Genomic DNA, 287,017 nt, shown 5'->3' with positions numbered 1-287,017 from the left:
ATCACGGTATTGTCCCTGCCAAGCGTCATGATAGTCGATACTATTATCTTACGGCAAAGACGACGTGAAGTCTCATTCAAAGACCTCAGCTCGCCAGTTTCTTCCGCTTCAAAGTAGAAATATTGGTGACAAGCTGGCGTTTTTCTCAGTAACTGAGTCGTCGTGTCTGTTAAAGTGCTGTGTGCATGCAGCTGCATCAGGCCAGTTCACCTGTAGTGACCTCCGTCAGCCCGTCTTATTCTAAAACTCCCGTCCAACATCTCATCGTCCTGGTTTGTGAACTGTGGCACAGACGAGCCACCTCGAGCCACACGGTGTGCATGGACGGCCTGCATACATGACAAACCACGGGAAGAGATGTTTCTGCTGTGTGAGCGATGTGAGCTGAAGTGTAATGAGGAAACATACTCAGAGTACTGCTGCAGTCAAACTACTGACTGAACCTTCATCTCCCTGAATATTACAGAGGGAGAGAGCAGAAGCATTTTCTTTATACAAGTTCCAGGTGGTTTGAATCCACTGAACTCTGTTTAATTGGAAACATTTCTCGTCTCCTACAAAGGCGACACGTGACAGGACTGAAACAAACACGGTGTCGTGATCAGGGCCAACGTCCTGTTACGCTACGTGTCCTGTTTTAACTGGTCTAACGTGTATTTACATGGAGCTGTTGACATATGTTAAGAACTGTAATGTTTTTCAGGAGACAGAGTTTCAGTCAACAGGCCGACTGCTGGAAGCTGTTTGAACATTTCACATGTCATCATATTTGTTCAGTAGGTGCCGAGGGCTGATGTCGGGCCTCAGGTTAACTTGTCTTCTTGTATTTCTTAATGTCAGTGAATGTCTCACTGTCTCCACGATGTTGGACTGTATCAAGAGCTGCAGCTGTTTCACAAACTACATCTGACAAGAACAACAACAGAAATATTGAAATAGATATTAGCTGCAGCGCCTTCAGCAGCTTCCAGGTCATGTGACCCCTTGAATCAAACTCAGTCCTGGTTGGATGAGACACGTCTCTTTTTATTGGATTCTGGTTCCTCCCGATCACAGACGCTACATTTGTAGACTGACAGCTCAGTCGCCGGGGCTCATCCCGGCTCAGCTCACATTATACAAATAAACGTGTTACTGATAAAAACATGAGGAGCTATAATCAATAAAAAGAGGTGTGTCTCAGTCAACAAGAAGACTTTTGTGGCATTTTGACTGATCTGGAAGCTTCTGAAAGAAAAATGCTGACTTGATAACAAATATTCATATAAAATATGGTGAGCACTAAAATCCATAACAAAGACGTGTGTCCTGAGCTTCCACTGCTTCAGGCCCCTGAAACACTGATTATAGATCATCAATCATTAAAATTCATTGTTTTGCTTTTTGTATATATATATGTATTTGTGTGTATGTGTAAATGTGTATGCAGGTGTAATTATTTGTGTGTTGTACATGCGTTGTTAGTATTATTTTTATCAGTTATGTGATGTTTGATTAATGAGTATTGGACAGTATCTGTGTATTTGTGTCTTAATCTTTCCGTGTGCATCATTTCCCTCTGAATGTTACTGTGGGTGGAGGATGTTCAGACACGTTCATGCAACCATTTGTTAACTGTTGTAATCAGATATAGAATACAGAATAAAGGTGTAGTGGTGGTTAGCTGCGTCCTGTCCTGCTGTGTGTCATGTGACACCTGGAGGCTGTTTAATGTCACCTGGAGCTGTTGACATACGTTAAGAATTTGAATGTTGCATGTGTTACAGGCCTCAAGACGAGTCACCTGTTTGCAGAAGATATTTACCCTGTTTTCACAGGAAAGGAAGAGACAGGAGTCATCAGTCGCTGTTCCTCATAGCGGGCTGTTAGCTGTCTTTATTAAGCAGAATTTAGTATTCGTTTTCATGTGCTCAGTTTCTCTGTTCATTAGATAGTTCACTCAACATGCACTGATAACTGCACATATCATCTTTCAAACACATGATGAAATTAGAAAACATGTTTGTGTCCTTAGAGTCACATTTACACTGTTTTAACCGTTGAAATAATGTTTTACTCGTGCTTTTAGCATATTTAACTTCTATTGTGCAGTTTTCACGATACCGTTCATCAGAAAGTCTGAATATCAGCCCCGATAATCGGCCTGCCTCAAGCGGGCGATGTCCACATTTCATATCACGGTATTGTCCCTGCCAAGCGTCATGATAGTCGATACTATTATCTTACGGCAAAGACGACGTGAAGTCTCATTCAAAGACCTCAGCTCGCCAGTTTCTTCCGCTTCAAAGTAGAAATATTGGTGACAAGCTGGGAATGACACTTCTTATAAATAAGTTCAAATAGTTTTTCTTTCAAATCATTTTACTTTCCTGTTTAACTTCCCCTAAATCCTTCTCACTGGAACTTTAATGTAAAGAGGGACAACATCATCAGCGCTCCTCTCTCAGAGGAAGTTTAATGAAGGAAAAAAAAAGCAGCTCATTGATTCAGAGAGACGGATCAGGACAACAAGAGTCCATCACTGAAGCTTCTTCGTGCTTCTGAGCTTTCAGTGTTTGACTTGACTTATTCAAACCCAAACACACGAGTGAGCACGCTCACAGTCCACTGCACCGAGTCCTGAGTCCTGTCGCTGTTACATTATTTGATGTCATAACACGGCGCTGGGTTTGTTCGCCAGCAGTCAAACACACAGAGACCGGAGGGCTGATGGGAGGAGGAGGAGGAGGAGGAGGAGGAGGAGGAGGAGGAGGAGGAGGACAGCGGGTGGTGCAGGGATGAAATACAACTCCTCAAGGAGTTTTGGAAAGAGACTCATTCATCTGTTACCTCCCTCTCCACTGTTACTCCAGCACTGTCAGTGAGTGAGCAGCTCATCTGCCAGCGACCCCCAAACCAACATTATATGAAATGAAATAATAAATAAAATCAACTGAAGACTGAAGCTGCACAGGGACAAATAAGAGTCAACACAAAATAAATGCTGTCAGAGAAAAACTTGGATTTTATTCACTTCAAATCCTTCAGTTTGAACATGTTTGAATCATTTCAATACACGACTTCAGACAGAGGACGAGGATCTCCAGTTTCAGCTCCGATCTGACCTCTGATCAGTCTGACGAGTCTTCAAAGCGTTCTGTCCACAGCCGTGAACAGCAGAGTTTGAAAGGCCTCAGCTGATTGGTCCTCAGCTGCAGAGAAACAGGAGCAGCGATGAGAAACAGCAGAAGAAACAAACACAACATGAACACAAACACATTAGTGATTTGTGCCGTCACATTAACAACAATTATTCAAGCAGCCAAAGTTTCAAAATGACTTGAAGCTTTTAGAATCTTTGAAAGTTGTTACTGATCGACCCTCAAAGATAAAGTTCACTCACTTTGTACAGAAGCTTTTTCTTTGTGTGCATGTTAACCAGCTGCTGAGGATTATTATCAGCTGTGTTCAACAACCACCAGGCTCGTTTGTTATGTGAAGTTATGTGCTAGATTAAAGTTTCAGTCTGTAGATTAAAGGTTCAGTCTGTAGTTTAAAGCTTCGGTCTTTAACAAACAAAATAATCAAACTCTCTTTGTTTTCATGATGAACAAACTGCATAAACAGACTGACCTTAAAGGGCACAACAATTTAACACTGTTTGACTTTGTTTGTATGTGGCGGACCCTGCCACCTGTATAGCTTGAGATAGTGTTCTGGGACCTTATTGTCCTCTGAGAACAGCTTGTTTATTCATTTATGGAACAACGTTTGTATAATTACTCATGAATGTTTGTTAATATTAACATTCTCGGTTTGGATTTCTTCTCCAGAGCCAAACCAAACACTGCTCCTTTAAATTAACAATAATAACAAACATTTGATACTTTAATTCAAAACATACATATAAAAGTACATAAGTATAAAAGTACAAATGTGTGTGTGTGTGTGTGTGTGTGTGTGTGTGTGTGTGTGTGTGTGTGTGTGTGTGTGTATACATACAGTCAGGTCTATTAGACACAGGTGTACCTGATGCGCACGGTCCAGTTCGTCCCTTTTTTCAGGGCCGCAAGGCCGTGCACCCTTGAACATCTCCTCATCGACAGCGAATACACAATATATACATAAATGATAACATATACGTACATATTTAACCATGATGATGATGATGATGACGGGGAGATGGTGAGTTTGATGGCGAAGATGATGATGATGATGATAGTGATGGTGATGATTCTGATGATGATGATGATGGTGATGATTCTGATGATGATGATGGTGATGATGTGGCTTTGTATTCACAGAGGAAAAGAAAATCGTAGGATTTCAGTCACTCGACTTAAACTGTGACTTGTAGAAATTATACAAATAGCAGTAATAACGATAATAATCAATTTCAAGATAACTTAAGGTGTAGTGCTTTTCAGCAGCCTGCCAATAGCGTGTGACCTATTGATTTTATTAGCCAAAACACATTTTTACAAACATCTGGCGAGTGGCGGGAGCCAGTTTTAAACCCTGAGAACATCTATGTTAACAACCATAAACTGATCATTCAATAAAAAGCTGCAAAAGCACCGGAACACTAAATAATTATGATGATCGAGCAGATGAAAAACTCACCAGCAGCTTCAGTGAAACACCAAGCTGCAGCCAGCACTGTAACACAACACAGTAACACAATAGAGCACTGTAACACAACACTGTAACACAACATCAGTGGTCTTTAATTGTAACTCAAAGCTGTTGTGAAGGTGTGAAGTACATTTCCTCAGTCAGTCAGTGAGCACTGGACTGTATGAATGTGCTCCACTACATCTGAGAGGATACTCACGGCCGAGGACGATGAGGCTCAGTCGGACCATGTTTGCTTCTCTCAGCTTCTCTTCTGTCTTCACCTGAAGACCGTCTGATGCTGAGAGCGTCTCTACGACAGGTATTTATGCTTCTCTCCTCGCAGCACACCTGTTGACACCTGTCCGCCGCCGGCGAAGGCAAACAGGACCTGGTTACTGACCAACATGTAAATCCCCTTTAGAGCTGCAGGGCAGAAGCTGTTATCCAAGGGAGGAACCGGGTCACAACATGTGCTGGGCCTGAAGGTTTTCTCATTTCAACACAACTGGTCATATACAAGGTCTCAGAGGAGAGGTGAATCTTTGTGACAGGTTAAAAACAGACCAGTGATCTTTGGATCTGTCTTTCATTTAGACCAGGTGAGTCATTCAGAACAAGTCCTGAAGTTAAAGAGCAGCAGTACCAGGTGTGGGCCACAGGGGCCGACCCGTGTGGCTTCTTCTGGGCCCCATAACCCATTTTTAGAAACCGAGCAGGCTGAAAACTGATATTTGGGACCGATAATCATTCGCAGTAAAGACGAAACTCGTTGTGTCAAAATATCCAACAACCAGCGACGAAATGAGCCAAATTACAATTCATTGTTCTGTTCTGTTCTGAAGTCCAACTGGGGGAACTTTACTTGAGTACTTTATATTTCCACTGCACTACATTCATCTAAAACATTTAGTTACTAGTTACTCTGCAGATTGAGATTATTCTGTGTTTAGAGGGTATTAACTGTGACGTGTGACCAATCAGACGGCGTTGTGGGCGGGACATTGTGTGAGAGGATGTTGCATCACACCCAAAGTAGCAAGTAGTAGAAGTAGTAGATACCGTTCACGATACCGTTCATCAGAAAGTCTGAATATCAGCCCCGATAATCGGCCTGCCTCAAGCGGGCGATGTCCACATTTCATATCACGGTATTGTCCCTGCCAAGCGTCATGATAGTCGATACTATTATCTTACGGCAAAGACGACGTGAAGTCTCATTCAAAGACCTCAGCTCGCCAGTTTCTTCCGCTTCAAAGTAGAAATATTGGTGACAAGCTGGCGTTTTTCTCAGTAACTGAGTCGTCGTGTCTGTTAAAGTGCTGTGTGCATGCAGCTGCATCAGGCCAGTTCACCTGTAGTGACCTCCGTCAGCCCGTCTTATTCTAAAACTCCCGTCCAACATCTCATCGTCCTGGTTTGTGAACTGTGGCACAGACGAGCCACCTCGAGCCACACGGTGTGCATGGACGGCCTGCATACATGACAAACCACGGGAAGAGATGTTTCTGCTGTGTGAGCGATGTGAGCTGAAGTGTAATGAGGAAACATACTCAGAGTACTGCTGCAGTCAAACTACTGACTGAACCTTCATCTCCCTGAATATTACAGAGGGAGAGAGCAGAAGCATTTTCTTTATACAAGTTCCAGGTGGTTTGAATCCACTGAACTCTGTTTAATTGGAAACATTTCTCGTCTCCTACAAAGGCGACACGTGACAGGACTGAAACAAACACGGTGTCGTGATCAGGGCCAACGTCCTGTTACGCTACGTGTCCTGTTTTAACTGGTCTAACGTGTATTTACATGGAGCTGTTGACATATGTTAAGAACTGTAATGTTTTTCAGGAGACAGAGTTTCAGTCAACAGGCCGACTGCTGGAAGCTGTTTGAACATTTCACATGTCATCATATTTGTTCAGTAGGTGCCGAGGGCTGATGTCGGGCCTCAGGTTAACTTGTCTTCTTGTATTTCTTAATGTCAGTGAATGTCTCACTGTCTCCACGATGTTGGACTGTATCAAGAGCTGCAGCTGTTTCACAAACTACATCTGACAAGAACAACAACAGAAATATTGAAATAGATATTAGCTGCAGCGCCTTCAGCAGCTTCCAGGTCATGTGACCCCTTGAATCAAACTCAGTCCTGGTTGGATGAGACACGTCTCTTTTTATTGGATTCTGGTTCCTCCCGATCACAGACGCTACATTTGTAGACTGACAGCTCAGTCGCCGGGGCTCATCCCGGCTCAGCTCACATTATACAAATAAACGTGTTACTGATAAAAACATGAGGAGCTATAATCAATAAAAAGAGGTGTGTCTCAGTCAACAAGAAGACTTTTGTGGCATTTTGACTGATCTGGAAGCTTCTGAAAGAAAAATGCTGACTTGATAACAAATATTCATATAAAATATGGTGAGCACTAAAATCCATAACAAAGACGTGTGTCCTGAGCTTCCACTGCTTCAGGCCCCTGAAACACTGATTATAGATCATCAATCATTAAAATTCATTGTTTTGCTTTTTGTATATATATATGTATTTGTGTGTATGTGTAAATGTGTATGCAGGTGTAATTATTTGTGTGTTGTACATGCGTTGTTAGTATTATTTTTATCAGTTATGTGATGTTTGATTAATGAGTATTGGACAGTATCTGTGTATTTGTGTCTTAATCTTTCCGTGTGCATCATTTCCCTCTGAATGTTACTGTGGGTGGAGGATGTTCAGACACGTTCATGCAACCATTTGTTAACTGTTGTAATCAGATATAGAATACAGAATAAAGGTGTAGTGGTGGTTAGCTGCGTCCTGTCCTGCTGTGTGTCATGTGACACCTGGAGGCTGTTTAATGTCACCTGGAGCTGTTGACATACGTTAAGAATTTGAATGTTGCATGTGTTACAGGCCTCAAGACGAGTCACCTGTTTGCAGAAGATATTTACCCTGTTTTCACAGGAAAGGAAGAGACAGGAGTCATCAGTCGCTGTTCCTCATAGCGGGCTGTTAGCTGTCTTTATTAAGCAGAATTTAGTATTCGTTTTCATGTGCTCAGTTTCTCTGTTCATTAGATAGTTCACTCAACATGCACTGATAACTGCACATATCATCTTTCAAACACATGATGAAATTAGAAAACATGTTTGTGTCCTTAGAGTCACATTTACACTGTTTTAACCGTTGAAATAATGTTTTACTCGTGCTTTTAGCATATTTAACTTCTATTGTGCAGTTTTCACGATACCGTTCATCAGAAAGTCTGAATATCAGCCCCGATAATCGGCCTGCCTCAAGCGGGCGATGTCCACATTTCATATCACGGTATTGTCCCTGCCAAGCGTCATGATAGTCGATACTATTATCTTACGGCAAAGTGAGTGAGCAGCTCATCTGCCAGCGACCCCCAAACCAACATTATATGAAATGAAATAATAAATAAAATCAACTGAAGACTGAAGCTGCACAGGGACAAATAAGAGTCAACACAAAATAAATGCTGTCAGAGAAAAACTTGGATTTTATTCACTTCAAATCCTTCAGTTTGAACATGTTTGAATCATTTCAATACACGACTTCAGACAGAGGACGAGGATCTCCAGTTTCAGCTCCGATCTGACCTCTGATCAGTCTGACGAGTCTTCAAAGCGTTCTGTCCACAGCCGTGAACAGCAGAGTTTGAAAGGCCTCAGCTGATTGGTCCTCAGCTGCAGAGAAACAGGAGCAGCGATGAGAAACAGCAGAAGAAACAAACACAACATGAACACAAACACATTAGTGATTTGTGCCGTCACATTAACAACAATTATTCAAGCAGCCAAAGTTTCAAAATGACTTGAAGCTTTTAGAATCTTTGAAAGTTGTTACTGATCGACCCTCAAAGATAAAGTTCACTCACTTTGTACAGAAGCTTTTTCTTTGTGTGCATGTTAACCAGCTGCTGAGGATTATTATCAGCTGTGTTCAACAACCACCAGGCTCGTTTGTTATGTGAAGTTATGTGCTAGATTAAAGTTTCAGTCTGTAGATTAAAGGTTCAGTCTGTAGTTTAAAGCTTCGGTCTTTAACAAACAAAATAATCAAACTCTCTTTGTTTTCATGATGAACAAACTGCATAAACAGACTGACCTTAAAGGGCACAACAATTTAACACTGTTTGACTTTGTTTGTATGTGGCGGACCCTGCCACCTGTATAGCTTGAGATAGTGTTCTGGGACCTTATTGTCCTCTGAGAACAGCTTGTTTATTCATTTATGGAACAACGTTTGTATAATTACTCATGAATGTTTGTTAATATTAACATTCTCGGTTTGGATTTCTTCTCCAGAGCCAAACCAAACACTGCTCCTTTAAATTAACAATAATAACAAACATTTGATACTTTAATTCAAAACATACATATAAAAGTACATAAGTATAAAAGTACAAATGTGTGTGTGTGTGTGTGTGTGTGTGTGTGTGTGTGTGTGTGTGTGTGTGTATACATACAGTCAGGTCTATTAGACACAGGTGTACCTGATGCGCACGGTCCAGTTCGTCCCTTTTTTCAGGGCCGCAAGGCCGTGCACCCTTGAACATCTCCTCATCGACAGCGAATACACAATATATACATAAATGATAACATATACGTACATATTTAACCATGATGATGATGATGATGACGGGGAGATGGTGAGTTTGATGGCGAAGATGATGATGATGATGATAGTGATGGTGATGATTCTGATGATGATGATGATGGTGATGATTCTGATGATGATGATGGTGATGATGTGGCTTTGTATTCACAGAGGAAAAGAAAATCGTAGGATTTCAGTCACTCGACTTAAACTGTGACTTGTAGAAATTATACAAATAGCAGTAATAACGATAATAATCAATTTCAAGATAACTTAAGGTGTAGTGCTTTTCAGCAGCCTGCCAATAGCGTGTGACCTATTGATTTTATTAGCCAAAACACATTTTTACAAACATCTGGCGAGTGGCGGGAGCCAGTTTTAAACCCTGAGAACATCTATGTTAACAACCATAAACTGATCATTCAATAAAAAGCTGCAAAAGCACCGGAACACTAAATAATTATGATGATCGAGCAGATGAAAAACTCACCAGCAGCTTCAGTGAAACACCAAGCTGCAGCCAGCACTGTAACACAACACAGTAACACAATAGAGCACTGTAACACAACACTGTAACACAACATCAGTGGTCTTTAATTGTAACTCAAAGCTGTTGTGAAGGTGTGAAGTACATTTCCTCAGTCAGTCAGTGAGCACTGGACTGTATGAATGTGCTCCACTACATCTGAGAGGATACTCACGGCCGAGGACGATGAGGCTCAGTCGGACCATGTTTGCTTCTCTCAGCTTCTCTTCTGTCTTCACCTGAAGACCGTCTGATGCTGAGAGCGTCTCTACGACAGGTATTTATGCTTCTCTCCTCGCAGCACACCTGTTGACACCTGTCCGCCGCCGGCGAAGGCAAACAGGACCTGGTTACTGACCAACATGTAAATCCCCTTTAGAGCTGCAGGGCAGAAGCTGTTATCCAAGGGAGGAACCGGGTCACAACATGTGCTGGGCCTGAAGGTTTTCTCATTTCAACACAACTGGTCATATACAAGGTCTCAGAGGAGAGGTGAATCTTTGTGACAGGTTAAAAACAGACCAGTGATCTTTGGATCTGTCTTTCATTTAGACCAGGTGAGTCATTCAGAACAAGTCCTGAAGTTAAAGAGCAGCAGTACCAGGTGTGGGCCACAGGGGCCGACCCGTGTGGCTTCTTCTGGGCCCCATAACCCATTTTTAGAAACCGAGCAGGCTGAAAACTGATATTTGGGACCGATAATCATTCGCAGTAAAGACGAAACTCGTTGTGTCAAAATATCCAACAACCAGCGACGAAATGAGCCAAATTACAATTCATTGTTCTGTTCTGTTCTGAAGTCCAACTGGGGGAACTTTACTTGAGTACTTTATATTTCCACTGCACTACATTCATCTAAAACATTTAGTTACTAGTTACTCTGCAGATTGAGATTATTCTGTGTTTAGAGGGTATTAACTGTGACGTGTGACCAATCAGACGGCGTTGTGGGCGGGACATTGTGTGAGAGGATGTTGCATCACACCCAAAGTAGCAAGTAGTAGAAGTAGTAGATACCGTTCACGATACCGTTCATCAGAAAGTCTGAATATCAGCCCCGATAATCGGCCTGCCTCAAGCGGGCGATGTCCACATTTCATATCACGGTATTGTCCCTGCCAAGCGTCATGATAGTCGATACTATTATCTTACGGCAAAGACGACGTGAAGTCTCATTCAAAGACCTCAGCTCGCCAGTTTCTTCCGCTTCAAAGTAGAAATATTGGTGACAAGCTGGCGTTTTTCTCAGTAACTGAGTCGTCGTGTCTGTTAAAGTGCTGTGTGCATGCAGCTGCATCAGGCCAGTTCACCTGTAGTGACCTCCGTCAGCCCGTCTTATTCTAAAACTCCCGTCCAACATCTCATCGTCCTGGTTTGTGAACTGTGGCACAGACGAGCCACCTCGAGCCACACGGTGTGCATGGACGGCCTGCATACATGACAAACCACGGGAAGAGATGTTTCTGCTGTGTGAGCGATGTGAGCTGAAGTGTAATGAGGAAACATACTCAGAGTACTGCTGCAGTCAAACTACTGACTGAACCTTCATCTCCCTGAATATTACAGAGGGAGAGAGCAGAAGCATTTTCTTTATACAAGTTCCAGGTGGTTTGAATCCACTGAACTCTGTTTAATTGGAAACATTTCTCGTCTCCTACAAAGGCGACACGTGACAGGACTGAAACAAACACGGTGTCGTGATCAGGGCCAACGTCCTGTTACGCTACGTGTCCTGTTTTAACTGGTCTAACGTGTATTTACATGGAGCTGTTGACATATGTTAAGAACTGTAATGTTTTTCAGGAGACAGAGTTTCAGTCAACAGGCCGACTGCTGGAAGCTGTTTGAACATTTCACATGTCATCATATTTGTTCAGTAGGTGCCGAGGGCTGATGTCGGGCCTCAGGTTAACTTGTCTTCTTGTATTTCTTAATGTCAGTGAATGTCTCACTGTCTCCACGATGTTGGACTGTATCAAGAGCTGCAGCTGTTTCACAAACTACATCTGACAAGAACAACAACAGAAATATTGAAATAGATATTAGCTGCAGCGCCTTCAGCAGCTTCCAGGTCATGTGACCCCTTGAATCAAACTCAGTCCTGGTTGGATGAGACACGTCTCTTTTTATTGGATTCTGGTTCCTCCCGATCACAGACGCTACATTTGTAGACTGACAGCTCAGTCGCCGGGGCTCATCCCGGCTCAGCTCACATTATACAAATAAACGTGTTACTGATAAAAACATGAGGAGCTATAATCAATAAAAAGAGGTGTGTCTCAGTCAACAAGAAGACTTTTGTGGCATTTTGACTGATCTGGAAGCTTCTGAAAGAAAAATGCTGACTTGATAACAAATATTCATATAAAATATGGTGAGCACTAAAATCCATAACAAAGACGTGTGTCCTGAGCTTCCACTGCTTCAGGCCCCTGAAACACTGATTATAGATCATCAATCATTAAAATTCATTGTTTTGCTTTTTGTATATATATATGTATTTGTGTGTATGTGTAAATGTGTATGCAGGTGTAATTATTTGTGTGTTGTACATGCGTTGTTAGTATTATTTTTATCAGTTATGTGATGTTTGATTAATGAGTATTGGACAGTATCTGTGTATTTGTGTCTTAATCTTTCCGTGTGCATCATTTCCCTCTGAATGTTACTGTGGGTGGAGGATGTTCAGACACGTTCATGCAACCATTTGTTAACTGTTGTAATCAGATATAGAATACAGAATAAAGGTGTAGTGGTGGTTAGCTGCGTCCTGTCCTGCTGTGTGTCATGTGACACCTGGAGGCTGTTTAATGTCACCTGGAGCTGTTGACATACGTTAAGAATTTGAATGTTGCATGTGTTACAGGCCTCAAGACGAGTCACCTGTTTGCAGAAGATATTTACCCTGTTTTCACAGGAAAGGAAGAGACAGGAGTCATCAGTCGCTGTTCCTCATAGCGGGCTGTTAGCTGTCTTTATTAAGCAGAATTTAGTATTCGTTTTCATGTGCTCAGTTTCTCTGTTCATTAGATAGTTCACTCAACATGCACTGATAACTGCACATATCATCTTTCAAACACATGATGAAATTAGAAAACATGTTTGTGTCCTTAGAGTCACATTTACACTGTTTTAACCGTTGAAATAATGTTTTACTCGTGCTTTTAGCATATTTAACTTCTATTGTGCAGTTTTAGCTACACTACTGCCCCTTTCAACACATCTTTCATATGTAAACAATACTGCAAGCCATGTATCGACATACTTCTTTAACCTGAATGTGTAACTAGCATGAACATTCACATAACACACCTTAATTCTTAATTTGGTACCTGTTGCACTTTACATACAGTCACCCACATAAAATGAAATGAAAATAAATGCCCAGGAGCCACAGAAAACTGAGTGGAAACATCGACAGGCCGCCATTTTCTGTTGTTATTTTCTACGGGAGAAGGTGAAACTAATTCCACTCCGTCTCTTACGGTTTACAACATAGTTTCTCTAGCTCACGCTTCATTCATACATCCCTAATCCCTAAGGAAAAACACTAAACAGATGTGCAAATGTTACTTGGTAAATGTCACACATTTATTATTATTATTATTATTCCGGAGTGTGCAGCACTTTTCTGTAGCATGCTAAGTTAAGCTAAAGTAGCATCACGGCAGTTTCTCATACAGGTTGATGTGATCTCTGGTTTTTAAAGGTGTGCTTAAGGAAAGAAGCAAGAGAAGTTCCTGTACTCATTTTTGATGTGTTTTACACAGGTATGTGGGCTCCCATCATGTTATCTTTATTAATGCTAATTTATTTAATGAAATGATACTTAAAAATTGCTGGTGATGGGATGGAGAATATTTGAAAGCGGTGTATTTTGTTCTCTTGTACAGTTTTATTGACTTTATTGTATAATTTAGTTTATAGAAAGCAGTGGCTGTAAATCTAGTCACTCGCTCGGTTTCCGGACCTCATGAGGAGAGGTGTGCTTAAGGGAAAACTGTAAGAGAAGTTCCTGTAGTCATTTTGACGTTTTTTACACAGAATAAATCCCCCCGGTCAGCAAGGCAGAAATTGTCCTCGTCTCATTCTCCATCATCCACAAACACAATGCAGAGCCTGTAACAAACGGATGTGTCAGGCCAGACCGACTACAGTGGTGCCGTGAAGTCTCAGCCTGACCTTCTCAAGTGTCCCTGTGATGCTACGGCTGTTAAGGCTCTGTTGGATGCTCATGATCAGTGGGAGGCTACTACTGAGACCAGGGCTGTGGAGTCGATCCAGTCTGTCCTCAATTTCTCGCCACCAGGTCAAGATCCACTCCCTGTAATTACACTACAGGATCTCCAGTGTGGCCAGGAACTTGACCCCCCCATTTCCATAATCATTCCATTCGCAAAACTTGCTACCTAGCTAGCTTGCAAAACTACATGCAGTTCAGCCTGGCAGTAGTTTGAATAAATTACATTTCTACCCCTGGAGAAATATAGTTTGTAAAACTACTGCTAAAAAAAAGCAGCTTTAGCAACTACTTATAATTATTATACTCATTTAACTCAGTGTTGAATAAATCAACATATGGTGTATGTGAAACAAAATATAATAGCCTGCAAAACATTCCCATGCCAGAAGAAATATGCCTCTCAACTCTAGATTAGACTATTTGTGGCCTCCCCCAAACAGGGTCATCCCTATGTTCCCCGGGTCCTATGTTCCCCGGGTCTATGTTCCCCAGGTCTATGTTCCCCGGGTCTATGTTCCCCAGGTCCTATGTTCCCCAGGTCTATGTTCCCCAGGTCCTATGTTCCCCAGGTCTATGTTCCCCGGGTCCTATGTTGCGCCCTATGTTGCGAACATGGGACCCTTTTTTTAAAAAAGGGTCCCATGTTCACCCAAAGGGTCCTATATTCTCCGCTTTGTATGTGACCAGGAAATATAGGACCAGTTTTTAGAAAAAGGGTCCTATGTTCCCCACTGTTGCCAGTCGATGAACAAACCGGAGAATGGGTTAGGGGGGTTAGGGTTCGGGGACCATAGGACCCGGGGAACATAGGACCCGGGGAACATAGACCCGGGGAACATAGGACCTGGGGAACATAGACCCGGGGAACATAGGACCTGGGGAACATAGACCTGGGGAACAAAGACCTGGGGAACATAGGACCCGGGGAACATAGACCCGGGGAACATAGGACCTGGGGAACATAGACCCGGGGAACATAGGACCTGGGGAACATAGACCTGGGGAACATAGACCTGGGGAACATAGGACCCGGGGAACATAGACCTGGGGAACATAGGACCCGGGGAACATAGGACCTGGGGAACATAGACCTGGGGAACATAGACCTGGGGAACATAGGACCCGGGGAACATAGACCTGGGGAACATAGGACCTGGGGAACATAGGACCTGGGGAACATAGACCTGGGGAACATATGTACACTTCCCCCACGAACTATTATTCCTTCGCCATGTGTTTTTTGTTGGGTCGGCACCACGACTTGTCTCCATGCCACCGATATACAGACAACGTGTTACTGGGTCATTCACTGCTGCCAGCATAATTAACTTTCACTTTTGTTTTTGATGCAGGTCACATATTGACATTTTACCGGCTGTAGGAGCAAGTTCACTGCTAAAAGAAAAGTGGACAGTGAAAATCGGCAATTTGAGGAAGAATGCACTGAAACATTAGTAATCATTCTCCCTCCAACCAGCACAAGACCCATGTGCTTAATACGCCAGGAGAATATGGCTGTGATATAGATTTCCAATTTGAGACGAAGCACAGAGTTTTGAGGAGACATTTCCTCAAAATTCAGAGGTAAGAACAACAAAAATAAATGCACTAAAAATCATATCAAGCTGCAAGCAGAATTTTTGTCACACCTATGACACAACAACAAAAAGCAACAGAGTGCTCACTGAGAAACTTTGTTTTATTCAACTATATTAATTTGTCAAAATGGAAATGAAATTGTATTTTATTTTCATATTTTTGATATATTATTTCATATTCATATCATATTATTTCATATTTTTGATATTTTTTCATATATATATATATGAGTGTGCCGGTGAGTGTGCTGTCCGAATAAAGCAGCACAGTATAAAGCATCGAGTCCTTCCAGAGTTGTAAACCTGACAAAGCGAGCTAACCCTGCATGTAATTCCCTCTTTTTCACCTCCTGGTTCCTTCAATCGACCTCTGACCTCCTCGCTCACTGTGCATATTAATACATCCAGCTGAGAACTCTCGGGTGCGGACAGGGAGGAAGGATACGCTCCCCGCCAGGACCTGACTGCAACGTGACTCCAGTCGGCCCACTTTGAGGTTCCACCGTGGAGAGAAGAGGCTCTCTGCAGGGAGAGAGAGGCTAATTGACTGGAGAGGAGCTGAAGGAGCAAAACTGAATGAACTCTAATTAGGACGTGATTAAGGCCAACTCTCACAGCTGTAAAAATCCATTAACCTTTAATCGTACAGTTCATCACACTCTTGAGGTTAGAGTGTGTGTGTGTGTGTGTGCGTGTGTGTGTATGTGTGTGTGTCAGCTGGATCTATAATGTGTTGTGATGATCTTAACAAAAATCAGGTTTTGTACTTTATATAATGTGTCATACTTTGATTAAATTAAATATATTCCTTGTACTTGAAGTCGACCTCAGACGGACACACAGTGACAGGGGAACAGTAACAGGGGAAGAGTTGTGTATTAATGCTCAGGGCGATAAACATTATTAATAACAACAATATTTACTCGGCTCAGAATAGAAAACATTGTCTCGGCAGTAAACATGTAAACACATCAGGACTGAATGAGTCATCCAGCCTACAGGACGATCACTAACAACGTCATCCATCAGACTTCGAGCAGTGACGGCCTTTTCAGACTTAAATATATTGACTTTTTGTTATATCATCAGTGACGCGTTGAAAATAAAAACAGACTTGACCCCCTGCAACCATGTTTGAGCCGCAGAGTTTGACTTGAGGATGTTATTGATTGCATGTTGTGTTGTGATGTTGATCAGATGCTAACAGGATGACGGGCGGTCGCAGCCTCGATACTCAATTGAAGTTAAGGTGTTATAGGATACAGCCGGTCAACAATCAGCTTATTGCAATCCATATTCATGTTTCTGACAAATGCGCGACCTCTAGTGGCCACAATAATTATCATGACAGCAAAGGAGGAAGTCATGTGAAGAACTATAAAGAGCGACAAAGTCCACATGGGGAGGAGGTCCGAGTGGAATTAAGGTTGTGTGAAACCAAAAGTAAATGGGGAGTTATTGTACCTTAATAACTTAAATATGTAAATATGTGACGTGCTTATATTTTTTACCCAAACCATAATATGCTCCTAAACATGGTTCATACAACAAAAGGGGGGCTTTTATTGTGAAACGTCTGAGCAGGAAGTTATGGATTTTATTCATTATAAGAGAGAGCTGGACTCTTTGATTACGTCACTGATGCTTGTTCCTCAGACAGACGAACTTCTGATGTGATGAGTCGATATTATCATCACCACATTCAAACATTTCGAGACATTTTCAAGATGCGTGGCACCCTGGGCATTTTATTAGTTCAGATTATGCCCAGAAGTAGTATTTTATTAGTTCTTGTAAGTAACTTGGTCCCCACACCATTATTTTTCTTATAAATTAAATTTAAAACACCTTGTGTCACTACATAATCACAGGAGAAACTCACCTGCTTCACTTTATGTACCTGTTGGACAAAATCCACCCTCGCCAACAGGTGTCAGTGCAGACTCTGAGAGGTGAGTGACTGGCGCTGCAATCCTTGTAAGCAAAGAAGTAAGCTCAGTGGCAAAGCATAGGACAGTCAGGATAGCAGCATGGAGAACCTGTACTCATACAAGACTGCCTTTTTGCTGTATTTGCAGTATTTTTCTTTGCAACAAAGATGCTGGCACCTGGACAGACACTGTCATCACTGTGCAACTGAGTAACAGACACGTGCTTATGTATAGAAATAACTGTATATATGTTTACGTACCATGAAGGTGTTTAAGAACTTTAATTCTGTTGTGTAGCGAACAATAAATTGACCGAACTCTTTTTCTCATGACGAAGTGTTGAGGGAGATACAGCGAGGACCAACAGGAGCGTACCTGACATCAGCAGTGGTACAGAACCAGGTGATCTGAGGCTAAAAGAAATGACACGATGATGAGGCCATGCACTTTATGATATGTTCTGTCCTGTCCTGCTATCCAACCTAATCCAGCCCCTCACATAAAACTGGTCATAAATTTTAAATGTGCCGCACTTATGAGCTGTCAGGCAGAACGGTGCTGACAGAGCTGCCGTGCAGGACCCGGGTCTGCTTGTTGGCAGCAGTTCTGGTCACTGGGACGTGAAGAAGTCCAGCTGGGATCCTAAACTCACCTAACGTTGTGAGTACATGCGAGTAAAACTAAAAGCCGGAGACCACTGTGGCTGAAAAGTGTTCAGTGTGATTCTGGTGGACCGACCCTTTAATGTCTAAAAGACTCTGTCAGCACAAAAAGTTCCCCGAAGTTTCACCATCAGTTTTATTCTCTGCCATTTTTAGATGAAGTGGTGCCGAGGAGGAGGAGGAGGAGGAGGAGGAGGAGGAGGAGGTGTCTGACACCTTCACTTCCATAATTTCAGCAGTGTGACTCGTCTTCCTCTCTCACTCCTCCAGCTCAAGTTCAGCTGCAGTTTCTGCTTGCAGTGCACATTTTAGTGAAAGTATGGGCAGATTGTTACTGATTATATCCTCTACAGCAGCGCCGGAGCTGTGACGACAGCACCGGTGTGCTGTGTGGTCTGAGCCACCGAAGCTAAACGACAAACAGATGCCAGATAATGAGCTGAGGGTGACGGAGCTGCAGCGTCTGACACCGCAGACACACAGACAGACAGACAGATGACAGACAGCTCTGTGCTGTGGTTAATCTCTCAGTACATCAACAAACTGTATGATAGATTATAGTCAAGGTCCAAAGTCATAGTGAAGTACATGTGTAAATGTAGTGGTTGTCATGCAAACATGCTCACGATATGGTCAGCGGAGCCGATCGTGGCCGTTCTGGACAACGCATGTGTTTCCACTGACTGTGCTGCGACACGTTTCAGCAGCGTCCAAGCAGCAGCTCTCTGCTGGAGTATTCACGCCGAGTCTATTTCTGATGGAAGTGGACTGCAGCAGCGCCAAGCTGCACAGAGCAGAATGAACCAGACAAGAAGTCAGGCAGCAGAGCAGCACAGTGCAAAATAAAACTCTGTGCAGATGACAGATTTGTTTACATGTCTACAGATAACTACAGAGCCTTCAGCCACAACAGAAGCACACAGATCAAAATCAAGAAGAAATAAACAGAATCTGAGCAGGTCAGCAACATCCATCAGACGTGATGCCTCCCGCTTCTGTCTCAGCTGACTGCTCAGCTAACATTACATCCCTCCATGTGATTCCCACATTTCAGTGCTTTCCAGTGCTGCATCCCCTCACTGATGGCACCCAGAACTAAAGCCTCGTCTACTCGGGCAAAAACGATCTTTTTTTTTCTCCGTCTTCCTCGTCATTGTTTTAATATTTGTGTCCACACGGATCCACTGAAAACGACCGAAAACGCCTGTAGTTCGTATTCCAGGCCTGTAAGTGGCGCTTGGCATTCACCAAAAACAGAGAAGAAGACACGGAGCATGCGCATTAAGCTTGGCCACTGTAAACAAACAGACAGTAGATGGAGAAACCGAACACAACAAGAAGAGGATGAAAATGCCGAGTGCAAGGAAACCAGAATCTTTTGTGTGGACTGGTAATGAGGTCGAACTGCTGCTGCGACTCACACTCGACTACAAGGCCAGTAAGTTGCAAGAAAGTCTCAATATATTTTGCGGCACAAACACAAACATGAAGTCCGCTATTGTTGTTGTTGTTGTTATGAGACGTCGTGGGGTTCAGAGGTCAGAGGCAAGAGGTTGAGGTCAAGGTCATCTTTTTGGAAAGTATGCAGATTTGCTGTCCACATGAGAACGGTACGGCTGCGTTTTCGGATTTCTCCACCCTGAGACCTGTTTTCAAAAAAGTGCATTTTCAGGATCCGCGTGGACGGTCGGCCAAAATGATGCAAAAGATGTGCGCCACTAAAAGTGTGGAAGCGAGTGACAGAGAGACCACAGGATGGGTCCCAATGAGGTAATATATTTATATATGATTTCTGATACATGATCGAACCCGAGCAGAAGCGTTAATAGTAACTATATAACAAACAGCAGTCTGTTCTCTGATGGTCTTGTTTGCTGCTCATGATTTTCCGTCTCTGTCAGAGAAGTGCAGTGTGATAATAGCAGCTGAGGATGGCACACTGACATGTGAGGGGTTAGAATAGTTGACCTGTGACTTCAACCACAGGTCAGGGTAAAGAGAGGAAATCTGATCGAGCCTAAAGATGTATATTTGAAAGCTATGAGCAGGGTTCGCTCACACTGGAGGTAGCTGTTATTCATTTGTTTCTGGCCACGCTTGCATCAACATCAACGTCAGTCTCGGTCTCTGTCAGCCCGCTGGATGACCTTCAAACGATCAAAGCCTCCAGAGGATTTAAAGAGAAGCGTCTGATGTTTCATTTTGAGTTCATTGTCAGAATCACCACAATTATTCAAGAAGCTTATTTTCTAGCACTTTTCTTAGCAGATGAAATTACAGTCACCGCCGAGCAGCTGGAAAAAAAAACAAACCTTGAACTCAGAATTGTATTTTGGTGCAACGGATCACCTCAAACTCTCCCTCACAGCCTCCTCCAGCGCTGCTCTGCACTCTCCCTCCAAACACCAGGAGGCCCAGACCGAAGCCGTCCTGACCCTTTAATAACAGGCTTCACCTCCTAAAGCTCTTCATTACAGACGGATGAGACGCTGGCAGCCACACTCTGAATTCCAGCCTTCATCCCTCCGATATGACGAGCTGGAAACACAAACAGGGAAAGACACACCAGCAGTGTGTGTGTGTGTGTGTGTGTGTGTGTGTGTGTGTGGGAGAGAGAATGAGTTTAGCGTCTGTGAAGGAGAATAAACACCACCTGTTGGACAGACCGAGGCGCTGCAGTGACTGGAGGTGGAGTAGAAGTTAAATAGCTCCCTGATGAAGAGGAGAAGGAGGAAGAGAGGATGAATATATATTCACTGGTGTTTTATGGAAACTCTGTGTGATTTCAGGCTCCCACAGACAAAAATCAGAGAGAGAAATGTGGTTAAATCTTTGGTTGTCAATCACACCAGACTGACTTCACTGACTGGGGTGTAGGGTGTTGCCTGCTAGCTTACAGCTAATGTACAGTAAGTTACTCCGGCTGTTTGGGGCTGCTGATGAAAATCTGTCCGCTGTGTCTCAGGCACAAATGTTCACAGACGAGGTGCTTTAAAGTTTTCCTCAGGTTATGTTTCGTCTCACTCTCTGACTCTCTCCTGGAAGATGTAACAACAGGTGAAGAAATGAAAAACACTGTTACCTTGATTAAACTTGTTGATTTCTCTGGTTTGAACGTTCTTGGACACATGTGAGATGATGTCAGTACACAACTCCAGAAATATCTCACAAAAGTGAAGTTATTTTTAGACATTTCAGTGCAGAAATCTAACAAATGATATCTTGAATCCTGAAATGTTTCATTTTAAAGTCTTATTAATGTTTGTTAATGTTGGACAACCCTGTAGCACCCCTGGATTTGTTACCAAGATTTATAAAGATGCTCTCACTGCTTTCTGCAATATGTGAGGTTATTCCATCTGAGGGAGGCAGACAAAGCACACATCTCAAACTCACTCATGTAAACAAGACTTCTACAACAGAGATTCAGACAGCAGTGATACGACGAAGAGTAAACTCCTCTAAACACAACGACTCAGGAGCGACAGTCTGATCCAACAGGAGGAAGTTAGCTTGTCACCTCAAATCTAATTTTATCAGATAAATGTATGAATAAGCCTTATGTGAATATAAATAGGTCATTGAACCCATCATTAGTTTGGATGCACCCATGAGTATCAGCTGTGATGCTGTTACCATGGTTACCTCTAGTCTGATAAACTTTAGATCTGTTGAACGTGTTTGAGGTGTCCCAGAAAACTCTACGTGTGCTGTAAACAGTCAATATGTCTCTCTATCAAATCTGCTGGGGATTAAATAATGGCTGCCAGACAAGAACAGGTGACAACACACACACACACACACACACACACACACACACACAGCAGTGGCGAAGGATGAAGCAGCAGCCCTGTGAAACTGATGCATCGCTTGTTGCAGCTGTCGTATTTGGCAAAAGACAAACCAAACACACACGTTCACACACACACACACGTTCACACACACACACACGCACATGCACACACACACACACACACACAGAAGGCCTATGTCAGAGCCAAGGGCTGTTATTTAATGACGGTGTCATCGGGGTCAGCAGGCAGATCACCTGAAGGCTTTGACGGAGGATTCCAGCTGACTGTCTGCCCTTTACACTCACCCCAGGACACACACACACACACACACACACACACACACACACACACACACACACACACACACACACACACAAAACGCATGCTGAGTCTGGGTTTCACACCATCGTTGCTAACATGGATATGTGTAATTAGTATTTTGACAAGTGTTGACTTAGATTTGACTTGATGACACTGAGCCACAAACACGACAGAGACAACTGTAGGAAATGTTGGCAAAGTAACATCAGTGACAGTTAAAGGAACATACACTCACTGAGCTGAGAAAAGTGTGTGTGTGTGTGTGTGTGTGTGTGTGTGTGTGTGTGTGTGTGTGTGTGTGTGTGTGACATCAGCAGCTGCTGTAAACAACATAACTATATAAAGAGCTTTAACGAGCGGAGGGAACTTAATCTTCCCTGAGTGTCGATCAGATGGATCCATCAGGTGGATCAGAACCCGTCCTGCCGGCTGCAGCTGATCATACAATCTATGCAGAGGAAGGTCAGAAATTAATGAGGGTTGAGAGGAAAAAATGGGCCCAGATGTTGTTGTTGTGTGTCGCAGCTGTGGATGTAGTGCTGGTTTTGTTGCCTTCCGCAAAAATAATATCTTGCAGCCTGCTTTGTGTGTTGAAGAACGTTCTCTGGCACTGTGCAGGTTAGATGTTAGCATATGGAACAAAAATGTGCCTAAAATCTTAAAATAAGCACATGATGAAAACTTAATTCAATATATAATGATATTCAGTATTGTAACAATATACCTCCCTTCCCTTGATGTCAGCCCTCCTACTCACTCCTCTCCTTTTGCTTCAAACACGTTAAATAAAGTTTAATTTCAACTAAATCAGAGTTGGCAGCTGTTGGAAAGAGTGAAGATGGATGAAGATGGTGTTGGTGGGTTTTATTTTGTTTCCATCCAGTATGAACAGAATGAAGTTTGTTATATGGTGATAAATCATTTGTTTTGCCTGTGGAGTCTGGTGGCTTTGGCGAGAACAATTTAAGGCCTTTTTCTGGTTAAACCTGAAGGATTTTAGCTTTAAAATTGAAGATGTATCTCTATACGGATTTTTTTAATGACATTCTCAGACTTTAAGAATATCAATCGGAGCCCGCCGGTGTCAAAAACCACAACATTTTTAAGTGGATGGTCCACAAAAGATTACATAGCAGCGTGTTTCGTGACCGCTGGCTGCAGCACTCTCACTGAAAGACATCAAACATGATAAAATAGGGTCCAGATTGAAAACAGTTAACAACAGTGATTACAGAAGTCAGTTCCCCACTAACACTGAAAATGAGCATCTCGTGTTTCTGACCTTTCACATTAAAAGTCTTTTCAATGAGGAGCAGCCACAGGGACATTTACTATATTTTTTGTTTAACACCAATTGCTATCAAAAGAGAAAAAACATCCATTGCTACACAGTGAGTTCATCACAGTCAGAGACTGGTGAGCAACCAAAACGCTGCACGATACGTAAAGTGCAAACAGAGAGATGGTGCTGAGGGGAAAAGACTTAATCTACGGTGGCCTCCTTAAGGATTTTGGCCGTCTTTCACCTCTGTAATGTTGTGTTTGTGACAGCTGTCTCTGTTGGATAATAACAACGGGTAAATGACTTGTGACAGAGCTGTCTATCACACACAGCCCTAAATATTTCAGTCTCTTAGTGTGACTCAGAAATGTTACTAAAGTATTAACCACCTTGGGATTTCATCAAGTTTTTTCACAACAACAATAAACTTTCCCTGATCATAAAAGGTCTTTACAATAATAATTTCTTCCTCGCACACCAACACTGAGGTTTTTCCATCAGTACTTTTGGCCGTGCAGAGCCAAATCGAGCTGCAGTTTTACAGGGGATGGACCTGCTCTGGACTGGGGTCAAAGTTCACCCGTGGTGGCGCCTTTGTGATCGCACCCAGTCATGTCTATCTGCTGGTGAACACCCAACCTGGCTGGCTGATGGAATGGAAAAACACCACTGCAGTGCTCGCTCAGATCAGGCCTAGACCAAGAGTGCTGGAAGGACTAACGCCGTCATCCAGTCGAGTGACGTAAACAAATGTTGTGCTCCATTTGTGTAACTGGATTCTTAACAGTTTATTACATCACAACAATGTGCTGAGAGAAAGATATCAGTGGGCAGAAAAGTGAGTTTCTTTCTCCTCCGCTCCGCTGCCACAAACTTCATCCAAACACGAGAAGAGACGAGGTTGTGATGCGGTTATGGTTTCATGTGAATTGAAATGTATCACCTCATCCTGTTTTATTATGGTTAAATATAGATGCGACGGGCCGCAGGTTGTGTTTGTATTTGTGTGTGTGTGGTCTTCCAGGTTTCCCCTGCATCCATCACTGTGGCAGCGCCGGACAAACCAATCTCCTCCCTGTCTCTTCTCATTCCATCACACTCCTCCAACCAGCAGCTCCATCAGCCGGCCGGCGCTCATGAAGACACACGGAGGACGGATCATCTCGCACCGCGATGGACTCGCTCAGCCTCGCTCAGCCTCGCTCTGGTCCCACAAGGCCTCGGGATGCTATATACTGGGTGTGTGTGTGTGTGTGTGTGTGTGTGGGGGGGGGGGGGGGGGGGGGGTGTGTTTCATTTCAGGTCACATGATCATCATCAATCAGGAGATCAGCTGTTATCTGCTCGTGCACAGCTGAGATTCTGCTGCGATAAACTGATGAAGTGAATCTGTTGATGAAATCGCTGAACAAGAGTCGTTGAACAGACTTTACTGACGGCCGTGTGAATGTCGGGACACTCGCTGGATGATGGACTTAAAGACACTCTAATGAAAGTTTGATCACCAGCAGCGCTGTGGAGAAATTCTATATTTTATTACTTTAAGGTTGTTTTTTGTCTCACATGAGGACGGACACAGATGATGCAGGACTTGTGAGTAGTCTGGTCCAAACTTCTGTGATTTTCCAGTCATTGCCTCAGTGGCCATCGTTCACCAGAGACAACTGGCTGAGACGCAGAGAGAGGAAGTAACCTTGAAGAAAACTGCTCATATGTGACTGTTTATATTGTATGGGTTTTGTATCTGAAGGTACTTCTCTGTACCGAAAATGATGTTTTCTCCAAAAAAAAAAACCTGAGTGAAAATTAAAGGATTACATATTTAAATTCAAGTCACACAAGTCTGAAGACATGATGTGTTTTTATTCCTCCACGTACACCAGCCCGCCTTGAAAACATACTTAAGTATTCCAGTGATTGTAACTGCTGTCACATATTGATTTAGTGATTCAGAAGCAGCTTTCAGACACAGAAGAGCTCGAGGAAGAATCTGCTGCATTATCCATGCAGCTGACTGATACAAGCACACATCAGTCAGGGCCGGTTCTGTTCGCCAAGGACACACGTGGCGCTGCTGCAGCTAAATGTCATTCTTTGAAGTTCACAGTGATTTTATCTGGTATTCAGCGCACGGCGACCTCTCAGCCGTGTGATTTAGAGCCCGGGAATCAGCGTGCTGCTGTGGCACACTTCATAATAAAGCCGCTCTTCTCATGGACGATCCCCAACATCCCCAGCTCTCCACGACATCCTGCAATTATGTGGCTTTAATAAAATGTCCCTGTTGAGGGTTCAAAAGGGTGAACTCGAAATCTGCTGCTTTATTTCCTGTCTCTGAACACTGACAGTGAAGTGTGAACCTGTAGTTGGTGTCAGTGGACATCAGGTTTGTTTTAACACCAGTAATAGAAAATCATCTGTTCGCTTGTCTGTTCATGCAGAATCTGTTAGAGGGCTGAAAGAGGAGAAGAAACTAAAAGTTACTGTAGACGAACGCACTGATGATGTGGAACTGTCCAAGCTGTCACACCGTCAGGTCGCAGAGCAGACGGCTTGTTTCAGCTTCACTCCACAGATTGTTGTTTTCTCTGTTATCAGAATCAGAATCAGCTTCATTGGCCAAGTACGTGTCCACAAGCAAGGAATCTGACTGTTCAGGGAACATTTTAATAAACATTAGATATAAAAGAAAACAGATGATTGATCAAGCCGACCACACTGCCTGCTTGTGTACAGCGTGGCGCCGTGTTGTGAATTTGAGTTTGTTATTCACATAACTTCACCAAAATGTACCGTGATGTTTCAGTGGAATTATTGATAATTGACACAAAGTTCTCAGTTTCAGCTTCTCAGTTCTGAGAGGAAACACACACAATGAACTGAAGCTCCTCCTCCTCTGTGAAGTAACACACATATGATGGACGCTGATATTGATCCAATCAGCCCTCTGCTCTGATTGGACGTTGATGTTATTCCCCTTCATGTCTCTGCTGCTCCTGTTCAGATATTCGCCTGCACTGAGCGTGTGCAGCGTGATGACACACACTTCATCACTTTCTATATCTCATCATGCAGCACACACACACACACACACACACACACACGCACACACACACACACACACACACAGTCACCCACCTCATAAACGGTGAATGGATGCAAAGTGTAAGAAAAGCTCGGAGCACATTAACCAGCAGCTGCAGCCGGCAGCATATATCTACATACAGAGCGGTGCGAGCGCAGGTAGAAAAAAAAAATGAGTCTATTTCCGGGAGCTAATGGGAGGCTGAGCCAGCCGCCCACCAGATATGAGCTGAGAGCAACTTCCACTGAGATTACTATGCTAATGATGAGGTTACAAACCGCAGCAGGGTCGTGTTGTTTGCATGAATGAACCGGTGTAATACACTGCTCTATTAGGTAAACACACAGAGCTGAGGAGGGATCCAGCACCAGTCAACACACCTGATACACTCTCAGTGTTTACAGACACAGCACACAGATTCATATCTTCAGATGGAGTCTGAATGCTTGAATAGAGCAGTCACAGAGAGAAGAGCAAATAATAATCATGTGTGTTTGCACTTTCAGACAACTGAAATCAGGAGGAAATCAACTTTATAAAGCATGTGGCGTCTCAGGAGGCGCGGACCTGCAAACATGTCCAAACTGTAAGTATACAGAGCAACACATCCTCATACTTAACAACTGAAAAGGTCGATGGTGTCATGACTCTGGATTCATGCTCATTGTGTTGTGTTCTTGTGTCTGGTTTTGTCTTATGGTTTCTTGTTTTTGATTTTCATTTCTTTGTGTTGTGTCTTGTTGTGTCTTGTGTTTTGATTTTTCATGCCCCACTGTGTCCTTTGAGTTTCTCCCCTGTGATCCTCCCTCTGTCGTCTCCCTTTCCTCCTTGCATGTTTGTCTCCCCCTGTCTGTCGTATTGTTCCCCTCGTTATCTCACCTGTTCCTGTCTTGTAATTAGTGTTGGTGTATTTAGTCTGTGTCCTCCCTGCACTCCCTGTCTGTTCATTCCTTCTGGTTTTGTCTCTGTCTGCTCATGTCCCAGCCTGATGTTCTCCCTGTGCCTCATCTCCTGTTTGGTATGTTTTGGATTTTAGCATTTTGATTTGAAATTTGCCTTTTTGTTGAATTTTGTTTTAGCCTTAGCTGCTACCTTGTTTTTGCCCATGTCAACTTTTGTTTTTCTCGTTCATCTGGGTTTTTGTATTTTTCAGCTTTGTGAATAAAGCTGGCTTTTTGTTTCCCCATATCCTTCAACTGGACTCGCCATGCTGAAACACACCTGGCAGTGATCAGGACACTTCATCAGCAGGAGAAACTCTCCTCACTCTCGTCTTGTTTTCAGAATCAGATGGAGGAGCCACAAAATCATCTTCGCTGCCCAATGAACCTATTCTGTCTCGTATCGTGAATTATTACAACAAGTAGAATTATTCACCGACTCGGTGTGCAGGGTTTGTGTGTATGGACTATTAACAGATTTAAAACTAAAGAAAGGCAGATGTGTTTTTTCATTTGGGATCTTATAATCATAATCAGATAATCCGGCTAATAAACAATAAAAATCACTTTTGAGGTCAGCTGTTGAGTTCAAACATGTCTGAAACACTGTCGCTAACTATCTGTCCCCTCAGCTGCATGAAACTCACACCATCACACAGATTTATTACTTACAGATTATTATTTCTGCCTCACAGCTCACAAATGATCTTTTGGTGTTTACATGTCACTGAACGAACATATAATCGGTCAGGCACGTCTCTTTCAACCTTTTCTCTCACTCGCTCTCTAAATATGCAACAACTTATGTTATATAAGCTGTAAAACATCCATCCATCAGTGTCATGTCGTGTATTGATGCCAGCACGTTGTATGGATTGTGTTCCCACTAATAGACGACCTTCAGCGGTGCTCAGGCAGATCTGATCACGTGTCCAGACATCACATCTGAATAGCAGCTGTAACTGGGTTCTCTGCAGGCAGTATCATTAGTTTAAGTTGTGAGAAATAAGGAAAATAATACGAAGCCACGATCAGGTGGAGGAAGACAACAACATGTCGGCTCTGACACATGAGGTTATTTACTGGCTGTTTGGTTTATTAAAGGCGTCGACATGATGGTGCGTCTGCCCTCAGGTCAGGATGAACTTCCACAGCAGGTATTTACAGGCAGCTCCTGTTTTTATGCAGCACATCTCTGTTCTCTTCATTTATTATCAGCCTGCACTGCAGAGAGTTCACATGTAGGCATGCTTTATTAACCCTGTTACACCCAGCATGCATTTCATTGGGTCTGAGGCCATGCAGGCGAGTGTCATCCCTGCGAGGACATGTGTGACTCTGGTGCCAAAGTACATTGCCAGGCCCAGATGGCTCATTAGTCCGGAGCAGTGAGCCGCTGGCAACTCTGTTAGAAAGAAAAAAAGAAAAGTCCCTCACCTGAAATACAGCTCGGCAGTTCAGAGATGACAAACCTGACAAGAGAGCAGCATGATGACAGAGTGTCAGGATAAATCAGACATCTCACCTCCTCACCTCCACAGAAAGACTCACTGCTCGTCTCTCTGTCCTGAAGGAGCAGCGAGGAGACAAAATGTTTAAGAGGAGGATCTCACCCCTCGCTTCCTTCACCCGAGCCGCCCTCAGCAGCGCGATCCTCCAACAAACTGCCAATATTCTTACTGCAGGAGTCAGGAAGAGATGTCGTACCAGGTCCTGACGCTGTCGCTGGAAGAGGCTGAGAGTGCAACTTTTTAAAAAAACATTGAGATAATTAACCGGTGGCCCGAACGAGAGACGCGGCTCACCTCGTTTCACCTCGTTTCACCTCCTCACGTCTGCTGGAAGCTGCCTGGATGTCAGGAGGAGTCGCAGAGCACCAGGGAGGGAAACCACACAGACTGAGGGGGCTTCTCTTCTGCTTTAAAGGCTAATTCTGGTTAATTAGCTGTTTGTTAAGTCCATGTGTTGCTAATGATATGCCCTCCAAGGTCTCCACTCTTATTCTTGTTGAATTTTTTTTTTATTCTGATTTCAGTGAGATGAAGACGAGTCGGCCCTGTTACCAGGATCAAATGTTGGCATTTCAGGAGGAGCTCAGGTTTCACCATGGCTCGATTCTATCAAGTGACACAGTCAAACATGTCAGTGAGGGAGCCTGCACGAAACCAGAGTCCTGGAACCAGCTCACCTGAATGGAATGCGGCCATCATTAGTGTTAGAAATTCCACCTGTGCTTTTCCTGCTTTGACGAGTCAAAGCGACTGCCGTGAAAATGTTTTATTTGCAACCAAAAAAAAAAATGTTGGAAAGATTTCCAGCCGTGAGAGACTCAAATATTTTAAACACAATGTTTTCTTAAACCTAACCAGAACATAAGCACAACGTCGTCTCAACATTAAACTGAAAATAGAACATGAAGAAACATGAAGTTTCAAGGGTAGCTGTGGTTTAGGAGGTAGAGTGGGTCGTACAGTGATTTAAAGGTCCCAGGCTCCCCCGCTGCAAGTCGAAGTATCTTTGAGTAAGATACTTGTTAGCTTTAGCATTATGAGTTGGATACAGGACGTGTAAGATGACTGACTAAGATGACAGCTTAAAGTTCATACTGGAATGGAGCTGCTAACATTAGCATGAGCTTGAGCAGCGGGGAAGCAAGGCTCGGTTATTAGTGAGCTTTTAGCCTGACATGCTAACGATTGCAGCTAATGTTGGAGCAGATAAACGCGTTTAATCTTCACACTACACTGTCATCTTTTACGTCAGGATGTTGTTATGATGAATAGAGAAATGACTGACAAAACTACATGAAAAGGACAATCAAACATTGAAGCCCCCCTCACGTCCTTAAACATGCTTCACAGCGCTCAGCTTGTGACTGATGACTCCCTTCAGAGGGTCCTTACAGCGTCTCACAGCCTTTGCCATTTCATCGATTAATGGATTGAATCCCCGGGGATCAGAGTAAATCACCCGATTACATCCAGGCTCCTCAGGGAGCTCTCTCCGCTTCTCCCTCCTCTGGAGCAGCAAAGAAATGAAATCCAAGCTCCACGCTGTTGATGCGCTACAGCGGCAGGGTTAAACGTTAAGCAATTATATTAACATTCATGCTTTTTGATTTTCACAAGAGGACGTTTTGCAGCTCCCCTGGGTTCTCAGCGCTGCAGTGGGAGCTGTGTGAAGAGACCTGCAGCCTGGAGACGTCCTGTCTTTAACATGGGCATCAAACACAGAGAACAGTGTCGACCAGCTCAGTCTGAGGAGGAACGCTTTGAGCACTACGTGTTAGAAATCGAGGTTTATGGTGAAATTCAAAGTTTCTTCGCAATCTTTAAAGCTGTATGAATAATTGTTCTGGGCTCTAGGGAGGCAGACGGACTCTAAAACAATCCGACAGACACGCAAACCTTCAATACATGAAGCAGAAATGTTATTTGTAGTAAATAATTGCCCGCAAGTAAAATATTCAAATTAGAAACCATATAAGCTGTTTGCAAAGCTATAAAAATGTAATTATGTCAATAAAAACAATGATTACACACATTTTAACAAAAGTAATAAACTGATATATTTCGTCTTTATGCTTCGGGCCAGTGATAATTAAAAAACTCACATTAGGAACATTTAAATGATAACATTTTATTCAGAGACATGTGGCGATGTGCGCAGTGAGATAATGGTGAGATATCCTTTTAGAATAATAGATGGAGGAGCAGAAATTTTAATCTAAAAGTGCTGCAGTCCTTTTCCATTTCTTGGCTGCTCTGTGGAGGCTTCATAATGAAGCAGCCCTGTGATCTCTCAACATAATTACTGAATTAGAGAGCAAGCAGAGATCAGCGAGAGCTGCGCCTAAAGTACCCTCAGAAAGCTTTCCCCGCGCCGGAGGACAGACGTGCGGCTCTCAGAGGCGACTACCCAGCGTTAATTTGATTATTTGGTTTGTTAGGAAAACACTTTTATTCAATTAGAGACAAAGAACATTTGAATCTCTCAAAAACACTTTGAGAGGCGCTCGTCTCGACTTTGTCTTTGTTACTGAGGACTGTGATGTTCTCAGACTTCATGATTCCCCTGCCGCGCTGCAACACCAGGTCCAGTTCACAGTGAAGAGTCTGCAGCCATGCTGGAGGCTCCAGTGGTGCTCCGAGCTCAACGCTAACATTAGCATGCTAACATTCAGCTTCAGGTGCCCTCATCTGTGTGTGTGTCGCTTCTTCTGACATCCATTTTAACACAAGCTTCACATCAACACAACTAATACTAGACAGGATGATAAAAGTGCTCATGACTCCACAAAGCCACCACAACACTTAAAGATAATAAAGAAATAATTTACTTTCCTTCTATAGAATCTGTCCAAACACCTCAAACACAGCAGCTTCAGAAGTGAGCAAATATATTAAGTGTGCATTATATTTTATAATAACTTAGACTAACTAGCATCAGACTTTGAGATGTGAGGCCACTGACCAGGCTGCCACGATTTATTCACGTCAGTGAGAGCTGGTGGATTGAGGCTATTTTTACTGCTGCTTGAATATTCAGCAGATAGAATGTTCACCATGTTCACCATCTTGGCTCTGCTTATTAGCACACTAACATTCGCTAATTAGCAAGAAACACGACGTGCAGCTGCGAGGCGGATGGATATGTCATTAGCTCTGCAGATATGTGGTCATAAAACAAAGCAGTAGTGATGCGATGATGGAGCAGATGAAATGTTAGAGTTCATCCTGAGGAGGAGGTGAAGGTCCAGAAGTTATCAAGAGATTGAGCCTCACTGCCAGCGGAACCAAACAAAAGGCAACATACACGGAACGAAAAATAACCAAAACAGTTGTAGTTTTCACTCTGATCGTTCACACGTCGAAGTGAAACATTTAAGGCTGTTTTCATGCACACAAAATTAAAATTTCTCTCACATTTTGAGCAGAAATTGATTAGTGAACACTTTGTCAAGATGATCCGTCCACCTGACAGGTGTGGTGTAACCCGATGCTGGTGGAGCAGCATGATTGGTGAGCAGGTGCGACCTGGACGGTGCCTACAGGTGTGCAGTCAGTGTGCTGACTGTAGAAACGTCCATCAGAGCTGCTGCTGTGAATTAAATGTCCATTTCACTGTAATATCACACTGTTGGATCAGCATGTTGATGTCACACCTGTCAGGTGGATGGATGGACCCATGACACATATTCAGATTTGAGACAAAGTCTGCAAATTTTGCTTTCATAATTTTGCTGATTTGCTAATTTCATTGTTTATTTAATTTGTTTTTAGCTGCCAGACTCCATTTCCCAGAAGCCCTAGAGCTTCATATGTAGGCTGTGTGAGGCAGCACATACACAGTTTTCCCCACATGTTCACAGTCGTGTCAGAAAAGACGTCCTCACATCAGTTTCCTGTGTTGGTGGAGAGAAATTGCGCCGTCAGCTGAAATTCAAAAAACAGCCCGTGTCAGGAGGTCGAATGTGTGAAATAGCTTGTTTGTGATTTATCGGCCCATTATTCCACCGACTACCGCCATGTGGGAGACATAATTATTCAAAACCCCGTCAAACACATTCAGGATGGAAAGCATAACCTTTACAGCTGCTGTTGATTAAAATCTGCTCTGGAGAACGAGACCTGGAGGAGCCGTCGACGGCCTTCATCCTTCACCTGTCAGTTTACAGGAGCTCCCCGCCCAGCGAGCGCCGCAGAGGGTACTGCAGATTCATGTTAAAGATGCTTTGGGGTCGGGTTTGATAGAAAGTTCTGGAAGAGGAGAGAGGACCCGACAGTCTGTTCTGGTTTTACTGACATCAGCAGCTCAGAGAGTCTCAGGTGATCACACTTCAACACCACCTGCTGCAGCAACATGAAGCCTAAAGATATCAAATATAAGATGTCTTCATTTAAGTGACGACTACACTGTTCATATGTAGCTGGTTGTGTTCTTACATCTTCACAAATGTTTCCGACAAAGTTCAAACTACAGAAATCTATAAGTTCAAGTCGTCTGTTGCTTTAACTTCCAGCAGAGAGTCAGAGAGATGAAGTCGGAGAATGAGACAAAACATAGCGAGAAGAAAACTTTAAAACTTCACATCAGTAATGTCAGTGGTTTAATGACGTCACCAGCTGATCACCATCACCATCACTGCTCCCGTCGGATCAGAACAGAACCTGATGAGACTCCAGGTGTTTATTCCTCCAGAAGGTCTGGATCTGCACCGGCTCTCTCCTTCACAGCTCGTTGAACACATTGTTGTTTAGTTTTAAAATAATATAACCAAAGATAAGGACATGAGATTAGTACAGAGTGACTGTTTTATAAATTACAGAAGTTTACAGTCAAGAGAAAATCAGAACTTTACAAAGAACAAGTGAACATCAGGAGGTGAAAATGTGTTCTTGCATATTTTAGTCGCTGCAGTAATGAAACAACGCTCGTCCAGACTGGAGCACCTCAAATGAAACTCCTGTTACTCTGTAATCTGATGTGTGGTACTGATGCCTAATTTAATGCTGAGGAAAAAAAGGGGAAAAATGATGAAAGATGAAAATTCATGTTTGCAGTTTATCTGCATAATTCTCATTATAATTTCCAGCTTTAAATCTGCAGAAAGGCAGAGCGAGGCAGCAGAGGGCTTCTCGTCCCTCAGGTTATTGAATGACATTATGATTTCCCCTTTTCATCTCCATCAACACGACACTAAGTGTTCCAGGTTCTGCCGGACTCGAGTCGTTTGGCTCCAGCCGCGTCTTTCTTCTTCTCTGCGCTGCAGGTTCTGCTCTAATGGGACGTCTGTGTGAATACCACAAAGGTCTCAGGCTCCGTCTGCAGCATACTAATGTTTCACTTTGACTTCTGGAGGCACAGCGAGTTATTTTTGTAAGAATCACCCTCCCACAAGGAGTAAGAAATGTTCCCCTTTCTGCATTTGCAGGAGAAAATGTAAATGGGTTAACATTATTCTTCCCAAATATCAATGCTCCTCATGCAACAGGACTCATTACGGATGCAAAACACGACGGCAGACTTATCTTTGTTTTTTTCCTTTCTTCCATCAGCTAACAGGTTCTGCGGAGCTCCTGGCTTCTCTACAAGTTTTTATTAAGATGAAACACGAGTCGGACCACCTGACACAACGTGGCTGTAATGAATGTGAAGGAGGAGCAGAAAGAAAAAAACAACGAGCAGTGAGGAAAATATAATTACAAACTCTGACAACACAAACCGAAACCACGTCCTCCAGAGCCCACCGAGTCTGCGGCGCACGAGGCAGAGCTACAGTGGCCTATACACACACACACACACACACACACACACACACACACACACACACACACACACACACACATACATACACACACATAGAGCTTGTTTGAATGCGGCTGTCACATGCACTCAGTGTAGTTGTCGCTGTGGCGTCTATTTCTGTCCTGTACCAGGTGTGTGAGAGCTGAGAACAATCTCCTCACTTTCATTACCCTTGAAATGGTTTACAAACACACACACACACACACACACACACACACACACACACACACACACGTGCACACACACACACACTTGTGCATCCATGCATATGACCGCTCACCATCACCCAGGGACACGTAACCTCATGTGTGTTTAGATTCTGTGTTCGTGGGATCTTTGTTAGACAACAACAGTGAGTTTGATGAATTGATTCATTCCATTCTTGTGTCACGCAGCAGATAATGAGCCCAGCCTGAACGGGCCGACAAGACGAGACAAAACCGTCATCAGAGGAAAGACCCAACAGACCAGAACCAGAGCCGCAACACGCAGACGACAAACAGCTCTGAACAAATCAAACAACCCCAAGTTTGTTCCAGCGTTAGAAACAAAAGTAGACGACTCGTAAGTATCAGATTTAAACAACCATACAATTAATATTTAATTCCTGCTGTCTAATTATTTTGTTTATATGTTCCTTCTGTATATTTCTTTATTTTTATAGGTTTTTGTCTATTGATTAATTTGTATGTTTGTTGTGTGGTAATCACTTTTTATCTGTTTGTTTTTTGATCAGAAGGACTTTGAGTCTGGAATAAATCACTCCAGAAAAAATCAATCAAAAAAACACAACAGATGTCGTCACAGCGACTTTTATTACCTCTGGTATATTTTGGGGTCTTTTGGTTTGATTTTTGGCAGCTTCACCTGATGAAGCAGCCTTAAAGTGAGTTTGATTTTGTCAGGCAGAGAAGGGGAGATGGGTGAGGACTCTGCCAAGATAAAGACAGGAGAGAGTTTTCCAGCAGGGATTTCTGGAGCGGAGACGAGTGTGAACCTGACAGCCTGAGCCGAGCTCAGACAGCAGCAGCCCCCCGCTGGAACACCGACGACAACCTTTGATTTCTGTTCCTGCTCCGGTTTGTTTCCTGGTCATGTACTGTTCAAAAATAGACTTGCGTGGCATGTTCTCGGCCTCTTAATATTTAATCACTCCACTTAGTGAGACGAGCATCTATTATTCACAAAGAGGTGGTCGCAATTAAAATCCCTGCCAATCAGCGGAGCCCCAAGGGACGCCGGCGTCACCAGGAATCGGCCGGCAGCCTGCAGAGGAGAGGGGGAGAGGATCCGCGAGGACCGCAGACATTCACGCATCTGGTGGCTGAGGAGAGAGATTTGTTCAGAGATATGATGCCTGTGTGTGAGAAGCATATGGAAGCAGAATGAAACAGCAGCAGGAAGATTGTCCCACAGGATCACGGTTTAAACGAACCGCTGAAACGTCCTTCAGCAGGACGCTGAGTCCAGCACAGATCTGTTCCAGGAACAGTCATTTATCACCTTCTTTATTATTATTACTTGTTCCTCGGGGCGTAGAGCTCCACTGTTGGAGTTAGGAACTGTTCTTTAATATGGATCATTTCTAAAGTGGCTGGAAACTGGATTTAACAGTCCAAACAATCCAAACAACACAACGCTCTGTGGGACAACACAGTGTATAGTGAAACGGGTCGTACGACTGCTTGCAGAGACGCCGGGTGTTTGTCTGATAAAAGTCCTCGAGTGATGTCACTTGAGTCATCGTCCAGATGTCTGTAGCTGCCCCTCATTTCTGCTGTGGGACACGTTAACATCACGCAAATCCTTGATTCAGCTGTCCGCAATCCTGTTGCACTGTGGGTAATGTAAGCATGCGGTTTTGACAAGAAGGAATACGTTTTTTTTATAGATTATTTGTTTTTTAAACTGTCCATCACGACTCAGATAATCAGGAATGAGATGCTAAATCAGATCTTCCCCCTGCTGGTTACAGGCCGCTGCTCTCCACCTGCAGTAATCTCATCATGACATCGATGTACAACGCTGGAAAATAGGCGGATAGTTTCCTTTAACATCTGTCCCGCACATCAAAATCCTTTTTCCGCATTTCAGATTTAGTCTGCTTCATTCTCCTCCTGCCTCTCTGCCTCCTCCAGAGGGAGGAGAAAGATGGAGATGAGAAAATCTGCCCACTCAACCCCTCTGGGAGAGCAGAGCACTGCGCAGAGCCAGATGAAGTGATAGAAGAGCAAATGGAAAAAAAAGAGAGGAGACAGCAGAACAGAAATTGGAAGGGACAGAAGACGAGAGGAAAGTGCAGCGTCCTGCTGTTTGTCCACGACGACTTTTATCAGCTGACTGCAGGACATTCAGACGGTGACGTCATCACAACCTGCAGCCGTGAACTCAGACGGCAGGTCAGATCCTGACGACAGCGACACACACCGATCTTTACGACATCGCTCAAAGTGTTTCATGGAGCTGAAATACTCGAGTCATCGACGAGCTGGCTGCTGTGAAAAATGCTAAAAATAATTCAGTTTCAACTCCAAATTCTGCTTCACAACAACATCTGGAGCCGGCTGCACCAGATGTTCTTAAGGCCGGCGTCTTCATCACGTCATTAAAGCTCAGATTTGTGAGGTTGTTCATTTGTGCATCTCACTCTGCTGACCCGACCTACAATCCTGACAAATGAGTACTTGAAAATTCAATTTATTCAAAAGTTGGAGCTTTAAATTAAAATTAGTAGAAGATTACATGTCAAAAAAAAAATAGGGAGATTTTTCGATGTATTGATTCTGAATCTGAAAGAGAAGCTAACACTAATGTGGATTTTGTTGCGAAAAGTGTATAAAATACAAATATACCAGATCATTAAACTTCAGAACCGAGTTGTTAATAAATAAAGTTTGTTAGTGTGAATCATTTCAATCGCAGAGAATTATCTGTTATTTTTTCATAGGCACCTTTAAATTTCTAGATATTGTTACTGAGTTATGAACTAAAGACTTCCTTCGTTAAGAGGATTGTTTGTCTTTGAAACCTGCAAAGTGAGAACTAATGAAGGATTACAGTTTAAAGTAACACACATCTGTTTGATAGATGTGTAGGATCGGCACAATTTTGTCTTTTTCAGTTGTTGGCTATGAGAAATTTGTGAGGAATTAAAAGTTTCTTGATGTTTGTAAGTGAAATGAAATGATTTATTCATGCAAATGATTCATTAAGAAGCTTTTTGTTTGCACAGATTATGTCTTACTGCAGCTGGATGCGAGTTAAAACAGAAATGTATTGAGTTCTCCTTCATCACATCATCATTACTTGTCATATAATGATAGTAAAGCTTCAAACATTCTCACAATCACTTTAAGAATTTACAGAGAATAAATGTAAATTCATCTTTTTCGTGTCACAAACATTAGCTGGAGTGATAAAAGTCTCTTTGTGCAGCTCAGACTCTCATCCTGTCTGTTTGTGTGCTGCTGTGTGACGTTACATCACATGACTTATTCAAACAGCTGGTTCAAAACCATTTTTCCATCTAATGGTGCTGTAAAACAGCTCATGTACTAAATGAGATGTACTAAATAGAGTCTGGGCGCTGATCCACACAACAATGGAGCAGAGCAGCATCGTGGCAGCAGGGAGCCGAGCAGGCGTCACATTCACAGCCAAAACAATCAGATCAACATCCAGACCGCTGAGAGGAACCTGAACGCACCGCGACCCACTGAGCTTCTATCAGAACGGTACGGATCTGTTTCTCCAAACCAAGATGACATTTCACTCTGTTAGAGACTCACATCAGTCAGGAAGTCAGAGCTGAAGGAAACAGTCCTGATCCCAGAGTGAGTCAGTCTGTGGAACAGTCTCAGAACAGAAGTTAGAACAGTGTGGAACTAAAGTGGCCTGTAAAGACGGACTAGTGAGCAGATGAGTCTCCGTGTTTAATGTCCTCTGTAGTCTCATTCACTTGTTACACACTTGTTAGCAACCGCTAACTGTTGTTAACACATGAAGAGCTTCACAGTTAAATTGTGGGACATTTAATGATGAATTTATGTTGGAGAACAAAACATTTAAAAAGCTTCAGCCTGTGGAACCACAAACCGTATTTCAAAACACACTCACAGACTTTGAAACAAGGGAACCAGATGTGCTAACATGCTAACTGATCTGGGTTTTAGGAGGGCAGACTGCACCTCTCTATAAGGTCTGTGGTTAATGCAAGATACATAAAATTCATCAGCAAACACTCCATGTTTGAATTAAAAGGTGGCAGCTAACATGAAGCTGGTAGGACACTAACCGTGGCGGTGACACCGAGGTCACATGATGACGATGTGGCTGGTTTACAGCCTCAGCGTTTGACTTCTGGTGTTTGGGCTTCAAAAGTCATAAAAGCGGTGTTCAACTGTGACGATTATCTCACCGAACATAACGCGTCATAAACTCATCCGCCACAGTTTTATTTTGTGCAATAATCCAAAATCCAACTGAAAAAAATCCCCCAAGCGTTTTTGTCGATGGAGCCAGAGCGATGCTAATTTCTGGGTAAGCCCTCAAAAACACATCATCCCTACACTCTGTTGTTCTAACCTGCTGTAACCTGCTCATGTAGAGATTACAGCTCCACACTGACCCCACAGAGCTGCTGCTGCCATCTGCTGGTCAACACCGACACAGGTGAGAGTCAGTGAGGCTGCAAGAACCAGACCGATCGATGCATCGCTGAAAACAGAAATGATCTTTGACACTTCTGTGAGAGTGCAAAATAACTGAAGCATCATTATGAATCAGTCCTAACGCTGCAGCATTGTGTCTTCAGTCTGTCTGCAGGAACCAGATGACACACAGACGGGTCGATCACCTCTAAATCCCTCTGTAGTTTAATCTGCGGCAGAAGATTTAGAAAGATTAAGGGTGAAATTGTTTCCTATAAACAGTTTCTCTCGACAGTAACGTGAGGATTACAGTCGTCCCGTCTCCACATTAAATCCTCTTATGACACCCGCCTGCAAGACAAACACTCTCTCCTATTGGACGACCTGCAGTCCTGACAACCAGCTTTACTCTCAGGTGGCGTCCTGCACACACCAAACTGCACGGCACCATCACCTCCGCCTGTCTCCACCCGGGGATTTGAAGGTAAAAACACTCACAGTGTGTTTTTGTCCTTCCACCCCAGAGACACACATGAGACAGTTCGTCTCTCCTCGTCTCTGCTGGACTGTGTGGACGGACACAAACATCACGTCTCCCGTCGGTGTTCCTCGTGCTGCATCGCTCTCCACTTCTTCTTCTGTAATTGACCAAATGTGCCAGCCGCTGTCCGCTGCTGCAGGGAGATAGGCCTTTATTGTTTTCTTCTGAGGGATAAATCTGTCTCCTGCTCCTCGCTTAAACCACTTTAGAAGCTCTGATGTCTTCTTTATCTTCCGTAATAAAGTCAGAGAGGCCTGAGTGAGGGAGTCCACACACAGAGAGGCTGAGGAGGCACATTCTCTGGAAAAATGTACAGTTACTGCTTTGTGTTGGTGTAAATGATCGCCTCAATAATGCAGCTGTTATACATGTCACCGCTGTAGTGCAACCAGCCTGTCCTCATCACATTAATGAGAATACAGATCAGCTGTGAAAGCAGCTCGTTACAGCCCAGATTTCTTGTTATGTGGCGACCTCTAGTGGTCGTAGTTATTATCATGGCAGCAAAGGAGGAAGCGGGTCAGGTGGTAGAAGTAGTGAAAAAGGGGGGTCGGGGATGGATCTCCATCCAGGAGACAATGTCCAGGTTCAGAGTGAAGCTGCAAGTCAGCAGCCAATCAGAATACCGTTTTATCAACATAATGAGAAAAGAGTTGTATTTAAAGTAACTGCTAATGATCTGTATCTATTTCAGCGATGCAGGATACTGTTGTTTTTGCAGTAACTTGCCCTGTACCATGTCTGGTCAGTGATGTATCAGGATAGCTACATATTGATCTTCAGTTTCACATGCACTCACGTGGTCATGATATGATGATTGACTACTTGTTAGATACAAAAAAACCACCTTGGTGCGTTACATAAGTCAGTATCAGAGCCGTGCAGTGTGAGAGCCTCTTTATGTTTCGTGTTTTGCTCACTGTTGTTAATTTGTGTTTGACCTTTGATGCAATAACTTGAAAAATGATCCACGCAGGGAGACAACGTGAAGGGCGTCACATTCTGGATGTTCATGAAAAGATGAATATAACATTATGTGTGTGAAGCAACGAAACCATTTCAAATATTCAGGATATATTTGACGCACTGTTCTGCTGGACAGAGTGGGTGTTTAATTTCTCGTCCTCAGTGGAAACTTGAAGTAGAAGGATCAGAAGTCACATAACGGGAGAAAAACACAAACGAACTCTGAAGGTCTAAAAAGTTGCGAATGTGTGTTTCAACAAAGAGTCTTTAACGTGTGCTGATGTCGCCGTCGTCCTGCTGACTCGCTGTTCTGACGCTGCTTCACTGAGTCTGACTTCTGGGTGACAGCAGCACTGCTGTGCACCCTCGGGCCAACAACACACTTTGTAGTTTTGTGTCTTTTAGCGATCAGCTGGCTGCAGAAAACAGAGCAGCAGCTGTGACACACACAGACACACACTGAGCCCCCCCGCAGAGGCACACTCTCTGTTAGCATCTAGATGTCGACCATAAAGATAAAAGAGTTTTTATGATCCTGCAGCACGCCGACTGTAATATTTCTCTGAGGCAGCGGCTGCATCGCGTCGATGACCTTGCTGGTTGCTGATTTCTGGCGCTCTGAACTCACTTTCTGTCCTGGACTTTGTTTTGGAACAAACCCTCGGTGCCCTGTGGTGTTCGAATGCTAAACAGAGCCTCCAGCAAACACGTTTCTGCTCCAAATGATAAAAAAGCATCATTTTTCAGCCCGCAGAGCAAATGCCAACGTGTCCCCAGTGTTTAGCCCGGCGACAGGTTTGTTTTAGGCCGATGTGAACGAAACCAGCTGGGAGCAGCAACAAAGAGGAGGGACGACATTATTTAATGTTATTTATATAAAGTGTCCATCAAAGTGCAGCCAGCGCTCAGTCTGTGGCAGGATAATCGCTTTAATCATCATACACTCTGTGGGGATTACAATCCTTTTATTACTTCTGAGCATGAGGTTTAAAAAGACAAAATGCCACCAAAGAAAATGTCAGTATAACCCAGAGAAGAGGTGTTCAGACACTTCACTGTTTTTAATATCGTCAAGATCTCAGGGGATGAAACGAACATCAGAGATCTTCAGCCAAGAGTCCTGACACTTTATGATAATCATCATCAATAAACGGTAAAGTTATAGTTAATCAGACGTTCTCAGATACTTTGATATCAGGCTGAACACCGACCCAAAGCATCTGTATTTTATGACCTGGGACTGAGACTCACCAATCAGCTCTCTTTCTGCAGAATCACCTTTAACCCAGTGAGTGATAGAACAAGTTGTTCAGTCCGACCAACAGTCCAAACTCCAGAACCATCAAATCATTCAAAGGAAAAGAAGAAAATCTGAGAAGCTGCGACTTCGACTCTATAAATCAACTAATCCAACACTTTATCTGAACTTGTTGAAAGTGTTGAGCAGCTGAATTCATTAAAAAAAACATCATCACATATTTATGAGCTCCTCATATTGTTTGTGTGCCAAAATCTTAATTTGTAATGAAACTAGTAACTCAAGCTGAAGGACAAAACACAGTATTTACAACTTAATCACAAACAAGTTCAACCTGAAAGTTTCTGCATGTTGAAACTTTACGTCTGTTTATTTCTCTCTTGTCACGACGCTGTGCTGATGCTCTGCTTCAGTTCAGGCAAAGAAACACTTGTTAGAGTTAGAAAACATCATGGTTTGGATTGAAATACCAGTCTTGGTCGTCACGATCACAGATGAAGATTATCCGATTTCTCCAGGTGTCCTTAAAAATATCCAGTGGTGTGACTCAAACTGCAGCAGTCCCTCGTTCTGCAGCCTTGTTGTCTGCAGTACTTGATTTCTACTAAAAAATGTCCCTTCCACTGTTTTCCTGTTAGCAATATATCACCTTGGATGTTGTGAATACATTCAGTTCTGACAAACTCAAATCTTTCCTACTTTATAGACGCAGTTTATGAATTATAATAGCACAAAAATGACAAAATCTAGATGATGAATTGACTAATTATCAGGCAGAATCGTGCAGGTCACAGTTTCACGGCAGTTTAGATCTGAATTGAATGAATGCATGTCGGGTTTGCAGCGGGGGAAAATAATTCATTGAGTGAAAGGTTGATACTTGTACTTTCTCTTTGCTTGTTGTTTTTCCATCTTCTTCTCATTTATACGTTACTCAATATAAGTTAATGATGTTGGGATGTGGGTGCATGTGTGCAGAGACAAGCAATAAAAGTCAAAAGAAATATGTCTCATTATTTTTGAGGACCGGAAATATTCACACAACACAAAATAAAAATTCAGATTTGTCAGCAACTAGTCACATTTTAGATTCAGGAAACTCAAAATATATTCAGTAAATAACTGATGGCGTTAAAGAGACGATGTGTAAGAATCTGATTGGACTGCAGGTGTTTATTCCTCCAGAGCTGTCCGGCTCCAAGCAGCTGAGGAGAAAATGACTGTCGTCAAACTCTGCAAACATCTTTTGTTTGACAGAGGGACCCCTCGAGACAGGAGGGACATATTGTGCATTCAAGATACAAAATGTGAGGATCACAACAGATACCTGCAGAGTACAGAGTCATTAAAATGAGCTTCACCACTCACAGCTGCAACATCAACACCAACCAGCCCGACCTCCACCCGTCTTCACCTCTCAGACGTGCTGCTGACACGTCCGATGTGAAGAGAGATATTTCCTGGTGTTGCAGCAGAAGTCTGCAGTCCAGCACTCGGATCTGTCCATTGTTTCTCAAGACAAACTCTGAATAATTGAGAATGACTGTGCAAATATTTCCATTTTTAAACAACAGTGGCAGATCACAGAGCTCGGATCCTGTTACTGTCACTTATTAACAAGCCGTCTTCGTCTTTGTTGTCCTCCCAGCCGGCACAGAGTCCCGTCGCAGATCCATTTGAAGCTGCCGTTAAGAGAGTTTTGGTCCTTAAAAATCAACTTAATGAATCTGAAATCTCGGCGGTATTTTAGCTTTCAGCCTCACAACAGAGCGGAGGACTAAAAATAGAGAGACTTTGTTGTCGGCGTGTCGACGTGTCTCGCTTTGTTTGTTGAATTTGAGAGTGATTGCAGTGGTTTGCATCAGACGTTTGCAAGTTCTGTTTCTGAAAAGTTCCTTTTTAAAATCTTTTTTTTAGGGCTCATCTCTGGTGTCACACACAAACTGATGTGTCGCCTCTGCATCCCCCAGATCCACCTGTCAATCAAAGAACATGGGAGTGTTTTTGCTGTTGTATCTGCGATCTTGAGTCTTCCAGTTTCTCTTTTCAAATGATGAACGCTGACAGACTGTCGCCACCTGCTGGTACGGAGAGTTCAGAGGGTTCGAGCTGAAGTGTTTGTGGTGTGTTCGAGTGGCTGAGAAGCAGGCGACATGATCTACGAAATAGTTTTGTTAACTCCACTTTTATTTTGTAGATTATAAACGTATGCTTCTTCTTTTGACTGTTCCCCGGTCCTGCATTAGTTACATTACATGTCCCATCTGTGTTCCTGCTCGTTATCGCTGTGACTCTCTAGTTTGTCCTCAGTTTTTGTATTTTCCTTTAGTCTTCTTGATCTGTAGAGTCACAGAGCGCCAGCAGAAATACAATCTCAGATCTGGCTACAGCCACGAAGAGAGATGAAGCAAATGTTGCTCATCAGGCAGCTTCATTTACTGTAAAACAACGAGTCTCATGTCATATGATTATTTCAGGTTTTAACTACATCTGTACATTCATCTACAGATGATGCTGTGTAAATGTTGTGGAGTCAAACAAAAAGTAAATCTCTGGAATAAATGTTCATGAAACTGTTGTGATGTTGAATCAGATCAACACGATCAGCTGCAGCGTCCAATCACACGCAGATCTCTGATGGACAGGCGTGCTGGTCAGACCCCTTAATAAGGAGACCGGAGCGTCATCATGATGGCGGGTCAGGTCCGGGCCAAGCGAGGAAAGATTGAATAAGGGAAAAGGAATGTAAACATGACAGAAAACTTCCCTCCAGGTCTCCTTCAGTCTGCAGAACACCACGCCATCCTCCACTGCAGGAAAAGAGACATTTACCTGATTACAGTTTAACTTCGGTTCAGTTATATTTGGTTTCGATGAATTCTGCTCCCAGTTTCTCCTCGAATTACTTTCACAGCGTGAAGGAAAATATTTGGAAAAGAAACAAGCTTGTGATGTTTTTTTAGATGACTCCATAAATTTAGACTGAAAAACCAAAACGAGTCTGACTGCGCCGCATTTATGTGGAGGCAACCTGCAATCATCCACACACACACACACACACACACACACACACACACACACATCTGCCTCTCATAAGTCACAGTGTAATTCTGGCCTCCTGGCTGGCTGCTGTAGATGAATGTTTCTACCCGGAGAGTAAACAAGATTGTGAATCTGTGTTAATATTATCCAGCTGGGTGAAACTGAAACCAATCATCCCTTTGTTTCTTTTCTCTTCCACACCAATCCCGTCTCATCACACTGTGGAGGGAAGTGGTGCTGCTGCTAAATGGATGTTTTAAGAGGAATGGAGGACATTTTAAAAACACGACTGCGTGATCGTGTAGTCACGACAGCAGCTCTGTGAGGCTCCTCGCTACCAGGCCAAAAACGAATGAGGACGTGTCACACTGAGGCTGGATTTATTCTTTTATTGTTCATATTTTTCAAACAATATGTTTCCCTTGACAACTTGTACCACACACCACCAGCTGCTGCACTTTATTCCACCAACTTTATTCTCATCACACAGCTTGAAATAAATGTTAAACAATAAGATGGAAAAAAAACTGAACCATCAACAAAGTCTGTCCCTCTTTGTGAAAGGGGAATTAAAGCTGTGGACATTTCCCCAATGCTAACATGCTAGCTTGACAGCAGTGAGTTCTATTAAAATGGTTGTTTATGTTCATTATAATAATGTCTGATGTTTCCTGACATGCGAGGGAGACATGAGGTATCCTGGCTGGATATGGTCAGGGATGCTAATTGCTGCTAACTCAGTAGCACAAAGCACACAACCCCTGAGCTGAAGAACAGAGCCATGGTAGCAACAGCGGCTAATGTAAGCAAAAAGCACACAGTCACCCACAGCTGTAAAGAGACTCTCGTGTCTGGGACTCTTTTTGGAATCAGGTGATTGGCTTATATTTTTGGGGTCCAGGCATCATGTACTTACCTGCATGGGTTGCTATGGTAACAATGTAGATGTCGGTAACTACGTTCACTGATGACACGGCTTTCCAGCAAGGAAGAAAGATTTCACTCTACAACACAATCGCTCATCAAGTCGTGGAGAAGTTTATTTCAGTGTGACTCCAGAACTGTTTTCTTCTAAACTGGTCCAGTCGTGGCTTTAATGTACTTCTGTCTCTCTGGATCGGACTTTGTGCGACACTAAGGTCGATTTAAAATCCAGCCAAAGTGTTCAAACACGTGTGTAGAAATCACCTCAAAATGTAGTTTGCATTCAGTTAACAAAATTGGATTTCTTGTGTTTATTTTGTCTGTCCAGACTACATCAGATCAATCTGAACACAGTCTGTGTGTTACGGATTTGGTCCGACAGTCTGGACACAGCTTTGGACATCAGGAGTGTAATTGGTTCAGATGAGAATGGCAGGGTAAGCCAATCAAAAGCAGAGTTTGGCAGGTGATGCCAAGAGAAGCAGGGGGAACCATAACAACACCTGATTACCACTTTATTACTTTCCCTGACACAACAGTACCCGACTTCAGAATAATTCCCTTTGTGATTAAAATATTTACAGACATCGCTGCTTCTGTTCTCACTCGATGCAGGTTGAAGAGGAAAATGGCTGACGGGGCTAAAACTGAGCCCCGCAGGACTCTCAGTCAATCGTTCTGATCAAACAATTAGTGAAAACATTTAACTGTGAGCAGCGGGCCGTCCTCCACATCGACCTGCATTGACTTTAACTAATGTGGTTTCTGTAAGGCCGGCGGTGACAGAGCCACTTCCAAGGTCTCAGAGCTCATTATGGATGCTTTCATTGATTGTGGTAAACAACAGACTCAAGGCAGATAATTGAGCAATGAGCCAGGTGAGGCTTCGCTGCTCCATCGTTAAATGAGACGTGAAAACACCTCAAGCTGTTAGAAAACAGACGGAGCAGAGTTTGTGTTGTCGCTGTGATGATAGTTCATATAGTTTCAACTGAAGATATTATTAATCAGCCGATCAGTGAGTTGATTTATTAAAAAAAACAATCTGTCAAATTAGAAGTTGGTGTTCTTCCGTGTGTTACAACAAATTTACATTTACAAACCAAACCAGCGACGACATCAGAGCCAATATATCTTCTTCCTGATCACATCGAGACTGAACATATGCGTCTTAAGTGACCGCTTGTGATCTCACTTCCCCAATTTATATGAAAATATACAGGTCACTGGGACAAACAGACTCTGTGTTTCTACACTAAGACAGAAAGAAGTTCATGTAGAACATTTGGTGAATTAACAAGAAGAAACAAACAACGAGGAACTGGTCAGAGACAGAGTTTCACAGAGTTTATAAAGTGTCTCCAACTCAACAACTCACTAAAATGACACATTTGTTAAGGGAGTCTGGGGACTTTCTCCACGGGGACAAAGAAGTCGCCTATATTGTTCCTGTTTAGTGTCTTTGTAACATGTGACATGTTTAGATCAATAACATGTTTCTTCTTTCATAAATGGAGTGTAAATGGTGAAATCAGTGTAAACAGTGTGTTCAAACAGCTGATCAATGTTGGCAGGTAAGACTTTAGCACTTTAGACACAGAAGCAGACAGGCTGGTACAGACATGCTGCCACAAACTGACACTTTTTACAAGGAGACAAACAACTTCAGCTGAAACATTTAATGCTGAATTTACAACAAAGACACAATGATGCAGAATCTGTTGTAGATAATGTTTCACAATGTGTAGAAAGTTTCTCTAAACTCAACAACTTTCAGAACTCTGCAATTTGTAAAGGGACTCTGGTGACGTTGTGGTTACGAGCCTGATTGATCTTGATCTGGTTGATCATTTACTATTAATGCATGAGTCACAATCATCTAACAAGTTCAGATAAAACATCTGAACGGTTTCAGAGGACATTTTACTGCACTGTGTACTTTTACTCTGAGTACTTTAAGTACATTTTCCTGATAATAATTACATAATTTTACTAAAGTAACATTTTCAAGGCAGTTTTGTGCTTTAACTGAAGTGACTGGTCTGAGTTCTTCCTCCACCACTGACAGATTAGTGTACTGTCCCTTTAACTGTCACGGATCAGATTGAGGACATGCGCACTGCGCTCCGCCCAAACTGCAAACTAAATGCGTCAACTTTAGTTTTGGGCACTTTGTTCTTCAATGTGTTGTGTTTACAGGACATGGTGAGTATCTGACTGTGTGTGTGTGTGTGTGTGTGTGTGTGTGTGTGTGTGTGTGTGTGTGTGTGTGTGTTCTGCAGCAGGCTGAAGTGTTTCTGCCCGTCGAGCTGGACGAAGGTTTGTTTTTTAAAGAAAACTGCAGGAGAAGTTTTTGTTTGAGGCTGAAAACATGAAAGGTGCTCGACGCCCGTTAAAGCAATATAAATGAGTGTTTTATGAACGGAGTCTGGCGTGTTTAAATTGTCAGGACAGTTTGCAGTTAGTGACGCTGACGGCGGTGTGGCTGTCAACAGACTGATGTTATCTTCTAGAACACGAAGCCTAATATATATGATAATAACAACATGTTGTGTGCAAAGAAGAAACGTGTGTTATTATATTAATATTCACTTTTCCTGCAGTCTGACTCTCCTCTCGTCGTTTCCTCTGATTGTTCCTCACAGATTTTGCTGCTTCCTTTTTTTGGGGGGGGAAACGTGCATGTGCGCGCGCGTCCTGGCCCAGAATTACACAACACAACTGTGTGAACACAACACAACTGTGTGAACACAACAGTGTCCAGTGGGGGAGGAAGTACTCACATCCTTAACTTGTGTGTGAGCTGCAGCACAGTGAGTCTGGACTGAAGTAGTGAAAGTAAACACGTGTTTTCGTTTGAGTTTTTATCTTGTTTTGTTGTTTTGCCCATTGTACTGCTAACTGACAGTTAATGATATACACGTATTTTACATAATATACATCTAATTGTATGTGTTACTTTTACTTGGATATTACGATATTGTTATGATTGTTATGATTTGACAGTGTTTTCCATCATGATACACAATATTTAACAGAACATTTGAATTCTCTCCTGAAGCCCCTCAGGAGTGAGAGGACTGGATAGTAAAATCAATTATTGCAGTATTCTGCAGTTGTGACAGTGTTGTAGGGATGACTCTCATGTGTCTGTGTTTAGAATAAGTCAGATCAGTTGTTGAACTTGAGTTTTCTGTTCCTGTGTGTCAGAGTGAAAATGAATGAGGATGCGTTCGAGGTCCCGGAGAGGACGGAGTACCGCTACCTGGTGCAGGAGGAGGACGAGGAGGAGGTGCAGTACGTCCGTCACAGACACTACATCAACCCCCTCCTGGTGCTCTCCAGACGCTGCATCTTCCTCATCTGCGTCGGCGTGCTCGCTCTGCTCTCTCTCGCCACCTACCTGGGCTACGTGGCCCAGACGCTGCCGCCGGGCGTCGCCCAGGTGACGACTCACTGCGGAGAGTTCAGAGGAAGACACGTGAGTTCAGACTGTTAACGTGACTCCAGGTTTCTTTCATGTGCTGCCCGTCACTTTATCTTTCCCTGCAGTGAGCTGATGGAGCTTTAACGTCACTGTTGAATCCTTCTCTTACAGAAGAATGGCGCCTACACCTTTAAAGGCATGCCCTACGCCGCTCCGCCCGTTGGTACCCTGCGTTGGGCCCCTCCGGCCGAGCCGGTGTGCAGGAGCGGGGTGATGGACGCGGGCCGCTTCCGCAGCATGTGCCCTCAGGTGCATCCGCTGTTGCGCACGGGGAGGGTGATGGGCCAGGAGGACTGCCTCTTCATCAACGTGTGGACGCCCACGCTGCAGCCCGATGCCAAACTGCCCGTCATGGTCTGGATCCACGGAGGAGGGCTGCACGCGCTCAGTGGAGGCGAGCCGGCCTACTCGCCCACAGAGCAGCTCGCGGCCGACACAGGAGTGGTTTACGTCAGCTTCAACTACAGACTCAACGCCTTCGGCTTCCTTGCGCTGGAGCTGCTGAGGGAAGGTTCTCCGAAAAACACCTCAGGTCAGTCAGAGAGGAGCTCTGCTGGGGTTGATCTCAGGTCAGTTTTACTGGAGACGGATGATGTAAACACTGCTGTGGGGGGAAGGTGAAGTGAGGTGAGCTAACATCACAAACTCATGCCTGAGACACAAATACACTCCTGAAGAAACAACATGATGAGGCCTGCTTTTAAACCCTTAACAGTCAAATTACGTTTGTCTTCATCTACCAAAGAGCTGCAACAAGGTTCCTGCACCTGTTAAGTGAAGAAAGATTCCACTCCTGCCCTCCTACACAAACAGACCAACTTCAGATCTTATCAATCTAAAGTAGCTAGCAGCTATTTCATGCTGCAGTTTACTCCCAGGAGCTTTTTCCATCTCCACGTCTGTTTACCATTAATTCTAAGTGCTGTATCGCAGGCAACTGGACGTGTTTCAGTTTCTTGAAGATGTTTCTCAAGTGGCCCTGATGACTCTGAAACTCAGAGCTCATACAGACGTACATCTGTGAACTCAGGTTTTTGAAAATAGATCACATGCTTTCATCCATCATACAGATTAACTAAGAACTCGCAGGGATGTAAGAACGGTGGGGGAAGAGTTATTTTTGGTGTATTTATTGTCAAATGTATTTATTTAGTGAAGAGTTTCTTTCATTTCGTGTTGGTTTTGTTTGGTTTCAGTTCCTTTTTTACTTTGGTGTTGAAGGCAGTCCAGTTCTTCACATGCTCTACAAATTAGTGTTAAGACGTTTAGGAAGTCGTTCTAATTGTTGTTGAGCTCCAGAAAACTTTTAAGAGCTTATATGTGACTGTTTCAGTTCATTGTGTTGTGGTTAAGAAGTCGTGTGAGTGAAGAGGCCGTTACTTACACAGGCTGTTGAAATATTGATGGTGTTTAAATCAGGCTTCCAGTCCGACTGAATGTCTGTACGAGTCCACACGTTTCCATGAAGATGTGAATACTTGATGAATGTTAATGTGAATCAGATAAACGTGTCCGTTTCTTAAAGTTTGTTGTTTCCTTCACTGTGAGACTCCAAATGTGAGTCAAGCTGCGTCATTTCTGTTACATAATCCAGATCTGCGGCTGTGACCTTGATGTGAAGCGACCTGTTAAATGAGCGAGCCTCCCGCGACACGATGGCGATTCTCATCTCCCGGGCGCAGCTCGGCCCGCTCTCACATTTCTAATTTTGAATCCTCCCGATCTCGTGGCCCAGTTACTCGCTCCCTCGGCTTGAAAACAGTTAAATTTAGTTCCAGCTACATCGAGCCGGTTCTGTTTCCGACAGAGAAAATGGGACGGCAGAAACAAGGCCACATCAAAAGCAGGTTTCTAATCGATCCACATCTTCACAGGGAACTACGGCTTCCTGGACCAGATCGCCGCTCTGAAGTGGGTCCAGAAGAACATCCACCTGTTCGGAGGAGATCCTGACAAAGTGACCATATTTGGACAGAGCTCAGGTACAAAACAGTCAAAAATAAAAAGTACATGATGTTTCGTTTCTGTCAGACCTGGAGTTTCACATTTCATCTCCAGCTCCTGGAGTGACTAAATCTGTGCTGGAGATCAAGTCTGCCTCCAGTCTGGTTATCAATCAGTCAGTCGATCGATTGATCAAGCTGCTACCTTAAGAATTTAAAAGACTTTTTTAATGAGTTTTTAAAAGGATTCATGTTGGACAACATATACACAGATACTGATATATCTGTGAAAGGACGTTATATTTGGCCCATTAATACATCGACCAAGCTTTATACGAAGCATAAACTAACTTTTATTATTTATTAACTTGATGAATTACAAAGAAACGAAACTTCCCAACTGTATTTGGAAATTGGGCTTAAACAAGTTGTCAGTTGGTAAATAAATAAAATGATGAATGAACAAAAGTTATGGTTACATGCAGCTTTAAATACATCTTTAAAAATAAGCTCGTCCTCATTCGACCACAAGAGAAACATTTTTTATTTTGGACAGAATGAGAAAATATATAGATGATAAACACTGAAAGTGATCAGTGATGATATTTGATGAGAGTTAAGAGGTCCAGATTATCTGAAACAGTTACAGAAACTCTTTCTAAATACTTGTTATCATGATTTAAATATTTCCTACACTTACTTCTGTAGTCGGATTGGATCCTCGTATTCTTTTATATCCTGTCTTGATTACTGAAGATTAGATTCAGGAGAATTATACAGAGGAGAGAAATAAACCAACAAAAAAAGCAAAGCAAGTGAGTTGAAGCTAAACAAGGACTCTGTCTCAGGTGGGACATCAGTGTGGACCCTGATGATGTCACCGCTGGCGAAGGGTCTCTTCCACGCGGCGGTGGACATGAGCGGCTCGTCTGTCTACAACGCCTCGCTGGAGGACGCCGAGTCCGACAACCTGGTGTTCCTGAAGAAGACGGGCTGCAGAGACCTGAGCTGCCTCAGAAGTCTGTCCATCAGACAGGTCCTGCAGGTACGACGCCTCCATTTCCCCCACCTCCTCCACCTCCTCTGCACCTCCTCTGCACCTCCTCCACCTCCTCCATCTCCTCCACCTCCTCCACCTCCTCCACCTCCTCCACCTCCTCTGCACCTCCTCCACCTCCTCCATCTCCTCCACCTCCTCTGCACCTCCTCTGCACCTCCTCCACCTCCTCCATCTCCTCCACCTCCTCCACCTCCTCCACCTCCTCTGCACCTCCTCCACCTCCTCCACCTCCTCTGCACCTCCTCCACCTCCTCCACCTCCTCCATCTCCTCCACCTCCTCCACCTCCTCCATCTCCTCCACCTCCTCCACCTCCTCTGCACCTCCTCCACCTCCTCCATCTCCTCCACCTCCTCCACCTCCTCTGCACCTCCTCTGCACCTCCTCCACCTCCTCCATCTCCTCCATCTCCTCCACCTCCTCCACCTCCTCTGCACCTCCTCTGCACCTCCTCCACCTCCTCTACACCTCCTCTGCACCTCCTCCACCTCCTCCATCTCCTCCACCTCCTCTGCACCTCCTCTGCACCTCCTCCACCTCCTCTGCACCTCCTCTGCACCTCCTCCATCTCCTCCACCTCCTCCATCTCCTCCACCTCCTCTGCACCTCCTCCACCTCCTCTGCACCTCCTCCACCTCCTCCACCTCCTCCATCTCCTCCACCTCCTCTGCACCTCCTCCATCTCCTCCACCTCCTCTGCACCTCCTCCATCTCCTCCACCTCCTCCATCTCCTCCACCTCCTCCACCTCCTCTGCACCTCCTCCATCTCCTCTGCACCTCCTCCATCTCCTCCATCTCCTCCACCTCCTCTGCACCTCCTCCATCTCCTCCACCTCCTCCACCTCCTCTGCACCTCCTCCACCTCCTCCACCTCCTCCATCTCCTCCACCTCCTCCACCTCCTCTGCACCTCCTCCACCTCCTCCACCTCCTCCATCTCCTCTGCACCTCCTCCACCTCCTCCACCTCCTCTGCACCTCCTCCACCTCCTCCACCTCCTCTGCACCTCCTCCACCTCCTCCATCTCCTCCACCTCCTCTGCACCTCCTCTGCACCTCCTCCACCTCCTCCATCTCCTCCACCTCCTCCACCTCCTCCACCTCCTCTGCACCTCCTCCACCTCCTCCACCTCCTCCACCTCCTCTGCACCTCCTCCACCTCCTCCACCTCCTCCATCTCCTCCACCTCCTCCATCTCCTCCACCTCCTCCACCTCCTCTGCACCTCCTCCACCTCCTCCATCTCCTCCACCTCCTCCACCTCCTCCACCTCCTCTGCACCTCCTCTGCACCTCCTCTGCACCTCCTCCACCTCCTCCATCTCCTCCATCTCCTCCACCTCCTCCACCTCCTCTGCACCTCCTCAGCCCCGCCTCCACCTCCTCTACACCTCCTCTGCACCTCCTCCACCTCCTCCAACTCCTCCACCTCCTCTGCACCTCCTCTGCACCTCCTCCACCTCCTCTGCACCTCCTCTGCACCTCCTCCATCTCCTCCACCTCCTCTGCACCTCCTCCATCTCCTCCACCTCCTCCATCTCCTCCACCTCCTCTGCACCTCCTCCACCTCCTCCACCGCCTCTGCACCTCCTCCACCTCCTCCACCTCCTCCATCTCCTCCACCTCCTCTGCACCTCCTCCATCTCCTCCACCTCCTCCATCTCCTCCACCTCCTCCATCTCCTCCACCTCCTCCACCTCCTCTGCACCTCCTCCACCTCCTCCACCTCCTCCATCTCCTCCACCTCCTCTGCACCTCCTCCATCTCCTCCACCTCCTCCATCTCCTCCACCTCCTCCACCTCCTCTGCACCTCCTCCATCTCCTCCACCTCCTCCATCTCCTCCACCTCCTCTGCACCTCCTCCACCTCCTCCACCGCCTCTGCACCTCCTCCACCTCCTCCATCTCCTCCATCTCCTCCACCTCCTCTGCACCTCCTCCACCTCCTCCATCTCCTCCACCTCCTCTGCACCTCCTCCACCTCCTCCACCTCCTCTGCACCTCCTCCACCTCCTCCATCTCCTCCACATCCTCCATCTCCTCCACCTCCTCTGCACCTCCTCCACCTCCTCCACCTCCTCCATCTCCTCCACCTCCTCTGCACCTCCTCTCCACCTCCTCTGCACCTCCTCCATCTCCTCTGCACCTCCTCCACCTCCTCCACCTCCTCTGCACCTCCTCCACCTCCTCCATCTCCTCCACCTCCTGCACCTCCTCTGCACCTCCTCCATCTCCTCCACCTCCCCTCCACTCAGCTGGAGTCGTCCTGTAAAGTGTATGAAAGCAGACGGGCGGTCGGGCCTTCTGGAAAAATCTAATAACACAAAAATACAGCGCGGTAGTTACTCTCTTTAATATTCTCTTCAATACGTGAGGCTCCAGTAAAATATGTGATTCACAGCTCGTCTTTATGACATAATGAGACGGCGTGATAAATGTTTGAAATTGCTCAGATGGATCATTTTGTCACCTCCAGATATTGGAGCACCTGAATGTTTCTAATTTTCCTGCAATTGTTAATGAAGAAAGCCGGACACTAAACTTAATGAAAGAATTTGAAATGTTTGAACTTTTTGTTTCTCCAGAGGCTGAGCTCTTCACAGAGGTGTTCCTCACCTTCACTCAGATTTATTCAATAAAAGATATTGAACAGAGAAGAAAAGTCATTTTAAAAAGAGCTTCGCTCAACATAAACGTCAGGACGACTTCTGAATAATGTATTTTATGACTCGGTGCAGAACAGAACTTTAATAATTACAGAACTCATCAGACTCCACGTTACTGCTCTTATACATCAAGAGAGTTTAATTTGCTTTTATTCAAATGTTTTTATTTGATTTATTGGTTTCAGAAAATAAACCAGGAGAGAAATTTCTGTAAGAATTTTGTGTTTAATTTGTTAATTTAAAGAAGAATAAGATTTTCCTCCACCTCTTTATTTTCCAATGAAAAGATAAAAAACCAATACCTGTTTTTCTCAGGTATTGATTATAGATCAATACGGAGATCTATAACTGATATTTGGAACCGGGCAGTAATCACTGATATTCAAACATGTAACAGTTCTCTCTCTTCCACTGTGTGTAACCAGTCAGACTGTGTTAACAGAGTTGTGCATATTTGAATTAATTTATTTATTTAAGTCCGTCACAAAATATCGATAATCAGAAATGCTGAACATCGGCACAAATGATCCATAAAACAACAGTTTAAATGCTTCTTGTCAACTTATTGGTGGTTTAAGGAAGCTTTTTGTCATACTCTTGGTTGAATTATTTAACTATCGTTATTATTTATTAATATGACCTTTCAGTGGCCCCGGGCTGCATAAAAATAAAATTAAAATCACAAAACATGTTCCAGACAGGAGGAGACACAACACAAAGAGAAGCTTTTAGAGTGAGACAGAGACGATTATATATTTATAACAGTTCAGGCGCTGATATGAAATGTGTGTGTTGTTGTGTGTGTGTGTGTGTTGTTGTGTCTCTTCAGTGAAATGTTCTTCTGATCTGAAGAAATACACAAACAAAGAACGTTGTTTAAATCCTGTTTCTGATTCTCTTCCACGCTCACATCATCAACAACGTCTGGGGAAAAAATGCATAAACATCAAATTATTAGAGCTGAACACGAGCTCCATCTTCTCCTCTGTTTGTCGTCAGGCCGTCCCGTGGCAGGAGTACCCGTCCTGGGCAGCAGACGACCTGGTCGACCTCCCCGTCAAAGGGCGCTTTGTTGGCCCGGTGGTGGTGGTGGACGGCTACGTCCTCGAAGCTCCACCTTTTGAGGTTTGGGAGCAGAAAGGAGACTACAGCGACGTTCCGTTTGTCATCGGGTCGACGGAGCAGGAGGAAGACTTCAGGTGAGAGCTCGTCTGGTTCAGCTTCATCACTGTCAGTCGTTACTGTGATCAGTCTGACTCCGTGTTTCCTTCTGCAGCCCCGCGGCTCAGAACATCTCCACGTGGACCTGGGAGGACTACAGCTGGTTTGTGACAGGTAACAGCACACTGATGATGTGACACTGATGAAGGATTTACAGATGTGGATGATGGTGGTTGACAGCAAACTCCAGACTCACACAGACCCCTCTGTACACTTTGTTTAAAGTGTCTCATATGTGGCCAGATATTGAATCATGTAAGTTGGTGTTGACCCGGTTCTGGTCCAGAGGGCAGTGGTTCTGCAGCTGAAGCTGAAGAAGATAAACAGCAACAGTTTAATTAGCTAGCAGATGATGCAAAGTGCAAAATATGGTCACACTTAAAGACACCGTACCTGTGACCTCCTGTTGATGGGTCAGTTATCTTCTAAAGCTCGAGTCAGTAAAAAAAAAATCACATTTGAAATTCACCCAGCACAGAAAATCCCAGCTTCTGTTTCCAGGCGTTCGTCCAGAGCCACTCATGAACACATGAACATGAAGAGTTTTCATCAAGGTGCATCATTCCCTGAGAATTAAGGGAAAACTTCAACAAAAAGTCACAGTGTTAAAGAAAGCAAGAATAAAATCCTGGATCTTTCTGTCTATCTGGATCAGCAGCAGAGCTGATGAGGTCTGTTCTGGGCTGGGACCCATCCAAGTTTCTTCCTCGGCTGAGGTAGCGACTGTGAAAGGTCATGACCATATGCTAACGTGCTAACGTTACTGTGTTAGCTGCTGGACGTCACTGCAGCTGCTCGTTTTTTAGGCTCAGCAGCTGTGAACTCAGACACAGGACTCTTGTTCTTTTATCAGTCACAACATTAGACTTACTGTTGATATAAATGTTCTTTAGTAAAATAAATAATGTTTTCATAATAACTGACCAATCCCGAGCTTTAAAGTTCAAAAAAATACATGTCAGAGAATATTTTTCATATCAGAATCCTCCTGTTCGACATATTCATGTTTCTGATGACTCATCTTGAACTCAGGGACATGAATAATAAATTACCCAATAAAATGTAAGTAGGCCAACAAGATAACCCATCTGTCATATAAAATGGTGCTTCACCTGCTGAGTGATATCACTGATCCCAGATCTGCACCCATCAACAATCAGGACATTCAGTTCAGTCCTTCAAACAAACATCGGTCAGAGAGTCTTTATTTCCACCATGAGGCAAAAATGAAATGTTGGGATAAAAATAAAGACAAAAAACCATTTAACCCAGTGGGTTTAAGATGTGATGCTGGATGACATGTTACACAGCAGAGTTACATATTACTGCACTGTTCTCAGACTCTCTGCAGCACTTAGAGCAGCACGGGGTCGACTTGGTTCAGTGCCGGTCCGAGCATTCATGTTAGCATGTCATGCTAGCTGATGTGCACAGAAAGCAGCTGAATATTTAATGAACATGTGCTGCGGCCGAGTCTGAGAAAATGCCTTCAGCCGGAGAAGCAGTGTTTCCTTTTAGAAGAAACCAAAAATGTCTTCAGAGTCATTAAATTTAAATCCAGGCTTGACAAGAACTGAGTGAGGTCATTGAAGTGAAGAGTAACAATCCATCCTGGTTCAAACATGGAGGCCGTTGTGAACGTGGACGTCACTTTACTCAAATTAAAATGCTCTGGGTTCATATTCAGGATGTTGTTCTGTCTTCTCTCCTCCACACAGAGAAACTTCAGTCCTTCAACGAGAGTCTCCCCACCGCCGCTCTGAAGCTGTACCCGCCCTCCGCCCCCTGCCCCACCACGGACCGCTGCCCAGAGAGGGCCTACACCACCATGGTGTCCGACATCAGGGTCACCTGTCCCAACAACGACGTGGCCCAGAGGGCTGCAGGTAAACTCCAGCCCCGCTCGCTCTGTAGTGGCGATATTCTGCCTCGCCGTCTGTGTGAACGTTACTCATCCACCAGCAGAGATAGTGACACAGCTGCAACCGAGGCGACTGTGTGTGACGGCGTGATGGCGTTCAGTCTGACAACCAAACAGATCTGAGTCTCCTTCCTGAATACAGGCTCTCTCTGTTTACTGATGGTGATGGAGTAATTATTATTATTATTATTATTATTATTATTATTATTAGAGCAGAAAACTTCTGTCACCTCCAGGATGTTTGATGAGTCAGGAGCTCCGTGACAGTTAGATGTTTGTTTTAAAAACACACAGACCTCAGCGTCATGATGTGAACCATCACGTCTGATCTGGTTCTGTAACAGCGGCAGGCTCTGGAGCTGCTCGGCTCAGGGTGAACAAACAAAGACGGGCTTCGTTTCAGTTCTGGAGTCTGTATGAAAACAGTGCTCACGCCCGAGGTCAGATGATCGGCCTCCAGGCAGGTCAGATGTTTGTGAGAGTAACAGTAAAGGATGCAGTTTGTTTTATTCTGAGTAACGAACAACATCCTGCTGTTTGCTGCGGCTGCTCGGTGAGTCTCGGTGCAGCAGGATTGAGCTTCGTGGAGGTTTTGGTGCCTGTGGGGCTCGTTAGGCTCCGTCAGCGCTGAAGCTCTGAGTAAACTGACATTTAACTGTTGTGAGAGGCAACTGCAGGGCATCCTGGGTGATTCTGCCGCACGCTTCACTGGGTTTTGTACGTCGTACAGCCTCGTTTTTTTCTTTTCTTTAGAATAACAGCTGATCTGGTCTGACGATGAATAAGACTCAGAACAGAACAACCTAAATATTCTGTTTCCTGAAGCTTCCAGAGCTGAATGACATCAACAAAAGCAACATAAAGGACGATTCTGTGTTTTCTTTAATATCTCATGAAATGAATCAAAGCCACAGTGAATGTGTCTGCTGAGACGTGTTGTGTGTCACCATGAACACACTGTCATCAGCACGGTGGGAGGAGATGAAGACTGGATTCACAGTTTTCAGGTGAACTGTTCCTTTAAGCTAACCATGTTGACCCTCTCTCTGCCTGCAGCGGCCCTGAAGAGTCCCGTGTATCGGTACCTGGTGACCCACACACCGTCAGGCCCGGTGAACGTCTCCAGCAACCTGCTGTCGTTCCCCAGCCGCTTCTCCTTCCACTGTCTGGACATCATTTCGTTCTTCGGAGGGCTGGAGTTCATCCTGGGCAAACCGCTCTCTGCTGAAGACAAGAACTTCCAGAGTCTCATCACACGCCACCTCGTCCACTTCGCCAAGACAGGTCCGGACACTTCCTGCCTCTCAAACGGGTCGACCTCAGCGCTGACTAATGAGGATGAAGGTAAAGCTTTAACTGATGATTGTTGATGCTCCCCTTTTCTCTTTCTTACAGGTAAGATGGAGGCTGAATGGCCTGAATACCCATCATCCACTGCTCTCCTGTCTGACCGCCTGACGGCGGTCCAGGACTACTCAGCCGATCGGTGTCGGCTGTGGAAGGAGAACGGCCTGTACGCCTACGCCTGGGTGAACTGAGCGCGGACTGTCGGCAGCGTTCAGTTCCTCTAATCACTGAGCTTAATTAAAGCCACAGCCTCGTTACACTGACGTGATGTCACACAGCAGCTATCTGATTGGCTGTGAGTTTAAAAACACACCGTGAGTGAAACATTTTGTTGGTTTCAAGTTGCTTTTAAGTTCTCTGCTTGATTTTAATTATCATGAAGTATTAACAGTCATATCTGTGTTTGGATAGCTTTTATTTTAAAGGGCCAGTTCACCAAAGTACATAAACACGTCTTCTGTGTGGTGATTCTGGTGTTATATGTCCAGGTTCTCCAACGTTTCCTCACCTCAGTACTATGAATTTATTTAGAAATGATCCAGATAATCCACAAACCTTCATTTGGACTATTTTCTAATCAAAAATGATAAAAACTAAACTCAGCTGAAGCTACATGCCACTAGAGGGAGATGATACAGGTCTTGGTTTCTTGGTTTGTTATTTGGGTGAACTGAGCCTTTAACAAGAAGGAGGTCTGACTACATGACGCTGAAGTGACTGAAGGAGCACAAAGACCAAAGAGACAGAATCTTATTTTTTTATGTCAGGTTAGTTTGAAGTGTCTGAGTTAGAAAAGTATTACAGGAAGATTTACGTCCTGAATCTTTAAAGGAATATTTCAGTAAGTTTTCTTTGATTTGATCGTCAGCAGAAACTCAGTCGAAGTCACCGGACACGATGAGTCGGCTCCATCTGAACCGTCCGCTGCGCCCAACCAGAGTCCACACAGTCTGTCTAAAGTTAAAGGTAGAATCAGTAGGATTTGTCCCAGCTGTTCCTGAACGCACCACAGAGACAGTTGATTGTTGAGTCTCATTCCCAGGACGTCAAATAGACACATGTTGGGTTGGTAAAGCGTCCCGAGCAGCAACAAAGAGAGAAAATCAGAAACTCTCTGCAGATACGAGACACTAACACGCCTTTTCTCCACATTCCAGCCTCCCTCTCTGTCTGTTTACGGCTTCTTACGGCTTTTACGTCTTTGTCTCGTCTCGCTGCGTCTGATTGGTCCACATCAGTCTGATGATGCTGGGAAATAACAAGAATCCAGAATTCACCTCAGATGCATCAAACTGAAGTAACAAGGCTGTTCTGAAGCCATGAGGAGGAGAAAGTTCAGGTGTAGAGAGGAGAAGCCACACAGAGACTCAGAGGACACAGACATGAAACATGAACTGGAGGAGAGTAACTGAGTATTTATACTCTGTTACCTCAAACCTCCGACTAAACCATCGACATGAAGTCCATGAGACGAAACACAGAACAGACTTCATGTGCTTCATTCTGTATCTGAGGAGTTTCTATCAGCAGCAGAAGTGAATAAAATGAACATTTGCTTCATCAGAGTAAATATTAGATTAGTAAGACATAAAATGCGTCATTAAATATTCATTTTTTAAACCACTTGTTGATAAATATTTGCACGACTCCAGCAGCTGAAGCTGCAGCTCAGATGTGACGCGGCTGCTTCCTGTGGACATCAGAGAGGAACTGGACTCAGGTGTCGGTGATTTCACGACGACTGAGAATCTAAATTCAGGGAAAAGTTTGAAGTGAGACGAGAAAGTGAGACGATTTGTTGAATCTGTGAATTGAGACGTGTGTTTTTGTGAAGCTGCTGTTTGCACTGATCATTCATCACCGTGACGCTCGGCCACGCAGGCTTTTGCACTTTTCCTGTGTTGTGTTGCGTTTTGTATTTCGCAGCAGTCACGTTTGTTTGTTCCTGAAGCTTTTTTCAGCGTTTCAGTGTTTTTTGTTTTTTTTATCACTCTTAGTTTATTCATGTTTACTGTTTTAAGGTTTACCAGCAGTCAGTATGTTCGACTCTGTTCTGTCGTGTGCTGAAATATGATCACTTTATACGCTTAATAAACATCACATGAATGATCCTTCATGTCATTCTTATTTTGATGCCAATGATTTTTATACTTTTACAGAACTTTTCCTTGTAACAGAATATTCCTGCACAGTCAGATTACTTCTGTCAGTGGATACAGAACATGAATCTTCCCTCTCAGGTCGTCTGAACAACATAAAGACGCCTGAAGTTGTTAAACTGTTCAATAGTTCAGAAGGAAAAATAAAAAGTTGAGAGAAATTTAAAGTTTAACATGATTTCAGTTTTGTTTAGAGTATCCTAAAGTCGTACTCGTGTAACAGTAAAGATATCAAGTTAAAATATCATTTTGGCAAAGTTCAAGTAAAAGTAAATCTGTTTCCACGTGAGTATATAAATATATATATTTATATATCTGGTACACTGGGGGTTGACTCATCGACGTGGCGGATTTTAGATCCAGTATTCAGCGTTTTTCTGTTAATATTTTTTTTTTAATTTGAATAAAATACTTTGAAGATGTTCTACTTTGCCTCTGATGCAGCATGTAATCTGTAAAGTAACTAGTAACTAAAGTTATCAACTAAATGTAGCTCAGTTAAAGGTTTTGCCTCCAAAAAATGTGCTGGAGTGGAAATATGAACGACAGAATATGTAATAAAGTATTTGTACTTCAGTGCAGCGCTGAGTAAATGTTACATTCTCCTTCTGCCTGATCTGTGTTTTCTTCCAAAGCTGATCAACAGAACGATGAGTAAATAAATATCTAAATAAAATGAAATAATGTCGCTGTTTTAATAGTCAGTGTTACTTCTTCGGTGCGACACTGAAAAATGTAAATTTCGTTTTATTATTATTTTTTTATTATTATAATTTTTGTGTTTTTCAGTCACAATCTTGTAGCTTCTTGTTATTTATTTTATTAGTGACTTAATTTATATTTTTGTCCATTTTGGCGTTATTGTGTATTTATATGTTTTATTATATCTCAGAATTATGTTTATTATAATCTGTTGTTTTGCGCCTCGTCTGTGAAAACGTAGCATAATAAAAATGACTGTGATTCTTCTTCATCCTGCATCAGAGCCAGAAAACCTGTTTTTAATTTAGTGTATCTGATAAAATACATTTTACTGCTCAGCTCTGTCCCGCGTCTGTCCAGCAGATGGAGGCAGAAGAGAGAGAGAGAGAGAGAGTGTGTGTGTGTGTGTGTGTGTGTGTGTGTGTGTGTGTGTGTGTGTGTGTGTGTGTGTCCGTCCTGTCTCTTTAAGGCCGGGTCTCTCCGCTCCCTCCCGGCTGACTGCTGCCACGCTGCGGCGCCTGCTCAGTGCGCCTCCGCCGCCGCTGCTCGGATCCCGGACCAGGAGCTGCTCCGTCCCCCCGTCTGCTGCATCCTGTGTGCGTGTGTGTGCGTGTGTGTATGTGTGTGCGCGCGCTGTCTGATGGTTAACCTATGGATTGACGGAGGGAGGCTTTTGTTGTCAGCCCGGTGGTTTGTTCTGCTGGAGCGGCACTTTCACCGGAGCATGCCCAGAGGAGCCGGAGCCGCGCTCCTGCACGGATAGCGCAGAGGTCCAGCCGACAGACACGGTAACGACCCGGATTCTTCTCTTTATCTCGTCCTGGTTCCGTCTTTTGTTTGTTATTCTCATTAGGATAAAAAGCTCTCGCGTGACGCTGCGGCACCGTCTCGCGTCCCGGCGTCACGGCTCATCCTGCGGGAGGCTGCGGGTTCGTTTACCGGCAGAATAAAGGACGGTGTGAGCGTCAGAGAGGTCCAGAGCTGGGTCAGATGGGTCTGTACGGTCAGCGCACCGGGACCAGCATCCTCCAGCCATCACCTCCAGGCTCTACGGGTCCCCTCAGGAGCGGAGCGTGAAGGCAGCAGCGGCGTTCAGGCCTGCTGGGAGCTCACAGCTCCAGAAAACACACTCGAGTTCCTTTATTTAACATCTGAAACTGCATGTATAAGAGCTGCTGCTGATGAAGATGAAGGTGATGATGAGGATGAAGGTGATGATGACGAGCTCAGTGTAAATAAAAGCACAACGTGGCTGTTAAAGATGCTCTGGAGTTAACAAAATAAAAGCATCAGCCAACCATTTCTAGACAAAAACAAAAGCATTTTTTTTTAATCACCAGAATAAATCATCATGTAACTGAACTGATCAATCCCTCACTGATCAATAATGATAACATTAGAATCGCAATCATTACAGTGTAACTAAGTACATTTACTCAAGTTTTTTTTCTGTATCTTGCATCTTGGAACTTTAGTTACTTTGCAGATGACACGCTGCATCAGAGGAAACCTTCACCTGTCTGTCAGTAAACAAGAAAACACTGATTCCAATAATTAGCAAAATGTTAAAAATGATAAATTCTGAAGTTGAGTGTCACAAAAACACTCAGTCAGGGTGAGAAAACATCGAGGTTTGATTTCCACGTCCACAGATGGAGATGTCCAACTCTCCCTCATCAGATATCCGGTTCTGTCGGGTCAACAAAGGATGAAAAAATTCGCAGGTTCATCCGTCTGGCAGCCATGTTGGCTCTGATCATGCAACACGTCAGCCTCGGTCATATCCACGGTTTGAAGAAATGTTAGCTGCTGACATGACATCCTGCTGACGGGGCAGATTCTACCTGTATCTTTACTAACAACATGAAAATAGAATTAAATATCTTGGATAAACAGATGTACGTTATGATAACCGTCATTTTCTTACCACAGGAAATTTTCAAACATGATAAAACCCTTTCCGACCACATGGAGATGATATCTAGAGTCTGTGCATCAAGTTTAAAACTCATTTGCAGCATTTCAGCAAAAAGTAAACTAGAGGAGGGTTCACAGCTTCATCAGTGGGCGTCTCATCTTCTACAGACTGGAAAGAGACGTTGGAGACGACATCTACGTCTTCTGATCGTCAACATTTGGTCCACTCTTGTTTTTCAGATTAAAACTTGAATCTGTACTAACAGAACAAAAGCCTGCAGCTGATGGATGTGAGCCGCCGGCATGCAGCAACCTTTAACATCCATCAGCCTGTGTCGACGATGCATCCTGGATTACAGTCTGGTTCTTTAGCTAGCACCATGGTTCTGATACTGAACAGAACCAGTTCTAGAACCATAACACATTTGGTAACGAAGGAGTAACAGAGCTGGTTCTTTATTCTCTGATCTACTTTTCTTCCCTTCCCTCTCTGACCGTCTCTCCTCCGACTGGACTCCACCACGTCAGACTTCTGTCTCCTCTTCGGGTTTAGAGACTTTTAGTTTCTGTGTGTTCAGGACAGTCAGGTGGAGTTCAGAGCTGCCGTCCAGTCTCTCTGCTCTCCCCCCAGTTTGGGCCTCCACCCTTCTTACTGGGAGTCCAGCCAGCGCTCGTCTGTGATTTAGTGCGCTGACCACATGCAGCCGCTGCCATATGCTTCAGACGACAGCTCATATTTAAAGCTTCTGTAAGCTTTAACCTTTTTACACGAACCTCTGCAGCGCCGCAGCTGATCGGAAACTCTGAGGCAGAACTGAAATCCAGCGAGTGTCTCAAGTCTCAAGATCCAAATGTCTGAGGGGTTACAGTGACCCGAAGGGGTTCTGACCCTGATGTTTACAGAGAGAGTGAAGAGAACAGGAGCTTCTTTAGACCATGACGGGACAAAACCAGTAAAAAAACCTTCAGGGTTTGTTGCTCCAAGAGGGAGACGACTGAAAAACAAAGAAATATGGCAGAAAAAACATCTGATATGTGGAGATTCTGCCCAGCAGAGGTCCAGTTATCTACTGATCACTTCACTTTCACAGTCCAGCTGTTGTTGTTGTTGTTGTTGTTGTTGTTGTTGTTGTGCATGTTGAAAGATGATTGGTTGCTGTCTCCAGATGAACTCGAGATGAACTCATGTTCGGGTCGGTCACAGTCAAAGGATGTTGAAGAACTGGAGATCTGTTGTTGTTCGCTGACTTTGAACCCGAGCAGATTCTCTACGACAGAAGTGTCGGCAGTGAAAAGTTCAATGTGACTTCAACTTTTTAATGTGGTCTGGATGAAAATATGCACTTTAAATCCAAACCAGAGCTGCTAAAGAGTTTGACTTTGTCTACAGATCAGGACTCTGACAGTTCAAAGATTTAAAGTTGTTTCACCAGCAACATCATTCTGTTTCCAGAGATTGTATTTGTTGGTTTCAACTGTTGGCCGGACAAAACAAGACACCCGAAGACTTTAATCAATAATGAAAATAATCATGTAACAGATAATAATCAGGCTCCCAGCAGCAGACTGAAGCTTCTACACTGTATCTGTGTCACTGACCATCGACCATCCTCCACCTGACTGAATTATTCAGCCAGGTTAACCCACATTCAGACGCACAAACTGGGACAAAACACGATGAACTGGCCCCCGTTTAACACGAGCTGAGAGTCAGGACAGAAGTGTTTCCTCCTGGATCTCACCGTGACGGACGTCCACTGACTGCTGACTGAAGGCTTCAGCAGCTGAACATACGTCACGTTTGCAGGACAGGCTGGAGAGCTCGCTCACTGCTGCTGCTAAACCAAACCTCTGACTCACTTTGCAAATGTGGCCTTGTATGTCTCGTTCTCTCTGGAGCTGCACGATTCGACAAAGTATCATCGAAATGTAAAATATGTTGAAAATGATGTCGTCATGGCACTGCGCCGTCTGTCAAACCTCACAGCTGATATGGTTCAGTGGGACAGAGATCAGGACTCAGATCAGCTGTGGTTTGATGATGGGTTTGTTTTGAATCTCAGCCACAGATCCAGAGTGAAGCCGTCGCTCGTCTTCAGTCCTCAGAGCTCTTTGTTCCTCTTTGTTCCTGCTTTGGGAATATCAGGCTTTCACTGCATAATCCCGCTTTGCAGATATTCCTAATCCAGATGGTTTGCGTGTCCTGCGTGTCTGGATTATCACCCTGGGTCCCGTCGTAGACGAGGGATTTAAACCCTCTTTGCTTTGTTTGGGGATGATTTAGCAGCACCCCTCCGGCTCCCGCTGGGGTTTGTGCATCTTTGTAAAAGAGACAAAAGTATCCTCGATCCTTGTTTTGACATCATGAACCATGATACGAACTGTACCGGATGATATTGAATGTCTCAGTGAATTGTGGGATTAGTTTTGTAATAGTTAACCAGAAGAGTGACTCACACCAGGAGGATCTGTTGGTGTTCCAGGTATCGTGCAGCAGGCTGGGTGGAGGTGGAGGCTTCAGGAACACCGACGCTGTCAGGTTGATCGTTCCCATGAGGTTTATATTACTGCAGCCTGCAGCAGACTCAGTCCAGCTCTCTCATGTTGCCCATCTCTGGCTGTCAAACCTGCAGGACTCTGCTCACTCATGACCCGGTTCTGGAGATCCGGCTCGATGACCACGTCTCAAATCGTTCGACCTCGTGGAGATCAAACTCATCACTCAGCGCTTCTGTTGACAGAATTAATGTTTTGGTTTCATCCTTTTCATTTTTTGAAAAGTGTTGGAACAGTTCAGAGGATAAATCTGGTCTTTATCTCCTCAGTTTCTGAGTTCACAGAACATTTCTGGATCTTGATGCATCCAGAGACTGATCGCAGCAGACGAGCTGTACGGAGCCGTCTCAGGTTTCTCTGGTTGTTTTTTCCATTTTAAAACAAATCTCCACTCCTCAGTGTCAAACTAATCCAGTGATGTCCGTCTGTACATACACGAGCACACTGCCAACAGGAAGTGCTCACAGCTACAGTTGACTTCGTCGACGTGTTTCGTTGTGATGCTCCAGAAATGTTTTGTGGACTCTGAAACTTCACCTGTTCCTTAAAATCATGTTTCTCTTCTGCATTTTCGGTAAATGTTAAACACACATCATGTAACCAACAGCTGAGCGCTTCGTTTCTTCTGAGTGATGAAGTCATTACACACAGAGATGTGCTTCGGATTCACGGCTCATCCTGTTGGTTCAGGTGCCAACTGCGCCCACATCGATCAGCTGTGCTCGTTTTTCTTCTGACTCATCTCGAGCTGCTGTTGTTGTTGTTGTTCTCCGGCTCACAGTTCTTTATTTTACTCTTTCTACAGATATTGACATGAAGAAAGACATTGAGACTATAATAGCAGAGGAACGTGCTGATATCATCTTGAAATATGCTACGGTGAGTTTGTTGTTTTCTGATTCATTCTGTTAAAACACTGATCCAGAATCGAGGTGTAGCAAAGTCTTATCCTCCTCCCTGCTCTAGTTATCCTTTGTTATCAGCATTTTGTAAAGTGAAAACATTCATCATCGTCATCGTCATCGTCAGTACCACAGGATGATTTTTGTGTAGTCACATCCTCTCCCGTGTTGTGTGATTTTCTGTAGGATGGAGAGTTCACACGTGGTTGATTTTGTGGTAAAAGAAACCAACAGACACACTGAGGAGGACGAGAGTGTGAACGCAAATGTGTGTTGTGTGTTTTGTGTGTGGTGCATCTCTGCGTGTGTGTGGGTGGATGTGAGTGTGCTGCCACAGAGCATTAATAACACGTTGTGTAATAACACGTTTGAGCGAGTGGTTTCGTGTGATTGGAGAATGATGACCAGATTTATGAAATCCGACTGAAACTGAAACTAACATTTAAAACCCGACATGAGAATATTTAAACTGACAGAACTGAAAACAATGAGGAAATCTGCCTCTGTTTCCAGTTTTAGTCTCGAGCTAGTGACGATCAGTAAGTGATGATAACTCGTGCGGTGCCTGTGAAAACATGCTGCTTGGCTCAGATGATCTGGTGATGTAAGAGGGTTACAGATCCAGTCTGAAGCCTCCTGAGCAGCTCACAGACTCACCGGGCCGACCCGATAATATCAGACATGTTTGATATTTGAAATCTGGATGATTACGTCGGTACTGTCCGAGCCGGCCCACAACAACTTAATGAGAGAGGCCTCCAGGAGCAGCTGACGGTGCTGCCATGCAACGCTAAACCTTCCAGCGCTCGAGGCTAACGTTAGCTAACATGCTACTGTCAACAATAACTTCAAATCTCACCGCTGCTTCTTGCTCAAGAACATGAAACCAGTGTTGACGGCGTCCTCGCTCTCATCCAGACTCGTTAAACCTTCTGCTTTTGCTTTTACTTTCTAAAGCACGTTGTTGCACCACGCTATTCTCAGTTCTGTTTATGTCTGCTTCCCCATGAGATCATGTGGTCATCAGTGATTTCATATCAACACCTAGTGTGTCCAAATTATACTAAATTCAACTGTGTGCTTCCTCAGGAACAAACCTGCCAAGTGTGAAGTAGATTTCCCTGCTGGTACCAGAGGACAGCAGCGGCTGATTTATTTTTTCAGAGATCCTTCATTGATTTGCTTGTGAGGAGGCTTCACTCTGTGTCTGCTGACACCTGTCATGCTGAGAGATCATCAGACCAGCTGTGTGTTGAGATTATTCCCAGATGTTTCGTCTAAATCTGCTGAGCAGCATCAGATTATAAAGACAATGACAAAGACAGATGTTGTCACGATTCAGGACAAAAGCCGTGACGAGTGTGAAAGCCCCTCGAAGCCGCCTGACGCTTTGCATCCTCACTCGGAGCAACAAGCCACTTCACCGGATGCTCGTGTGGTGAAAGTGCTGATGCAGAGTCGAATGGGGGGAGATGAGGTTAAATTTAGCTCGGCAGCTCGGAGCAGAGGGGTGGGGGCGATGGTGGTGGTGGAGGGTTTGCTCCGTCTAGCCATAGCAACAGCTGTGACACACTGTGCAGCAATTGACTTGACACCGACCTCCGGGCGCTGGCTGGAGTCCCGGTCGTTATGATTTCTGTGTGGGGATGCTGGTTTACAGCAGAGTGCAGCGAGCAGGAGCAGAGCTGGAGAACCATCAGCTGTTTGTTCCACAGACACATGAAGCTTCACGTCTCTCACGCTGGTTTCAGAGGCAGCGCTAACCTTCAGACAACCAGGCCTGCAGATACAGTGTTGACACTGGAAATCATCTCACGTTGAACAGATGAATTAAAGGAACACTGTGTTCGATTCATTTTAATGACAGAGTGTCGTGGCTTTAAACCAAAAGCAGTGAACGATGACCTCCGTGTTGATGTTGGCTGTGTGTCCGATCTTTTGCTCTTGTCTTCAGTTTTTCTTGGATTCATCGCCGACTGTCCTCTGAACTCAGAATGCTTTATTTGACTCAGAGCCTGACCTATATATACAACATCGCCCTAACAGACCTTATATCAGGCATTTAGGCCCAGCTACGACAGAACCAGACAGAACCAGACTGATCTGAAACACAGCTGAAAGTTTAATTCAGTATCAGTGATGTTCTTTGTTCCCCTTCTTTTGTCTCACTGGTCATTCTGTGAATCAAATCATGTGAGTCGGATCTTTGAATTCAGTAGTTCTACATCAGCATGAGAAATTATGTGTGTGTCTCTGATCCGGTTCTGTAACACCGTGTGTGTCTCTGATCCGGTTCTGTAACACCGTGTGTGTCTCTGATCTGGTTCTGTAACACCGTGTGTGTCTCTGATCCGGTTCTGTAACACCGTGTGTGTCTCTGATCTGGTTCTGTAACACCATGTGTGTCTCTGATCCGGTTCTGTAACACCGTGTGTGTCTCTGATCCGGTTCTGTAACACCGTGTGTGTCTCTGATCTGGTTCTGTAACACTGTGTGTGTCTCTGACACCCTCACTGAGGAAGTATTTTTAGTCCTCTCACTTTCATGGCGCTGACATCACTCTGGAGCTCGGAGAGCCGACCCGACAGCGAAGAAGCCGAACGGTTTCCGTGTGCAGAATCTGACCCTCGCTGAGAGCAGGAGGCCGACTGGCTGCTTTCCAGACGTGCAGCCAACCACACAGCGGTGTTGTTATTCAGAGCCAGGGAGAAGCCTCTCCGGTAGGCTGTCGGAGGATTAGTTCCCTCTCTGTTATGTCAACACTGGGACCAGATTGTAGCTGAAATGGATTTTCCATGATACAAACATCGCTCCTGAACTTTGTGCTGCTTCATGCAGATTCTGAACACATGTTGGACAGTTTGACTGTCAGTGTTACCTGCTGCTACAGTTTGACTTATTGAAGCTGTTAGTGCTGAAACCTGTTTCTGCCATACGTGTGTGTGTGTGCGTGTGTGCATGTATGCAGCAGTGTGTACATGCAGCATGTGTCGTGTGTTCAGTGTGCAGAAGGGGCCCAGATGTTTTGACAACTACTGCATGATTTGCAATAAAAAAGAGATTCATGCTATCAAAGAATAAATCCCAACATGCCTTTTTATGGATCAAACTGATGTTCTTCCTGAGACCCGCCCATCTGGGCCTCTGATTGGTTCCCTTCATTGTATGAGAGGATGTTGTTCACTGAGCAGTTTGACTTAAAACTAAATGGTATTTGACGATCTTAACGAGAAAGTGTGACATCAAGACTGTATTTGTCTCCCGTCATGGCCTCGTGTACTGAGCATGAAGAGCATTTACCTTTTGAACGATGTTGTTTTCTGGTGAGCTGTAGATTTGAAGTCTTGTAGTCATTAACCCTGCTGAGGTGCCCTTGAACAAGGCTTCAAACCTCCAGCTGCATGTTCTCCGGTAATCTAATAACTAGTTAGATAGTTTGAATCTGTATCAATAAGTGTGTGTGTGTGTGTGTACGTGTGTGTGTGTGTGTGTGTGCGTGTGTGTGTGTGTGTCTCCAGGGCAGGCAGGGCGGGGTGGAGATCGATCCCTGGGAAGATGCCGACTACAGTATCTACAAAGTCATCGACCGCTTCGGCTTCATGCAGTACGTCTTTTCTTATTTCCCGTCTCTTCTTTGCGTCCTTCCTGTCGGTGAACTCGTGTGTCAGTCTCAGTTTCTGAGCCTGATGGTTCTGTTTTTTCATTCATTCATGTTCTCCAGCGAGGATGAGCTGCCGGCCCCGACTGCACACGAGGAAAAGGTAAAGATGGAAATGATGAGAAAGCTGCACACAGGCTGCAGAACGTTCCTGCAGCCTGTTGCCAGCCGTGTGTGTGTTCACCAGCTTCTGTCTGGTTCACAGAGGAAGCAGCTGGAGATCGAGCGAGCAGAGAAGTGGCTGAAGATGGTGAAGAAGTGGGATAAATACAAGAACAGCGACAGAGTGAGTAGCAGCCCACACACCAGATCTGCTTATTATTACTATTATTATTACTATTACTGCTGTCTGTTTGAGCGCTGACACTTGTATCTGTGAGGACACGCAGAATGAATCAGGGTCGAGTTCCTGCAGCGACACACTGAATTCCTGCACGACTGGCTCACTCTTTCTGAATAACTCAGATCAGAACTTTACGTAATCCCTAAAATATGAGTCAACTAGAAGATAATTGGAGGGGAAAACCACCACCCACACCGAGCAGTCCTCCGACCTGCACTCCCAAACACTCAGAGCTCTGCTCGTGTTTCTCATGTGAACTCTTTATTATCGCGCCTGTAGCAACAACTCTGCAGAGATGTTCTTCGTCTGTTTCAGCTCAGAGGTTTGGGTTTGAGTCCGGTGTCAGAACCTCGTCTCCTGCCACAGAAACAGCTGACGATGATCTGAAATATGAGGAGCCTCAAAGTGATTAATATCATAGATAGATAAATGATCAGGAAAGAAATGATCACATGAGTACTTTGTGGAAAATACATGAATGAATTTGTAAAATGATTTAAGAAATTCAACCAGTCACTCAAATAAAACATCTTGAGATCGGACAGATTTTCCATCAGATTGTTCTCGCTCACAGCGACCAGCCTGGTTTCTGTCATCATGTTCATGACGGTGAGAAATAAAACTCCCGGACCCGTCTTTTATCTGAGCCGCACCAGAAGTTAATGAAGTGTTCTGGGCTGAGACTCGTCCTCCGTCTGAGATGGTTGGAAATCTGTTGAGTAGTTTTTGTGTCATCCTGCTGACAGACAGACAGACGCAGGTGAAAACAACCTGTTGATGGAGGTGTTTAGCCGCTTTACTTTTTATCTTACAGTTTCTTTGGTCCGACACACGTTCGGTACCTGCTGCACTCTGTTCACTGAATATGTTTCACATGTGAGAAACGTTTGCTTTGTTCCTGTGAACGCTGTCGTAGGCGAACCGTAGGCGGTTCAACTTTTCCGGTGACTCACACTCCACAGCGTCAGCTCTCTAAACCTTCTGGCTCTTTGTTCACCCACTGTTTATCTCTGCCGCTGTCTAGATGGTGAAACGGGTCTACAAGGGCATTCCCCTGCAGCTGAAAGGCCGCGCCTGGGCCCTGATGCTGGACGTGGAGAAGTCCAAGAAGGAGAACGAGGGAAAATATGAGGTGAAAACAGAGACGATGTTCTTCAAGCATCAAGACGTGAGAGAGAAGCAGGAAGAGATTAGATGTAGGAGACGTGATGTAAACACAGCGTGGAGGAGGATTTCTTATAAGTCTGAATGAAATCAGGTGGTAATCTCTCTACTCCTCCTTTGTGGTCAGAAAATGAAGGAGCAGGCCCGGCGGTACTCGTCTGAGATCAAACAGATCGACCTGGACATCAACAGAACCTTCAGGAACCACATCATGTTCATGGATCGCTTCGGAGTCAAGTAAGTTTCTCAGTGTTCAAACAAACACGTCAGGCAAATTCTCCATCTGTCATTAATTTACGTCAGAGCCAAATGTTCGGACTCGCATTCTTTTCCTGGAGGTTCAGAAACCCGACCCGGTCTCAGGTGTCCGCGGGTTCTGGTTGTTATTCACTTCAGAATCAGAAGGTTTTCATGTGCCGGTTAGAAACACAAACTGTGGTGGAGGCTGTGATGTTGAGACCTCGGTGTGAACTTGTGCCGAGTGTGAGAGAGGTATTCAGGCCGTGTTCTGGACGGAACCTGATCCGGTCACAGAGTGATGTCACTGACAGTTTAATAGACCGCAGGCCCGTTCAGGAGAGCCACAGTGGAAAGTCTGCGGCAGCAGAACGTTTCAATATTTAATAAGAGCTCAGCGGCCCTGCAGAAAGGAACCTTTCTGTAGTGACGGAGGCGTGACGGGGTTCTACAGCCATGTTCTCTGTTCTCTGTTTATGGGTTTATTTAAAAGCCCGGTCCAGTTTATACAGTGAGACCTCCTGTAGAAAGCAGCACCATCTGAACTGAAGTCGCTTTCTGACATCGTTCACTTATTCTCTGTTTTTCTCGATGTTTTCAGAATGCACCCAAAAAATAAATACGTTTTTGTCGTAGTTTTTTAAAAGAATGTATCCTCAGCACACAGCACACCTCCAGAACCTCCAGAACCTCCAGAACCTCCAGCACATCGTCTCCATGAGTAGAACTGTGTTGGCATGATGCAGAAATGGCTGCAGTCAGACTTGATTAATAGTTGCAAACTGAACTCTCTACAGAGAGAAATATCAGCCGGTCGTCAGGTATTGATAATTAATCAGTGTGTGATCTCGTGAAGGTCATTATTAAAGATCATTTTTCTCCTGCAGTTTGTTGTAAAGCTGTTGAAATATAAAACTGTGAAGACACTCGGACAGTTAAAAGTTTTGAAGATGCTCCTGTGAACCAACGAGCTCACAAACATTTCTCACTTCTCTCTCTGTGATGGGGCGGCGGCCATGTTGGCATCTGTGACGTGTGTTGAGCGAGAAGACGACATTTCACTTCATCTTTACAACACTTGTGACTTTAATGACTTCCTGCATCATGTTTTAAACTCACAGACATGGTGTGTGTGATCGAGCAGGATCTAGAGTTTATTTATCGTCTCTCCTTTGACTAAAATAAGTTCCCATGTCTGTAATAATTCACTGCACACATAGTGAACCGTGTCATTGATAACTGTGTCTATAAGTGGTGTAACTCCTCTTCATCTCCTCATGTTCCTCCTCTCCTCTCTGCAGGCAGCAGTCTCTGTTCCACGTCCTCTCTGCATATTCAGTCTACAACACAGTAAGTGGCTGCTTCTCCTTCATCACATGAAACCCTCAAATACCAGTTTAACTCAATTTGACTGATAAACATCTCGATGGCAGTTTTCTCTTCCTGAGCAGAGCCGAGGCTTCGGTTCATTCTGTGCTGTCACAGTTCGCTGTGCTTTTTATCTGATCCCTGGTCAGCTCTCTGAAGCTGCAGGCAGGACTTTACTGTCACAGGAAAGTTTCAGATCCACAGCTGCTGGAAAGAAACCAGAAATCATTTTAGATGTGACTGAGAACCAAGAAATGAAACCCTCAGTTAATGTCAGTTGTCCTGGTTCAAACTGTGGTTCAAGTCCGCCTGTTTTAAAGAAAAAAGGTTAGGTTGTGTAGAAAAACACAACTTGAAATGCTGCTGCAGAATACGATGACACATCTTATCCTCCACCATCGTCAGCGCAGTTCGTTAACGACAGTCTGAACAACAACTGCTTAGAAATATAACGTAATGTTGTTTGAAATAATGCGTCTGCTGGTTTCTGTGAACGTTTATGTTTAATCTCTGTTTTCATTCTGCTCTACTTTCAAAACACAACAACTGGTTAAAGGTGCAATATGTAAGAATGTGTCATCTATCAATTCAAAACAAATGGAGGGCAGCAAAACACAAGAACAACAGCTAACTGCTGCTAACGGTGGCTGTTGTTAGCTTGTTAGCTCAGCAAGCCGAGCGGCTGGTGGGTAGGGTACCGACCGGATCAGGTTTAGTTGTTGCTGTTGTTCTCACCAGTTCAGGATGATGAACATGAAAATCTGAACCACATTTCATATCGATTCATCCAGTTGTTGTTTAGATGTTACAGCAAAAAAACAAAACTGTCTTTTGTCTGTACAAATGATTGAATCTATACTTCTGAACTGAACTGAGACAAACTTTCTTTCAAAAATGTTGCTAACATTAGCATCACTGTGCTACGTGCTGCTGCAGGGACACAACACATCACAGAGGTTTCCATGGTTACTACAGTGCCTCTTTTGTTGCCGACCAGCAGTGATGTTCACTCGTGCACATTTTATTTCTCTGAGATAGCTGACGGTCACTCGTCCTGAGCTGGATCACAGCCGGGCCTGTCAGCAGCGTGTTGAAGCACAGCTGCGTTGAACCCGTCATGTGACTGTCCTTCATTTTGTCCCGTCGCCTGCAGGAGGTGAGCTACTGCCAGGGGATGAGTCAGATCGCCGCCCTGCTGCTGATGTACATGAACGAGGAAGACGCCTTCTGGGCGCTGTCACAGCTGCTGACCAATCAGAAACACAGCATGCACGGTGAGACGGAGCGCTGCTCAGAAAACACGACACATGTTGAAGTCAGTTTCCTCTCAGGGCGAGGGAGCTGCTGACAGGCTGCTTGTCCAGAGAGATTTGGATTTGTATTAAAAGGGATTAAAAAGTGCCTCCCTCTCTTCTTCTTCTTCTTCTTCTTTAAGGATTTTTTGTTCCCGGGTTCCCCAAACTTCAGCGATTCCAGGCACATCATGATCAGATTATCTCCAAACTCATCCCCAAACTGAAGAAACATCTGGTGAGGTCACTGTTACACAACAGTGTCAGAACAGAGACTGAGGGCAAAGTCACGGCGCTGCTGCAAGAATTCAGATTTGTGACATTTAATGTGATTGGCTGGCAGTTTGTTATTTGCTGATTGTCTCTCTGTGTCTCTCTGCAGGACAGAGAGCAGATGTCTGCAGGGATCTACAGCACCAAGTGGTTCCTCCAGTGTTTCATTGACAGGGTGAGAAACCTGCTGATCCTCCGTCTGTGTCTCACCTCCAGGTTATAACCTGAATCCATCACATTTAAAGCAGAAGCAGCTCATCAGGCCTTATCTGCAGGGAACAATAATGAAATTACAGCTCGATTAAAATGAAATCTGATCACTTCATCAGCTCTGGTCTCAGCGCCTGCTGTGTTAAGATAAGAAAAGGTGAAGCTGTCCTTGAACACCTCACTCCTGATGAGTTCTCCTTGAAGAGCGAGAGACTTTAAATCTTCAGTAACCAGAGAGGAAGGAATAACTAGCTTTACATCACTGACTTAGAAAATGAGCTGACACCTGATGAGTTTGTGGTCTCAGTTGTTCGTTTCAAGTCTTCATTTAGTAAATTCTGGTCCTGTTGACAGTAAAACAGACCCTGAAGCAGAGGATGCTTTCAGGCGCAGCCACCAGCTCGTGTCCTCGGCTCAGGATATCCTCCTCAGCTCCACCCTCTTGTCTAAATATGGTCACTACCGGCTCTGGAAGGACTTCAGGTGCCAAAGTGATTTGAAAGGAGTTTTTTACACCCTCGATGTGAAGACGAGCTCGTGCAGCCACTTCAGATGGGGTGCATGCCAACACTTTCAGCTCAGCAGCTGCAGTGAGTTCAGCTTTAAACAGGGTGTAAATAACACATTTCAACACTGTTTTACTGTGAAGCTCCAGAAATGTTTTGTGGACTCAAACCATGAACATTATCAGTCCAGAACAGAACAGATCTCAGTCTACAGAACTTTTTATCAACAGGACTCCTTACTGGCCCGAGTGACACATGACTTCTGGGAAGTACAACCTAAAAAAAACACAACAGAAAGTTATTTCCAAGAATTACCAGGGAATGTGTCAGATTTCCTTTTTACAGTTGATTTTAGATGATTTCAGCATTAAAGCATGCTGCTGATATTCGAGCTCGGGGACATTGCATTAGAAGAGAGCATTAAGAGCTGTTAAGCTAAACTGCTATTAGTCTCCTCCATGCATGCCCACAATCCTGTGGTGGTGGTCTGGCAGGATTCAGCCGCTGTCAGCACTTCTCCGTCCTGCTGAGTCGCTCGGCTCGGAGGGGCCCGTGGGCCTCTGAGGTCTGGGAAAGAACCAAACAAACCTCCTGACTCCGGCCAGGGGGAGAGCTGCAGATATGTCAAACCGCCAGCATAAACAAACCCGACTGCCTGGCAGCGATATGGTGACCTGATGTGTTCGTGTTCCTGCAGACGCCGTTCACGCTGACCCTTCGCCTGTGGGACATTTTCATCCTGGAGGGAGACCGGCTCCTCACCGCCATGTCGTACACCATCCTGAAGATACACAAGAGTGAGGAGACCAACAGACACCACACGAACACAAACACATTGTTTAGTCAGGTTCCATCATCGGCTTCACCCTGATGTTCTGAAATCAAGTGTATCGGATGATTTTCAGCTGTTGTTATTTCTGAAAGTTGTCCAGAGTGTAAAGGTCGAAGAGCAGCCGAACATTATTCACAGTCGAAGCCTTTTTTATGACGGCTTAAAGGATCATTCAACAAATTAAAGTTATTGTTCTGTTTGAAAGTCAAATCAGAAGATCTGTTCAACTCTGGTGTTTGTACTGTGAATATAAAACTAAAGCCAGGTTAGCTTAGAGCCCTTATGAAACAGCTGCCAGAGTAACATGATGAAGTGTGTGTGTGTGTGTGTGTGTGTGTGTGTGTGTGTGTGTGTGTGTGTGTGTGTGTGTGTGTGTGTGTGCGCAGAGCGTCTGTTGAAGATGTCTCTGGAGGAGCTCAGAGAGTTCCTGCAGGAGCGGATCTCGCAGACGTTCTTCTACAGCGACGACGTGATCATCGAGCAGCTTCAGGCCTCCATGACGGAGCTGAGGAAGATGAAGCTGGACCTTCCTCCTCCAGGTACGCAGCTGCATGCACACAGCTCTGAGAGGCCTCGGGTCTGACTCAGCTGAGTTTTGTCCCGTTGGGGTCGGTGCTTTGTCTTCTCAACATCCTCTGTGCACCTGCTCTGTTCTCAGGGAAGCCTGAGGAGTTGCCTCGGAAGCCTCTGGGTCAGGAGCTGCCGTTGAGTCCCAGCAGAGGGAAGCCGTCCTCGGCCAGCGGGTTCCCCAGAGCAGGCCTGAGCCTCCACATCATCTCCCACCAGCCTGACTCCATATCCCCGGACCAGAGCCCCTCTAAGGACCCCCGGGATCTGGACACTGTGGATGATGAAGAGGCCCCGCTGCCTTCCCCAGACCCCATCATCATCCACAGCCAGGCGCCGCTCACACCTGACGGCTCCCCGCTGATGGGGCCTCCACCTTACCAGCCCCCAGCAGGGGAGGCAGCAGATCGCTCCTCACCACCAGATGACGGGACAGAGATGGAGGACGCGGATCTGGTCTCCACAGACGACTCCTTCGTGACCACTCGCTCAGCTGTCATCACCGACCAGTCCCCCTGTAAGGTCCCGCGGACTGTCTCGGCACCCGTAGCCCAGGCGACCTCACCGGTCTCGGGCCTTGCTCAGTCTGAGAGTCTGTCTGCGGCTGAGAGGGCAGAGGACCGGTACCTGGTCCAGCTGCTGGAGCAGGCCTCAGCTCTGACCACCAGCAGGAACCAGAACCAGGACTTGAGTGAAGCCTCAGAGGAAACACAGGCTACAGACACTTCATGAAATGATTCTGTGGCCTCTTCATCTGTGACCGGATGACGTGACAGTATAATTTATCAGTCAGATTATCAGTGTGAAGCAATAATTGCTTTAAACGTTTCAGGACGCAGTGTTCATTTTGTTAACTTAAAAAGTTTAGTTAAAGTTCCTCCTTTAGATTTTTAAACACGTTTTCATGTGAGGCAGATGGTCCTGAACAACCTGAACAGCAGCTTCTGGATCTAATGACCCAAACCGCAGACTTACATTTGGCTGTTTTTGTTTTTAACCCACTTCTCACGAATCCCCCAAATGTATAGAAGTGAAATGCAAAATAATAAATGTGGGTTTAATTTGCAGAGAATTTACAAATGTGGATGAAAGCAGGATGAGAGCAGAGGAAGGCTTCCCCGACACCACCACGTCTGCCGCTCAGTCACTCTCTGCCCTCACAGCTCGTGCACGAGGCATGTTGTTTGCATTTTGATAAATTGTGCTTGTTTCCCATATTTTGAGGGAACCTGCGTGAGACACGGCGTGCAGGGCTCGACATCACAGCCACACTGTGTCCTGTTTGGCCTAAACAGTCTGAGATACCTGAGAAATCGATTTAATGGACATCCGAGGCATCACCCTTTACAATAAAATCAACCTTGTTTTGTAGTTTTGTAACGTTTCGTCGAACAGAGAACGACATGTTGCTCCGTCAGCCTTTGTAAAATGTTTGCTAGCAGAGTTACAGTTTTATTTTTTGTACCAATGTCTCGATGCCTTATTTGGATCAGCTCCAGTTCTTCTGTGGACGTAACCCTAACACAGGAAGTGAGGTCGTTTGACAACATCTGGACAAAAAGACAGAACCTGCAGGTGTTGGACTGAACTCCAAACCTCTGACGTGGTGAGCTGGCTCACTGGTATGATTGTACACATTGAAACCTATTGAGCTCATTTTACTTATGTGGTTTTTCTAGCTCAGTAATTTATTGTTTTATCGTCTTTGAGAGCATCCGGGTCACCTAACAGCCGCTCTGTGCTCGTTTCTCCTCAACAACTGGAATATTTGCTGCGTTTCCGTCGAGCTCCTCGAGCGGTTTTGTTTTGCAGTCTTGCAGACGACGATCTGGATTTAGAAGTGTCAGATTTTGTTAACGTCGTGTGTAGAAATGTACAGTACTGTAGAGCCTGTAGGTAGGAAGAGTTAGAACATTTCTTCAGCCCTGTGCTTAGAAATAGTGAAAGGCTGACATCTTGTGGTCGCTTTAGGAGCCGGAACATGACAGAAACATCAGGTGGGTCTTGTTCTCTGATGCCATCCATCTGAAAGGTGTGAATATGTTCCGGCTTTTACAACTCTGGCGGATCTGAACATGTTTTGATTTGTGTGTAGCCGTAGTCCAATCAACTTGCAGGTAGTTTCCTCCAGAAGCTTTAATGAGACGAAGCAGTCGTAGTGTGATGATGTTCAGCTCTTCAGGTCTGGAGCGTGTTGCATTCTCGGCTACAGATTCGTTGTATATTGAAATAAAGCACTTTTTTGTTTGGAGTTTGCAGAAAGTGACGAAACCCTGAAGCTGAAACAATACAACTTTAATCTTCTTTGGTTTCCTGTGTTTTTATTTGTGTCTTACAGAAAGTTGATTTTTGATGTCTGAGTTCACAGAAATACAAGTGTGAAACGTCACAACCGGTCCTGGTCCTGCAGGCTTCCGGACCTGCAGGTTTCAGGTGCGTCCCTGCTCCCACACACCGGATTTAAAGGATCTGCTCGTCATCAGGCTCTGCTGAAGTCTGACATCTGATTCAGAGACCTCGTCAACACGGACGAAAACGATCTTTTTTTCTCCATCTTCCTCGTCATCGTTTCAAGAATATTTGCGTCCACACGGATCCACTGAAAACGACCGAAAACGCTGTAGTTCATCCTCCAGCCTCTAGGTGGCGCTTGATTCACCAAGAACGGAGAAGAAGACACGGAGCATGCGCATTAAGCTTGCGCGCTATTTACAAACAGACAGTAGAAGAAGAAACCGAACACAATAATAATAAGAAGAAAATGGCGAGTAAAAGGAAACCAGAACCGTTTGTGTGGACCAGTAATGAGGCCGAACTGCTGCTGCGACTCACAGTCGGCTACAAGGCGAGTGAGTTACAAGAAACACGAACACAAACAGTAGTCCGCCATTGTTGTTGTTGTTGTTATGAGACGTCGCGGGTTCAGAGGTCGAGGGGTGGAGCGATGGCGTCATCGGTGGTCCACATGAAAACTGGACGGCTGCGTTTTCTGATTTCTCCACCCTGACTGCGTTTTCAGGATCCGTGTGGTCGGTCGGACAAAACGATGCTCTACATGTGCGTTTTCGTGCGGACGGCCTCAAAGCACCAGCTGGTCTTTCCCTCATGTGCGAGTGAATAAAACATTAAAAGACGCTCAGCAGCGAGCCAACACAGATCCTCCACCGCCCGGATCACATGACCAGCGTGCAGTAGCGGCTCCGCTGGCTTCATCTCCAGCTGCAGCTTCTCTGTGTAAACTGATGAAATAATAACAATAATATGGGCTGTGGCGATCATTTAGAAACATGATACCTCACAGCAACATTTGTAGATAAAACAAGAACTGTGAACTATGTTCAAAATGAACTAGTTCATTTTAACATTTGTGAACTGAACTTTAGTAGTTAAAGTAGAAAGTGAACTTTCCCAACACTGGACGTCTGGAGGTGCTCGGCCCCTCAAATATATCCACGGCTGGAGTTCTCCTTAAAAATAACCAGTGGTGTCGTGTTCATAAAGGTTGAATCGTAATAAACACGTACTATGAACATGATATGTTACGTGGAAAGGTAAATACAATATAGCCTGTGAAATATGCAGAACATTAAAAAAAAACAACGTTCGATTGGTCTGAAAACGTGTCTGACATTTTTATTCTGTCATTTCTTTCATTAGTTTCCTCTGATCCACTGACTCAATTTTCTTTCTATTCTGGTTAAATGAGACCAATTCATTTCTTTATCAATATTTTTGATTAAAAATCAGACACTGGGTAAAACCAGGTGACGCTGACGTCACTGGGTTCAGGTCGAATCTCTTGTCAAACATCAGAGCTCTCTCTGAAATCCAAAGTCATTAGTTAGTTTTTCCGTTAAAATAAAATAAAATGCTCAAATAAAATCAACTTTTATTGTCACAACATCAGACACGGTACTGTATATACATATATAATATATATGTCTGGTGGTGTGTGTGTGTGTGTGTGTGTGTGTGTGTGTGTGTGTAGTAAATCAAACACAATGAAATATATAAACACGCTTCAAGTGTTTTGTTCTGAAAATCAGAACCAGAAGTCTCACTAGAGAGTGAATAATGAGAATAAACGCACCTCTGCCGTTTGTCAGCAGTTGTTTCATGTTAATGTGATTCGTCTTGTGGCCACAGGGCGGCGCTGCGGGCCGGTGAGAACTCCACCTGAGTTTAGACCGGACTCTGGATCTGATTGGTCCGCGTGCGTAAAGCGCGTCTCATCCTGCTTTTATTTTGGTGACTGGTGTCTCGGCAGGTCAGTCTCGTGCAGCGTTCTGACAGGAAGTTACAGTCTGAGTTTTATCTTCCAACTGAGACTGAAAGTTTCACTTAATGGGAAACTTTCCATCTGTCCTTCACTGCGCGTAAAGAGACCAGAGCGGAGAAACCTCCTCATCATGTCCGCCAGTGTTCTGGTGAAAACCCTGGAGGACCTCAGCCTGGACTCGGGCTATGTGGCCGGGGACCCCTGCCCGTCCCTCAGCCTGTCCTCCTCCGGCAGGTCGAGGCAGTCTGTGCCGCACACCAGCACTCCTCACCGGGGCAGCTGGTGGCAGCAGGCCGGCTCTCTGTACAGCAGGAACGGCAGCTGGGACACGGTGAGCACGCTGCCGGAGGACGCGGCGGAGACCCTGTCCAGGTGCCCCTGCCTGCCCGAGCTGGAGGAGTACCCCTGGAGCGAGCAGGAGCTGCGGGAAGTCGTGCGTCGTGTGGCCGGCTCGGACGCGTCGTTCACCGCGGAGGCTGTCCGCCGGCTGTCCGCTCTGCTCCGGAGGGCGCTGGTGCGGATCTCCCGGGAGGCGCAGCGGCTGAGCGAGCTCCACAGGCGGTGCACGCGCCTGGAGGTGCAGAGCGCGGCGAGGCTCGTGCTGAGCTGGGGTCTGGCCGACAGGTGCGTCTCCTCCGCGGTGAGGGCCGTGTCCCTGCACTGCATGAGCTCCGGGGACACCGCGCGCCAGCGGAGCAAGTCCGCGCGCTGCGGGCTGACTCTGTGCGTGGGCCGCTTCTTCAGGTGGATGGTGGACACGCGCGTGTCGGTGCGCGTCCACGAGTACGCCGCCGTCTGCCTGGCAGCCTGCGTGGAGAGTTTGATGGAGGAGGTGACCGGACGGGCGCTGCAGGCGGCGCGGCTGGCCGGGACGGAGGAGCAGGAGCGGGGCGGCGCGCTCACCTGCTGCCCGGTGACCGCGGAGCTGCTGGACGGAGCCGTCAACAGCGACGCGGAGCTGTGGGGACTGATGCAGGTGTACGAGCACCTGATGAGTGGCAGGAACGCGAATGGTGAGTTCAGGGACTCCTGACAGGATCTCTTAATACTCTATATAATCAAATACACTGAGAAGAAGGAGAAACATGCGCTGTTGTCAAACACATAGAATGATGATCGATCATGAAGTCAGTCATGAAACTCGCTTCAGTGTTTCCAGCTTTAATCTGAACATCATTTTGTTTTGAAATGTTTCTCAGACTTTATCTTCAGGTTCTGGGAAACTGCAGGTTTGATTATTTTAATTTTGTGATATTCTGTTAAATTCTCCAACATGTAAGAAGAAACAGACGGTTAAACAACTTTAACTGAAATGTCTCCTAACAAAATGCAGATAAGCTGATTTTAAAGTTGGATTTCAGATTCATCTTCACAGAGGAGGTGTGTGTGTGTGTGTGTGTGTGTGTGTGTGTGTGAGACATGTCAAATGTTCACCAGTGAAAACAATCACGGTCCATCACCCAAAACAACACGTGTGTGTTTTCACATGTGAGCTGATCTCTGTCAGGAGATTCTTGTTCCTGCTCGCTGCTACTTGATGTGCAGCAGAACAACTTTACACACTCACACAGAAACAATATTAAAACAGCTCGGAGATCCCAAACCAGCTCCTGCAGCCACATCATGTTTTTATCCCATCTTAACAGAGGAGTAAATCTGATCTCAGATCAGTTAGTGATGTGTTCTCTGCTGCAGACTATGATCACAGCAGACGAAATGTTTAGAGACAACTGATGTTTTAAATCAAGTCTCCAGAAATGTTCTGTGGACTACAACACTTCACCTGACTTTATATCATCAGGAGCAGGACTGAGGTTATATTTTTGGGTGAACTGTTCCTTTAAAGCTGAGTGTTGTCACAGAGCAGTTAAATTGCTCAGAGGGTCATCGAGATGATGATGATGATAAAGATAATTAGCAGCAGGCGAAGAAGTTTACCAGCAGTGTGACGGGAAAACCCCCTCAGACAGGAAGCAGGCAGTTTGGGTAAAAACGGATCCGGAAGCAGAAAATCATCTCTGATAATCTGCGGTCAGATGCTGCGATGGGTGTGTGTGTGTGTGTGTGTGTGTGTGTGTGTGTGTGTGTGTGTGTGTGTGTGTGTGTGTGTGTGTGTGTGAGGAGGCACAAAATGGAGGCATGAGAAGAGCTCAGTGTCGTGTCCAGTACAGAGGAGTTTACTTCATCTTCCGGGCCGAGTCGTCAGTCAGTGAGCAGAAGTGTTGTGTTGTCGTTGGTGCTCAGTTCAGTTTGTCATTTGTTAAGAGACACTTCTGTGTGTGTGTGTGTTTTAAAACCCAGAATACATATAAGTGTCAAAAAGGACATAATTAAAAGCTTAGTACAACCCCTCCTTTCCCCTGAAAGGCACCGTGTTTCTCTGCCTCCTGCCCCACTGCATGCTGGGATATGAGCTCCTAACGCGTCTCCCATGAGAGCGAACAGGAAGAAGCGGGTAAAGTAAGTGAGTGAGTGTTGTTAGCCTCTGACCCACAGCGACGACACAAAGGAGCTCTGATTCCCACTCAGGCTGCGAGCTGCGAGGTCCACTGTGGTCTGCTCGGCTACACAAACAGCTGCTGGAGAGGCAGAACACACAACACAACACAACACAACACAACACACAGGCGCAGAGACACAACGCGACACCAAACTGTTGAGATGATAAAAGTAAATCCCAGCAGTGAAATGTGAGAGAGATCCTGCTGAGAGGATCCAGCAGCACAGCTTGTAACATCATCATCGTCCAGAGATCGTTACAGTGAGCAGATTTACATCATCGTCCCTGCGTCTGATCAGGTGTCTGAAAGAAAAGAAACACTTAATGACTTTAACATGTCAAACATCTGAACAGTGAACTCATTGTTACGTCTTTAAGTTGTTTGTTTCGTCCGACGAACAGTTCATAACCTCCAGATATGAAAGTTACAGTGACGCAAAAATGAGAAAATGAAACGTCTAAAAATCAGAGTTACTCAGATCCCAGACTGACGTCTTCTGGTTGAGTCTTTTGTCCAGCCGCGAGTCTAAAACATTAACAACCTGCATTTCATGTCAAAGCAGCAAATCCTGTAAAAAGGCTGCAACAGCAACTGTCCCAGAATAAACGCTGACTGCGTTGATTTCTGCAGACCGTCGATTTGTTCCAACGTTAAGTTTCTTTCTTGTCTGCAGTGGCAGTGTTGTGTTCACGGTCGGTGAGGAAAAGATCGTGTTTTGCCTCTAAAAACTTGTTGTTGTTGCTAAAAACTGAGCAGGAAATTGTTCCGAGGTTCCCATAAAAACATCCATCAGTGTCACAATTACAAATGTCGTGATCTCACCTGTAACTCCACCACTATCTCCTTGACCTCCGGACACGAGAGTCGGGCCATCAGCGTGATACGATACGTTTTTAAAGGATGTTCGTGTCGTCTCTGACGTGTTTAAACTCAGATGTCTCAGCAGTTCACAGGAAATGTTAACTCGGTCATCAGGATGCATGTAGGCTACATTTCTGCTGATCGAGTGATTGATCGGACCAGTTTGGGAGCGTTTGAGGAGTCAACATGTGATTATTTATTCTTTTTTGATGGTGCTTGTGTTTTTGTTGCTAATTCAGGAGTTACATCAGTTCTAACAGTCCGTCCTGATCCTCAGCTCACAGCTTCCTCTGGTGGTATCAGTACAAACATGGATGTCCATGGAGATGTACTGTATGTTTGCTTATCCACGGTGGTGAATTCTTTCATGGCATTAAAAATATAGATTTCTCTCTTGAATGTCAGGAATTGTTCTGAGATGGTTATTACCGTGAAAACCTGTTGCTGCAAATCTAGTAACTTGTTTATTGGAGGTTCTGGAACATTTTGGAGAAAAAAAATAAGGAATACTGAGTTTGTGAGGTTTGAAACAGGTCGACGCTGTTGACTGTAGATCAGCGCTCACGTCTACAGAGTCGTTAGTTCGTCTGGTTGAAGAGGAAGTGAAGAGAAGCAGCTGGACAAAGTGTCTGATACCGAGTCTGATTACAGAGTCGGAGCAGAGAGAAATCCAAACCTCACGTAATGTCGTCTCCATGTGGTCTGTGTGTTAAACTATAAAACACATCAGGAGGTTTCAGGCCCGGCTGCAGTGTTTCCTCCGGCTGATCCACCCAGAGATAGAAGGACAGAACCGACCGGCGCGTTGATGATGAAGCGGCTCTCACTGAATGATTAGTTAGAGGTTGATGACTTTACACGCCTCTCTAATTAAACACCAGACGCGGTGGTGTGTCTCTCAGGAGGCCTGTGGATGTTTTAATGAGACGTGATCGACTCTGCTCTTCTGGTCGCGGCCCCTCGTCTCCGCTGACCTCTGGCTCCGTGTTCACATCTGTAAAGCCTTGTGTCCACGCCGGCTCCAGACGCAGCGCCCGCAGGTTTTAACCAGATTACGCTACTAAAACAAAGTCTTCCCGCCAATTCTGCCTGCGTGTCTGACATGACTGAGAGCTGGATGAAGAGTTGGTTCACGTCAGCACGACTGGAAGCGCAGAAAAGAAATGTTGAGGTTCAAATCCCACCGTTGTCTTTTTAATTTTTGAGCTTTTTTAATCCTGCGTGAGTGTTTTTCTTGTCGTGTTCATAGATGGCCTGATCAAACTGAATGGCTTCTTCATTTCCCGTCAGTCGGCCTGAAAACACGTCTGCTGGAGGAGGATTTAGCTGTTTGTTCTGACCCGTCAGTGTTCTGATAAATCCGTCCTGTCTGCATGATTTTCTGTCAACGCAGCAGCTGTGAGGAGCAAATAACGTCAAGTTTTTACCTCTGAAATACTTTTCCACTGGTTAAAAGTCCCATTAAACCCGCTGAGATCAGCTTTTATGTGCAGGTGGAGTTTTTAAACTCTGCATTTACACCCGGGTCAGTTGATTCTGCAGGTGAGACGAGCTTTTATCACCTCGACTTTCATCTAAATGTAAGACCCGGACGCAACGTCGTCATCCAGTGGTGGCGCGTTAATACAGGAAGGATGCAGTCTGTTGTTCTCTCTTCTGTTACAGATGTTTACGCTGCATTCGTGACGTGAAACACAACGTAACGCTCCAGATAAAACTCACAGACGGGCTGCAGGAAGTGTTGGGTCGATGCTTGATTAGACGGATCAACATGCTGATTTTGGTGGAAAAGTGGCAGAAGTTGACTGAACGCTCGGCTCCCTGATTTTGTGATCGTTTACTGGTTTACATGGATGAAGCTGGTTTGCTTCCTGTCCGTCATACTTAGCTGTGATTGGCTGATCTGTTCTGGACAGTCAGAGGTTCTGACATGAAGCTGTGGGTTTGTTGACACCAGTCTAATTAAGCCGGTCTGGTGCTCAGATTTTAAGACGGACTTAATTTGAGGTAGTAAAGTCGGTCACCTCTTCCTCTGGATGAGCCTGAGGTGAGAGCTGAAGGAAACAATCCAACAGAACATGGGTTCTGTTCACTGGAGAAGATCTCACACTGGAAACTGGACACAGCCACTGAAGGTTTTCACTCCGAGACAAGACGAGAAACAGAGCTGAGCTCTGCTGCCGTCCAACTCTGCGTTTACGAACAAGATGTTGGTTTAGATCTCGATCAGGACTCTGTTTGCTCTCCTGTACTCAGCTTAGACACACGCACACACACACACACACACGCACGCACGCACACACACACACACACACACACACACACACACACACACACACACACACACACACACACACACACACCTTTGCTCTCTGTGGTTCTGTTGTCCGAACCGAACACTTGCAGCTTTATACCACGCAGCAGAAAAGAGCTGTTGTTTTCAGGCCCGGTGACTGAGCCTCTGTTTTCATTTGGGACACACACACACACACACACACACACACACACACACACACAGTCACACACACACTGAGGATGAGGTTGCAGACTCGGGGGTTGTTCTGTTTTTATTCAGCCACACGTACACACGAGGAGAGAGTCGAAGGAAATGACTTAATCACTCTGATTCTAGATGTGAACAGGGCAGTGTTAACTGAGGTGTGTGTGTGTGTGTGTGTGTGTGTGTTGGGGGCTCAGGACTACACAGGTAAGGATTAGAGGGCTGATTTGTGTTGTGGGCTGCAGACTGGTCTCCTGTTGTGTTTCATGAATAGATGCTTGTTCGCTCTGTCTGTAAACACAGCGGCTCAATCTGCACCAATTATCTGCCACACTCGCCTCTTTCTTCCACACAAAACGCCACTTTCAGAGAGCTGAGGTGTGTTTTCCAGGTCAGAGTGATGAATCTGTTCAATCAGCAGTCGGTCCTGTGTTAAGCACCAGGAGTGATGTGGAGGCCGGTCCAGGTCCTCCTCTGTAAACTGGAGCCGGTTTGTGTACGAGGAAGAAGACTGTTACTGTGAAGCTTTTTGTTAAAGTTGTATTTGTTCTTCTGTCCACTGATGAAGACAGAAATCAGCTCCGGTTGGTTCAGTTCAGTCATCATATATTTATCTTTAAGTGCTCAGTGCGTCTTTGTATCATTTCAGAGAACAAAAATGCTTTTTAATTTGGCGATTAAGAAAAATATCCAAGAAAAGTTTTATCAACAAAGAAAAGAGACGTCAGAGTTACAAAGCTGCGCTGGTGGTTCTCCACTGAGGCTCAGATGATGTTGGTGATGATGATGTTGGTGATGATGATGATGGTGATGATGGTGATGATGATGATGGTGGTGATGGTGTTTCTTCCCACATGATCACAGTGACTGGTTGAGCTGGATGTGTTGCTGCTGCAGGAGGCTTCAGTTTCTTTTGTCCTCACTGAAGCCGCTTCATTGTGAAGAAGATCAGAGTCAGCAAAACCCTTCAAAACACAAAGGAGCTCATCTGTGTGTGTGTGTGTGCGTGTGTGTGTGCGTGTGTGTGTGCGTGTGTGTGTGTGTGTGTAGGTGAGCTGTCGCTGCCGGCCCATGTCAGCCCGTACACGAAGGTTCCCGAGGACTCTGTGGAGAGCAGGGAGGATGCCTACATCCAGCTGGAGCTGCGGACACTGGAGCAGGCTCTGCTGGCTACCTGTGTGGGCAGCATCGCCGAGCTCAGTAAGTGTGTGTGTGTGTGTGTGTGTGTGTGTGTGTGTCACAGTCAGCTCCTGTGTTTTGTGTGTGTGTGTGTGTTTAAACTGTGACCGGCATCGGGCTCCTGGGACGGGTCGTTAGACGCTGTCAGCTCCCCCTCGTTACGTAACAACCTGAGGCTTGTATCCAGGAAACAAAGGGCACCTTCACACCTCACAGGCCACCGTAGCTCATTATGGAGAGAATAAAAGAGGTCTGTAGCGTCGCTGTTCAGGCCGGTTTATAGACGTCTGCTGACAAATTCATGTGACCCCGAAGCACTTAAACACACCGCGGTCGAGACATGCTCGAGTCATTGTTTGTACTTTTCTCCCTCACAGTTACATTTAGATTATTGCTGTTTAATTCAAAGAGATTTTTGGTTCGTGTCTTCACATCTCGGGACATCTGGGAGCTGGCAGTGACTGAATGTATAGAATATATGGAACTTGCTGCCCTCTGTGTTTTTAGATCTATCTCTGAACTCTTGTCATATTTTATGAATTACACCTTTAATGACACCAGTATGATTCAGTCCAAGAGGACACTGAACCTTTGTGTGCACATCCAGGTGATGCTGATGCTTCTCGTCTCCCTGCAGGTGATCTGGTGTCTCGAGCGATGCACCACATGCAGCGTCTGCGCAGCTCCAGCCCCTCCATCAGCCCCGCCCGCTCAGCCAATCAGACGGCAGTATCCTGGGCCCCGGACGCCCTCAGAACGCTCTACTACTTCCTGTCCAGCCCACAGATGGAGTCCATGGAAAATCCAAACCTGGAGCCTCCGACCATGGCGCTCAACAGAGAGAGGTGTGTGTGTGTGTGTGTGTGTGTGTGTGTGTGTGTGTGTGTGTGTCGTAAGACTATTTTATCCAACTGTGAGCATATTTTGGATAAAAGACACAAAACAAACAAACTGTGAGCTGCTTCAAGATCGAGTCAAATAACAAAATGTAATTTCCTCCTGCAGGCCGTTCCTGCTCCTCCCTCCTCTCATGGAGTGGATCCGAGTCGCCGTGGTGCACGCTGAACATCGCCACAGCCTATTGGTGGACAGTGATGATGTCAGACAGACGGCCAGGCAGCTCCTCCCAGGATTGGACTGTGAGCCCCGACAGCTAAAGTAAGAGCCAGTCAGCACACACGTACGTGACGTGGTTTCAGTTGAACCAGTCTGCAGGCTGTGGACGTCCTGAAGGGGAAAGTTTTTTTCTGGGGAACATTTTCTATGTTTCCGTTCATGTGTGGGGAAAAAATTGTAATTTTGTGGAACTGAGTGAAAAGTTGTTTCATTCATAGAAAAAAGTCTTTTTATGTGTGTTTTCATTCGGCACCATAGATGAGAAAAACAATTCTCTTGATCTTTCTGTCATGAAAAACATTTTGTAAATGGAAAAATTCATTTTCAATTTTACCATGTGTGGAACTGATCCAAAAACATACGGATTTCTCCACAGAAAAGTAATATATTTTTTAATACTTATTTTCACTCAGTTCCACATATGACAAAAAATCATGAAAATTCATGTTGTAGCTCGGTTCCACAGGGAAAAAAAACTGATTCTAATGAAATTTTTCTTTATTTTTTTTACTTACATTTTTTTTTTTTTTTAACTTAGTTCCACAAAAAAACTTTTTCTTGATAAATTTTTCTTTCCACACACAGAATTGTTTTTCTTTCATTTTTGATTTATTTATTTGAAAACACACACACAAAAAAACATGAACTTATTATTTTTTTCTGTGGAGAAAAATGTATTTTTACACAGGAAAAAAGAACATTCTCGGGGGGGTGGAAAAGGGAAAAAAAGATTTTACTTGGTTCCAATTTTTTTTTCTTTTTTTTTTCTTTTTTTTATTTAATGTAGAGAAACTTTTTCCCCACTTGGTTCCAAACATGGACAAAAACTATTGTCCGTCTGTTGTTGTTATTTCTCTGCCAGGAACTGGCATAGTGAGTAAGTAAGTGAGTAAGTAAGTAAGTAAGTAAATAAACAAAGATAAGAATTTCTTCAGAAATATTTTTTTCTCCTGTGTTCAACTGAATGAAACCCTTTTTTCTGTTTATGGAAGAAAAAAAAAGAAGAAAAAAAAAGAGCATTTTATTTTGTGGAACAAAGTCAAAACTTTTTCTAACATTGTTTTGGGATGAAAAACTTTTCACTCTGTTCCACAAAAAAAAATAAATAAAAATAATTTACAAGACTTTTGTGAAACTGTTGATGAACAAAAAACACAATTTTTCACGTGAGAGAGAGAAAAAAATTCTGTCGTGAACAAATTTGATTATTTTTTTCTGTGTGAGGAAAGTGCACTGGATCACATGTGCATATGTAGAACTTAGAAAACGGAGGACTGTACAGTCACTGCTGATCAGCTGATGATGCAGAACCAGAGTTATGTGTCCGCCTGCGTCCTGCAGGTCTGAGTGCTGCTTCCAGTCCTTTAAGTGTTTGGACTCTGAAGCGGCTTCGGCCAAGTTCCAGCTGGATCTGGGCTTCAGGATGCTCTCGTGTGGCCGAGCCGACCTGGTCCAACAGGCCACACGGCTCCTGGGAGCTGAGGGGGTGAACACCATGGACGACCAGGTGAGAGCGCGGGTAACAACAAGCATGATTAATAAAGGTAAAGACGAGCTTACCTGAATTCTTCTGGGTTTTATTCTGCTTCTGTGTCACCAATCAAAGGCTGTGATTGGTCAGAGGGAAAGTGTCATCAACAGAAACACTTTTACAGTTTGCTCTGGATGTGTTTGTTCCTGCAGGGAATGACTCCTCTGATGTACGCCTCTGCAGCGGGAGATGAAGCTCTGGTTCAGATGCTCATCGAGGCCGGAGCTCACCTGGACCTGCAGGTAAACTCACCTGACGTCCTCCTTCATGTCCAGGTGCTTCGCTGTGATGTAAATGACATGTTGGGTCTCTGTTAACCTCCCAGTGTCAGCAGCAGATGTAGTGATTTTAAAAGTTGTTTCATGAGGAGAAACTTTTAACGAATCCTGTGAAACAAATTCTGAATCACTGGATCCTTCTTGTAAATTCAGCATTAAATCAAAACATGCGGTTGTTTGTTTGTGTCTGCTGGTGAGAACTTTACCAGTTAATAAGTCACTGTACGTGGTGTGTTCAGGTCCCCGGCTGCTCCGTCAGACACCCGTCGGTTCACCCCGGCAGTCGGCGCTGGGCTGCTGTGACGTTCGCTGTGCTGCACAGTCACCTGTCTGTGGCTCAGGTGAGAACACGGAACAGTTCATAGAGATCAGAACATCTGCTGGTTTACTGAAGTGAGACCTGGTGTCAGTCAACATGGATACATTCACTTTGATTTATGTCGATTTTTAAGGCAAAATATAGTTTTTCTAACTTTTGTATTTAATATTTTTCAAACAAGCGTGTTTCTGTTAAGAGTGAATCCACCTGTGATGTAGAAGTGTCCTGAAGTGTTGAACATTTAAGCAGCTCAGTGATGAACGTGTCTCTAACGACGTCGTCTCGTCGTCCTGACAGCTGCTGCTGGAGGCCGGAGCAGATGTGGAGGGTGGAGCCCTGCTGGACGGTCAGGAGAGCTCCGCTGAGACGCCACTACAGCTCGCTGCTGCTGCAGGTATCCTGTCAGCGAAGGCAGCAGCTTCATCACGTATAAAGTCGGATGATGATGATAGAGGAGCTAATGTTGCTCTCGTGACTTTAGCAGACTGTTGAGTGTGACGTCCTGTTTGTCGGCTGATCTGTCTTTTCTACAAAGCTCTAAATATTTCCACACAGCTGATTTAATCCTGAGAGAACAGTAAATCTCCTCTTCATCGCTGTCTGAACAAAACAACAAAACTCTGGAAACGATCACGACTCTTCAGTTAAACGCAGGACAACATTCAAGACTGATTTGCACGAACAGACGAACAGGTGGGTTCAGAACATGTTCAGGTACAGATGACGTCTCTCTCTCTGTTAGGTGACTATGAGATGGTGAGCTTGCTGCTCACATACGGCGCTGACCCTCTGCTCAGAGTGCATCATGGGAACTCACTGGCGTCTCCACTGTACGAGGACATGAACTGCTTCAGCTACGCGGCTGCACACGGACACAGGTGAGCTCCTCAGACACCAGAGTTACAGTGGAAACAGTCAGTGAAACACATTTTGCAGAGGATTCGCAAAAATGATCAGGATCTGACTTTCCGTCTTGTGTGAGACTCGATAATACGAGAGGAGCAACCGTCAGATCATCAGCCTTCCTCTGTTGTTCTGCAGGAACGTCCTGAGGAGGCTGCTGCTGCAGCACCAGCACAGGAAGGAGGACATCCTGTCTCTGGAGGAGATCCTGGCTGAAGGAGTGGAGGAGGAGCAGGAGGAGGATGAAGACGATCATTCCTCCAGCTCCGTCCCCAGACTGTGTAAGGCCCGGATGAAAGCCCTGCAGCAGGCGGCGTACTACAGCGCCGAGCACGGATACCTGGACGTCACCATGGAGCTCAGAGAGATGGGTGAGTCGTGACGTCATCAGGTGTATTAATCTAAATAAATGACTTGCAGTCGTATGGAAACGATGTGCAGTGACTGTTCAGGTACCAGAACGTGTCCAGTCAGAGCTGCTGAGTCGGTGATGAGGAGAGCAGCAGAACTTTCTGGTTCTGGTCGGTCTGATAAGTGTGTTCCCCGTCCTGCTGTGTCCAGGTGTTCCCTGGAGGCTGCACATCTGGCTGCAGAGTCTCCACAGAGCCCAGCAGCTGTGCAGGGACAAAGTCGTGGTCTCGCTGCTCTCGGAGTTCGGCTCCATCAGGACGGAGGACTACAGCCCCGAGCTGCTCTCCACAGGAGTACCGCTCATGTTCAGCATGCTGGAGACGAGTAAGGTACAGCTGAATCACCAGAACCTGTGCTGAAGTTCTAACCACGACGTTCCTGCAGTCTGAACCTCCTGCTGCTTCTCCTCTGCAGGACTACGTGATAACGAAGCGGCTGGCGTCTGTGTTCGCTCAGTGTTACGGCTGCTCTCCGGTTCCTCCCGTCCCGCCCGCGGACGTCACTCTGTCCACACAGCTAGGTACCTGATCACACCTGTCCTGTACCGACCCGTCCACCGGGCGAACACCTGAAGGTTACATGTTCCTCTCTGTCCTCAGATGTTCACTTCCTGAACAACCAGGAGATGTCAGACGTGACGTTCATGGTGGAGGGCCGGCCGTTCTTCGCTCACCGGGTGCTGCTGATGTCGGCGTCTGAACGGTCTGATCACTTTTCTGACTTGATAAACATAAATCACGACTGTTGTTCACGGGGACATTTCTGAGTCATTTTCACTTTGAAGTCGATCTCAGAAACATTAAACTAAAACTTCTGCCTTTTTTTAAAATACTCAAACTTTATTTGTAAAGATTTTTTCTTACACATCAGCTAAAGGTGACATAAAAGTAAAAATAAATTAAATTAAAAATAAATTAAATTAGTTATTAGTAATTACATGAACTATTAATCAGTTTGAGTCAAGATGATTTTTCTGGTTTCTGTTCCATGTGACAGTAAACTGAACATTTGGGTCAAAGACATCATCACTAATCAGTCAATCCTGAAAATAATCAACAATGAAAAAGTGTTGACCAGATTTCATTTTTTGTAAATGTAAAAAAAAATCTGTATTTTAACAGGACAGATTAGTAAAATGTCTCCATCATTCTAATTTTCAAAATAAAACTCTGCTCTGATGCGTCAGGTTTCGATGGATGCTCTGCGACTCTCCTGATGACATCATCCACATCAGTCACATGACCTACAGCACCTTCCAGGTAGGCTTCACTTACCTTCCTGTCCTGTGACTGTTTGGTTCATCAGCTGGCTGACCTGAGGTCTGTGTGTCCACAGATCATGATGAAGTCTCTGTACTGTGGAGGAACTGAAGGACTGACGCTGTCACACTCTGAAGCCGTGAAGGTAAAACTACTCACCTGTTCACCTGCTGAGTGTTTCGATCAGAGGCACACAGGTGTTAATCAAACACTCCTGGTTCTGCTAGAATAAAGTAAACTGCCCATACAAAAACACAGAGGATTCTAATGTTTCTCAAAGTATTTTTTTTTTTATCCCCAAGAATTTTTAAGAGGATTTTTTTGAAGGCGAAAAAAATACAAAAAAAACCCAGCGAAATGAAAAAACAGCATGTATTTTTGTCCATGTGTGGAACTGAGTTGAAAGTATTATTTTTTCATTTTTAATAAGAAAAATTAACTAGATTTTTTTTTTTTAAGGATTTTTTTTTCTCAGTCACAGAAAGAAAACTGTGAAGACTGACACATTTGTTTTCATTGTTTCACACAGAAAAAAAACACTGCTTGTTTTTCCACGTGTGTAACCAAGTGAAGAAATGTCTTTGTCACCACAGGAAGAAGAAAAAATAATTCTTCATAAGAAAAAAAAAACTTGTGCTTTGTGTTTTCTCGCTCTTTTCACATGGAAACATCTTCACTTCAACTGAAGTCAGTTGTTTTTGTTTTTTTTTGATCACAAGAAAACAATTCTCACATTCTCACCTTCCCCTCACAGCTTCCGTAGGGTTCAGACAGTGAATCGGACAGTAAAATTGAAACCTGAAGTCACTGTTATGCTGTGATGATTTAAGGACAAATGAATATAAAGAGTCTGAGTATCACTGATCAGCGAAGGATCTGACATCGGGCCACACAGTCACTGCTGACAGTCGTGTTCTCGTCATCTTAATATTTAAACTGATTTCTTCAGACTTTGTTTTAACCGTCGTGTGTTTGTGCAGCTGCTGCCGGTGGCGTCTTTCTTCCAGCTCAGAGGTCTGCAGAGGAGCTGTGAGATGAAACTGTCTCAGAGCGTGACTCTGGACAACGCTGTCGACGTCTACCGGACTGCAAAGGTACAACGACAGAACACGTGATGACGAGACTCTACCTACTCTACTCACTCTAACTGTTCATACAGCTTTCTTCTCTTCAGACTCGTAAAGATAAATGGCGCCTGTTTTTTTATCTGCAGCGTCACGGAGGATCTGAGCTCCGCAGGTTCTGTGAAGGATTCTTCCTGCAGAACATGGATCTGCTGCTGGACCGGGAGGACTTCCACCGCCTGCTGCTGGGAGCTGTCTGCCTGGAGCTGGAAGCCCAGGACCAGGATGCACCGGTTCTCCTGAGGGTCCTGGAGGACGCGCTGATCCAGAGACTCTACAGCCTCCACTCGGCATGTCGAGAGTAGAAATACTCCTGCGGCCTCAGCAGCACGTTTGTGAAAAGCAGCCGTGTTTACTCTTAAAGTGTGTCTTCTTTGGGAGAACATTAGAGAAGAAGATAAAACAAATGTTGAAGTTATTCATCGTATTTATTAATCTGACACACGCGAACGTTTCTGATCCGAGTCATCGTCACTTTGATTTACAGCGACAGGAAACGAGAACATTCCCAGATGGTTTCTGTTTCTTTGACTGTTGGTTGAACAAACTAAGCAACTTATTTCTTTATTTGTTGTGTTACTCATAGAAGTGATGGATATTCAATGTTTTTGTGTCAGAATGTTCCTCATATTTCAAAACTCGATTACCTCAGGATACTTGTTCTAAAACTGTTAATAGAAGCCAAACTGAAGCTCTGACTGAAATGTGTTTGTTGTATCGTCGTGTTTAACCTGTTAGGATTCAACCTCAAAGTTTGACGTACTGATGATGATGTTTGTCATTTCATGTCGACTGGATGTAGTTTGTTAAATGAAGGTTGTGTGGACAGGATTTTTTAAAAGCACAGACGAAACGCTACGTAAAGAAAAGATCTGTAACTGAATATATTTTTGTGAATAAACATCTCAGTAAGAAAATGTGCACACAGCTCCAAAGTCAACAGATTTATTTCCTTTAGCACTGAAGTTGTTCACAGTAACATCACAAGGGAATACATTGCCAGTGGTTATCCTGCTCAGTAGTAGCGCTCCGTGCTCCGAGTCCATTCTGTGTGCTCTGGATTCCCCCAGTAGAAAAAGAGGAAAGCGAACAATGAAAGGTATTGCTTTAATTTTTCTCTCTGATAACCCAACGCCCACCGAGCTGGTGAGCGACCCGATCGCCAGAGAGGTCCCTCTTTGAGAGAATGAGTAAGGAGGATGCATTGCACGGTTACTGTGTGGACACAGTAATCAAAAAGAGGGGCGAGGGAAAGAGGACGGCGAAAGAAAAATAAAAAGCTTACAAAAGAAATCAGAAGGCAAATCAAAAAGAAAAGCACGTAAAGAACATAAATACATAAATAAGTGTGGAGAGAAAAAGGGAGCGGGAGAACAATTCCAACGACGACATGCAAAGAAAAGACGAATGCTGAACATGCAAACAACCGTACGAGGTCAAAGCTAAGAGTAGGAATCCCCTTGGTTTTTTTAAATAAGCTTGTCAGTAAACTTGGCTTATTTACAGAATGAGTGTTTTGGTGAGATCTGAGTCTTCATACAGACGGAGGGGAAGAGGGAGCCGACAATTATCAACAAAGGGTTTGTTCCTCTCAAAGAGGCTACGTCTACATTCTTAAATTACGGTAAATCATTTTCCAAACGTATATTACAAGTTTCTCTCGTCAAAAAAGCCGGGAAAAAGGAACAAAACGCTCACAAACGTCTTCGAGTTTTCTCGGTGATCAAATAACTTAAACATGACAAAAATATCCTTAAATAATTTGACGTTAAGAAACATTCTCTACATCTTTCATATAAATAACGGAGAATAAATTAATAACCAAAAAAAAAAGAAAGAAAAATGACAAAATACAATAAAGTACAAAAATATACACAGCAGTTCAATATTGTAAAAAATTATAATGCAAAATTAAAAATGCGCTGACGTGATATAACTGAATCCAAAGAGTCACTTCTCAAAAGTGCAAAAAGAAAAAGATGTTTCATTGATCGGCCTGGTCACAGCAGACGGGCGGATGATTCATCAATAGTGTTGTTGTACAAACTTTACTGAGTGAGTCGCTGGTGAGGTCAGAGAACATGCTAACATTATTATACAGTATTCAGTTAGTTCAGAGCTTATTCAAAAGATGCATTCGTTCACTCGACTCTCGTTACCATCCGCGAACCAGTTTAAACTCCAGCAGAGGTTAAAAGGAGTCATTTGTAAGAAATGGCCAGAATCAGAAGGTCCAAAACTACAGGAGGCAGCAGAACCGCTAACCACTGCTCACTATACTTAGCTATAGCGACTAGCTTCCATTAGCAAGGAGCTCAGTTAGCTGAGGAGCTAAGTGGACATATTAGCCGACACTCCAGTCCAGGTTCTGATGTAACATCCTTGGACCGGGCTCTCGGGCCTCCGAGGTATCACCAGGCGGGACAAGCTGGAGCTAGTTTGGCTAGCATGCTAACTTCAGTAGCCATCTTACATCAGTCACAGCTGCTTCGCCACAATATTAGTTCATTTTCTGAAACTGAAATTCAGGCCGTTTCTTACAAGATGGCGACACACAGCTAATAGACTACGATGGCGCCCTCCATTTTGGGTTCTCCCGCTCTACGTTCCCTCAGAGTTCAGCACTTTACAGATTTATTTCAGCCTTGTGAGTGAATCGACTCCTTGCGGCGATTCCATTGGAATGAATTCATTTCTCCAGGAAAGTGTGTTTTTAGCTGCTGGTGTGACCAGGCCTGCACGGGAATACAAAACAAAATATGGCAACACAACTCTAAAATGTCACGACTACACTTTTTGTACATACGGAACATTATTTAATCTGTACAACAGAATAGATCATTCATTTATGTAATATCACCTCCCCCCATCATACTTTTATGGGCAGCCTTCGAACTGCCTGAACCGTTTTACAGAAACGTCCCACAGCGAGCTCGAAAAATCCTGCCGTTCACAAAGAAAGACGACAATAAAAAGAATTACAATCCAGCCAGCGTTCGTCCGTCTGCCCTTCCTCCACCGCTCGTGCTTCCTGTTTGTCAGCGTGTGCAAGTCATTACATCCCGCAAAGAAGTCATGTTTGTGTAGAGGACTACATACAGTATGTGTGTTTATGTACATGTGGGAGGAATAGAAGAGAGAAAAGAGTCGAGGGGAAGTGTGTGTAGATTGACAAACATCACTGTCTTAAGGCTTTTTTTTCTTTTTACAACTCTTCTGAGATGCGTCTGTTTGGTCTGGTGGGGAGAGGTGGACTCTACTGATGCGGCTGGAGAAAGGACTGGAGGGGTCGGGGAGGGGGGTGAGGTGAGGCGGGGGAGGGACAGGGACGGGTCCTCTGTCTTTTCTTCAGTTTCGGACTCTCTTGGTGGTGGCGGGCCGCGAGCGGGCCCGGCTGTCTCGCAGAGCCGCCGAGGTTAATAGTTATTATGGATGATCCCTGGTGGCAGAGACAAGTCAAGCCATCATCACACATGTGAGGAGGACACACACCCACTGAAAGACCCCCGAGGACACAGAGGGACACAAGGTAGGGACAACAAAGCTACATTTGCTACTTATTGTAAAATACTGATCAACTTTTAAACTGAAATAGCCATTCCCAGTATACAGTACAAAAGTTATAGGCAAAAAGTAGATTTCTTTTTTTGTTCTCACTCCTAACTAAAGGGTAAAGTTAGCAGCTCTCCTCTGTCGTTCTCCTGTTTAATGACCTGATAACTGCTTTTTGTCTAGTCATGCACAGCTACCGCTCCTTAAGGTTGTTCCTGTGTCCTGTTGCTGGCGGCCATCTTTGTTTTGTCTTTGCCGGGGGGGCATTTAGAGTCATTGGGCGGGGGCTGGTTGGGCTTGCTGCTGGGGGCATGCTTGGCGGGGGAGCTAGGCGTGGCGGGGGCGCCAGGGGAGTGGGACGCTTGGATGTTCTTCTCGTCTGAAAAAAGCTGTTTAATTACGTCAAAGAAGTTACTCAACGGGCTGCCTACACAGATGGGAAGAAAAGAAAAAACAAAGAGAGAGAGAGAACAAACAACAGATGAGCAATGAGGTTAACGTGAGGAGAAGAAGAGGAGGAGGAGGAGGAGGTGGTGGTGATGGAGGGATGAGAGGAGGAGTGGAGGCGGAGGAAAGGAGACTCGTCAGCCGGGGGGAAGGGGAAATGGTTTCAGGGTTGTTGAGGCCGGAGGAAGAATTGGCACCAAGAGGAGCCAACAAAGTGAAGTAACGTCTCATCTCCAACAGAGAGATTAGTATTTCTGTCGTCTCAGTGAGGTCAGTGTCGGCCTCAGAGTCTCACTTTCCTCTGCTGGGTGGAGAGCTAACGGCAGCGCAGGAAGACGGGACGGACTGCTACGTGTCTAACAAGCTTTTCACTGAGAATTACTTTTAATTAAATTGACTTTTTTATCATCACGAGTACAGAAATAAGCACATTTTACCACAGATGACTCGTATAAAGTACGAGAACTAAAGCGGCTGTTTGTAATGAAAACTACAACCTGTGGTGATAGTTTGGGTCTTTTGCTGTGAGGCTGTATGAGTTATTCATCTCTAGGTCAGTGTGACACCTGCAGCAGACGACGCCAGCTCTGCACTGCTGAACAGAACCAGCAGCATCACGTACTTTAGCCACCAAATATACATTTATCTGTTGAAGGTACAACAGCCTTTTCCACATTTTCTACACAGATGTTTTCTCTGTATGAACGTCTTCCACGGCGCCCGTTAACTCTCCATCATATCAACATCCATCACAACAACATCCAACATCCACCCGTTAGACAGGTTAAGTGTTTAAAACAGTCGTGAGTGGATTAAAACGTGCGACAGTACAGCACAGTGCACACATTAATACACAATCATTGCCAAGGTTAGTCTTCCAACAGTGTGTCCCTCAGTGATTACACATCCTGTTTGTTTGGTGGCTGATGAATATTCGCTCGTTGCTGTGATAACTTACCATCTGACCTCCTTAACAGTGACTTGATGTGCGTTTGTGGTGTCTGATTCTTTGTTCCAGTGATTTCAAATATGGAAAGTTGATGAGGAGGACGGGGGACGACCCACTGTCAAGCTTCACCATGCAAAGGGTTACTCAGGTTTAGAGCTTCACACACACACACACACACACACACACAGAAATATATCCATCTTATTGAGTCATTTCTGTCAATCTGCCTTCTGTGAAAACACAACAGGACAACTAACAACTACATCAATCTTTTTAATATTGTATATTTATTTGTATTCATTTATTTATGTATTGATTACTGTCCTGCTGTGTAAGAGTTCAATCAATTATTTAAATGAGCTCTTGACGATCAATTTATTATCTTAGTTTCATAAAAAAGTCCTTTTTTAAACAAGAACGTAAAACTATTCCAGATTCTTGATCTCCAGTGTGAAAACATGTTGTATTTCTTTGTCCTGTGAAATAATTTTGGTATTTTGTTTTTTAGGAAAGTGGCGAGGAAATTATTCACCACGTTCATAAATTCTGCAGAACAAATCAGTCGATTAATAAATGGTGCCCCGACTGATCAGCCACTGATTGTTATTGGCTGATATTGATTCTAAATTCTGCAGGGTCATTCTGTACCAAGTCTCACTTTTTATTGTGCCACAGAGAACTATGACATTAAAGTCAAGAAGTGTCCTTTTGATCGGTGATCAGTATCGGCTGATCTCAGAGCAGCATTAAGATCAATCGATGTTGAACATGCACGACAGCCGCAGCGATCACCTCTATGAATCAGTCTTCTCAGCACACGGTGGATTCACAGGCTTTTTCTGCTGCTTTGATTAAATAAACACATTAAAGCCAGAGGATCCTGATCTTGACACAAGAGCTTTTCTCAAGTGCTACTTTAATGTGCGTGTTGATCTTTTTGTCCTACACCTTGTTGCTGTAATAACCACTGCAGCCTCGAGCGCGTTCAGGCTGCAGTTTTGCAGAGTTAGGTCTTTTTTAAATAAAACAGTAGAACTACATGTTTGTCACATTTAAATGACTTGTTAAGTTGAACATATGTTTTGCAGCTCACACTCTCTCTCTCACACGTGTTAGTGCACACAGGGTGTGTTGGTGACAGGCCTCCACAACGTTGCCAGCGTGAGTTAAAAGCCAGAGTTAAGGTGTTTTTGCCGGGAGCTCCCGGTCGCTCTGGGTCTTACCACGCTTTGAGGATTTACTGGGCAAAGAGGCTGAGCGCTGAGAGCCATCTGAGAGCAGAGGACAGTGTCAGAAACACCAACCGTCTCACTGAGGCCCAGTGCTTCATCATCATCAGCTGCACACTGGCTAAAACACTTCACTTCTCCTCGGTGCCAGTTTAAAGGATAAATAACTGCAGACACGGTGAATGTTCAGCTTATTTCTGTCTCGCTTCAAAATTAAATTCTGTTTTCTTTGGTGGTTAATTGCAGCTGGAGGTGTTAATCTTATGTCTGCTGTAATGAAATAGTTTTATAACTTGTGGGATATAAAAGGTGATTTCTCTTCACTCCTGTCGATCAGCCTGAGTGCAGCAGTGATCCGGAGGTGATCTCCACTGTTGGGGAAATGGACTTCACTTCATGAATGTAACGTTACGTTAGGAGATGGCAGGAATTAAATAATTTACATTTAAACTGTCCAAACTGATCGTCAGTACTGGAGTATTAAACTGTTTCTTCACTGTCACTCACAACATTATAATGTTTGGGTTGTGTCTCCTGAAAGCAACATTTGGATCAGCTTTGGTCCAGAATCAGTTAATGTTCTGATCACTTTAATCACAGAAATCTGGCCTGTGACCAGGAGACGAGTGCTGGACAAAGATGCAGAAACTTTTTGCTACTTGGCAGCTTTTTTTGTGTTAATAGCACAAAAGATTCCACAGATATTCAGGCAGGAGACTTTGGTAAGCTGAACATTCACTGCACAGACATCACCCTGAAAATCCATCTGCTGCTGCATCCACACAAGTATGAGCTGACACTCACACATACACAGACCATCAGGTTCACATGTCTGTGGAGCTGCTCAGTGTTTAGTGAAGTTCATCAAACACATGCAGATTATCTGCTTCTGAGGCGAAGAGATCAGCAAACACAACCACAAACTCTGTGCTTGTTTGCTCGCTCACTGCGACATACAGTAATATACAGGAAAATACAGCATGCTTCATTTTAGTGTTTCAGTGGCAAACACACAAGTGTGTGTGTGAATGGCAGCTCAGCCAGAACCATCGGCACACAAAGAGCTCGTGTCCAGCTGGGTCGGTACCGAGCCCAGAGGCCAGTCAGCCCGGCAGTGTGTGCATGGTTCTGGGTTGGCATTTCATTCAGCATGCGAGTCATTCAGTCCATCCAAGTGGCGTCAGAGTAAAGCTGTGGATGACAGAAGCAGGTGGCATGGAGAGGCAGGCCAGATAGATAGATAGATGAGAGATAGATAGATCGATAGACTGATTGATTGATTGATAGATAGATGTGGGTTATTGGCACATCTACACGGTGGAGGGTGACTCATTGTGCACACAGCGCCTGATAACAGTTCCCATCTGTGGCAGTGACTGGGCAGACTGGTCCTACTGGTTCATTGTGCTGAAGTGATAGTTTGGAGCTTCGTGTGACTCGATCCAGAAAACACAGCGGCTCACAAGACAGAAGTAACAGCAACCGAGAGGTGAGAGGGCGGATGTTGGTTAAAGTATCACACAGATTACTGTTGGAGTCGGGCTAAGGGTTCATAAAATGACTGAAACATGACTGTTTGGAATATTATTGCTTACAAATATACTAAATATGTACATTTAATCTGAAATCACAATGTCATCTTAAATAATAGTTACATCACAAAGTTTTTGTAATTGAGATGATTCTAATTTTCTCTCAGTCTCTTTTTTCTATATCAAACAATAATTGAAACCCTCCATTAAGTTCTATATTTTTAACCTTTACTTTAGAAATAACTCATTGTTAGACTGAGACACTGACATTTTGTTTTTCTTAACAATACCTGACAGTTATCCAGCAGTATCCGCAAAGATGTTTTATAACTCCGATACCTTCCCCTTTACATAATACTTTAATATAAAATCTAACCTTACGACTGTTTTATGAACAGTCATTTATGTCACTAGTCATTTTGGACAAGCACATGTGATGTAACTTCTTTCATTAATGGGTTTAATTAGATTATTTAAAACCGTCTCTGGCTTCTGTTACCACCTGCTGTCTGACAGAGAAACAATAAATCAAGCTTTTACTATTTATCATCATTTATTTATTCTATTGTATTTCTTTTTTTCTGCTCTAATAAAACTTTGTATAGTTTGTCTTATTTTTGCTTGTTTTATCATTTATTGTTGATCACTGTCTTTTTTTAAATTTCCTACATTGTGTCAATCACTTGTGAGCACTCTGAATTGCATTTGATTTGTTTGACAGGTGCTTGTAAATAAAGTTTGATTGAATTAGGGAAATTTCTGACATTGTGGAAAATGTGTTGTTTAAATTCTGTGTTTGTCACAGAATCAAAGATGGTGTTGAACTGGATTCCGTTACATTAAGAGATGTGTTTTGTCCTCGTGAGGGGCTCAGAATATTAGAAACACCTCTGAATTTAATGCAGTCCAGTAAAATACCATCACAACTACTGTGTGACCTCAGTGAAGGATGTCACTGAATTTATACCTCTGGGACAGCATCAGACTTTGGGGCAACACAAGTGGATCTACTGTCAAGTAAGTTAGAATAACCTCACTTTACTTCATTAAAGCGAATAAGACTTCGGGACTAGGGACAGAAAAAGACAGGAATGATTGGGCGGTTATGGGTTTTACAGAACATTTGCTGTTTTACTTTTGTTTTGGAGCCAGTGTCTGTCTGGAGATCAGAGGTCACTGCTAACTTATGTAAAACAATCCAAACTACCTGGATCTGTGAGGATGGGTTGTAGTTACTCTACTTCACCACCAGAGGGGACCATTATCAAGTAAATAACCACAGACACACCGACAGGAGAACTACAGCGTCACACTAACAAACAGAACTAAGGAGGACGACTGGAGAACACACACTCTTTCTTTTCTTCCATATTTTTATAATCCGTCCATCTATCTATAGGCAGCCCAAAACATCCAATCACATCCAAGAGGACCTCAAAGATTTGTGTGTTTATGTTTCACTTTTCACTTCAAGTATGAATATGTTCTGAAATCTTGTCACTTCTCTGCCTTTTCCAGATACCAACAGCTGAATGCACAAATCGAACAGCTAATCACACGTGTTCAGTTGTAAACATCCATTTTCCTGATTGATCCGACTGTTGGCCTGTGTGTGTGTCAGACGTCGGGTGAGAGCCGAGCGGCTGTCTGCGGAGGATAAATTACAGTTTGATGCACAGCTCTTGAGCAATCAGTCCTGTAAATCTGTAAATGCACATCTAAAGCTCATTTAATAATTTTACCATGTACTGTGTGTGCGTGGGTGTGTGTGTGTGTGTGCACGCCATGGTATGTGGCAGGGGCATGCACGTGGAGATGCCGTGTGCTAAAAGCAGTTTGCCGAGCTGAGCTGAGCCGAGCGGGTCCGAGCCAAGGTGGGCCGCAAGTGTGGCTGTGCTGTGAGGATGCCGGGAGGGAAGGAGGGAGGCTGTGAGGACGTGGAGGAGGAGGAGGAGGGCTGGAGGGTGTAGGCGTGGTCAGGGACGGGTGGCGAGGGACTTCACTTACCAGATATCTGTGGCTGGATGCCGGGCTGGTCGTTAGAGCTGAGCAGCTGGGCCTGGATGGTCTCAACCACACGCTTGAAACGTCGGCTGGGACCTGATGAGGAACAAACGGAGCCTCGTTAGGTTTATTCCAGGTGACCGAAAGCTGTTTACAGGTAAAGGTTATGCAACACGGCTATTTTCAGGTCTTAACTAATGATCATGATGAGCTTGCAGGACACTCGCCACAATAAATCTCTCTCTGCAACAATTTCATCAATAATTGTAGACTTTTATAACATCAATCCAAGCAGAACATTATGAGACTCAGTCAGTCGAGACTCAGACGTTTTCTGCTGGATGTTGAACTTCAACAAAATTGACAACAGGGACTGAGTGCGTGCTTGTCTCATTTATTTTTGAGGTTAATAAAAATCTCATGTCATTTAACTTTGTGTTTACATTGATGCGATTCAGACTCGTGTTGGAAGTGTTACACTGACTGACTCCTGCCTTCCCGTCTCTGATCGGAGGTGGATTCGGCCCATTTTCTGCTGCTTGAGAAGATGAAACATTCATGATGTGGCCGTGTTCAGGGAGGATTCAGGAACCTCGACATTTCTGTGCTTCATCTCACTCGTGATCTACACTGAATACTGTTCATTTATTCATGTTTTTTTACAGACTCCCAACTCTTCACGCCGCATTGCTAAAAAGAGGTGGACACCCAAACAATATGGCCATATGTGATAACACGACACGGAACATGGGATTGTGACACCCTGGCTGTAAATCTGCTGCTCCAACAGCCTCCACCCGTCTGTGCTCAGTCCGTCTTCCAGAAACTCAACTTGCTGCAGGGATTTTCTTCCATCCAGACACTGTAGTGACACTTTACCTGCATTACTGTCCACCTGAATCCTGCAGTCTTCCACTGAGCACTGTTAAAAAACTGGGCTAAATTTGAGGTGTGTTTCAGACATCACTCTTTCACTTCACCATGTTACTTAATACCATGTAGAAAACAAACCTATGATTACATATTTTAGAGTGTAAATGACTGATAAGTGCAAACATTTTTGGGATCAGTCCAGCAGATCAGCTCAGCCAGCATGTGCTGTGATGGCTGAAACATAATCCTTGAGGGCAACGTTTACCGTCACGAAAACTGGTTGTTTTTGCAGCTTACAGGCTGAAGTTGTTATTCTAAGTGTCTAACAACATTTCCCAAAGGAGCGCTACAGAAATCTGCCATTTTGTTAAAGAGTAAATTCCTTTCTCCTTAACTAGAAACAGCTGCTGTGTCGCCATTGCACATAAACCAGACTCCATTTACAGAAACGGTAACTTTATTACCATCAAACACACTTAACTCAAACACGGAGGGAAGAAAATAAATCTGAACAAAGTCTTCTACTGTTCCAACAGTCACTAACTCTAGAACCCTAAACCTTCAACTCACCGCAGCAGATGTGACAATATTCTGTTGCTACACACCGTTTCCATGCTGAATCTCTGGTGTCGGACATTTTCACATCTAACATGGTGTATTGATGCTTTATTTTTTAAAAAACAGACACAAAGTCATAAAAATAGGAAATGTTAATTTCATTTCTATCAACTAGCTGACTGGATGGAACCGAAACATCTTAAACCTTTTCACCAAACTTCACCAGACTTTTTCTTTTTGAGCTGCAGATCAACAGATCAATACTCACTGGTCTGTGAACAAACGTGTTGGACTGTATGGACTTGTGTGCCGTTTACCTGAGAGCAGGGTGAAGGTGACCGAGTAGATGCCGTTATCCTTGGTGGCGCTGGTGCTCTCGGTGTAGGTGATGTCCACCTGGAATTTCACCGGTTTCTGGAAAACCGTCGGACCGGCTGTGGACTTGTACTCCGCCCTGAAGCTGGTCTGAGAGATGACGCTGTGGCTCAGGCTGGGGATCTGAGAGGAAGCAGACTCTGAGTCAGCAGAAACACAGACAACTTCTGCACCACTAAAGATGGCTGCATGGATGTGAGAGGAAGAGACAGGAGCAGACGGAGACGGTGTGTTGGATGTTTTACATCTGAACACATCACAGTGTTGTGCAGCGTCAGCGTCAGGTTTAATGCTGACGACGAGACATGAACGGACAGCAGCCTGCTGCACTTGATGCTGCGGTCCACATGAAACACACAAACTGACTGAACACACACCTAAACACTGAGAATACAGAACATATTCGCTTATAATTTAAAGAAATAGTTCTAGATACTTTTCTATTGTACTGCAGTGGGTTAGCATCACTGGAGTTACATAAATAATGCACTTCTTTTTACCAAAACCAGAGTTTTCCTGAGCTCATGCCTTAATCTAAACAAACTACCAGTGTTGGTCTGGTTTGCCTGTCATGTAGTTTTGGGAACGGTGAAATCATGTCGATTCTTCAGGAAATAGAGAACAAACAACAGATGGATGTTGGAAGCAAAGATGAAACTTACGGAGAGGAAGGCGTGGACGATGTCTGCCTTTATAGAGCTGAGAGGTTTGTCTCTGATCACAATGAAGATCTGCTCCTCCTTCTCCAGGTTGATGAAGTTACCAAACCACGACTTCTTAGCCAGCCTGAAGGGACGAAGACAGAACGAGATCACGACTGGTTTCAAAACATTAGCTTGATTTGTTCACGCCAGTTGTTTTATTTGGACAAAAACTTGCAAAAGAGGGACAGAAGTTAGAGACATTACTTTCTTTTTTGTTTCTGGATGACGAGGACAATCACAATCAGAAATATTTCATTGACCTGAGGGAGAAACTGGACAGTAACGAAAAAGTATGACATTCCTGCAGCCTGAGTCTGCTGAGGTGTGTGGCATTACTCACTCTGGAGAAGAGTCCGGAGTTAGACTGGACATGTCCTCCTGGGTGGGAACTGTGGATGTTAAAGTTTGCAGAGTTACATCAGTGAGATTTGACTTCTTAGATATTTCTTACATAAACCTCTGATCAACACTGACTTCCTGCTGTCTTTACGTACTAATAAAGATGCCCCTGTTTGACTTGTTTTTCCACTGAGCCTTATTTCAGATTATAAATATATAACCCGTCTGTTAAAAGAGATAATCTGGTCTCATCGTGGCTCTGTTCAGTTTGTCTGGAGGGACTCTGTGGCTCTATCACAGCAACTACTAAACCATATAAAATGGTGAATTTTCCGCTTCCTGTAATGAGATAGTTATCTTGTGTGTGACATGGCTGGAGGCGGCTGTTTGTCATGATGAGGCTGCAGCAGGTGAACCGTTAAATACTTCCATTAGGAACACAGAGACGATTTGTTCCCCTGAGCTACAGGACTGCTGCATAAACACTCTCTGCTGAATCAATAAGAGTGAGATAATATCCTAAAGATCTGATCTAAATAAATCATAAACTCCCGCCCACCCTTCCCGTCTCCCGCTCCTCCTGCTCCCCACCTTGCATTTTCCTGCGGTGGAAGCGTGGCGAGCCCAGGAAGCTGTTCTTGATGGAGTTGAGGCGTGTCCTCCAGGGCATGCCTCCAATGGAGGGGCTGGGCGGCGGCGTCGGGCTGGGCGTACCGGTCGGGCTGTCCTTGGGCGTGTGCACCGGGGTGCCTTTAGGGGTGGGGAGAGGGCTCCCTCTGGGGGAGGGGTGGGGGGTAACCTGCGTGATGGGGACAGATTTGCCGTTGTGGTCAGGGTGGAGGTGGTGGTGGCGACGGCGGGGCGACATAGGAGGCACAGGGGAAAGGGGGATGGAGAGCTTCGGGGGGACGGTGAGGGGTGGATGGCGTCTCACCCGCGGGCTGTTGGGGATGCAGGGAGCCAGAGACTGGCAGGGTGTAGAGGGCTCAGATTTGGGGGTGGTGGGGGTCTGGGCTGTGTTGGGAAGAGGGTTGGACCTGGTGGTCTGAAGGGGCTTCTCTGACACTTTGGGCTTGGCGGGGAGGGTCTGCGTGCGGGGGTGCATGAGGGGGGACCCCATCTTTGGATGGTAGGAGTTGGGCGTGCGTGGCCCCACCCCGTTAAGGCGGACCTCAGGGGAGTGGGTGGGACTGCAGTTCGGGGACTGACACAGGTCTGGGGACTGGGGCGGGATGAAAAACCGCCGGTGTGGCTGCGATTTGTCATGCATCGTTATACATGACAGCAGAGGCAGCCAATGAGAGAGCGAGGCCAGAGGAGCACCACGGCCCAATAAAGGTTCATTCCCATTTAAGAAGAAAAAAAAAAAGCACACCAGGAAATAAAAAGGAGCGTGGCAGATGGGTTGAGAGGTGGAGCAGGCAGCAAGTGGTGAGAGTGCAAGAAAGAAAGAAAAAAGAACATGCGATTAGCACAGTGATTAGCCAATCAGGAGGCAGCAGTGGAGCATTCATGGCGCATTAACAGCAGGGATGCACCGAGATCAAAACCGCTCGACCAAAGACTTCAGATTAGTTCTGCTCCAACGAGCTTCACACTCCTGTGTGAAACGTTTCATTTTTAAATCACAGCTTTTATTATATTTTTCATGAACAACAAGACTATTATAAAAAACAAAATGGTGCGTGCACAGTATTTTGTGTCACTGTGAGTATTTGAATGACTCATTCATGCAAATTATAGATGTCAAATCTATTTTCTATAAATATTTTCAGACAAATGTGATTATTCTGGTTTCGATCAGACTAATTCTGTGTACAGCAGCAAAACCCTTCAGTGCTGAATTCACCAACAGATTTTATTTCATGATTTTAACTTTTCAGAATGACAGAATAATCAGCTACACATTGTCCACATTCTCTTTTAAATTCACATTTTCATTGATGATTATCGTCCGATACCTCGGTGCATCCCTCATTACCAGCAAGTGACCCAGCTTGAAAGCTAACAGGTTTAGCTTCACCCTCCACCTGGGAAAGCAGCCAGAGGTCATGCACAGTGCTGATGCACAATGCTGTGGGATGGATGAGCAGATCACTGATCAGACAGTGTGAAGACTCAGCAGAGCAGACCTGAGGTCAGCTGTCAGTCTCTTCTCATAACAGCATCAGAAAAGCATGTGTGAACAGTTCATGAGGTGAAACTCACTCTTGTTTCAATTCAGGGGAAAGGTGTGTGACAATGTGACGCACATTCTTATTTCTTTAACATAATGGACCTCATGCAAGAACAACTCATACAGTTTTCCTTACGGCGCCTACAACCCATCTATATTTCATTCCATTTGGTACAAACTATATTGACAAGTGGTCATGGTACAGTCAGCATTCGTCTACAAGAAGATACAAGGTGATAACATCACTGCTTTTTTAGTTTAAAGGGACAATATGTAAAAAATGTAGTTGAAAACATCAAAAACTAACCAACAGAATGTGAAATAGCACTTAGACATTATGATGTTTGTGTATTCTGCTGGAGAGATACCTACTGATGTTAGCATGCCCACCAGCTAACTCTGGCCCATCCCGGCCCAAAGCTAATGTGCTAGCCGTGTATGCACCAGCACCGCCCTGATCACCCAGCTCCTGGTCCAAACCGCTGGCTGAATGCCTGACTGAGCTAACTAGCTAAAGGCAGCTAGTGAGCAGCAGTTAGTGGCTATTCCAGTTATATGCTGCTCTCTCCTTTGTTTAGTAGGTATCTGACAGATGGCCAGTTACATGTTTACAAGGTGCCAACAACTTCCCCACTAGAACAAAATGGCTGCCCTCCAATAGAATATGGACATGTTTGCAAAGTAAACTAAAATAGGAATACATAAGATAAATAAATGTTAATATCGCAGCTTTTCTTTGGTTTTGCTATGTGCAAAGCACTTTGGACCAACTGTCTTGTGGTAAATATAAAGTTAAGTTAATCTTTTACTGTGACATGCATCATCATGGTTTGTCATTTCACTGAGAGGGTTGACAACATATTGTTTTCTTTTATTATTAAGTATTCAGTCGTTGCTACTCCGGGTCTTTATGTAGGTCAATATCCAGGTGAACATCCTCTGTTGAACAGTACGTAACAATCTGTTTTCTGACATCTAACGTCACGTTTCATAATTTCTCCTTGCCCTGCTCTGTTATAGCACTGTGATGACTCAACATTGGCAGCTGTAGTGATATGTTTCTTAATTTTCGGATTCTTTAACTACTGACTCTGCTTTCATCTGCCGATTTTTGTAAATAAAAACTGCCCATAAATTGAAACAGAACCATGTGAGTGCATTACAATGAAAAGAAGTCCAATGCACTCTCTCTTTAATCCCTTTAAAAACAAACTTTGATGCATTTCAGCACCAGGCTCGGGCTTTGTGACTTCCTGAAAAACGCTTGATGCCAAAACACTTTGAAGTTTGTTTTGAAGGTCCAACATGATCGTGCTGTTACAAAAAAGGCATTTTAACAGAGAAAAACTTGGAATTTTCTTGTGATTTTTTCGTCAAAATGTATGTCTGTCCAAAGAGCACCTCTAACAAACTCAATATGAGTCTTAAAAGCGGTCCATCATGAACATGCCACATTAGGCAAGTTAAAAAGAGTGAGTTTGTGCAAGTTTGATGAATATGACTTGTAACAGTTGTCAAGCAAACCTTTAGAAAGATTAGAAAATGTTCTTGCATGAGACCTGATGACTTTTATTCATTACTCTTGAAACACTTCATAACTCAACAAATGAGCAGATAAGGAGAATGTGCCTTGAGGAATAAAGCAATGACATTCATTATAAAGCAAAAATGTCTGCATGGCTTTGCAAGAGAGTGAATGTTTGATGATACGCAGTCTGTGTCCCGGCTGAGGGTTAGCTTAAAAATACCTGGCTTCACTAAAACACAGAGGCTGCAGGCTGATTTGCACCGTTAACCTTTCTGCTTTGTCACTGCAGCAGCACTTTTTGTCATGATGGATTTAGTTCAACTAATCTGCAGCTGCATGAGAACCCGTTCCAGATGATCATTAAATCACCAGATCTCATGTGGAGTTTGGTGTTTGGTCTCTGATGGATCCAGTTCACTTCATCTAAAGCTCTGTGACTTACAGTCCAACCTGACGCTCACCTCGAGGTCATCGACGACCTTAATGAGACAGTGAGCAGCGGCCTCCGATTCTCATTTATATTTTAATATAGAGTTGGTGTAGAATGAGTCTGATATAACAAGTCATGGTAATGAAGCCTCTCACTGTGGAGATCTCTTATGTCATCACACAGAAATCAGAAAGACATTTCACCCTTTGATATGTTTTTCATAATGATATATTAGGCTGTGGCTGGCGTCAGAAGTTACAGGAGCTGTGTGAGTTTCCACACGTCGCTGCTGTCATGTCAGTTTTCTCTGGACAGCCCAGAACATTCAGCCTGTCCCACACACGACGTGATTAATAACACAGTAAAAACAAAAGTGAGAGGGTCTTAACCTGCATTTAACTCCCTCTCTCTACAGTATTTGACCTGTCTTTATTATATATTAAATTTAAAAGCTATAATAATACAGTCAGTTACCTGTTTAATCGGTCTGCTCTCACTGATGTAAGAGTGGTGGACAAAGAATAATTAACACCTCTCACTGCCTGTCTCATTTTGAGTGTGAAACACAAAAAAAATCCAATCTTTCTATTTCAGAAGATATTTCTAAACTTGTGGTTGTGTCCTGTCCAATCTCAGACTGTGTCTCTTGTCTTAAGAAATCCAAACTAGGACTGTCAACTTCATTCTTCAATCTGCTCTCATCCTGTTCCGTTAACTGCCTACTTACTTGACGACTGCCTCACTTCACCGTCACAGATTCAATTTTACCTCCAATGAGGACAAAGTTTAGGATTTGAGATGTGGGAAACAGAACGGCCCCAGGACCTCCAATACAATCGACTAAAATATAGATTAATTCACATCATGATATTAATCTGTGCTCATCAAATTGATTCCATGACTTGTTACTCAGTTTTGGTTCTATGATCTCATTCGGGCTGAGCTGTAAATCACAGGCCTACAATGGAGTCCAATGGAGTGTGTATGAGCTGCTGATGAGAGGCTGAGGTGATGGTGTGGATATCAGTGTGTGAGCGTCACAGCGTATCAGCAGCGGCCAGCCACTGAGGTGCATTGTGGGGAAACCAATGAGTTCATGGGAAGGACAGATACTTACCCTGGGACTGCTGAGAGGACTGGTGGACAGACCGGAGGACGCTCCACTGATCGACCGCGATCTACACAAAAAAAACACAGTCAGATCAAAACAGACCCAGACACACACACGCACAAAAAACTGCATAATACACTGGGTCAAGAACACCACACAACAACACACACATAACAGGAACACACAAAATCCCCAAACATCTTTGTGTAGTTGATTTAGAAACCCAGCAGGACTGAACTTTGAGCAGATTAAAGGTTATTTGATCTCAGAGAGAGAAGAAAGTCTCAAACGAGGACAAAGAAAACGTATTTTTCTCTGCTGCCTGCAGTTCTCACTCTTATCTCTTTGTCCTTCAGCAGAACATCCCTCTCTGTTCCTCTTAGTCCTGAATACACTCACTGAAACACTGACTGACTGTATAGCACACAAAGTTCTATAGATTAATTAAGTGAAACCGTCCTGTTGTGTGTTAGTCCAGTGTGAATAGAAATTAGCAGATGGTTGTATAGTTTGTCTATAGTTTGACAAAGTACAGTAACCGAGGAGACTGGACTTCGAGTCCTATATGTAACCAGACGTCAAAAGTGACTTGTTCTTCACTTGTAATGCACATAATATACGTAACTGAACTCATACTCGTCTTAGCCCAGGCCATCTTTTTTGCATTTATTCATTAATAAGCCCACATCATTTTTTTTTTTTTGCCTCATGGTTACATACATCGCTAACTACTTTAATATTTTGAATCTATTTTTGATCTGCAGTGGGTTGTTGTCTTCCTCAGCCACCATAGAGATCCTGTACAGGTGGGCATGTTTCTGATGGGACGTGGTTTGTAAAAGCTGCGGTCTGTAGAGTCTGCAGCTGGACCCTTTAAGCTGTTATTGACGAGTCTGCAGTGAGAAACATAGTTTATTTCCCTTTTTTGGTTAATGGTTAAAGCACCTACTATTGATATTCTTTATTTTAACAATTCATGAAATGACAATGTGTTGTGCCCTTCTGGCGGTAATAATTAATCACAGGGAATCATCAGTTTTATCTGTGGCTCCTGCTCGTTTTTTAAAAGTGAGTCTCAGCTCCAAATGTTGGACCAGCAGACTGACGCTGACCACAGAAGGTCTGAAGTGTGAACAGAGCTGGTGTTTTTTAGCTCGCAGCTCAGAGACGACATTCACTTGAGTGTGTTCAAGAGTCAGAGCTTATTAGGAGAATCTGCCAGACAACAAGGAGAGACTTGAGAGACTGTTAACATTCACCAACACTCACACATGAGCAACAGCCTGGGTTAGAGTCACAATCTATAAATAGTTCAGAAATGTCAGCATTATGCCACACACGCAAACACACACACACTGCAAAATTCATTAGCATCAATTCTCTTTTCTTCTCTTCATGAGCTTTTCCATTTTTCATTTACGAATCATTAACTTTTCATATCTCCCTCCTTCTCTTCCTCTCTTTTGCTCAAATGGCATCGCTCCCTTCTTGATCTCACACACACACACACACACACGTCTGACGATGTCTTTGAAGACTTGGGGATTTAATTGCCCGTAGAACAATTTGGCTTTGTTGGAAGTGAAAAATGAAAACAGTAAATCATAATTAAATATGCTTGAAGACACACTCAAACACACACACACACACACACACTGGAGGGATGACATCACTTGCACTAAATTCTCTTTCACAGTTGTGTCATCATCGCATGGGACAACTAAACAAACCAATTGAAATGTTCCGTGCTAATGGTGGCAATTTTGTTCCATCTAGTTTCATTTTCATTTTTTATATCATTGCCTCTTTTCTTCGTCTCTCGTTCGTCACAATAACCCATCATGTTGCAAATGTGTAATTTGTGTTTCTTTGCCTGCTTTTGTCTGAACATCATCTTCTTTGACTTGCTGACATTAAGCAGCAGATTTAAGAGACTAAACCTGTAAAATATCAGCAGGCAACATGCTAAACATTAAAAAAAAAAAATCATCTTTCAAGCTGATCGCTGCCTGCTGATATTTTTCCTCTTTAAATGATGATCTGTTGTGTTGGTGCTGATCATGCTCATACAAAGCGCATCTCCTCTGTTAACTAATATTGGGGACACGGTGAAGGCTGCCAGCGCACGACGCTGCTCCATTAATGACGCTGAGGAGACTCTCCACACTGTCAGACACTTCACACAGGAGCTTCTGTTAACATGCAACTCATTAACTGTGACACCCATACAGTCCACAATCAGGAAGCTGGTGCCGGCTAGTCTTTGAAATCTGGAAATTAATTCATGGTTCATCGCTGCTGCTGCTGCGTGCTAGAGAGGAGAACGTTTTATGGATCTCCCCAATTAGATGATGAGCGAGATAAAGGACTATTCAGTGGGAGTGAGAGCCTTATTTCCATCTCCTCCGTTTGTGCTCCATCTGCATTCCTGGCAATTAATTTATGCTAATCTCCATCAGGACTGCGAACACATCAACAAACTGCGTTTCCCTGGTGCAAGGTCAACCACACAGGGAGGCTGGAGACGGCACGCATGATGGAAATGACCCGTCCCCACGCTTCACTGGAATAACAGACTGGAACAAATATAAACACACACACACACACATAAACACAGACAGACAGTGAGGAGTGGAGATGGGTGGAAAGAGAGAGGGGGAGCGAGCAAAGAAAACAGAAAAGTTGACCTAAAAATTCTCTTCACCCCCGAGGGCTGAGGAGGAACGTCAAAGAGGAGACTGTGCTACTTTTCCGATTTCACAGAGAGGAAAATATTCTTCTGCTTCTCTCACAGCCTGGATACAGTCACAGTTTAGTACCAGTGTTTCTGTTTCACTGGGTTTAATCTGTCTTGATTATGTATGTTAATAGTAATACTGCTTGGATTTGACCTAATGCTGATACTCAAAGCATTGTTGGGCAACAAGGACGTGTTTTCTTTATCTGGTAGAAGTGAACTGCAGAGTGTCACACTCTCAACTCCCCGTTTCCTGCCTCCTTCTTCACTGTCACCATTCAATAAAGGCAGGAAATACCCACCACAAATCCACACAAGTAGTAACCAAACTCAGAACAGATCATGTACATGTTGCTATCAGATGAACTGGTTGAATACACACAGGTTCAGACATCTTATTGCAGCCACAAATGTGCCTGACAGGAGTTTGATTTCTGACACCTCATCTGTGCAGATCTCACTTTTTTTTTTCTTTACAGGTCCAGTATAAAGGTTTTAGTGACGTCTAGCGGTAAGAGGTGCAGACTGCAACCAACTAATCGTACACCTCACCATGACGAACTCTAGAGCCAGAGTCTGCGTCAAATACAGCGGCCTGGTCAGTGGCCCTACGTTTCAAAGATTAACACTGCAGTTACACCGGAGCGAGAAAAGTCTGAGTTGGGAGGCGCTTGGGTTGGTTGGATGGGTCGTGCTTTCAAACTTTCCCGGAGGTTTGTGTCCTGTGTGTGACAAGTGTAAAAACATATCTGTTTTTATGTTTTGTTTCCAAAGATATTCTGCGACTGAATGAGGTTATTTCAACCCAAAGAATGAGCTTTTCCTAAACCTAACCAAGTAGCTTTGTTGTCTAAACCTGAAAACTGTTTTATTTATGTGCCTAAACCTGACCAAACCTCAACTACTGACAATGTTATTAACAGTCCAAATGTCAAATGTGAACAGCTGAGCACCTCATTTGTAAAATTTGTGAGTAGCACAGCATAGTTTGAAGCTTAAGGCCACTGACCAAGCTGCTGTGTCTGTAGAAATAGGACCTGCTCACTCTGTAGATTTAAAAGGCAGTGATTCTTAGTTTGAGGTTTCAGTTTCATTATAAATTAATAAAAACATAAAAATCAGTATTATGTGTTTTCTTAGAGAAAGTACTAAACACCAAGTTAGAGTCAAGAGAAAAATCTTTTTAGCTGCAAATTGTTCCACTTTTGTCCCCAGCTGGTCTTTACTGGTGTCTGAGCAGGAGACATTTTACATCCTTTGTTGGTATAAAAACACTGACAAGAGGAGTTGGTGGTCATTTTTATCCTCTTCTCTTCCTCTCTGGCGTCTCCAAACCAAAAACATCACAACTATGACTACACGACCACACAGGTGATTTACAGAGTTTTCATATTTTCGGGGTCATTGTGGGACAAACAGCGACCTGCAACTGAGCAGTAATGAGGTAACACCGTTGTAGAAAGGCGCAAATTAAGTGTTGGCTGAACTGGCAGCATTTCAGCCACTTCAGTCAGTCAAGTATCAGCACTGGACGATCAAAATGAAACATGAATGTGCTCTATAAGCTGATTATTTTTCTGTGAACAATATTCTCAGAACAAATGAAAAAATCAGCAACACAATTTCAACCTGTAATATAAATCTAAAATAAATCAAACTGTTTCAGGAAACATTTCACAGCGTACTTATTCAGGGATTTTATTTCCGTTTGTTTGTTGTTTTTTGCATCAAAACAAGTTAAATTAACTGACAGCAGCCAGATGTTCTGTGTTTCTCTGGATTCCTAGCGGTGCACTGACTGAATGCATTGTTTCTTTTTTTGAAAACGGAATCTAATTTTACTTCTCTTTTGTGCCGTTTTGTTTTGTGTTAGAAAGTTGACATGTAAGATACATTTTTACAACAGGTTACTAACATTTAAACAACGTGCTACATTTAAAAGTGAAGGACACTACAAGACATTTAAAGAGCTTCAGCATGCACTGAACATCAATAAAAAGAAAACTGGACAGATGGATGGTCAAAAACAAAGGAATACAATGGAAGTGACACCACAGACAAACTGAGGAAACATGACGGACGGAGCCGGCCAATACCTTTCTTCCTTGCTGCAGTTAGCGTTTGTGATATCCAAACTTTTACTGAAAACAGATTTGCTAAAAAGGGGGCAGACAGAAATAAAGAGACAGACAGAAAGGCAGTCACATACGGGGAATCCTAACAAACAGCATGCAGTACTCAAATAAACAAACAAATAAAACTTGTGACAAATTCAGCACTGTAAAATAAAATGAAATCATATCACCATGAAACACAGAGCAACACAAAAACTCATGCACAGACTGATAAATCAGAAACAAAAACCCAGGAGGAGAAACATTCATGGTTCATGCTCCAGTCAGCAGGACATTCAACACACTCCCTCACTGCAGAGAAGCGATTTCTGTTTCCAATCTCCTGGAACTTGTTTACACGGTGTAATGTTCAAATCTATTATCTCTGAATCATCCATCAGCCAGGAGAGACCTTCACAAATGTAATAACAGACGAGCAGCTGAGCGGCTGCTGTGACAACCAGGAATCAGGTGAGTCGTGCTTAACGAATCTACAAACACTCTGTCAGAGCTGAGAAATAAAACCTAATGCTTCAGTCGTGTTTGTGAGAAGATCTGATGAAGTCTTCACGGCGGTCGACCGATGTGTTTTTTCCAAGACCGATACCGATAATAATTATTATTAGTAGATCAGGAGACTGATAACTGATTACTGGAACCAATATGCATCGTCTCAAAGTCAATAATCACCAGTGATGGATTGTTACCAACTATGATTTACACAAATACTTTACTCAAGCACATTTTTCTCTTTCACTCCACATAATTTATCAAATACATTTAAATAACTGCAAATTCAGATTATTCAGTGCTGATCAGCTGTTACTCGTGACAGAAAAAGAAATTAATCTGTAAATAAATCACTTTGTTAGCAGTCTGCATCGATCTTCAACCTGAGCAGAAGACAAATTAACCAGAACAAATAAAATCAGGTTGTCTCCTTCATCACACCTGAAACCTGCCAACACCTTGACATTATGTGCATTGAGTTAAAACACATCACTTCCAACAGCGACACAGCCGAACACTGAAGATTTAAAGTTTCCATCTTATTAACATTGATGTCTCTGTAAGTCGAACACATGGAGCTGAACCGTCAGTCTCTCCCTGTGTTGATCATTTGCTCTCTCACTGAAAAGGGAGGAAATCTACGAACCAACAAGCTGTTGGTGCCGTCTGAGCCTCCGGTCCACATTAAAGTCTGACTGTCATGTGGATTTGAGCTCCACTCGCTCCGCTTGTAAGCCTTCAATTAAATTGATGTGAAATGGCTCCCTCTCACTTTGAAAGCTGCAAATGATGAAGATTATGAAGGATGTCAGGGCAGATTTATTGCTCTGCTCCTGGACTGTTGACCTTCACATGACAGCTAAGTGAATTTATTCATTTATAAGTTGTTATATTAAGCCCAATTAGGCAAGGTCTTGTGGGTCAATTAGGTTAAATTTTAGGATAAATGTGAACATTTAATTAAAACTAAACACTCTCTCCTGAATCAGCTCCCTTTCATGAGGAACTTCTAGACATCGACTTCAAACGGTCATCATTTTGCTGAATGTGAGATCAAAGCAGCTCCTGGAGGAGGTGGAAGTAAATATATATGTGTTCTGGACAGATTTCTGTCCTCTTGCTCGTCTTTCGGCTGCTCCCTGTTGGGGATCGCCACAGCGGATCATCTGCTCGCTACGCTACACATAAACTTGTTTTTTTTATAAATATTGAACTCTCTGGCTTCTGTCCTCAAAGGTGTTAATGACGACCACATGAACGCAGATTCAAAACAAAGATGTTAAAACCTTTCTCGACTTGCTTCTATCTAAAGTGACGTCATCCTTTTGCATTTCCGTGTTTTAATATTTAATCTTGATCTTTTATTTAGTGTTTACTGCATTGCCTTACATCATTACTTTATGATCGGTCTCTTATTTCACATTGTTTGCTGCCGTACTTTCATCCTCTTGTTTTCACTGTCTGTCAAAGTACTTTGAAAAACTTCTTCTGAAAAACATCACAAATCTCCCGCTGTTATAAAAATAAAAACGCTCAATGAAAAAAGAGCTGTGTAATACTGCAGACAGAAAACTAAAGTCTGTTTGTTTCAGATATTTACACATAATGGAAATGTTTTTATTTTGCCCACATACTAATATTTATAGACCCAGACACACCTCAAACACTGAAAGCCTCAAAGCCTTACACAGGAGCCCCTCTTGTTTACGTTACATCACGGCTCACGGTTTTAAAAAACAGAAAGCAGATTTTTGTCTGTTTTTACTTGTGTGTATATTTATGTGGCGGCCTTTCTGTTCGAGACAAATTTCCCTCAGGACAAAAAAGAAGTCTTTAACTTTTCATCAAGATACAAACAGAATGAATCTCTACACGTCGATCCTCGGACGTCCAAACCTTTCAAAGTACTCCTGTATGTTTGTGTTGTCCCAACGAACGGCCTCTTCTGGTCGAGTAAACAAAGACTTAATGCGATGGAGTTCTGCTAAATGTGTCCATGTTTGATGGATTCATGTACTTTGACACTGATGATGGCCATTAAAGTCCCATCTTGAACAAACAGTAGACAATGGTTCTCACAGGTTACATGACCATCATAAGGAAGATGCTCAGATGGCCACAACAAACTTCACCCTAACCAGAGCAGTGACAGATGACAAAACACTGGTATTAAAAAAATGGTGTCTTGCTCAACAAAGGACACTCCAATGGCTCATCTAGGTGATCCATGAATAACAGACCATTTAATATTTAGGATGACAGCGTTGATGGGAGATAAACTGGCACAAACAGCTGACTGGACAATGAAAAGGACACATAAGCTGTAAATTAGTTTGAGTAACCTGACTACAGCATTAATTTTAAAAAGGGCAGTTTACCCAAAACTAATTCATAATCGGCTGCCCCAGGCTGATGGAAAGTTGTTGATTGTGAAAGATGTTGATTAAACCCCCTTTTTATGATGAAATCTTCACTGCAGCTGCAAAATTAAAAGTGTGTGACCAGACTGAAGTAGATACACAAACCGAACTGTGCATGGAAGGTGTAAATAATATCTTTTTTTAATCAGTTTGGGATCTCAGGGATTCCAGGGACTTGGATTAGGTCAGACTTGCTGTATGCGGTTAGTTTTCCATCCCCAGTTACTTCGGTTGTTCAGGAGAATCCTGCAACACTGGAATCCACACATGTTTTTTTTTGGAAACTTCTGCCCAACTTTCCATCAGCATGGAGGGAGGAGGCCTCACTCTCCACTGTGTTTCTTTTGTTTTGTACCACAACTTGATTTACATAAATAACAACTTAAATCGTGCAACATCCGTCATGCGAGATGTGCAAAAATTACGTTTGTTGTGCTTTTACAGATGCAGAGTAATATTTGTTTCGCCAAGGCTCAGCTCTCAGGTTCATGTCATACCCGGGATAAAAATGATGTTCTTTCATGGAACTGAGCCTGGATGTTGAGACACATTTTCAAACATTTAGACACTTTAAATACGTTGACTGATATTCTGTCGGTTCATCCCAACAACACAAACATCAATATCACTTTATGCACCAACTTGCCAAATACATGTCAGGTTCACAGCCTCTTGTCCTCTTAGACTGCATGCTCCATGCACACTCAACACGCACGACGCACAAACCTCAGAGTCCTGCTCATGCATTTGAACAGTTTTCAGTCAGAACTAAGAGCACGCTTGTCGCTCTCTGGCAGAATTTACGTCAGGCTTTGGTTGATATGTACCGAACATGTTGAACTGACAGAAAGAGAACGATGCATCATGTATTTAACCTCAGTTCAGTGAATGTGTGGACAAACCTCACATTGATGAGAACAACTGAACTAAAGTTACTGAGGACAAACAGACGGCGCGTGTGTGACATAAATTAGAAAAAGGACCAGTCAGATTTACGATGATGCTCCCTCTTTTCTTTATGTCACTGAACTGAGTTTAAACACAATATTTAAACTAAAACACACTCTGAACAACAGCAGCTCCTCTTCACTGACCGGTGTGTGTCTGACATGTCTGTCCATGCTCATGAACACACATGCAGGTCTCCGTCTCTTACCTCTGACCGTGGGTCGCCATGTCGATGGCTCGTCGCACGGGGACGGGAGATCCTCCCTCCGTGACGCTCAGCACCTCCATAGACTTCCTCTCCGGTCTGCGCTTACCGTGACGGCTCAGCATGGGTGAATCCACACGCTTCCTGGGAGGGTCTGCTGAGCGAGGCCAGGAGTCAAACGTCAATGCAGGGAGAACACAAGGACAGAAAGTAGTCAGGAAACCAGATTGATGAAAGTCAACAAAATCAGCACTTCCTATCGTGTGCAATGTTATATCTAATAGTACAGTACTACTGTCTACACACTACACTTTGCTGGTAGTCAAGTAGTAAACTAGTTGTGCAATGCATATGTTTAATTGTCTCTATCTGTACTTATTCTGTCCTTGGGCTCCTCAAACATCCAAAGTTCACCTCTGAGGATCAATAAAGGATTATCTGATCTTATCTTGTCTTTACTAAAGAAAAGCTACCTTGTTTTTCTACCCTGACATCCGTCCAACACATTTTTTCCTATCTGAACAGTTTGGAGTTGAAAACATGTTCCCCAAAACGGTGATGTAATGTTTGAATTTGAAGGTGCAAATACATTGGTGTAAAGCCAAGCCAACCTCTGTTAGCTCAGAGGCTTGAGGCAGTGTTGACTTGTGTACTTGCTGGAAATGATCCACAGTCCCAGGCTCCCTAAACAAGTCATCTCCTCTCTTTGTTTCTCTAAAACTTCTCTGGTGCAGCATTTGAAAGATGGGGGGCAGACAATAGAAGTCAATACCAACATGGCGCTGGTACTCTATTGGCTGAAGAGGTAAGCCATCTGTGATCCGCAGTCTGTCTGCTGTCAGGATCTGCACTTAAAATAAGAACTTCAACGACTGACATATTAATATGCTGATGTTTATAGTCAACAAGGGTCACCTTCTCAGTCGGATGCCACGTTTCCTCATAGCTCTGTTTGCATATGTCAACTCGAAATCTAATTGAATTCCAATGGGAACTTTTGTGATCTGTTTGCAAAACTCCTTCTGTCTTTTTTTCCCAGTCTTGAATAAACTGAACCTCGGGATGATGAAAAAAATGTATTGGATGGCAGATTTTGGACAGACGGGATGCAGTCTGTGCCGCAGGAACCTAGCATAAACAACTTAGCTAACCAATCAACGTTTAGTGATGCTGGTGTGATGATGGCTGTCAGCTGATCACCAAATCTCACACAATCATGACCTATCAATTAAAAAGAACTCCCTCTGTTCAGCTGGACGGGCCTACCGATCTCATTGCGCGGCGGCAAGTTCTGGTCCTCGTGGCTCGGATACCTCTCCTTACGGTCCAGCAGCAGGAAGTAGATCATCTTCTCCTGGTTCTCCCTGGAGAGAGGAGAGAGCGAGACAGTAAGACACTCCATCATCACAGACATATTAAATAGAAAAATTCATCAAACTGACAATTTCTCAGCCATCTCATCTATTTCTCTGGCCATCTCCTTCCTCCCCCACTGCCCTCTTTATCTTCTCTTTGCTCCCTCCACCCTTCCTCCCCCTGCTCCTCCTCCTCACTCACTCCTCAGACAGCAGGTCTTTGGTCAGTTTTTCCTTGTCCCTGAAGCAGCCCAGAGAGTGCATGCTCTCCAGGACGTCAGGGTCGATCTCCTCGGCTGTAGCCAGCGTCCTGATGGCCACCTTCCTGGGGACGGGCTGCTCGGGCTCCGGCTCGTTCTTTCCAGCTCTGCAACATGACACATGCAAATATCAAAAGAGCTTAGTGTTTAAGACATGCAAGTGTTTATTAAGGGACAGAAAAATACATTTAGACTTAACTCGCCAATAGCTTGTGGCTTTTGCCTTTGTTGACCTTTTTTAAAACAAATGTTCCCTACGAAATTTTATTCATGTTCAGTTGTAAAAAGCCCCTAATTGAGCACACTGGGTAGCTCAAACCTGAGGGGAGCCGTGCTCTGCTGCACAAAACTTTCTGATATGCAAACAAACAAGTATAATCACTGTAAAGGGAAACGGGAGAACTGAAGTGTGACGGATGTGTGGCACAAACTTTGTTTTGTAAGATGATGATTTGGGAACAAAGTAGCTTCCTCATTAGCTTAGAAGGCAAATGTGTTAGCATCTCACGAGTTGCCTCCAGGTAGACAGGATATATCCCAACAATATGGAATAAACTCGTAGGTGTTAATTAAAATACAGATGGTCACATGTCTTTGTTCGTGATCTCTCACTCTGAAGACTGATGGAGCTGCTGCTTCTTCTGAAAACTAGCTTTGATGGATTATTATTATTCTGCATCATCTGCTTTAATGAGGGTTTGCATACAGACATTAAACAGGGAAGAAATAAGTGACAGAATTTGTACTTACATGTACCACGTGTGCTTCTGGATCTGCTCTAACTGTAACAGAAATAAAAAGAGGAAACAAACATTAATGTCTCTTTAATTAGTAACTGAAACAAACGTGATAGTTATGTTCAAAGGCGTCATGATGCTGGACGCTGGAGCACGATGTGATCTTTGTTACAGCTACATTTTAATAAATAAGTAATAATATTTTTCATCTTTTGAATAAGAAAGTTCTTCAGAAACCTGATGACTTTTGGAAAACCAAATTACAACCAAACAATTCAGATCCAATAGAAAGAATACTTTAACTTCTAAAAATGAGCCTGAGTATAGATGCACAATATCGATCTTTTTAGTTAATACAATCTTTCATGGCCTACACTGTTGAGATAACCAGTAATGTCACATATTTGCCCTAAATCTGTAGTTTATTCACACCTGGGGGTGAGACAGGCTCAGATGTGGTGAGCACAGATGGATGATTTAATATTACGCAGCTCTAATGAGATTTGTTGTGTCACACCTTGTAGACTTCCTCCCTCCTCGATGATCCCTGGCGGAACACATATTTGCGAGCACTTTAACTGTTCAGCGCCATTTTGATTCTACTAAACCTTTGATTTGTTTTCTGGGAAGCTGAGAAAAGCAGGGTTCACCAATTCTTTATATACATTAATTATTCGAACTGTGTGACCTTGACTTGTCTGGTGTTAGGTTAATGAAAAGAGGTCACAATGTGCTCATAATTAATGATATGTGAAAATGTGGGGTCACTGATCATGGCTTCAGGCTGTTTCATGTCACTGAACTCACCCTCTGGACAAGCTGCCATGATTGAACTATAACATCAGTCTTTATGTATGACTTTACTGATTTAGTTTAACTGCAGACTAATCATGAGTGAAAGCATATTATCTAAAAACATCCTTTGTTATTGCAGTTTCTATTCTAAGCCAAAGAAAAACCTTGGCCCGAGATGAAAAGATTGTATGCAGAGCAGAGTAGCTGCAGGGCCAGTCCTGGTGCAGTTCTGCTAAATTTAGCCTGAGCTGTCCCGAAGGCAACAGCCCAGACTGAAAAACTGCGAACTGAGCACGAGTCCACTGATGGAAGATTACAGCCCTCTACGTCCTCTGCAGCCGGGCTGGCCAGTAAGGCGGTTTGAGGTGAAGTGCGACGCTTACCGTGAGCCTCTTGGTGGCGTCCACTTCAATCATACCGCGCAGCAGATTCTGACAGTCTGGAGGGATGAAGTGAGGCATGTGGAATACTCCCAGCTTCACCTTCTCCAAAAGGTTCCTCAGGTTGTCATCGTCAAAAGGCAGAGCGCCCTGGAGGAAGAGGAGAGGAGGAAACATGTCGGTCGCTGTTTTTTGACACTTTGATAAGTGTAGCGTGTCACCAAAACATTTACATTTCTGTATCTGGCTATTTAATGTACATACATCACTCAGTTTGTGGAGATGCAATAAAGAGGCAATAACATGTATTAAAAATGAGAAACTGCTCACAAGACTCCTCTTCAGTCTGTTTATTCCCCCTCAGAGTGCAGTGAACATCTGCTACACACCCAACACAATCACATACCAAGATCATCCAAGTCAAATTTTTTTATCCATTATTTTCAAATCTGTGAACATCTACTTCTTAGACATTCCGGGTCAGAGTGGCCTATAGCACCTGCAGGCCTGAGCACCTGGAGGAGGCATCACCTGCCCTGTCAGACCAAACAACACACTAACATCCTCCTGTCACCATGTGAGCAGCCCGTCAGGTGTTCACGTCTGGAGGCAGTTTGAAATCAGTCATCAGAGTCGGTGATGATGAAGCCGTTTGTACCGCAGCCAGCCAGCCGGCTCAGCCTTTACTCTCCAGCTGGGGAGCGCGCTCAGTGACGTGGTGACTGATACCAGCTCCTCCTCATTGAAAAGGAGGCAGGACGCAGCCAGATGGCCGCCGACACCGTGTGTAATCAAAACAACACGAGTGGAGAGATTTATCTTCACATGATGACTGCGTTCTGAGCTCCATCTTAATCAGGAGAGGAACGTGCACAGAGTCCTCCAACAAACAGTCATTTAGTCAATACTCACTCGTCACTGTCGCATTATGTTGCTGCTGGAGCGAAAAGCCGTTGTTATTTATGTGATGTGCATTTTTTATGTCAGTGTGTGCTTCACAGCAACACAACATACAACTGAGTCACTGAAATATTTAAGGAGAATGTCTTATTTTAAAAAGGGCCCAAATCTTAATGTGTGAGCACTCATTTATCGGAAGATATGATGATCTTTATCACTGTTCTTTGATCCAAAATCCTCACTGACAGAAAAACACAAACACAATAGTGACTGTTCATCACAGTCAGGTTGCAAATAACGTCACACTACACTTGAGAGCAGTTGCCACTTAACTTACTTCTATCAAAGTACAGGAAAAAAGAAGCGAAAAGCTAAAATGGCGTCAGACAATAGCTACAGCCGACCTCTTCAGCTCACCACAGGGACTGTTTACCTGCATGTCAACTTCTTAAAGATTCAGCAATCACACACACCTATCAATAATTACAGATACCGCATAAGTGCCACATTTGTCAGATTTTCATAGACAGATGAAAACATCGTGACAAGTTAGATGAACAACTGATGTTAGTTGTGGCAGGGTTTCATTTCTGAGCTTATTTAATACATAATGTGGCTTAAATTTTTAGTGTACACAAAATGTTTTCAGTGTTTTATCTTTAATGTAATCCAGGCTGGCGTAAACACACAGACTGGCTGTATGAGAACAGACACAATGGTCTATACAGTACGTCATCCACGCTTTATTCACACACCAGTGAAGTTTGAAAAAGCAGATCTAACGATGTTATATAACAGAGTGACCTTCAGTATTTATAATAACGTTCCTGTCACAAAGTGTATTCCGATGTTAACCTTTAATTTCCAGGTCGAGTGACGCTGTCAGGTAGTTTATTTTGTGCTGAAACACTTCAGTGACCTTCCTCTCCACCTTGGGTATTCTGCTGGGAACAACTGCTTCACACATAAAGAGTTCATTCAGCATAAATATTTGCCTCAGGAGACAAACTAGCAAATCACTTTTTCCTTCTCTTTCCTCCGCAACACTGCATCAAACCAGGAGAGTGAGCAAGTTTATCTGTGGCTGCAGATTTTGAATTACAATCCACCTGCAGGGAGGAAATACATAAATGGATATATATATATATATATATATATATATATATATATATATATATATATATATGAATCCAGGATAAACACTGTAGGCTCACCTTTGGTGTCGCAACTAAGCCGAAGAATGAGTTAACAGTGACCCTCTAACTGTCCCACCTGGAGCACCTGCCACAGTTTACACACCATACTGAGTTATTTTCATAACTCTTAAAATCATGATTCACTTCCATCCATCATGACACAACTGCAACCTGGTCAAGCAGAGCAGTGAGGTGAATCCATTCAAGCCCGAACATGAAGGTGACTATTCACTGTTAGAATCACTTTACCTAATACTTCTAATTTACATACACAGGTCAGCTTTGTCAAAGTAATAGAGGCAAAACAGAGCTGCTGTTTCTATAACTTGAGCTAAACCGTACTGAGCGGCAATTTTAAGCACTTAACTACTTTTCAGCAAAACTTAAGTGATATAACAGAACATAATATAATACAATACAATATAATACAATAGAATATAATGCCAAATCAAGCATCAACCGGCGTCTTTTCAGTCCGTAAGTTATTGTTGGCGCCAAAGAGGCTCCAACCGTTCATTTAGCATTAAGCTAACTAGCTAGCGTTGTCGTCGTCGTTTCCTACATTCCTGTCGATTCTACCTGGTCTTACCTTCTATTCATCAACGATGGTCTCATAAGGAGCTTGTAACAGAGGGGCTGCTGAAGCCGAGTGTGCCGGTTAACAAGCAGTCAAACGGCGGTTGAACACCTGAGCAGCCCCGGTCGTCTGTGGAGCCTCCGCTGTAAGCTAGCAGGTGAGTCCGCAGATTCGTCACTGTGTCATCTAGTTCCGGTTTTGAACCCAAAACACCTCCACAAACTGCTTCTCAGGTGTTTGAGTGTCCTGACTGTCCGCTCAGGGCGGCTCTGAACGCTGCTCGCCTCCATTTTTACGTAGCAAAACAGCTCAACATGAACGTTAGCTTATTTACTGGAGAGGTCACTGGGGTCAAAGGTCAAGCTGCTGGTGACGTGTGAGAGCGCCCTCTGCTGGACGACAGGAGGAACTACAACCACCAGCCTGATGCATTCAGAGAGTCGAGTTCATCACAAGTACTCACATGTCTCCCTGCTGTACTCACTTTATAAACACATCCTATCGATTATCATCACTGCAACATTCAAATTAAAGTATAATTCTCTCAGTTTTTATCATATTTTACTCAGATGCCTGCCTGAATTACAGTGGTGAGGAAGTGCAACTGCAAACCCACAAACATTAAGAGATTTGGAGGGTTTTGCAGTGTTTAAAACCAGGCACAAGTGTGTCATCAGCAGTGGTTTAAACTGACTCCATTTTTATACTGATGGATTTATATTACAGCATATAAGCTTCTGACCCCACGTTCAGCCCTGATGGATAACACCACTCATGTTGACCCCACACTCACGTCCGTCAGCTCATCGGCTGCTGTCACTCACCACTAAAAGTGCAAACAGGATGACTCCACAGCTCCACGCATCTGCTTTCCTCCCGTCATACTTCTCCCCCTGGTAAAGACAGACAGACAGACAGACATCATCAACTCTGATAGAAGTGTGTCTGTGCGACATTTATTCTGAGCCGTTGCACCAAACTTAATGTAAAAATTCACCCGTTTATGGAAATTCCTTAAATGTAGGAGCAGCAATTTGTGATGCTGGCAGCACTGCAGGAGTAACTTTCAGGATGAAGTGTCTGAATTTTCCTCTTTTCTGGTATGTTAGGTACATTAGTTCATCATTTGCAGCACTGCTGAGATCTGAGTGTGGACGTGGGGGAACTACTCATCCACAACATTTACATTTTAAATATCAATTTACTGTCAGATTTACAGAAAAGTGTATTAACCGGTGCGTGAAAGTCATACTTGAGTAGAAGTAAAGTTATTGTGCTAAAATGAATCAAATATAAAGAAGTTGTATTATTATTATTATAAATAAATGTAGCTTGTAAAAAGTACATTTGCCTCCAGATGCAGTCGAGTGGAGGAATAAATCTGCAGAAAGCACCTTAAAATTGTACTTAACTATAGTTCTTGAGGAAATGTATTTTGGTGACATTAATATCAGTGTCATACCAAATAAATAGTAAAATATTCGTCTAAAATGTGTTTAAAACATTCGACCCTATATAGATTGGATGAACATGCAGAGTCAGGATGTTTATGTGTGAGTGAATATTTAAAAATACACAACTGTGCATGTTTGTCTGACTACTAAATATCTCTGTTGAATTAAAAACTAAATCTACACTAAACAAATAAACAAAACAAATTAAAAAATAAATAAATGAGGAAGTCTTCAACTGTGCTGTTTCCACTTGAAAACGAGGAAACACGGAAACAAAATGGACAGAAACTGACGGACTGCATGAGGAGCAGATGATCTTTTAAGTGTGTTTAAAGTGTGTGTGAGCCCGGTGGAGATGGAGGAGGTGGAGGAGGTGGAGGAGGTCCGGACCACAGAGGCGAGTGCAGAGTGGAGAGAGGACGGAGCTGTGATGTAAGAGTCATTGTGCAGAGAGCCGGGCGGTCGCAGCTGCTTTTACTGTATGAAAGAGAGCGAGAGCACTTACCCTGATAACCTCTGGGCAGGCGTAGTGAGGAGATCTGTGAGAGAGGCGAAGAGGCAACATTACACAACATCACACAACATTACACAACATCACACACTCACACAGCCAGCAGACACAAGCGATCCTCTGAAGATGAGAAGCAGGTGAACTTCTCATCCGACGCTCTCTGAGGAGACACGAACCAACTTTTATTTCCTGATGTGGCTCATTTCGTTTTGTGGGCTAAGTGACTTTTACATAACATGAAATGGCCTCGATCCAAATCCGAGTGACGGCAGCTCATCCTGTTGGATAACATATGACGGCATCACACAGTTTCCACCACGTGACACAACTTAAAGGCAAAAACCAAAAGTGGGACAACTTTCAGATCATTGACTTAAAGGGCCGGAACTAATCCTGGCTCCAGAAACCACTTTTACTTCACAGTTTCCGCTCATTTTTCCTTCTGGTAGCCAATTATTTCCTTTTTTATCCATAAAGTATTAAAATGACAGTAATGGATGATACTGTGACTAGAATCCTGCAATGTAAGCTTCTTTTTGCATCTACGATTGTAGATTTAATGAGTGAACTTCCAAACAGAATGAGAGAAGTTAGAGTAGTAAAAGCAGCTGTAACATCTAAAAGTTGTGTCATGTACGTCATGTAGGATATTTTTGATCATTTAAACACATTTTGTGAATAATATTTACTGAAGCAACGTGTCAAACAGGACTTTTATTGCTAATGAGTGTTTCTTTGCTGCAGGACTGTTTGTTCCACTCAGTCGACTTTCAGACATCTCCTGATATGTTGTGTTACAGCACAGAAATGAATTAAAGAAAACAAATTGCTGAAATTATAGAGAAAATCTATTAAGATTAGTAAAACAGCATCGATTGTTGTGTTGTCATTTTTACTTAATTAGTCTAAGAGCGAGCAAATCTTATCTCGAACAAGGAGACGAAGCGCACAAACCACAGAGCAGAAAGTCACAAGGTTTAAGAGGCGAATGTGCAGCGAGCAGTTTTATGTCAAGAAAACTTGAAGTGACTGATGAAGCCAGTGGAGAGAAGTTAAAGGGGCTCTATGTAACTATTATTTAGTATTTTACTTGTATGAATCACTTTTATACTGTCCATCTCTCTGGCTTGTCTACAGGATGATCTGTGGAAGCGTTCTAACGCTGCTGGATTGTGGGTTTGTCTCTTTGTGAGGGACTCAGAGTTCCCGCGACAGTCCAAAGAATGTGACTTTACGCTCCTCTAACCACTTTCCGCTAACAGAGAGCAAAAATAGCTAACGTTAATTTAAAAATGGAGTCTGTTAACATAACAGAAATCCCACACAGTCCCTTTACAGCTGGAGTAATGTTTGATCTGTGAACTTAAACAACTAGTTTGGTCCTTTAAGTCAAACAGAGGCAACACCTCAGATGATCACTTCAGTTTGTTGGACAGAAGTCTGCCGTCTGACTTCACAGAGGTAATGAAGGAGGAAAATGAGGACTGTGGTCGAAGAGAATCCCGACTGGAGCTTCGGTCGTGCAGTTAAAACTTGCAGCTGATTCTTCTGCTCACACTGAGCCGACTCACAGATCTGTGCTCAACGACCACGGAGTGAAAACGCTTGTCTGCTCGCCCTCTGCGTGGATTCATCACAACAAATGAAGCAGAGAGCACGACACTTGTAACGGCGCTTCCTCCAAACACACAGAGCAAACACACTCCATCCTCTGCAGCGTCACACCTCATTATCTTAATGTATGTAAAGCCAGTCGATGTGAACTATTCAAACACGCTGCTGACAGAAGATCAGAATATACTAACTGAGCTCATTACAGCAGAGCTCCAGGCGACGTGTCTGAAAGTGACATTTAATAAATTCCATTAACGTCACATGAAGAGTCATCTGACTGGTTACTCACGCCAGATATTTACAGAATCCATCAGAGGCTCTTCATAAACACTGTGTGCATCAGAGCCATGTGTCAGATGGGCTGATGGATGGATGGATGATCTGATGTACTGTGAAGCTCTCAGGATGTCTCTGCACGTGAGCATGCTGCTGGTTTTCAGGTCTGAAGACGTCTTGCATTTAGCTAAAACTGGACCTAATATGATCCGGAGGGCAGGATGAGCCCAGGATCAGTGCACACAGGTCCAACAGACAGATAACTGAACACGGGCAGCAGCGTCTGTGTCGTGTGAATCATAATAAAGACGGATGAGTAACTGTAAGCAGAACATTTGGCTCAGTAACTCCATCTTCTTCTTCTCTCTTCCTGTGTGCAGCTCTGAGGAGCTGGAGGACTCGTCTTTAGCTCTTCCACATGACCGACTCCATACAACACTTGCTGGCCCGCGGTTAGCTGTGGTGAGCGGAACACACCGGCCCGGCACGAATCCTGCAGAGCTTTGTAAAGACTGAAGAAACAACCAGGAGCTTCCCAGTGAAAAGATTTCTTTCAGAGCGACGGCGTCTTTACACAGCAGCTCACTACAGGTCCGGACTTCTACAGCTCCACTGATGAACCGTTTCATTAACAACAGATTAAATGTTTAAGGTGACAGAGGTTGTTTTTACTGGGAAATCCACAGTGAAAAGTCACCTGAGCTTTTTAGCATCTCTTAACTTTTAATTTTAGCACATCTGGACCGACTGTACACACAGGAAGTCAGCACGAACAAATATAAGTTTAAAGGTGAAAAGTTCTACAGTTATATTTTGCTAACATTGGTAGCCTGTTAGCTGTGTGACTGATAGAGCTCAGCATGAGGTTAATGTCAGGCAGACTGTATGACACAGTTTGATAAAAAAAAAGATTATTATTTTGCTCATTAATTTGGTTTGTGATATATTTTAACTAACATATTCACATTTTAGTAATCGTGCGTAGACCTTTAGTCATGAATATAGCAATTATTGTTTATGTTAGAAAAATGTAAATGTCAAATGGCAGTTGATGTTCTTTTCTTCTTTGTCTGCCCCTGAGCCTCAATCTGCCCACTTAATGTTTAATACATCTTTAACAAAGTATTTAACAACACTGGCTTCACACATGAAATGAGCTTCTCTCTCACATTAGTGGTGTTTCTATTCATCCAAATACAAATGCATTCCCTTGCGTAGAACACGAGATGTACGTCTGTACTTATGGACATGAAACTGTGTGGAAATGTGGTGGACACCAACACGAATTTTAAGGGATAATAATGTTGTTTTTTACTTTATTCCCTTAAGATTCCTTCTGCACAGCACACAGAATCTGTTGGTCTCGTAATGATCCAACTCAATGAACATCGTTCTCTGTAGCAATGAGAGGATCCTGCTCAGGATGCCAAACGCTGCTGAGGATTTACCCAACAAGACATGATTTATCCAGAGTGACACAGGAAGTGATGCTTCATCTGAATAACACGAAGCAGAGAGAAAGACTTTGTGTCATCACTTCTCTTCAGGACTTTAATATCCAGACATGAACTGTCCGAGCGGCTTCTCAGCTGCAGTGTTAAGTGTGAAGACGGGTTGTCAACACAAAGACACGATGAATACAGGATAAAAAAGAAAATGAAACCAGGTTGAAAGAGGACACGGGTCACTCACCCACAGCTGGTCTCCAGCAGACTGTCCCCGACCTGCAGAGACGCCATGCCGAAGTCTGCTATCCTGATGTTGTTCTTCTCGTCTAACAACAAGTTCTCCGGCTTCAAATCTCTGTGGCTGCAGGACGACAGGACAGGAAACAGAAGAGAGAGACCGACATGATGATCTGAGGTTAGAACTGAAGAAACAACGACTTCTTAACACCCCGAGTCTTACACTCGAGCTTCTCAAACGACATATTACTTCACACTTCTAGATAACGAGCCTCACTTGTGTCCCATCCACTGTCATCGAGACGATCTGTTCCTGTACTTTAGTTTCTGTCTGTGAACCTTGGGACCGTTTCACTTTAGCTTTGAGTTCCATAAAACATAATAAGTAAATCCAGCAGCTTCTGACATCTGTGGGCACTTTGCTTTTATGCCTCGACCTCTGGAAGGAGTGTGGGCGAAACAATTAGTCTTGAAAGAGTTCAAACATCAAGTATTTTCTCTGTGGTTAAGGCTTCCTTATTGCAATTCAACCATCAAGAATGGAAGTCCGAGTCAGAATCAGAATTACCCTTTTACTCATAATGACTGAGGGAAATGAAACCAGTTGATAAGAGCTCGACTTTAGTCGCGTGTCTCTTTGGTTGATCCGAGAAGCTCGGTGCAGAATAAATCTGTTTTCAAAGCTAAACACTTGACGTCTAATGCCGAGAGTCAGGCGGAGCGTCTTTGATGTGCGGCTGCTCTTAGATACACAGTGCTGAAGCCGTGTGGAGGAACTAAAGGTGCTCCCGGAGATGAAAAGAGATGAAGAGGAGCTGGGCGATCTGAAGTCGCCCCCGGCAACAGCTGATGAGGAGAGGCTGAAGAGGAGGATCAGGATCTGTTGTTCAGTCATCTAAACTCCTCGCTGCCTTGAAGTCAGGAATATTTTGATCATTTTCTCTTTATACTGAATTAGTTTAAACAAATATAAATTGTTGGAAACACAGCGTCTGGCTTTATTCTCTCCCTTTGTGTCTGATTAAACAGTGCTGCAGATTTTAATACCTGCTCTCCCACAAATTAGATTTCAGGAGCAGTTTCCTGTGTTGCAGCCGTCGTCGTTCAGCAGCGATAAATCACGAGCTGCAGCTATTTGTGTAAATTTGCATCCTCACGCCCATAATTCAGACTACAGGGAATACACTGAAATACATATTTTATGAGCCTGCACATTTTCAGTTGTGACACCTTCTTTCCTTTTTACCTGCACAAAAAAAAAAAAAGACAGTTAAATGTCCAAAGAACCGACAGAACCTCCCAAACCTCAAAAAGATCCAAACTGCTCTGCTCTCATTTTTCCTAGTGTAAAGGTAACACACCATATAGAGTGGCTGTGGCAGAAGTCCAGGGCTGAGATGATCTGTCTGAAGAACTTTCTGGCCTCTTTAGGTGTTAACCGGCCTTTCTTCACCAGGTAGTCGAACAGCTCTCCTCCAGACACGTGTTCTAACACCAGATACCTGCACAGGAAGACAGAGAGGACGGGTCAGAAATCAACCAGTATGAGCAGCAACACGTACTAAAGCTCTGTACAAAGTGTCCTGAAACACTAAATATTCCAGTAAAGTAACAGACTTCAGGTACTGTCCCACCTTTGAGTCCACACAGACAGTAAACATCCTCAAAGCCTCGGTTTAATTTTTCCTCAAACTGAAAGAGGCATTAATGAAATAATTGAGTCGTTGACTGCAGAGTATTTGCCTCTGACGTGTTGAAGTCACCACAGTACATCGATGCAGAATGTAAATCCTTGAGAAAATCCCCGACCCGTGTTGGTTTGTGTGCCCGTGGTTTAAAATGTTTTATCTCTCTCCTGCGTTCATTTGTCTCGGAGACATCTCTGATCCTCGGCCTCCTCCTGCAGCCCGCCGTCCCCACGGACTGATTTATTAGCAGATTAAGGGATCTGCTCGAGCGTTTCCCTGTCGGCGCTATTTAAATTAGAAACGCGTTCGCTTGTGATTTGTGAGTGTGAAATCTTTCTCCCGCAAACTGTTTGCATCCACGATGACCATCCGTCCCTGTCCTCGCAACATTAAGAAAACAAATCCCTGCTCCGTTCCATGGCGGAGCATTTATCAATTATTGAACAGCACATTAAGTCGTGCCACTGGAGCACGGCCGCCACGTGCAGTAGATTAATGTATACAACAGAACAGGGATATACATTAAAGCTGCACAGTCAGAGGGGGCGGGGGGTTAAAGTGAGGGGGAGCCAATAAAATATTGAACACTTCAATAAAATCCAGATCTGGAACTGCTGCGTGCAGCGAGAGTGATCGAGAGTCATTCAGAGGTTGGTTCTTATCTTCAGATCTGATCAATGTTGTTTTTCTGGAGGCTGAAATCTGAATTCTGCTCATATTCAAAGAAAATAGTTTGTGACGTCTCTCGTTGTTTAACACATTTGTGTAAAACAGCCTGAAGCTTCCAGCAGGTCAGACTGACTGAACAGACCAGAAACACGGATACACATCGTGTTATTACCCAGCATGCATCAGCTACTTCACAGCACAGTTCACTGTGAATACTGTAGTTAGCTTAGCTTGTTAGCATCAAAGTGAAACTCGCGCCAAAATGCAACCCAGGGTGAATGTACCCAAGTCAAACGTTCTTTTAAAAGCATAATTATGAAGAAAGAGGCACTTTTAAGATTTTCAGTGGGAGTGCTACGGGCACTTTACTGTCCTCCAGGTTACGTCAAATTCTGAGGTCGACTCTTCTCCACTGGCAGGACGGCGGCGAGCGGAACAAGCTACTGCTAACATGAGCTGTTCAGAAACTTTCTTTTTAGTAACTCTGTGTACACAAATAATGTTGTCAGTGCTGGTGTTGATGTGTAGAGACCCTGGTGATGCTACCAGCAAAGTTTCATGTTGTGTCCAGACTTCTTACTGTTTTAAACATACAGATTTTGATGCTATCGTTAAAGTGCCCGTAGCACTCCCATTGAAGATGAGTTTGACCTGAAAATGAAAATACAGCAAATCTTAAAAGTGCCTCTTTCATCATAATTATGCTTTTAAATGAAGGTTTGACTCATATACATTCACAAATAAAGCCTCGGTTGCATTTTGCCGAGGGTTTCGGTGTAGATGCTATGTTAGCTATGTTTCTGTAAACTTGACTTTCTTTCATCTGAACACAAATATCTGAACTTTCTCCTCCTCACATTTCCAAACAGACTTGTTACTTTAGTTTAAATTATTCTGCACGTCTTGTGAATCATTTAAAACACATTCTCAGCCTGATATATTTCTTGTGTTTGAATGCTGATCACAGCCAGGAGGTTTGACGGAGTTCGTGTATAACTGCAGCTGGTCCTGCAACATATTTCCTTACCCATGTTTCTCTCTACTGAGAATTAAATCTGTTTGAGTCCGACGGCAATTAAAAAACAATAAACTTGTGCGTTGAATAATAAATTACGGGAGTGATGATGTGGCAGCTGTTTCCTAAATGTGTTTATCTATCATAATCTTTTCTTTCAAAATAAAGAGGAAGTGGTTTTAATTATTGTATCCGTCAGCTGGCAGCACTTGATTAATGTTAGTGCAAGATTATGGTCTGTATTAAGAGAAGTCAGTAATGAAATGAGACGTAAGAGTTTTAATTATCGTTTCACTTGAATCTCTGACTGACCTTAACTGAAGTGCTTTCAGTGCCAAAACTGTTTTTACGTTCTGCTATCTGCATTAGCACATCGATACAAAAAATGTTTCGTTCAAACACATGATTACCGGGTCGGGTCGGACAAATATACTCACAGGTATTTCTTATTTTCGTAGACGTCATGCAGCTTTAAAACGTGGGGATGCTCTATGAGTTTCAGGATGGCTATCTCCCGCTCCACCTGGAGAGAAACACAGAAAAAAAGAAAATAAGTTTCACTGCCGAGACACAAAAGAGATCATCTTGACTACCAGCCAACACGACGCACACAGTCTGAGGTTCATCTACTTAGAAAACCTGAAGGTTTGTGTTTCTTGTCAGAGGGAAGTCAAAGAGAGCTGCAGACCAACATCATCATCAAGTTTCCTTTCATGTGATTTGTTGACAAGAAGAAAAATATAATGAAAATAACTCCAAACTGATGTGGCAACAGATCCTGATCTCCTGTCACAACAGGATTACATCATGGTCGGCCTGCAGGCTCAGTCAGGCTGCAGGTGAGTGTCACGATACGGAGACTAAAGTGTCTGGACGTACAGATGCTGCCTGCAGCTGTTTCACTGCTAACCTGCCTGCTGCGCTCTGGATTTACTGCCAGTTGGCACCTCAGCCGGCCGCAGGGTGAACTGAGTTTAGACACCATCAGTCAGACGTGTTGTTAAACTGCACCTCTGAGATCACTTTGTCTGCTGTGTTTTTGTAATTCCTGTGGATAAAAAGGCCACGACGACTCAACGGTGACGTCAAATCATGTTATTTCAAGCACAAAGTTTCAAGCACAGAGTCTGAAAATGTTCCAGGCTCCTGATCAAAGACGGAGAGCCAGAGTTCATATTCTGCACAAAGCCAGGAGGGAAGATTATTAATATTTTCAGCCGTGAACATTTCTCCATGAACGCGTGATGCATTTTATTTAAAAATGCCAACAGTTTTTAAAACCTGCAGCCACAAACAAGTGTGTTTTTGGTTCACTGTGCATCACGTTCTTTTTCACATTGAGATATAGAAGAAAGTATTATGGATGAAATGACAGCTTTGTTGTGATGATGATGATGATAATCTTCTTCATGATCTTTAGACAGTGGCAGAAACACAGACCACCAGGCTGGAAAAACTGAGAATCGGTGCAGAAATTAAATTAAAAACTTCTTGCTGCACGATGCTGTGTGGCCACAAACTCTACGAGGACACTTTAAATCTAATTCTTCTAAGTTCTGTGTTGATATTTCTTCAGGAATCACTTGAATTGAATAAATAAATTTAACGTGTTAAATGAGAAGAACCTTTTGTAGAAACTCAAGACAAGAACAAGACAGCAAACGTATTTTGTTTTGTGAGGTTTGGATGTGAAAACTGAACATCTGTACACTTCAGGTCAGATTACTGCTCTAATGAACTGTTTCAAGTTCAGACAGACAAATGTGGACCGAGCCGTGTTTCGTTGTCTGGTAACTAATGCACGGCACACGTTTGACGCTGACTTTAAGAAGGAGATGGAAGAGTTTCAAGATGATAGAAAACCACCAGCAGTATCACAGTTCATCACAGGAGCCCAGATTATTCTGCCAGAGCCACAGAAATGTTGACGAATGTGGAGGAGATCTACGCAGCTGTACAGTTTGCTGTGAGTCGACTTAAACGTAACAGCTCTTAAATCTATATTTCTGAAACTCTTCCGTTCACACGTCACTGCAGCTGCCTGTGTTGACTTCTGATGATCAGGACGAAACCCAACAACCAAAGAACCAGAATCAGACTGAATCTTGCACATATGAACATGTTATAAAGCTGAACTGATGAGGTGAAATGAAATGGAAGTTGAGCCAAATGTGTTATCTAAATATATAAAGTGGGAGAGTTCAGACTCTTAAATCCAAACTGCTGATGTTTCCACCACAGAAGCCACTTTATCGACATCAGCTTGCTGAAGATGTTGGATCGGTTCAACACGTTTAAACTGAGGGAATTGATGAGGTGAACACTGTGTTGGTGTCAGAGGGGATCTATACGACAGCTGATCAAACTGATCCTTCGCTGATACATCCCATTGATTTCAGATTCTCATCACTGCTGGACTTTGAGCTGCCCAACACACAAACACCATCGCTCATCTGTCAATCATCGGCCTCCGATCCGGTCCTCACCACTCTGAGTCGTCCTCGGGTGTCCCCGCTCGGCGCTGATGTGACGGGTCAAGCGCAGGACAGAAGACACCACGAACATTTCATTTCATTTCCATCAAAGACGCCCGTCTTCAAAGCTCTGTCATGGCGAGTGATGGCGGCTGGCAGCAGATAAATAATGAAAAAATTCCCTTTAATCTCTGGCCCGGCAGCTTCCCAGACCGGGTCTGTCACACCAACTTCTCCCTCCATCGCTCTCATCTCACAACTCTTCTCCTGGAGACGAAGAGGTCGAAGAGTCACCAGAGTCGACTGTTTACTAAAGATCTCTGAAGACCTGCAGGAGAAGCTGAAACACTGAACGACGATGATGGAACAGCTTCGATATGCTGATATTACCTTTGAAACGGAGGTGAGATACACGATACAAAACCACGAGTGCTTTCACCTGCTGCACTGATGTGCAGGTGTACCCTGTGACATCACTGGTGGGCGTGGTTACAGGTGGACAGCAGAGTTCACACAGTCATCTCTGGACTTTCATTCATTGTCTTTTATTTTGTTCTGTTCTGAAGTTCTTCCTTTTTCCTTCTATGTTGAATTATATGTTGTTTGTTTTTAAGGAGCAATACATGAGAATATTAGTTAAAACATTCAGAAATTCAACAATCGACAGAATGTGAAGATATAACAGTGTTGGCGTTGTTTCAAACACGTCTATGAGCCAAACAACATTCAGCCTCACTTGATGTCAGGAAACAACTATTTGCTACAGATGGAGAGGCCCACTCTCTTCTGAACTGCTGGACCGCCCAATTTATAGACCCAGTGAGCAGAGATCTGTGTGTTCTGACTTATGACAAACACCACAGTCAAGAAATGAAAACAGGTCTAAATAATCTTCAACACTTTTGGAGTAGAAGCAGGAAAATGCAGACTCGAATCCTGATTTATTAATTTTAATCGGAGCTAGAAGACACTCGCACCCCAACTCGAATGAAGTACAGCAGCCAACAGTGTGTCCTCTGGTTCTGACCCGACTCTAAGGCCACAGCATTAAGCTGTAGTCTCCCAGGTGTGACACTTTCCCACCGGCAGGTGAACACAGTGACTCGTGTCTGCTGCAGGTGCTTCGGCTGTCGTCTTCCTGCTTTCAGATCTCATTAGCCTCTGATTCATCTGCTCACATCAGAGTGAGCCGACACACTCTGCAGCAGGCGGAGGCTAATTAAACACATGTACAAGGTAAACAGACATTCAGCCCTCCTGACCTTCACGCACGAGCGCTGACGCTGACGTTTATTAAGCTCCATTAACACCCATACGGTTTTTAATGTGCGGTAATAAAGTGCATGAGAGAGGAGGGAAGGATGAGAGGAACACGAGCCGCGACATAAACGGAGACTCAGGTCTGACCCTCCTCGAGGAAACTCCGCCCACAGATCTTTAATCGTCTCCTCTGAATCCACGACTCGCTCACCTCGCTCAGCTCAGCTCGTCCTCCCTGTCGAGCCGATTAGCATAAATGTTTCCAGCTGTGTTCTTCATTAAAAAGGCATTAACATATAAGCTTTTATCAAGTTAAGTCAAGCATAATGGACTCCAACGGACAAAGAAAAAGTACTTGATACATTAATATGATGCGATTATTCATTCATTCATTCATTAATTCATTCATTAAGTGTAACTGCTCATCCCGTGCAGGTTCACAGGAGGCTTCTCCTACCGACCACATCACACTTCTTTCTATCTAATAATCGATAGGATGACTCTCCTCAGGTGTGATTCCTCCAGGTATTTTTACCTTCACCTCTGATGTTCTGACATTTACGCAGCGACGATGAAGTCAGGCGGCTGATGAAGACTGACGGCGATTTATCTGAGACGACCTGCCGCGTGGACCGTGACTCAGGCCTCGCAGCGCTCAGCGGCTTCAGAGTGAGTCAACACTGCGACACACCTTCGAAACACACCGACTGACTCACTCACTGAAGGAGGGAGAGCTGATCAGAAACACACACACACACACACACACACACACACACACACCGAACTCTAAAAATACTCCCGCTATAAAGCCTCAATGAAGACCTTTTGTTCATCACTCGCAGCATAAACAGGTTGAGAGCAACTCAAGAATATATAATCCAGTCCTCCTCTCCTCCTCCTGAGGATATAAAGTCCTCCTCTCCTCCTCCTGAGGATATAAAGTCCTCCTCTCCTCCTCCTGATGATATAAAGTCCTCCTCTCCTCCTCCCGATGATATAAAGTCCTCCTCTCCTCCTCCTGATGATATAAAGTCAGGTGAAGTGTTGTTGTCCTCAGAACATTTTAGTTTTTTCTGGTTGTTTTGAATCAAGTCTCCAGCTGCTTCGGTTGTTCAGCAGAATGCTGCAACTCTGTTTTACTGTGAAGCTCCAGAAATGGAGGTGACGACTGAATTTAATGTTTTGGTTTGAACTGTTCGTTTAACTCTGGTGGTAGCTGAGGACACATATTAACGTTCGGGACATATTGAGTGAACAGATGAGCAGCAGAAATGAGGATTGAAATACGTCTGAGTAAAAAGCAGCAGAGTTATAAGTGACAGCAGCGATAAATAAATCAAAATAATTTAAACACTTTAACATCTCAGCCTCGGTGCCTCGGGGTCACCCTGATTGAGTTTTCATCTAAAGCCCAGTTTAACCAGCTTCTGACCTGTGCTGCTGCTCTGTTCACACCCTGCTGATGTTTCCCTTCAGTCCATCGAGGGGCTCAGAGCTCCTGACTCATGCCAACAACCTCCTCCAGTCGACGCCTCCACGCGTGATAGCTCCTCTTAATGAATTACGAGGATTGACTCGGGTTGCAGGGCGCTGCTTCCAAATCCCTATTTAATTGAAACATGATACAGAGCTGAGGGGCACGAGGGGTGATAAATTGGAACATCCGCTCGGTAATCAAACCGCCATCTGTTGCCATGACGTCTGGGCGATCCTGGAGGAGAGGGGGCGAGCTGAGGAGGAGAGACGAGACCGGCCCCGCTCCGGTATCCAATCACAGTCAGACGGCAGCGCCGCAATCAGGCGGCTGCTGCTGTGGACCGCTTCATGTGATTTGGCAGACGAGACAGAATATTTTACAGAAGCAACACAAATCCATTCAGAGGAAGACAAGCAGAGAAGGTCTATGAAAGGGAAGGAAAGGAAAGGAAAGGAAAGGAAAGGAAAGGAAAGGAAAAGAAAGGAAAGGAAAGGAAAGGAAAGGAAAGGAAAGGAAAGGAAAGGAAAGGAAAGGAAAGGAAAGGAAAGGAAAGGAAAGGAAGCCACAGCTTGGACAGGTCAGGAGCAGGTCAGGTCAGGAAAGCAGAGCAGACGTCTTTATTTCAACCATCAGCTTGGCCAATCAGCAGGGAGCGTCTCCTCGGCTCGTCCTGCGGCTGCTGCAGGGGCTTCTGGGTAACCGCCAGGCGGCGTGCCCAGTTTGTTCCACTCAGATGTCCAGTGATGAGTGTGATGGAGCCAGCAGCCTCCTCAGAATGTGACTGACATCAGAGAGAACACATGAAGGATCATCCAGAGGACGGATGGACGGCTGGTGTGACAAAGACTAAGGTCAGTGGTGAATCATGGGAAAAAGGACAGATGCTCTCTTCTGTGGTGGATTGCAATCAGTATCCGTCACTCATCTGTCATCTGCTCCGTCACTCTAAAGGACGCCTGCAGTGCTGAAGTCCAAGAAGACGAGAAGTTCAGCAGGTGGACACAAAGTGAACGACACAGCTGAGAGCTTCACTCACAGAAAGTCCACTTCATCATTTAACTCTTCATCTATTCCAGCTGTAAAACATCTGTTCACAGTGTCTGTTACTGTCCAGCTGCTATAAACAGGATGTGAGGAGGCACACAGTGATACAAATGTTGATCATCACTGCTAGAAAACAAGAAGTTTAAGAGAACAACAAGCAACAAACACTGTGTTGTAACATCCACGACAGTTTACAGACGGACGTCCGGCTTCACATCTGTTCTCCTGCACGTCCTCTGTTCGGTCATTCTGTCCGACGAGCGGCTGTTACCACGACTTCAGCTGCGTTCACTTTTAGTTTGACCTCCAAATAAAGTTTAAGACATGGTTTTGGTAAACTGTTGGATTGTTTCCAGCCCGTCTGACTGCGTTTGTTTCTCAGTCCCGTTTCCAAGATCTCAGATTTACTGTTACAAATATAAAAATGTTAAATAAAGTTTATTGTGTCCAACATGTGAGGGATCATTACACAACATGTGTGTTCGTGTACAGATTCTGTGTATATAAACAAATATCTGCCAACATATTGATCTCTGCATGTTTTCTCTCCCTGATATTGAACTTCAGCATCGTCGCAGGAAAATGGCTGAGATGAGCGTGTCTGCATCACGTCCTCACTCAGCTGATCGGAGCTGCTGATCATCGGGGAGCTCTGCAGAGTCACCCGACCTGGGAATGAATCCCTCTTGTTCACACTGAGGACATGAGCCAGATGTTTGTGGGCGATAATGTCTCTACAGTGTGACGGGACTTAAACTGATATGAACCAATATTTCTGGGAAATTAAGCATCATGAGCATCTGAGGATGCTTTGAGGAATATATGTTCCCCTGACGACATAATTAGGAGCTCTGATTGGCCAGATGTTACTGCCGGTCTGGCCAATCAGTGTCTCCTGTCTCCTGTTCAAGGATTGGAACTGATTTTGTATTCATCAACACAAAAAATGATCAGAAAATGTTTAAATGGGAGAAAAAAACATCATCATTTAAACACAGAATAAGAAAAAAAGAAAATAATCATGATACAGCTTTTCATGTTTCTTTAAATACAAATGCAGCGAGGATATATGATTTCCTTTCTGGTATTTAATTTGTAATCATGACACGTTGTAAACCTCTGTAATATAACACCCAGGCTGCACTCTCAGTTCTGCTTTTCAGGAATAAATCACTGAATGTATTTTGATTCACAGCCGATCAAGTGGAGGTAATATTCTCCTAAAAAGATGCTGAAGCTGTGAAGGAACAGCTGCTGCTGGAACCAGAGCGGATGTTTCTGTCATCAGGTGTGAAACCGAACATGATGTTAAACACACACACACACACACACACACACACACACACACACACACACACACACACTGAACCAACACAGTTAAGTCAGTATTGACACCGTTAACACAAGCAACCAGTCGTTGAGGAGATGAAACGAGTCCGGTCAGGCATGAGAGGACCGAGTTCGACATCTGAGGAGCTCAAACACACAATCAGCTGCTCTTCAACTGGAAAAAGAGATTTAATCTCACACACACACACACACACACACACAGACACACACCTTCCATGGCCACATGCCGTTCTTGTACTTCCACGGTTCCCTCAGGACAGAAGACACCAAGACTCACTGTTACAGTACAGACTCACTGGACAGAATGATTTAAGTATAGATATTTTGTGTAATGTCAGTTGTCGACAGTATAAAGTATAATGAGCTTGTCACTGAGCGGCAGCCGTCCTCTGACTGTCAGCCGCTAACGCTAGCAGCTCTCCATTAGCTGCAGTGAATCTCTGCTGTAAATATCAGGTTTGACATCCGGCTGCTGGGCGAGCTGACGCCTCTGTAAGGTGCTGATCTCTGAAGTAGTACTGTAAATGTCAGGCTGCTCATCTCACCAGGAGTCACACACACACACACACACACATGTTCACATAATAATGTGCACATGACACAGTCGGAGGTCGCAGAGGGACATGTGCAGTGGAGACTGGAGTAATTTAATGATGTCAGAGCAGAACGACAGACCTGAGATCTGAGGTGGAAACCTGCAGGATTCATTCTCACACGATCTCCATATTGTTAATCAAACAGAAAGCGCTGGACAGCGACGTCTGTCTGATTTTCAGTTGATGATGTTGAAGGCTGCACTTGTTAACCACAGAGCTTTATAAACCAGGAGGTTAGAAGGTTTCCTGTGCACCATGAGGAACGGCTCGATCGGACGGGTAACCAACCGGTAACCAACCGATCCGTCCTTCACCTTACCGGGAAATAAACTCACAGACCTGTCGCTTTTACTTTGGCCATCTAGGACAAGTTAATATATAACCACCTGGTGATAATAAACAACATCTCCATATAAAATATCTTTTCTGTCTGAACTCTAGTCACCCAGCACGCACAAGCAGAAATAAAAAATCAAACCAAAACAAATTTAAAGAAGTAGTTCAGCTCTAATTTATCTGTGGTTTTGCAGAAACGTACTTAGTTATGTTACATTTATTCTGGTGAAAAAACAACACCAGGCTTCTTCCACCTTTGGTTCAGACATGATACTTAACAGTCGTGTGAACCACCAACGAACGCTGCCATTATTCTGTCTCAACTGTCTGATGCAAACCAGAAACATCAAACGCGTCTCCTTCAGTGTTTCTGGACGATGAGAGTTTAGTGCAGCCAACAGAAAAGCTTCAAGACTTGTATATAAACTGAGCCCCTCCGGGAGAAAGAAATGCATTTATATGGAAATGATTTGGGTTATTCCTTTAAAGGGCTCCGTGTGTAACAATGGACAAGGGAAATGTAAATGCGTGTTGTACTGTGAACAGAGGATACATTCATATGCAAAACCTCAAAAGAAAACATCCGACGCTGTACAAAGTTCAGGATAAAAGAAAGAAAAAAGTAAAAACCTGCCGCACGCTGAAAATGTCAAACAAAATGGGACAAAATGAGTTCTCCTGAAAATGCCAGCTGACGCAGGCGGAGCAGAGCGTCATGTTTTAAACATGCAGCTCCCCCAAATCCCCTCTGTTGTTTTTTTTTATTTATATATATTTTTGGGTGGCTGGTTAGACTTCATTGTGCGAGAACAACAAGGCCATAACTCAAGCCAATCCCTGCCTGTTGCCATGACGACAGGGCCTCACCATCCTCTAAACTAAGACCGAGGCGAGGAAAGATTAGAGGAAGCTGCCGGGGCAACCCCCCAGACAGACAGACAGGCAGCCAGAGGAGGGAGAGACTGGCATCGAACACGAAACACGAGCATCTGCTACCTTCATCAGCTCCGTCTACATCTGATCAGAAACACAACAGATGGAACTGAAGGTGAGAAAATAACAATACACCAGTGAGTTGAGTTGTCATGACACACATTTACTGATAAAACCCCCCAAAAATCTGATGGTATTTGAATCACTGTGACACAGAAGAGTGACATAAAGGCTCCACCAGAGAAATGACACCGTTCATCATTTATCCAAACTATTCTATGACTTTCCTTGATTTAATATCATAATATATAATCGCTCTAAGGGCAAATATCACATCACTGAGACAAACAGACTCTGTGTTTTTACACAAAGAAAGAAAAATGTTCATGTAGAACATTTGCCGAATTAACGAGAAGGCCTAAATGCTGATACATTTACCAGAGACAGAGTTTCACAAAGTTTAAAAAGATTCTTTTAAGTCAACAACTCACAAAACGGCACAATTTTTCAAGGGAGTCTGGTGACTTTCTTCATGGGCGAAAGGTAAGTAGCCTACACTGGTCACAGCTCACCGTTTGTTTTCTGCTTCAGAACAGTTTACAGAAGCAACACGCTCACGCTGACCTTTACGTGACTATGACATCTCTCTGAAATTCAATTTTGAGTTGTGTCGACAACATTTAAGAAATGTTGTGACACGAGACAATCAAACGCACCTGCAGGCTCAGGTACGCTCACAGTACAATCAGTGTTAGCTGCCAGAGAGGAGAGAGGTGGTCTGAGTGTTCCTGACTCACCTCACTCATTAAGATGGAAGCACACACACACACACACACACACACACACACACACACACACACACACACACACACACAGAACTAAGAAGAAAAGGCTGCATGTGCGTCTTGTGTCTATGACAACAATATCTTCACAACCGCACCGCTGTGTGTTTTTATTTGACATCAGGACATCAGAGTGATGACGTGATGCAGAGGAGACAAAAACATGGTGATTATTATCGCCGAGGCCATGAGGAAGAAGAAGAGGAAGAGGAAGAAGAAGAAGAGCCACGCTGTCACCAGAGCCTTTCTGAGGAGTCGAGAGATTTTTAACTTGAAGCGCCCGGAGCGGGCACACAAAGATCTGTCTGTTTTGTCCAAAATATCTGTACATGACAGCACATTAACACTGTTAATTATACACAAAACATGTATTGAGTCACTCTGTGTGTGTGTGTGTGTGTGTGTGTGTGTGTGTGTGTGTGTGTGTGTGTGTGTGTGTGATAAAGCAGAGCGTTGTGATGGAAGCTGTCAAATCAGCACACAGAGCCTCATTACGCCTTTCTAGATGTAATGACAGAGAGTGAAATGAGCTTTCTATCAGATTATTCTCTGCTGTCATATTTTCAGAGAGACTTTGCGAGAACAATTTGTATCAGGAAGCAGCTGAAGGAGAATCAATATTTAGAAACGTGGGAAAGAGTTAATGACTGTCAGACACAGATATTTAAAAACCAGGACAAATAAAACCAAACCGAACTGAATCAAAATCTCCAGGATCAAGAGCGAAACCCGCTGAACAAAAGGAAGAAACACACACACACTTCCTGCATGACGAGCATCAACTGCTGAACATGAGTCATCCTCAGTGGCAGCTGACACACGTTAATGTGACTCATTCCGCCTGATTTGGCTCCATCCAGCTGTTTGTGGAAGGTGGAGGTGGACACGGAACAGAAGTGGTGACAGCAATAACAAAAGAGCAGGAGACGGTCCGAACAGCTGCTCCGTCAGCTGCAGCCGGAGACGGAACAACTCACAGCTGAACCTGCGTCTCATTCTGTTTTCATGCAGCCGTGAAGAAAAAGTTCTTCTACCAAACAAATAGAAATAAACCACACGCACACGCTGACAACAAACGAGAGTCTTACCTTCATGAGAACAGACTCGCTGAGTTTTTCTCTGTTGACAATCTTTATGGCGACTTTCTGACACGTGACGCAGTGGATGCCGAGCTTCACCAGACCTGAAACACAGACAGGAAGAACATCAACATCAGATGATTCATTCAAAGTCTTTCTGATTCACTCTGCAGGGTTAAGGAACGTTCAAAATCCTCTGATGTGATCAGAAACTCTTAATTTGACCTTGATTCTCACGGCAGGAGGAGGCGATCAGAAGTAGAGCTATGGATCTGAATTAATGACAACACGTGCAAGGTTTCCTGACTTCCTCCGGGACAACGGATACAAAGAAAAAATATTCTGTTGCCATGATTAAACCTCATCATCCTCATCCTCAAACTTCATCAGTGAGCAGAGCGGCTCAGTGTCATCACGACATTTTTTTCTTGGGTACAAAAATAGTTCTTCACTCAGTTTCACACATGAAAAATGGGAAACTAGTCATGAACACAGGAGAGGAAATCATTTCGATCAGACACACGGCTGATTAATCCAACAAAAATCAAGACTAAATATTTTAAAACACAAAGAATATTTCTGAAAATAAAATATTCTTCTGTAGTTCTGATAACATTAAAGGAAGCTGCTTTCCTTCGCTGTAACTCTCCCGGCTGCATGTTGTTCGTCAGCTGATGGAGCATAAAACATGAAGATGAAAATACCATCGACTTGCATTCTGCGACTCTCGACTCTTTTTTTATTGTGTACTTTGGAGAACTCACCCGACGCGACTCGAGCGCCGCAACAAAAATGTCAACACGCGACACCTTTATCTTATTACAGCCACAATGGCTCCATCCGTCTCTATCAAAGCTCTGACACCAGGGAGTGCATTTTACTTTGTACTGAAGGTCTGCAGACGCCGATGGAAATGCCACTGCGCATATGCACCTCTTCATTACCTGGAGCTGCATATATATTTCACAGGAGATGAGCGTGTCACTATTTGAAAGGTGATTTCCCCGCGGGGTCTCGCACAGAAACAAGCAGAGCCGGCAGCAGTGGGGGTGTTCGGGGCCAATATGGCAGCCTGGGGGCTCTTTTATGTCTCCAGTTAGAAGGGAAATGGCATCCTGGGCGACATCCACTCGGCCTCATTGATCTTGTTGTCAGAGCAGCTCGAGGACGACTACAGCTGCTTACCACGACGGAGAAAGCTGTGAAGACGGCTCTGTGTGCAGGTGTGTCTGAGGTACACACACACACACACACACACACCTCTGTGAGTTATGAGAAGCAGCGTACAGGTGTGAAGGAAGACCAGTGAAGCTGAATCCACCTCTGAGAAAACCCACCGAGCAGAAACACACAGAGGAGGTTCAGTTAGAACCTGAGAGGGAAATAAAAGAGGCCGGAGATCTGCTCAGTGACGCTTTTTAATGTTTAGTTCCCATATCAATACCAATCAATCTATAAGAAATAAGGCACTTATGGAAACACTTCATTGTACAAGTCTGCAGATTTCATGGTTAGAAGGTGGTAATCATTAACTTTTCCTCAGCAGCCCACTAAGGAAATTGCTCCATGGGTTGGCTTCAAAAGAGTAAAACACTATTAACATTATTCATTTTATTTCTTCTTGTTATTTCTTCACAATCAATTCTTTGGCTTTGAGGCCGGTTCTAATATTTTCAGACCACGAAAAAAAAACTAAATTAAAATGAAATGCAGTCAGCCCACGACACCAAAACACATTCAATTCAATAGTTAAATTAATAAACAGAAAGTGAAAATCCTGCTGGACTTTATGACCTCAGTATTTCTAAAATCAAAGCTTGTGCAGGTTGTAACACTTTGTGAAGGAGTGAAGTAGTTTTTGTTGTGACTGTTGACAAGTTCGAAAATACTTTGGCCACAGAAGACGAACCGCAGCAGAGGCCGACTGTGATGTGACTGATGTTATATTATATTCATGTTCCTCCACAAAGCTCCTCTGAGGAACAAAAGCTATTTAAAGTGTATGTTGCAGCTACATGAGCCCAGCGAGGGCCGTAAAAATGACGCATCTCCACTAAAAACACATTTGTGCTCCTATAATCTTTGCTGTAGTTTTTCCCCTCTCGTAATTACTCCTCCGACACCTTAAATGTGAGCGCTTGTGTCTGAACAAACCGCTATATGTTTTTAATCCAACCCAGCAGGAGAATCATAAAGGCTCTTTATGTCTGACATTTTTCTCTGTGCTTCTCGGTTATTAGAATCATTATGTAGCTGAAAACTAGACCCGCAGTAATAATCTGTGACATTTTCACATCTAGAACCGTCCAGTTTGTTTCTCTCCGCCTCGTCTCACTGAATAACTCGTCAGTAATGAGTTCATGAAAGCTTTAACATATGAAACACCTTCGTCAGGGCGCGTTCTTGTCTGGTCATTGGTAAAATATATAAATAAGACATAAAAAAATAAAAAGAATAGAAGAAGAAATAAAACCAACACAGAGTGGAAGCTACAACAGCTCATTGATTTCTCCCCTCAATCATTCTGCTCATCACCGCTCGATCAGATCAATAACCTCCAGACTCGTCCTCCTCAAACCTGCCACGTTCACAGCTGAGCTTCTTCAGTGACTAAGCTGCACATTTACCACCCACAGAGAAGACAAAAAGTCAAGTATAATGTAAATCAACTACAAATCCCAGAGAGCATTGCTGTACGAGACGTCCAATCACTGAGCAGCTCTGTCAGACCGGTGGGATGAATCTAAAACATGAATTTTGGTTAATTAAAGCAGCTTCGGGGCTTCTTGTTGTGGTTCTGATTTAGATGTTTTAGCTGCTCTGAATATTAAACCTCTCTGAGTGGAGTTATCTCCATAGCAACACCAGATGAGGCTCATGGGTAATGTAGTATTGAGTGTTTTTCTCATTTCCAATTGAAAAAGAAACAGCTGCCAGGAGGAGGCCATGAGCTATAAGGAGGAAGAAAGAAGAAGTTTAATCCATCAGCAGCTTCCTGTTGTGAGGAGGCCTGACGAGTCGATTACCGAGTGCAGTGGAGTTCTGCAGCTCAAGGATGGAAATGTTTGATTATTACTCCATGGTAATGCAATCAAAGTTCATATGTGTCTTACCTACCAGTTTATAACAGTTATTATTGAGAGCAGACGGGGAAATGAATGAACTGAGCATTTCTAACTGCGCTCAGTAATCGACTCGCAGGGCTTCCCCACAACGAGCACGCTGCTGCAGGAGAGTGGTGAGCTGTGTTCTCTTGTCAGTAGAAATCTGGCAGAGCTAGCAGATGTTTGATGCCTCAGACTATGTGCTGGGACTCTATTTGTACTGTTGCTGAAGTTTGGTGCTGTTTGTGGCTCTGAGTGGCGTTTTGATGGCGGTTTCTTTGTTGGAAACATAGACTGCAGTGTATTGTTATCGTGCGGTCTTTACTGAGGTTGCTAAAACTACATAAGCTAGTCTGCAAACTTGATCTCTCGGGGGGGGGGCCAGTGTGTTAGACCATGGATTAAAGTTACACCGGAATATCCCTTTAACAAACCGCCTAATTTTCAGAGTTGAGTGACAAGAAACTGCGACAAATTCTAAATCACATTCAGCCTTCTTGTAAATTCAGTATTAAATCAAAACAGGAAGTTGTTTGTTTCCTTGTTGGCAAAGCGTCAGAACATGGAAAACTTGCTCTACCACCTGAGCTACTGGGCCGGCCCGCAGAACACCAGAACTATGATATTCTTCTTCTTTGTTGCTGTGAAGAACATCACCCTTATAGGCTGCTTCATTCAGTGAGTCACTGAGTTAGTAGAAACTTTATAAACCTTCGTGTAAATTCAGCAAATGTTCTACATGAACTTCTTTCTTTGTGCAGAAAAAAACATCCGTGTCCGTTTATCCGGTCAAGGTTAAAGCACCTTCAGACGACACAACAACCCTGTGAAATAACACTTTATCATTAAATCCTGCTCTGTTTCTGTGTGAGTGACAGAAATACCTCGTTTGTGTCTAACTTGAGTGTTTTGGACTTATTTTGTTCTCTTGATTAACTGGAACACATACGCTGATAATTATGTTGAAGGACTGACCGCAGGTGCTTCAGTTTCCTGAACAGAACCAGCTGGAAGGCACAAACAGGCAAAATAAACACTGCGTATGAATGAAACCACTCCACAGGAACCTGCTATTTGCAAATTAAATAAATGCTGCTGAATGAAAAGGACTTCAGCTTCTTCACCAGAGAAACAACATTCACACATTCACACCTGAAGGTAATTTAGAGTTTCTATATCTCACCAAACTTGCAAGAAACTGCAGCTTTCACGAGAAATCCACACTGACTCTGGGAGGAGAAACATGCAAATTCCACAAAGAAAAGACTTTTAAAGGAAGCGCCCAAATCGGATTGGCTGTCAAAGGCTCATTTCCATAAAAAAAAAGCTCCAACAGAAGCAAACTTCCCCCGTCTGTCACGCTGGTTGGCTTCACACACACCGACTGAGTCTCTCAGCTCTGCAGGACGTGACGTCCAGCGTCTGTTGAACGTTTTGTTCACTTCATGAACACGTTCAGAGCCGGAGGACGACGATGCTTCTGGTCCAGCAGGAGTAAAAAACTGAAGTACCTTGACAATGTGTAGTCTGTTATTAAAGAAGGAGACAGCTGCTTCACTCCAGTTTCTTAGACATGACACATCAGCGACTGATTCTGACGGGAGCACTGGGCTGGAAGTTTCCAGAAACATTCCCTGAAAACTTTCTCCAGTGATGTGACAAGTGTCTGGAGAAGGACGATGAACGTGTCATTGACTGTCAGTGTTTGTTTCCTGTGTGAACGTCACAACACGACTTAAAGACAATACTGAGCAGATCGTGCAGAGCGAGGATACGGGACACAGACAGTCAGCGGTAATTAATGTTGACAGGTCAGCTGTTGTTTGGCGACCTTCAGTATTCACACACTCCCACCGCCGCCCACCAAATGTGACAAACACGGTTCTTTATGTCACGTTTGCTTCCAATTGACGCATTTCACACATCGCTCAGAGACGATCTGATGTATGTGGTGTCACATACATCACAGGCGGTGGTGATATGTGATGTCAAAATGTTACATGCAAACATTAGATCATGCAGCTTTCAATGCACATATAAACTGAGATTTATTTCTATTCCAGATTCATGTGACACGACTTTGGGAACTCAGTCAGCTTCTCAGCTGAGCTTTTTATGCAGCTTTGCAGCCGACCTCAATCCTCAGAATAAAGGTTGGCAATGTACATTTCTGCAAACCACTATTGTGTTGCAACTTAATGTTTTAAAGTTTTTCTTGTCGCAGTGCTCTTGTTTATGTTGTTTAGTGCTTGGAAAAGATGAGGTGAAGAGAAAAACAAAACACTGAACACGTTTTTCTAATTAAATTTCCCGGTGCACGGCACGCCATTTTGTCACCTTCAAAATACCCCTCAAAAGTAACAGAAGCACAAACTCATTGTAGTTCTTTATTTCCTTATTCACACTAGCTCTGTGCACATAAACTAATCAGAGAAGTGCTTAGGTGGAAACAAGAAGAACATAAAACTACATGTATGTTGGCTGTTGTAGAATCCAGGGTGAGCACAGAAGCTCATATCTGGTCAAATATGGTGTCAATCACTGAATAATGAGGCTATCGATCGATATCTATCCAAGGGAGAAGACTGTTTCTGCTGTAGTTTGTTGCGTTACTGAAAGAAAAGATGCTTCATGTTTGTACCTGACTGATGTGGTTTCATCTTTAAAGGGTTTGCATGAATGGATTAACAAGAATCTGAGCTTTCCAACAATATGTGGGACGGGTACCTGACGACACCGAGGAGTTGTGTTCGTAGCCTCGCTGTGGTCACATTGTCCAGTGGTGTCACACTTGAAAACATTGTCTTGAACACTGGTCTCTGGCTTGGCAGTCTTTTCACCTCACTTCACCTTCAGTAAAGATCTTGTTAAAGTATATTTGGTGTCTTTTAAGTGGTCTGACAGAGAAAGAAACAACTGAGGGATCAGGCAATAAACACAGTAGGGATGGTGTAAAATGAATAAAGATGTTCAGTCGAACGAAAGAAAACAAAGAGTCTAAAATCCAAACTAATTGGTTAAAGCCCGGCTGAACACATCGGAGACACCGTGCTGGGTTTTTTATCTTCTTCTCTCTGTTGGTTCAGTTTGTTGGCACACGGAAATGTTTTCAATCATGCAGCGCTCGGGGCCACACACACACACACACACACACACACACACACACACACACACACACACACACACACACACACACACTCACACTGTGGTGAAAACGACCAGTGAAGCCAGGAGTCAAGAGGCTGCTGGTCTCTGCATCACTTCAGGCAGAGATTTCTGACAGCAGAGTGAACACAGGCGAAGGGCATCCCTCCTCTACATATGGCTGATAACAAGCAGGCTGCAGCTGTGTGAAGCGCTTCAGGCTGAGAAGAAGGAGAGTTGGAAGGAGACAGAAAACTGAGAGGGAAACTGGAGCTAGACGGGAGGCAGAGCCGTAAACTTCCAGCTAATTGAGCTAAAAATAGAAGCGTGGTCGAGCACTGCAGCTGAAACATTTTTAGATCTCATCTCTTCTCACTTCACAGCGGAGGGGATTGTATAACGTTTAAACAGGAAGCTGTTAGCATGAACAACAACAACAGTAACGACGGTTTTGTTGATCAAGGATTTCCAAGTCGTCTGATCCACTACAGCAGCCGAGGAATCCTCCGACAAACTCAACAGGCCTCCAAACGTGACTGTTTGAGCAGCTGACTACCACATGATGGTGAAGACACAGACAGACGAGAGGAAAAAGAAAAAGAAGAAACTCCAGAAAGCCAGCTTGTGTGTGACACTTGAAACCAAACCAAAGTTCAAGTGCAGTTCAGCCGGAGAACGTGTGCCCCGAGTCTGAACCCACCGCTGCAGTTCTGCAAACACCACCAAATGTCTCACTGCACCCGAGGGTACGAGGTTCAAAAGTTGACGTTCGTTTTCTCACAGACGAAGTTAGATAACAGACTGTTGGAGCATTTCAAGACTTCAATGGACATGAAACGTCTCTGATTGCACCATCGGTACAAACTGGGGATGAGACGACAAAAGTTAAAAACACTCACGATGAGTTGGTCGTGGGGAATTTTCACTCTCGGGATGTGTAGCTCGCTGACACACAGTCGAATATCAGTTTACTGATTTAATCTGACTTGTCTGAGCTTCATCCAGCAGCTGGAGGCGACATCAAAGAATATGAAACACCACACTTCACAATTTTCTTTGAACAAAGGGCAGTAAAAGAGGGCATGTGGCTTCAGGTCGTCTGCAGAGAAGATGAAAATGGTAAAATGTGAGACCCGGCCAGTCAATACATGTCCGTCTGTGTCATACACTTCATCACAGCTTTGGTTTAACAGTTCGTCCACATGAGCTCAGTGGAGCAGAGGGTATTCTTATGTTAATGACTCACCCGTCTTCTAAGGCCGTGCTCACACGTACCAAAGACCGAGCATGTGCATAAAGCTTGTGTGCTGTAAACAGACAGTAGGAGGAGAAACCGAACTCAACAAGAAGAGATGAAGATGGCTAGTCGGTGTCCATCATCCTTTATTGCTCAGTGTAGCAGCAGAGGAGCAGAATATTTTGTCCTAGTAACCCTGATAGGCTCAATATCTTCTGCAGCACCAGCACAAGCATGTAGTCCGCCACTGTTGCTGTTGTTATGAGACGTCGTGGGGTTCAGAGATCGAAGGTGGAGGTGGACGGGCGATGATGGCGTCATCGATACACAAAGTATGCAGATTCACTGTCCACACGAGAACAAAAGGGCTAAAGAGTTTTAGACTTTTTCAACTTTGAAACCAGGTTTCAAAAAAGTGTGTTTACAGGATCCATGAGGACGAGCGACCAAAGCGTCTCCATGTGGATGGTCTCTAACAGTGAAGCTAGTAAAGTAATGTGGGGAGTGGAGCTAACACCGACCTGTTGTCACTCATCAGCTCGCGGTTGAATGTTGAGCGATAAACACAAAGAGAGTCGGAGGTTTCGCTTCCCCACAGCGAAGTTACGAGTTTACAGTAATAAACCAAAAGTACTAAAAGACAAAATAAAGTTCTCTAATGTAACGAGACGACGGAGACACAGAGCAGTCGTAGAAGAATCTGGATTTGGACATTTTCTAAACTAATGGTCACAACATAAACCTGTAGTATCGTTAGATGATCCAGGAGACTCTTTTTTAATGTTGGAGAACATTTCAACACATTCACACTTCAGCACTGAGAGAGGAGAGGAGCTGTGTGGAGCTCTGCGGGGCTCTGATGGAGTTTCCCGGCTGTCAGCGAGCCATCTGTAGCTTGATGAGCCCGCTGCTGCTCACATTCGAATCAGACCTGCCAGCCTCCAGAACTGAGCTCTGGCCTATTTACATCTTATTACAGAGACACCAAACACAGTATACAGCAAACACAGAGGGCCGAGCAGAAGACTCAAACTCTAAACTAATGTTGACGCTCACAGTCGATACGTGTTCATCTTCCTCCCCTCATATTAACCAAGAAGATATCGATCAGTCTTCACTTCTGCCTTGTAATTGCACACCTTGCTGTCAGTCATTTGAAGCCACGCTCCTTTGTTCCAACCAATCATGTGAGCCGAGTCGCCCCGTCGCTCTGTAGCATCGATTAACCGCCGCCGCCGGTTTACAACGCAGCTGAGAGGAACACGGAGATGCTCTCAACGTGGCTGCTGCCCGCTGAGGCTAATGAGATCACACAGACTGAAACGAGCCTCAACATTGATTTCATACCATGAATTAAGCATCGCGGGCCGCTCGGCCGTCCTGCTCGCGGTTCCAGATCAGTGAAGAAATATTGGATTTTTCTTTTTTAATAATCCTTTTCAAGGCGTCTCTTTTCATTGATATGTGCAGTAAATGAGCAGGAAGGTCCGAGGTGAGGAAAAACAACGCGTGGTTTGTGGCCAGAGGCACGTTCGAATAATCAGAGCTGTTTCTGCTCCAAATACAACATGTGAGAGAAAAAGCTTCAACCAACACAAACCCACCGTGCACACTGCTACCAACCAGAGGGGGTTAAAGTGGAATCATGATGGAGCTGGTTTACAGTTCTTGGTGTCCTGTCAACAGATTTACAGACGTTTCTGTGGAGAAAATGCTTTTTGTGCCACGGGGGAATATTTCACTGCCATACTGTGAGTGGCCACCGGTGACTGGAACTCAGATAAACACAAGTTTTGAGGATTTACACTCAGGGAGCGAAGTGCATGTACAACTTTTACCAAAAGGTTTTTATGCTTCGGGAAAGAAAAACGTCATCTATCACAAACTTTGAGCAACATTTTTAATTTTTAATTTTACTTACTAACTGTAGAACATAATTTCTTAATACTCTTATTAGTGTTATTCAGTGATTCTTCTTCATGTGGGGAGAGGTTGGGCAGCAGCATATCGCCCTCCACTGACCAGCATGAATAAAGGTGATCACACCTGATCCTAAACTGTGTCGACCCAAACAGACACAGAACAGCACCAGGACACTCTGGGACTCTTGAGCCTCAAACTTTAACACGAACATGAAGCTGCAGTTCACTAAACACTCCAACATCCTCCCTGTCACTGATCAGCTGAGTGGACAGACCTGATGATTGTTACTGCTGATCGTATGAGAAACTGAAGTTGCTTATTGCAGACGAACAGCCACAGAAGACTTCGAATGTGCTTACCTGTTTTCAGATCAGCACGTTGGGGACAGGAGGCGGCCGTCCAATCAGCGGAGAGCATGAGGAGAGAGCAGAGAAGAGGAGACCAATGGTTAGCTCTCAGAGCAGAAATCTACCAGGCAACAGATGATGGAGACACTCGGCTCTGGCATCCAATCACCTCCTGACTGTTTGTGTTTCAGCTACTGTAAACTCACTCTGTGTTTGCTGTGAACACACTGTACATCCAGAGAAACGGAGGAGATCTGTGTCAAGGTTAGCCTCCCCTCCTCCACCGTCTCCCTCCCCCTCCTCCTCCCTCCTCCCTCCTCCTCCTCCTCCCTCCTCCCTCCTCCTCCCCCTCCTGCTCCCCTGACGATATGATTCCCGTCAAATATATTGAAAGTGATTCCCCCCCTCCGTCTCTTTCCACATCCTAACAAAGCTCTCTTTTTCCATTAATGAGGTAATCAGCTCCTCCTTATTTTCCCCTCCGTCAGCGTGGAGAGAGAGGGGGAGGAGAGGAAGACGAGGGAGGCCAAGAAAGCGGGTCAAGCCTCGAGAGGGAGAGGAAGAGCGAGAGTGAAAAGGCTTCGTGAGGCGCTCGGCTCGGATCAGGGGAGGCAGCGATGCTGGATGATATCGACAATCAACACAAACTGCAGCACAAAGACACATCGTGAAAATATCACAGATTATTTTCTCTCTCGCCGCCTGAGTCGACACGCTTCATCCATTTGTAACATGTGAGGCGACAGAAAACATCCCGCGTGTCCTACTTACTGTAAAACAACCAGCGAGAAGCGCTGGAAGTCTTCACAAAACTATCTTCAAGAAGATATAAGTTTCTTTAAATCTGGCTCTGTAAAGTCCCCTGAGTGTAAAACTAAATCACTGACATGTTACTTTTAAGTGTAAGTCAATAAGTACCAGCAGTGAAAAGTTCTGAAGGCTGCAAACTGAACGTACAGATGAGATTCATGAAAATCCACTTTGGTAAATCTCACGGTCGTGCAGAACTTTCTGGGTCGTGCGGAGTTCAAATGAATATGTGAAAAAAAGTAGTATGAAGTTACCCACAATGCAACCTAGTCACCTCACTGTGGACTCACCTACGTGTTCAAGTGTTGTCCGAATGATCATGTCAGCGTTTATCCAACTGGGACATTTAATAACTCTGAACGTCGGAGAAAATTCTGGTACGCGAGTTGCCGAGTTGACGTCATGTGATGGCGGACGGCGTGAAGTGTTCTGGTGTTTGTCACACAGTGTTGGATGCTGTGAGACCAAACTGATCAGTTTTTCTCTCATTTTGACCTCAACATCAGCTGAAACACAGGATTTCATTAGCCAGACGCATCTTTTCCCTTCATGAATGCCCTGCAGCGGCGTGCATACGTTAATGACACCCCAAGAAAATGTGTGCTTGGTGTGAAAAGGCTTTAATCCTGTAATGTAACACACCGGTCCTGCAGTGAGCGTCCACATCCAGAGAGGAAACAGTCTGAGCTGCACTCTGTGTGCTGCCGGTCTGATCTGTCCAGTCTGTTTAAACTCTTTCACAGAAGTTAGCTGCCGTCTGCAGCCTCACTGTTCTCATCCAAATGACTGGGAGGAACCGTGTTTTCACCACAACACATGATTCTGACTGAAGTGTCACATCAGTGTCTTGCTCAAAGACACTTCGACATGCAGCTCAGCTCAGTCTGGAGCTGGGATTTGAACCAGCAACCTTCCGTCCTGCTCTACCCGCTGAACTACAGCTGCGGCTGAGGTGATGAATCACAATCGTTCAGTCCGACTCCAGAGAGAGAACTACTTCTGCCTCATCAGCCTTAATCACTTAAACATGAAGGCACTTAACTGTTAATTCAGACCGTCAGTCCATCAGACATACATTCACTCTATATACTCCCCGATAGCCAATCACGGCCGACTGCTCATCCCAGCTCGCCACACACAGACTTCAGTGGAGGACGCCGCCGTGACAGCGAGCTCTGTAAAGTCTTTCGACAGCTCTCAGGCCAGTTTAACGAGTCTGCCGCGCTGCCAACGTGCCATCAGAAGGAAATCTTGTCATGATAAGAGAATGGCAAAACTTTCAGCTCTTCACTTTAATGAGTTCAGCTTTATGTAACTCGCAGGATTGAGGGGGAAGCAGCAACACAGTAATTAACCCACTGGAGAGAGAGAGAGAGAGGGAGAGAGAGGAGGGGAAAGATCCAAATCTGAGTAGGATGAGAAGAAGAAGAAAAAAAATGAGGAAAAAGGGAGATTCATGATGAAAGGAGAGGAAAGAAGAGGAGGAGGAGGAGGAGGAGGAGGAGGAGGAGAGATGCTTCTGACAATACTGAAAAGTGGTGTTGATGCCAAGAGGTAGAGCCAAACTCCCAATCCGATGACGCAACCCGCTCCAAACTTATTACAGCAGAACCTACTCGTCTTGTGCTTTTTACTCTGAGGATGAGTCGACTTACATCTCACAGAGAAACACTGAAGAACGAGGCTGTAAAATCTGAGGAAGGCTTTCATCTGCTCGCTGTTCACATGGAGGAGGAACACGGATCTCAGAGGTCGAGCGCCTCGCTCAGCGTCCAGCTGTCCAACACGGATCTCAGGTGGTCTGCGTATTGTTACCAGCCGTCAGTAAATTAATTCTAGACGGCGTGTTAACAACATCTGGCTGCTCAATTCACATCCAGTTTGGAGGAAGCACTCGAACACGCTGCAGCAGTTATTAAGCCTTTTCTCCAAGTCCCTCCGCCAGCTGCTGGTTTAAAAATCTACTTCAACATTTTCTTCTAAGATTGAAACAAATGAAAAGCAGCTGTTTCCCGAATTTCTGTAAATTAGCTGAAACGTGTGAAAAAAATAACCTGCTATGTTTTTTAAAAGACTCAGATTTTGTTGTCTCGATCTGTTGCAGGATGTTCGACGTGCAAAATGTAGCTCGAGCACAAGATGTGTGGAGGGTCGGGGGGATCAGACCTCCACTGTCGGGGGTTCATGCTGCGTGGAGCTGACGGGGAAACGATCTTTATCATCCTCTGTGACGTGACGCTCATGAGCTAAACATCACACGAGTAATGCAAATAAACTAAACACCCTGTCTGATAAACTGTCAGACAACTTATTACGACACTGGGAGCTGATCTGAAGCTTCTCTGTCCTTCAGATATTTATGAGTTTATGGATAAAACAATGTGTGGCCTTCACCTGGTGCTCCGACAGTGTGATGAGGAACAAAGATTACTGCTAACACCAGACTGGTTAATGAAAAAGAAGACGTGGGGGGAGAAACTGGCCTGGCTGCCTGTTTGAATCGCGGGTGGAAGCCTTCCCTCCACAGTCAGGTGGACTCCTCCTCTGCTCAGCATGGCGCCTCTTTGAATTCAGCAGCACTAATGAGTTGGTGATTTTCAATTTCAGTCTTTCAAACCTCCCTCGGCGGAGTTCGTTTGCTGACGCTGGACCGGCCGTTTCTCCATACGTTTGAATTCTCGTTTTCATTACAGCTCCGACGTGAATCTCTGGGAATAATTCTCCGTCCAGTTTGGACCAGCGGGCTTTATTATTTCCAGCGCCAACTCCACCGCACTGACAGCCAATTACATTTCAATTACCACTGATGATAATCCTCTGCTGCAATAATAACTGCCACAGTGAAATTCAGTTTTGTCTCTTTTTTCTGTCCTGATGCTTCTGTGCTCCGGTCAACGACCACGGACCTGAGACGAGTGAAGAGGAGGAGGAGGGCTGAGCTTCCTCTACGGGACGTTTCAAGATTAGCCAACTAATTATAAAACTATACGCCTGTGAATCTTACATCTTACGTCTTCCTCTCACTGATTGCTTCGTGGTACCTGCATGATCCTCAGTCGAGAAGTGACACTCGGTTCTGACTGTGTACAGTTTGGTTTGTTATCTATTACATTTTCAGTGATAAGAAATGTTCTGCCATCTCACATCCTGTTTGTTTTTATCTCCACAATATCATCCTCCCAGATGATCTTTGTGAACTACTCACTCATCGCTAGTCTTTTATATTTATATTGAATTACTTTCCGTTAAAAGGAAAATCCTCAGTGAGAAGAAACGCAGCTGAAACCTCACAAATATCTGCGACTGGCTGTCGCACCCCAACACTCACACCGCTTCTGTCGATTCACTTTCAAGTTAAATTGAGTTCTTGACCCTGGAAACGTCGCCCCGGGATCCAGTATCAAGTCTCTGTTTCTATTAGTGTCACAGGTCCAGCTGAAAACAAACAATAACCGTCTGAAGAGAAAGATTTCAGAACTGCAGCACCAACGAGATCAGTTGCTCCTCCACCTCCGGGGAGTCTGTCCACCAGATATCAGAGGTGCTCAGACTGACAGAGACGAGGTAATAACTGCACCGGAGATCAGATGAGAGGCAGAACGGTTCACTTCATAATAACGCTGAGCAGAACAACTTCTACGTGCACATTTGAACTTATTAAACATGAATCCATGCCATCAGCTCACATGTAGCTCCAGTGTCTGCAGAAACATTCTCCCCTGCAGCAAAACTTTCACCGCCTGCAGCCGAGCTTCATAATTAGCGTCTGACTTCTTTGTCACCTTCTCCTGAGAGCTCTGCTTCCTCTCTCTCTCTCTCTCTCTCTCTGCTGCTCTCTCTATCACACACCGGTAACTCAACACTTCCTCCACAAATTAATTTCCAACATGACTCCGACCTGACTCGACTCGCCTGTCAGCCGCGCCCGTTAATGAGCCCTGAAAAGTGCAGCGATTACTAATGTAGCTGCGACACAGGAGCGACCTCCACCTCCCTGAACGCTTCGTTAGAAAGTGTAGTTTAAATAAGTACAAATGTGCGTTATTGGTTATTGCAGAGTATGTTTTAAATGTACTGATTTGAATATAAATATAGCTATGATTTTTTGTGTTTTATCCATAAACTTTCAGGAGGTTTGCTGTGAAATCCATCTCAGGTGAAGCTTCAGGTCTCACTGTGTTCACTCAGAGAGGATCAGTTCTGTTATCCTGGACCTGCGGTGTCGGTCAGGTGCACAGTGATGGAATATATAATATATATTTTTGAAATCTTTTTTAAGTAGATTTAGATTTTTCTGCCTCTTCACCTGATGAGAGTCAAAGCAGCACATTTTTTTAAATTAATGTATATTATCGAATTAAAAAGCAAAGATAATTCAGCAGGTTAAACTCTCCTCGCTCTCGTCTTGTTTTCAGGACTGGATGAACTTTTTTCTGTTGAGTATAATGAATTTTAAGGACAAACATTATAATTAACAGTCAGACTCAGTGTGGAAGTTTTGTGTGTGTAACCTCGACTGTGTCCAGAACACTAAACAGCTGCTGACTGTTATTAGGTGAACAAAGTTTTTGGGTTTATGCTCATTTTCATCTGAACCAGCTCAGACGGCACATTCAGCCCTCCAAGTGTCTCGAGCCTTCTTTTTTTCTGATTGTTGGTGGAGAATTTGTTTTTATGTTCCTCTGGCTCTCTGATGGATCTGAGGGACTGACAGGATTCTTTAAGGTTCAGCTCCCGCCGTCGTCTTTCTTCATCACCACACGTCGGAGGAAAACCTCCCAGTTTCCTCGCAGCGTGTGGACGTGTTTGACTCAATGAGCAGTTTGGTGCCAGCGTCTCCACGAGCCGCTGTGTGGCTCAGTTAGCTGAGTTGGCATCCTGCTGTTGTGACCCAAATACAAGACGACTGCCTGTCTGCCAGCCGCCGCGCTCTGATTGGCTGTGAGGTGACATGAGAGTGAAGGAGGAGGAGGAGGGATCCATACTTTCATCTTAAAGAATTTGGAAATTCTCCCCGTGTGTGTTCAGCTGATGTGAATGAATTAAAAGCGACACACACCTGAAGCACGACGCCTCCACGTATGTTTGTGTATTTATAGATGTGTACGACTGTAACGTTGTGCGTTTACTCCACATAATCCCTCAATGCACCAGCGCGAGAGCTTCCCCTTAATGTCGCAGGCGTGCAGCAGCAGAGAGAGACTCCCAGCTGGTGTCAGCGCTCAGACTTCTTTTGAATTCTGCAGGACTGTATTAACAAAATGTATTTAAAATGAGACGCACGCCTGAACCTCAACCCGTAACAGATGAGAAATTCAGCCTGAGAAAGCAGCTCCATCCAGCCACACCTCTGCTCTTCGGTCGGAGGATTTCCAACAATAAGCTTTCAATGTGTCTGCCACAGTCCCTGAAGTAATTTGACGTTTTCCTGAAGGTATCAGCGGCTGGCAGGCGGTCTCAGCGCTCTCTGAAACTCACAGATGATTTATTAAAGGCAGTGAAACGGTGCTGAAACATTACAGGCACAGAAAGCTGCAATCTAGGTTTACTGTGAAGGTTTCACCGAAGACGTGATGAAGCCAACGTTCAAAAATCATCTACGACACTGAAAACACTCGAACCCAGCACAGCAGCTGTTTAGCAGGTAAATGAGATTCTCCACTGTAATGATTTAAAGTACAAAGGCACATTTCAGAGAGATCCTGCACATACAGACACCTTTAACTTTTCACCAGCTTCACGATTCATTAATGATCCGAATACTCAGCTGTCTGTGATGAATGTCAACAGTTCTGCTTTATTAGAACACAGCTACTTTATTACATCAGGCAGAATCTAAATTCCATTTTTATTTAGTAAGTCCTTAAAAAAAAAAAACTACTCAATACTTTGGTACAATATCAACATTCAACAGCATCAGAAGTACTGAAGCTACAAAACAACAGATCTACGATCAGATCTTCCAACTGTGGCTGCACAGATATTAACATTATTACAAATATGTTGGTGTGTGTTCAGTCACTGTTCTGTTCCAGCAATGTGTGTGTGTGTGTGTGTGTGTGTGTGTGTGTGTGTGTGTGTGTGTGTGTGTGTGTGTGTGTGTTTACACTCTGCAGCTCCCCAAGGACACAGACCTGTTTAGTCCAACAGCTGCTCGAGTGTCACTGCACCCAACATGGTGTCAATGACAATGAACTGACTATCAACAGCCCTCTGTCTCTATACACACACACACACACACACACACACACACACACACACGCACACACTCAACCACGCTGGCGGCACCACAACGTGTTCAGTCGACACCTAAAAATCTCACAGCGCTGACAAAGAAGTGTCAATCGATATGAACTCACTTAAGCATGCATGTACACACACACACACACACACACACACACACACACACACACACACACACACACACACACACACACACACACACACACACACACACACACACACACACCCAGCAGCAGTAATGGAGCTCAGGGAGACTCTGGCCCGGTGCCGGCACAGCGGATCAGACCTGCTCTGAGGCTCTGAGGGAGGATGAGGAGAGTATTCAGACCTGAACTGACCCTGAGTCAGCTTCATGCTTCACGCCTCATGTACAGGAGCTGCACAGATCTGTGACACAGTGGACGACCCGAGAGAGGCAAAGACCAATCCATCAATCGATTAGTTGTCAACTGTTAAACTCAATATCAACCATTTCTATCATCAATTAATCAGCCTGAATACTGTTTTTCTATTGTTTCTGTTTTTCTACACTGATCAACATTTCTTCAACACAATCACCACAACGATGGACAGTTTCTGCAAACGTCTTCTTTCTTTAGGTGCAATTTCCTGTTTCTCTCTCGTCACAACGCCTTGTTATGCTCCTGTCCTGTTGGTTGCATGTTTCGCCTGAGAACACCTGGTTTTATCATCACGAATCAGCTGAACGTATCAGGCAGCTCATTAACAACACCTGGTTCAGTTGTGACAAACAGCTGTTAATGATCCCGAGATCAAAAATATCCGGTGGTGTCACGTCGGGTCGAGCAGCACGGCCCTGAAATAATATCAGCTGTTTATATCCCGATATATCAAAGTATCCTGAGAAGCATCAAATACAACAAGATTTATTACTGTGCAATATCAAATATTAATAGAATAACAAAACAATACTGTACAGATACTTTGGAGGCAGAACACACACACACACACACACACACACACACACACACACTCTGCCGGAGGCTGCAGAGGTGATTCCTCTGCTCCCTGCGTGATGCCTTCAGAGACACTCGACTATTTTTAGCTCCTTCTTTCACACACTCTCCCTTCTCCTGACGGATCGCCCTTTCAAACGCCCGACCAGTGCTCACAGTCTTTCATACAGATCCGCTCCATCATCACGTTTTCCCTCCACCTCTTTTGTCTTCGTTCCTTAAAGCGTTTTCTTCTGGTCGCCTTGATGAGTTCTTTCATCGTTTGCTCAACGGGACAGTGACGCACAGAGGAAGTCTGAACAGAGCGAACGTGTCCAGGTCGACAACACGGAGCTCAAACGTTTGTGCATCCAACATAAAGTTCATGAATCTACTAAAAACTCATCGGCTCCCTGCAGTACGACACTACTGCTAGTAGAAATACAAACAAAATATATTAATATGTTTCCAACTTGAAGCAGTTTCTCTGCTGGTGATTCTTGATGATTCACTTTCTCTATACAGCACTGGAAAAACACTGAAACGTGTTGTGAATAAATTCAGCAAATCTAAATGAAATGTAAAGAGCTTGTAAAGAAAACCGTCCGTCAGCAGGACGGATCTGAACCTCATCAGAAAGTGTTTGCTGAGGAAAAGACTGAAACTCGTCCAGCGTGTTAGAAACGTTTCAGTTTCCAGGTTTGACTTTCTGCCGACAGCACACAGTCTGCAAGGACCGAGCTGAAGATAAGAAGTGTTTGTTGCTTCTTTGTTCTAATAAATGACTTCAGCAGACTCTGCTTCACATCGGAGGTCAGAGCATCTGCTGGGATTTAATATCTCGCCTGAGGAAGCTTCACTAACAAGAGGAGCTCCGACCAAAGACACTGAAGACGCTCTCAGCCGCTGAGGTCAGCAGGTTTCAGTTTGCGAGAGGGGAAGGCGGAGAGAGGAGCGTTATCTCTGACGGGCTGTTGTCTCCATGGTTTCTGTCTGCTGTGTTGTGAGGAATGTGCGGTTTGAGTCAGTGTGTAGGCGTCGACACGGCCACCTCCACCCCCCGACATACTGCAGCTCACAATGACACCACTGTCAGCACCACATAAACAGCCCGGCAGCAGAAACACCAACATTACTTTCACGACGCCGGACAGTAAACTGTGGTGCGTGTTGGGGGGCAGATCAGAGCACAAACACAAGCCGCGGCTAGTCGTTAGCGAGCATTAAAACACTTCCTGCCGACAGCGCTTTCTCTCAGGGAGGTTCACAGTCGGTCTGCAGTGAGGGTTGACTGAGAAGTTTACAGGGAAAAAAGATTCAAAATTGAATAAAAAAACATGTATAAATTGCTGTTTATGCTGTTTATCCTTTGAAATATAGGATTCCTAGTTACTAATTATAGAAGTCGGTCCATTAATTAGTCCCACACAGGCAGATGAGTCAGCGCTGGAGGTGTGGCTGCTTCAGGTACAGTGGGAAAAATTAAATATGTGTATTTAAACAGATCACATTCATCTTGAGCAGCGTTGAACTGGTGAAGTGATGGTTCTCCTGCAGCACAGTGTCAGGGGAACTTGATCGGGGAGGCCTCGCTTTAAAATGACTCAGTCCAAGAAAAAAGATGTCTGTGGTGTTAGCAACCAGGTTGTGTTAGCGTAACCTGGCTAGCTTTCAGGTAGCTGGTAGCAGCAAGTCAGGCTAACACAACACAACACGACACAACACGACACAACACAGTTTTATCCCTCGAAGGGAAAAAAATCCTGGGCACTGAGTCACTGTCACATTTTAGACGTTGGTTGTTTTTAACATTAGATTTGAACCAGATGAAGGATTTTGTCATCAGACATCTGGATCTTAATTAGTCAGAGAAACAAGGAGAACGTGAGCTCATCATTCTCATCAGCAGTCCATCTCCACCATCGTCAGGAGGTGATCGAGACGAAGTAGAAACAAAAGTGAAGTTGTAACAAAAAGACGCGTTCAGCTTGAACTCGTCTGTGGTTTTGCAGAAATGAACTCTGCTAACGTTGACTCTGGTGACTGGGTTGTATCTGAAGTGACAGAACATCAGGACTGCACTCAGATCAGCGTTTGCAGCAGAAGCATCATTAACTGTGCTGTATGCACAGGAGGAAACACTGCGTGTGATGTCAGCAGAGAGAGGAGGACTCCCCTCAACTCGTCCTCGTTAAGAAATGCACGACGAACACAGAACATCTAAAAATACTTCCCACCGTGTCTGGAAGCAGCAGCAGATCTCTCTGTGCACCATGTGACCAGGCAGCAGCCTTCATCACATGCACAGACTGTAACGCTGAGTGGAAACGATGTCTCATCTGCTAATTATGACTCTGCGGTCTCTGCAGCTCCGTGTCCAGAGGCCAGAGAGCCGCACTCTTAATTGGTCAGCTTTACGTAACCGAGCTGAAAGGACTCTGACAGGCCGAAGACGAACCAGGAAATGACTGGTGAGATTTAACTTCCACTCTGTGAGCATCAGGAGGTCTGAGAGGAGGAGGAACGGCAGGGAATAAATGTGAAGACGGGAGGACGAGGACAGCCGAGATGAGGACTTTTCTCCACTCGCTCATCTCGGAGGATGTCCGATCGATGGTAATCTGATCGGTGGAGCTCTTCCCACAGCCGAGGATGAGGAGAGGAGAGACACACCGTCACTTTAACTGAATAACACCACATAACAGAGACAGATAGAGGAGGAGGAGGAGGAGGAGGAGGAGGAGGAGGAGCAGGACACAGCGAGGGAAGCTCTGACAGTTTGTTAGGTTCAGACCTGAGACGTCGTGCTGATGTCACAGTTAGTTATGTTTCTGATTGGACAGAAAAAAAGGAGGATACAGAGAGGGAGGAGCTACAGAGCTATGACTCATACAGAGAGGAGAGGAGAGGAGAGGAAAGGAAAGGAAAGGAAAGGAAAGGAAAGGAAAGGAAAGGAAAGGAGAGGAGAGGAGAGGAGAGGAGAGGAGAGGAGAGGAGAGGAGAGGAGAGGAGAGGAGAGGAAAGGAAAGGAAAGGAAAGGAAAGGAAAGGAAAGGAAAGGAAAGGAAAAAGTCACTTTCTGTCTTTACTGTGAACAAAAAACATCACATTTTGATTGGTGTTACTTCAGGTGAGCTCCTCCTCTCTCAGACAGAGTAGGATGTTAAATTAGGGCTTTAAATGAGTCAGACTGAAACTTCAGGCTCTCCTGGATCAGATGATGTGCAGCACCTGATGCTGACTCTCAGAGCAGGTAAACAGAATAAAAACAGGAGAGTCAGACTCTCAGAAATCATTCTCATGTTTGAGGCTCGTTAAATGTGAATATTCGTCCTCGTACATCCAGTTCTGACCAGATAATCAATGTTCGGACAGGAAGATGTTGTTGCTGCTGTTGAAGATCAAGTGATGATTCAGAAGCAGAATATGAGAGAAGATCAGTTTCCAACATCTATTCAAACATGAGTGATGTGACAGAGAGAGAGAGGAGACGGCAGGCAGACACGAGTCCACCATGATCCTCTTCTCTACATGAAAACACGGAGCGACACAACATAAAAGAGTGAAAGAAAAGAAGCTTAACTTGCCTCCTACACACACACACACACAGACACACACACACACACACACACACACACACACACACCTCCCTCTTCCTCTCTCACCACTGAATGCAGATTAATTACCTCACCCCCCCCTCTCATTTCCTCTCTGCTCCCCGAGGAGAGCAGAATAAGATGAGAGCGATAGAAAGAAAAGGATAAAGACTGAGAGTCGGAGCAGAGAGGAGGGCGAGACGCGATGACAACCACGAAGACGACGGCGCTGTGAGGAGGAGGAGGATAGTCCTCTTTCTTATTTAATCCCATACAAGTGTTCATAATAATAAAAGCCTGATGAGTCAAAGGGATCATCCCGTCTGAACCGAACAGACAATAAGACACGAAGAAAAAAGGACAAAGAGGAAGTGAAGAGGAGGAAGTGAAGAGGAGGAAGTGAAGAGGAGGAAGTGAAGAGGAGGGGATCCTGAACCGCTCTGGATGGATGTGAAGAAATGTCACCGCAAAGTATTTAATCAGTTCTTGTCAAAGTCTCACGTGTCTGTGTCAGATCTGATCACTTTAATTTTCTTTTTTTTTCACGTGCAGAATCCAGAAAAGCAACTTCTGCAAGAACAAACATCGTTATTATTCATTAATCGAACTGTTCGCTCCTTCATGGAAACTCCGGCTGGAAACAACCAGCGACAGTTGACACAACATGGATCACTGAGCCACACTGCAGTCTGCATGGACCCGCTCACACCGTCCTGCTGCCACAAACACTCACTGAAGCACCAAATGTTGATTAATCCGCCACTGAAAATAGTCCTCCATAAACACACTGTTTCCTCACAGCTGATTGAGGAAACGATCGAACTTCTTAATATTGATGAGAAAAGAAGCCAGACAGGATTAAAACATGTGGTTGTTTTTCTGTCTTTTTGTTTTGGACATTAAATCTGTGCAGATTTACTCTCTAATGCTCAAACATGCTCACAACTCTCAGGCCAAACATCTCAGCAGCTGCCTCGCTGGTGGTGAAAGCAGTCAAGATGTCATCGCGTCATCACTTTGTCTTCTGCCGTGATGAAGATTACAGCTGCTCGGCGGCCGGCAGCACGCCTGCAGGCTGCACGTCTGCTTTCATTTTGTCTTCACCAGATAAAGCAGCTCAATCTAACGGAGGTTTGACTAAACAAAACGTCAGAGAGAAGGTGAACACACACAAAGATGTAATGAAGATGTAAACCAGGAGCAGACAGAAGTCCTCCGGCTGCAGCGCTGAATGACATCAGGATTTTTCTTTTAAAGTGACAATTCTGCCACCAGCAGAGCAACAAAGCATCCTGCCTGACATCCTGCAGCAGCTATGAGCTCATCCCCCTCTCCTCCTCCCCCTGCACCTTTATTATCTGCTCCTAAAAAAAGAAATCCCTCCTCCTCCTCCTCCTCCTCCCCCACCTCCTTACAAATATGCCCATTAACAGTGTGCAGGACAGTGTGCAGCCTGGCAGGAGGCTCGCTGCTTTGAAGAGGGACAAATTATCACATTTTGGTCCGACGGCTGGATTTTATTGTCTGCCGCCGAGTCAGAGCAGAAACCAGAAGAGACTCGTCCTCGGAGCCGCGATCAGTCACGTTAAAGCAACGCAAAATCAGAATCAGCAGGAAATAATCTCAGTTAAACATTGTGTCCAGCTGTGGGCCGTGATTACACACAGGACATGATGAGAAATAACTCGTCATCATGAGGAATTCTTAAAACTCGTTTTGTCGAGCATGAATTTGATAGAACGGCCTGTGAAAAGGGATTTAATGCACAGCGAATGTGTGAACAGCTTCTTCTGTTACATGTTCTGGTGCCCCGTGTCGTCAGCACCATTAATTGCCCATCGCTGCATAAATTAAAGGAGCAGTCTGTAGTTTTGGTGAAGAAATGTTAATGAGCAGAGAAAGATCTTGATTGGCTGATTTATTTTCTGCCAAAACAAACTAAATAATCAAACTCTCTTTGTCTTCACGACTGAATGAACAAACTGACCTTAAAGGACGACACAATTTATGCTGTTTTATGTTGGAGAGGAGTCAGAATCAGTTTGAACTAAATGTTTTTGCTCAGCCAAAAATAATGCAGGTCTGAAGGGGTTAACTGTGTATTTTATGTGGCAGAACAAATTAAGTAAATATGTTAAGCCTGTTTTACGCATTTCGTTAAAGGTGAAATAATTCTCCAGTTTTGCTCCATTTTCCATTTAAGGACTCAAACAGACTGTCAGGACGCGTTCAGGAAGATTTTCTATCTTCTTCTGCAGGACTGACTGTGATGAATGAACACCTGCTGATATTTAACCTGTAAGACGTTCGTGTTAGCAGATGTGATCTTATCTCGGACACCAATCAAACCTTCCAGTTTACAGATGGAACGACACTCAGAGAGACGACATTAAGAGATAGACATCGCTACGTATTGATTATGTGTTCCTGTGTGCTTAAACGTTTGTGTGTTTGTCTGCTGAAAACACTTCTGTTCTGCGGGGGGACGAAAGCTCTGGAAAGGTCAGAGAGCTATTTTTCCTTTCTGCTAAATGTCTCAATCAAATTTAATCTCAAGACGGTGCAGAGAGCCTGACATTTAAGGCCGGCGCAGAGCCAGAAATAAGTGAAACGCCGCAGCTCTCATCTGACCGGTTTATTGGATACTGTGGATGTAATAAATGGAGACAGTGAGGGCAGGAGGACGGTGTGAACGATATCTGACTCTGGAAACACAACATGTTTGTTGGGATTCAGGTTGTTGTGAGGAAACAGCAGCTCGCTCCAAATCCTGGTCCAATTACAGCTCAGACCGTGACAATACAGTATGAAGGCCAGATGGGAGACTGGCAGAGTAAAACCCCATCCCCCAAAACACCAGCACACACACACACACACACACACACACACAGCTCAGTATGTGGACACACAGCAGTCACTATCCCTGCACTGATTGGCTTTAAACTCAGAGGCAGTTAATGGTGCTTGTGTCAGGACGGCTCCACAACATTCATCTTAACCTACTTTCCAGCAATAATCTACATAAACACTCCCCGATCTCCGAGGAGAGGGACGGCAGAAGACAAATTACAGCCCCAAGGCGAAAGTCAGGCGTGTGTGTCAGTGTGTGTGTGTGTGTGTTTGTGTGTTGCTGATGTGGAGCTGAATGCTCCTGAGGCTCGCAGTAGATCAAAGAAGTCCGAGCTGCATGTTGTAGTTAAATGCAGATGATTCTCCGGGTCGTCGTTTGGACTCACAGCGCGTCGATACAAGTCGAAGTCGAAGTCGAAGTCGAAGTCGAAGAAGTCGAAGAAGTCGAAGAAGAAGAAGAAGAAGAAGAAGAAGAAGAAGAAGAAGAAGAAGAAGAAGAAGAAGAAGAAGAAGAAGAAGAAGAAGAAGAAGCTCTGCAGGCTGAGCTGCTTCAGCACCGGACAGCTCCGACTGCGCACACACACACACACACACACACACACACTATCAAACTAGAGTCAGTGCAGGATCAGAGGTGTACAGGTGTATCCTCTGGTGACCTGGTGGTGTGTGAGTTGTACATTAGATGTATTTCATGTTATTCCAGTCTGGACTGAAGTGGAGGATCCACGAGCTGCTGCTGTGTGTGACCGGCTCTCATAGACGGAAACCAGCAGAAATAAATAGAGTTTCAATGAATAAATCATAGAGAACATCACTCTGCTCTCCCTGGACTCTCTCTCCTGTTTCTTATCTGACTAAAAGCTACCGAGGATGAGTTTTATCCGGCTAACCTATCTTTGTGTCTCAGTGTGTGATATGTGCTGCTGCTGAGCGAGCTGAAGAGCTGAGCCGAGTCTCTGCGGGCCGCGACCAGGCCTCCACACGGCGCCCAGCTGCAATCAAAGACCTCCGCACGCCGCCGCTCACCGGCCGCCTGAGTGACGGCGAGGAGCCCGCTGACGGCAGACCGCTGCCATCCAGCCTGAACACACACACACACACACACACACACACACACACACACACACAGCAGCAGCTACAGCTGAGCATCACTTCAGGTATTTCAGCAGTCAGTTGCACCGATCATCAGTCCTTCCACTGACACAACTAGGCTTCTCCTGACAAATGTGACGTTCAACTGAAGAAATCTAGGACACGGCCCTGTCCTCTGATAATCCCCATTTAGTTTGTGCTAAAACTGGTGCTTTCATTATCATCAATATGGTTTATAGAGGAAAATAACCTGAAGTCTCTCCTCTGGTCATCAGGGAACAACATGATGTGATGTGAGCCTCCCAAATACAAAATACATGACACTTTTATGTCTTTGTCTCTTCGTCGTGTTTGTCATGTTCTGGAGGATGAATCCCGATCCGTGTTTCCATCCACTGCACGTCCACAACAGACACAAAGGGATTCCCCAAAGTCTGCGAAGGAAAGTGGAGCACGAGTTCATCTGCAGAGTGATGAGGGGGTTTATGAGAAAGGGGGTTTAGGGGGTTTTGAAGCTGCTGCAGCCGTGCAGGCGTGTGTGTGTGTGTGTGTGTGTGTGTGTGGAGGTGGTGGTGGAGGTAGTGGGGGGTTGGGGGTTAAGCTGTCATTGCTCTATATCCCACCACAACTGGAGCTGCGGGTGGATGTGAGGGGAGCGGGGGCTTCATCCCGCTCCAATCCCTTCTGCACAAAGGTGGAAACCAAAGCAAATCCCACAAATAAACAAAAGATCCTCCACTCTGCTCCGCACGCCACGTTTGCTGCCCCACCCCACCTCCTCCACCTCCTCCCCCACCATATACTGTACAAGGCTGCTGTCACCATATACGCCCCCCCGAGCTGAGAGCTTGTCCTCGGTAATCCGAGGAAAGCCGACGCTGGAGAAACGAGCCTGAGACTGATCCGTCTGTCTGAGGCTGCTTCTGTCTGCAGGTATCACACAGACGACTTTCACCTCGACACAGAAGTCACGAGAGGTTCGCTCATCAAGTCAGCAAGTCAGGGAGATATTTAAAAAGATCTAAATTAAATCAATGGACGAGTGTGATGAGCAGCTACATGTATGTGAACATGTAATAAAGGCAGAGGTGGAAAAAGTCCCCACAGTGTTTCATCCAGTGGAAGTTCGGATACACGTGTGATTCAGGTTAAAGTACAAGAATTGATTTAAACGTCTTAACTCAGGAAAGTTCAGATATTTGTGTTCAGATTTAGGGAGGGAAAGTAAAGTACACAAGTAACGTACAGATACCTGAAACATGTAGTGATGTACAGTAACTGATAGTGATTCTTTATTATTCCTTCCTTAGCGAAGCATTTGAAGCATTAAATGCATCTTGATGTTTGACGTGAGTGATCTCCTGTGATCCGATCTCATTTCCCTGCTCTTCATCTACATCACTGGAACTAACAGATACAACATTTTTTATGCAAAATAAGAAATATCGTCATGTTGAAATGTCAGTTGAAATAATCAGAATGTGTTGAAAACAGTTTCACAATGTTTATTAAGTGTCTCCTGATGCAGCAACTCTCAAAATTAAGCGTTTTTCTAAGGGAGTCTGGTGACTTTCTTGCGACAGTCTGGATGTTTGAATCTCCGGCCTCAGTGATCTAACACAGTTGGAGGAGACGGGAGGAGCTGGAGAAAGGAAGCCCAACCCTTCCTGTGTGCTTATAAAAAAGTCCATGACTCGTGAACTTGCACAGTTTCTGCAAATTTTCCCTGCAATCTAACACAAAGAGAGGTTTGTCAGATTGTTAGCTCCTGCGTGAATCAGTATGAACGGTGCAGCCTCCACTGCACACCTCCCTGTGTCTGCTAGCTGTCGGGTGGAGCCGGGTGGAGCGTGGCTGCAGGCTGTTGGCTCTCGCAGCAGGGGGAGGACTGCAGCAGTCTGTGTGAGGAGGAGGCCATGTAGCTCCCAGCCAGCGCTCACCCCTTGATCGTCCCCCCCGGAGAGTTAAAAAAGAGCTAAACAGGAACACCAGCGCTGCTGCATCTTCCTGCCTCCCACTGCACTCTAATCTTTTTTTAAGTATTTTGGAGGGATGGGACGCTGACGTCACGTTTTGACGTCAGCGATGAGTTTGCTGTGCCGAGACGTCGTCAGGTGAGTGAGCAGAAGCTCTGGAGCTGTCGGTGGACGTCAGACCAGCAGACAGCGTACAGACTCGTTAATAGTCGAGTCTGGATGAGTCTGACTGTCCCTGCAGTCACCCGACAGCGTGAAGGAGGCGCAGTGACTCAGCTCCTCACTGCTCTTAAAGGAACATCAGGTACATCTCGAGTCTCAGACCGACGTATTTATAGTCAGTTATCATTTTCAGCACCAACAGCATCCCGTCATGTTCAGTTTCTATGAGAAGCTGCACAGAAAATATCAGACGGAGAGACGAGACTGTTTCCTTTCAGGTGAATGACACAACCTTCAGTTCTCAGCTTCATCACGTTCAGTGGACGAGCTGCTGACGAGATGCAGGCTGAGCTGTGCTGGACACTTACGTAACTGCGAGACCAGGTCGCGCTGACGAACCGCCGACATGGATTATAATTATTACTAATGGTCAGAAACAGAACAGGCAGGGAGGCTGAAGACACGACAGACGTTAACGCTCACAGGACTCTTTGTTTAGTTTTATCAATTCTTTGCTCTGTGTCATTTCACTGCTGTATTATCTCAGTTTCAACAGACAACAACCGTTAAAAAGAGGCAAAGATACAAATACTGTGGGGTCAAAATACAACAATACCCTTTAACCTTAATATCAAACCATATTATTGCAGTTTCATTCGGAGGAACCCCGACTGCTGTTTGTCGTACTAAACAGGATGTTGGTGAAATATTTTGGATGCAGCCAGAGTTTAATGCTAGTAAACATGTGAAGATACAAAGACGAGTGAAAAAGTGCAGCTCTCTCCAACAACAACTTCTGCTGAGATTTCACTTCATGATCCATTTAAAGTTGAACTCCTAAACATTTCTTGCACAGTGATTAAGTCGTCCTCAGGTCGAGAGTCTTCCTCCCAGCCTCACCTGGACGCAGACGTCATCCTCTGGAAAGAAAGACTCACTCATCCGTATTTTACAAAATCATTAAAATAACATTCAAATCCCTCTCTGGTAACTACACTCGCAGTTCAATCTAGCCGTAATGAAAGGGTCATTTATTGTTCTCATTTAAAAGCGAGCTATGATATCATTTTATTGAACATCTCGGGCAGAAAATCTCTTTTATTGCTGCCTGAAGCGCTCGCGTCTCACAGAACCCCAATATCAGCCAGCGAACCGCCGGCGATGGAGGCGTAACGAGTATCTTTCTGCTAATATTTCGACCAGTTGGAAAACTACATCTGTGCACATACGGAGATTAAAGGACAGTCGTATAAACTGGTTTTACAGCAGCGTCGGGCTTTAAATCAGGAGCACGTGCAGCAGCAGCAGCAGCAGCAGCTCCAGGGAAACCGTATTCTCAGAAAATATGTTATCATTTATTCATTACAGATGTGTGACTGCTGCCTGGCCCAGAGGGCGGCTATGATAATGACGAGGGCTGGAACAGAACAGTCAGATAACAAAGTGAGATGAGATGAAACAAAGGATTTCCAGCGAAACACTGAAGAATGCTGACATTTTAGTTAAAATATGATGGTTTCAAGAATTTGATGAGAAGACTGATGCTGATTTAATTTCTGAGCTTTTGCTTCAAAGATGCAACAATAAAGTACGTGGACACACAAACATCAGGCACATAAATGATCGCTGAGGATTGTTACGCTCAACCTGGATACTGGGACTAAATTCCATGAAGTGATGGATTATCAAAAATATAAATAACTGTCAGAAGCAACATGAATAATAAACAGTAGGAGGAGCTGCAGCGTGTCCGTCTGATCCAGAGAAGAAGAACAACTGGCATTGTTGTCACTACAGTTATATTTGGTTTCAGCCTCTCTCTACTGAACAGCTGTGGCTAACGCTGGTAAAAGTGCAAAGATACTGATAGACAGATACGTAGAACCAAGACGAGTGATAAAGCCCAGTTATCTCCAACAACAAATTCTCCAACCAGCTCATTAATTACATAAAGATGTTGATGCCTCGTCGTTCGTGTTGGAGGGTTCAATTCTCCCTGAACGATCGCTGCGCCGGCTGCAGGCGTGCTAACGTTAGCTGGATCAAACTATGATGACCTCTCAGCTTTTACATCATCTGATGTTTGACCAGGTGTTTCCTCAGGTGACACGAGTTGTCCTGGTCAGGTGTGTGTGTAATCATGTCTTCATGGAGCTGCTTGGTGCACTGAGACTCTGACATGTTGGAACAGGAAATGGAAAAAAACAAAAAAACTCTTGACGGGAGTGAGATTTCCCTTCAGCTGAACTCAGAGTCTGAGACTGAACGAGGACAAACAGCCCAGAACAGAAATACTTTTCACAATGTCGACAAGGTTCCACACATGTGAGAGATTAATGCCTCACAGCACGGAGACTGAAATAAGATGCGCCAGAGAGACCTTTACATTTGTAATAACTCACACATCCTCATCTCCACCTCTCATCCAATCAGCTGATCTCTTTATGGAGCCAGATGAGCCTCAGATTCATTTCCAGCATCTGAACGAGCATGTGAGCAGAAACACTGTCAGCCGTACAGTATGTATTGACATATTAGCCATGAGAGCATCCAGCTGTGAGGAGATGAGGAAACTCACCAGGGAGGTAAACTCATCTCAGCAGAAGCCTGCAGGCGGCTAACCGCCAATTAGACTCTTCCTACTTCCTCTCGCTCCGTCAGCAATTTCCTGTTGGCTGAAACATCGCTGAGCGCAGCTGACCTTCACCACAGCACGTCTCCGGTCATCAGCTCGCCAAGTGGACGACTTCACGTCACTCACAAAGGTGTAAAAACAATCAGACGTCTGTGTTCAGTGATGACATGAGGACGCTGACATCCACATCAGTCTGACAGGACTGCAGACAGGAACACTAACACCACACTGCTCCGACCAATCATGGAACTGAAGGAGTGAACTGAGTCATAATAGAAGACTAAAACTCAGACGATGTGTAAAAGAGATCAGCGGTCACAGATTCAACATCTCTGCTGTTTAAAAGCAGTAAACAGCTTCTCAGTCGTCCTTTTGTTCCGTGCTGTTGCTAGAAAAGGTCGACAGTTTGATACGGAGGCTGTCGCAGGTGTTTCCCAGCGTGGCGACCTGCTGAACCGACCGCTCCGCCCGCTGACGGAGGCGTCTGATCGATGGCTTAATGAAACTTTTATCACTCCAGTTTGTCGGACGGATTAACGTCGCTTCGCCTCTAATGGCCGCTCCTAAATCACTGCCATCAGAGAGGAGCCACACACACACACACACACACACACACACACACACACAAACAGCTTCTACTCCGACCAAAACATACTGTATCAGTGTCATTACTTCGATTTTGAATTTAAATGGTTAATTAGTTCGATCCAGTCATCATGTGCTCCCTCCGTGCTGATGGGAAGTCAGAAGTACAACAAAACATTTCTGGAGCTTCACAGCAAAACAACAGTCGACTTTAACAGACATCATTTCCACCTTCTCACATCTGAAATCTTCAGTGTAGCTGCTGAGCTAACACTGTTAGCATCCCCGTCTGTCGTGGGTGCACAGATGATATGTTCATTAGCAAAGCAGAATTCATCTGTTTATCTCTATCTAATTTTGAGAAACCCGCAGTCGTTCATTTCTCTCAGAATCTCTCACAAAGTTCAGCCAGGTAGTTTGAGTGAACCAGACGTTACATGAGGAGGTGTTGGAGCAGAACGCTGCGTGGCTTCAGAGACGAACTGTTGCGGCTCCTCGTGAAGCCGGCGTGGACGAGGCGTCATTACACTGTTACCCATCGGTTCTACATACAGCTTACATCAGCTGAGGACCAATAAATCTCTCAGTATCCGCTTGATGTGACAGCTGAGAGGCGCTCCGTCTACACTGCAGGGATTATGAATCTGTTACACTAAAAATAAATGGCTCACAAATGTGTAAGTGTAAACAACGAGACAAATTTTCATCCACTCAGCCTGGTGTGTGTGTGTGTGTGTGTGTGTGTGTGTCGGCCCGGCTGCCAAACACATATCGGCTTACTCTGACAGAGAGTGAATGGCAGACGGAGAGAAGCCCGAGCACACACACAAATCCTATTACGCGTGTGTTTGTGTGTGTGTGTGTGTGTGTGTGTGTGTGTGTGTGTGTGTGTGTGTGTGTGTGTGTGTGTGAGCTGCTGTCAGATGACCCTCTGCAGCTCGCCTCTGTTAGCATGCAGAACATCGGACCCACACATGATCACACACAGCAGACTGAACATGATGACACGACATCGACTGACAAACTAAGTTCTGTTACAGCCACAGAACTCAACTGGAGTTTGAAATAAAAAGGTAACAAATGGATTGAAATACAGAATAAATATCTAAATGTTGGTCGTCCTCTCTGTCTGACATTGTAGACACAACAAACTCACTAACATCTGGCTTCTCTCGTCAGTAAGACACATTTTTACACTAAATCAAGTTAAAGTAAGTGCAGATTTTTGAGTGTGAACAGTAAAAAGCAGCAGATGGTATCCATCACCAGACACATACATCCAGAAGACTTTAAACTCAGACATCTCGCTTCTTTCTCATCTGCGTTATGAGCTGCACTCAGTACCAACCAGGCAGCTGACAAGACACGACTGAAGTCAAAAATATCTGAAGAGTTACCACAGTGACGTTCACAATAATCAGACAATAATCCAACTGAGACCAACAAGGCAACACGAGATCCTGAGGAGGAGATATTCAAACAGAGGACGGGAGTGACGGGGACACGGGACAACCAGTCCACGTCTCAAATCCACTCTGAGGGTGAAAAGGTTTGGAGTTACTGCTTCACATCAGAGGACGACGCTACAAAAAGAGACAGAAGGCAACTAGAGCTGCAACTGTTAGTCAGTCAGTCAGTCAGAAAATGAGCTGCTAAATATTTTGATAATCGTTTCAGTCATTTGTTAAGTAAAAGTGTCAAACACTGTCCGCTTCAAGCTTCTTAAATGTGCTTTTAATCATCAGAAGTCATTTGAAGACGTCACTTTGGGCTTTTTCACTATTTTTTTTTTTTCACATTTTATGGACTAAATGATCAGTTGATTAATTATTAAAGTAAGTATCAGGTTTAAAGAGAATAAAGAGACAACACCGTCCTGTCTTTATAAACTGGTGCCGCAGTGTTCAGGTTCCTCTGTGTTCTGATGTTCTGCTGTTCTGGGTCCTTCAGTCAGACTTTAGACAACAGTGAGCTGTAACTCTGAGTCCTTCGCTCAGTGACCCACACACACTGAGACAGCTGCACAGAGGCATGAAACACTTTCTTCACATTGTTAAAAGTAAGTCCACATACTTCCAGCAAGGTAATGTGTCAAGTCTCTACTTTAATTGGACAAATGTCCGTCTTCTCTGTTTGTTCTTCTGTGAGTTTGGTTCATTTCTCTTTGTTTCGCTGAACACTGCTGTGGGTTTAACTCAGACATCGCCGTTGGTCATGAGCAGGAAGTACTGAATTACACGGCAGGAACACAGAAATCCTCGCTCTCATGCAGTATTTGTCGAGCCTCGACGCCTGCAAGCCAACCATTTTCTGAAATATCTCAGAAGGAGAAGACGGAGAGGGCGGCAAGCAGCCATCCCAATCTAATCCTATTTTAAAGGGCTGCGGGCGAGTCTGAGCTGAGGAAGTGCAGGTTAGTTACTTCCCAAATGGCCCTCTGCACTTCATATTTCCAACATGGTGACAAATCTATAGGTTGTGACAGCGTTACCCTCCTCAGCCTGCTGCCGGCTGAGCTGGACTGAATCTTTCATCGGGCCTGACGGAGACGACTGAGGCAGAGCGATGACGAAGCCGGCAGCTCTCATCGCTCACACACAGTCTCGGCTTCACCCTCGCATCCATCGCCTCCCGTCCAGACCCCACCCTGACAAACAGATGAGTCCTGAGAAACTTCTCCATCTTTAACCTGCCGTCTGTCTTCATCAATCCGCAGTGTTCGCTGTCTGCAGATCCCTCACCCCTCAATCTCTTCCACATCCATCCATCTCTCTGCTGCTGCATCTTCCTTCAGCTCGAAGCCACACAGTGTGGAAGACGTGATGATCGTGCAGAGACACGAGCCTCAGCAGCGGCTCGGAGAAGTTTTTAATACGTTTCAAGACAAAGTCGGCTCTCTGGACGCTGATACTTCATTCAAAAAGCTGAAGGAAAAGGCGGCATCCATTATTCTAATATCTGACTCTCCTACACCGTCTGCATCACTCGGTCTCAAGTCCAGAGGTTCCTATGAAGATGTGAATCTTTAAAGATGTTTCACAACTAAATGGTTACTGAAGTTTGGGGTTAGTGGCTGAGGAATTCTTAATGTCAAAACAGTATCAAGAGGTTTTGAGCAGAAGACAGAAACAGTTCTGTAGTTTGTAGTTTCCGTGTCCTCCTGGCTGCTGTTGGCTGAGCTGCAGAGATCATCACGGCTCTGAATCGAGGCCACTTGAGGCGGCTGAGTAGTTTAGAGAGTCTCCCTTTTGTGTAAATTCAAACCAAACAGCCGCAACTTAATCACAGCTCGGCTTTCACCCTCAAAGGTCCATATTGTGTGACAGATAGGACGCCGGCCAATTAGTCCTGACCTCCCATCGAGGAGCATCAATGGGCCACAAGGAGCCGTCTCTTCTGGCCGCCAGTAATTGTGGCTGGACTGAATGCAGACGGCAGCTGGCAGCGAGCGAGCGGGCCGGAGACAGATGGGCAGCACCCACACAGATAAACAGTTGTTCAAGAACAACACGACCGCTGAGGATATCTCTAAATATTGTGATCAGTTATTAAGCTTCATTAATTTTACTCAGCTGACAAAGACAGCGACAGGAAGTGAAGCAGCAGCAGCAGCAGACTGTGGGCTGTTGGAGGAGGTTCTGTCGGAGCGCTGAGACCGGGACGAGCGCAGCAGGACTGCAGACGAGATGTTCACGGGACGATAACGATCATGTTTTTCTGATTGGTTGGTTTGTCAGCAGGATTACAAAGAACGGTTTCTGTCAAACTGTGGTTGTTTGAGATGGATCTCAGCCCAGAAGAGACTCTGCTGGTGCAGATCCAGATGAAGGGACGGATCCTGGTGTGTTTCCTCCACTTTCTCACTTCAGATTTCATTTCTAAGGGATCAATGTAAGGATCTGCATTTAAAAAAATCAGGAGTTTTCAGTTGGCCGGTGTCTTGGAGTGAGAACAGTTGATGATCATTAGTTTTCACAGCACGATATAACGCTGCGAACAGGCTCTGCAATCGTCGCCGTGGCGTCGCAACACAGACCAATGATCCTCCGCCTTTTTGGCTTCACCTCTCCACAGCGTGCACCCACCGCAGAGCTCTCAGCCTCTCAGACTGAGTCAGACGAGGAGAGCTACGACTGTGGTGCTTCCTGTCTGACCGCTGCTCTGCTTCACCTCCAGCTGTGACCTGTGCTGCTGTTTGAAGCCGGTCCTGCTGACACGCAGCACGCCAGGCACGCCGTCACCGTCGCAGCCCGCCGTCTAACTGGCTGCGCCGCGCTGCCAATCAAGCCTTAATGAATAATTGGGACCAATTACAAATGATTACATCATCGGCTAGATCGGCTTTCAGACTTGGACGACAGCCAAGGCGTCATCACAAAGCTCCTGTCTGTTTCCTCTGCTTCATCTTCACCTTCTGTTTATCTCTATCTGTCCATCACTTTATTCACATCTTCCCCTCTTTTATTCTTCTCTTTATTCTTCATAACTCATATTATTCTTTTTTCTTTTTTGCAGGCTGTTCCCTCCCCCGTCCTTCCATCCCCTCCCCCCTTGGCTTTTATTCATGGCTGCCCCTCCCCCTCTCACTCTCTCTTTCACTCCATCCTCCTCTCAGCTCCGCCCACCTGCCTCTCCAGCCCCAGTTTTGCTTGCGGCGGCGTCTTTGTCTGCCCGGCCCGTGTGTGCGTGTGTGTGTGTGTGTGTGTGAGATGAGCACTGTTGGCGGGCGTCCAGAGCTGAAGAAGGCTGTATGACTCTCTGAGATGCTGGGTTGTATTTTTAGCTCAGGCTCTCCTCTCCTCTCCTGCTTCCTCCTCAGAGAGTCCAGAGGAGCTGACCTGCTCCGGCTAACCCCGCCCCCAACGCCCCCAACGCCTCCACCGCCTCCACCGCCAGCACTGCCATTGGTCTGACGACACGCCACGTTACAGACGCTGTGGAGCGATGCTGACTCTGTTCAAATTACATCCAGTGACGCAAAGAGTGAATGAGCGATACTCACAGGACTGAACTGCAAACATAACACATTCGTATTCTTGGTAGTAGTTTATAATGATATCAGTGTTATATTATAAATATATGTATATTGTACATATATTTTATAACATAAACAACTGAATAAACATGAAGAAGGTATCTGTTTCCCTGTGGGGGAATATTTCACAGATCAATATTCCCTCTCTTCCTCTGAAACCTTCGAATATTTCTATGACTCGTGTTGATTCAGGGCATCAAATGTGATTTCAGGCTTGTTAACATCGACCATCACATGACTGGTGAGCTGCAGAGAGACGGCCCAGTTCAGAGCTCCGCTGCTGGTTTTACGTCTGTTAAACCGTTTCCAGATCCTCTCTACTGTCAGCTTTTCTGCTGGTGACATGATAACCAAAGTGAGGAAGGTGGTGGTGAGGGAGGTGATGGTGAGTGAGATGGAGGTGAGGAAGGTGATGGTGATGGTGAGGAAGGTGGTGGTGAGGGAGGTGGTGGTGAGGAAGGTGGAGGTGAGGGAGAACTTTCTGCCATGACTCCATATTCAGCGGTCTGACCACATCCTGCACCTGCATCCTGTTTCAGGTGAAAACATCTCTTCTGGTTTCAGAAGCTTCATCGTCTTTTATGACTTGTGAACTGAACCGTCATGCAGCTCTCTGCAGACGGTCCCCGACATGTGGAGGACAGTGTGTTTTTCATTTGTTGTCCGTGTCCGACTGTGTGTTGAGTCCGGTTCACGTGGTGGACTCAGCAGCCCTGCAGAGCTGCACTCAGTGTCTCAGCACTGTGGGAGTCTGTGGGGGGTTTTAGCCTGAAGGACGCGGGGCTGCATCAGCAGGGTCAGGGGAGGGAACTTGACTTGGTTTGCCCCCCCTCCCCAGCCAGTTACTGAGCCTGAGGACAGAGAGGAATGAAAGAGAGGACGAGGGAGGAGAGGACGGGCAGTGGGGCAGAAGGGGGTTGATGAGATCAGGATGTGTTCAGTGTTCAGGGAGGATGTTTAGAGGATGTTTACTGGACTGCTGGAGGAGAAAGATGCACACAAACACGACTCTGACTGCACAAAAAAAAAAAAATCCTAACTACGTGAATTAAAACATCAACATGCAGCAGAAGCTCGCTGCACCTTCTCCTGCTCCTTACAGCGCTGCACGCCAGAGACATCCATCAACCGCTGACAAATATCGATCCTACAACATTTCATTACAAGCTAATATAAATTACTCTGGAGGATTGTAACTACATCACATCTCTCATGCATCTATAGAACCTGTTTTATTGTCTCTGAACTGTGAGAATAGTTACAAATACCAGAGTCAGAGTTTCGTCTGACCTCAGAACCATGTCGGCAGAATTAAATGCTGGCAGTCAGAACTCATCCTGATTTGTGCAACATCTCTGCAATATGTATTATATCACAATTTCATGTTGAGGCTGCCAAATGAGTGACGGCAGCTTGAGAGCGTCTTTTAAACACTTGTGAAAAAACTTTCACAGCGTTTGTGGACTCAAATCATGATCTTTCTTTGACGCTGAGTGTTAATGTTTCCTAACCAGACTATAAGCACAGCACTGCCACAATATAACACTGAACATTGTGAAAACATGTAGAAATGTTGAAGTTTTAACAGATCTGAGGTTTGAGGGAACAAACAGTTTTCCTGGCTTTTGGGTCGAATTTACAAAAATGTCAAACAGATTCTGAAATCCTCATATCGTAAAATACTTTGTGCCTTATAAATAATTTAAACGGTTCATCTCTTAAACCAAACCTGCTGTTGATCAACTTTCTTTCGACTGATTTTACGCAGCGATGTGAACTGAGCAATCAAAATTTAGCGTATAAAAATAAAAAATCTGGAAAATCTCCCCCTGCTTTCCCTTTTCCTTGTGTGTTCATCCATGATAACACACACACACACACACACACACACACACACACACACACAGCGTGGTGTTGGGCCATCTGGCAGGTGGTGTAATGAGGGTCACGACCTCCTGTCACCCCTCCTCCTCCTCCATTACCAGGCTAATATTTTCATAACAACAGATCTCTCTCTCCGGTCGAGGCGCAGAGCAAACACACAGTTTCTGGATTTCACTTCACATTTTCATTTTACACAAACAAGGTGAGATTTTCTGTTAACTCATTTCATAAACAACATTCAGTGAAGCTGTTACTGGATGTGAGGATGCTCGAGCGTCTCACAGTAAACGGCTTCTCGTTCCATTTGTTTTTCACACCCGATGGTCAGATTAGCGGCAGATTAAGGCCAACAGGGTGCTGCTGCTGCTGCTGCTGCTGCTGCTGGGACACGACCGTCACCCATCATCCTCCACCCACTCTCTCATTGTCTTCACACAGAGGATCCAGCAGGACGCTCATCATGGCAGCAGTGTGTCAGAGATAACATTGATCTTCATTTTAAACGTGGAATCGCTGCACAAGATCTCCAATACAGACAAAATCACATTTTACCAGCCTACAGATCACTGGTGAAGTCTGATCACTTCTTTGTGTGATTTGATATTTTAAGTCCACGTTTCTGACAAAGAAGAAAGGCAGGATATCCAAAACCTGCTTGTGAAGTCGCCACATCAGCGACTTGTAGCCATCGTGTCCATGACTTGTTCTCTACCTACCTGAGAAAAACTAGACTGCTCTTATTTACATTTATTATCAGAACGCTCAGCGACGAAACTACAATAAAATAGATGTGAGAGGTGTCACTCCTTCTGCAACAGCTCTGGGTTGAGCTAATCTTATTGTGTGGAATGCCCCTTTAAAATATTAACATGCTACTCAGATTTAAAAATGTAAACATGTGATTACATATTAAAGCCGTCGTGTCTGACGCCCCAGAGGTCCAATCACTGCAGCAGCTTTCATTCATATTATGTTGTCAGAATAAATGAAACATTAATGTGACCACGTAGAAATTCTTACCCGAGTTTACAGCTGAGCGAAAGTTCAGAGGTCACCAGAACCATCAGGGTTCATCCTCTGACATCACGGACACGTCGCCGCGGGCCGCTAAATGTTTATCATCAAATACTTCAGCATGACATCATTAATTCATCTACTCATCTGTAACCTGTGGGCATCTCCATGTAAGTCATTCACACCTGCTCGGTCTGACACACATACACACATGCTCACACACACACACACACACACACACACACACAGGTAACCATAGCTACAGTGTGTAACGCAGAAACAGTTTCACAAATAATATATTACAGCCGAGGCCCCTTTTCTCCCTCCAGTAACACTAGCAACACCGGTGTGTGTGTGTGTGTGTGTGTGTGTGTGTGTGTGTGTGTGTGTGTGATTACTGCAGAGAGGCTGCAGCCCGTCGCTGCTGTAATGCAGCACTGCAGCTTCACTACTGTACTCACGCCACACTGCAGGTCACAGAAACAGAACGCTCCCTGAAAATACTGCAACGTACCGCACACACACACACACACACACACACACAAACACACGCACACACACTCAAACGCACGCACACGCGCGCGCACGCACACACACAAACACACGCACACACACACACACACACACACACACACACTTTGTCTCCTCCACTGAACCTCACTGACGTAATGGATGGTTCTTACACTAAATGCTAACTCAACCCTCGGTGCTCTGTTAACCTCGGCAGAAAGAGGAGGAGCTTCTCTCTGTAACGTCACCTTCTTTGATTCCAACCTGCATAGAACTTTCTCTAAAGAGACAAATTATCATTATTTTCACTTATTACTATCTCTCTTTACAGTTTTTTGCTGCTGTCTGGTTCAGTTTAGAAAAAGATGAAAAGTGTATTCATTCTTGTTAAGAGCCTGTTGGATACTCAGCTTTGGGGCCGATTCCAATATCAATATGGGACTTCTGATACGGAAATATGACCAAATATACACACACTTATTCTTTCTGTGGTCCTTTTGATGTGGTTATCAAAAGCTGTTTCCACCAGCATGATGCAGAAATGTAATACAGAAATGACAACAATACACATCAGGTCTGCTGTGTTTTCATCCTGGTAAACTTCACAATCAGGATTCTGTGACCAACATATAACATTATATAACATTTCCATCATCACTGCTTCACAGCTGTTGGGTCATCTGAAGACATTTATCATCAGGGTCAGGTGATCCACCACTTGGACCTGAACATCGGCTGAAACTAAAGACTTTCACTGTCCTAAATGACATCAGCATCAATGATATCATTTAATAATAATAATTATAATAACAACTCAGCCCCAGGCATTTCTTTCTGCATAACAATCTCTCTAAAAAAATATGATCTGTTACAATGATGGTTTGGAGCAACATTAATTATGATGTTCCAGGAAACAACACAGTGACATCAGATAACGCTCACTGCAGCGGTTCAGTACTGACAGTGTTCCTCACACACACACACACACACACACACACACACACACACACACACTCGCCTGGGAGCGTTTGTACCTGCCGTCACCACCAGTAAAGTGAGTATAATGGTGTTTCTCACGGCCCGCCCCCCCGCCCCTTAATCTGATTATGCCACATGATTGGATGTCTGAGTGCGGCCGCGGGCAGCGCAGCTCGTCTGCACGTGCCGCCGCTAACGGGCCCATCTGTGAGGACTGGATGGTTATTCTGAGGCAGGACGGGTTCTTCCAGAGCAGAGACCATCTGTGTGAGAGTGAAAGGACACAAAGCGAGCGAAGGGCGGACCAAGCGCCGTGCCGCAGCGTGTCTGTCCCTGGTGCTCATGGGTAATGATAATGAGCAAAAAAAAAAACTAATTAAGATTCTGTAGCTAACTAACTGGACTCTGCATCCATGACCACGTCCTCCTCGCCGTGAAATCTCTTGTTGCCAGAAGCACTCGGCCGTCCCATCAAGCACCAGTCGGGGGTTTTAGTGGACGGAGGGAGGCGGGTTTATTTATCTATTATGAGATACCAGAAACTCCATATTCCTACAAAATGAAGGTCGAGCGTGGGCACAGCGCCGGATCAGAGCGAGGGAAGTAAAGCAGCTCTTCAAATGGTAATTTCCCCTGCTTCAGTCCTGGACGCTGGAAGTGCTGACTCAGGGGGAAAGTCCAGATTGCTTTTGGAAAAGGATGAAAGTGAGTTTTTGAGCGGGAGAGAGAAGAGGGATTTATGCTCAATTTCATTAAGTTTTTGGCTGCGGGAGGAGGGCTGCGGGACCATAAGGGGCTTATCTGGAGCCATAACCCATTCCTGTTTGATTACCAGCTATTGATTGAGCCTTTAAATTGGTCTCTGTTGAATGTGGCAGCATGTGAAGACGTGCCGGTCGGGCTATCAGACCTGACAGGAAGTGGGACTGGATTAGAGAGGAGATGGGCGACGGGCAGCCGAGCAGGTCCTGGTGGCCCTCAGTCACACTGACTGAGCAGCTTGTGTTTCAAACGACCTCTGGCTCATTAAGGCCGGCAGGACAGCTGTCAATTAACTCAGATCAGACAACAGGACTCAGAACTATTCACAGTGTCGCAATTCTCAAAATCCACGATTTGGTTTGTCTTCAGATTTCAGAGTTATGAGCAAATACATTTTCTAATTTACACACTTTTTTTTCAGCATTGACGGCTCTGGACTTGATAGATTAAGATCAAAAGATCATCGCTTAAATGTTGATGATCATATTTCAACTTAAAAACAAGATCAGAATCCTGTGTGAGGTTGGCACTTCCTGCCTCCTGGATGAGAAGTGAAACGCTTTCAAGGTACTGAAACAAGTCCAGTTGCCTACGATACAGCACTGAGAACTACCCTGACCCGGATGATGGAGAACCTTCATCAATATAACTGCTGAACCATCATTTAAAGCTCACTAGATCTCTGACCTGCACACTCACTCACAGACACCAGCCTCGTAAATACGCCTCCATGCATCACTCCCAGAGTAACAACTGAATATGTGGAAAAACTCCTGAAATGTCAGAGACAGTCAGATGATTCCTGGATCCTTCTATTCATCTGGATCCACTCCAGGAGTTAATGAAGTCTGTTCTGGGCTGAGACTCATCCTCCATCCAAGTTACGTGCAAATCTGTTCAGTAGCTTTTGTGTCATCCTGCTAACAAACCAATCAACCAGCGCACACAGGTGGAAACACAACATCCTGGCTGGAGGTAATAAAAACAGCTTCTGTCCTCTTCAGTACTGCCGGTGCAGCAGTAAATCAGTGGTAAGTAGCTGGACTTCTGCACTGACAGCACCTCTGCTACACCTCTGCTCCTGCAGCAGGCTGAGTGCCTTCAGCACCTCCATCTTAACAGGTGTTGCAATCAGGCTGATAACTGTGATGATTGGGCCTGATAGAGCCCGGCGCCGCTGCTGCTGCTGCAGCCCAGCAGGAACTCTAAACCTCATTTCCCTCTGGCTGATCCATACAGACGTCATCAGCGCTGAATCACACACACTGAACAGCCGATACTGAATGGAGGCGGAGCCTCACAGCAGGCGGCAACACGGTCACAAACGTGCACATGAACATATCGACTTCGCTGGTCCACACATGTTCTGCGTCTTTACCGCTAACCGCAAAACAATCAGCGGCACTCAGATGACAATCATCAAGCTGTGCATGCTCGCTGCAGGAGTTGATTAAAGCGCTACCTACCACATAATAAACATAATTGACTGGGGATAAATTCAGGACACGAGCCTGTAGGTATATCAGAGGTAATGGAGCTGGAGAGCAGAGCAGAGGAGCCTCCAGAGACCAGAGGAATCAGTCGTCTGCTGACAGATGTGAAGACCAGGAGACAGAGAGGAGGAGGGCTGTACGCAACCCAGGCAACCTCAGACAGGTTAATACTCTCCATCGCTCTGGTTAGGTTTAAAAACACTTGGTTAGTGTCAGGAAAAAAATCATGTTTTGGTACTTAAATCTCCTGTATTTTGTCACACAAAAACGGCTGGAGATTTCCTGACTTCCTGTCAAAAATATCTGGGTTTTGTCGCCACAGATGTGATATCATGATTAAAAATGTTCAAACTCTGGCCCCTCGTCAAAACTCTCCGGTGGCGTCACACTTACAAATGTTGATACATGTGAAGTGAACGTGACACGTACAGATGTGAACGTATCTGTGGTTCGCAGAAGCTTTGAGCTTGTTCGTCTTCTTGCTCCTCAGGTTGAATGTCTGAGCGTCACTGTGTGGAATGAAGTCTGTGCACAGTTTGACACGACAAGTCTGTTTTCACATTCATTCTGAAAAAGTGAAAATTTAAGCTTAATGAAAACCTGATTTAAGAGGCAAACAGCTGAGGAGACATCAAGTCCAGTGGTTCAACGTGAGAAATGAAAGAGATTTGAATATTCACATATTCTGGAAGTTTTTATGGGGGAAGAAGGAGGAAGTGCCTTTTCTAGGATTTTACTGTGTGATTATCAACACAGTGGAGGTCTTTAACGACTCAGGATCAAAGATCAAAAGTCGTCATCTGTTGGACTTTTCTAATAATAAATTTGATGAAGTGACACACACACACACACACACACACACACACACAGATGCAGCCCTGCACACTTCACTCTACCTGAATATTTCAGCAGCAGCCTGCTGACTTGTTAATGACTGACAGCCACAGGCGAGACGACAGCAATCTAAACTAACCCAACACTTGTGTCTGTGAGCTCGAGGCGACCCGGAACAAACGAGTACCTGCATCCCTGTGTGTGTGTGTGCGTGTGTGTGTGTGTGTGTGAGTTAATTGAATCACTCCACCAGCGTCTCTCGGTCGCGCTCCAGACGCGATAAACAGACTTTGTTCTTCCTGTTCCCACACTATCAAAGATTTTTTTTTTTTTATCTGATGTGAAAATTGTTTTCCTTTTCTTTTCTTGCATCATTAATTCACTTAGCACTTCTAAGAGCAGCGTCTATTAGAGTCTGCCTTCATCCTCGCTGTGGCTACTCTTACATACATGCCTCCCTGCGCTTCAGTGTGGAAACAAACATTTTTTAATAGAAGGAGAAGTCGAGGAACGCTATTGTCAGAGGTTTGTCTACAGTTTCTACCATCTCTGGATTCTTCCGGCTGAGTACTGAAGCATCTGTGCGGACCGTCTCTGGCTGAATGTGTCCTGTGAGGAGAAGCTGTGGATAATCTGGCAGACAGAGAGACATTAGCTGCGGCTCGGAAAATGAAAATCGTGCGCCTCCCAGTAATGACTCATTCAGGCGGCGGGGATTCAGAGGTAGTCCTGAGCTTTAGCCTGACAACCTCACAGAGCGCGGCGGGGAGGAGGGGGCGGAGTCAGCGAGCGACGGAAGGAGAACGTGAGAGCGACAGAGATGTAGAGGGAGAGAGAGAGAGAGATGGGGGGTAGTTTCTCAGTCATTGTTTAATGGCTCAGGCGAACACCCCCCCTCAGGCTGAGCAGAGGGGCCGTGGAGATCTAGAGCGAGAGCATACCTCAACCAGCCACAGAGGAGAGCATTCCTCCGGTTGCCATGGTAACCGAGCCCTCAGCTGGGAAGGCAGGCGAGCGAGCGAGCGAGCCAAAGGGATGTACTGTATAGAAAGAGGGGAGGGGGGAGGAAGAGGAGGGAGGGGGGGGCGTTTGACACTAGCCATAATTTTGATGATCCCCCTCCTGTCTGCCTCCCTGCAGACGTCCCCAGCAGGGCTTCCTCCCCCACTTCCTCCACGATTTGGGAGCGCGCTCATTGCAGCTTCTCAGTTTATGAATATGGTTTGAGAAGATGCAGCGGCGGGCAGGTGGAGAGAAACTCCGACAGAAGAAATGCTGCCTTCAGCCTTTTCCTGCTGTTCAGACTCAGACGCACCGAGTGACATCAGGCTGTAGCCTCACGTCTCCGGTGACCGCTGCACTTGAACACATCGTAAAGTCGTCAGCAGCTGTCTTGTTCATTCTACAGCTGCATGACAGGACATACGGTTTCTACAAACTAGAGATAAATAAACTGCCTTTAAAAAAGTGGCTTTAAAGTTCTTCCAGCTGATATTAAAAGTATGGGAGGAGTTTAATGTTACAATTAATGGAGATGAATCTTCCAAAGTTATCATGATGAGACTCAGCAGAGAAACAAGGAGTTTAATTATTAGAAATTACTGCAATTTAAACTATTATCACAATATGTTGGAAACATCACAGTATCTTGGTTAGCTCCTCCGTCATTAGTCTGATGTTGTTCCATATTATCATATTACGGTTTAATGGTAAACTCCACATTTATTATCATCACGATCGGTGAGAACGACTCCTGAAGCCACGATAGAGTTTCTTTGGTTGAACGAACTCTTTGTCAGGAAGCAATATCAAGTAAAATTTTAACAAACAGGAGACTTGAGTTACATTTGAAATATGATTTTCTAATAACTCAAATATTCTTGAATAAAATACTGAAGGTAAGCAAATGAAAAATCTGATAATTCTGAGAAAAAGACAGATTGAAGAACATTAGATGAAAAACGACATGTTATTTCTGCAGAGCGACGACGAGTCCTGATCTCTTTGTGTGCAAATGAGGTGCATGAATATTTTGTGTTGTTTTATATTTAATGTAGTATAATGAAGCAAAGCCAGCAAGTTCAATAAAACAAGCTGAAAATAATGTTCACGGTAAATCCTCGTCCACACACACACACACACACACACACACACACACACACACACACACACACACACAGTAGTGTATATATACATATGCACACACACACCGTGGGAGTCATGGGAGTGTAACCACCTGCAACCTGCTGATAATGAAGCTGTATTTCAGCCACCTAAAGGCAGCCATCTGCGCTGGGGCTCTCCCTGCTGCCCACACCACCCCCACCACACACACACACACACACACACACACACACACACACACACACACACACACACACACACACACACACACACACACACACACACACACACACTGCAGCAGCAGAGCCGAGGGACTGCGGTCTTTAGGTTGTTCCACGTCAATAACATGACACTTCCATTATAATACAAGTGGGAAACACACACACACACATTCACACACACACTCATATACAAACACACACACATTGTCATTACTGGCTGCAGACAAATAAAAATGAACGATGTCGTTACCAGCGGACGTTTTATCATCAGCAGGTTGTCAAATATTGATATTGGTGTAAGTGGACGGTTGTCACGTGAACACACTCATGACTTCATAGTAAAACCAGCTTTCTGAACTTATTTGAATTCTCTGATCTTCTTCGTCACACAAACAGTAAAAAGTTCGTTACAAAGCAGATCTGAGAGTCTAACGAGCAGGAGCAGAGAGGAGGGAACGACTCGCAGCGATCACCACGGAGAGAAAGAGCGGCCATTGTCACTGGAGGAGAGATGAAACCATGACAACCGTCCCCACTGTTGGCCAACACTTGGAAAATGAGCGCGGTATGGAGCCTGGGAAGCCAGCGTAAAAAAAGAGCACTTCACCCCCCCACACACTCTCACACACATGAAGACACACTGACTAATTGTTCAGAGTCAGCACAGCCTCTCGTCATTCAGCGTCCACCAGCAGACGCACCATGAAGGCTTTGTTCCAACTGTCGACTCAGAGCCGGAGCACAGAAACAAACAGCCGGGATTTGAAAAATGACCACAGAGGCGAAACTACAGGCGACGTTCAGGTGCTAAACGCTAACAGCCACAAGTTTTAGCTGAAAACCTGCTTAATGCATTATTGTGTCGTCTGTGTAGGAATATTGTGTGTTTTATCCAGTGTGTTGTGCCTCATATGATGAATTCTCTGATCATAATCCAGGAAATCGCTTTGAGCCTTAAACTACAGCCAGCTAGCTTAGCAGCTACATGAGCGTGGTCAGACAGTTAGTAGACTGAAAAAGCAAACTCGGATGAACACTAATTATTATTTCTAATTATCAGTTACTTTATTAAAAGCTGCTGTTGGTGAGAAAGTTGATGTTTTCATCTCATTCTCAGCTCGTACATCAGTGACACTTTGGGACTGTAGGTCGAGTCGGTCGCCATCCGAGAGCGTCAGAGTGTGACGAGTCAGGAAAGAGATTAAAAAAATATACTTTCTCATCAACAGGAGCTTTAATTACTTCTTTATAACATAATTAAGATGTTAAAAGTGATGACACATCAACAGCCTGTGTTGGAACAAAAAAATGTCTTTATTTGATGGTACAGAAAGTACCAGAGCTCCAGTACAGTAACAGAGTTCAGGCTCTGACATGGACTCAGAGTATCAGAGTAAAAAGTCTCCCTCTGAAGTACATTTGTGCTCAAAGCTAACTGAAGCTCAAGTCATATTAATAGAATTCAAAGACTATTAAAGTTAAAGGTAGAATCAGTAGGATTTGTCCCAGCTGTTCCTGAACGCACCACAGAGACAGTTGATGGTGTTGTGATTGAAACATCAACTGAAGTCCAGTAACAAAGTGTCTGTTTCCTCTCTTCACCTCTGTCCGAATCGATACAGATATCACCGTTTTTACTTCACTCTTTCTTCTTCCTATTCAAGACGTTGAGCCTACATTACCCACAATGCAACTTAGTCACTGAGTGACATCACTGGAGGCAGTTTATCAGATTACATGCAGCTTCTTCTGGAGCCACTGAAGGCTTTATATTAATTATTTAGTCCCTTGGACCTGTTACCACACGTTAATGTGAGGAAATGGTGGAGTTACCCTTTAATATTCACACATTCAAGTCATTTGTTCCGTGATGGAGTCACAACTGGTTCTGATTTATAAAGTACGGTAATAATAAATTCATTGCATCGGCTTATTTGCATTAATATGATTTAGACTTTATGCAGGACTCGCTTGTGTTTTAATGAACTGAATCAAAATCAGCAAATCTGTTTCATGTCCAACATCCCAAGAACAAGAACCGTCAGTCCATCCCCCTCAGAGATCCCCTGACACACACACACACACACACACACACACACACACACACACACACGTAACAAAGAGTGTGGGCTCCACTTGTGAAGGAGGTTTAATGATATACAGACTTCCCCGTCTGCCAGCTCAGCAGCAGAGTCTTCGATTCAGACAAACAGCATCAACAAGCAGAGAATCACTCGTCTTCTACGGTCACCACACACACACACACACACACACACACACACACACACACACACACACACACACACACACACACACACAGCTCTGCACATGATTTCCACATGTATGGAGATGCAGAAGACAACAGAGGAGACGCTGCAGGCACGAGTCCGACTGCTTCATCATCAGTTTTCCTCAAAGTGGAACTGTAATTTACAAAATGAACGTCGTGTTGGATTGAAGAAGACTTGAAACTAGAATGAACTCATTATGAATCTGTTCACTGAGCTCAGACATACAGTCAGAACTAGGAACTCATCTCATCAGCTTGAACACAGTATGACTTATCTTTTTAAACCAGCCAAAAAGAACGGCACTTCTGCACAGGCTTCACTTTTCAGACCCTCAAGCAACGTCTCTATCTTTATACAATCACTGTTCTGGAGACAGAGTTTGAAGTTTGCTGTATGTTGATGGCTTCCAGTAGTTCTGCAGTCGTGCACACTGACGGCTGTTTGAGTCTGAGACATCTTTCTTTCAGCTCGCTGCTTTAACGCGCTGTTTAATTACACTTTCTCAGGAGGAAACTGGAAAACTAGACTTTGAAACATCTCTAGACGACAGAGAGACATCGATCGGAGCGAGGACGGAGGAGACGGGTCACACAGTCGCTGCTGTGAGAAGCAGTGGAAGAGAAAAAGGACAGGAAGTTGTTTAACAGGCCAATCAGAGTGTTGGATGTGTGGACGTGGACCTTCACTCCTCCTCTGACTCCGTTACTGTAATTAATCCTGTTGAGGAACAAAGCAAATGATCTGTGTGTCTTTGTGCCATTAAATGCAAACTGCTGCAGCTTTATTCCATCTGCTAAATAGAAGCATTGTGTAATTAATACAGCAGCTGTTACAATCCAACTCTACCAAACAGCTAATTGGCTGGTTATGAATTATTCACCCGCCGAGGGAGCAGAGCAGCGTCGGAGCCTCCACCTACAGGAACTGGAGGGAGACACCTTGATCACTCCTGGCTGTCTGTGTCCGCAGATGGCGAGGGATCCGAAACGGAGACCCGGGCCTGAGCCTCGATACCGCCAACCAGACAGACGACGCCACGGCGACAAGTCACCGACACGAGAGCTACAGCAAGCGTCTGCAGCTCAGCGGTTAACCAACAGACATCAACATGTGTAGATTGGTTTTACTGGGGTGGATTAGCTGTTGGACATTCTCCCCTGCAGGAACTTTAAACATTTATAATCAGCACTTTATGAGAACAATGTGTTATAATGTGAAAACACAACACGTTCTCATCTGAGGTCATTAAATACTGACATCGTCCCTCAGCGTCTCATACGTTTAGGCACAAAAACGACTTGGTTGAGTTCAGAAAGATCCCTGATGTTTGGTTTCACAACCGACATCAATCTTCAAACTCCAACCCCGCAGACCAAACGGAGATACACATTCAACCTCCGACCCGGTGGAGTCCACGTTATCGTGGATCTGTGACCACTGGAGTTCATCTGATGGAGTCAGTGAAGGAAACCTCACGCATCTATATGACACACGGAGCAACGTGACAGAACGACATGACATTTTCAGCCTGCTCTGTGGCGCGACGCTTCAAACGCCTTCTACAAACACTTGACGAAGCGCTGCTGCACTGTAGTCGTAGAAAGAGCAAGAAGACTCAGAGTCGAGGTTTGGACGGGTCGTACGTTAGACTCTCACCAAAAACGTTTTACGGATCATCACTGGAAGTCAGAATTTACAACTTTTCAACTCAGGGCACATTTATCTCGTCTGACTTAACGAGGGAGCAGCAGTCTGACGTCACACGATATTCACCATGACGTCTGTCACCTTGTGTGTTGTTAACTTTCTCTACTTTGTAAACTGTGTGCACACGCAAAGACACATCATTTGTTTTTCTTCACCTTGAGTTTGAAAGTTGGATATTTCAGCCCAGAAATTCTGATCTATGTTGTAGCATGCACGAGTATAGCATCATAGTTTGAAGCGACAGACGGAGCTGGTGCACTTTGACACAGTTACAGACGAGCTGGTGAACACAGCGAAGCATTCAGCTGCTAAAGACGCAGATATATTGACTTTCAGGAGCTGGTGGAGACCAAACACAGAGCTGGAAGAGAGTGAATCCTGATCTGAGGTTGATCAGGAGACACAAGCTGGACTCCAGGTGATGATCGTGTTGCTCTCTCACATCTGGACGTGTAAATAAGCAACTTATACCGACCTGCAGTCCATCATTTGACCATCAACGAGACAACTTGGTGCAGATTTTCATACAATTGATGCACAACAGCCTCCAAAATGGCCATGAAGTTGACTCAACACCTCTGAAAACAGCCTCGACACAAACTGAACAGATTTCTCACCAAATCTGACACCCTGCTCTGATTTCTCTTAACAAGCAGCCGGTGATGAACATCAGCCTGACGTGTCCCAAACATGAACACACACATTGTGACGTACAGTGTGTTGAAGCCGGGCCTGTCAGAATCATGAAACATCAGCCAGTCTGCCATCTTAACCTGCAGAGAGAGGCTGCAAACACGAGGCTGCACCGCCGATACAAACATGTAGGAATGTGTGGATGATGCAGCTGCAAAAGTGTGTGTGTGTGTGTGTGTGTGTGTGTGTGTGTGTGTGTGTGTGTGTGTGTGCAGGGGCCGGACAGTGCAGCATCACTGCTCGGCCTCTCCTGCAGCGGGTGACAGATGGATGCTATAACAGAATTAGAGACCAGAAGAATCGCACGGCCCTTCATCAGCAGCCTCTCTGCCTGACAACAAGGATTAAAGGCGCACTAACACCATCAGCACCACCACCACCACCGTCATCATCATGGAAGCAGCAGCAGCAGCAGCTCTGCCTGCAGTCAGCACAGCCGCATCCACCACAAACATCCGCACTTCTCAGGCATTTCCCCGCAGCCGCCCCGCAGCAGCCCCGCACGTCCCGCCAGCATCTTCTCCCCAGCAGAGCAGGACTCTCACTAACCTGTCTGTCCTTTGCCCAGCGTCTTCTCCAGGCGGTACGGTCCCACATAGTTGGCGTAATGCCCGCTGTTGGCGTCCTTGCCCGACGATGACATGTTGTTGCGTGAAACGACTCGCGGGGAGTTGCTCTTCTCCTGCGGGGTGTCCGTGCGGGGACGCGTTTCTGGAGCGAAAAGCGCAAAATCCGCGGCGCAGTGGAGTTCTCCTCGGCCGGCTTCGGTTCCTGTCGCTGCGTGTTTGGCTGCGGGTCGCTGCGATGTTCGCCTGTCCGTGCGTGCGTGCGAGCAAGCGTGCGTGTGTGTGTGTGCGGGTATGTGTCCACGCAGTCCTCCGCCGGGTTGGTCCTCAGTGCGGCTCAGATTGCGGGTTTGAATCTGGGTGTCATGGTGTTGGTGCGGGAGGAGCGGTGCGCTGCAGCCCCGTTGGGTGTGATCTGATGATGGGACAGCATCTACCGCCGCTGCCGCTCCGCTCCTGCGTCAGCGCGCAACGGTGAGGACGGACACTTCCGGCCGGCCCTTTCGGAATAAAAGCCATTCCTCTCACTGACATGAAGTGCAGAAATCTTAATCATCCATCCATCCACTCTTTGTTTTTACAGTGTATAAGTAAACACAAAATATTTAACACTTTTAATTTGTTAATCACCTAATAATTCATCAATTATCAATCATACAAATTGTAGTAACTATTTGTCTCAGCCACAGATATATAATAATGTTTCCAAGGAACAGTTCACCCAAACAGATAAACTCAGTGATAAACTCCTGATGATATAAAGTCCTCCTCTCCTCCTCCTGAGGATATAAAGTCCTCCTGTCCTCCTCCTGAGGATATAAAGTCCTCCTCTCCTCCTCCTGATGATATAACGTCAGGTGAAGTGTCGTAGTCCACAGAACATTTCCAGAGCTTCACAGTAAAAGAGAATTAAAGTACCTGGAGATGATTTAAACAAAACAGAGAAACAACCATTAAAAAAAAAACATCAACTGTCTCAGTGCAACTTGTCTGTTGTCTCCAGAAGTTATTTACATAGTTTTCTTTAAAGGTGCATTATGTAGTTTTGGGGGAGGATTGTTAAAACAAGAGTCATTGATGACTGATGATCATAATGAAAAAAACAAACGATGTCATACTGTTTTACTTGTTTATATTTTGAGGATCCTTCATCTTTCTCACTTTAAACTGTGTTCTGGGGAACTTATTCTCCTGAAGGACGGCTTGTTTATATGGAAATATATCAAACTGTAATTATTTGAGTCTGATTTTATCATTTTTTAAAATCAATTTGGGTTCTTTGGGTTTCTGGACACTGGTTTCTTGGATGACTTCCGACAGTTTCTACAACGTATATTATGTGTGCATTAATGTGAATTAACCACCTGAGCACATTTCTGTTTCCCCAGATAAAACAAGTTTCAGACGGTTGGAGGAAACCTGTCGTCCACCTGCAGGTCACATGTCTGTGAAAGGGGATGCAGGTGCAGATTTTAACATTTAACCAGAAAACTATCACTGATGTCTGAAAAACAAAAACAGGTCATAGATGCACAAAGCTGCTCCAGACTGTCATGAGTGTTAGTGTTGTGGGTTGAAGCTCAAAAATCCACGTCTGTGCAGTTTAAACTCTCTGGTTTTATTTTGAAGGTCAATCCGCCTAACTTCCGCTGACACTCCGGCTTGACGCAGCTGCTTTAATTAGGGAACACACATGCGCAGCTGTGTTCCATCGCAGGGGTTGGTGATTGAATTCGGGTCGAGGTGACGGTGGGAGATGAGAGGCTGCTCTGCTCAGAACTGCTCTTTTTAAATCTATAAATATCCCAAACAGAGAGCAAAATAAAGACATTACAGGCAGCAGAGAGACGGAAATTTCCCAGGATGCACCGAGGTGGCACCCTGCACTGCCTGTGATGTCACACAGACAGAAAAATCCTGATACATTTATAATGTTCATGCACATTAATGATGTACTGTTGACTGATTTCTACATTACTGCTCATTTATTCATTCAGTTATTACTGTGTGTGTGTGGTTGTGTGTGTGTGTGTGTGTGTGTGTGTGTGTGGTTGTGTGTGTGTGTGTTGGGGGATGAACATGTTCCACGCTGGGACACTTTCACTTGATTAAACCAGCGGTCGGTGACAACGACCATCTATCTGCCTCATCACTCCTCCACAACAAAAGCCTTTTGACCCAGCACGCTCAGCGGCAGATGGGCCCCCCACCTCCTGCTCCTCTCCCCTGCTCCTCTCCCCCATCCACCCCCACCCACTCATCCAACCAACCGCCCCCCTTTAAATCCATGTGCCTAACAAAGACAGGGGGGTCTCCATCTTAACCACGTAAGACCTGCTCACCACGGGACAGCTTTCCCCCAAATTACTTCCTGTTAATTAACACAGCTCCTCCACCCGCCCGCCCAGCCTCCATCAGTGATGCAGGAGGAGGTTGTGACCCCTGTCCACAGATCAATGATGAGTTTTCAGATTTATGCCTCGGTGCGTGCTCTCCAGCCTGATCTCTGCCGTCTGATCCCCTGGTGGCTGTAACGCCGTTTGACAGCTGCAGACGGCAGCGCGGCTGTAAAACCACACCGTCCTAATCACCTCCATGTGCAATGATCTGCCATCATCAGCCGGGTGTCTGAGGAGAGGGCGCGCCACCGGGGTCGCTGTCAAAGTGTCTGTCAGTGGCTAATGGTTCAGAACCAGGACTGGTTGATCACTGAGGGGATAAAGTGACAGAACATTTTAAATGATGATCATAATCATATACAAAGTTCCCTGTGAAGACTGTAACCCAACGTCAGCTGGGATCAGCTCCAACTGACCCTGAGAAGGGTAAACTGTTAGAGACAATGGGTGGATGGATGGATGGACGGATGGATGGATGGATGGATGGACGGATGGATGGATGGATGGATGGGTGGATGGATGGATGGATGGATGATGGATGGATGGATGGACGGACGGATGAATGGATGGATGATGGATGGATGGATGGATGGGTGGATGGATGATGGACACATGGATGGATGGATGGATGATGGATGGATGGATGGATGGATGGATGGATGGATGGATGGATGGATGATGGACACATGGATGGATGGATGGATGATGGATGGATGGATGGATGATGGATGGACGGATGGATGGGTGGATGGATGGATGATGGATGGATGGGTGGGTGGATGGATGAACGGATGGATGGATGGATGGATGGATGGGTGGATGGATGGATGGATGGATGGATGGATGGATGGATGATGGACACATGGATGGATGGTGGATGGATGGATGGATGGGTGGGTGGATGATGGATGGATGGATGGACGGATGGATGGATGGATGGGTGGATGGATGATGGACACATGGATGGATGGATGGATGGATGGATGGATGGATGAATGGATGATGGACACATGGATGGATGGATGGATGGATGGATGGATGGATGGATGGACACATGGATGGATGGATGGATGGATGGATGGATGGACACATGGATGGATGGTGGATGGATGGATGGATGGATGGAAAAAAAAGGAAATCAAACTTCCAAAAGCTTGCAGGAAGAGAAAAGTTTTGAGTGGTGATTTGAAAAAGACGAGGGATGTAACGTTAGCAGTTAATGTTTCAGCAAACTTCTGATATGTCCAAGTGCCAAATGTGTCACATCACACTCACATTATTCGCTGCTTTGCCACCTTTCACATCAGGAGGTGGATGGATGGACGGACGGACAGTCTGAGTCACACCAGTGGATATTTTTAAGGACAGATGTTTTTGTGGTGATACAGGAAGTCAGACCATCTCCATCTGTGACTGTGGCAACAAAAACATGTATTTAAAGCCGAATCATGGTGTTTTCTACCTCTAACCACGTGGTTTGGGCCAAACCTCACCACAGCATTCACACAGTGAGTTGTGACAAGAGACAGAAAATTCAACATAAAGAAACTTTGAATGTAAATGTGGTTTTGCAGGAACGTACTAAGCTACATTTATTCTGGAGACTGGGCATAAAATGTGTGACTCTCATGATTAGAGAGTAACATTATGGAAATCATCATATTGTATCATATGTTGGAATATTCAGGCAGTAATAACTCTGGATTATTTGGTTTTTAGGTTGAGGATGAGAAAGTGTGTTAGTGTCGCTCCACAGTTGTGCAAAACTGTGATTGTGATTTTATTTTATTTGCAGTATATGAGCAGAGGAACCAGTAAGGGCTGTTAACTGGAGCTGCAGTGAGCTGGTTTGTTCAGTTAGCCGTGCAGCCACTGCTACAGCTGGTAATGATCAATAAATATGATGACGTGATCTTTCTTTACCCGGTTGAAAGAATGAGAAAGTGGGATGGAGGGAGAGGAAGTAAAACAGAGTGTCTTCTCTTCATGTCTGTGACAGATTCAACACATACAGACATTAAACTGTAGAGGAACACTGGTATGATGTCGACTTGATGTCTACAGGTCGTTTTCAGCTTCATGACCGCTCGCATGTCGTGGTGTAAAATAGGCGAGACTTCAAATCTCTAGATGACGCTCAGCTGCAGCCTCGCTGTACATGAGAAGCACGACACACAGCCAGCCTGTTATTCTTTTTATAAAATAGGAGACCAACACTGCAGGTGAGACAGTCGCTACCTCAGTCCTGAACTAAAGGGTCCCGTCAGAACTACTGTCGGTTTAAGATAAATTAAAAGAAAGGTATCCACTGGCACAGTATGACTCCTGCACTGGTTGTGAACCAAACTGTGACCTCTGTGCACCGTTTCACCCCTAGAATCTACTGATCACTGCAATTCTGTTCAAATGAACAATGATTTAGATACAAACTGGTATAAATGCAGGTCTGATGGAGCCTCCAGACTTTCTGTCTGTCTCCTTTTCTGTCCGTCTTGAATCTTCAACCTCCCTCAACCAACATAATGAGCTGTGTCTGACGAGGCCATTAGCACCAGAGACAAACAGCCCACGTGTGTGTGTGTGTGTGTGTGTGTGTGTGTGTGTGTGTGTGTGCACTATAACCGGTGACGTATGTGTGTTTCTGTAGCAGAGGCAGATACAGATGTAGAAGGAACAGGCCACAGGATGCACTCTTCACTTTTTGAGACATTTCTGGAAAAAGAAGCTTAGCCTGCAGTCTATTTCTGCATTAGTCAGCTCTATTGTGGCTGTGTTGCCAACGGAGCAGGATAATGCAGGCGCACACTCACACACACACACACACACACACACACACACACACACACACACACATTTCAAGCCAAATGAGAGAGCATCTCTTCTGACAGAGAAACAGTGAATCACTCAGATGAATCGAGGACAGAAGATTCAGTCCAAACTTCACCAGAGTTCACCTGCAGCTTTTAAATAAAGTCCTTTACATGTTTATCAGAAACAGAACAGAACGTTAATCAACTAAATGCACGAACACTGCTCGGCTGATTGGAATATTTTCCATCAGTGAGCTGATGAGGTCGTCATCAGAGTTAAAATGGAGTCTGACTCTGTGGCTCGTTTTCTGTTCGGCTACATGTGCAGAGGTGTTTGTCTAATTAACACTCAGTGGCTCATTTCCAGCAAAATTACATCACGTTTGAAAATTCTTTGTCACTTTCATTTCAGTGCCGAGTCAATTTGGGACATAAATGAACAAAGAGCTGTGAAACGGCTGCAGTGTTGAGACGATTCACATTTACAGGTTCAGATAAAAAACTCCATCTTCAGTTTCATTAGATTTCTTTTCCACCAGATTCCAAAACTGATCAGCTTGTTCTGAGAATATGTTCAACCCATCAGATTTTCTCTTCTGGTTAACATACGAGGACAGCACATAGGAACGCTGATATATTTTATTTTGAAAGGTCTGTTGTTCACTGGAGGGTAAAATCTTGTCATACTTTCTTCTTCTTTTGTACCATTTTGTTCTTGATGACATCACACATGCTACTTATTTCCCCGAACAGATTCAAATGATGTTTTTGTTCTTTAGTTCCAACAAAGCATCACATATGTGGGCAGTCATGTGACCCACTGATTGGACTGGTTTCTTTACTGATTATGAGCACGACTGGTCAAGTTTTCAACAGGATGGATTCTTAATGTGGAACAGGTAAACCAGCTCTGTAATATTCCTGACATGATCATTTACATCCAGCAGAAGTTCAGGAGGAAACGTGTCCTTCATGCAGCAGAGCATCAGTTCAGCAGTGTGCAGGTCAGGGTGGTGAGTCCTGCAGGAGACAACCACTCATGTTTGGATTTTTCTCTGCCTGATCTTTTCTTTCTTGTTTTTCCTCAAAGGTTCAATCATCTCCTGACTTATTCTTTAAATAACATTCACCTTTCCTCTTTCCCTCTCTGTCTCTCATGTTTCCACTACAGCAGGCAGATTTTTAACTATTTAACTTGGAGTATCGTGTCACAGCCACCAGGTGGCAGAATATCAAAGCTCTGTCCTCACTTAATTTAATCATTACCTTCTTATATCTTTGTCATTTTGAGGTATGGTTTCATAAATTCAGTACAGGAAGAGGAGATGTCATAAAACAAAAGATGAATGAATAAACCACGTGTACATCTTTCATGTACATTTGTTTCTGAAGTCCACTTCACATTAAGCACCAAAGGTGACATTCTGACTATAACGATCCTGTACTTTGCAGGTTTTATTCAAAATTCTAGTATAATTTACAATTACACAAAACAGCAGTAGTAAACCTTCTTCAGATTGTGTCTAAATATTAGTCCAATATGTTGAAAACATCCTTTAACATCTGTTCACTGGAGCAGACGGGTGTATTTTCAGTCACATAAGAAAGATGGAAGAGAAAAATATGTGGATACAGTTCGTCTAACATCTTATTCAGTCGTCTGGTTTTGTGAAAATGAAATGATTTAATAGTTACTCCTTCACTTTTGTTCATGCATGGTGTTCAAAATAACTCATTTAAAATAACATACATTGGGAACAGTAAGCTACATGTTCACTTGTTTAAGACTAAAAATATTTTTAAAAAATATGATTTGAGACCCTTTATTAAAGATGATTCAAGTTGCTTAACAGCTGACTGTACAAGTGTTATCAATAACAACTTGAGACAGATGCAGGTGAGAATTAGAGAAAGAAAAAAAGAAAAATCAAAGTGATAAAAGACAATAACAAATCAGATAAGAATCAAACTGCACAGTGACGCTCCAACATCTAAATAATGTAACAAACAAAGCACATTTTTGACTGGAGGAGGACTTTTATTCTCTCAGCATCGTCCTCTCAGTTTATTTTCACTTCCACACTGATATTAACAGGGAAAGACCGTCAGTCAGTTGGACAGACGGACAAACAATCAGAGCAACGAAACGTCCAACGAAGCACCAGTTACAGGAAGCTGACAGCAGAACAACTCAGAGCGCAGATGAAATATAAAGCTTGTCAGCTCGCACTGAATTGTATCAGCTGCTCTGTTTGTATCAGCCTTGTTATAATATCATAAAAGCTGTTTGTGGCCAGAAAACCAGGTATTTTGAGCCAAAACTTTGTTTCCTAAAATTAACCAAGTTTTTACGCATCAGTAACCTGAAATTGAACATAAAGTTTCAACATCTCTGTGTTTTGCTGAAACACAAATCGTCAATGATTTGCATCCCTTCCCCTGTTATCACGTGTTTATAATGCCGAAATCTTTCTGTCCATGTTGCTGTTGTTTGGATTTACTTTTTTTTTTTTTACATCTGAATTGAATTGGAAGTCTGTTGTTGTGCTCACTTCTTGTTAGACTGCAGCTTGACAATAGCTCTTCCAGAGACAAATTGTTAGTAATTAAGTGGGGGATGCAGCGAGACGCGTGCAGTTCACTGGTAATTATCAAACTGCTAATTTAGAGTGTTGCTCTGTAAACCCATTTAGATTACAGCACTGCAATTAAATTGGCAAAAAAGACTATAATTACTAACACCACTCACAATACGCAACCTCACATTCCATCTAGTTCTCCTATTTATCTGTCAGAGCCAGTCTGGACCGCTTCTCATTAAATCCTGCAGATATTAAAAGTATCAGAGCTTCATGATAGAAAAGGAGAGTTTGGTTGTAAATGGCTGCCATGTTGAAGAAAATTAAACGGGTGGAACGACTCGTCTCACCTGCCTCCCTCTGAGGGGGAACATTTTAAAGGTTTTTCTGAACAGACTCACACAGGAACAATTCAGCACATTTCAAACTTTCACACACCTTCAGCTCTTTGTAACTGTGTTTATCAGGTGGACATGTTTGTCCGTTCACGAGGAGAATATTGATTCTATAACCATTAATACCTCAACAATTTGTGCCAGACAAGCAGGAGGCATGAGGGAGATTTCAGCCTCATGTTGTACAAATAAAAACAATTTAGTGTTTCATGTCACTGAAGGTGATCTGACCCTGAATCTTTAAATCAACCACATTCAAATATAAATTTCACACATGATGTTGTTAAATCAGTTTGAGATTGAATATGACAAATTACAGTCAGTGCAGAAACTGAGAGGAAACTCTGACCTACAGATCATCTCATACACACACATATTGTATGTGAGACGCTGACATCTAGTGGTTCCACTGAAGAACTGCAACCAAGTCAAGTCCAGTTACTTCTGCTGCTGGAGAGCTGAAGGTTTCTCTGTGTGTGTGTGTGTGTGTGTGTGTGTGTGTGCAAAATCAACAGAGCAGTTAATCATTAGCAAGGCAAAACATCATCTCCCTTTCTCTTCTCTCTCTCTCTCTCTCTCTCACACACACACGTGTGTTTGTACCTTTTTTAATACCAACACGATATTAATTCGGCTTCCTCAGCACACTGATTAACAGCCTCCTGCCTTCTAAATGCAGCTAACACTGGAGTATTTTCATTGGTGTACAGGTCACGGCATATTTTATCCCTTAGACTAGCACTGTGTTGGACCAGTGTGTTACGTTTTAACTGGAATGGCAGCATAACCTGCAGATTTCGTGTTTCCCACATGTTGCGGGTATCGACTGCAAAATCTGCAGTTCATGGATTGTCTCTCTGAGACTTTAACCAGTCCAAGTTTCGCACTCATTCTTCATGTAAATATTATTTTCTGCCCTTTTTCGCCACAGTCCTGTCTTCCTCTGAGTTAGGATTTGACTGGCACATTTCTAGGTTTATCAGGGAGAAAATAACCCAGAGATTCCATCAGATACTGTATATGTCCGGTGCGTTACTGCTCCAATTTAGTTTTGTTTTCATTTTGTTTTAGTATGTGTTGTAAAAACAACAACACAAACTGTTCCTGATCGAAGGATCACCAGAAGAGCGCCTGTGTTGTACCTGTGTTGGATTACAGGGATGCTCAGTGTCTTCATGTGGGTGATGAAGCTTATAATGCTTCATTAAGTAAAACAAAGTTTAAAGACTCCACTCATGTACGTAGAGAGACAATGAATAGAACCATGAAGTGACAAATACCATATTGTAGTATATTAACTATTTGGTTCTTTAGACTTCACACCTCTTTACAAACCACGTCAGCTACTTCAAATGCCAAAAGCAATAATAAAACAGGTCACTTTGGTCTAAACTGATGCAGCAACATTCAAGGTTAAAGATATTTTTATGGATACATGAAACAAATTTAACTTTCAGTTTTAACATCCAAATCTGATAAAAGGAATAAGCTATAAAGATGACAACAATAAAATGACCACATCATAAAATGTTTAATCTTTAATGATCCCAGACTGGGAAATTATTAAAGTACATGTGGTCTGTAAACTTACATCAACTTTACATCAATATTTGAAGTTGATATTTCCCTAATCATAATTTATGCACGTAACAGTGATGGATTAATTAGAAATGATGCCCAACATTAATAAACATCACCCTCTTAAGTGTATTTTAGAGTATCTCTAATTGTAGCTTCACTTGGATGTTTGTGCTTCCCTGAGCAGAATGAGTAAAGTTTGTCATTAGGAAGATGTTTCTACAGTGATTTGCTGAAGAGGAAACATTTCTGTGCTCACCTTAACCTTAAAGCTGGAAGCTGGTCATAGTCCAATAAGCATTAGGGGGGATTCATAAATACATGTAGTTGAACTACATATCTTAACTACAATTTGATGTAACTTGCTGGTAGTTAAACTACTGATATTTTTTGTCGGTCAAGTATTTCACTTTTTGGGTCTTTTTTTGCAGTTTAGCTACTCAATTTACAAACTACAATTTGGGCATTTTTTTTTTTGTTAAAAAGATCTATATGAGTTGCATGTTATTTTTCTTTGAAAAAAGGCATGAAACATGTCATGACATGCTAAGCCAATGCTGCCTCTGATTGGCTTGCTCTGGCAGCACTTAAATACTTCATAGAGTGGGTGGGTCTTTGTGCCAAGGAAGGCAGAGCTCATATGGCAAAGCACGTCATGGACGACCCTCCTGCTAACACCGATGCACCCCCGAACGCACCAGCCCAACCACGGCCATATTTGAGCATGTACATGTTGGATATAGATGCATCTACAGACACAACCTACATGTTCACATTAGCACCTGTGATGTTGACCAAAAATGACAGCTTTTGTTCTTTAAAAAATAAAACTTGACTTGAGAGGCATATTTCTGCTGGCATGTGATTTTTTTGTGAATTATATTCATATACATTCATATACACAATATGATGATTTATTTAACACAGAGTTAAATGAGTATAATGATTATAAGTAGTTGCTAAAGCTATACTTTTTTAGCAGTAGTTTTACAAATTACATTTCTCCAGGGGTAGAAATTTAATTTGTTCAAACTACTGCAGGCTGAACTACATGTAGTTTTACAAGCTATGTAAAGTAGCTTCCCCAACACTGCCAATAAGCAATGAAGTATGGGACATAGTTGTGTTTTTTATCAATACAACTGATTGTAAAGATGGTTTAGCCCACTTTTGGTCTTGCTCACTGGATCTACTTCAGCTATAAGTTTCCAAAAAAGTTCTCAACTGCAGTCTTTTAGGGTGGCTGATCAGGAATCAGGTCAATCTTTGCTCTTTCAGTAAGTCTTAAGGTCACAGGCTATACAGAGACAGGATGATAAGATTAAACTGTGAGTGAGTCTTTATGTATTTATGGTGGGTGGTTATTAAATAAACTTAAACTGATAAAAAAAAAAGTCAGCATCTCCACCCTGTTTATTCCTGGAGTAGGTGGAGCAATACAAGGAGAAGATGCTGGAAGCTGTAAATGTTTATGAGCGTCCGTCTTCAGGAGGATGTTACCTATCGGGAACTGTGGCATCATCAAAGTATAAATAAAGGTGAGATCACTGCCTGCCACCAGATCCAAAGAGGCAGCTCAGATGAACAGAGAGATGCTTCAGCCTCCTGTTGCCTGATGTCTGGTAAGTCATAACAGCTGTTATAGTTGGTGTGTGTGTGTGTGTGTGTGTGTGTGTGTGTGTGTGTGTGTGTGTGTGTGTGTGATGTATTGCCAGGTAATAGAAGATGGTTAGCTGCATGCAGAGACCCTGTGACTGTGAAGCATCATTTGACGTGGAATTAGGTGTCTAGGAAATCAAACTACCAATAACTGACCTGAGGTCACAATAACACCAGAACATTGAACAAACACATACATTGAACACATGTACTTTACATCAACCAGAGTTTAAGTCCTGTGTTTAGCTGTGCTATGCTACGTAAGCCCAGTTCAATGTTACCAGTCTTTGAAGAAAAGGTGCAGGAGAAGGTTGGAACTCCAGTGTTGAACAAGCTGTTCTTCCTGTGAAGGTCTGATGAAAGTCAGCAGAGGAGGAAACAGTTCACTCCTTTCCTTTGCAGGATAGCAGCTCGGTGCTAACCTGCTTGGTGTTCCTCAAATGTGAAGTTGGCTGGTCAGCTTTGTGTCGCAGCTACTGGTGCTCACTGATCTGGAATACTGGCAGGACCTCGTGTCGCTGCAGTGAGGAGAAGTTCTTTGGGCCTGTTGCAAATGCAGCTTGCAGCTCTCAACAGCTGTCAGACCAGAAGAAGAGATCACGAGAGCAGGCAGCCCCGTGGGGGAGGTGGAGAAGAGAGCTTGAGGATAAGAAGTAGTTCAGGGCGTGGAGCGAGAGAGGAAGAATAAGCAAAGCAATGGAGCAATTTTAACTGTCTAGTCTGTCACTCTGACCAATAGCGGCTCAAAGCTGAATTTTGCACCTAGGTGTGAAGACTTGATGGTGAATTCTGGGACACTGAGTTTAGTTCAGAGTCCATTTTGAAATCCACAATGAATGACTTCATCTGTGGGTCCCAACAGAATGGATTCAGAAGTACAACTTTTATTCATTACTGCTTTATTAAACAAAAAATGTGTAAATTTCCTTTAGGTTCATGAAGAGGAGCCGAGGAACATCAGACCACAAATGATGGACGTAGAAGACGACAGCTCAGGTACACACACAGTTAACACTGTTATAGTCCAAAAGTATTTTAAATGGAATTACGTGTCAAAAGAAATATCCAGTTTAGCTGGGAAAAGATGTGCATTATGGTAAATAAATTGCAACAGAGCAACTGGTCAATCTGAGTCAAACCACAGAAAGAACAGTAGTGTTGGGCAATGACACCAATATCTCACTACAGTGGGCCAGTGGCAAGTCTGACACACAGTTTATGCTGAACAGACACACATTTTCCTGAACTGTGTGCAAACTATCCATCTTTTCATTCATCTGGATGCCTAGAACACATTATATCCTTATCAGGGCTTCTCAACTTTTAAAAACTCTGTCTATGGAGCAATGAATGGAATATTGTTATTATATTAATTATTAAAAGTGCTCTATATAAAGAACAACACAGTTATCCCATATGTGAGCATACGGTGGCTTATTTCAACAAGGTAAAATAGTAGTCCCATTTAGACTACTTCATAGTACTACTCATACACACTACTCTTTCATGAATTAGATGTTTTATTTGTGTGTGTATTTTCTAAAAAAAAAACAAAAGATGTACACTTAGTATCAAAAAGTGACAGCTGACGCTCTGAGAAGCCTTCAGTGCTGCATTAAAGTCCTGCACAAAGTTGTTGAAAACGCGCACTAAAGTGCACTGGACACCACCAAACATAAACATTAGGGCTGTAACGATACACGAATCGAAACTCAGATCCACAAACCTGTCTCGCAGTGTGAGAAGGCAGAATCGCGACACAACATCCAGTCCAGATCCAGCACTATGAGTAATAATAAGTAGCCTTTTTCACACAGCGATGCCACATTAACACCAGAGCAGTGGTTCTCTAATTCTCTGCTGTTGGCCGACGCTGCGGCTCCTAAAGAGACGTGACAGTACACGTCATGACGATGACGTCGGTGTGTTTTCCAAGTGTTTCCCAGGTGCCCTCCAGTCAATCTAAACCCGCGGACAGTGTATAATCATATGGATGCTGTTATAATGTGTAGTCATTGAGATCCTGACCCACCAAACATCCTGGAAAGTGATGAAATTATGTTTATTGCTCTAAATTACATAATCTCATAATTGCCATCAGTAAACAGGTTGCTGTCTATGTCACTTGCGAGGTCTGTTTTTTTTAATGGGGAAAAGTTCACTGAAGTCTCGGTCGGGAGGGCTGACAGTCGCAGATATTTTTTTGTCCTTAAAAACACTCGGTGAGTTAAAGGTTTTTGCCGGTAACAGACGCTGTTTTTCGGGCAGAAAGGTGTCGAGGAGTCGGTAGGATAAACGGAAGGACAGTCGCTTCTCCACGTACAGCTATGGTATTTGTTTCCTCCTTGCCAAAGACAGTTACAGTTACTACGTTACCTTTGTTTGGTTCTGTAACGCTGCTTTGTGGGACATTCCTCTTTATTAAGTTGAGTAAGAGACCTGTGTAGTTAACAGACCATCCGATAGACACGCCCTCCATATGCGCATCCATTCACGCTGCTTCAGTGGTTTATGATATCCCTCTGATACGATCAGAGGGATATGAAATGTTACATAAATAAGATGTTTAATCAAAAAAATAAATAAAATCGATGTTTGTATTGAACCATGGGTCAAAAATCCAAACTCCAAACCGAATCGTGAGTTTGGTGTATCATTACAGCCCTAATAAACATGGATGATTTATCTAACAAGTAAAGAATCGGTCATCAAACTTTTCCAGGGACAGATCTTGACTTTATTGCTGTTTTGTCATGAGGAACATAAAGTGCAGCATTAGAGACGCCCTGTGAGGTTACTGACCAAGAGAAGTGCAAACCTCAAGCATATGCAGAACATGTTACAGTAACACTGACTCGAAAGATGAATTTTGTTTGTTTAAAATAAACACCTTAGAGTAAATTAACACAAAGGCTCACCTCCTTTTAAAACTATAACCAAGAAAAAACACATTCAAATGTAGAAGAATGAGTAAACAAGTAAAGAATCTCAAGTAACAAATTAGAGAAACTCACCCTGTGCCAAGCCATGATGCAAACACAGATCCAATAGGGTCTCAGTTCATAAGGACTTGTTTACCATGATGACATACTGGAGGTGTTCTGGTTCTGTTAGGCTGTGTAAAGCTTTTTGTCCAGTGAGCGCAGCGTAGCTGTTTCTTCATTCAACATTCTTTCCTGCACAATTTAAAACTGATAAAAATATGATTCTGAAAGCATCCACGTTATTCACATTTGCAAACAAAAGCAGTACAGGCGATCAAACTCCTCCAATTACAAATATATTAACATGGTAGATGCAGCACTGATGATGCACCAGGGGTGAAAACTGAGAAATTATCTTTTAGCCAAATTGAGCAATTAACTTGTAAGTCCAAAGAAGAATAGGTTTAACACATTTAACATGGACAGCTGTAGAGAAATTGATTGTGCGATGGCAGTCTAATATTTTTCTTACTATTCAAGTTAGCTGACTAAGTAGGCAGAACTTTCTACTGTGCATGCTGTATAGGCCCCACAAAAAAGAAGTTCTGGGTACTTTAATAACTGGAAAGTCGACTTCTTTTAGCTTCATGTGTTACTGAGCAGCTTTCATTAAAACAAACCAGGCTCCTCTAAAATGTTTTATCCATATTTTGATTGTTATAACCATGCATAAACTATGCCAGTGTTTTTAGCTTCAAGTTAGCTGCACTTCAAATGCAAATATGACCACAAGAATTGCTTCAAAACCAAAAACTTCACCACCACACATGTCAGAGAAGGAATATAATCCATCATACTACCTCAGTTGCAGCAGAGCACTGATATTGCAGTTTTGTAACAGTCTAACTGCAGGGCACTAATCAAAGTTACAAACAGTTGCCAAGCAAATTAATTCCTGAAGTTTGTCCCTTTTGACCCTTTGTTCATTCATACACAGTTATATCATTGTCTTTCAGGCATTTATGTTAAGTACATTTACAGACAGTAGCAGCACATGCAAACATACAACATGACAAAAACCTTTGACCAGGTGGCAATATGCTTAGCATTAAGATTGAGAGCAGGGTGAACCATGCACATATGCAAATCGCACATCCAGTTGTAAGTGATTGTCTTTTTCTGTTTGACAGTCCTTTCCAGCTTTCTCTCCAAACTTGGGCTGGAGGATTTTTATCCCAACAAGCTCACTCTTCGGTCCTTTTTGGAGATCAACAAAAACAGCCTCTCTGAAGGGGTTGTTTCATCAGTGAAGGAAATACCTTGGTGTTTTCTCAGAAAACTGTTTAAAATCAATGCAGAATGTAGAAGCTGTACACAGTTATCAAACAATGATGATGACGAGGATGATGAAAATGATCCCCTAAGCCTGGATTGTTACACTGCAGGTGACTCTGCAGATGATAATATCAACCCTCTGGACCTCACAGTAGCACTCTTCCTTTGTGCTGACAGCTGTCTGCAACAGGAAATGGCCCTCAAGATGTCAATGTGCCAGTTTTCTGTCCCACTGCTGTTGCCGAATGGCCAAAACACTCACAGTACACTGATGCTGTGGGCTCTGAGAGACATTGTCAAAGAGTGGCGTCCACATGATTTGGCTGAATCAAGAGGGTTTGTTGAAAACAACATTGTCCAAGCAGATATACCAGTCTTTTCCTTTGTGAGGCTGAAGAACTGCAGTTTATCCAAGTCTCAAGTTTTGAATCACATTGTCAGTCGTGGCCAGCAGAACCATACAATGTTCATACACAGAGAAATGGAGGGAGGAGCACATGCAAGAAAAATTGCCAATGGTTTGGTAGAGGTTTGCTGGTTCCTTCCCGATGGTAACAGTAATCTTGACAGATTTCCAAAACCAGTTGCCTTCGCCAATCTGAGAGGAGACATTGGTCAGTCAATTACACAATTCAGTTTCCTTTATGAAGTGTCAACTGCTACTTTTGTATTTCTTGACAAAGTTGAAGAAAATGAGCACAAGATTCTGACTTCTCTTCAAGATGTGAAATCCAAACTGTTCTTGGTTGTTAACCACAAGGCAGAGAATGCAAAAGAGGACATGAAATCTGTTGAGGCAACAATGGAAGAGTTAGAGCTACCAAACAGAAATGTGAAAGTCAAAAAATCAAGAATAAATGTAGCAGAGTTTTCAAAGAAACTTTGCGAACTCATCAAGCCACGCCTATCTGATGCAAAATCCATAATAAGGATTGAAAATATGCCTGACAAAGCAGTTGATCTTGGTCTGTCTGTGGACGAAAGCAAAACTGACAAACAAAGGAAATCAGCTGAGGAGGTCATTAACAGCATTGGGAAGCAAAGTATACCAGTCTACAAGATCCAACAACTTGCTTTGCAAGGAGATAACTGGAAAAAGTTATCAAAGTTAGAATGTAATGAATGTAGAATGAAAGACGCTGGTGACTCCAACCTCGAAGATTATAAATCTCAGCTGCAGGCAGAAAAACAAAGAATCAGGAAGGAGCAAAGTCAACTAAAACCATCCACAGCAATGAGGAGTTTCATTGAAACTTTATCGACAAGTGACAAAGAGAGAAGAGATTTTTTCCTTAAGTGGATGAAATTCAAGTTAAACACAGATTCTCGGGACAAACTTACTGAACTCCGTAACAGATTTAAAGAGCAATGTCAGAAAAAAGATGTAAAACTCATAGCAGAGTTGGATCGGGCTTTGGTGGATAGCTCTTTGGGAATAGAGCATTACATGAGAGAGATGGGACTGATCTATGAGTTCTCCTCACAGTCATCAAGCCCTGCTGATAAAGTGTCTCATCTCCCTGGTTTGGCTGCTGAAATGCTCCTGGATGGACATCCTTTAGAGCTCTTGGATGGAGATGCTTCCAACATTCCAGAGAGATGGGTGACAGATGTGCTCATGGAGCTTCACAGGAAGGTTGGACAGAGGAGCAAACTGTTGGTAGTGACTGTGTTGGGTGTTCAAAGCTCAGGGAAGTCAACACTCCTCAACACCATGTTTGGAGTACAGTTTACTGTCAGCAGTGGAAGATGCACAAGAGGAGCCTACATGCTCTTCCTCAGAGTGGGTGAGGATATGCGAGAAGAGCTGAACTATGACTTCATTGTCCTCATTGACACAGAAGGTCTGAAATCTCCTCAGTTGGCTCAACTAGAGGACAGTTATGAGCATGACAACCAACTGGCAACTTTTGTCATTGGTTTAAGTGACATCACCATTATCAATGTTGCAATGGAGAACTCAACAGAAATGAAAGATGTTCTGCAAATCGCAGCTCATGCATTCTTGAGAATGAAGGAAATTGGTAAAAAGCCAGTTTGTCACTTTGTTCACCAGAATGTTGCTGGAGTTTCTGCTCATGAAAAGACGATGACGGAAAGAAAATATCTCTTGGACCAACTAAATGAAATGACACAAATTGCTGCCGAAATGGAGAACCAGTCGTCTATAAAGGCATTCACAGATGTTCTGGATTATGACATACATAAAAACAACTGGAACATCCCAGGACTCTGGCTTGGGACCCCACCAATGGCACCAGTCAACACAGGCTACAGTGAAGCTGTAGCAGATTTCAAGAAAAATCTCTTGGAGACAGTGAAAGGTGACAGAAGTGATAAACTTTCACGGATCCCAGAGTTTCTAGAATGGATGAGAAGTCTCTGGAAAGCAGTCAAATATGAAAACTTCATCTTCAGTTTCAGAAACACTCTTGCAGCTCATGCCTACGACAACCTTTGCAAAGAGTTCAATCAGTGGGAATGGGAGTTCAGAAAAGAGATCTTCTCTTGGCAAAAAGAAGCCGAGTTGGAAATCTTAAACGCTGACAAATCTGAACTCCATTATGTGAATGAATTTGCTGAAACAAAAAAAAAACAGGCATTGGAAAAAATAGTGCAACAACAAAAAATAATGAAGCAGAAACTCGAGGAATACTATAAAAGGAAAGACAGACATGTGCACCTGATTGAAAAATACAAAACTGAATTTTTCAACAACATCACAGGTCTTGAAAATGAAATCCAACATTCAGTGAAAAATACATTGGATTGTGCAATTGAGCTAAAACAAAGTTTAAAACAGGTTCAGGACATCCAAAGAAAACACAGAGAACTGATTGAAGACCAAGTAATGAAATTATTAAATAACTGCAAACACCACACACTGTCTGATGAGGAACTGACACATGAGTTTGAAAAGATGTGGACTCAAGTCACAGCCAATGTGTCCGGCCTGAAAGAACAAGATATATCTGCGAGAATCCTCAACCAGTTGAGCAAAAACTTCCTTAATCATAATGTCAATGAGGAATTACAGAACATTAAAGACCTAAAACGTTTTGGGAAGGGTGAATTTGAGGTCAAAGCAGAACACGTAAAAAGGGGAAAAGTTAATGCTGTCATGAACTTTATTGGCAAGCATGTGTGGTGGAGTACAGAGACAACGAGAGAACTGCAGATCTTTGCCAACAATGTCATTGACTCTTGCACAAGGTTTGTAGAAGATATTGCAAAAACAGATGCAGATTACAATGATTGTTTTACAAATGAGCTTCTGGAAAAAGTAAGTGAATTCCTAAAAAAACGCAGCAATCTGTTTAATCCCAAGTTTGAGTTTGACCTGAAACTTCACATGTGTGGCATTGCCTCAAGGGAGTTCCTTCGCATGCACAGAAAATTCTCGGCAAAAATGGACCCCAAAGTTCAGCTGGAGAGTTTCAAGCCTCAGTACTTGTTAGACTTCCTTGATCTATTCAAACAGAGGGATGACTGTCAACGCAAAGCCCCTAATTTTGTCAAACTTTGTATCAGACCAGCTGTTGAACAGTACATCAGTACATCTCTGGGATTAGACATTGTGGATGAAATTTTGACAGGTTCCCATTCAGCAGAGTACAGCACCCGCTCCCTTTTTCAGTACAACATTCAGAAAGAGTTGCTGCTAAAGGAGGACTTCGAGAGTTTTGTCAAGTACATCCGTAAATATGAAATATACGTCAAGGACTGGATATTTCAGCACATCGTGCAAAAAATGTCAGAAGACAAAACTCTGAGCAAACTGAAGAACAAGACTCTGCAGGTCATAGTTCAGAAAATAACAGAAGCAACAAAAAAGGCCTCAAAAGGAGAGGATGGTGTTCAGCTGCCAGATAACCAGGAAAACATCACAGTGCTCATTAATAACATGCGCAAATATTTAATCAAAGATATCTCAATTTCAGAGGAAGCTGAAAAAACCACCCTGTTTAAAATCCAGAGCACATGCCACCCATTTACAAAGTGCCTCATTAAATCATTGAGTGACCTGAATGAACAGCTGCAGAAGGAATTCTCAAACTCTGACAACATCACTGAGACTCTGAACAAACTTCCACTTAAACCACAAGATGAGCTTTTCAAGCGGGTGTTTGGCTGTGGACTACAATGTCCATTTTGTAAAGTTCCTTGTGAGGCTGGAGGCAAAGAACACACGAAACATCATGCAGCTGTTCATCGGCCACAAGGTCTAGGTATGTATAGCAATGAAGACACTGAGAAGCTGGTTGAAACACTGTGTACAACAGATGTGCACAGTGAACAAAAATTCAAAAACACAGACACTAAATGGGAGTGGCATCCTTACAAGGAGTACACCACGTATTATCCAGACTGGCACATTCCTCCTGACTCCTCCATAGAGGCATCTGACTACTGGAAGTACGTCCTGGTTAAATACAATGACAGATTTGCTCAAGAGTACAAAGCCAAGCCAGCAGATGTTCCAGAGGCCTGGAGGAGAATCACAAAGGAGCAAGCACTGAAAGGACTAAAAGATGCTTTCAACATAAAGTGAACAGTGTAGAAGGCAGACTGAGACCTTCAAACAAATGTTTAACCGTTCAAATACTTAAATGTACTTTGGAGAAGAGCAAAAAAGTTATGAGGACTGAAAATGTGGCTAAGAATCACATTAAAGACCGAACAATAATGTTTAAAAAACAACTCAACTCTGCTGAACCATCATTTTTACTTCAGAAATCATATATTTTCTGATTCAGAGTAATGACAAAAGACTGAAATATTTTGGAACCAAGATTTTATGTTTTATTTTGTGCAAGTTGCAGAATTTGAGAACTTGGTCACTGATTTTAATATAATTCTGAATATTTTCTACATTGTACTGTTTAGTTTTTTGTGAAAATTACAATTGTTCTGTTTTCACTGAACAATTTCATAAAGGTCGTCCTGCATGAGGTCTGATGTGGACAAAAATGATGTTGACAACAATCATGAAAAATAAAATACTGATGTTCTACATAGATGATTTTTAATTTTTTTTTAAAAGTTTTTTCTTTGGGAAGTGCTAAGATTTTAACTAGTGCGCACAATTATGATGCTGAAAATGAAAATGATAATGATGCACTTCAAAGATCACATGGAACAAGACGTCATGTTATATTTATCATCATTTTGGTTTTCTGTTTTTATTTTTCTTTGTTGAGATTTTATATAACTGCATAAATAATTGGTGTGCACGATGATGATGATGATGATGATTCACTACAAAGACCATGTGGAATGAGATGTTTTGTTAGGGATATGTCAGCATGATTGATTCACAGACTTTTAATGTCATTCAGATTTCTGCTGTTTACTTGCAACGAAAGAGAAATATTTCCTTTACATTTTATACCAGTCAGTAGTACGAGTGCATACAGTATTACTTTTGGCATTGACTTTCTTGTTTTTTACTTTTAAATACTTACCTTTTTGTTCTTGTTTTATCATTTTGAAATATTTTTCAAATGAATATCCTGACTAGTGTGCACATTCCTCAACGTGTTTTGTAAAGCAGAACCTGAAAACGTAAATAAAAAGTAAACAAACCAGCAGTAGAGATTTATCCATGTTGATGCCAATTACTTTTTGTTTCATGTGCATTTTGTATGGCATCCTTATTGTAAATGATTAACTGATGATTTTCATCATATTAGAGGGATGATGATGATGATGATGATGTGTTGTACAAGTAACAAAGAAGTTAAAAGCTGGAAATATTTTTGTTTTGTTTTAATGTGTTTTTATTATTTTTCATTGTGTTTTCTTGTTTTGATGATTACAACATGTTTTCAGTTCTGTGCATTATGGCTAAAAATAATGGTGATGATGATGATGATGATGATGATGATGATGATGATGAAGTACAAAGGCCATGTGAAACAGATGTTTTTGGTTATATCATGACTATTCTTTCATATTTTTACTTTTATTTTTACTAGTTAAAAGCAAAATATTTGGACGTCCTGATGTGTGTTTGATATATAAATGTTGATGTAACTGCTCATGTTTAAATACGGTCTAAACAAGCCGACAGCAGGAGATGCTGTGGAATCCTTTCATCAGTTGATCGTGCTGAATTTCTGACTTGCAGCGACAAGCAGCGAGGATGTTGAAAAGCTTTTAGCTATTTCATATTTGTTAATATGTTATTTCATTTTTTTTATTATTGGTGAGAAATGTTTATTTTTCCCTATTTTCAAGTTGATTAACAGTTCAGTCATGTGAACACTGGAGAGGGATAATTGTGGTATGTATTAAAAGATGGTGTGACAAAGTTTTGAAATAAATATAGTACAAAGGCAAATTATGTTTAAAGTCTCTTCTGTTGAATTCAAATTTGATGTTTCAGAATAATGGATGTAAACATTATTTTCTACACATTTATTGTTTAGTATTTGAAGCTGTAACTAACATCTGTACTTATTTTCCAGTCATTCCTTAATTTCTATTGGGCTCTGCATTATGGGACAATGGTGTATCTATAATTACAAAACGAACAATCTAAAAATGCTGTTTACAATTACGACACAATATATTATTCACAGAGAAGTATATTATAGAGGGGGGTATTTTTATATGTAAGAATACTGCATGTCTCTGAAATACAGTGGAGGTGAATGGATGTTATATGTGGTGCTCACATCATTGAAAAAGTGCATTAAATGAAAGTTCCCAGTTAGTGTGGACCCCACAGAAGTGCTTGAAAAGCAAACAGTGAACACAAGAAAGAAGTCCAGTGATACAACTGTGTGCAGTTCAGTCTCCTGCCACTAGAGAGCACAAGAAATCAGAGACTGCACAATCACATTACTGAATGGGATATATTTATATTTCTTATACTGTGTGACCATAAAAAGTAACTAAAAGCAACATTTCTACATATTTTCAAACATTTGTTTATAAACTTAAAAGACATAAACATTATCGTGATGGTAGCATTTTAAATGCCAGTGTTTAAATTGATGCTTTGTGATAACATTTATATGATATCTGTGATATCGATGATATATGTTTGTTTAGATTTTTGAGAAACTGAGCTGTAGTTTCAGGAAACATCTACATTTGGGAGAACTGTAATAACTGACACAGAAGAGCATCACTGACAGATACAACTTGTAGTTCTGAGAACCGAAAACATTTACTTGATAAGATGCTGTGTATAGGCTGGATCAAATACTGTTCACAACATCAAGTCTGCACTAACACAGCACTCACTAACCACTTTGAAAACAGTAGTAAAAAGCCAAAGCTAGGCTACAAACAGACAACATCACAGCCACATTACTGAAACGTCTCCACCACCAAGAGTCTTACTACACAATTAAAATCCAGGTTTTCTATAAACTGATCAATGTACAAGTTGTAAAGTCAGAGTTAGAACAGTGTGTAACTAAAGTGGCCTGTAAAGACGGACTAGTGAGTAGATGAGTCTCTGTGTTCGCTGTGAGGACGTTTAATGTCCCTGACAACCTCTGTAGTCTCATTCAGACACTTGTAAGCAACCGTAAACTGCTTGTAACACATGAAGAGCTTCAGGATTAAACTGTGGGACATTTAATTATGCATTTTATGTTGTAGAACAGAACTGGTAAATATCTTCAGCCTGTGGTAACCAGACCATATTTCAGGCATTTAACAGAAGATTAATTAACTGATTTCAGGGTTTTAGGACCACAAACTACACCACTCTACTGTCAGTTTACGAAGATCATCTTTAGTATTTACTTGGAACACCAGCAATTAACCTGCGGCGAGCTTTGCTGTGAAGAAATCTGAATTTATTATGATGAGCAATTCCACACTGAAGAAAATGTTCTTCAGATGAATCAATAATTAAAATGAGCTTTACACCATTTGTTATGTCTGATAGGACGACTCCTCACCCCTATCTGCTCTGCTCCTTTTTATCCTTTTACCCAAAAAACAGATTGTGTATATATATTTATATTGTATAGTTATATTTTCTACTTTTTAAAATAGTTTATATTGTTAATCTGTTATATTTTCTATTCTTTAAATAGTTTATATTGTTAATTTGTTATATTTTCACTTAATAGTTATTTGATGCATGCACCAATATCACCACAACAAATTCCTCGTATGTGTAACATCGTACTTGGCAATAAAGCTTTTTCTGATTCTGATTCTGATTCTGATTCTATGTAAAGTGCATTTCATTCTGCTTTCAGCTGGACTTTGATTTAAAACCTAGATACTAACTACCTAAACTAATAAATGTCAGTATCGAGAGGTGAAAGCTTTGATTTAGAGTTATTTAAATTATCAGACACTACAGTTGAGGTGACAACAAAATGCCAACACAGTGACAACTGCTTGCCAATACCTCGTGTGTGTGTGTTTGTCTTTGTTTGCTGCTGTAATTGAACAGGGCTGAGGAAAACCAGCTGAGCTGAACTGTTAATCCTCAGCACACACACAGACACACACACACACACACACACACACACACACACACACACACACACACACACACACACACACACACAAATACTTGAATGTAGATATAACTTTCAGAGTGGAATGCTGGATATTTGGTGAAAGAGGCTGGTAGAGCCGCTCCTCTGAGTGGGAGGAGCCTGGTGTCAGTGTCACAGTGACATCACTGTTTACACAGACAGAGACAGTAGTGGGAGATGTACAGTACATGAACCTTTCACTAAATCAGAAATGTAGGCGTATCATAGAGGAAGAATATATTACAAGAAAAGATCATTCAAAACTTTTCTTCTATGAGATTAGAGATGTTGGTAAAATGTACTGATAGAGAAGAAGATCCAGTTTTTGGAATTTTTCCCAAAGAAAGGGAACAAGAAACAAAGATGTTAGAAATGAAAGAAAGATGACACTTACGATATTTTATTATCTTACCTCTCTAAATATGAAGTTAATTACCTGGCACCAGTTTCAGAGTGACATCACGTCTCATGCACGACTTCCAGAAAGGCTGCATTCCACAGCTTCACTCCTCCTCCTCCTCCTCCTCCTCTTCCTCCTCCTGCATGGCTGAACTGTGTGTAGGTGAGTGTTTGGGTCAGAGCCGCCCACCAGCCTGAACACACGACAGTGAGAGAGAACAAGACCATCAACGAAACTGAGAGGAGCTTGAACTAACAGGTGAGTGTAAATTTATAATCACTATATTGTACACAGTGACATCAGAGCCTCACTCCTGAATTGTTATAACAATTATTTTTATTAGATTAAAAACGCTCCGTGATTAGCCCAATACAAGCCAGAAACAAACCCAGGAGAAGGCAAAGATAATAACAAGTAAACAAAAAATGTTGACATTTATATAACAACAGTCCTATAATTGTGAGTCCTTGTTTAGAAGTCGTAAATTGAAGAAATTGGACCTATAACAGTGATTTCATTAACTTGAGCTCCAGTGTGTAGAAAATTGTTAATATACAGGACAGACAATAGGCTAAAGTGCAATTCTTAAAAGTTTTCTTCATCATCATTCATCATTTTATACGATACATATATTTTTCAACCAAAAACTAAACTTTCTATCAGCAGATGAGGAGCTGAGAGACCAGTTTCAAGTCTTTCAAAAATTAGTGAAATTCATGTTAATCCACACAAAGAATTTCTTTTTGAGTTTGAGTTTTTTAACAATATATTTGTACTTCCTATAGAATATTTTCTGAATGTTGGTGATGATACAGGAAGTGAATTGAGCGGTGGAGGTTAGTAAACAGTGAGAGGAGGTATGTGTAGGCGGAGTCTTCAGGAATGTCAGTGTGTTCTGCCACATTCCTGCGCTCAGCAAACCTGTCTGTCTTCTTCTGCACACACAGAACAACTGCACAGACAGAAACCTTCACTCGCTTCATCGTCATTTCCTTTGCTTAAAATTTAAACTTGTGTGGTGTGTTCAGCTGATCACTCGGAGGGGTTTTCTAACGTCTGAAGTGAATAAGTCCAGTCAGAGAAATATCTGGTTCAGTGCGATGACATGTTAACTGACGAGCTGATGTAGCTTCACATGTCAGTGTGCTGGCAATCTTAAATGTCACTTGGTAATGCTACTAGTTCTGACCTGTTACCATTTGACCCAGATACAGCAGAACAACATCAAACACACAGATGCATCCAGCTTCTTAAGAGCACAGGAATAAATGTCTGGGTTCTTGCTGCCTATCTAGTTAACAGGTGTGTCGCTTTTACACTTTTGGCTGCCACCTTGGTTGAAAATGTCTGTTTATTGCCTGTTTGGGGTATTACTGTGTTATGGTACTTCATGCTTGATGGCTGTGAACTTTTTTTCTTACCAATTAAAACCACAACCTCTCTCCTTCTAAAATGACTGAACAAAAAAGTCTATTTTGTCAACAGACACTTTTGGGAGCTTTATGGTCCAGGTTTGGCTGATTTATAAGAGAATGGAAATTCAATAGAGGTATTTGCAAATAAAGCACAACATTTTGTTTTATTTTTTACCTCTGCTGTATGTGGATGAAGGCAACAATAAGATCAGGGAAATATTGTGTTGCCTAAGGCTAATCTAAACTTAGAGGTGTTTAAAATGCAGGTTAGCTAACTGGCACTAAAATCTGCACCACACCCTGTGATCGTGATATCAGCACTAACAGCTGAGCGTGACTGCAACTGCTTTACAGAAACATAATCTGACAAAACAGGGCAACACATCATGACGCTTTCTTTACTTACTGCCTTGCTAGTGACAATTTTAGTTACTGAAACACAAAAATAACTTGGCTAGCGTTAGCTAACAGCTAGCTACTAACTTATGACCAAAAGGTGCAAGTCTGCTGACAAAACTCCACCAAAACACAGAAGCCGAACTCTTAGTCACTCATTAAACAATAAACAAAACAGCTACAGGTGTAAAAACGTGTCGTTTTGTCTTTCCCCACTTGTTGATTACGATTACCTGGCTAGGCTAGCTTCCCCAGCTTCTCTCCGGCAGGATGCGTTGCTAACTGGTTCATAACGGTTACCGCCGTTTTCTTAAAGAGACAGTACACACTGATTCATCCTTCAACAAAAAATACGCTTAAATATTTACATATAAATATATAATACTGACGGATATATAGACAAAGCTCAGTATAATGTCATATTGTCTTATTGTTGTAGCTGAGAGTTATGGAGGGCGCTGATACTTGACAAGAAATATAAATTTGCCAACATCTGAGCGTGAGTAGGTTCAACATCTCAACGGCAGCTGAACAGAGAACAGTTCCGGTTTTAGCGTTTCAAAATAAGAGTCCCGGAGACACCAGTATGTACCTCTTCCGGTTTCCCTCATGAGACTTTATTTTATAAAACGTTTGTGTGGTCATGAATGAAGAGAGACAAATAATGTATAGATCATGTTTGAATTGTGTTATTAATCACGGATAAGATGTTTGTCAGTTTAAAAGATGATTTTTATATTAAAATCAAATACTGCTATTTAAACAGCACATGGTCAAATGCATCTAGAGTTACTAGATATCATGCTTATATATGATGGATGTCAAATTTAAATTGTCTGAGGGTTTTTATATTGTGTTATAACATTATATACATGTCCGTCTTCCTCCGTGCAGGTCAGTGGTGGTGAAGCTGAGTGATGGAGCTGAAGGTGTGGGTGGACGGAGTGGTCCGAGTCGTGTGTGGCCTCTCACTGAACACTTCCTGTCAGGATGTTGTCATCGCTCTTGCACAAGCACTTGGTAAATCTCCCAGTTCTTATCCCACAAACTTCATTGACAGCATCAGTCCACCTGTTCTGGACCTTTTATAAGCTTTAACACAACCCCTCAGGTCAAATTGTGTCTCACAAAAAACATGTTTTTTTTTAAATAATTGAATGGCAACATCATCAGTACTTTTTTCATATTGTTCACAGTTTTGTGTTACAGGGTGAATTTATGGCTTCTAATAATTATTGCCATTGTCTGTTGTTCTTTCACCTTTTGCTGTGTTTAACAGATTAATAGTTCAGTCTATAAAATGAGAAAATGGTGTGAAAGTGCTCGTCACAATTCTCCAGAGCTCAGCGTGACATCTTCAGATCACTTCTTTTGTCCAATCAACAGTCCAAAACACAAAAACTCTTCATTTACTGCCAGACATGACAAAGAAAAGCAGAAAATCCTCACATTTAAGTGGCTGGAACCAGCAAAAGTTTGGCATCGTTGCTTGAAATTGACTATCCAAATAATTCTCTTATGATTGATCCTTCAGACTGCCGCAGCTCTCTCTTGGTAATGTGAACATGCAGAGTTCATAAGCACATTCTAAGCTTGTTACTTTGTGACTCACTTGTCCACAAACATGAAGTGTTGCTGCAGCAGTTTTAATATGATACCACAGGTGCTATACTGTCGTCTGTATGCTAGCTTTTATTTTCCAACAGCAACATGCTTTATTTTTGGAATCCGCAGTTTTTATTGTAACTTCTGGCTGGACATCCAGTTATCTATTAAAACCAAAAATACACTCTCTGACAACCCCAGGAAGTAAAAGAAATATTGCCCACTCTTAAATATATTTCCTTCATATGTATTTTTCTGCAGGTCAGACAGGACGTTACCTTCTCACCCTGAAGGTACGAGGGACTGAGAGACAGCTGATTGCTGATGACTGTCCTCTTCAACATCTGGCTCAGCTGGGACAGCTGGCTGGAGAGGTCCAGTTCACTCTGCGGAGGACCGGTCCCAGCCTCAGTGATGGTCCAGACACACATAACAGGGAGAGAATTCTCCCTCTGCCCAGACCATCAGAACCAGAGCCGCTCAAACGCAGAGAGCCCCAGAAGGCTCTCACCTTCAGTCTTGGACCCTCAACACATCCCAAGAGGACTAAACCCAACAGGGCCTGGTCTCCATCCCCCCGGGCCTCCCCTGAACCAAGAGCTTCCCCTGTCTCTTTCCTAGATCCTGTAGTTCCCTCCTCCTCCTCCTCCTCCAAAGAGGAAGTGTTCAGGCAGATTCTGCAGCAACAAAGGAGGCTGCAAGACCTGGAGGTTCAGCTTCAAGCTCTGGAGAGAGAGGTGTGGGATCAGGAGACGTCGTCTGCTATAGTTCCCGGTCTGACTGTGGTCCCAGCAGGGGAACTGGAGGAACTGGAGCAGCAGCTGAGGCAGAACGAGGCAGAGCTGATGTTTGGAGAGCAATGGGAGGAAGAGCTTCAGGCAGAGGTCAACAGAGAACAAGGTCCATGTTCAAAGCTGTTTATATTCCATACATTTCATTGTTTTTCTTCTCCTGACATCATTAAATCTCTAAATATTAACACCGTGATTAACAGATATGCAGAGACGACTGCACCAGATACATTCATCAGTGGATGATCACAGCCAGCACATTAAGGAGCTCCAATCCCGCTTTGCACACCTGGAACAGGATCTTAAAGTCAGAGCCCACAGAGAAAACTCTCGACTGGCCGCCCTGCAGCCAGACGAGGTCCTGATGCCCCTGAAGCAGGAGCTGCACCACCGCCAGCAGCAGGGAGACGAGATGGACGCAGTGCTGTCAGAGACGCAGAGGGAGATGCAGGCTGCAGAGGAAAGGTTGCGGGTATAACTCAATTCAATCAATCAATATTGTTTAAATCACCATAATCATGTTCACACTGCCTTCGTTCAAATGTGTTATTGATCAACAGAAAAGCCTCCTGACAAAACAGAAACCTGAACTTGAACCGTCAAATTACCTCAAACTGTCACCACACCACCAACATTTTTATGTTATTCCTTTTAAGGGTCCCACATTAAAGTGTGGTCTTAAATTGCCTCCAGTGACTTCATTCAATGGCTAAATTGCATTGTGGGTAATTTAGGTATTCTGCAGTAAAAGCAGTCCACAGGTCTATCATGGTGACTCCTGTAACACTGCTGAATTATTAAAATCAACACGAGGCAGGACCGGACGTAAATCGGTCAGGCTGGATGGTGGAAAGTGATCCACTGCTCTTCGTCCAGATCCTGCACTTTCTTCTGCAATGCTGACAGAATTTCTCTCAAGTTAAATATGCGTTTTAGAAACAAAGGTGAAAAATAAAAAACCTGTCAGAAAATAAAAATGTAGCAAAATGTGAAGGCGCTACCTGCCGCTGCATCTGTTTGTGCTGCCTTCGATTTGGTCATTTTACTAAAAGGCTCAGTAATTCTCCAAAGCAGCCACTTGTATTTATTTTAGCAAATAATCCTCAAAATAGATGGAATGTGTTTGTGGCAGCAGGACAAATAGATGATCGAAGGGCTAATATGTGTTTTAAACCCAATGTCTTCAAGCTGACGTTGGTGTTGTTGCTAATTGATTGATTTCTTCATCCTGTAGGTGAGATGGGAGATGGAGGAGGAGCTGAAGAAAGAGCTGAGACAGTGTAAACTGCAGCAGTTTATCCTGCAGAGCAGCAGTCCACACGCAGACCAGACCAACTCTCTGCTGGTCTCTGATGGTTTCCTCAGCACCGCTGGTATCATGGAGTAGCAGCCGCTGAGTTTCTGTACGTCATCACATTCTTTACAGTGATTATTATCAGTTCACAGATAGAGGAAATACCACTGTGGTTTATACTCAGGTTAAAGTCAGGCTGTCTTGTTTTCAGTAAATGTGGGCAGATAACCATTAGGTGAAAAACTGGTTTACCTCCAGTCTGAGGGATTTACATGCTGTGGAGATCAGATGAAGAAAAGAAAGAAAAGACAGACAGAAAGAGAGAAATGTTTTCAGAAAGATGAAGTTGACTTAAAGATATAAGTTGGTGAAAACAAACTCAAGTAAACTGAAACTACCATGAAACATATCCTCTGTTTCTCCTGCAGGACGCCATGAAGTTAAAACTGTTCTCTGAAACCTCCAAGACCCGTCCAGACCATCAATACTGTGTGTGTGTGTGTGTTTGTGTGTGTGCGCGCGCGCGCGTGTGTGTGTGTGTGTGTGTGTGTGCCCGTGTGTGTGTGTGTGTGTGTGTGTGTGTGTGTGTGTGTGTGTGTGTGTGTGTGTGTGTGTGTGTGTGTGTGTGTGTGTGTGTGTGTGTGTGTGTGCGTCCGATCAGCTAATCACTGCCAGATTATCTGTAAAAAATAAAAACAACAATGTATTTTATGTATGTGTGTATTTTATTACTTTTCTATTTTATGAATAAAATCAAACAAGTATTGATGTTACTTGTCACATGAAGGCTTCTGTGTAATTTATCGCTCACAGACCTTTAACAGATCATAATAATTGTCAAGCTCTTTGACGCAGTGTGTCTTGGCTCCAGCAGAGGGCGCTGAAGTTTAATTCATGATGAGATGACACATGACTGTGACACTGAGTGAGCTCGTCTGTGGGCTGAAGAGGCCTCTGATCCTGACACCTGCATCAGATCCAGTAACAGTCGTGTTGTGGTGCGTTAAGTAACAAAGTAATCTCTCTGCAGGTTAGAGATTACATCACAGCCTCATAATTTAGGCCATCAGGTCTAATCCAATCTAAACACTAACCACCTCCATCCAAATATACTTGATGTGGTGTCCTCTGTCGACCTGCAGAGCGTCGACATGTTGATGGGATCACAGGTGAGATGGAACCTGAGGCAGATTTATTCAACACGTCCAAAACTCCTCACATGATGGACAGTAATCAAGTTTATGTTCTTTATAAGATTTGGTATCATTGTCAGAGGCTTTAAAAGCTGCTCAGTGGTTCAAAAAGTTTAACTTCCAGGGTGTAAAATACCAGAAACTTCTGCACAGCTTCCGCATTGATGGCTGAATGTCCTAAAACCTGGAAAACAATTAGAATTTTTACACGTCTGGTTCCCTCGTCTTTAAGTTAGTGTGTTTTCAGTGAAATGTGTGAAATAAGCTGTGTGGTCACCACACAACATGGGCTTCTTCTTACTGCAGCACATTTCATTTATGCTTCAGACGTCACAGAGTGGCGTTCACAAGCAGTGATACAGCGCTGGATCTTTTTTTTTTTCAGTCTCACAACAAGGCCACACAACACAAGTTCTGGGTAATCTTATGGTGTGCTCCAATTTCCAAGTCACTTTCAGCTGGACCTGGACCTGAAGTCAGACCTCTGACTCGTTAAGTTCGATGCACCTCATTGGACCTGACCTTAAAATCCAAGATGGCTGCCTCATAAATCAACGCCTGAGAAAGTTTTCTACTGTGTTTCTGCTGTTACTTCTGTCTTATTTGTGTCTCATTAAAGGAGTCTTACAAGAAGCAACTTTCTTTTTTTGTTTTATGTTGTTTGTGTTTTTATGCATAAAAATACTGCGTCATGAGTTTTCAATCAACTGGTTTTGTAAACAACAGCTAACAATCTCTAACCGGCTCATGTTCCAACTTCTTGTCCCGGTAAGGAGTCAGCTCCGGTTAGACGTCGTTCCCAGCTCTGACTTCCAACTTCCAACTTCCGAGGAATGCACCTTTATACCTGTAAATCGAGCTTTATTAGCTTCTTGTTGCACTGAGCAGTTTCAACGCGGCCCAGTCTCCATCACTGTATCTACATTATAACTGTCAAATCCATTAATAAAATAATTCAGTCAAGACTTTCTAGACTCTCCAGTTTTATTCAGTGCTCAAAAATTTGTAGGAAAAAAAGTATTTAATTAATTGATAATGAAATTTTTTGGTGTCCAAGTCAAGTTGGCATCAAAGCCTGGCGCTGTTCCTGCTGGCTTGAGACGGACAAACGGGCACATAAGTACCTGGCAACGTCTCAAAATGGCCTCACACACACACACACACACACACACACACACACACACACACACACACACACAGCACTTATCAGTCATGAGGCATATCTTATTAGTTTATCTCAACTACTTCCCAGTGTCAGGAGGAGTGTCTGCAGCCTCCCGTGGAGCTCTAATCTAATCGACTGCAGGTTGAATCTAATTGGATGTAATCTTATCTAATGTGATGTTATTCAATCCAGTGTAATCTAATCCAGACTGTCTGTGCAGCAGACAGCTGACCAGTGTTTACTGCATCATTATTATCATTCATAAAAGATAAACAATACAGAACCCCCTTTAATGTACTTTAGTTAATGGGGAGGAAACTCTGAGGAAGAGTTTAAAAAAAAAAAAAAATCAATATTTCCATATTTTCATATTTTCATATAGACAATAGTGTGACAAAATTGATTTTAGAATATTCACAGTTTATACAAAATACAACAATATTCATGCATGTGTTAATTTACCACTGCCTATTGAAAATAATGAGAATAAAAGAGTCAAACTTAAAATAAATAATTTATCCAGCAGATAACTGGTTAAATGATACCGATGTGTGAAGTTTCAGAATACTCTGTAAATTATTCTGGATAAATAATTACAAATATAATGGTATGTGTGTATGTCTAAGGTTACGATTAGTAGGATTGTTTTGAGGTAATTCTTTACAGATGAACAGATAAACATGTCGTCCCACCTGCTGACACGAGACACGTGATGGACGTGGATTATTAATGAATCTCAGAGCTGAGTGATGGACAGCGTCTGGAAAGTTCAGATTAAGACCGACTGTATTCTCAGACTGTCGTTCTAGGAGTCTGTCTGTGAGGAACTTCTGTAAACCTGTCAGGAATAAAAGTTTCTGCAAAATCATAAATAATTTCAATCAGACATTTCTTTATGTTGCAACTTTCCGTTTCTTTACGTTCAATATTCAGTTTTTCTCTTTCTAGTTTTAGGCACAAAAAACACCTGATGAGCATCAGGAAAACATGCTGTTCTGGCTTAAAAATACCTGTTTTTGTCTGGAAAAAGTCCAGATGTCGTCTTAAAAGGGCACCGTGTAGTTTTGGAGATAAAGATCAAACTCAGATTTTTAACATTTCCCATATCAATGAGGTAATAATAGAAATGTTGTCCATGCTTGAATGAACAAACTGTTCTCAGAGGAAAATAAGGCCCCAGAACACTGTTGCTGGAAGAGGGTGGAGGGTGGCAGGGTCCGCCACATATAAACAAAGTAAAACAGTATAAACTGTGTCGTCCTTTAACATCAGTTTGTTCATTCAGTCACGAAAACAAAGAGAGTTTTTTGTTTAGTTTGTTGAGGCAGATCTTTAAACTTCTTCACACTCTGCCGTCACCTCGTCAGCTGTAAGATCACGATGAGCCTCTCTGACTCCCAACATGAAAGTGAGCTTATAAACATGTGAAACGTGGTTAATGACACGTACGACTCGTGGTTTGAAGAAATGTTACCTCCAACATTTCATCGTGATGTCTTGAATGTAACTCACAATCCTTTTTACTAAAATACAGCGAGATCGAGGACTTGTTCATACTCAAAAAGAAAAACAGGATGGATTATTGATTAGCGACTTCAGTCGTCTGTATGTGCTTTAAGACTGCTTTAACTTTCCTCAGCTCTGAAGAAGAAACACAAACTTAATGACAAGCTGCCATCAAAGCAGAGCCGATATAGCATGACGACCCCGAATGAAGCCTCACGATGCTTCTGGTAAACACTGAACAGACCTGGCACTAAACAGGGATGCTGACACAGGGACGAGCTGTTCCCACGATCATCAGATTATCTCCGTCATAACACCATTAGCAGCTTTGTCAATGACCACAGCGGGTATATAAACTGTGGCAGACTGAGGGAGAACCCAGGACAGAGAGACTGCAGAAAGAAAGAGAACCTTCTCTTTGTTTTGCAGATCTTCCTTTGCTCTTCGCTTCCAGCAGCGTCTCTTCTCTTCACCGAGACAAACTCCCACCAAACTACAGCGCAGGTGAGACTCAGCACACGACAGCAGAGACTGAACCTGCAGACTGCAGAGGGTTTTATTGTAAAGGGACATTTCAAACAGCTCAGAGGGTTGTTTTTCATTTCCTTTTTATAATGTGACATGTTGGAAATTATACAGTAATGACTTACAGTTTATAAAAGCCTGCAGCAAGAATACTGAGCAGCAAAAAAATGTAAATGAAGAAAGTTAGTTATCATATGTTCGTCTTTAGTGTTTACATTGTTCTCTCCAGTGTAGATTTCTTATAGTTTTTGGTCTTTGCAGGTTTTTAATGCTCAGTTTCTCTCTAACTTCTCTTTCCAAAGCAAAACAGAGAATTTTTAGTATAATTTAATAATTTAATGTGGATCTTCTTATTTTTGCATTATTTATTTGAAAATCCCAAATCTATGTGATCAAAAAGTTCAGCCAAACATTTAAAAATGTCTCTCTCATCATATTTTGGTGGGAAGATTAATACCAAATCATGATTGTGCATCTTAAATGCAGTTGGAGCAACAGGGTGATTTAGCTTAGCTTAGCATTAGACTGGAAGCAGAAGAAAACCGCCAGCTCGGCGCTTTCTATTTATTTGTGCGCCCAACAATACGACTTAGCTTACATAACTGACCAGTTAGGATCAGAGATCTAATTATGACTAATTATGGCAGCATATGAGCTTAACTATTAACAGTTATGTAAGGAGAATTAGCTGAGGACGGACCGCAGCCCGGAATAGATAAGCTCGCCTCATCACAAGGACGTTGTGGACATATTTCATTTATAGGCGTAGCTGACGTAGTTCCCACCTGAGGGCTCGCTGAGGGAACAGTCCAACTGCCTTCGCCTTCATTAATATTTTACTGGACCATTTCAAATATTTTTATGCAAACAAGAAACATTTTTCTTGTTGGATCCATTTTAGACTCATTGAATTGAACATTTCAGCCACTAGAAGGTTTATTTTCATTGTCTTTTTCACCTCATGTTTGGATCGTTGTTGGTTTGGCAGACATGAACGCAGCAGCAGCAGCAGCAGCTGAGGGCGCCAAGGCCGCTCCGCCCAAGTTCAAGCAGAAGGAGGCCAGGACGTTCAAGAGCAAGGCTCCCAAAGCCGGACAGAAGGGGTGAGAGTCACATCCTGACATTAAACATGGTGCTGCTCATCCAACATCTCCAGTCAAACAGAATATTTAACATCTGCTTCCTGTTTTTATTCCCACTCAGGTTCGACAACGACGTCCCAGGGATGGAGGGTCTTGGAGGTGAGGCTGATGTTTAATCTGGAGCTTTAACATGTTTGAACGTTGCGTCTGGACTCATGTTGTGTTTGTGTCCTGCAGACTCTGCGGTCGTCTGCCCCTGGGAGGCGTTCGGTGACATGGAGCTGAGCGACCTGGCTCAGTTTGGCATCGTCTAGACATCGTGCCAACCGGACACAGTTTATTCCTGGAGGCTGCGATTCAGCAGCTTCTGTTTTTGTTGCTCTCCTCGTGAGTTGGGGGCTTGGAAACGAGCCTGAGTGACTGATGACGGGAGAGGGATCAGAGCGACCTAAGAAGCTCTTGGACAGCAGCCCCCAAGAATGACTCCTGTTCTGTCCTGGGCCAGTCCACCTCTGCACCTGGAAGTGTTAGCATCTCTCTGAGCTCTGTTTTATCTCTGATTACAGCAGGAAGCCTCGGTTGTTGCCTCGTCGTCCTGTGTAGCCCGGCGCCTGTAAAAGTGTAAAACACTGTACCGCTGCCTGGGTTTCAGTAAAGGATGATCGGCACACAACTGGGATTATAGATTATTGTGACTTATCTGTCTGTCTATCTATCTATCTATCTATCTATCTATCTATCTATCTATCTATCTATCTATCTATCTATCTATCTATCTATCTATCTATCTATCTATCTATCTATCTATCTAATCACACTGTGATTGACTCTGTAAATGTGGTAATAAAGTATTGTAGTTACATTTTTCATTTGTCTAGTTTCTTTTCCTCCAGTCTTGTGAGAAATCATAACTAACGCATGCACACGGTCAGAGAGAAGAGATCCTTTTTCACATAAACTCAACTGAAAACAATATAAATATAGAATATTTAATGTTTAACCTCGTCTACATCATAGAATTGTTTAAATACATCTGCTTATTCTGAGTTTGATGGCAGCAACATGTCTTAAACCAGTTGGGAGAGCAGCAGCTAAAGACTGTGAAAGTTGTGGAAGGATCCAGAAACACCTGTTCCACAGGTTCTACAGGTGATCAGGTTCACTGGCAGCAGGTGACGACATCAAGACTGGGTGTGTAAGGAGGCATTCACAGACCGGGCGAGGTTCACCGCCATGATTCATGTTATATAAATGTGTTTTCAACTGAAATGATACGTAACTTTATTTTGTTGTTGCTGGTCCAAAAAGACCTCAGCGTCTCTGTTTGAGCTGAAGATTTGGACCAGAACGATTCATTCATAGGCACCACACACTCTTAAACCCTAAAATCATTCTGTTTGTCTTCATTTCATAAAGGAGCTGCTTCTAGAAGGTCAGGTGACTGTTTTAACCATGTGGACCATTAAAGTTGAAAATAAGGCAGCTGAGAGTTAGAAAAGCGTTGAACTCCTGCAGTGACATCAGGGTTTCATATCTGAGGGCAGAGAGGCAGCATACTGCTGTGAACCTGCTCCAACACACCTGAGTAAAATAATCAGCTTGTCATTAAACGCTGCTGACGCCTGATGATGACACGCTCATTTGTATCAGGTGTGTCGGGGCGACCAGGGCCGAGAGGGGAAAATTGTAATATTGTTTTTAAACTGAAAAACATCATATGTGGACGAAGGTTTCCTTAAATCACGTCCTCTGAGGGAAACTGAAAGAATTTGCCATTTATCATACAATAATGAGGTAATAATATCTATTTTCTCCATAAGTGAATAAACAAGCTGTTCTCAGAGGAAATGAGTTATTTCATAACTAATTCAAAGTTACTTGAAGTTTGTTTGAGTTTTCTAACTGAAAGAAAAATAAAATAAATCCAAAATAAAATCCACTGATGACTTTACTTATTCAACAAGTTTAACTACAAAATGTTTCACTCTCCAAACAATATTTTCCTACTTTAAATGCTATTAAATGGATCATATTTGGCTGTTTTTTGTTACCTTATCAAAAAGCTAAAATAGAAATATCACAATATAGAGGTATTTAGAATAATATGAATAGAGATATGTACAAGTGATACAATATAAAATAACTGTAAAACTATTATTATTATTATTATTATTATTATTATTATTATTATTATTATATTTGTCATTTTTAAAAATTCTAATATTTTATGAGTCTGATCGTTAATGTTTAACGTGTGAAACTGAAGCTGTGCAGCAGGTTCGTCTTGGCCCAGTCGTGACTCATCTGAGCTGATCAGGTGTTTCTGGATGTTCAGCTGCTAAATGTGTTAAACATTATCTTTTGAAAATTAGATTATAATCCCTCGTCGTAATCCGCCCTCGTCCCAGAACGTCAGATAGGATCTATGAGACATATAACTACAGACTGCTCCTTTAATCTAGTCCTTTCTGAAACATTCAGTAGTAGTCTTATGTATTTTGTTTGATTTGGCGCCTCCACTGTTTCTGAGTCATGAACACAAATCCCTGGTTTCTTTAATCGTACAGTCAGGTGTAATGTGGGGGAGCTAACGGGCTAACAGCAGCTTCAGTTAGCATCAGTCAGCAACAAACCAAGTGATCTGTCCGTCAGGAAACTCTCTGAATCGCTGTGTGACTCAGAGCTGTGAAGTGTGACGCACTAACAGACTGAAGTGATCCAAGTGGAACACAGATTGTTGGGAACATCATGACATCGTTCTGATGATGAAGGCTCGATGGCGTCCTCCCTCAGGGACGTGCAGGACGGTGTAAAAATAACGTGTATTAATGTCCGTTTGACTTTCTTTATGAACATGTGAGCACTGTGTGTTATAGAAATGGTTATGATGAGTAAATTTTTCTTGGTGGAAATGTTTAATAATGCGCTCTGTGATTAGCTAGTTAGCCGCTGTGCTAAATTAACTTGCCGTCTGTTTGTGTTGTGCTGTTTGTGTGTCGGTACATATTCATCTCCTGTGCAGATAATAAAAAACAACACACAAGCCTCCTGATCGTCGAGCGGTAACTTCAACCGGTTACACGAGCTCAGAGCGGGACACACAGAGACGCCACTCAGTCTTTAACCAGTCAGCGTTCTGTCAAAATGATTCTAAAGATGTTAATTTAACATCAGATAGTTTCATACTCATGTTGCTTTAATGACTTCATTCTGGATGCAAAGAGCATAAAGTGCTGAGCAGCAAGAAGAAGACTGAACATATAATATAATAACCAAGGAGGAGGACACGGGGAAACAATGCACGACTATATAGACGACATCATCATTTAAGATATAAAGTTGTGTTCCTGCAGGTGAAGGATGAGCAGAGTCCCGTCAACACAAAGAACGACAGTGTGGATGAAACGAAAGCTGTGCATGTCACCTACTTCTTGCTCACATGGACCCTGAGGAGCTTAAAGGTCGACATGTTGCATCATGGAGGTTCTGGTGCTGTTAATGGGATCCTGTAAAGCTGAACTGAGCTCATACAGTTCAGAACATGTTCCTCATTATGCAAAGGTGTCAACGTGTGTCAGATCATTACCTGTAATCCTCTGTTTTCTCACCAGGCTGACCCCCCCGCCACACCGCAGGGGATCAATAATCGTATCAGTTTGGTGTCAGTTATCGTGATTTAATGTCAGTTACAGTAATGAAGACAACAGATCCAGTTTATTTAACAGTCTTAATGTGAGCAGCGAGATCAGGTACGTTTTGGATATGATTATTTTAAAGGCAAACAGAGCAAAACAAAGAGTCGTGTTGACACGGGACACTCTCTGACCTTTGACCCAGCAGCGTTAATTATAAGCCTGCACTCAGAATACCCATCAGCCCTCATGTTTTCACACCACGATGTCTCCACAAGATATTAGTGGGAGGTGGTCCAGGGTATAAAAGCTGGATGATGTCCTGCTGAAGAGACAGAATAGAGACACTGCAAGAAGAAAGACGCTCGTCTTTGTCTTGCAGCTGCTTTTTTGATTCTTCTCTGCAAAGAGAAATTTCTTTGACGTCTCGTCCTCCACAGAAACAAGTAAGTGCACTTTGTGAATGTTTTCTAACAGTGAACTGACTCACTACAGAAGGTTATTATAAAGTGTAAATGTGTCTTGTTAAATACTCTTTGGTTTGCACAGTGACATGATGTGTCTCACTCTTTTGCAGATTTTGAGATTTAAATGTTTAAAAACAGCGAAGAAATGACACCATTTATTTAATATTTGAGTCAAATATTAATAATAGTTTTACTCATTTTTAATCACTTGACTCAGTAGATTAGCAGAAATCATGTAAATCACGGGACTCTGAGGTTCTTGTGTTTCAGCTGCTGTCTGGTCTCATTATTCATTTCTAATTGCTTTTAATTTTCCTTTTAAATTAAACACACGGGCAAAAAAAACCTGTTGGTTCTCTGTAACTCGAGCACAAAACGAACAATTTTACTGAATAATTGAAGCAACTACAAATAACTTTCACCTTTCGTTGGCTCAACCAGACCACAGAGTCATCAGTTCATCCTCAGCACTGAAATAGTTTTAATTTGATTAGTTATCCAACACTGATAACAGGCACGAAGAATAATTACAACATCGTTCATAAAGAAGCATCAGTGTGAAATTAAATTGTTTCATAACCAATTTAAAGTTCCTTGAAGTTTGTTTGAGTTTTCTAACTGAAAGAAAAATGTCCAAAATAAAATCCATTGATGAATTTACTTATTCAATAAGTTCAACAACAAAATATTTTGCCCTCAAAACAATGTTTTCCTACTTTAAATGCTATTAAATGGATCATATCTGGCTGTTTTTTATTATGTTACCTGTTATCAAAATGCTAGAATAGAAATATCACAACATAGAGGTATTTAATATAATATGAATAGAGACAAGTGGTACAATACAAAATAACTGTAAAAACAAATTTTATTATTATTATTATCATATTTGTCATTATTGCTAATATTTTATGAGTCTGATCGTTAATGTTTAACGTGTGAAACTGAAGCCGTGCAGCAGGTTCGTCTTGGCCCAGTCGTGACTCACCTGAGCTGACCAGGTGTTTCTGGATGTTCAGCTGCTAAATGTGTTAAAAAATTATCTTTTGAAAATTAGATTATAATCCCTCGTCGTAATCCGCCCTCGTCCCAGAACGTCAGATAGGATCAATGAGATTTTCTTTCAATCCTCAACCTCACAAACATGTTGTGATCCTGTGACCTCTGACACAAGCAGGATTAACATGTCAGAAATGGAGAGTGTCAGTGAAAGTTAGGAATCAGTTAGTGAAAGTCAGGTCAAAAACATTCAGGCCTCCTGTGAACACGTTTTACAGACATGTACAGTACAAAGCCTGTGACAGGTACATGTGGAGGTATCAGTGGCACATCCACTCCTCCAGCATTTATTAGTAAAAAACACTTTTCTGTCTTTGTGATCAGAAGACTCCAAGATGAACGCATCAGCAGGTGCAGGCGCCAAGGCCGCTCCGCCCAAGTTCAAGCAGAAGGAGGCCAGGACGTTCAAGAGCAAGGCTCCCAAAGCCGGACAGAAGGGGTGAGAGTCACATCCTGACATTAAACATGGTGCTGCTCATCCAACATCTCCAGTCAAACAGAATATTTAACATCTGCTTCCTGTTTTTATTCCCACTCAGGTTCGACAACGACGTCCCAGGGATGGAGGGTCTTGGAGGTGAGGCTGATGTTTAATCTGGAGCTTTAACGTGTTTGAACGTTGCGTCTGGACTCATGTTGTGTTTGTGTCCTGCAGACTCTGCGGTCGTCTGCCCCTGGGAGGCGTTCGGTGACATGGAGCTGAGCGACCTGGCTCAGTTTGGCATCGTCTAGTCGTGTTTGTTAGACGTGAGCTCCACCCTGGTCCAGGACGGATGTGGTGAGGAAGGTGTTTGAAGATGGAGGAGAGATTTCACAGTGGGACAGATCTCTGCTGGATCAGGGTGTTTACAGGCTCTCAGTAAAGAAATATTCTTATATATATATATATATTTATATATTTTTCTAGGTCCTGGTTAAATACATTTATATTATTTTCCTATAAAATAAAAGTGAACACATCAGCAGCTCTACATCACTGTGACCACACCACCTGTAATACTGTTGGTTCAATAAAAGCAATAATCATGTTTGTGTTTCTGCAGCTCATTTAATTCATTTATTTCAAATTACAGGATTTCATCATTATTGGTATTGATTGGTTTATTAGCAGTGACAGAAATTACTAAGTACATTAACTGAAGAACTCTACTGAAGTACAGTTTCAAAGTTTATACTTTTCTGGAGCTTTTACATTTCATGCTTCCACGCTTCTTTTTGATCCACCATATTTACTTAATAACTTTAGTTACTAGTTACTTTTTCTAATGAGATACTTCAAAATGTTCATAAAAACACACTGATGAAAAGCTTCCGTGTTACTCAAAATAAATCTCAATTTCAGCTCTATTTGTTTTGATTGTTGAAGCCTTTTGTCATGTGTCAGTTCATCCAATCAGGAGACGTTTCATCACTAATAAACACAGATGTGTGTTCATGTCTGTAAACCATCTGTGGTTGAATTAATCAGATCAGTTACTCAGCACTCACGTCGCTCTCTTCAATAACTTTCACACTCTGATTTAAGTCGTTACACAATTCAGGGAACTCAACTTATCTTTTCAAATCAATTAAACATAAATATACAAGTTTATTAATTTCATGTTGATTAAACTTTAAAGTTGCAGTTTTCATTTTCAGACAGATTTAAAAATCAGTTTCTACAGACTTCCCAGCATGCACTGCTTGAGAGTTCAAACTCTCCTGAGATTCTTTTTCATACTTTCACAAAAACATAAATGATGGAAACTTTCTGATTGTTTTAAGAGGACATTTTAAGATGAATCAGGTTTTTTTTGACAATAATGATAAAAAGTTAACAATGATAAATGTTTATAATGAATTCATGAGCAGATGACGACTGATTGATGATGATCATGTGAACTGAACTCATCATGAGCAGTGACAGCTCTGAGGCTGAACACACACAGGAAGGAGCGCCGCCTGAACACACTCAAACATTTACACAACAACAAGGAGACGGCAAGGTACCGCCCACAATGTTTGATTGACAGGTGATCTGTGTGCAGTGAAGAAATGACACAACAATCAGCTCTCAGCAACAATGATGGAAACACAACAACCCACTGACCCTGAAATGACTTCAGCCTATCAGAGTTGACAGAACTCAGCAGAGCCTCCATCATCAAGATAAAGTCCAGCATAGAGCGGCTGAGTGAATGTGGTCTGGACTCTGTGGAGGAGAGTCATGGTGTCAGAGACGCTGTAGAAGGACAGAATACCTGCACTGTGATCCAGGTACACTCCAACTCTGGAGGACAGACGACCTGAGACGGGAGTGTGGACTTTGCTGTGATGAAATTCATAACCGTCTGTTTCACAATCTAACCTCCAAGATTTGTTATTGCATCCAAATGCACTTTCATCTGACTTCCCTGCTCTGCTGATGTTCTTGTATGCAACTGCTACTTCGATTACTACACCATCTCCTCCTCCTCTCCGCTTCACCTCCCAGTAACACCGTCCAGTCAGACTCTCTCTACTCAGGACCTGAGACCAGTAAGTGAATCTGTCTGGATGACGAGAACAAGACTGTGTTTGATTCTTGTTCGTTACTTTTCTGTTCCCCTCAGATAATATCAGCCATCTATGTGCTGTGTTTGGATCCAGTGTGATTTCACGTGAATATCTTAAGAAGTCAGCTCTGGTCTTCGGTTCTGGTTCTGGCAGTGAAACATCCACTTCAGTCACTGTCAGTGAGACGTTGGTCTGTTTCTGACTCAGGACGTCCTGTAGTTTGTCTCTGAGCTCTGACACAGCTGCTGTCACATCCTCAAAGTAGTTGAGAGGACGGATGTTGATGCTGGATGAGTGTGTAGACTCACTGAGTGCTGACAGTGAGGGGTAGTTGTGTAGAAACTGGTTGTGATCCTCTGTGTGTGAGAGCTTCTTCAGCTCAGCGTCTTTCCTCTTCAGCTCAGTGATCTCCTGCTCCAGCTTCTCCTGAAGCTCTTTGACTCGACTCACTTCAGTTTCCTGCTGGGATCTGACCTGCTGCTTCACATCAGAGCGTCTTTCCTCCATGAGACGGATCAGCTGGGTGAAGATCTTCTCACTGTGCTCCACTGCTTTATCAGCAGAGCCATTGATGGCCTCCACCTCCTGTTGAAGCAGCTTCACATCTTCCTCTCTGTCCTGGATTCTCTGCTGGATGTTGTGTCGACTCCCCTCCAGCTCTCTCTGCCTCTCAGTCCTCTCTGCTGCAGCTGACACTGTGTCGTGGCCTTTATGTTCGTCCACAGAGCAGAGATAACAGATACACTGCTGATCAGTACGGCAGAACATCTTCATCACCTCATCGTGACGAGAGCAGATGTTCTCCTGGAGCTTCTCTGACGGCTCCACCAGCTTGTGTTTCTTGAATTGAGCCACATCAAAGTGAGGCTGGAGGTGTTTCTCACAGTAAGAGACCAGACAGACCAGACAGGACTTGACAGCTCTCAGTTTCCTCCCAGTGCAGACATCACAGGCCACATCTTCAGCTCCAGCATAGCAGAGATCAGCAGCAGCAGCTTGGAGTCCAGTCTTCTTCAGCTGCTCCACTAAAGCTGCTAACATGGTGTTTTTCAGCAGCTCAGGCCTCGGTGTGAAGCTCTTCCTGCACTGAGGGCAGTTGTAGATCCTCTTCTCATCCTCTGTGTCCCAGTGGTCGTTGATACAGTTCTTGCAGTAGCTGTGTCCACAGGGAGTCGTCACCGGATCCTTCAGTAGATCCAAACAGATCGAACAAGAGAAAGTCTCTCGGTCCAGCTGAACTGCTTTCTGCTCCATTTCACCTCTCAGTGCTTCGACTGTGTGAGTTTCATTTCCTGACAACAGAAACTGGGTGGATGATGATTTTGTGTTTGTACAGTGAACAAATCCTGTCAGCTCAGTGACACTCATCCAAAAAAGGAAGGGGAGGGAACAAAGAAACACACTGACAGAGTGGAGCTGCTGCGAGAGGAGGAGGACTAAGAGGGAGTGACCATCGACCTTTGCTTCATACCTGGATGAGGAGCGACTCTGTGGATCTGAACTCTGTTTCCTCATTTACTGCATGTTTCATGTTGGAAATGTTCGAGTGTGTCTGCAGTCACGTTTTCATCCAAATGTATTTTGAATTCTAATGAAACTTTGAGAAAATCATCCTAAGAAAATAAGCTTGTTTTCATCCTCGACTAGTTAAACAGCAGCTGGCACAGATTCAAGACGATGTCATTAAAGGAGCAGTCTGTGGTTTTGGTGATGAAATGTTAATGAGCATTTTTTTTCTGCCTAAACAAACTCTTTGTTTTAATGACTGAATAAAGAAACCGATCTTACTTTGTTTATATGTGGCAGACCCTGCCACCTTTCAGCTCTAGTTGTTTGTTAAAGTATTTTTGCATAAATATTTATAAGTATAAAAAGTAAATAACACCCACTCGACATCTTGTCACATCTCTCAGCTTTAGTAGAAACATCCAATAGTTTCTCAGTAAAGCTGCAATCGATCACTGATTATGAACAGTGGAATGAATCCACAATTATTTTCATGATCAATTATCCAAATCGGTTTAAGTGATTCCTACAGAAGTCCAAATATCTCTGATTTCAGCTCGTTAAATGTGAATATGTTCTGGTTTCTTTCCTCCTTTGTGACAGTAAACTGAATATCTTTGGGTTTTATCTGTCACAGGTTTAAAGGGGAAAGCTGTGGAGATAGGAGATGGACCCAAATGCAGTTACTCACAAGACAAGAGGCAGGAGAGAGGGAGAACAGAGGTCGAGCTTTAATTAAAACAAAAGATGATGGCAACAAAAACCCAAGGAGCATGAAACGAAAATGAATCCAGGACCAAAAACCAAAGTAGCAACACAACAGCAAGACAAAGTGGCAAAATAAAACAGTTAAACAAAGTCCAAAGTCAAAATGAAGCTGGTGGGTGGAGGGGGGTCAGGAGGATGACCAAAGTCCAAACAATGATGGGAGGGTGGAGGCAAAGGCCGAGAGGATCACAAGTCCGACAGCAGGGGCGAAGGCTGAGATACTCAGGAGGCCGGTGTATGCGCCGTGGGCTGGGACCCACTGGGAGCCGGCAACAAAGATGAAGGCTGGGATCCTCTGTAAGCCGGTGGAGAAGGTGGAGGCTGGGACCCTCTGCAGGCTGAGGGTGTTGGGAGGCTGGGACCCTCTGCAGGCTGAAGGTGTTGGGAGGCTGGGACCCTCTGCAGGCTGAGGGTGTTGGGAGGCTGGGACCCTCTGCAGGCTGAAGGTGTTGGGAGGCTGGGACCCTCTGCAGGCTGAGGGTGTTGGGAGGCTGGGACCCTCTGCAGGCTGGAGGTGTTGGGAGGCTGGGACCCTCTGCAGGCTGGAGGTGTTGGGAGGCTGGGACCCTCTGCAGGCTGGAGGTGTTGGGAGGCTGGGACCCTCTGCAGGCTGAAGGTGTTGGGAGGCTGGGACCCTCTGCAGGCTGAGGGTGTTGGGAGGCTGGGACCCTCTGCAGGCTGAGGGTGTTGGGAGGCTGGGACCCTCTGCAGGCTGGAGGTGTTGGGAGGCTGGGACCCTCTGCAGGCTGAAGGTGTTGGGAGGCTGGGACCCTCTGCAGGCTGAAGGTGTTGGGAGGCTGGGACCCTCTGCAGGCTGGAGGTGTTGGGAGGCTGGGACCTGCCTACTGGAAGCAGGCAGCGGAGATGAAGGATGAGACCCTCTAGAAGCCAAACTGCCGACTGGACAACCCTCAAGGACCTTGTCAGGTCCACCAAACGAGGAAGAAGAAGAAAACAAGGGACAAGACTCAACCGGGCCTCTGACCGAGGAACAGGAATAGGTTCTGTCTGGATCGCCGACTGAGAGCCACTGGAAGGTGTCGACTGGGCCACTGACTGAGCAGCTGGACCTGTTGTCAGCCAGGCCGTTAAAGGGGACGACCCAGCAGGCATCACACTGGAGCTGGGGTTCTGGACAGGCAGTTCTATTTATCTCTTCACTTACTATTCATTTATTTATTTTAGTCTTTTGGTTTTACTTTATAATTTACTTTTTATTTTATGAATTAAAAAAAGTTTTTGACTCATGACTTTCAGTATTTTTAGCATTCTTAGTTTGAGAGTTTTATTATTTTGTCTTTATTTTACTGCCTCTAGTGTCTCCTCAGTGAAATACATCGATGATCGTTTCCTCAGCTCTGCAGTACCTGTTGTTACTACCCTGTTTTATTTATTACCATTTATTTCATTTTTTTATTACTACTCACTTTTTTATTTTACTTATTGTATTTTAAGCAGCTGTATAGGGATGTGTGTGTGTGTGCGTGCGTGTGTAAATTTGTGTGTCTGTGTGAAAAGTGCTCTATGATTGATTGATTGATTGATTGATTGATTGAAAAGCTGATGGCAACAAAAATCCCGAGGAGCATGGAACAAAAATGAAGCTAGGATGAAAAACCAAAGTAGCAACACAACAGCAAGACAAAGAAGCAAATTAAAACAAAATAAAACAGCTCAACAAAGTGCAGAGAAAAAGGCAAAGTACAAATCAAACATGGAAACCAGAACTCACAATCCAAAAAACACATACCACTGTGGAACTGGAGACAGAGGGAAATCTGGGAGGACATCGCACCAACAGAAGCAGACGCAGACTGACGCAAACAGAAGCAGGAACAGACGCACAAATGGAAAAAGACAAGAGGGAAAGCAGAGACTTTAAACACAGAGACTAAAGATGAGACGAAGAACAGGTGAGGAGAGAGAGGAGGCCAGGTGCAGTAAGGAGAGGGGGAATCACAGAGGAGAAAACTCCGACAGACAGAGGGAGACAAACTGCATGGAAAATCAAAACATAAGACACAAGACACAACACAAAGACACGGAGTCTAGAGCCATGACAAGATTTTTGGCTTTTGGACAAAATGAGACATTTGAGGATAAAACACTGATCGACATTTTTAATCATTTTCTTGCATTTTTTGGACCAAAGTGCTCAGTTAAAATCTGAACTTTAACTAGAGAAAATCATCCAGATGTGTCTAAATTTAATGCAACAGTTTCAATAAACCTAGAATTTTTCTCATATATAAAATTAGAATAAAACAACTGTCTCTATAGAACTGTGTAATCAGGATTTAAACGTCTGATCAATCAGACAGAAGTCATCAGAGCATCGTGCTGACAGAGAGCAGTAAGTGTGTCTGTTGTGTTAAACGTATACGTTTAATAAATACGCACCGTACCTGCCTCAAAACTACTATTACTCCTGATTTCTGCTGTAATATAATTAAATATTCAAGCTAACATGTGGATTTAATTAGTCCCAATCGTTGGTGCAGCCCGATGAAAAGAGAAGCACAAACTACAAAACCTTGATGTGATGTCTCAACCACAGAGGGTCTTCAGGTAGAAGAGAACTCGTGAAGTCGGAGGAGTTTTCAGACAGATAACAGACTGATGTTTCCACGCCTCTAATCTGTCTTCATGTGACTGGACCGACCAGATGTGGGGGGTCAGACTGGGACTGGGGACGTCTGCACTGGACTCATCAACATATATTTACTTTCTGCCATAACAGACATGCTGTATCACGCACATACACACACTTTGCTAATTCATTTTCAGGATGATAATATCTGAGACAACAGGTGTAATGATGATGTCATATACACTTGAGACGTACAAACTGTGAGTATCGTCCTGGTGTGTATGTGTCATTTCATCCAGTCAGGAGACGTTTCGTCACTAATAAACACAGATGTGTGTTCATGTCTGTAAACCATCTGTGGTTGAATTAATCAGATCAGTCAGATCCACTTCAAATAAAGACAGTCGAGAGCTGGATGTGTTTTTATTTCCTTTATTTTATTTTATATATACAAGTTTATTAATTTCATGTTGATTAAACTTTAAAGTTGCAGTTTTCATTTTCAGACAGATTTAATGTTCTAACTTGAAGCTTCCACTTGAAATGATGAGTAGGATGAATGTACTGCACAGAGTTCAAGGGTGATGACGACTGATCTGCTGATTGATGATGATCATGTGAACTGAACTCATCATGAGCAGTGACAGCTCTGAGGCTGAACACACACAGGAAGGAGCGCCGCCTGAACACACTCAAACATTTACACAACAACAAGGAGACGGCAAGGTACCGCCCACAATGTTTGATTGACAGGTGATCTGTGTGCGAAATGACTTCAGTCCATCAGAGTCTACAGAACTCAACAGAGTCTCCAGCAAAAAGATTGAGTCCAGCACAGAGCGGCTGAGTGAATGTGGTCTGGACTCTGTGGAGGAGAGTCATGGTGTCAGAGACGCTGTAGAAGGACAGAATACCTGCACTGTGATCCAGGTACACTCCAACTCTGGAGGACTGAGGACATGAGACGGAGATTTTGACACCGTTGTGAAAAAACTCATAACATTTTTGTTTACAAGATAACATCCAAGATTTGTGATTGTATCCAAATAAACCTTCATCTGTCTTCCCTGATCTCCTGATGTTCTTGTATGCGACTGCTATATAAACTCCTGCTCTCCCTCCGCTCCACTCCAACTCCCAGTAACAACGTCCAGTCAGACTCTCTCTGCTCAGGACCTGAGACCAGTAAGTGAATCTGTCTGGATGATCAGCATAAGACTCGCGTGTACTACTTTTCTGTTCCCCTCAGATAATAACAGCCATCTATATACTGTGTTTGGATCCAGTGTGATTTCATGTGAATATCTTAAGAAGTCAGCTCTGGTCTTGGGTTCTGGTTCTGGCAGTGAAACATCCACTGCTTCATCAGCAGAGAGACTGATGGCCTGGCAGATGTTCTCCTGGAGCTTCTCTGACGGATCCACCAGCTTGTGTTTCTTCAAAGCAGCTGATTCATAATGAGGCTGGAGGTGTTTCTCACAGTAAGAGGCCAGACAGGATAAACAGGACTTGACTGCTCTCAGTTTCCTCCCAGTGCAGACATCACAGGCCACATCTTCAGCAGGAGCATCTTGGAGTCCAGTCTTCTTCAGCTGCTCCACTAAAGCTGCTAATATGGTGCTTGTCAGCAGCTCAAGTCTTGGTGTGAAGCTCTTCCTGCACTGAGGGCAGCTGTAGATCCTCTTCTCATCCTCTGTGTCCCAGTGGTCGTTGATACAGTTCTTGCAGTAGCTGTGTCCACAGGGAGTCGTCACCGGATCCTTCAGTAGATCCAAACAGATCGAACAAGAGAAAGTCTCTCGGTCCAGCTGAACTGCTTTCTGCTCCATTTCACCTCTCAGTGCTTCGACTGTGTGAGTTTCACGTCCTGATAACTGAAATGAGTTTGAGGCAACAAGATAAGAGATCAGAGACAAGAGGGAGTGGCCATCGACCTTTGCTTCATACCTGGATGAGGAGCGACTCTGAACTCTGTTTCCTCATTTACTGCATGTTTCATGTTGGAAATGTTCGAGTGCGTCTGCAGTCACGTTTTCATCCAGATGTATTTTGACCAAACTTTGAGAAAATCATCCAGAGAAAATGAGCTTGTTTTCATCCTCGACTAGTTAAACAGCCGCTGGCACAGATTCCTGAGGGCACAAGATGACGTCATTAAAGGAGCAGTCTGTAGTTTTAGTGAGGAAATGTTAATGAGCAGGGAAAGATCTTGATTGCCATATTATTTTTTTTTCTGCCTAAACAAACAAAATAATAAATGCTCTTTGCCCTCATAACTGAATAAACAAACTGACCTCAAAGGACAGGACAGTTATGTACTGTGTTTATATGTGGCGGACCCTGCCACCTTTCTAGCTTCAAACAGTGTTCTGGGACCTTATTTTCCTCTGAGAACAGCTGGTTTATTCACTTAGAGAAAACAGTGTGTATTATAAACTCATTAAACCTCATAAATATAACAATTCTGAGCTTTGACTTCCTTTCAAAAACTACAATATGATATATGATATTTTTCTTTATGTTTTACCGTTAACCTCCAGTAGGTGTCTAAATACATAAGACACAAGCTTTTGCAGCAGAACTTCAACAAATCACAGTTTTCCTGCAGACAGACAACTGATATCAACTCCAGCCGGTTTAACTGACTCTACCTATTAGGTGATTAAGTCGACACCACATTAATTACAAGTTTTGGCGGTCGTTGATGACATCATTGCCAGATTTACAGACCTACTTGGAGAACGCCTCGCTGGCTGAAGGTCAAATGATTAAGAGGTTAATCAGATTGACCTCTGATTAGTCTGCGCAGAGCGACTGCTCGGTGCTGCTAAGCTCTCCAGTTGGATTGGAGCGTGTGAGCAGATACCTTGGAGACCTGCAGACCGCCGGGACACAAACTTTCACTCCAGCAAACAGTTTCACCAGGAAGCCTTTTCTCACAGGAATCAAGCGAACATGGGCCAAGAAGAGAGCCACAGTGAGGAGATGGATCTGGCTCAGATTCAGGAGCTGTGCATCATGTTCATGAAGGAGTGTCCGAGCGGCGCCCTGCACCTCCACGAGTTCAAGAGGATCTTCGGTGTGCAGAGCAGCTCAGCAGAGGAGTCTCTCTACATCGAGACGATCTTCAACTCCTTCGACACAAATCGGGTAAAAGACGCAGCAGATTCTCGTTAAAGAATTTGATTTTTTTTTTTTTTTTTTAGCTTCTTTGTAATTAAAACTCTGCATTGTTTGCTTACAGGACAACAGGCTGGATTTCATCGAGTACGTAGCAGCACTTCATCTGATCCTGAGAGGGGATCTGGAAGCCAGGCTCAAGTGGTCCTTCAAGATGTACGACAAGGACGGGAACGGCAAGTTGGACAGACAGGAGGTGAAACGGCTCATCAGGGTAAGAGAAGACATTTCAGACACCAACAGCTTATTATATAGATTCACTGTACAAGGTGCTATTTGTAAGAGAATACAAACTCATCGATAACTGACATTGTATCCCAAAGCTTCATTATTTAACGAGCTGGGAATGAGACTTAAAAATCAAAGTTGAGCTTATGTGAGGTTTCATAACACAAATCCTCATAAGTCAGATTACAGTACAGTTCTGGCAGCAGGGCTTAGGGTCAGGGATCATGAGGAGAGGTGAGGTGAGGATGGTCTCTGAGGGCTATTCTTGAAGTGAACAGCTCTGGTGGACTTAAAAGTAAGCCTCTAAATTCAGACATAAAATTAGCCCTCTGTCCACACGCTCCCAGAGGGAATATCATGATTTGTTCCCTGATGTGAGAGGAATTCAATATCAGAGTATCATCGTATCAGCAGGAGGAGATTGTAGGAGGTTTAACATCTTCCTCTCCATCTGCTACACTGTAAACAAGAACAACAACAGGAAAAACCTCTTACAGAAAGTGATGATAATAATGATAATTATGACAAAAATACATTTATTTTATATAGCACTTTTCAGGTACACAAAGACACTTTACAGGTTGAAACAGAAATATAAAATACAACACACTAAAAATGGAAAGAGACAAGTTGTCATTTTCTGTTGTTAAAATATAGTTTTACATGAGACCTTGTTTATTTTTTGGGCTTTTTAATGTTTATGGATATTTGCACATGTGAAAACAGAGCAAGTATCACCTGTAACACTTTCAACTGTTAATAAAAGTACATAAATATGAATTTAAAAAAAAACCTTTAAAAGAGGATCAGAGTCAGGGGTGAGGAACAAAATGAGAGGAGGACGTTTTTTTTCATTATGCGTCAAAATTTGGGTGTCATGTAACAATCGCTTCAAAATCCCGACAATGACAACGACACTGTGTTTATAAGCTAAGATAGAAATAATATCTTTGTTACTGAAGCTGATTCTGAAACAGTTTCACCAGCTCGTCTCCACACGGGGCATTTTCTCCTCACCGCTGGCCTGATACTCTTCAGTAGAATCACTACAGAAAGAGTTTGTATTACAGGGTCAGCGCCACAATCCACTCATCTGTTGTCTTTAATTTGAACTCTTTCCTTCACTTTAACAGTTCTAACAGCCTTCAGAGCAGATGTTTGCCTCAACAGTCAACCAGTGTGACTCACTGTATGTCTGTTAGCACTTCTTCACTGACACTGTTCATGTTTCTCTTGCAGATTATTCATAAGATCAAGCTCCAGCGGAGTGAAGTCGACATGACGCCGTCCGAAATCTGCGACAGAATCTTCGAGCTGGTGGACCAGAACCATGACGGTGAGAACGGGAACAACTCAGTATGTCGTGCTTGTCACGTGTTGTGTTACATGTTACGTAAGCACAACATGTTTGTGTTTTTTTAGTGCGGTTTCAAGTTTTTTTAAATGTTGTATAATCCTCACATGACTTTTCCATCTGTGAAAGCATGTAAAAAGAATTTACTTCACGTGTTTTTCTAGTGGAGAACATCGTTTACAGTTTTCACAAATGGAAAAAAGACAAATTAATGAACTTGGATGATCCTGGAACCAGATCACAAGTCATAGATACAGTAATTTAGATCAGACAACTTTCCCCTCTGGGCTTCCATAGTTTCATCACTGTTGACTAGATAAACAGTCTGTTGTCACGTTCCCTTGAATCCTGGGTATTTACACTTCTCATCAAGTGGTTTTATCTCTGCATTAACTGTGTATTAGATGTAAATGTGTTGTCCTGTATCTCCACACACTAAGAGAAGGACAACATATGAAGCGTCGTAATGTACTTTCATCTGATCAGAAATTAGTAAAGTGTAAATCTGGTGAAACAATACACTGATCAAATGTTTTGTCCATTTGTTTCTCAGTTCTGATGAGCAAATCTGAGCAGTTCACCTCATCTTAAAAGAGTTTCCTGCTGGGATTTAATATTTTGGGCCTTATTTATAAAAACAACAATAACATTTCAGTTAATTTAACTCGTTGCTTCAGTTGCTTTACCTGCTTTGACTTCTGGAAAAGTATCTTGACTTGACTAAAGAGACAGATGTAATTAAAACAGAATCCACATGAAGTTCTTTAGAATTATTTTTGTGAACAAGAATAGGATAGAAATGGTTAAAACTATAAGAAGTCCAACGCTTTTAAAAGAGACAGGTTGACATGAATACGTTGATGAATGTGGATAAACGTGCAGTGTGAAGTTCTGATCCACATGATCTTCTTTCTGTTCTTCTCTGACTTCCTGTTGGTTCTGTGTCCCACAGGTCAGATAACTTTGTCCGAGTTCATGGAGGGAGCTCAGAAGGACGAGTGGGTGATGAACCTGCTCAAGCTGGACGTCAACGCCACCGGCTGGGTCATCCAGAACTGTGGGAGGTTCCCATGATATCTGTCTGAGTGGGTTCACCACCCACAGGTTTTTGTTTGAGGCTAACACAGATTTGCTGTGTTGCTGTTTTATTCTGCGCCTCGTTGTTGAGCTTCCTGTGACTCACAGCTGGAGCTCAGATTTCACGGCTGCAGGTCTGCAGTGAGTTTGGCTGCTGGTCCAAAGGTCCTCGCTGAACGTCTGTGGTCTGTTTGTCATGACGCTAATGTCTCTGCAAATGCACAGAGAACATTTGCTGTTAATATTATGAATTATATTAATTATTATTTGATGTGTTTTTGGTTTAGGATTGTGGATTTTGTAAAAAACAAACAAAAAAACATTTTAAAAAATCCTGAAATCAATCAACAAAATCACATCACTACTTATGTGACATGAGTGGTTGTTGAAATTAGGGAAATTATTATAATAAAATGCTCTCACTTTATACATAGTTGTGACCATATACAGACATATTTGACATGTAAGTAACTTATCTTTGCTCCTGTATCAAGTGAATGAATATTATCAGGCTGGAGAAACCTGCTTTTAAACCAAGTGTTTGTTAGACGACCAGCTGCATTGTGAACATAGCTGCTTATATACAACTGTGTAAATGGACGACACCACCAGATGGCGCACCAGAGATCTGTCATCACCATGAGTACACGCTCATCTGATGCTCCAAGTATAAAACAGACAAGAAGTCACAGTTTAAAGCGGCTGTAGTCGACTGCAGCAGAAAGAGCTAAAAATGTTCAGTCACAACATTAAACTCTGATCATTTTGTTGCAATGTAATGTTCTGCTGGGAACCCCGGGTCCATCATCATCTGGATGCTACTTCGACATGCACCACTGCTCCCAGTACAGCTGCAGACCCTCAGTGCTTCCTGCTGACAGTGGCGACTGTGACAGAGAGCTCACCTGGCCCCCAAATTCCCCAGATCCCAATCTGATCAAACATCTGAGGGAGGTGCCGGAGCAAATCCAATCCACCGAGGCTCCAAATCTCAACCCACAGAAGGGATCCGCCACCAGACACAAGCCCTGGAGGTCCTGCCTGAAAATACAGCGATGCCTTGGCTGCACGATGGGCATCCACATGACATTAGGCAGGTGGTTTTAATGTTGTGGCTGATCAGTTTATGATTATTATGTTCTTTTATTTTATGGTTCTCCGTGCAACTTCAAACATGGGTGTAAATAATGAAGCAGACGTAATGAAATGTATGTTGCTGCTTTAGCAAACAGTTGCCTTTTCTGACAGCAGAAAACAAAGAAAACTTCAGTACTCAGCAGTGAGTTACGTTTGTGGTCATCCAATAATCACAAACTGTCTTTTAGCTCTGTTTTGGGCTCCATCAACTCCTGAGGGAAATGTCTGATTCTCTAGCTGCCAAACGCTCCACGATGTTCACCAGATGGTCTCTGACTGTGTGTGATATCTGGTGACGGGCTGGTTCAGTGGTGTCAACAGAACCGGTGCGACTGAACCAAACCAGCCAGTGTGGTGGACTCGAAACCAAAACACGAGCTGAGAGACACAAAAATGTCTGAGACGAGGGTGGTTCTGTCACCATGAGCAGTTCTGTTGATATAAGTTACCATCTGACCCATTGTAAATATCAAAATATTAATATTTATCAAGTGAATAAACCCATTAAAATCAACGAGGCTCCGAAAGAACTACTGCAGAGTATTTTGCAGGATTTTTCTTTGAGGCCAGATGTTTCAGGTGAGAGTGAGACGTCAAACTGTATCTGTTTAAGATGTGCATTTATTTTGTTATTAAAATTATTCTTATACACACTTCGTGCTTCGTTGTCTTAAATAGTTTTTTCTGAATGTTTCTTTCATTCATAGTTCTGCCACTTTTTGTCACTTAAGTCAGAAATATTCAAATCCTATAAATCCAGTAAATCCTATAAATCCTATAAATCCTGTAAATCCTACACGACGGGGCTTCAGACACACAGGTAATCCTCCGAGGTTCAGTCTGCACTGTTAAATCTCAGCTGCTGATCAGTTCACCTGCAGGAGTTCAGGTGGTCTGAGGTGAAGACAACAACATTAATGGAGATAAGGAGGGAGGAGACATCTCTCAGGTGTTACGCTACCTGAGATCCTGGTTCTGCCACAGTCCAGACTGATGAGATGGAGACGACTGAACATTGATAAAAGTCTGTTTAAAGTGACATTGTGTAGAAATTGGCCTTCTGTGTGATTTGGTGCCTCACCACAGCTTTCTGAGTGCGACACTCATATCTGTGACCGTCTGTGATGTAGGCGCTGACTACAAACAAAACTCATGACATCATAACTTTGTGATGTGATGAAAACCAAATCACTGAAGTTAAACTCTGCAGAAACAAGTGACAGAAACACTGTTCACACGAAAACATACCCGTAGATTCTGGGTGCAGCCAGAACAGGACAAAAGATAACAAGATTAATATTCCTGCATTTTAGATTTAAATCAAGTCTCAGCTGCTTCAGTTGTTCAGCAGAATGCTGCAACTCGGTTTTACTGTGAAGCTTTATATCATCAGGAGGAGGAGAGGAGGACTTTATATCATCAGGAGGAGGAGAGGAGGACTTTATATCATCAGGAGGAGGAGAGGAGGACTTTATATCATCAGGAGGAGGAGAGTAGGACTTTATATCCTCAGGAGGAGGAGAGGAGGACTTTATATCATCAGCAAGAGGAGAAGAGGACTTTATATCATCAGGAGGAGGAGAGGAGGACTTTATATCCTCAGGAGGAGGAGAGGAGGACTTTATATCATCAGGAGGAGGAGAGGAGGACTTTATATCCTCAGGAGGAGGAGAGGAGGACTTTATATCCTCAGGGGAGGAGAGGAGGACTTTATATCATCAGGAGGAGGAGAGGAGGACTTTATATCCTCAGGAGGAGGAGAGGAGGACTTTATATCATCAGGAGGAGGAGAAGAGGACTTTATATCATCAGGAGGAGGAGAGGAGGACTTTATATCATCAGGAGGAGGAGAGGAGGACTTTATATCATCGGGAGGAGGAGAGGAGGACTTTATATCATCAGGAGGAGGAGAGGAGGACTTTATATCATCAGGAGGAGGAGAGGAGGACTTTATATCATCAGGAGGAGGAGAGGAGGACTTTATATCATCAGCAAGAGGAGAAGAGGACTTTATATCATCAGGAGGAGGAGAGGAGGACTTTATATCCTCAGGAGGAGGAGAGGAGGACTTTATATCATCAGGAGGAGGAGAGGAGGACTTTATATCATCAGGAGGAGGAGAGGAGGACTTTATATCCTCAGGAGGAGGAGAGGAGGACTTTATATCATCAGCAAGAGGAGAAGAGGACTTTATATCATCAGGAGGAGGAGAGGAGGACTTTATATCCTCAGGAGGAGGAGAGGAGGACTTTATATCATCAGGAGGAGGAGAAGAGGACTTTATATCATCAGGAGGAGGAGAAGAGGACTTTATATCATCAGGAGGAGGAGAGGAGGACTTTATATCCTCAGGGGAGGAGAGGAGGACTTTATATCATCAGGAGGAGGAGAGGAGGACTTTATATCCTCAGGAGGAGGAGAGGAGGACTTTATATCATCAGGAGGAGGAGAGGAGGACTTTATATCCTCAGGAGGAGGAGAGGAGGACTTTATATCCTCAGGGGAGGAGAGGAGGACTTTATATCATCAGGAGGAGGAGAGGAGGACTTTATATCATCAGGAGGAGGAGAGGAGGACTTTATATCCTCAGGAGGAGGAGAGGAGGACTTTATATCATCAGCAAGAGGAGAAGAGGACTTTATATCATCAGGAGGAGGAGAGGAGGACTTTATATCATCAGGAGGAGGAGAGGAGGACTTTATATCCTCAGGAGGAGGAGAGGAGGACTTTATATCATCAGGAGGAGGAGAGGAGGACTTTATATCATCAGGAGGAGGAGAGGAGGACTTTATATCCTCAGGAGGAGGAGAGGAGGACTTTATATCCTCAGGGGAGGAGAGGAGGACTTTATATCATCAGGAGGAGGAGAGGAGGACTTTATATCATCAGGAGGAGGAGAAGAGGACTTTATATCATCAGGAGGAGGAGAGGAGGACTTTATATCATCAGGAGGAGGAGAGGAGGACTTTATATCCTCAGGATATATGACTGTGTTTGCAGTCAGAACAGGTGTCGACACAGTTTAATCATCTCGGTGACGTTCAGCAGCTCAGGAGGGAAAACTGTCGACCACGCTCCGGCTTTGACGTCACGAGTCGTTTAATCTCGCTGAGAGCTCGCGGTGGCCTTTGGTCCCCCGGGGGTCAATCCACTCCTCGCTGTCTTTACTGTCAGAGACCCACAGGAGCCGTCGCCTATGAGCAAATTCATTAATTCTGAGTAGAGAGTGAATCATCTCTTTGTTCAGGACAGTGTGGAGTTACTTATCACTTGGGAGGAAATACAAAATCTGAAGACAAAAGGAAAATTCCAAAGGGGGATTTGGAGAAGATCACAGAAAAGTCAATTGGATTTGTGCTGCAGGTTATCTTGAAATAGCCTCAGCCTCACTCAGGGAAGACTGCCGGGAGACGAGTCGCTGAGCACCACGATGAAGGTGGTTCACAACTTCTGTGTAGGTTTTTCATCATCTTAGCGACTTTATTTAGTGTTTTAAATCATGGGTCAAACACAGAGTGAGGGAGAAACGGAAGTGACTCTTCAAAACATCCAAGAACTTTACCGTAAGTTTGCGAGTGAATGTCCAAGTGGAAATCTGCACCTGCACGAATTCAAGAGGATCTTTGGAATCAACAGCAGCTCCACAGAGGAAGAAGTGGCCTACATGGAAAACGTTTTCCGATCCTTTGATACCAACAGGGTAATGTAACATTGATAACAAAATGCTGTGATGTTGAGCTTCAGTGTTTGTCACTTTTGTGTTACATCAGCTGTTTGACTGTTGTCTTCTCAGGATGGTCACATAGACTTCATGGAATACGTCGCAGCGCTGCATCTGGTGCTTCGTGGGAAACTCGAGGACAAACTGAGATGGTCTTTTAAGGTTTACGACAGAGATGGAAATGGCTGTCTGGACAAACAGGAAGTGAAACACATTGTTACAGTGAGTATTCAGTCATTGTGTGTGTGTGTGTGTGTGTGTGTGTGTGTGGTTGAATCAGTTTGATTGACAGTGGCCAGACAACATGTCCATGTCTGTCCAGACTGACATAATATAAGTAGAGATGACTTCGAAGCAATGTAATTAAAGGTAAATTTTGTCCTCGGTGAAATCGAGGGTATCACAGTGTTGATGTCATGTCATGATTCAGGTGAGTTAGTTCCAGAGAGCTTCATCACATGGTGCAACAACGACCACCTGAAGTTCAACATCAGGCAAATATTTTGCCCCAAATTCAAAGAATTTCCCTCGAGGCGTTCCTAAGATATGGTGAACTTTGTTTTAAACAATCTGTATTCATGTGGAGCCGTTTGACTCACAGGTGGAAGCTGATAGAGAACAAATGTTTTTGGGGCCTTTAACTTTTCCAGATTTCTTCTCTCAAATATCTGAGCTGTAAGCAGTTTCTCTTTGTTGTTCCTTTTTTTATCTCCATCTCTTCAGATCATCTCCAAATTAAAGAGGCAAAGCAATCCAGGTGACACGGTGAACATCGAAGAAATTTGTGAGAGAATATTTGAACTGGTGGACAAGAATCATGACAGTGAGTTCTAAGTTGATCGTGATACAAAGTCCAACACCAGTCCTCTCTTGTTTCCTCTTGTCCTTGATGAAGATAAACTGCTCTGATCTCTCTGACTCTGTTCCTCCTGTCAATGATCCAGGTCGCATTTCTTTGGAGGAGTTTATCGAAGGGGCTGAGAAGGACCCCTGGGTGATGGAGCAGCTCAAACTGGACATCGGGCCCTGTGGGTGGTTCATGGAACAGCAGGAGAAGAAACCCTGACGTCATAATGTTCAGCTCTCGTACATTATGTTGTTATCATGATCACTGATTGGACACTAAGTCACAGTTCTGCCTCATCAGAGGACGTTTCACAGCCGGTTTGTGGCTTTTGTGATTATTCCAGGGAATAATCTGCATTTTGTTTTCTGATCTGGGAGGTTCTGATCTCAGCTGTTGGACACAACATGTCTGGATTCTCAGCCTGAATGTTCATCGCAGAGGATCCTCTGCTGTTCCTCTTCTACCCAGTGTCACACAAAGAGACACAAAGAGTCTTTCCTCTCAAGTCTTTTCTAACATCAGATCGCAGCCAGACCCGACCCACTCTACAAGAAGCTGAGCATTCCTCCTTGGTTCTGCTGTGGATCATCAGCTTTACAGGTGATGGATTGGCAGCACTGTTGCTTCACAGGTCCTTGGTTTAAATCCTGGCTGGGACTCTATACTCTGGGCTTTATCAATCAAGGTTAATTCTCCGGTCACTACCTTTGATCAGGGGCCTGGCTATGACCTGGAGCTGGTTCCTGGAGGCTTTACATTGACTGCCAGACCTCTGAGAAGGGCTTGAATGCAGTTTCACAACTTTGTGCATTGTTTGTGATGTGATGAATAAAATAAACACTTCTTTTACACATATATATTTACAGTGGGTGCAGTTGTATACCTTTAAGCTGAAAAATTAACCGAGAATTAACCCATTTTAGTTTAATTAAGTGGGGTTTTTTTTAGTGTTTTTTTTTGCCAGATCAGAACTGTTTGTGTTGTTTTGTTACCAGTTTAGAAAGACATTTGCCACCAGGCGGCCATGATGGATGGCTTTTTTATTAAAGGAACACTTGCACATTTTGGGATCAGTCTGTATGCTAAGCTAAGCTATGCTCTGCTCTGCTATGCTATGCTAACCTCCTGTGTTTTTTAACAGACCACATGATGACACATACAGGCAGGCAGTTTCTCTGTGAAAGATGTTTTAGTCTAGTTTATTATTTTTAAGCTCTGCGGCTGCATAAAATTTCAGACAACATTCAAAATGATTTGGCCAAACTGTCAACATCTGAAATGTATTACTGATTTAAAAAACAGAAAAAATGTTTGTCTCATTTGCTTTGAATTGTTGTCTAAATTCTCCAAACTCAAAGGTGTTGAATTTCCAAACCAGTCACCCGAATAAATGTTTCAACTTTTAGTTTGTTTTGGTTGAATTTTCTATTTCCCTCTTGTCACAACGGTGTGTTTATGCTCTGGGAACGTTCAGGTACAAAATACCTGTTTTGGTCACCACGATTGTGGATGAAGACAATCCGACTTCCCCTGAAAATTAGTTGGTTTTTGTCACCAGGAAAAAATGATCAGGTGGTTTTCCACTTGACCATTTGGCAGTATTGTTGTCTGTAGTAACGCCACCATCCCGTCTGCCTCCTGATGTGAAAGGTGTCAAATAATGTGAACATAACGTGAACATGATATGCCATGTTTGGGAGAAAATTACAACCTTGGATGTATCTGTGGTTTTCAGAAACGTGAACTGCCAACATTATATCCTGGAGGCTGAGCTGTGAATCTGTTTTTGATTCACAGCTCAGCACCACATCTCCTCATAGTGAGTCGAGTGACGGAGATATCTGAGCATGTTGTCTTGATGTCAGTGCACACGTGTCCAGTCGCAGCTTTACCTGTTTTATGACTATCAATAATAAAACACCCCCAGAAAACTGTGTGCATGTCTCCACATACAGTCTGATTCATTTCAGGACTTGGTGTTGTTCCCTCCATTAGCTCAACTGTCTTTATCGTAAACAAGAAGGGAGCTGAACTGTGTCAACACAGCTCTTCAGTCACCTACAGAGACCCCAGGGGAGCTTTTACCATATGGATTTAGTCTGACCTGCTATTCTTAACCTTTAAGGCTCTTTACCTAACAAGGCCACATACGTACGTCACGCGTCACAGAGACAACCAGCACCACACAGACACACATCTTCAGCCATGTTGAATCACTCACACATTTTAACTAACATTTTGAAAGTGTTTTCCCATCTCCAACAAGACGACTGGCTTCCATTTGTTTTGGCAAAACCTTGTAGAAGTGTGTGTGTGTGTGTTTGTGTTTGTGAGTCTTGAGTTGGTGGTGGATGTTTGTGAAGCAGGTGAATATCAGGCAAAGAGCCTTAAGGCTGAGATTAGTAACACAGGCTAAATCTAAACAGTGAGAGGTCGCACAGGGTCTCCACACAGCGACACAGTGTGATGCACCACCAGCCGCTGCTGGTCGGAACGTAGAATACCTGATACTTATATAATTATACTTATACTTATACTTATTATACTTGTGTACTACGTTTACTTCGGACCAAAGTTAAACTAAAAAGCAGTATGATATTTTACAAAGCAAGTTTTCAGTTCACATTAATTCAGACTTTGCAGTAGACGGCACACAGAGAGTGTCTTCAGCGATCGGTTCATTATGTCGACCACTGCTGGATCACCAACGTGTGGCCCTGGACCTTGAGAGGCCCCCAAGGCCACAGGGGGAATAGGTACAATACCACTAAATTGCAGCATCAATAAAAATGGTGAATGCCTCATGGTGGTGATTAAGAACTTATCTTAAGGTCCTGTGTCGAAGCCCCTCATTTAGTTTGCATGGAAATCGCATCTTCTCTTGATTGTAGCAGCACCTCACGTTGGAATAATTGAGGCATCCGACTCAGTGTAAAGGTTTGTGTGTGTTAAGTTTTTTGATTTATTTAAAATTTTAAAAAAGAACACTCATATGAAAAACAGATTTTGTGTGCAAAGGCCTTGAGAATTTGACTTAAATTGCAGGTAGCAAGAAAAAACATTTTCCAATAAATGCTGTTGTGTCTGCTGGTTGTGTAACTTTACGACTGTTTCAACATGGCAGAAACAAGAGTTTAGTATTTCTGAATCTAATATGTTGATGATGTGTTTATTTCTCTGATCTCCTACCAAAATAATTTAATGCTGTCAACACTGAAGTTAATTTAAACATTTCTAGCTTCAGTTTCCAGACAAACATAAAAATATAATTCTCATAGTTAAATGTACAGCAATTAAAAACTAGTATGTCACTGTTCAACAACTGGCAACACACTCCAGCCCATACTGAGGCGACAAAATGGCTGAAAAAATAATATCAGTTTTTGTAAATTGAAGTGTTTTGTTTGTTTTTATTTATTAAAAAATACTTGTACTTTAATTAAATGCATTTTGGACATTTATTGGACATTTTAAAAAACAAGTATCTGTAATCTATTATTGAAAGAGACTCTCTTGTTGATTAAGCCAATTTTAATCAGTTAAATTCTTAAAAGGGTTTACTCGATGGTTAATCAATAATATGTACTTCAGTGATCGGTGTGATGGCAGTCCTTCTAAGGAATGTTAAAAACAAACATTTATATTTATTGTGCTGTCTATCTTAAATAGCATTGACCAAAATCAGCCAGTTCTGGTGTCTCCTGTGAGGCTTTCTGCAAAAGCGGAAGTGATGGGCAGCTGTGCTCTTGGTGCTTGTTGCCTCTTTGATGGAGCGACACGGGCCTCTCCCGGAGATTAAAACATAAAATGAGCTCCAGAAAACTTCTCTTCTACACATTTCTAACAGGTCTAACCAGATACATGATACTTATAAAAATTACTTTTATTTAAACATGATTAAATACAAAATATCGAGCCGCGGTTTCCTCCGGGACATGTCACAGCATGACACAGCTGCGCATGCGCAGCTCTCCCCAGTTGTCTGTTGACAAACGTGACCAATGCATACCTCTGTCCCCTCGTCGCCAAGTGGAATAAAATGTAATTTCGCAGGATTTTGTCGACGTTGCGAGGTTTCAGGTGGATTCTTCATGAAGTTGTGAATCCGGTAATCACTTAAAAACTTATATTTAACGCGTATGTGTTGGTTGACCGAGCTAATTCATCAAGTGGGATAGTCGAGATGCAGTTCAGTGCTAGCTACGTTAGCATGTAGGTACATAGCTAGCCGGACGAAGTTAGCTAGCTAGATTAATGTGAGCCATAACTGGTGTTTGATTAGATAAGTGGCCGACTTGCCGACGCCAGCCTCGGAGGCCTTCTGCCGGCCGCAGTGTGAAGCCTCTGCGGTTTGAACGAGTCGTAGTGCGTCAGTCAGGACATCAGTGGAGGTGCTAGCTTGTAACTTAGCTAATGTCAAAACGTCGGCGTCACACTGACAACTTTAGTGACGCTACACTGATAGCAATATTGTGTTTGCAATATCGATCTTCTCCAGCTCGGTCAGCATTACTTCATAGGGCTCTCTGTCGCGTCAGGTTTCTTCAGCTGAATGGTGGTCTGAAGAGAAACAGTCGCCTGTCTCATATTAGCATCTGTCTGCAGGATCTCTCACCGAGCTCTGTGTCCAACTCTGACCGGGACATCTGAATGTGTTCATCAGACCAGAGATTGATGGTGAAGCATGATTCAGTTACAAACAATTAATGGTTCTGCACCAGATTGTAATTTTGCTCATTTGAGCTACAGTTGAGTAATTTAACATCATGTTTGTGTGAATGAATCGTCTGAAACACCATCCAGTGTACTGTTTCCTGCTGTGGTATGCATGAGAGAACCAGTTTGACCTGATTTTCCCCTGCGTCACATGGGCTGGACTGTTCAGCAGGCTGGGTGAACCGGGCTGATCCAACACCCCCAGGCCTCAAGTCCTCGCCAGCTTCAGTCTTATAGGTATTCGGGCCCCAGCAGCCACACCTGTCCCTCAGTCTGGTTTTAAACGAGGTTTGACCCTTTTCAGCTGCTGGAATGGAGCCTGCAACCAGCTGCTGTAGAGTGACACAGGCCCACATCCCAACAATCACCCGTCTCACTTGGCCTACATCCGCTCTCCCGATCAGGTTTCCTGCTGCACTGGTCTCCTTAGTCCATTTTCTGCAACTCTAGGATGCTGTAAATAATTTAAGAAAGCTGGTATTCATGCCTGCAACTGTATCATGGCCGACGTGCACGTTCATTTAAATATAACATCACTCTCATCCCTCTGAAGTTCGACCTTCCTCTGAATGATTTAATGTGAATCTTTGAATTACACATGTTCGTGTGTGAGGTTGTTTAGGTCACGGTGTTTTGCCGTGTGTGTCAGTGTTTGTCGCTGATTCTGTACATCAAGAGATCCTCCGATTTGAATTGACTCCCAGTAATGGACGGTCAGGGTTAGATAATATCATATTTGTTTGTGTATATATCTGATACTACTGAACTAAAAACTGACACACCAGCAGCTATTAAACAAACATGTCTGAACTTCTCCTGGATTCTGAATAATTTACTCTGTGTGTGTGTGTGTGTGTGTGTGTGTGTGTTAGGTCTAAGCTGAAACCATGCTGAAATGGTTTTCTGGCGAGGAGGGAGAGCCTGGTTCTGTAGTAAGTACACGTGCTTGTTTTTCTTTGCTTGAATGGTCACATTGTTATCCGTGTCAGGTGACTGGTGTCGTAGCGCTGCTATCTGCAGTAATGTGTCCAGCTGTTACACATCAACAGAGTTTTACTGACCATGCAGCACCCAAGTGTAACGAGCAAAATTAATGTAAAGTCAATTTGAGCTCCACAAGCCTAGAGAAAACACTGATCTTCTTTTATGATTATTGTACATTACTTGGTGTATGATAACATGAACAGATTGGCTGAAGAGCAACACTAGTGTGTGTCTGACACAAACAAAATGTTGCTGTATTCACAGATTTGTAGGGATGTCTGTCATCACTTTTCACTAAAGTGTCGATAAACTAAAATCACAGATGGTTGATTTCAGTCAGTACCACATATATCAAAGAGCAGTGAGGTTCACGGATCGTTTAATGTTATCTTGTGCAGCCTTACTGTCACACAGAGGAGGCCCAGTGAAAGCTTCATGTCCAGTTCGACTGGATTTATGGAGACTGCTGAGCACAGAGCTTTGACTCAGACAGTCAGAGCTCACACTTCCTGTGAGGGGGGACCACTGCTCCAGATTAAATCCCCCTGCATCCCCATCCCATTTACTCTACAGCCTGATGCTTATCGCTGTATCAGGTTGTGCTACACTGATATCGGAAACTGCTCACATGATTCAAAAACTTGAAAATGTGATATTGAATTGTTATTTTTCAGAATATTTATTAAACACAGGTTGCATGAGAGCAGCATCTATCCTGTCTTCAATCATCTGTTACCTGTTGCCTCAGCCAAGTTCTCTTTAAATTTGTTTTTAAACGTGGATGTGCATCTTTCAGAGACACAGATCTGTAGCACACCTTCTTGCCGGTCTCTCCTCAGGGCCCAGGTTCTCCCCGTGCTGCTGCTGCTGCTGCAGGTGGAGAGATGGCTGTAGAGGAAATGGCAGAGCGGCTCAGCCAAACTGAGCAGCTGGTCGCTCAGCTGAAGGAGTTGATCCGGGAGAAGGATGCTGCACTTCGCTCCAAAGACGACCAAATGAAGGTGAGGACGGTTCCTCGACTGTCTTCTGTCACGACTTCATTATAGCAGGACTTAAAATGAACCCTTGGACAGCCTCTAAGTGGATAGTGGATAGTGGAGTGCTCTTGTTTTACAGCATACAGTACATGATATTTAAGCCCATATTGCACAGATTTGTTAATGTAATTTTCTGAGTAGGAAATGTAATCACACAGTCTCTGTCTGGCCTCTCAGTCACGTGTTCAGTCGGTCACGTGTGTTAGTCTAAAACGGCGTTTAACGCTGCAGGAGCTGCTCCTGTTAGTCATTCAGAAAAAAGGCCTGGATCTAGTTAACCAGTAAACGCCCAAGTCAAATGTCTTCTGCACAACAATAAAGACAGGAATGTGAGATTAGAGTTCAGCCATGTTTGGTTACAGGAGACTGCAAACAGAAACATCCTCGTCACTACAGCCACCATCTCATCTCCTGTGTTGTTGTAATAAAGACTGTTTTCTGCAGTAACTGTTACTGAGCACTTCACTGATGGTAAATTCAGTGTGCTGTAAAGAAGGTGTCTTCTGTTGTTCAGGTGGAAAAGGAGTCCTGTGAGGCCAAACTGTCAAAGCTGCGTCTGCAGAACAAGGCCAAGGTGACCTCGCTCAACACACAGCTGGAGGAGCTGAAGAAACAACATGGAGGGCCGGGCACGCCGACACACGGCAAAAAGGTGCTGCAGACACACACATTCAAGCCGCTGTGACGATACATGTGAATAACTACAGTTAATACACGAATTAAACCAAAAACCTCAACGCTGTGTGTCTGATTTTAACTTCAATTCAAGTTCTAACTCAGATTTAAACAGGAAGCACTTTCTTCCACAAGGGGGCACAAAGGCTCTGAAACAAAAGTCTGTTAGACACAAACATGAACCACAGGCTGTTATTATGTCTTATATTTTAGATAATAACTGCCAGCAGACACATAGCAAGAAGAGCATCGCATGTTGTTGTGTCTCTAGTCTTCTAGCCCAGTGTACGCACGATTTTATAACTTTATGTTTTTGTTTTCGTTGTAGGGGTCATCAGACGGAGGAGGAGAGCAAGCCAGCCGGGGCAAGATCGTCGTGCTGAAGAAGAAGGTGGAGGATCTCGAACAGCAGCTTGCACACAGAGTGGAGGAACTGGAGAAAAAGGTGAACTACCTTCATGTGTTCTGCGTGTTCATGAGTGAAAGATTAATTACAAAATATTGTGCTTGCAAAGGTCACATTAGAACAGACTGTCCAACTTCCTCTGTTGTTATTCAAGTTGTTGTAGTTGGTTGATAGGGTCAACTGTAGTTCTGTGTCTTCTATAAGCTTCTGTGTGTCTGGTTACTGTATCACAACACCAGGCTAACATTAGAGAGTGTTTGTTTACATCTGTGATCTGTTTCTGAAGCATCAAGACCTCTCAGATGATCTGGTTCAGGTCTGGTTCAGGTCTGTTTACTGTCCCCAGAGTCAAAGCTAAACATGGAGAAGCAGCAAATACAGTTTTTATGCTCCAGATATCAACAACAAACTCCCAGAATACTGAAGATCTGCCCCAACTCTCAGTTCTTTAAAATCAAGGCTTGTTGAACATATTTTCTTTTAGTTTATGTCCTTTTTATACTGACTTTCAGTGTCTTTTATGTCTTATGTAAAACCTTGATGCCTTTTTTCTACTTTGGCATGTTTTGTAAGGTTTAAAGTGGACAGATATACATTTACAGAGAGTGAAGCAAACAGAAAATCTGTTTTCATTTCTCTGACAAAAATCATTACTAATTTCTTCCAGAGGAAGGAGGTTGAGTCACAGCGGCAGCGAGGCGAGGAAATGGACGCCATGCTGACAGAGAAGGACAAGAAGCTGGCAGAGAAAGAGGCCTATATTGTTCACCTGCAGACTGCGCTGGCAGGAGATCAGCCCGTCACACCTGCACCACAACAGGTCAGACAGCTCACAAGAATGTGGAGGAAACATCATTGTGACAGTTTCTTTTAATTTACTGCCAATAATTTCACATCCATCATCGTCATTCATTTTATTTCAACACAAAGTGCTAAAATGTGCTTTTTGCCTTCCTGCTCTGTTTGTAGTAAATTGTCAATCCACTTATTGAGACTAAACATGCGATATCTCCTCAGGTGACGGAGGAGGGAGGAGCGATGCAGGAGCTGCAGCAGCTGGTGCAGAGTCTGACCAGGAAGGTGGGAGAGTCGGAGGAGCGCTTCAGTTTGCTGCAGGAGCAGGCCGACAGCCTCAAAGAGCTGCTGGTCACAGAGAAGGAGCAGTACAGTCAGAAGGAGACCATGTACAAACAGAACGTAGGTTTTCAAAGCACTGAGTCGGCTTCTCTCTGTTTGGAGGCACTGGAGACTTGTTTCAAATCGCATGCAAGCAGCGTCGCTTCTGTTGTAGAATTTGATACTGATTTTCAGTATTGTTATGAGAAGAGTCGCTATCTTGTGGATGATGATGAATTCTTTGTTTGTTTTTAGATCCAGACATTCAAGGACATCATCATTCAGAAGGATAACCAGCTGATGGAGGTTAACCAGGTGCACGAACAGGAGCTCTTCAAGTTAGCAGCAAAGTCTGATGCCAGCGCCGACTTAGAACAGGTACTGACTGCAAAGTCAGTCAAAGTTACTGCTGCAGCCACATGATCCGTTTGACTTGTTCTGATGTTTCAGCAGCCGGCAGTCGATGTTTTAGAAAGTTTACAGTGTTGGTAAATGTTAAGCACATCTTTTTGTCTCGTCTTCAGCTCCTGAAGGCTCTGAAACAGAAGCTTCATGAGAAGGAGGAGGTGCTGCTGGGTAAAACTCAGGTCATCGATGTTCTCCAGGGAGAGGTGGATGGCAGGGACCAACAGATCAAGGTCAGGAGCAACATTCCTCTTGCTGTATATTTTGTGATATAACAGCTATTCCTTAACTCCTCTTTAGATAATAATTAATTCCTTCTACCTCATCATGTGTTTGTCACATTCTCAACATCTTGCCTCTGCATTGTCTCTTCTCCCCACAGGAGCTGACGGAGCGACTGCGTCGGCTACAGGTGGAGCGAGAGAGCCTGGAATCCAAGATGGAGGCAGAGAAGCATGTGATGCGAGCGCAGCTTCGTGACCTGATGGAAAAGCAGCGGGCGGAGGTGCAGCGAATGACGGAGCAGCATCAGGCACAGATGGCCCAAACACAGCAGGAGCTCCTGGGGCAGCTGGAGGAGCTGAAGAAGGCTTCGGTGACAGCACCACCTGCCAGTCAGGAGGCCTCAGGAAGTGGAAACATGCCTGTGGATGCAGCCTCCATCCAAAAGATCACAGAGCTGGAAGGTTGGTTTGTCTTTATTTTCTAATATCAAGTCTCATTGTTTTAGAAGGAGAATGAGGAGGATATGTCGAGGTGTCATGGTGGTTTGTGTTTTGAAACAAAGATGTTTGTCAAGTCAGAAGAAGTCTCTGTTGTTTTTTACAGACTTTGATAAAAAAACAAAAACTCACTACACAGATCAGTTTGAATAAAGATGTGATAAGAAAATAACAAACCTAATTTATTAAAATTACAAATGCAGATCATTCCTCAGAAACCACATTCATCCTGCCGTGACCTCGAATGTCACCGTTACATCTGCTTCCTTCATCGGACTGTCTCTCTCATTTCTTGCAGCCCGAGTGAACCAAAGAACAGACGAAGCCAGCAGATCTGAGGCCAAATTCCTGAAAATGAAAGCGTGGTCTAAATCTCGGATAAGACAGTTGGAAGAGGAGTTGAAGAAAAGCCAGGTGAGATGAAAACATGCTTAGATTTAATTTTCAAAGTTCTAGAGTTGGTATGTTCCTTCAAACGCTTTGTTTTTTTTTCCACATTTACAGTTCACTACTGTTATCTCCGGTTGAATGAAAAAGAAACATTGCAAACAAAGATGTGTCAAAAGGAAACATTTGTTAAAATTTATCCAAAAGGATTTCCATTTTTAGTTTATCTTCTCACCTGCTCATGGAAAGTCAGGTGAAGTTTCTGGAGTTTCACAGCAAAACAGGAGAAACAAACAGACACAGAAACAACCAAAAAACTAAGCTACTAGAAAATGTCTCCATACAGCTGGAATCTGGCTTTATTAATTTGAAACTAGGTTATTTCAACAGATTTAAAAGATGTTAACTTTGCCTCCTTTAGGCTGGAGGTGCCCCCCCGGACCTGACGGCCCTGCGGAGTCACATCACAGCACTGGAGGAGGAGAGAGAGGAGAACCTCTGGAAGGTTGAGCAATACGAGGAGATCAAAGCAAAGAACGGTAAACGTCAAACCAGCAGCACAACATATTTTCTTTGCAAAGTTTACTCTCCTCTTGCGTGTCATTAGTATCTCTGATTCCAAAATGAGCATTGTGTGTTTGATGGTTTCTGCTAGAAATGCTGGAGGCGAAGCTGGTGGTGTACGAGGAGCAGCAGAGGACACTACAAGCAGACCTGGAGCAGTTCACCAAGAGGGCTGCCTCTCAGGTCAGGGGTCCAGGTTTCTTTTAAATGCCTCTGAATGTTTGGTGTAAAAACGTACTCACTGTTGCTCTCTGTGGTGACAGGCGAGCGAGTCGGGCAGCGCTGACGACACTCAGAGCCAGGTGCTGGAGTGGCAGGAGATGGTAGCCGACGCAGTCAGCGCCAGGGACCGAGCCAAGGAGGAGAAGGCTACCATGGCGCTCCGCATCAGCCACATGGAGGAGGAAAGAGAGGGTAAGGCTGGAACTAGAGGATGAGTGGATGAGGTGGAATCAACAGGAGTAGCACCAGAAGCTAACTGGACGAAAAGACTCGTCCCTTGTTTTCTTGTTTACACTGTACATGGATTCTGGTATTTTTTGTGCACATGTTTGCTTAATCCTCCCTAATCTGCTGAGAAAACCTCACACACTGCCAGCGCTTATTGTAAAAGCCCCTTAAATGTATGTGATCGAAAGCCTTCCCTTTGATAATGGTAAGAATGTGGCGCAGTAACCGGCTACAAACTTTCCATTATGCGTTATTCCGTCACGCTCAGCTGATTTAGTTAACAAATTTGCAAATCACAAGTTCTAAGTACCTAAACAAGAAACTACTAATGTTTCAATCAGGATCTAATCAGTTTTTTGAAAGATGGAACACAAGCTGACATTTGAGCAGAGTGGTGGTGGTTGTTTCGTTTTAACTGGGGTCTTTCTGATGGACTGGGACTAACATGTCTGTAATCTCTGAAGGGCTGTCCACACCAAGAACTATAACTATCATGATAACTGTGTTACAGCTGTGTCGGCAGCTTGGGAAAACAAACACTGATAACTTGTTACTGCTGTAGGTTGTGCAGAGAAGTAAGAAGAAAACCTCCAGAAGGATATGGCTTTACAAAAGTCCTCACAGATGAAACTTTAGAGAGAGTTGTTGTCTCTTAAAGTTAACATTTTATTCATACACATCAAAACAAAGTGCATAGACCCCATCGGCACCAAACACAGTTTGGTAGTATGTCTGTATTTTGCAGCCTAATATTATGTTATATAAAGTAGATAAATATCCAGGACTCAGTGTCTCCTACATGCCATCAGTCAGATAATAAAGAAGAGGAAGGCTACAGTTAGAAAACGATGTTGTAAGCTCTCCTGCAACATTATTTTGTTAGAAAATCAATGTAATTAATGGTCCAGTGTTTTAATTGGAGGCTGCAGTTTCTGATTATATATTAGTTTATTGCATCAGAATCAGAATCTGGTTTATTACTCTGTACGTTTTCACATGTGAGTAATTTACCTCGTTATATTGGTGCGTAACAGTAAACTAGAGAATATAAAACAAATGAACCGGCAACATGAGCACCTTGTTGTTGAGCAGAGAGGGTTAGAGTGTCTGTTAACTGTTTACCACATGTCCTCTGTTGTCTGACTGAACATCACTTTCTTTATCTTATTTCCCCCCCCGTCCTCATCGCTGTTAATGGGGAGCGTTTGGTTTACCCCGTGCTGCCTCCCATCTCGTGGACCTCCGCCCCCCTCCCCCTTCAGCCCCTGCTCCAGGGATGGGAGCAGCCACACAGAACAGTTTCCCATCAGTTTTGTGCATGCAGGCTCCTCCGAACCTCCGGTGCAGCTCCTGCTCACTGTACTACCTGCAGGTCCACCTTAACTTTCACCTTCCCCGGTGTGAGCTACAGGCAGTGCAGTGGCAGGCGGCACTTTAGAGTCTGCCATTTTGTTTCTCCTTCCTCCTTCCCTCTCCTGTGTTGTTCCTCTTTTCCATTTCTTCACCCCTTTCTGTTTCTGTCCTTCCATTTCTTCCTTTCATACTTTGTTTTCTGGTGTGGCGACGTCAGAGTATTTGATTAATATCACAGTTAACCAAACGATATTCTAATTTTTCTGTTGGGATGGCTCGATTTGTACTAACTCTGGGACGGCTGACGAGATGCTGTGTCTCATGTGGCATCAGATAACATTAGTGTTCTCTTGTGATGGTCTATAACTTACTGTGATATCAGGATATACAAGCAAAATGAAAGCTACTAAGTTTGGATATTTTTTGAGAGCTTACTGTTGAAAAAACACATACAAGTACCTCAATATTTGACAATTATACAAATAACATTCATCCCTCAAGTCATCCAGCTGTTTAATAAAAAGAGTAATTCACAAAATCTATTCTTCATTAATTGAAGTTCAATAAAACTGAAGTGACGCTCAGAAAAAAAAATCCCTAATGGTTGTTCTTACGTTTACTCTGGCTGTTGACTTTAATTAGCTGTGTGTGCCACTGACTGTTAAATTACTGAACCAGTGAAGTGGAGTCGACATTAATGAAGCTGGTGCGAGTAATGAGACTCTGAAGCATCGCAACTCAAAGCGCTCACAGTAATTAACGTTTTTCTGAAAGACTACTGAGTTGAATTTATTAAAGCCGTGCGTCACACTCCACCAGCGTTTCTTCTGATATTGACAGAAAACCAGAAACCTGTCTCAAAACTTTTTGTTCTTGCTCAGAGTAGAGTCAGTTCTTTTTTAACCATCTAATCCAGTCGTTGTTCTTGGTGTAATTGTTGGTGCTGTAATTCAGCGGGAGAGACGATGAGGAACATAAACACTAAGAAGTTGTGATGCTGCTCTGAAGTTCTGCTGTGATTATGAATTTATTGCTCAAGTGGAAACTGTGAGTCTTGCGTGATACACAAGTTGAACAAAGGAGGCTACTAGGGTCATAATATCATGCATGATGTTTAATGGATTAGAATGTATCATAAGACATGTAACCAATGCTCAGTGAGTAGGAGTGTCACAAACAGCTGAATCTGAAATCACTCAGTATCATCACAGCTAGTTTGGCGTTAGCCTGCAGAAGATCATGAAGAAGATCAGCTGACTGCTACCTGAGGAAACTGCTGTTGGTCTTATTTTCAGAGATGTGCTATTGATTTGTTTGGAGAGAGGGTTCACTCTGGACAGATCTGCAAAACTGAACTTTGTGAAATACAATGAGAATGACAGCTGCCATCACATAAAATCATCGAGATGTGGTACCGTAACATTGGCACAGCTGTCAGCACTAAGAAGAAATCTTTAAATCCAATCATGAGATTAAAATCTGAAGTGAAATTGAATCAAGAATCAGAGAATCAGACTTGTGACACTCGTACTGCTGAGCTTTTGATTCCCTGGTCTGCTGCTGCTGCCTGCAAGGTCTTTGTCAGCAACAGGCAACAGGTGTTAGTGAGCATTATATAATTTAATAAAGCCATAAGTAAGAGGATGAGTTAGTTCAAAGGGCAACACAGACTTTAGCTCTTGTTTTTTATTTAATTTATATTTCTGGAACAAAACGGATAGATTAATCGTTCTGATTTTCCTTTTTGAAGGCCTGACTAAGCTGTCTGTGTTTGGTTTCTCAGGCATCAACAGAAAAAAGCCAGCAGGATTCACCTCTCAGATTTTAAAGCAGAGGATGAACTGTTCATTGATGATGATCATGTTTCTCCTCTTCTTACATCCTCTGTGTATAATTCTACTGCTGTGGTCAGAGTATGAGGCAGAGTGGTTTTATTCAACATGAACAGTTTGGATGATGTTATCTGGTCCTGATGCATGAGCAAAGATATATTCAGTAGTATGCTGTTGTAACAGTGCTGTGTTATATCAATAGAGCCTCTCTCTGCTTCACCCTGCTCATGAACCCACACTGACCACTGCTTCACCCACTGATCTCCTTTCCCTTTTTCCGCCCCACCCTTTGCTTTGAGCTGCCCCCTCCTTTCCCGCCCCTCCACATCAAAATCGGCCTGTTTGTCACAAAACAGATGGGAACACGTTTTGTTCAACCTGATCAATTTGGCTCTGCCCCGCTTGCATCCTTTGCTGCTAAATGAAAATTCAGAATGAAAGTTAAAAGCACTGCCAGAACCTCCTCAGATCTGTACCGGCCCTGCGTCACTCTCAATATCTGTTCTCCCTGTTGAAGAAACAGCAGTGAAACATTAAGTGTGACTCATGAAAATGGGCCCTCTCCTTCCTCCCACAGCCACTTTTACTCTGCGTCTCCCACATGTTTGAATGCTGTTTTCCTCTGCTATGCAAATCAGGTGTGCATGGCTCTGACCGGAATGTTGCTTCTCAAGTGTTTCTCAGGTCCACATACTTAATGCAAATACAGAAGTGCGTACATATCTGGAGTTTGAGTAACTTTCTCTTTCTCCGTCCTTTTATTCTCTCAGTCTCTGTCTCCATATTTCTCTCACAGTCTCTGTCGCTGTTGTTGCTTTTGCTTTTTTAGATAAAACTGTTTTTCTATGTTCCAAAGTTCATTTGTGGTGTTGAAAGTGCCTCATCTCCCCTCTTCATCAAAAACACCATCTATTCCAGCACACTTATCTATTCTCCATCTCTGTCATCCTGTCTTCAAAAAATGTCGTCTTTCACTCCGCCACCATTCTGTCCTGCCCATTTTATACCCACCTCCCACCCATAAATCCATCCTCAATCCAAACAACATTCCCCTTTCCCTGTGGCACAAAACTGATTGAGGATGACTGGTTCTTTCCTGGCTGCTCCGATCCAGCACTGGTCAGTCGGCAGCAGGAGTTGGAGGAGGAGCTGGCTCAGTCTCGGGGGCTCGGTCAACACAGGGCCAAGAAGCTGGCAGCTCCAGCCCAGCGAAGCCTTCAGGTAGGTGGACAGGTTACTGTGGTTGTGCTGTGGTATCACCAGAATATTTCAGAAATTAATTCTTCTATGTGCTGTGATGTTCCCAATGGTCTGACTCACCGGATGTAGACTGTGGCGATAAGCCTGCACTATTTCAGGAAGCGTTCGCCTTCTTTTCGCCTTCCGCACATGAGTGTTCTCAAAATCTCAGTCGCTGCAGGAGCAACAAAATAAACGACCCGTCTCTCTATCCAGATCCACACCAAAAGTAAATGGGATCTATTCTGGGCCAACACCCGCCCTCCGTCCAAGCTTTACGGAGATGTATGCAGTAGTTTTTTTTTTATAATCCTACCAACAAACAAACAAAGGCACAGGGGTGAAAACACAACCTCTGTGGCCGAGGTTATTAAAGCACTTAATTGTAGAAAGAGTCAAGTTAAATTAAAGTTTAGCGCTTTTGGGCCGTTTGTCATCATCAACAAGCTCCACCAGTAAAAGTTTGGACATTTGATTGTCAGCCTGTGAGCGACCTGATAAGTCTTGTTATTTATTTGAAATTGTTTGCTCACTTTTGAAGATCATTTTTACTCTCACAGGAAATTAACAAGCAGTCATGTTTCCTCTGAATACAAACAAGAAAAGGTGTACAAACATAGTTATTTAGAGCAACAATAAGTAGGCGACATTAGGCCACGATGGCCAATTTAGAAGCCTGAAATCATTACTGTAGAAGGGACAGCAACAACAATGGCGCCCCGCAGGGTAGTATCATATGTGTGGGCTGACACTGAAGTGGAGTTACTCCGCAATGTCACACATACATAAAAAGCAAACAAAATGAATAAATGAAAGAAACAAAAACACGTGCACTGGGAGTCTTGTCAATTAAATTTCGGTGATATCATGGTTTAATACCTGAGACGTCCCCAGAGTTTCCTCACCACAAGGAGGATAAAACCAGAACCATCGTCGCCACTAACACACACTCCAATGTCAAACAAGAGAGACAAGCTAATAAAACCCCTAGTTTTTCTGTCTGAAAACACTGAAAAGGGTGACTGTTTATGTGTGGATTAAAGGAATAGTTCAGTGTTTTGGGAAACATGTTTATTTGCTGTCTTTTATGCACAAATCTAAAGGCTGATTTTTCCAAGTTAAGAGTAAATTGACAGGAACTAAAGAATAAGACTCTTTCGTATTTGTGCACCATACACGTCATGATTAACGCTCATTACCACTGACAGTTAAAGACGAGGAGCTCAGAGCCCGTCACCTCAGTGGGCACTTGTTTTCACCGAGTGTTGTATTTTTTAACTGTGTGTGTTTGTGTGTCTTGACATCATTGCAAATGAGGGAAATCTTAACGATAAGTCGTAAGTAAAGGTTGGAATGAATAGATCACATGTGAGAATGCATCAGGTACAGAGCTGGATCAGATCTCAGTTAGCTTATCTTTAAAACATTTATTATAACCTGTCACTGTCCTGCTCTGACTAACTTGATCCGGCCTGCAGGAGGACTTTGAGTTCGATGGGCAGGCCCCCTTCCAGGACCCGCGGAGCACGTCTGAGAGCACGACCCCGATGGAGGGAGAGAACATGGGAGGTTGGTGGCCCAAGTACAGTACTCCTGACACAGGTGTGAGACCCGCTAGACAGTTTACACCGGCATGCACACGGTCATCTGCACATTCCCGTGGGAAACTTGAGTTGCCTTTGGGTTGATATTTTATTGTTTTCATCATAACCACCAAACTTGTTGGATTGTGGCTGTCGGTTGGTTTTGTGTTTGTCCATCTAACCTGCCAGTATTATGAATGTAAGTCCTGGGTTATCTATCTGGGGTTATTGTGCTTCACACACTGGAGGGATTAGCTTGGTTCAGCTTGTTTCATTTCCACCCGACTTCGCACTGTAACAGGCCGAATTCAAGCTCATCTCACATTCTGGGACGATTGATGTAATCCGAAGTGTTCAGCACTCATTCATTGGTTTCCATTTTCATCAGCTGACAGAATTTTCTTTGGACACGTGCATGCTGGTTTGAGCTGGCTGGTGTTTGTTGGGTTATAAGTCCACTGAATGTTTTTTGAGATCATGTAAATGTAGGTGAAGAAACTCCATCTTTGGTAAGTTTCTTTTTTTTTCATTTTTTCCTCATTATTTGCATGTTCTGCTCCTTTTCTTCATCTCCTCGCATCCTGACTTGTTGTGTTTTATTCTGCTGCTTGTCATGAAGCCAAAAAATTACATCAGCAAGTATCTGAAAAAGTTCATACGAATAGAAACAAAAATAGAAAAATGACGATTGGACAATGAGAAAACCGACTGATGTACTTTTTGGTCGTTTGTGATCAAAACTTGAGCTCTTGAACTGCATTTCACACTCTGTCTGTTAATGAAGCACTTTGTTAATGAACCAGCCTGCCACTGAATATTCTGTGATTAGACTTCTCTGATCAACTTTGTGAAAAAGTTTGACCTATTTTTTCCACTTACACCAAAACAATTGGCTGCCCCAGGACATAAACTTAAGCTGTGCTTCCACCAAGCAGCCCGGTCCAATTCTTCAAACAGTTGTTGTTAAGTTTCCTTTGGCAATATTTGTTGGTTCCCGTTTTTTTGATACCCTTCCATGTAAGGGGAATCAGTTCTAACTGTTGGAGCCAAAACATTATAGTCCTCTAATTTGACTAAACATGACTGAAGATGTCCCAATCTCTCTGTCTAATCACCGTTTATGTATTCAAAAACACGTCTGGAAATTGTCCCGAGGTCTGCTTATAATTTCAGTGTGTAACACTTAAAAATGTTGAAACTTCTCCCTAAACTTTGACCTCACTGGCTCGCCAGCCTTCTTGCCGACCTGCAACTCCACCTCCATCTCCTGAAAGTCAGGCCATGAACATGTGATGTGAACATGATGGGACCTGTACTGTACAGGTGTTGATCAGTAGTTTGATTGAAAGTGTCAACATTTGATTCTGGCGACTGGGCTGCAAATACTTATTTCCTTATACCCACTTTTAGTCTGAAACCTCAGTGCAGGAAGTATTTTTAAAATCCTGTCTTGAGTCAATAATCTCTGCGATAGATGGCGGAATTAAGGAGTGACTGAAAACACACGGTCATTTATTTCCACCTATCTTCATTGGCATTTGGCTTCTGACTGTCTTACATGTGTTCATGTCACACTCCTAACTCCTGTTCTCCTTCCTGATGATCCCAGATGGATTGCGGTCCGTTGTGGAGGAGTTGGAGCTGGAGAGGAACCAGCTGCAGGAGCAGATCCTGAGCCTGGAGGAGCGATGTCAAGATCTGGAGGATCGGCTGCAGCTGCAGGCCCGCATAGAGTCATTACAGGTAACCTCACTGCACCTAACCAAAACCAACAAGACATTATATCTGTTGGCCTGAAAGGTTAATCAAAGCAGGTTTAGTCTCATTGGATTTAACACTCACACTGAAACTGTAACTTAATCATTTCTTACCTGCTGATGAGTAACAGAGTAAACGATGAGTGAACTGCATGTTTCCCTCCCGAGGATTAGGATTTTGTAACAAACCCTTCTAACACAGGTGACGTTTGATGTAGATGAAGATGAGCAGCCATTTTGGGTCTCTCAGGTGTGTTGGGCCTCTCATGTATGTGTGCGCTAGAGAGCACCTCTGGCGGTGACGGCTAATGGTGTGGTGTGTTTGTTTAATCTCAGTTTCAAAGAAATGTTTTAAGAATAATGTTGTGTCGCAGACTCACTGGGTGTCGTTAATCACACTTCACTGCTTGACCTTGTAACTGTCAAAACGGTGAATATTAAAGTTGATTTTTACCACATGAATGGGAAAATGAATATTCTGATAATATAAGTGATTCTGACAGTGACTTTAAAACAAACAACAGCGACAACTGATTTCAAGTCTCCGTTGAAGCTGTTCTCCAGCGTGTCTGCTGTCATCGTCGCCTGTGTGCAGTGAGAATTTCTTCTTCCGGTGCTTTAATTTAATCTTTATATACTGATCTTTCTTTTTCCTGCTACCACAGAATGAGTCAGAGAAACTGCAGAGCCAACTTGCCAGCGTCAGAAGTCAGCAGAGCAGAGATGCAGAGAAGCATCAGCTGCTGGTCAGCAGTCTCAACGAACAGCTCAAAGGGTAAAAAAATCAGTCTTGCAAACTTTGATACCATGAAAATAGATCAGCATACTGAGCAACATATCTACAGCCTTTATTATCCGCCTTCATATTCTGTAGTTTTTAGAGATGTTGAGGGATTGTTGTTAAACAAGTCCACCCAAAAATATGAATACAGTCATTATCTCCTCATCCTGATGGAAGGTGAAGGTGAAGAGCTTCACAGCTGTTCAGTGTTGCAGCATTCTCCTAAACCACTGAAGCAGCCGTGGACTAAAATGTGAAAGAAATCCCCCTAAAAGTCCAAAAGTCTCCATGCATTCACACTCTCTGTGGCCTGGTGTTTTATATTTGTATTGTAACATTCATTTTTGTCTGATGTGTGTTTTAGGCTGAGTAACACTCAGGAGTGCCTGGAGAGCTCGCTCATCGAGAAGGAGAACACGTTGGCCAAGACGTCCGAGAAACTGGAGCTCATCAGCAGCCTGCGAGAATCTTTGAGCGAAAAAGATTTTCAGTTGAAAGAAGTGTCCGACAAGCTCCTTCAGACTGAGCACAGCGTAAGAGCTTTGACTAGTTTCTTCATTTTTATATGTTACAGTTTAATATTCAGCAACTGTTAATTTAGTTTTTTCTTCTGCAGCTTGAGAATGTTTCCAAGAAGTGCAGCAGCTCAGAGAAGCAGTGCTCTGAGATGAAGACAGAAGTTGCCGACCTCACGCAGAAGCTGAATGCGCTGAAGGAGAAGGTGTGACTTACTGGAGCATCAATCAAAATATTTGCCATCACGTTGTATTCTTATGTGGCTTTGCACAAGTTGTAACAATTCTCTCTCCTCATTTTCAGACACAAAAGCAGGAAGTCACCATAGAAACTTTACAATCTGAGCTCGATCAGACGAACGAAGAGCTGGACAAACTAAACACCTCCTACCTGGAAGAACGAGCCCAACTCATTCATGACCTTCAAAGCTGTGAGCGGGAAATTGACAGTCTTAAAGACATCCTGTCAGAAAAGGACAAGGAGATATCAACCCTCTCTGGTAACATGGCTGAATACGCAGAACAGGTCACCGTGCTGAAGCAGGAGCTCAAACTCAAAGAAGAGAATCTGGTCCATGTAGAAAATGCTCTGAGTAAGGCAGAGCGAGAGGCCATGATTATCAGAGAGTCACAGAATTCAGACCAGAACGCCCTGGATAGCAAGATCACAGAGCTGGTGGGGAACCTGAAGGATACTGAGATGGAGTTGGTCAAGGCCAAAGAGGAGAGAGAGTCTAAGGTGGCTGAGGTGGAGCTTCTGATAAAACATACCGAGGAGGACAAGAAAACAATTCAGGACCTGCGAGGGGAGATCCAGAAACAGATTGTGAGCCATCGTAACCACCTTTCTGAATGCGAATCACACATCGGGTCTCTGAAGGAGCAGCTGACTGTATCCAACCAAAAGCTTCAGGAGTCAGAAGGACTCGTTTCACAGCTCAAGGACAAAACCACCAGCAACGAGCAACTGCAGCAGCAGCTTAATGACAAAGAGCAGACGTATGAAACGGAACTCAAATCTTTAAAGGATGAACAGAACAAACTTCTGGCCCAGGTGGAAAAATACAATAATGAAATGCAGACGCTGTCCAAACAACTAGCGGAGCGAGTACAGAGTGAGGAGCTCGTCAAAAAGGAGGTGCAAGAGAAACTGGAAACTGTGGCATCGCTGGAAAAACAGGCCGAGGACGAGAGGCAGAATTTCAACACTGAGCTGAAAGCTCGGGATTCAGAAAATGAGAAACTGAGCAGTGAACTTCAGAGCAAATCTGAAAACATCTCCAAACTCAAGAATGTTTTAAAAGGCGTGAATGCTGAGAAGAAGCAGCTGCACGAAAAATTGAAAGGGCTGAATGAAGAGCTCGAGCTCCAGAAACAGAACGTAAATCAACTTAGTGAAAAGGTGACGACTGCCCTCGAACTGAACGGCAGTCTGGAGAATCAGGTACGACAACTTACAAAAGAGAAAGAGAGACTTGAAGTGGAACTAAATGAGAGTGTCAAAACTGCCTCAGAAGTCGCAGTTGAAAAGGAGTCGCTGCAAGCAAAAATATCCATGTTGGAAACACAGTTCTCACAAAACAACACAATAATTGAGAGGCTACAAAAAGATAAGGAGGAACTGAGTGTAAGAGCTGACGAGGTGAACAGAGTTCTGGAGCAAAGCAAACACTCCAACTCGCAGATTCTGCTGGAAAAGACAAATGAATGTAATAATCTCAACCAGTTACTCAGGGAGAAGGAGGAGACGGTGGCACGACTGCAGGAGCAAGTGCAGAGCTTGACTTCTGCAGCAGACCAGCTGCAGCGTGACATGGCAGAAAGAGAGAAGACGGTCAGTGACCTCCGAGCACAAACAGAAGCCCAACAACACCAGCAGGCAGAACTTCAGGAAACACTGTCTCTGCTTCGAGAGCAGGAATGCAGTCTGAAGTCTAGTTTAACTGAGAAGGATTCAGTGTTGAGAGAGAACCAAAGTTTGCAGAACGAAGTTGCAGAGAAGGAAATTATTGTGTCCAAACTTCAGGCAGAAGCTGAATCGCTGAATGAAGAACTCTCAAAACTTCGCCAGCAAATTGAAGAGAGAGAAGGAACGTTGAAAAAAGTGAAACAACAGTGTCAAAAACACAAAGACAAACTAAACGATACAAACCAAACTGTTAAATCTCTGAGTGAGCAAATCAGTGTCATGGAGGAAAATGCCAGAAGGCTCGAGTCTGAAGCAGAGCTGAGAAAAACAGAGCTGGATAACTTAAACCGCTCCATCCAGGCAGCGACGGAGGAAAACCAGCAACTTCGTGCTGCTTGTGAATCCAGAGAAAAGGAACTGGCTCAGCAGACACAGGTTCTCTCTGACCTCGACGGACGGCTGAAGGCCACATTTGAGCAAAACTCAAGTTTGAGTGTGAAGATCAGCAGCCTAACAGAAACTAATCAGAGATTACAGGAGGAGTTAACACAGAACATCAAATTAGTTTCTGAGCTAATCACCGAGAGGAATTCAGTCCAAGAACAAAACGTAGAGATTCAGAAAACAATCGACGGATTATTGAAGGAAAAGGAGACGCTGACTGCTGCAGCAGATGAGTTAAAGAAGATCCTCGAGGACAGCGAACTGTCAAACTCTGCAGGTTTGCTTGAGAAAACCAATGAATGTGCTAATCTGTCAAAAACTTTAACGGAGAGAGAAGAACAACTTCAAAGTCTACGAGAGCAAGTTGATGGTTTTGAAAAGCAAGTTAGTCAACTCAGCGCGTCCTTGAGTGAGAGAGAACAGACTGTGTCAGAACAGAGTTCACAGTTGGAAGCTCAGCAGAACCGACTGCTGCAGCTTCAGGATACGGTCTCCATGCTGCAGGAACAAGGATCTGTCCTCAAGTCAGGGCTAATTGAGAAAGACTCCCTGCTTCAGCAGAAAACAGAGGAATGCAGCGTTTATCAGAACGAAGTCACGATACAGAAAACTCTCATATCGCAGATGCAGAGTGAGGTACAGTCGCTCAGGCAGGAGCACTCAGAGGCGAAACAGCAGATAGAGCAGAAAGAACAGACATTAAAAGACGTAACAAATGAGTTTCAACACCACAAAGACGAGCTGAACAAACGAAACGAATCGGTGATTTCACTCAGCAGTCAACTCGGCGCCATGAATGAGAATGCTGCAGAGATGGAGGCTGAAATTACCAACCTGAGGACCGCTGTGGAGAAGCTCACGGCAGAAAACAGTCAGCTGACACAGGAGGGAGAGCGACGGAAGGCAGAGATAATTGATTTTAACGATAACATTCAAGCACTGAACGAGCAGAATGCAAAATTGAAATCTGAATTACAGAATAGAGTGACAGAGCTGTCCGAAGTGAAAGAAGAAGTCACACGTCTCAAAACATCGTGCTCAGAGAATGAGCAGCTTTATCTGACCATGCAACAGAAAGATGACTCCCTGAAACAACAGGAAGCTTTAATCCAGCAGCTCAACAGCAGGATAGTGGAGCAGCAGGAGCAGCTGAAACTGAAGGCAGATGACAACATCAGTTTAAGTGCAAAAGTTTCAGAGCTTGAAGATTCTGTCAGTAAACTCAGAGGTCAAGTTGACAGTCTCGCTTCAGAGTCATCCGAACTGAAAAATACTTTGGAGAAGAAAGACCAGGCGAGCCTTGAATATCAAAGTCATTCTTCAGCTGCTGTTGAAAATCTCAATTCAAGTCTACAAGCCAAAGAGGCCGAATGTGAGAGCTTGAAAGAGCAGATTTCACACCTCGAGGAATCGGTCACAAAGCTCGACAACACCCTCCAAGTGCAAATATCTGAAGTGGAAAATCTGAGAAAGGCCTTGGAAGAAAAAGAAGCAGCTTTTTCAGACCAGTCGAAGTCTCTGCAGGATATTCAGAGGAGAGCGGATGAGGCTCTGCTCTTCAAATCTCAGTTCACGGAAAGCACAGAGTTGGTGTCACAGCTACAGAGTCAAATTCAGTTACTGTCCGCTGAGTCCGAAAACCTCAAGAAGTCAGCAGAGGAAACACAAAGTGCCTTCAGCAACCTGCAAGAGAAGTACGCTGCTAACTTAGAGGAGTTGCAAGATGTGAGAAAACAACTGTCCCAAAGGTCTGATGAGGTTTCCAAACTTCAGACGTTACTGGAAGATACCAATAAGGAACATCAGGCAGCAAAGACGACCATAGAAACACTGAGAAATGAATTATCTACGATCCATCTCAAACTAGAGGAAACAGCAGACCTGAACTCCAGTCTGTCAAAAGAGAAAGACGAAGCTTTTGCCTCACATGAACAGAGCGTGTCGCTGCTGACTGTTGAAATAGAAAGACTCAAATCACAACATCTCCACGTTGTGGCACAAATGAATGCGCTGACAGAAAACCTGGAGCAGAGGGAAATGGCTCTCCATGCAATCAACAATCAGTACACATCTCAGGCCAAACACACGACTCAGCTGGTTTCAGAAATGCAAAGACTAGAGGAGCAGAATAAGAAACTGAACGAGGAGATGAGTCTGTCAAAGGAAGAGCACCAGAAGCTTCTGACAGCTGTTAGAAAGGAAAACACACATGTACAAGAAGAGCTTAGAAAAGTGTTAGCTGAAAAGGAAGAGCTGGAAAGGACACATCATCAGATGTGGGCGTCGCAGGGGGAGCTGCAGGTTCAAATGGAGCAGCAGTCCAGCAGCATGAAGGACATAATGGAGGAAACGATGTCCGAGAAGAAGAGCCTGCAAGCAAAGGTTAGTGCCCAAGACGAGGAACTTTCTCGATTAAAAGAAAACATTCAAAAGATAGAACAAATTCTGCAGGACTCTGAGAGGGAGTGGCTGTTAGTTCTGGATAGAGAAAAACAGGATAAGAATCTACTTGCTGAACAGTTACAAAGTGTAGAGAATGAGATGAAGTCTAAAGATGTTAAAGTTAATGCTCTGAAGCAAGACTTGGACAGTTTGCAGGAGAAACTAGCAGAGGCCTCGTCTGCAGTCAGACAGGGCTCAGATCAGCTGAGCGCAAAAGAGTCGGAGGCGTCAGCATCCAGGATTCAACTTGAGAAGGTGTTAGCATCTGTTCAGGAAAAGGATCGTGACAACATGAAACTGCAACAGGCTCTTAAAGCTGCAGAACATGAGCTACAAAATCTTTTAGCATCACAAACCACATCTGAGAGATCAGCTGCTGTAAACATAGAGAAAGCATCTTTACAGGACATGATTAAACTATTACAAGAAGGTCATCGGTCTCAGGTAGATGCTTTGAAAAATGAGTTGGATACAACCGTCACACAGTTACAAAGAACACAAAAAACACTCAGTGAAAGCGAGAGGACGAATGAGGAGAGGAGTCAACAAGTTGTTCTTTTGCAAGAGATGGTGGAGCAGCTCCACACTCAGCTGAAAGAAGCTACTGTCAAACACTCGTCTGCAAACAGTGAATCACAAGCTAAAGATGAACAAATCAACTGCATGAGCATTCAGATAAGTCAGCAGAAGGAATTACTGGCTGGACTGAGTCAGCAGCTGAGGGATAAAGATGCGTCCATCGCCCAAGTCATGGAGGCCGCCTCGAACGAAAGAATGAAACTCGGCGAGGAAAAAACATCTTTACAAGCGCAATTAGAAAGTTTGGAGCAAGAACACAAAACCTCCTTTAAGAGGCTTGAAGAGATTTCTCAGCAGTTACAAGAACAAATTTCACAATCTCAACATGACATTGAGACGATGAACTCAGAGAAGGTTGAGCTGATTAAAGAAAACGACGCTATGAAGAGCGAACTAGCCAATCTGTCCAAAGAAAAAGACGCTGCGAAGAAGAAGCTTCAAGCGGCTCTCATTGTTAGAAAGGATCTGTTGAAAAGACTTGAACAATATGAAAACCAAAAAGAAGAGAGTGTGAATATTAAAACTGAGGTTTCTCTTCTACAGGATCAGTTACAGGAAGTGA

General features: G+C 43.6%; 12 protein-coding genes and 4 long non-coding RNA genes across 38 annotated transcripts in view; 13 read left to right on the top strand and 3 right to left on the bottom strand.

Annotated features, from left to right (window-relative positions):
* Positions 1-27,582: 27,582 nt before the first annotated feature.
* LOC119018196 lies at positions 27,583-29,910 on the top strand. Its single transcript, XR_005074669.1, has 2 exons — positions 27,583-27,674; positions 29,171-29,910. It is a non-coding gene; the product is annotated as an uncharacterized LOC119018196 (long non-coding RNA).
* Positions 28,673-29,544, bottom strand: LOC119018195. Its single transcript, XR_005074668.1, has 3 exons — positions 29,403-29,544; positions 29,123-29,332; positions 28,673-29,002 (listed from the first exon to the last, which is right to left on the bottom strand). It is a non-coding gene; the product is annotated as an uncharacterized LOC119018195 (long non-coding RNA).
* An 18,442-nt stretch (positions 29,911-48,352) lies between the features above and the next one.
* Positions 48,353-60,236, top strand: si:ch211-71n6.4 (para-nitrobenzyl esterase). Of its 3 annotated transcripts, none has more exons than XM_037096188.1 (11): positions 48,353-48,490; positions 48,931-49,098; positions 49,496-49,766; positions 49,884-50,304; positions 51,647-51,754; positions 52,564-52,760; positions 56,437-56,636; positions 56,714-56,772; positions 58,377-58,544; positions 59,636-59,863; positions 59,975-60,236. In XM_037096188.1, exons 3-11 carry the CDS (start codon positions 49,503-49,505, stop codon positions 60,115-60,117), a joined length of 1,788 nt encoding a protein of 595 aa, XP_036952083.1. In that variant the 5' UTR covers positions 48,353-48,490; positions 48,931-49,098; positions 49,496-49,502; the 3' UTR covers positions 60,118-60,236. The 3 variants fall into 3 exon arrangements, with proteins under 3 accessions (XP_036952083.1, XP_036952085.1, XP_036952084.1); XM_037096190.1 differs by having other exon boundaries at positions 48,931-49,123; XM_037096189.1 differs by having other exon boundaries at positions 48,490-48,604.
* Positions 60,237-63,265: 3,029 nt separating this feature from the next.
* On the top strand, positions 63,266-80,916 carry LOC119018208 (USP6 N-terminal-like protein). Its single transcript, XM_037095718.1, has 14 exons — positions 63,266-63,575; positions 68,066-68,139; positions 71,681-71,766; positions 71,884-71,923; positions 72,026-72,106; positions 73,188-73,295; positions 73,455-73,564; positions 74,866-74,914; positions 76,086-76,206; positions 76,368-76,462; positions 76,607-76,672; positions 77,911-78,010; positions 78,432-78,584; positions 78,704-80,916. The coding sequence occupies exons 2-14, from the start codon at positions 68,074-68,076 to the stop codon at positions 79,342-79,344; spliced, it is 1,716 nt and encodes a 571-aa protein (XP_036951613.1). The 5' UTR covers positions 63,266-63,575; positions 68,066-68,073; the 3' UTR covers positions 79,345-80,916.
* A 384-nt stretch (positions 80,917-81,300) lies between these two features.
* On the top strand, positions 81,301-97,794 carry LOC119018203 (ankyrin repeat and BTB/POZ domain-containing protein 2-like). Of its 2 annotated transcripts, none has more exons than XM_037095700.1 (17): positions 81,301-81,461; positions 89,804-89,953; positions 90,570-90,777; positions 90,938-91,090; positions 92,390-92,555; positions 92,732-92,821; positions 93,097-93,198; positions 93,474-93,570; positions 93,919-94,054; positions 94,218-94,450; positions 94,641-94,819; positions 94,905-95,010; positions 95,090-95,192; positions 95,677-95,749; positions 95,826-95,894; positions 96,730-96,843; positions 96,963-97,794. In XM_037095700.1, exons 1-17 carry the CDS (start codon positions 81,374-81,376, stop codon positions 97,176-97,178), a joined length of 2,283 nt encoding a protein of 760 aa, XP_036951595.1. In that variant the 5' UTR covers positions 81,301-81,373; the 3' UTR covers positions 97,179-97,794. The 2 variants fall into 2 exon arrangements, with proteins under 2 accessions (XP_036951595.1, XP_036951594.1); XM_037095699.1 differs by lacking the exon at positions 81,301-81,461 and adding an exon at positions 82,567-83,904.
* Positions 97,795-97,804: 10 nt separating this feature from the next.
* On the bottom strand, positions 97,805-225,580 carry LOC119018204 (serine/threonine-protein kinase BRSK2-like). Of its 16 annotated transcripts, XM_037095702.1 has the most exons (22): positions 200,875-201,734; positions 150,127-150,221; positions 139,164-139,249; positions 136,716-136,856; positions 135,362-135,478; positions 131,774-131,807; positions 130,639-130,707; positions 127,145-127,291; positions 125,980-126,011; positions 125,172-125,336; positions 124,881-124,978; positions 123,618-123,771; positions 119,514-119,573; positions 114,687-114,747; positions 110,027-110,687; positions 109,437-109,485; positions 109,055-109,178; positions 108,335-108,515; positions 106,590-106,682; positions 103,045-103,092; positions 100,587-100,852; positions 97,805-100,312 (listed from the first exon to the last, which is right to left on the bottom strand). In XM_037095702.1, the coding sequence occupies exons 1-21, from the start codon at positions 200,966-200,968 to the stop codon at positions 100,629-100,631; spliced, it is 2,733 nt and encodes a 910-aa protein (XP_036951597.1). In that variant the 5' UTR covers positions 200,969-201,734; the 3' UTR covers positions 97,805-100,312; positions 100,587-100,628. The 16 variants fall into 16 exon arrangements, with proteins under 16 accessions (XP_036951597.1, XP_036951599.1, XP_036951596.1 ...); XM_037095704.1 differs by lacking the exon at positions 200,875-201,734 and adding an exon at positions 225,523-225,580 and having other exon boundaries at positions 97,805-100,852; XM_037095701.1 differs by having other exon boundaries at positions 97,805-100,852.
* Positions 129,838-135,367, top strand: LOC119018211. 2 transcript variants are annotated; one of them, XR_005074674.1, is made up of 3 exons: positions 129,838-129,971; positions 134,050-134,260; positions 134,999-135,367. It is a non-coding gene; the product is annotated as an uncharacterized LOC119018211 (long non-coding RNA). The 2 variants fall into 2 exon arrangements; XR_005074673.1 differs by having other exon boundaries at positions 134,050-135,367.
* LOC119018210 lies at positions 148,133-149,414 on the top strand. Its single transcript, XR_005074672.1, has 2 exons — positions 148,133-148,311; positions 149,163-149,414. It is a non-coding gene; the product is annotated as an uncharacterized LOC119018210 (long non-coding RNA).
* On the top strand, positions 211,826-222,913 carry LOC119018202 (up-regulator of cell proliferation-like). Of its 2 annotated transcripts, XM_037095697.1 has the most exons (3): positions 211,826-212,274; positions 213,244-213,307; positions 216,426-222,913. In XM_037095697.1, exons 2-3 carry the CDS (start codon positions 213,280-213,282, stop codon positions 221,120-221,122), a joined length of 4,725 nt encoding a protein of 1,574 aa, XP_036951592.1. In that variant the 5' UTR covers positions 211,826-212,274; positions 213,244-213,279; the 3' UTR covers positions 221,123-222,913. The 2 variants fall into 2 exon arrangements, with proteins under 2 accessions (XP_036951592.1, XP_036951593.1); XM_037095698.1 differs by having other exon boundaries at positions 211,826-213,307.
* Positions 225,581-225,633: 53 nt separating the features above from the next.
* Positions 225,634-231,557, top strand: LOC119018209 (ras association domain-containing protein 7-like). Of its 2 annotated transcripts, XM_037095719.1 has the most exons (6): positions 225,634-225,744; positions 228,192-228,317; positions 229,164-229,802; positions 229,897-230,165; positions 230,928-231,096; positions 231,416-231,557. In XM_037095719.1, the coding sequence occupies exons 2-5, from the start codon at positions 228,215-228,217 to the stop codon at positions 231,078-231,080; spliced, it is 1,164 nt and encodes a 387-aa protein (XP_036951614.1). In that variant the 5' UTR covers positions 225,634-225,744; positions 228,192-228,214; the 3' UTR covers positions 231,081-231,096; positions 231,416-231,557. The 2 variants fall into 2 exon arrangements, with proteins under 2 accessions (XP_036951614.1, XP_036951615.1); XM_037095720.1 differs by lacking the exon at positions 231,416-231,557 and having other exon boundaries at positions 229,897-230,158; positions 230,928-231,058.
* Positions 231,558-235,273: 3,716 nt separating this feature from the next.
* LOC119018325 (retinal cone rhodopsin-sensitive cGMP 3',5'-cyclic phosphodiesterase subunit gamma-like) lies at positions 235,274-237,233 on the top strand. Its single transcript, XM_037095892.1, has 4 exons — positions 235,274-235,355; positions 236,365-236,479; positions 236,580-236,617; positions 236,696-237,233. Exons 2-4 carry the CDS (start codon positions 236,367-236,369, stop codon positions 236,770-236,772), a joined length of 228 nt encoding a protein of 75 aa, XP_036951787.1. The 5' UTR covers positions 235,274-235,355; positions 236,365-236,366; the 3' UTR covers positions 236,773-237,233.
* Positions 237,234-239,821: 2,588 nt separating this feature from the next.
* LOC119018308 (retinal cone rhodopsin-sensitive cGMP 3',5'-cyclic phosphodiesterase subunit gamma-like) lies at positions 239,822-242,589 on the top strand. Of its 2 annotated transcripts, none has more exons than XM_037095847.1 (5): positions 239,822-239,919; positions 240,070-240,536; positions 241,941-242,055; positions 242,156-242,193; positions 242,272-242,589. In XM_037095847.1, exons 3-5 carry the CDS (start codon positions 241,952-241,954, stop codon positions 242,346-242,348), a joined length of 219 nt encoding a protein of 72 aa, XP_036951742.1. In that variant the 5' UTR covers positions 239,822-239,919; positions 240,070-240,536; positions 241,941-241,951; the 3' UTR covers positions 242,349-242,589. The 2 variants fall into 2 exon arrangements, with proteins under 2 accessions (XP_036951742.1, XP_036951743.1); XM_037095848.1 differs by lacking the exon at positions 239,822-239,919 and having other exon boundaries at positions 239,951-240,207; positions 240,299-240,536.
* A 1,047-nt stretch (positions 242,590-243,636) lies between these two features.
* On the bottom strand, positions 243,637-245,432 carry LOC119017518 (tripartite motif-containing protein 16-like). The gene has a single exon (XM_037094223.1). The coding sequence runs from the start codon at positions 245,403-245,405 to the stop codon at positions 243,726-243,728; it is 1,680 nt and encodes a 559-aa protein (XP_036950118.1). The 5' UTR covers positions 245,406-245,432; the 3' UTR covers positions 243,637-243,725.
* Positions 245,433-251,970: 6,538 nt separating this feature from the next.
* Positions 251,971-254,851, top strand: LOC119018317 (guanylyl cyclase-activating protein 2-like). Its single transcript, XM_037095880.1, has 4 exons — positions 251,971-252,165; positions 252,260-252,409; positions 253,663-253,759; positions 254,730-254,851. The coding sequence occupies exons 1-4, from the start codon at positions 251,971-251,973 to the stop codon at positions 254,849-254,851; spliced, it is 564 nt and encodes a 187-aa protein (XP_036951775.1).
* Positions 254,852-259,481: 4,630 nt separating this feature from the next.
* LOC119018081 (guanylyl cyclase-activating protein 2-like) lies at positions 259,482-260,778 on the top strand. Its single transcript, XM_037095437.1, has 4 exons — positions 259,482-259,691; positions 259,785-259,934; positions 260,436-260,535; positions 260,657-260,778. The coding sequence occupies exons 1-4, from the start codon at positions 259,491-259,493 to the stop codon at positions 260,776-260,778; spliced, it is 573 nt and encodes a 190-aa protein (XP_036951332.1). The 5' UTR covers positions 259,482-259,490.
* Positions 260,779-264,520: 3,742 nt separating this feature from the next.
* The window catches only part of LOC119018788 (golgin subfamily B member 1-like), a 32,187-nt gene continuing 9,690 nt past the window's right edge, over positions 264,521-287,017 (top strand). Inside the window, exons 1-22 of the mRNA XM_037096752.1 lie at positions 264,521-264,667; positions 266,148-266,207; positions 267,099-267,260; positions 267,811-267,948; positions 268,300-268,416; positions 269,045-269,197; positions 269,395-269,574; positions 269,749-269,871; positions 270,018-270,131; positions 270,281-270,584; positions 270,919-271,034; positions 271,429-271,546; positions 271,663-271,754; positions 271,835-271,986; positions 276,277-276,427; positions 277,924-278,047; positions 279,638-279,771; positions 280,451-280,560; positions 280,931-281,099; positions 281,183-281,287; positions 281,386-285,645; positions 285,802-287,017. The exon at positions 285,802-287,017 is cut by the window's right edge and continues 5,771 nt beyond it. Of these exons, the coding sequence (XP_036952647.1) occupies positions 266,163-266,207; positions 267,099-267,260; positions 267,811-267,948; positions 268,300-268,416; positions 269,045-269,197; positions 269,395-269,574; positions 269,749-269,871; positions 270,018-270,131; positions 270,281-270,584; positions 270,919-271,034; positions 271,429-271,546; positions 271,663-271,754; positions 271,835-271,986; positions 276,277-276,427; positions 277,924-278,047; positions 279,638-279,771; positions 280,451-280,560; positions 280,931-281,099; positions 281,183-281,287; positions 281,386-285,645; positions 285,802-287,017 (8,083 nt within the window). The 5' untranslated portion in view covers positions 264,521-264,667; positions 266,148-266,162. The remainder of the gene's footprint in view (positions 264,668-266,147; positions 266,208-267,098; positions 267,261-267,810; positions 267,949-268,299; positions 268,417-269,044; positions 269,198-269,394; positions 269,575-269,748; positions 269,872-270,017; positions 270,132-270,280; positions 270,585-270,918; positions 271,035-271,428; positions 271,547-271,662; positions 271,755-271,834; positions 271,987-276,276; positions 276,428-277,923; positions 278,048-279,637; positions 279,772-280,450; positions 280,561-280,930; positions 281,100-281,182; positions 281,288-281,385; positions 285,646-285,801) is intronic.

This window comes from Acanthopagrus latus, chromosome 4 (genome assembly GCF_904848185.1).
Source record: "Acanthopagrus latus isolate v.2019 chromosome 4, fAcaLat1.1, whole genome shotgun sequence".
Lineage (NCBI taxonomy): Eukaryota > Metazoa > Chordata > Actinopteri > Spariformes > Sparidae > Acanthopagrus > Acanthopagrus latus.
This window is presented reverse-complemented; position numbering and strand designations above follow the sequence as displayed.

Bases quoted from the DNA above. Each gene is read 5' to 3' on its own strand.
- si:ch211-71n6.4 (XM_037096188.1), top strand. From the start codon at position 49,503: ATGAATGAGGATGCGTTCGAGGTCCCGGAGAGGACGGAGTACCGCTAC. The intron at 49,767-49,883 runs GTGAGTTCAGAC...CTTCTCTTACAG, and splicing joins GAGAGTTCAGAGGAAGACAC to AAGAATGGCGCCTACACCTT. The intron at 50,305-51,646 runs GTCAGTCAGAGA...ACATCTTCACAG, and splicing joins TTCTCCGAAAAACACCTCAG to GGAACTACGGCTTCCTGGAC.
- LOC119018208 (XM_037095718.1), top strand. From the start codon at position 68,074: ATGAAGAAAGACATTGAGACTATAATAGCAGAGGAACGTGCTGATATC. The intron at 71,767-71,883 runs GTACGTCTTTTC...CATGTTCTCCAG, and splicing joins GACCGCTTCGGCTTCATGCA to CGAGGATGAGCTGCCGGCCC. The intron at 71,924-72,025 runs GTAAAGATGGAA...TCTGGTTCACAG, and splicing joins CGACTGCACACGAGGAAAAG to AGGAAGCAGCTGGAGATCGA.
- LOC119018203 (XM_037095699.1), top strand. From the start codon at position 83,022: ATGTCCGCCAGTGTTCTGGTGAAAACCCTGGAGGACCTCAGCCTGGAC. The intron at 94,451-94,640 runs GTGAGTCGTGAC...TGCTGTGTCCAG, and splicing joins CATGGAGCTCAGAGAGATGG to GTGTTCCCTGGAGGCTGCAC. The intron at 94,820-94,904 runs GTACAGCTGAAT...TCTCCTCTGCAG, and splicing joins GCATGCTGGAGACGAGTAAG to GACTACGTGATAACGAAGCG.
- LOC119018204 (XM_037095701.1), bottom strand. From the start codon at position 200,968: ATGTCATCGTCGGGCAAGGACGCCAACAGCGGGCATTACGCCAACTAT. The intron at 135,479-136,715 runs GTGTGTTACCTT...GTCGTCCTGCAG, and splicing joins TGCCACAGCCACTCTATATG to CCACAGAGATTTGAAGCCGG. The intron at 106,683-108,334 runs GTAAACGGCACA...GTTCCTCATCAG, and splicing joins CACCTTCACCCTGCTCTCAG to GTCCCAGCCGACGTTTCAAG.
- LOC119018202 (XM_037095697.1), top strand. From the start codon at position 213,280: ATGATGGACGTAGAAGACGACAGCTCAG. The intron at 213,308-216,425 runs GTACACACACAG...TCTGTTTGACAG, and splicing joins CGTAGAAGACGACAGCTCAG to TCCTTTCCAGCTTTCTCTCC.
- LOC119018209 (XM_037095719.1), top strand. From the start codon at position 228,215: ATGGAGCTGAAGGTGTGGGTGGACGGAGTGGTCCGAGTCGTGTGTGGC. The intron at 228,318-229,163 runs GTAAATCTCCCA...ATTTTTCTGCAG, and splicing joins CGCTCTTGCACAAGCACTTG to GTCAGACAGGACGTTACCTT. The intron at 230,166-230,927 runs GTATAACTCAAT...TTCATCCTGTAG, and splicing joins CTGCAGAGGAAAGGTTGCGG to GTGAGATGGGAGATGGAGGA.
- LOC119018325 (XM_037095892.1), top strand. From the start codon at position 236,367: ATGAACGCAGCAGCAGCAGCAGCAGCTGAGGGCGCCAAGGCCGCTCCG. The intron at 236,480-236,579 runs GTGAGAGTCACA...ATTCCCACTCAG, and splicing joins CCCAAAGCCGGACAGAAGGG to GTTCGACAACGACGTCCCAG. The intron at 236,618-236,695 runs GTGAGGCTGATG...TGTGTCCTGCAG, and splicing joins AGGGATGGAGGGTCTTGGAG to ACTCTGCGGTCGTCTGCCCC.
- LOC119018308 (XM_037095847.1), top strand. From the start codon at position 241,952: ATGAACGCATCAGCAGGTGCAGGCGCCAAGGCCGCTCCGCCCAAGTTC. The intron at 242,056-242,155 runs GTGAGAGTCACA...ATTCCCACTCAG, and splicing joins CCCAAAGCCGGACAGAAGGG to GTTCGACAACGACGTCCCAG. The intron at 242,194-242,271 runs GTGAGGCTGATG...TGTGTCCTGCAG, and splicing joins AGGGATGGAGGGTCTTGGAG to ACTCTGCGGTCGTCTGCCCC.
- LOC119017518 (XM_037094223.1), bottom strand. From the start codon at position 245,405: ATGGAGCAGAAAGCAGTTCAGCTGGACCGAGAGACTTTCTCTTGTTCG.
- LOC119018317 (XM_037095880.1), top strand. From the start codon at position 251,971: ATGGGCCAAGAAGAGAGCCACAGTGAGGAGATGGATCTGGCTCAGATT. The intron at 252,166-252,259 runs GTAAAAGACGCA...GTTTGCTTACAG, and splicing joins ACTCCTTCGACACAAATCGG to GACAACAGGCTGGATTTCAT. The intron at 253,760-254,729 runs GTGAGAACGGGA...TGTGTCCCACAG, and splicing joins GGTGGACCAGAACCATGACG to GTCAGATAACTTTGTCCGAG.
- LOC119018081 (XM_037095437.1), top strand. From the start codon at position 259,491: ATGGGTCAAACACAGAGTGAGGGAGAAACGGAAGTGACTCTTCAAAAC. The intron at 259,935-260,435 runs GTGAGTATTCAG...CCATCTCTTCAG, and splicing joins AAGTGAAACACATTGTTACA to ATCATCTCCAAATTAAAGAG. The intron at 260,536-260,656 runs GTGAGTTCTAAG...TCAATGATCCAG, and splicing joins GGTGGACAAGAATCATGACA to GTCGCATTTCTTTGGAGGAG.